This window comes from Rhinolophus ferrumequinum, chromosome 11 (genome assembly GCF_004115265.2).
Source record: "Rhinolophus ferrumequinum isolate MPI-CBG mRhiFer1 chromosome 11, mRhiFer1_v1.p, whole genome shotgun sequence".
In the NCBI taxonomy this organism is placed as follows: domain Eukaryota; kingdom Metazoa; phylum Chordata; class Mammalia; order Chiroptera; family Rhinolophidae; genus Rhinolophus; species Rhinolophus ferrumequinum.
The window spans coordinates 25,103,851-25,392,208 of record NC_046294.1 but is presented as its reverse complement, the minus strand read 5'-3'; the positions used below and the strand labels follow the sequence as shown (position 1 = coordinate 25,392,208).

At 42.0% G+C, this 288,358-nt stretch overlaps 2 protein-coding genes across 7 annotated transcripts; one reads left to right on the top strand and one right to left on the bottom strand.

The window, feature by feature from the left end:
* Positions 1-69,907: 69,907 nt before the first annotated feature.
* Positions 69,908-83,877, top strand: RCN1 (reticulocalbin 1). Its single transcript, XM_033121599.1, has 6 exons — positions 69,908-70,428; positions 74,945-75,138; positions 76,155-76,333; positions 78,248-78,308; positions 81,353-81,552; positions 82,715-83,877. The coding sequence occupies exons 1-6, from the start codon at positions 70,175-70,177 to the stop codon at positions 82,820-82,822; spliced, it is 996 nt and encodes a 331-aa protein (XP_032977490.1). The 5' UTR covers positions 69,908-70,174; the 3' UTR covers positions 82,823-83,877.
* A 5,601-nt stretch (positions 83,878-89,478) lies between these two features.
* Positions 89,479-262,003, bottom strand: LOC117029879 (uncharacterized). 6 transcript variants are annotated; one of them, XM_033119152.1, is made up of 5 exons: positions 231,775-231,863; positions 230,313-230,423; positions 188,081-188,180; positions 184,998-185,243; positions 89,479-89,915 (listed from the first exon to the last, which is right to left on the bottom strand). In XM_033119152.1, exons 4-5 carry the CDS (start codon positions 185,213-185,215, stop codon positions 89,531-89,533), a joined length of 603 nt encoding a protein of 200 aa, XP_032975043.1. In that variant the 5' UTR covers positions 185,216-185,243; positions 188,081-188,180; positions 230,313-230,423; positions 231,775-231,863; the 3' UTR covers positions 89,479-89,530. The 6 variants fall into 6 exon arrangements, with proteins under 6 accessions (XP_032975043.1, XP_032975041.1, XP_032975045.1 ...); XM_033119150.1 differs by lacking the exons at positions 230,313-230,423; positions 231,775-231,863 and adding an exon at positions 261,719-262,002; XM_033119154.1 differs by lacking the exons at positions 230,313-230,423; positions 231,775-231,863 and adding an exon at positions 239,647-239,744.
* Positions 262,004-288,358: the final 26,355 nt, after the last annotated feature.

Genomic DNA, 288,358 nt, shown 5'->3' with positions numbered 1-288,358 from the left:
CTCATTTTGTTGAAAAGCAAGAGGCAAAAGAACTTGGCACCATTTCCATCATGTCGATTCTTCTGGGTTTCTCAAATGTTGTGATCCCTGGAAAGCCGGGATTCATGCTTACCTCCACTCTTCATTAAGGCGGCCGTGGACGTGAGATCAGGAAGGCAGGCTGCTGGTGCAGTGGGTGGGCATGCTGAATACCACCCGAACCACAGCTGGGGCTGCCCTTGTCAGAGTGCCAGACTGCCTTACCCAGTCTGTTCTCGCCCGCTCCCTGGCCCTCGCCCATCTGCTGCAGAATTCATAAAGTGCTGAAGATCACAAACATCTGAACCTATTATAGGTAACATACTTCAATTACATCCTGATTGTGGGCTTGGCTTCCCCCAAGCTTGGTTTATAATGGCACAAGGATCAAATTCTTCCTGCAAAAGAAGCATTAATCTCTAGGTCATTCTGTCATTTGGGGTGTGCTTAGGAAGAAGCCATTCTCCTGTATGCTGCTTGCTTTGTGTCATTCCTTTACCTGACAAGGGAACCGGCAGATAAAGAAAAGATGAGAGAGAGAGAGAGAGAGAGAGAGAGAGAGAGAGAGAGAGAGAGAGAGAGAGGCTTAAAACCCTCTTATAGGAACTTATGTTTATGTGCTGATTTGGTGTTTGCTTTCTCTATTATGAAACAAGTGATTTGTTAGTTGAAATGACCTTTGTTCTCTTGAGGGTTATCTGTTCTGGCTGTGGGCTTACATCATGCAAACTGTGACCACTCTTCTAAGAACATCAAAAAATAAGCCACCCATATGTCCTCAGTCTACTGCTTCTACATGTCCCTGACTTTCCTTTCTCTGCGTGCTCCGGGCCACACTACTGGAGGATGGCACCGCTAGCTTGGGCAGACCACAGGTGGGTTCAAATAGAAGCCTCATATGGAAGACATCTCAGCCTGTTCTACAGTACTTTCACTTCCCATTTTTACTGAACTTGCAAACAAGAGGTTAAAAGATACACACGGAATACCCAGCTGAGCCATATTAGAGCCTGAGGCAAAAGAAAAAATCAGTAATACCAGTGCTGTCTTTATTTTAAATTTTGATATTTTGTGTATCATGGAATTTTTGTATTAATTTTGATTTTTCAAAAAGATTGCAACGAAACCTGATTTTTATTGATTACTGAGTTTTTTGGCACTCTCTTAAATTCAACGCCTGGTCCCAGCCCTGATACACACTCACCGATGAGTGAGGATGCTGGAGTATTTATGCATAAACTCCTGCCCCTCATTGGTTGCAGGTTGCTCAGGGAGCATAATTAACGCAGGGGCACTGCAGGGGCACACTCAGTGCCCCGTGTGCAGGTTACCCAGGCACCATCAGCATCCACTATAATGTCCATCTTGGACCAATCATGTGGCCAGAGAAGTATGATTGGCAGTCCTTTCAAAAACTATGTGGTTTGAAGGAGCATTTCCCAAATTTGTATTCTGAGCAGACCTGTGACTCATGAACACCCTACATAGCCCTCTCTTGGATGTCATGAGCCAGTGCATTCCTGTATTTTTTTCTCAAGATAGTTTAAGTTGGGTCTTTTTCACCTGAAACCAAAATCCTTAGGCTCTTACAGGTGGATGGCTGAGGAACTTGTGGCGCTTCCAGCTTGTTAGGATACGGGGGAAAAGGGATTGGAAGGCCAGTAGAGCGTTCCTATGCCTCAGTGCTCTACCTCTTCAGCTTGTGGGGGGAGGCTGGGGAACAATTGGGGGCCTCCAAAGGCATTCATACGGATCAGTAATAAGGATAGCAACAACCTTAGATTTGCATGGCACTTTATAGTTCCAAATCATGTTCACTGTCCTATTTTTCCCTCAGAAAGGTTTAGAGGTACAGGCAAGCCAAGCTTTAGCATCCCCATTTCACAGATGAGTCAACTGAGGCTTCAAGAAGCCAGTGACCCATCTATTACCTAGTAGAAGCAGAGCACCTTGTCTCTTACTTCAACAGACTCAAACCAAAAGAGACTTAGAACTTGATCTTCCTCAGAGCAGACGCTTTTCCTTTTCTTCTGTTAAGGTAAACTTTAGTTGATTGATTCCGTTCCTTGAATACTATAAGAAGTAACAAGTGACTGTTGTGCTTCTCAGGAACAGGGAACTTGTCTTTGTCACCTCCAAATCAGCAGCTCCAGCCCAGTTCCTGGCAGGCACAGGTGCTCAGTCGATGTTTGTTGAATTGGATCAATACAGAGGAAGGAGCAACTCAGACCATTTCTGGCACCAGGAGATGTTGGAACATTTAGAGGCAGGACAGGGATGGTAAGAATAGTTATATTATCTACTTATTGAAAATATGCTGTACTAAATTCTTGATATATGCCTCCTCTGTTTAGCAACCACAAAAAATAAATGTTGTGTTCCCTGTTTTACAGATCAGGAAAGCGGAGTTCAGAAAGATGGCAGGGCTGGGATGGAAACCCAAGTCTGCCTGACTCCCAGACCCGTGTTTCTAAACCACACATGCTCTGTCCACTCAGAGGTGACCCTAAGTCATACTGCAGATCAATGAGACAGGCTCTCTGCAACAGTCTGGTCTTACTTCAAGAGTTTCTTTTCCTCTCCTACCCTTCAGGAGCTCTCCAGGTGATTTCACACTTCGGCATACAAAATCGAGAACAAAATGGGAAGAGGAAAAGTGCCAGAGGTTCTGGATAGAGCAGGTTGGAGGCATTTGGGGAAAGTTTGGAGGAAAGCTTCTAAGAGAGTATAGGACGTAGCGACGAGGAGAAGGAAAAGAGAGTGTCAGAGTGCTGCTGGAAGGTTTCTGAATTAGACTCCCACTGAATCAGGAGACTTGTATGGTTATTTTGGGCTCGTTTGGAAGATGCATCTTTAAATGCCACACTGTTCGGGACTAAAGCTTGTAAGTCAATGGGTCTCATAGGAGGGTGAGTTGAATTGATCTGAAGGGTGTCCGGGCAGAAGCTGAGCAGCCCTTTGGTGGAGATACTAGTGACAGGTCCCCGCATGGACTGGAGGAGGGCTGGACCACCAAACCTTTCCGATTTTGTGTATCTCCAAGTCCCCCACCCGGTTAAGCCTGGAGGCAGCCTGCCACTTCACTCATCTCCTGCCTTATCGAACGTTAATCAGTCCCTACCTCCCACCCCATCTTAATTCTTTGCAATGATCCGTGGTGGACACACAGACTCTGCTGCTTAAAATCCCTCCGTCAGGCAAATCTGAAGTTATTCACATATTTCTTGCATATTTTTCATGAAGCGAGTTGGTGATGAAATGACTCTCAAATGCCTTCACCATTTTACGCTGGGGATCCTGCTCTTCTTAATGTATGTGTGTCTTCATGCCTCAGCTGCACTGAACGTTCTCCTTTCCTGTTTATGTTTATTTTGGAAGCAAAATGTGTTTACAAAATCAGTTAAAAAGTGTTAATGATCAGTTTCCAGAATACTAATGTGAATCCAAATTACTTTCACATGAATCAAGACAAATTAAAAAAATGCCATTTGATCATAAACTGGTTTAAGTTTGTGTTGTAAGTAGCACAGCAAATCTGAATACATGCCTTTTTTTAAAAAAGAGCAGTTTCAATTAACCATTTTGGTGGCACAAAGAAGTTCAGAGTAAAACGTCTCCTCTAGAATGCTGGGAAGAGGGAGGCTTGAGGGGAGGAAAGAAGCAACTTTAGGGCATTCATGTAGGAAAAAGTGCTGGGGGACATCCTCAGCCATCTGGAGGAAAACAGTATTTGTAATTGTCAAAAATAGGATTGAGCTGTGAAACTTACATGATTTTCACTTACCTTGTGGATTATTTCTTTGGTATCTAAAACAGGGCTTGGCACATTGTAGACACTCAATAATATTTGCAGGATAAATGAATGAATAAAATCAGCTATATAAACGATAAAATTTATTCCAAGATTTTATTTTTTTCTGAGCCAATACAAAAATTATGAAGTTCATGGCAAGATAGAGTAGAAAACTGAGAACCGTATCACGGAGAAACTACCAATTCCGTATTCAGATACTCTGCTCCCTTCCTATGCCACAGCCCTCTGCGGGCGACCCAGTAAAGTTGCCCCTGACATTGGGGGTTTCTAATAATCGGAGATACAGGCAGGGTGTTGGCTTAAATATGGCCTTTGCAAAGTCACAACTGCTGTCCACCTGAATTTACCCGAATGTACATTTTTCAGTGGTTCCATCAAAACCTATACAGAAATGGAGACACGTGAGTCACTGCTGGGCTGCTAGACAGCATCTTCTCTTGGGCCAGATGATCTAAGGCAGTGGTTTTCCAGGGTTTCCTCGGGTTGTGGTGAGAAGAAGATGGGACTGGGGTAGGGGAGAAAGCAAGTCTGGGCTGCGGCATACTGGAGAGACTTCCACCTCCTGCCCAAGCAACCCTGTCTTGCTTTGATTTGCAAGGTAAGATTTTGTTTGATGAAAGTCTTCAGGTGCTATTAAAAAGGAGTGGCGGGTTATAATACTTATCTACGAAGCCAAAGGAGCTGGCAAAGGGTAAGGCAAAGGGGTTCGGATCCAGCTCCCCACAGACCTGCCTACCTCTGAGTCAATGCATACAGCCTTCATTAAAAATGTTCCAGCTTCAGATTCTCTAGGTCATTTTGCAAAAACTCTCCATGTCTGTATTTTAAACTCTCCATGTCTGTATTTTTAACTCCCCATGTCTATATCATGGGTTTAGTTCCAGCTCCAAAGGACATGTAGAAGTGGGGGGAATTTGAGTTCCATGTAGCCCAGTGCTCTGAATGTCCCCCTTTTCATGTTTTCAAGGGCTCTTTGGCTCTTGGCATTCAGAGCAGAATCTGGTAAACCCATTCATAAGTAGCTTTGACATAGGCCAAATCTGTGTCTTAAAGGGACGAGTAGTGGTTTCAGAGAAAGAAGGAAGACAGGAAACTTGCCAGCTGGGAGAAAATGGTGGCTGAGAAGCCTGGAGGATGGGGTGCTCTTCCTGGAAGCCCTGGCAACCAAGACCTGCTCCCCACCTCTGACTCATCACCTAGACCCAGGCAGGAAAGACCTACCTGGATGCCAAAGTGACCCAATTGTCCCTTCTCAACCCTCTAAAGCTAGCATAATATGAAGGGAAACAGCTTTGGATTCATGCTGACTTGGATGACATCCCATCTTTGCATGGGCTCTGTGACCCGTGTTTATCTCTCATGGATTATTCTAAAACTTAGACTATACTCTCGTCTAAGTACGATAGATGAGACAGACGATACTCCTGTCTCCCGGACAGGAGCTGGAGAGGCTTTCTTGTCTCAGAATAGCAAGAAAGGGTCAGGGTATGGCCATTGAAAGCTGCTATCCCAGGAGGCAAAACTATGGAAGACACAAAGGAAACAGCACTCTCACTTATTTGTCACACACACACACACACACACACACACACACATATCTCTCTCTCTCTCTCTCTCTCTCTTTCTCTCTCTGAAGTTGTCAGGGGACTGTAGGTGTTGTCCTCTGAAATGAAAGCCATGGTCTAGTAGGAGTCCTTCCATGAGGAAGGGCTGACTCACCAGGTCCCCTAATGGTGCTGCCATGATTTGTGGGTTTAAGTATTGTCCAGGCTCTGAGGGACCATTGACTGGTTGTAAGTCGCTGACAGTCGAATGCTCGGTCCTGAGCTATATATATATTTACTGTACCATATAAATAATAAACACTAATAACTCACTTCATCCCTCGCAATTTCCCCATCCATTTCCTGGCCATTTCTGGACCTTTCATCACATACCAGATTGTGTGGCTGACTTTTATTGCTGGTTGCTCATGGGTGAGAAATCATTGTTGCCTCATAAATAGCTAGCGTTCTTTTTTCTCTCATTGAAAAGTTATTCCAATTCAACCTAAATTTCCATTAACCAAGAAGTGTTTAAATAAATCATCTTCCATTCATCTGATGAAATTATACAACCATTAAGAGTCATGATTTTCGAAGCTATTCAGCAACACAAGAGAAAAAAATCACACATCATAATGTCAGGTAAAAAAAGCAATGCAGAAAACCATATCTCCAGCATGATCCAGTTTCACCAATGCATTTCTATGTAGATTTACATGTGTGCATTAAAGAGATGGCAAGAAAATCCTTGAAATGTTTTCTCAGTGGGATGGTTGTGGGTGATTTTTATTTTGTGCATTTTTCAGATTTTCCACAGTATACTTTTAGAATCTGAAAAATGGGGTTTTTCTTTATTAAAAATTATTTCTCAATAGCATTTTAGCTAATTTACTTTTAAATGTGATTTATTTGTTCCAAACATTTCAAATTGTTCAAATACATACAACAATAAAAACACCAGCACTGATGTCTGCCTGACAGACAGTTGCCAAACAGGGTGAGATCAGAGGGAATTGTATTTGACAGTGAAATTCAAGCCATGAGGCTCACTCTTGTTTAGATGCTCCTATTCAGGCTCTTTGTTTTGGTTCCCCCACCCTCCTCTAAATATGAAGCGTTCTATCCACACACATTCTATCCAGACATATGAGTGTATTTTCTGTTCTCAGATTTACATCCACCTAAGAAATTACCCTATGAAAGCCCCATCACTCACAGAAACTATTGCTGGGGAGGAGGGGGCAATTTTATTTAGCTAATTTTTAACAAATCTCAAATGTTACCCGTATCTCCTGAAGCCCGGAGGAAGGATAATCAAGTCAAGCCCCATTGACTAGGAAAATAGTGAACTGTGGAAAATGACTTCTCAGCACTCCACAGGGCCACAGCTCCATTTAAATAACACGTTCATTATTCAGATGCTCAGCCTTCTTACAGGGGCTGTTGGCCTGCCCTGGGGTTGCCCCAGCTTCTGGGGACTCTGCAGCCTCCTGGACCAGCCTCTTGCTGGTCGCTGTCGCAGCACAGCTCCAGGTACCACTGAAGTGGATCCTCCCAGCAGCACACAGAGGACAAGAACAGTTTACTACAGACAGTCCCCGACTTACAGTGGTTCAACTTAATGGTTTTTGACTTGACAACGGTGCAAAAGCGATCAGCATTCAGTGGAAACCGTACTTCAAAGTTTGAATTTTGATCTTTCTTTGGGCTAGCGATATTTGGTGCCATACTGTCTCGTGATGCCGGGTAGCGTCAGCGAGCCACGGCACCCAGACCGCCATGCGATGATGAGGGCAAGCAACTGATACTGTACAGTGCACTGTGTTGACAGCGTTTTGTAGATATTGTGTTTTGTTTTCCTGCATCCCATCGTGTCTATAAAATGCCCACCTGTGTCTTTTGCTTCTGGTGAGATGAAGAAGGCAATTACTCTTGAGATGAAAATCGAGATAATTCCCAATCGTAGGCTAAGTGTTCTGAAAATGTTTAAGGTAGGTTAAGCTAAGCTATGCTATTCGGTAGGTTAGGTGTTATTAAATGCATTTTTGACTTGTGGTATTTTCAACTCACGATGAGTTCATTGTGATGTAACCCCATAGTAAGTCAAGGAGCATTGTGTTTATTTACAGATGGGGAAACCAATGCTCTGACTGATAGTGTGGCTTGCCAGGGTCACACAGCCAATCAGGGATAGCTGTACCCAGGTGTTCTTACTCCGAGACCATTTCCATTCCTTATACAGTAGTACCTCGGTTTGACGAACATTTCTGTTTACAAATGCCCTAAACCCGGAAGTATATGCTTTGGTTTTCGAACACACCTCGGAAGTGGAACATGTCACATGGCTTCTGCTGAGTGAAAGATCCTGAGGCCTAGCTGTCAGCTGTTTTCCAACGTTTCAGAATTCGAACGGTCTTCCGGAATGGATTATGTTAGAAAATCGAGGTACCACTGTATCTGAAAACAATTCACACACCAAAACTTTCTTCAGTGGTCCATCTTTAGAAGATATGATTCTGATCAGCTAGCCTATGTTAAAATGGATGTTTAAAAACAGACTGGAAACAAACAATAACGACAAAAGAGAGATTGCTGAAAATTTTCTTAAATAATATTTAGAAACAGACTGCAGATTCTGGTCGTGGGGTCTAGCTCGGAGACAAGCAAACACCAGAATGAAAACAACAGAAATTCAGCTCAAGTCTCAGTTGCTCTATCGGTAAGCACGTCGTGTAGGCCAGGGCCCTTCACAATGCCGTCTTCCATCTCCAGACAGTGACCTGAAGGGACAAAGCTCAAGCCCTGGCAATGCCTGTTCTTTCTTCTGCCTTCCCTCTTACTCTACTTTCAGATTTCTCTGGGTAGTTCTTCCTCAGTCCTATCTCCATTCTGCTGGAGTTTGAAGGGTGGAAACTCTAACTGGCAATCAGACAGTGATTGGTATTGGACCCAACTCTTCATTATGTTAAAAGTCATTGCGCCAATCTAAGGGAAACTGTGTGGGATTGTTTGTAATTGATGGCAAATTCTTTTTGCTAAGAGTGGTAGGCCCTTCCATCAACACAAGGTATTCTTGTTCCTGGCCCTGCTTCCTACCTCTGACCTCTAATCTTCCCCCACTCCCATAAGAATTATCCAAATTGACAATAGTAAAAAACTTGAAGAGTGTGGGGAAAGAGATTAGACTATAGTTACAAATTCTTCAAAACCAACTCCCCTAACATTCCAGGATAGTGAGATGATAAAAGCCAAAACTAAAGCAAAAAAAAAAAAACCACAGCACTAAAAAGGAATGACTTTAGGACGTTTAGGAAATGATTTTACTCTGTCCGAGTTTTGATTGCAATATTTCTAGCATAAGGAATACTTAAATTCCCGGTGTCCATTCTCTGTTTGGAACAATCACTGGTGTATTGTTCTCAGAAGTGTGCGGGATATAATTTTGATAAAGAGAAAGGTGCTTGGATTCTACGATATGGAGAATCCTCTGTTTTTATGGAGTATTTTTCAGACTTGAGCAGGCCAATGAGAGAAATGTACTGCCCTCTGTTGGAAAGAGTTAGCAAAACCGTCCAGGAGAGGAAGGAAGAAGCTATGTGGCTTCCGCCTTCTGGAGAAAGCTGCCTTTGGGGTTCTTTTAATGAGGTGACACAGGTCTCTCATTTAAGTGTGGCCCAAGAAGAACAGAAGTAAGAATGTTAGAGACAAAATGATATTTGCATTTCCACAATATTTCTGGCTATAGGTTTTCAGTTTTCACAGAGAAAAAAATAAAAAATTGAGATATGCAGGTGCTGAGGAGATACCTATGGTAAGAAATATTTTAAATTGGAGAAATAGGAATAGAACTATTTTATTCCTAAATTTACCCAACACAGAAATGAGTCATCTGACCTCACTAATTCTGTAGCCTGTGATGATAATATTACTTTGTAGGATTTTAGAGAATCAGTCAAATTGCCACTATCTCCTTCAGGAATATGGTTACTTATTAAATGTATAGGATGACGTCCCCACAGATGTCCATGACTATTGTTGTTTTCTGTCAACCAGGTCATCTATGGAACATAAAAAAAAGCAAACGCGGGCTTTGCTGCTCCTAGGGGAACCATTACCAGCGAGAATTTGTGAGGATGTTGACTCAGGGGAAGAGAAGAGGTTATTTTAATTCCCTCACAGGCAGCCAGAGATGCTCTGAGCGAAAAAGATTCAGCTATGTTCTACTTTTTCTTCCTTTTAAAACTAGAGCTCTCTTCTCCCAAATACCTGTTACCGTTTTGAGCTTGCTTTAAAGATATTTTGAGAGGAATGGAATTAGAGAAAAGATGGTGGGTGAGGGAAGGGATTCAGAAGAGAAAATGTTAGTGTGTGAAGGGTCTTGATATTTCATACAACAATTGAGTAATGAACAACAACAAAAAAGGCATCATGACTTTGACTCAGTAAATCCCATTTCTAGGAATCTATTCATAGAAATACTGGTATAAATGCCCAAACTTAGCTACAAGGAGGTCCACTGAAGCATTGCTTGTGATGATAGCAAATTAAAAATAAGCAAAGTATCTTGAACGGAGAATTGCTGGAATAAATGCTGGTATACAATAGAATACTATGCAGCCACTGAAACGACAAGGAAATTCTCTACGGGCTAATGTGGAAAGCACACCATGGGAGGGTATGTTAGTGTTAAGTGAACAACACAAGTTGCAGAATAGCAGGTCTGTCGGTTTTTCATTTCTGTAAATAAGGTTATATTATTGTTATAGTTTATTGCTGAAAAATAAACCTGGAAGACTATACACAAATCTATTAACAATTGAAATCTCTGGGGCTTGGGATTATAAAAGGCTGTTACTCCTTAAATGTAATCAATCCATATTGTTGGGCATTTTTACCGTAATATTACTTTTGTTATCAGAAAATACATTTGATTTTTTTTTTTAACTGGATAGGTATGTTTTTCATTCAGCAGAAGTACTGTCAGAAGCTACCCACTCATATATAGGAAGCACTTCCTATTAGCATGTTCACAGTGAAATTTAACTGCTCAGGCAAATCACAAAAAAGGAAAATCAGATGAAATACATAATGTAAATTCTCAGTGTCTGGCATATAACAGGTGTTCAATAAATGTTTGCTGAATGACATTCAATAAATGTTTGCTAAACGAATGAGTACAGAACCATGTTCCAATGTGCCCTGTTGTGGGTTTTTTTGTTGCTTTTTTTTGCCACCTGTTTTTTTTTAATTATCTATAAATAAATATGTTCCCTTTGAATAACATCTCCAATAGATCTCTCTGGTTACAAATTTCATTTTTTTCTCTTATACTTCTTCAAAAACTAAAATGCTAGAGTCGGGGCAAGAGGGAGGAGAGCATAAAAAACGAGGTTTTAACAGGAGGGAAAAGGGATTTTCACAAACCACCAAAGTGCTACTTCTCTTGGAAGAAGTGCACCCTGGATTTTTTCCAGCTAGATTCTGCAACAAAACCCAAGGAAAATGAACATTAATCTTTTATGAACTAAGCCCCCAAACGAACAGGCTTTGAGCTCAACCCTAATTAGGTTGCATCTCAATATAGAGAATCCTTAACGAATAAGGACATGGAACAGCACAGACGAGCTCTCTGCTGGGACTGAGTCAGAAATGAAGGGGCCGCCCAGGCCACACTCAACTGTTCTTATGCATTAGGGGCTCCAAACTTTACCCGGAAAAATGCACGGTCATCTTGGTTGGAAAGCAAATGGAGTTTTCTCTCACTGAAATTCTTGGCCACCTCGCTACCTCCATGCCCATCTCGGGGTCTGTGGATAAATGAGAAGAGAAAGGGCAAGAAGCAGGGCTCTTACAGTAAGTGTCAGCAAGTCAGGAAGGTTTCTTTTGCTTTGTGCCCAGCAGAGCAGCCAACACTGGCTGTGTTCAGAAACAAGATAACCCACAGATGCGTTATATGCTTGATGTGGGAGGCAGGGTGGTGGTGTGGAGTCTGAGAGACCTGAGTTCAAATCCAGCTCAACCACTTTCTAGTCCTGTGAGCTAGGACAAGTTACCTAGCCTCTTTGAGCCATCATTTTCTCATCTGCAAAACGGGGATAGAGGTATAGCACGGTTGAGAGGATTAAGAGAAATGAACTAAGCCGCTCTCGGATTGCTATTTGTTGAGACAGACCTTATTTCTCCAACCACCATCTCCCTCACCCCATTCTATCATGTGACTTCTGCGTTCTCTCATTCGCTCCTAACAACAACTTTGTAAGATAAGTTCAATGATTCCCCATTTTACAATGTGGGACCCGAAACTCAGAGAGGTGAAGTCGTTTTTCCAAGGTGACAGAGTAAGGGAACAGCAAGACTGAGATTTCACCTCAAGTTCGTCTAACCCAAATCATGTGCTAACCACAGGAATGTGGCTCAACTGGGTGGATATCAAAGACAGAAAGAACTCCTGAGATGTTCAACATCTCAGAGTCAGGGAGTTCTAAGCCCCAGGACCCATATGCGTGCTCCAGGGCCAACAGAGAGAGGCCTCAGGATGGGCTCTGTCTGGGCTGTTTGGGTGAAGAAAGTAGGGGATTCCTTTCCCAGGGTAGCTGGGCTGCTTCATTCAACTGCAGGAAAGCTACCCATGTTGGCCACCTGGTGTTGGCACCTGGAAGACGGCTCCAGGGCCCCTGGGTAACTCGTGGCTCTTGATATAACCTCATATCTGCACTGGTGCTATCACTCTTCCATCCCACCCAATTCTCTCCCCCATGTTCACACATTGCAATGGTCCTTGATCCCCATGAAACAATTATTCCAATATCCTCCCCAACCTTCCTTACGAACTGCTTTTCTCACCCTACCCGACCAGGCCTTAGCTTCACTGCAGTGGACATGGACTTCCTCGTAGATTTCCTGATGCCATTTATTTGGCTAATAATAAATCTCTTGCCCTTACCCTGCTGTCCCACACATGTCCAGCATCTCCCTGCTGTCCAAAAATGCCTTACCCTATTATTATAATTAACTGGTACCATGCTAGAAAGCTGAGCCAGAATCAGAACTCTTGGGTGAAGAAGATTTGCCAAGGGTTACAATGCATGAGAATTGGAATGGATAGAACTTGGCTCTTGAAAACTCTTCCTTTATGTAGAACTTTATTCTAGAAACTCATTAACTCTGAGAAGTGTAATCACATCTCCAGAAGAATTTGGTGGCTGGAAGCCATTTGGATTTTGCAATCTTGCTCTTTTCACTTGCTAGTCTCACAATGTTTCCTCTTCCTCTTTTTATTGTAAAAATTTCTTATATGATATAATAATATGATTACTTATGTTAATATAGTGTCATTATATTTATATTAGCCAACATTTATTGTGTATCCAGTGTGTGCTCAACCTTGTGCTAAATATTTTATATCTGACATCTCACCTAACTCTCACACACAAGTCTGAGAAGGGTGGTATGGTTATCTCTATCTTGTGGATGTGGACAATAAACTCACAGCATTAAGCTCTCTGGTTGTCCCTTACATGCATTAACATTTGGGAACCTCTGGCCTAAGCACTGCGGTAATCTAGAAAGGGAGAGAGGACATCCAGCCCGAAGAATCAAAATAAGAAGGTGAGAACTGAACTGGTTGAAAGAGGACAGGAGGAAATAAGGGAGAAAAGCTTTCTAGACAATGGAACAGCAACAGAGAGGATGCAGAGACAGAAAGTACAGAGGACAGTGAGTAGAACAGTATCTGGCATGTAGAAGGGTCTTGGAATGCTTGTTGAGTTGGATTCTGTTGAACTGCCAGTTTGGCCATGGCAAATGGATTTCCTATGATAATATGCAATCTAGAAGCAGTTACATAAAGGGGAAGGGTGGCACAAAGGACCCTCCTATGTATGCCAGCCACTTGTCTAATTTTCTGAACAATCCGGCGAGTAAGCTTTCCTGTCCCATTTTATAGATGAGAAAACAGAAGCTCAGAGAGGCGACTTGCCTAAGAAAGATCAAAAGGCCAGAAAGTGGTAAAATATGAATTCAGACCCACCCATCTCAGTCTGGTTTCGCAGTCCCTGGGCCATCCTCCATGCCACACAGAGGAAGGAGGGCCTGCCTTCACTTTTGGCCTCTGCAGCTCCTTTCTGGGCTGACTCTGAGTCTGGCTCAGACCAGCCTTGATTGGTGACACTCGTCTCCTTTAAGAAGTGACTGTTTTCTATCCTCTTGGCATTTTTTGCATGAAATGCAGCAATGCCAACATTCTGGGTGCCTTTCGTTTCCAAGGAGAAGGCTACAAGATGCTTTGGGGCAGGTGAGAAAGCACCCAGGTTTGAGGCGCAGCTGAAATCAGCAGGCAAGGCTGTGTTGCTTCAAGCAAAGCCCCAGATGGGGCTTCCAACGAGATCACCCCCATCATCCCCTGCTGCCAATTCAACATCTGCTCCCGACATATTGGCCTGTGAATATTTCAGATCCATACCCCCAAATCCAGATGTGGTTGTGTCATGAACTCTATACACTCTGCTAGAAATTACTGAGGTCTGAAAAAGGAAATTAAGCAATCACTCAGGCACACACGAACCAGTGACCTGAAATATACTATGCATGTCCAAGGCTTGAGGTGCTCACATTTAGAGACCCTGAATACCAGTTTCCACCCATCGACCGGCCCACCTTACCCTCATCAGAGGTCATACATAAAGGATTAATATTTGCTTTCAATTTAGGGCCAGTGAAAAGGTTTATGAACGTGGAAATTGTCCTTTTAGCACAGTGGCCAGACTCTGCTTTGTTTCTATTTATTAGCAGATTGGTCGAAACTTCAGTCCAGTTTCCAAGCACTGTGTTTCCAATAGTAGAGGAACCATCAATCAAGTAAACTAAGGAACATTGTGTTTCAGCCCTGGCTACATATATAGATCCCCTGGGAGCTTTGAAAGCACCAGTGATTCAGCCCCAGGAGGAAGATTTAGATGTGGGGCCCCAGCATGCATATTTGTTCAAAGTTCCCCAGTTGATTCGAATGCACCGCTAATGCTGACGATCTCTACTATGAAAAATACCCTCCTGGACTGCTATAAAGCAGTCAAAACCGGGGTGAGGCTCGGGAGGGGGAGGTGCAGGAGTTAAGAGCATCAGCTGTACCTCAGACAGTTGCAGGTAAACTCTCAACTCTTTCACTGACTAACGTGCCACTCTGGACCAGGCATATAATCTTTATGAGCCTGTTTCCTTATCTGTCAGTGGGGGTAACGATACTTGATAGGCTGTAAGAATACTTAAGAAAATGTTGGTAACTGGTTTTGCTTAGTACCTGACATATGCTAGGGATTCAGCAAACAGTAACCATTCATGTTACATTACAACAGAGAGGGCTGGGGGAAGAGGTGACGGTGGGAGGCTAGAATAATGCAGAGTAATAATGTGTATGTTAAGCCTGGTGAAGGGAGCTGCCAATGAATTGTCCTCTTTTCTCTTTCCTCGTTGACTATATGCATGACAATGGCTTCTTTCCTTCTAATAAAGGTAATACAAATTATTCTTTATGAAGATAATGATAAAATAGGAATAAAAGATATGTTTCATGTTTTATGAAAAAGATCACAAAAACCGGGTACAAAACAGCATTTACAGTATTAATGTAGCCTTCCTTTAACAATAGAAAAAGTACCAAAAAATCTGAAAGTTTTCCAGGTAGCCCTCCCTACTCTTCTTTCCTTCCTTTTGTGTTCTTCAATTTATTTTGTAAGGAGAAAGGGTTTTCTTATAATAGGAAAAAAAGGTGTTTTGTGTTTTGCCCTCCCCCGACCCTCTGAAGGTCTACCCAGGCCGATTCTGCGTCCCTGAACTCCTGATGTCAAGCTTTGATCCAAGCCTCCCTCGCTAAGCCCAGCCTGGACCAGGGCACCCTCCCCAGGCCTGGCGGAGCCGGCATGTGGCACAGACTGCGCAGCCTCTGTGCGGTGCGGCGTCTCCAGGGTCCGCAGGCAGCGCCTCGCCCTGGGGTTCCTTCCAAGGTCCTTACAGTAAGTCGCTGGAAAAGCGATGCGATGCCCTGGTTCACGTGACCCTCAGACACAAAAACGAACAACCAGTCGGCAAAGGATCCTCTCACTGCAGTAGGAGACCGCTGCCGCCGAGGTGAGTCCGTCACCAGCTTGAGCTGCTCCCCAAGTACGTACTGGGTGGCTGAGGGTGGGGTCTTCAGTGATAGATTCATAAAGGCACTGAAAAGCTCTGAGGAGCCAGAAGTTCCCACTTCATGTATTACCGTCACTTCTTCACTCAACATTTATAGGGTTCCTACTGTGTGCCAAGCACCACCTCGCAGGTGGGGAGACCTAAGTAAGTCACAGTCCTTGTAATTATGGAGCTCATGTAGGGAGGGATATTCCACCTCCAATGACAGTAAGGTGTGAGAAGTGATCAGTGGGGAATCCCTGGGTGGTGAACACGAGGGGCACATAATGGGGGGCTGTGGGGACAGAGTCCCAGAGAGCAGTTTCCAGGCTCTCAGCCTCACGTGGAAAGGTGCTGGCTCGGGTAGTAAATGACCGTCAGCTGTGACTAGTTGGCCATCAGCTGTTAGTGGTTAGCCGTTAGCCTCTGATATAACTGCCGTGGCTAAGCCAGCAAGCGGGTATTGCGGTTAGCACAGCGGATTGCAGTTAGCAAGTGAGGTTGGTTGGCAGATAAGAGGACGGCAGGTTGCGGATCATGTGGCTCCTGCTTCCTGTGTCTCACCCCAGCCGCCAGTGAGAATACAGTGAGTGGTATGAACCCCCTATCCATGGCTCTGTTGGTGTTCCTTTTTGGCCTCACCATATCCTGCCGTCTTGTGTGGGGAGCGGGAACTGAGACCCTGCATGACAGCGGCTGTCCATGAAGACCCTGAGTCCTGAGACAGTTCCTGTAGCACAAGCAGGAATTATCAGAAGTTGGGGAGAAGGAAGTTTCAGCAAAGGGAACCACAGAGGTGACTGCTCAGAGACACAAGACATCTTCTGGAAACTTCAGGGAAACCAGGAGAGGAGATGAGAAGCCAGAGAAAGGCCAGTGTTGGGAATGAGCCCAGAACTTCCCCAGAGTCTCCCAAACCTCAGTCATTCCTGTACCTCGCTTTGGATTGTGCCGCTTCTATGGTTCATCTGTATTATTTTTTTTAAAGACTCACTTTTTAAAAGCTTCATTTAATGCAGTGTCAAAGGAAATTTGACATTGTTACCATAACTAGAAAATCAATCACACTTGCTTGCCATAAATGGAAGCTCATTGTAACGATTAATAGAAGTCTAAATTATTAAATTCTACCTAGATTCTGGTGGGTCAAGCCTGAAACCTGCATTCTCTTTGTTTGGAAGGGAGGTTAGCATGTGTTAGAGGGTGATAAAGACAAATGGAGGCTTTCTTCTGGATAATCAGAAAGCTTAGAAGAGAATTAAGAAGGGAATGACTTTCTCACTCTATGATTCAAGGTTCCTTAATGCCTAGATGCTGAGTACCACTTAAAACATTCTTTCCTGCCACTACACATATGTGTCCCATGTTCTGGAAAACACAGGCCCAGAGAAGGACCCCTTCTCCATGGGAGGGTAGTCACATTTCTGGAGATACAGACAGGAAAGCCCAAGGAAGAGCAAAGAGAAGCCCAAATGAGTCAACACAAACTCACCCTGAGTTTTCTGTGTACGTTAAGCAATGTGTCAGGCACTAATCTATGAAAGCCACAACTGGAAGAATCTAGAAGCTGTCTCTGTGCCATTCATGGAACAAGGGGGGAAGCTGAAATCTTATGAGCTCTCTAGAAACAGTCACTTCTGGCAATGCTTACCACTCCCTAATTGTGCTGAATATTATTTCTGATATCCCCAAAGTGTGCTTTTATAATGTCACAACTTGGTAAACATGGTAAGTTATGGTTTTTGTTACCATGGAAGTATAAATGCTAACTTTTTTATCTAGGAGAGAGGTAGCCAGAAAATCTCTGTAGTGAGAGCTTGAAAGCAATTGCATCCTTGTTATTTGGAGGTTTAGCCAGATGTCAAGAGAGTTTATAGTCAAACCTCTGCTTTGGTGATGTTTTTGTCCTCCAAAGTAATCCCAAAATTAATGCATCAGAAAGAAATAATATGTTTGCATAGTATATTGTGAGAGTGAGGCTTTGTTCTTAGAGGGAATACTATGGAAATTCCTTTATGAATAAGGAGAAACAGTGCATTTGAGAGTATTTTTGACTTGGGTTAAAGATTTTTCTTTGGTCAGTATTTCTGAAATTGTAGAGGCTCAGAAAATTTGGTAAAATACTGTGTGTGTGTGTGTGTGTGTGTGTGTGTGTGTGTGTGTGTGTGTGTGTTTGTAGGTAGATACATATCCATACCAAAAATTAATTTACCTGCTGGCCTCAAAAAAGAATAAACTGCTCCAAAACTCACTTCTGCAGCCTTCTGTTGTATAGTTACATGAAGCCTCTGGGAGACAGAAGAAAGTTTTCCTGTTCAGGTCCTTAGATACAGCTGCTGGACTAAATCTAGTGGAGGAGAATTTGCTGGACTGTTCTGGAAATGACCCAGGTGACAGTCATTTCTAGAACCCATGGGAACCTGTGAGAACCCCAGTACATTGGACAGGATATTTCTTGCATCCAAAGAAAACTTGCTTGTTGAACAACAAGACCCAAAGGCTGGTGAGATTTCAGCTAAACTTAAGTAGCCAGGATTGCTGTTCTCACACAGGATTTGGTAATTTGTCCACAATCTGCCAGACACATTTGCTATGTTGTGCTCAAAGATTTGTTTTGCATTTTTTAAAGTTTGACAAACTGCTTAAAAACAAGGATAGCAGATAAGTACATGAAGTTGTCTGTACAAGATGTTCATTCCTTTGTTTTTTCTTAATAATGAAAGGACAAAACAACCAGAATCTAAGAGATTGGTTAAATATTCTGATATGGTTAATAGAAGATAGGTCTTTATGTACTAACATTGGAAGGTGTTCACCAAGGAGAAAAGAAGTACGTCATGTATTACAGAATTGTACACCCAAAAATCTATGTAACTTTACTAACAATTGTCACCCCAATAAACTAATTTTAAAAAAAGTACTTCATAGAAAAGTGTTCTCTCTCTCTGTCTCTTTCTCTCTTTCTCTCTCTCTCTCTCTCTCTCTCAATCCCCCGTCTAATCTAATATATAGAATATTTTCCCATTTATACTAAATATGTATAGTTTTATCAGATTCACATATGCTTAAAAGTTCTAGAGGAATGATATGAACCAATCTAGAAGGGAATGTGGATCACTTTCTTTATATTGCTTAAATGTTTTTTACAATATATTATGCATTTTCTAAAAATTTTAAGTTAGTTGACCTTTTTATAAAAGAATAAAATAAAAAGGAATTTTTCATGTGCTGTCTTCCATTCCATCAACTGACAAATCATGAAGAAGACTGAAAAAACAAACCCAGCAAGATCATGTCAGACCAGAGACTTTTCTGCTTTAGCCTTGGTTCTCATTTTCCATCAAATGCCTCTTTGTTCAACATAAAACTTTGGTCCATCTCATGAACCTACATGAAAAATTCAGGCTCAAAACACTTCCTAATTTGTGGTCACCATGGGTGGTAGCAGATACTACCAACTCAGTCTCTCGCTTGATGGAGTCTATCCAGAAGTACCTGTTGATCCATGCAAGTCCAGGTTCACCTAAAAGCCCACTTCCTGGAATGCCCTGAGCATTTTAATAACAGCTGTCATTTCTTAACCACTGACTATGTCCCAAATACTGTGCTAAGCTATATGCATCACAAAACCTTTGGAAGGCAGAGATTATCATTCCCATGTTAGAGAGGAAGAAACCGAGGCCTATAGTGCTTAAGTAACTTGCCTAAAATCACAGGCTAGCCAATGACAAAGCCTGTATCTCCACCTCAGCCTGCCTGACTCCATTTTCTAATTTCTAGGCTATTTGACACTGGAAGTGTAGACCTATCTACTTAATGACCGTAGAAAGCTAATATCCCTCTGAAAGTCTTCAGTGTACCCAAAGACTTACCTATTCACCTGTAGTATCTGGCCCATCAGTAATTTTTCCCCTTGGTTTGTACAAATTACTGCAGCAATCAAGATTCATGCATCCCATTGTTCTCTGACATTTAGATATTACAAGTCTTGGACAGTTTTTAACCAAGGCAGCAAAATCCTTTCACAAATGAGTTCATTTCAGGAGGAAAAATCTGTTGGCAAGGAATAAACTGTAACTTGTCAGAGGCATGCATATTATTTTTGGCTAAATTCATGTTTTCCCTTGTCAACCAATAGATGAACATAAAGACTTTCGTAACATTCATTTTGGTGATTCACTAGCAATAGCATTATGATATAATATCCTCTTAGCAATAAAGAATAATTCATAGATCTGGGGATGAGGTTTTTAATGATGGTGCTTACAAGATATTGGCTCATGTGAAATTTTTTCTGGGCTAGACTCTTGAATCCTTTAAATGAAGTTAAATTGAGGGATCCTGAGGTAAGCACTTTGGTGAGCTCTTGAACACCCATTATTTCCCATTCTCACTGTGTAGTCTACTGGCTGGGGCATTGATTCCAGCTCCAGGAGTGGATTCTGAACAGTCCGAGCCAACTGCTAGGGGACCCCTTTGCCCTCTGGTTTAGAAACTCACGTCTAACCCACCCAGAATACGGCATTCCCTTGGCCACAAGAATTGGTACAGGAATAAACATGTAGTCTCATTTGGGCAAGTAAGTTATATAGGGAAGTTGACGGGAGCTTCTAGAAAAGTGTCCTTACTCTTAAGAGAGAACCAAAGGAAAACCAGTCTCTCTATGTGTGAGTGTTGACTTATCTGGGATGCAAAGCCTGGAATGACTGCAGCCACCCCAATATCACCCTGAAGATGACACTGGTCTGCACAAGAGGACTGAGATAAGAGAAGTTCAGACAAACAAAGCTGGAGCCATCAGTCTAAATCAACCTCAGAGCCTGCCCTACTGCTGTGCGAGCCAATTTTTTTTTTTTTTTTCCGGAAGCCACTTTGAGTTTCAGTCACAGTAGCCTGAACATCCTATGTTAGTCAGCTCAGGCTGCCATAACAAATATCATACACTGGGTGAATTACACAACAAAAATTTATTTTCCTGGTAAGAGCTCTCTTCCTGGCTTGCAGACAGTTGCAGAGAGAGAGAGAGAGAGAGACAGAGAGACAGAGAGACAGAGAGAGACAGAGACAGAGAGACAGAGAGACAGAGAGAGAGAGAGAGAGAGAGAGAGAATGCTTTCTGATTTCTCTTCTTTTAAGGGCACTAATCCCATTATGAGTGTCCCATACTCATGACCTCAGGCCCTGACGTCTAACCTGAATCTAACCTAAGGCCCAATCTCCGAATACCACCACACTGGGGGTTTGGGCTTCAATATATGGATTTGGGGGGAGTGGAAAACATTCAGTTCATAACACATCCTAAACAATAGCAGCTACAATCATTCCATTGACCTAATTCCCACTTTAACATGATACTGTCACAAAACACTTCCATAGAGACCTTCTCTTCAGAGATCAGACCATCATCAAGCATTCTATTCCATGGACTAGGAAACTAAGACCCAAATCATAAAGAGCAGATGACTTAAACTTACCCAGAAATGTGACCCTATTTGTCTTTCAGCTTTCTTGCTTTCTCCATAAGGATGTCTAACTCACCGTTACCAAATATGTCCAAATAGGGTTTATAAAGAGTTGGAGCCCACTCAGAAAAATGTATGCATTAATCTCTGTTGATTCAGCTGAGTCTAAATTGAGGCCAAACATCATGCAACCTCCTACCCTGGGCCTATTGATGGAGAAGGATTCTAATCCTAAAACTTTCTTTCAAGGGGCAAACATAAGGCAATTTTGGTTTTGCAGATCTCAATAGAGTAATTAGCATTAAAGCTACTCCCCTTTCTTTTATTTGGGAATGTACATTTACCCAGGTAGAATCCATGGCTCCGGGTCTTCTGCAGTTCAGTGTAGTCCTGTGACTAAATTCTTACCAATGGGGTATAAGCAGAAATGGTATGTGCCACTTCAGATTACATTTTTATAAGGATGCTGCTAAAATTTTAATAATAGTTCAATCTGGATGAAGTTAATTTTTTCTATTTTTTGTATGTTTGAAATTTTTCAAAATTAATTTTTTAAAAAGTTGCTTACCTTCTATATCTTTCCCCTTCCTGTTGGCTGCAATGGAGGCATGGTGCTGAACTAGCTTCGAACATACAGCCCAGAAAGAGACTCTAGGGGATGATAAAGCAACCAGAAAGAAGGGATACCTTGAGGGCAGAACAACCTCCCTGGGTCACTGATTGGCTTGGACTTCTGCTGGAGAGACAAAATATTTTCTGTGTTTAAAATATACTGTTACTTAGGTCTCCATTAAAGCTGAACGATAAATATCTTCACTAATCATCAAATTTCTCCAAGTTTCACAAACATAGGAGCACAAATTGAATTTCATTGTGAACAATGCCCCATAGTTTTTGTCCCCACTTGCTACCATGGGACTGTGGCCAACAATTATCCTGGAGATTCTCCAGGAGCATCACACATGGGTACAAACAAGGTAGGTCAGCTCTCTTGTCAGTAACCACATGCTATCTGAAATTTCTTCCTGGTCCCCTGTTCCTGAGTCCTTTCCATTAGGTACTGCTCCATCCAACCTAGCGGAGGTTCAGACCAGAGTTATTCAAGGTTCTGTGGCGAAACAGGAGAGAAAGACGCTTCCCTCTTATGTATTAAATTCTATTAAAAGGCCCTGCAGCAGTGCTTCTGGAGCCTCGGAGCATACCAGTGTTTACTTCTAGCCCTGCTGTTCTCCTTGGTTCTAAGGCAAGTATTGAAAGGGGGTACAGAAGACAAAGCCAGATGAGAGATACCTCCATACTCTAGTTTGCATCTGCCTTCTGATGAGTCAGGCTTTGCCACTGTGCCAAGCTTGTCTGTCTCCTTTCTTTCTTCCCAGGATGCATTCTCTCCCAGGAAGCTACTCATTTCTTTGCAAAGAAGTCTCTGGCAGAGTCCACCCCTCCAGTTCACTAAGCATACCAGTTCACTAAGTTTTTGGAGCAGGGGCTCCAAAAGCAACAGAAAAACACCAAAAATAAAGTGTCTTCATAGTAGAAGGAAGAACGTGCAAGAACCAAGTGTGGGGAGGACAGGCAGCCGGATGGCTCAGCTGGTTAGAGTGTGAACTCTGAACAACAGGGTTGCCGGTTCGATTCCCACATGGGATAGTGGGCTACGCCCCCTGCAACTAAAGATTGAAAAGAGCTTCTGGACTTGGAGCTGATCTGCACCCTCCACAACTAGATTGAAGGACAACGACTTGGAGCTGATGGGCCCTGGAGAAACACACTGTCCCCCAATATTCCCCAATAAAATTTATATGTAAAAAAAAAAGAATCAAGGAGGGTTTGTATGTTAAAAAAAAAGAAAAAAAAAAGATGTTCCTTTGAATTTCTGTTCCAGGTGATATTCCCAGAAAAAAAGATTCTATGTTCAAATTACTTGAGAAAACACAAATACTGTAGTTCTTCTCCTCCCACACCCACTAGCCCTTCACCAGGCACATCAGCACATTAAACGTTCCAAGAAGCCCTGCAATAAACCTTTTTGTTTTTGCTTAATCCAATATATTTCCTCAGCACATTTGACCAGAGAGCCTCTGTTCCCCCCTTCCTCCCACCCCCAAACCCCTGCAAACACCTATTAACATTCTGGGAACACCTTTGGGAAAATGGCAGTTGTAAGCTGGAGCACTCACCCTCTTCAGCTTTCTGCATAGTGATTTGGGGGATGAGAGAGGGAGTGTGTGTACATGCATGTGTTAGGCTGTCACTTGGGGTGTCAGTGGCTGCTTTCAGTAACAGCATTAATGTGGCAGCTCTGAGTGGCATATTTTTCCAAGTGGAGGAGGATGGAGCAGGTCCCTAGGGCTGGGAAACACTGAAACATTTCCCCCACAGCATGCCAGGGTTCCACTACCAAGAAAGTTGCCAGGGTAAGCATTGGCACGGGCAGCCCATCAGACAGAATTGCTCCTTTTTGGAACTGTGGAATTCACACCCACTTTGAAGCTGGCTTGGGCGCCTGCCTCTCCCAGCTGGTCCCATTGAAGGAATCAGCTTCCAGAGTGTCTGAGCTGCTTGAGAGATACAAGAATCTCAGAGACCCAGAGAAGCTGTCCTGGAAACAATGCAAATCTCTGTTAAAGGCACTCTTTTTAAAGAGAGAAATACAAAGCTCCTGGACCTCAGAGTTCTTGCAGAAGAGGCTGTTGAAGCCAGAAACTGCACGAGGATTGCGCAGGAAGAATTTCCACAATTCACATGCCTGTATTTGGCCATGAACACTCTGCAAAACAATAGAGGCACCGGGGTTTTCTGGAAAGAAAGAATAATACAAAGAGCAAGGCAAAGGCTGGAAAAGCAAATGCTTTGTCTCCTGGGCGTAATAGATCTCCGGAGACATGTGAGTCTAAAGAAAGCTTAATTAAATTTAATGGACAAACCTCTTGGTGCTAGGAGGCATTTTAATGTGGTATTTCGGTTCTGGGTGGACAAAAATCAGTCTTCCTTGCCTCGCTGCTCTTTCCTTTAAATGAAACAAACTTCCTGATTAGTGCCATAACTCTCAGGATTGCCATGTCCTATCTGCTGATAATTGATAAGGACACCTGAGGGGTGTCGATCACTAAATCTGCAGGACACTGGCCACAGATGTCAAAAGGGAGTTCCCTACATGACGGACAGCAGTGTCGTGGCCATCTAGGTACTTCCAGAGTTTCACAGGGCCTGATGTGAAGGATATTTGATGAATGAATGAAAAAGAAGAAAGAAAGAAAGAAAGAAAAGAAAGAAAGAAAGAAAGAAAGAAAGAAAGAAGAAAGAAAGAAAGAAAGAAAGAAAGAAAGAAAGAAAGAAAGAAGAAAGAAAGAAAGAAAGAAAGAAAGAAAGAAAGAGAAAAAGAAAGAAAGAAAGAAAGAAAGAAGGAGGGAGGAAAGGAGAGAGACAGGGAAAAGAGGAAGGAGAGAGGGAGGGAAAGAAGGGCTGTAGGTAGAGAAAGTGTCTCAGGCGTAGCCCAATGAGAGAGAAGAAAAGAAAGGGTGTGTTTATTTAGAAGAGAGCACACGTAGAATTCCTATTTTGATCAGGTAATGCTTCTTCCCATCCCCTACCCTCCTCCCAGCTCCCATGCCGCCCCTGTGACTCAGGAGAAACTGACCCTACTCCCAGGTAGGTTTGGTTGGCTGAGGCTAATGCCATCCTCTTGCAAATGATTGGTTCAGGAATGATCCTATGATCCATTTTGGGTCAGTGGAATGCAAGGAAAGTTTGCTATGGGTTTCTGGGAGTTCTGTATTTGTTGTTGTTTTTTTTTTGTCCTGGGAGAGCGCCCAGTTCTCTTTCTGTTTTGAGGCCTAGAAAGATTACTGCCATCCTGCTACTGGTGTAAGAATGAGACCAACACAGAGTGAAGTCAAGAGAACGAGTGATGTCAAGAGAATAACAAAATGTAGATTCCGCTGGATGAAATACACCTTGAAGCCCATCTGACTCCCAGACTTCTAGTTATGGGAGTCAATCAACAACCTTATCTTTCGGATCACTTTGAGTTGGATTTTAGGTTATCTGCAGCCAAACGTAGCTTAACTGATATACCCTCCATGTCTACTTCAAAAAGCCTGAAATCACAACTAGATTAGCAGTGAATAGCTCTGCCACCCTGAGCCCACCAGTCCAAGCCTACCAGGCCCTGTGATGGACAGTCATTGGCCACACTTGACCCTTTGTAGATTGGTACTCACAGTAAGGGACTTGAAAAAAAGAAGATATTCAAAGAGCTCCACCGAGTGCTGCTTCCAATTGACTGTGTGACTTTGAGCAAGACACTTAACCTCTTTGAGCCTCAACCTGCCCCAATCCGTGCCAAACAGAATAAATGAAGATTAATGAAGATTCCTAACGCATACATTCTCACAGAATTTCTAGGAAGATCACATGTAAAGTAATTCCAAAGGGCTGCAAATCTCAGTAGAGATGTTGTTATTATCTTTATCTGATCTGTTTTTTCATTCGTTTTTATCTCCTCAGTCTATGCCCTGGACAATGCTAACATCTGATAAGTCTACATTTAACTTCATCATACAATACGGACTCCAATCCAACCTTTATAAGCTATTATTTCTACCCATCTACTTTCAAAATGGATTTGGGGTAGTCAAGTAAGGAAGGTGGGGAATCATTGTACTAGAAAATCCAAATGAAGAGCTACTGTAATTGAGCCTGAAAACTTAGTTCTGAGCTTCCCAATAGCTAAAGAGAAAAGTAGAACTTATTTTTAAAGCCAGTATCATGCAAAGCAACATACCAGGCACTGTGAAAGCTACAAAAATGAGTAAGGTGTGACTCCTGCCCTCAAAGACTTTACAAGATAATAAGGGAAAAAAATCCATCAATAACAATATGAGGCATTGTTAAGTAATACAAGTATTATTAATTACCGTCTACAGAAAATCCATGGGAGTAGTTAGAAAAGAGAGGTTAACTCTGGCTTTGGGAAAAGACTTAATGGAAGCAAAACATATTTGAACTGGGCTTAAGTGCGGTTGGAATCTGCTCATTGAAGATTGGTGGGAAGGCATTCTGCCATGAACAAGGTAGTTGCATACAGCATATTGAAGGGTGAGTAATACATTTGCTCTGGAGTGTACTAGGGTATGGATGTGTGTGTGTGTGTGTGTGTGTGTGTGTGTGTATGCATGCACATGTGCACACCTATGTTCATATGTGTCCATTAGGTATAGTAGGAGATAAGGTTAGGGAGGGAGATTGGGGTCCATTTAGAACAGTCCTTGAAAGCCATGCTCAGGACTTTGAACTTTATTCTGTAGGAAATGAGGAAAAGTCATTGACAGCTTTTTGATAGGAGAGTGACATGATCATAGTTGTTCACCAAATAATACATTTTTGGTGGTATTTTCCCCCTGAAGATCAAAATTGAAAGTGTGGCTCTGCTGTGAGCTAATATATTTCCATCAGAAACTTATCCTTCCCCTGTGCCATTCTGTGCTCACTTGACAATTTTTCATTACATTGATTCTAAGTCAGTTATTCCCAGAGAAAAAGACAGAAATTCATCATCTTTCCCTTTATGATTTTCTCCTCTGTCATCAAACACATCAGCAGGCATGAGTTTTATCATAATTCAATTCCCGCCTTCCGCCCACCTTAATTACATGCATTTTCACTTGATGATAATTCATTGGAGTATTCAAAAGATCAGGAAGTTAAACTTCTGTTTGCCTCGGCAACTCTTTTGGGAGAGTTCCTGCATCGATGCACACAGGACAGGAAGTCCTATTTTTCTGCCTTTCCATGAGCAAGAGCCAGAGAGATGCTTTGTAGCCTTGAAGGCTGTGAATTTATCCAACTGATGGAACCCCAGAATTCGGCATTAGAGGAGGCTTCCGGGACCATCTGTTGGGATATAATGAAGGGAAAAGGTATTGATAATGGTTTCTTGCCAGAAATCAGCATCAAGAACCTTGCTTTCCTTTCTCCAAGACATTAATCTTGACTCCAATCATTGTCAAGATGGTGTAAGTGAGTTGAAATTTGTTGATTGATCACGCAGGATCAGAATTCTAGGGTAAAACTTGAGTTTGCCCACTTTTTCCATGAATATTTAGCCCATCACTCTTTAACTGAATGTACCACTTGAACAGCCATCAAATTTGAAGTTATAGAAAGGTCTTTTAAAAAGGCTTCTCTGATACCTCCAGGTTGCGTTAGATGCCACCCTCCTCCGTGCTCTCATACATAATGTCTTGTGCATCTCCTTCTTATAATATGAATCACATGCTGTTACAATATCTAACGTGTGAGAACTTAATGTGCACCATGAGTTTTATATATATATTATTTCATTCAGTCTTTCTAATGACCTTACAAGGCAGATCCTATTATTATCTTTATTTTAATGATGAGGAAGATGAAGCAAAGTATAGTTCAGTGACTTGCCCAAGGTCATACAACCAATAAGTACTGGAAGTAGTTTTGGAAGTAGTTTGGTCTTCAATGGTCAGACAGCAACTTTTGCTCTTAAGTTCTCTCTCTCTCTTTTTTTTCAGAGTTTATTGGGGAAGGGGAAAGGACTTTATTGGGGAACAGTGTTCCAGGACTTTTCCGAGTCAAGTTGTCCTTTCAATCTTAGCTGTGGAGGGTGCCGTTCAGCTTCAAGTTGTTGTCCTTTCAGTCTTAGTTGTGGAGGGCACAGCTCAGCTCCAGGTCCAGTTGCCATGGTTAGTTGCACAGCCCACCATCCCTTGCAGGAGAACCAGCAACCTTGAGGTTGAGAGCCAGCGCTCCAACCAACTGAGCCATCTGGCCACCCGGGAGCTGAGCGGCAGCTCATTGACTTCATTCTAGTTGGAGGGTGCAGCTCGCTGGCCCATGTGGGAATCTCACAGGCAGCCCCGTTGCCCACAGCTTGCGCTCTAACCAACTGAGCCACCCGTCCACTCCAGCTCTTAAGTTCTTTGATATAATGTTCCGATGATCTATTTCAGTGTCTGCTGCCCTTCTATTTCTGCCCAACTCACTCCATTTCCGACTGAGGTGATGGGGAATTCCCTGGTGTTGGTTTTACCCATTCTCATATCTTTATTGCCCATCACAGCGCATGGTGAGTGGCAGGTGTTTAAGCAATGAAAGGTTGCTACAAGGATGAATACCGGAGAAAGTCAAGTGGTAACTTTTCCTCCCAGTCTCACTGGTTTCTATGAAATCTGTATCTTAATTCCAGTTGAAAACATCATGTTTTCGAAGAGGAAGAAGAGTTGCTACTATGTATCTCTATTAACTTGGAAATTTAACCACAGACATCTTCTCTATATGTCAGGTGACCCAGTTGTGGGAGAATTTTCAAGAAAAGATCGTAAAGAGAATTTGAAAAAGAAATATTTTTCTAAGCTATTCCCCAAAGAAACATATCTCCAGCCAGATTGGACATGTACAGTTTTACTTTATTTTGTAAATAAAGGGGACCCATTTCTGAAACCACATGTCCAAGTCTTTGCCCAAGCAAGGATGACTCCTTTTCTCCTCCTCCGTTGCCCTCACTGTTCTCCACCCAGCCCATTAGGGACATGGGGACCCCCACCTCCCCCCCTCACATGGATCAATCCAAAGGAAATTCAGGCCAGCACTTTCTTCCTGTTTTGCCTGGAAATTCTTTCCAACTTGCGTCCTAAACTTGTGCCAGGGACCAGACATAATTTTGACATATGTATCAGGCTGAGGCTACAAGGAGACATCGAAGCTCAGAGGATAATTGTCTTCTTGGATCTGAGATACAGGAAATAAACAACTGAAGAATGAATTATCTTCCAAAGAAGACCACGGCTAATGACACTGGGAGACTCAGGAGTGCGGTGGAATCCAAAGGAGCCGAGCAGAGTATCAGCTCCTGGCCCCTGCTGCCTTTGCCCAAGCTGCCCAGGAGGCTTTCTTGCAGAGGGCCGCTTCTTCAGTGATAATGCTTTATCGTCTCTACAAGGGTGGCAGGAAACAGACATGGTAGTTTTAAAGGTGAGCGCAGAATTCCTCTCAGGAAGAGAGAGGGAGTTAGGTCTTGAGGATGAGGTCACCAGGACATGGCAGGAGTGCATTGGGAGGGAGGATAAAGAGAGAAGAACCACAGGCAGTGGTCTTGGTAATAAACAGGAAGTTGAGGGTTGGGAGAGAGAGGAGCAAACTGGACAAGGGAAGGGAGATTGAGATCAATGCAGCAATAGAAGTGGATTCTCCTAAAGGAACTTCCCAGTATTGGGAACACGCAAAGTGCTTTTAAGAACAATGTCTAAAGTTCCATTTTAAGTTATTTGCTGAACTGTGAAGTCATTCCCTCCATTGCTTCAAACTTCAAGAGGCACTTGCTGCCTCCCAAGCCTTGGGCCAGGAGTACAGGGGGAGGAATGAAATTGGGGGTGACGCCCAGCGGGGTGACCCAGAGCAGAACAGGAGTGGTATGCATGGAAGGCAAAACAGAGAGGAGCTGTTAAATTCGGCAAAAACAGGAATTCAGTTCAGGGGTACCTGTGGAAAATCTGAGCCGTCCCAAGAATCATCCCTAAGATATCGAGAAGAACCCTGTGTTTCCCTCCGTATGTTAGACGGGGGTTTGAGGAAAAAAAAATCTCAAAAGCCAGCGTGTTGCCAGCAGGCTGGATGACTTGGAAATATCCATGTAGCTGATATTTGAATTAGCTGTGCGTGACATGATTCTTTAAAATGCTATAGTGATACTTTTTTTCCCCCTTTTAAATATAATATAGATAATTTTTCTGATAATACAATAATTTGGACCTCTCTTCTAGGGTTCCAAAAACTCCAAGGAAGGATGGGTGAGAAGTGCTTTTGTATCATGTTTTTTTCCCTCCTAAAAGGAGATTTACTATTTTAAAATAAGAAACTCTTGACTTAAAAGACCCTTGGTTTGCTTCTGATTCATTGGAAGAGGGCTTCAGTATTAGTGAATCACTATTAGTTGTGATGCAGTCCGTGACTTACCGGTCAGCCTACATCAGATCTGATTCATCTCACCTCTTTACTTGTGTGCGCGGTAAGGGGAACAGAGGGCGTAACATCAGAGCTGTTACCAGAACAGCCAGTGTTCCTGTCTGGGAGACATACTGTCGTCACATAAACGTTCTGGATGAGAGATCTTTCCGACTCAGCCCCCTCCACACGTGGGATGTGCCTGCCTTTTGATGCTTGTTTTGATGCTTGTTTTGATGCTCTAATTTCTTCCTCTGCAGCCTATGTTCTCCTTGTGTTTGGGTGGAGATATATGCTAATGAAGAGAGGCAGGAAAATAGGGGGTTTGAAGAAGAAATCAAATACCTGAAAATAAGTCATGTCTTAGAGTTCGGATGTTTGTGAAACTTTAAGAGAAATGAAAAAGGACATATTTTTGGAGTTGAAGTTTTCCTTCTGAGGTGCCCCCCTCCCACACACACATGATCCCCTATTAGCAGATTCCCACTAGGTTAGCAGAAGCCATTTGGTGACTGCTAGGACCCTGCAAGAGCTGGAGCTGGGGGCAGACAGGAGACAAGGCACAGTAAGCATTTCAAAAACATCTCACAGTGTGATCATCAACGTGTAATACGAGCTGGGGTTAGTTAAATAAGATGTGAAAGCCGTATTAATGACCCTTTTGGCTGGCCAACATAGCATTTCGTTTTCCTTTCCAAGGAGGCAAAGAGAGGGCCGGCAAATAAATTATAGATGAAACCCCCATCATATGTTTATAAATACACTAACATTAGCATTTTACTTCCTCATAAATCTGCGGCAAACATTCAGGCACAAGATAGAAAACCCTGTAAAACAATGATATATTCTCTGCTTGCAGGCATTGACTAGTGGCCCACTCACTCTCGGTGCTGTTCTTCAAACACGCTCCCTTCGCTCATGCCCCCTCATTTAAAATCCATTTTAATTTAAAGATGTGCAAGGCAGTGCTCGTGGTACATTTACTCATCCTAGTTATACATCATGGAGCAAGGAAAAGAAAATTGTTTCATCTAGAGATACGGTTCAATGTGGTCACCACTGAACAGTGGAGTAATTACCATATCAGGCCCACTCAAAATGCACTCAGGGTGTTCTGTGACCTATCATTTGCTAATCTGCATAGTGAAGTATAGCTTCATAACTATAAATTGCTGACTTAATTAAAACCAGGACCTTTCTGTCATTTAATTACAGGGAGAAAGGTTATTGCTTAAATGCAATTTTCCAAATGTGATTTCTTAACAGTTATTAACTGCTTCACCATCATTTATTGTTTCAGATTTTTCAATTTGAAAATACTCCCCGTGACAGAAGTAATGACTTCATGAAAAACTCAATCTAGAGGGAGGCCAGCCAGCCCATTTGTTTCTCATAAGTGGAGCCGACAGGAAACTGGAAAATGTCACCGAAGGATCCTGGGATGGCTCTCACTTTCAGGGAGTAATTAAAACCCCGAAGGTTGTGTGAGCAATGGGGAGAGGTTGTTTGCGGACATTTTAAAGGCAGTCCCTCCGTTCCATCCTAGCTGTGTGTTTGCCTTATGAAATATAGGAAATATATGGTGGTGACAGGCGTGGGACTATGCTAAAGCCAGCATGGAGAATTGTGAGCCTCAAGGGGGACCAACGATAGCACATGGGGTCAGCCAGCTACTTGGACCCAATCTCAATGTGTATGTGCTCTCTGTACTACTCCTGCATCTAAGGTTTCTTCTCCCGCAGAATGAGAACCACTACAAGTTTGGACATGGCAGGGAGACACACAATGAAGAGAATCTGCGACATTTTCTTTCATCTTGTGTCTTTCTTTAATCCTTGGATGGTGGTGTCTTCTCTTTTTTCTTCATGTCTTAATACATAGCCTGAAGGTTAGGCTGGTAGAGTGGAGTGACCAGGGATGTTGGCCAACAGAGCTGACCTGGGCAACTGGGCATCCCCCAAAAGCACTTCTTCAATAACAGGGTTTTAGTTATCGTTTTAATGCCCATTTGCTCTAAATGGAGAATTGTGAAGCTGCTAAACTCACCCCTTCACTTCCTGCTATAGCCTCATCTCCAGCAAAGGAGCCAGGAATGTAGCTGAGATGGAAAAACTAGTCTTTTCCGAGACCCTGTCAGCTCCATGCTAGCAAGTCTATAAAACGCACAAACATGCCTTCTGACTACATTGACCTGCCTGTCAGTTCCAGACAGGAACCACCTTGCTTCCTGGCCGAAGAGAACTCCCGTCAGTTCTCCTTTCACGTTAGAAGAGGGTTACAGTTAAAACTGCTCAGATGAAGAAGTGAAAATCCACCCAAGTGCTATACATGATAGCCATTTCTTTTGGCTTTATTCATTGTGGCAGAACACAAAAATGACTAATGGGGGTTTCATAAAATCTTAATCAGATTATTAACAATCCCTTATGCTCTTTATCAGCAGTGTGCTTTGCAGTGTTCAAAGTATCTTCACACACTTTACCAATTTCAGTTCAATTAAGCAAATAGTTCAGTAACACAAGTATTAAAAAGGTAAGGCTCCTGCCCACATTAAATCAGGGGAAGTCAGTTGCTCTTTGGTCTAATTCTATAAGGTAAAAGGAAGATGTTTTAAATAAGGTGACAGTGTACCGTCACTACCCCCTGCCCCTTTTATTTGCAAGAAACAGAAACACTCAAACTTGATCAAAGTAAGTAAAAGTGAAGCTGAGCACAGACATTTAGAGACTCCAGGAATCAAGGATAGCGACCAAAGTATAACAGGCTTCAGATGAACCAGAATGGGGAAGCTGAGATCCAAGGCTGCTTTGCCTCTAGAGGCCACCTGGTCTCCCTGGTCTGTTTCTCTAAGGGTATCTGCTGATACTTTTTCTCTTTTTCGTGACCGGTTTTCCTCCTTCTTCATTTCATACATGGTCCCACGTGGCAGCCATCATGACTCCTCAGCTCCACTCACCACTACACACCACTCACCACCACCATCTGTGTCTCTTAGTTCAAATTGCTGAAAGAGGTAATCTGGTTACCTGAATGCTTCTCTATTTAAAAAAAAAAAAAATTAGCACATCATGAATCACTGACAAGCTGCGCCTTTGGACAGGGCAAGCAATAATATACATATCTAGGACAACGGATCAATCATTATGATCTTTATTTGAGAGCCAAGGAGATTAAACTTCAGAGAGCTGACGCCACTTGCTGAAGTTCACACAGCATTTATGCGGCTGAGTCACGTCTGCAGTCTCTTCCAGTCAGTGCCTTTTCCAGGAGCTAGACATACTGAGCTAGTTTCGGAGATTACTATCATACAGACTCACACACACACACACAATTATACATTTTTATATTTGTTACATTTCATTTTAGCAATAAGCATCAACATTCCCTCTCTAACAACTGAAAAGAGTACAGATCTTCTAGTTAAAGGAGAAATTACATTGTTTTAAAATGAGAAAAGAAACTATTTTTCTTTGAGTAGTTAATATAACTAAAGCTCTCATTTATACCCTATTAGCCAATCTATTGACTATTAATATCACTTAATCAGAAAGATGGTGGAGGAGAGAACTAATATTCATTCAAGATTTTAACTCGGAAGCCAGATGCTACTTTTTTTTTTTTTATAAATGCACAACAGTGACAGAGTTAATTTCATTCTTGCCATGATTGCTTTATGTGGCAGCCCATATTTTAGTCTAAAAATTAGGCTCTAGCATGAATGGGATCCAAAAGTGACTTGTTTTGAATCTGGGCAGAGGAAATGATTCAAATCCCATCCCACTATCACCACCACCACCACCAGACATAATGTGGTTTAGGAGAAACATTGCCCTACATTTTATGAAATGAATGGTTACTATAAAATATTGTCCAGAATGAAACGTGTGATATGCACAGAGGCGAGGGGAAGACAATTCCTGGATGTGTGTGCTGCTGGCTTTTTTATTGGTAGGTACCTCCGTTTAGCCTACCACATTGTGGCTTTATAGCATCAACTACAACCACAGCAAGCCACAAAACCACACAAACCTTGCCTACATGGGTCTTTTCTGTGCTAATCCTGCAATTTAAACAGGTCCGCTCACTCAAACCTTCTGCAGTGAGACAACTACTTTGACTGATTCTGGACCAATTTCTTTTCTGCCCCCACCTGTCAGTCTGGTCTTTTTGTCATTATTTGTTGTTGTAGTTTTTGTAAAGCTTTCCTGAGATATTATTCACAGACCATACAATTCACCCACTTAATGTGTACACTTCAATGGCTTTTAGTATATTCACAATATTATGCAACCATCACCACAATCAATTTTAAAACATTTTATCACCCAAAAATAAACCGCTCACTTCTTAGCAGTAATTTCCTGGCTTTCCTAGCCCTAGGCAACCACAAATCTGCTTTCTGTCTCTAAACATTTGCCTATTCTGGACATTTCATATGAATGGGATGATAATACATGCTCTATAATGACTGGTTTCTTTCATATAGTGTAATGTTCTCAAGGTTCATCCATGTTGTCGCATGTATCAGTACTTTATTTCTTTTTGTGGCTGAATAATAATATTCCATTGTATGGACATACCAAATTTTATTTATCCACTCGTCAGTTGGTGGACACTTGGTTTGCTTCCACTTTTTGGCTATTGTGAATAACACTGCTATGAATATTCATGTACAAGATTTATATGAGCATGTTTTCAGTTCTCTTGAGTATATACCTGGGAGTGATGAGGATTACGTTAAAACTACATAACAAAATTTCTTGAAATTATTTTTATGTATCTCCCTTGCTCTTTCTACTTCCTACCTATATAGAAGGGCCCCTGAAGTTTTTCTCTTCCCTCACTCTAAGTACCCCCAAAGATTCTGCCTAAAACTCACAGCTCACGGAGGCTCTTTCTTCCCCTACACCATTCTTTCTTCCCTTATCTATTCTTTCTTCTGGTCTGTAGTTCCCTGTCCTTCCAATTTAAATTTTGCTGCTTCACTTGCTTCTCCATTTTCTCTACTACTTTCCTTTATCTGCACTAACACAGCAAAAAGCTCTGGCTGGTGAGTGCTGGAGAGCGTGTAAGTGTGTGTGAGTATGCAGTGGGGACGGGGCACTGCCCCTGGGGGGGGGGGCAGGGAGTGGAGGGGGATGGAAAGTTTCTTCCGAGAAGCAAATCATTCTGTGATATCTGTGTCCTTGAAGTGTAAGCTCTTTGCAAGGGGAAAGTCACATCCTGAATGAGGTGAACTATAGCAACCCTGCCATCTCTGCTTCACCAGCAGGTAAGCCCAAAGTCTTACGTCTGAGTCTTATGTAGTAAAGAGAGGTGATGGGGGAGTTTGCGGATCTGTGAGCCCTAATTTCAGACTACACTGAATTTTTTCACTGTGGGAAGAAGACACTATGATTTTTTATCTGCCCAACATCTCTCCCCTGCCTAACCTCTTCTAATATAAGATCATGCTCCTCTTGTGACAGTCATGACCCTTCACTGTCTGGTGACAATAACTGACCAAAGAAGGTGGCCAAGTAACTCAAGGCCAATCAGAGTGTATTCTCAGGGATTTTTCCAAATATAATCTGGGGAGAAACAGCTCTTTTTAATATTTGGTGGCAAGCTGTAACGATGTAATTCTGGAGTAGCCCAAGGTCATGCTTCCTGTCCTGTGGAGAATCTGGTCTAGAGAGTAAAGACAACATGCAGGGAAAAACAGAAAAGAAAGGAAGAGAGCCTTTCCTGGAGGTGGTCCTCCCGGCAGTGGAGTTCCTGGTTCCCACTTTCCCTGCATCCAGCTCCACCCTACTTTTTCCACAGTTTGAGTTCATGAACTAATGAAATCCACTGTTTTGCTTAGCCAATTAAAGTCGAGTCTGTGTCCCTTGCATCCAAAGAGCCCTGATATAAGCAGTTAGCATTTTGCATGTGCAAAGGGATTGGAGGTTCTAGATACACAACATGTACTCTTCTATTTGCATGAGGAGTGTAACACAGCTATAGCTCTTTACCCCTGTCTCGTCTTTCTCTGCGTGCTTAAATAAAATATCTAATGACTCACTGCCTTCCATCTCTTGTCTGTCCAGTTCCTTGAAAGCAACCTCTGCCTGGTTGTGTTGGGAGCAGGTATTCTAAGCATCATTCACTGTCTAGAAGTTAGAGGGCATTTGTAACTGCCACAAAAATGTAGATTCAGACTGCTTCCCTTCACTTTCTGATAATGTCACATAATATTTTCATTTCATATATTACACATTAGCCACAAGATAAGCTATCCGTTTCATGAAGGCAGAGACTACAAAATGACCTTTTAAGACGAGGTGATTTGACAATTCAAAAGCATTCACATACATGTTTGCAGTCCTTGGAATATATATCCATATGGTATAGTCATAAATTATATATGTCCAAACTTCTTAATCTAAGGAATTGATATTTTTTAAACAAGGAGGTGTTAAATCCTCTTCTATTTGAGGAAAATTGCAGTACTCAAACATCCACTTTCTTTTTCCCCTGAATCTCAGTGATGAAAGTTTCTTTACCACCAACCATGCCACTGAGACAGGATAGAAAATGGGTTCAAGCTACACCAGTGTCTCCATATTAAATTTGGAAGGTGACTACGGCTACACTTTGCACCACTCTAATATATTATTTGGGTGAGTCTGCACCTTCCCCCAAAGCAAAGTTCCTTTAAGGTCAAAACCTTAATTCATGGAGCTCGGTTCCAAGGAGAGACCCTAGCATCAGGAGGCAAGCAATTATATTAATAATGGCTAATATTTTTAAAGCACCTCCTACGTGCTGGCACTCATACCACTTTCATCAATGAGGCTTTGGCCTCCTTGGTCTTCTTTCTTCCCTTGAACTTGCAGAATCTATTATTGCCTTTTCAGCTTTGCACAGTTTCTTTTGCCTGGAATGTTCTTCTCTCCCTGGCTCCTTCATGACACTGAGGTCTTCAGCTCAAATGTCATCTCCTCAAAGAAGCCTTCTGACTACCTTGTTCCAGTTCTCTATTGCCATATAACAGACCATCCCCAAAACAGTGGCTTAAAACAGTACTAATTATTTATTTGGCTCAGATATCTGAGAGGATGGGGGCTGAGCAAGGCATTTCTCTGGGTCTCTCAGGTGGTTGCTGTCCAATGGGCATCTCAAAGCCTTCTTCATCTTATACCTGGTGCCTGGGCTGAGAAGGCTCAGACAGCTGGGAGCTGGCACAGCTGACTGCTCAGGCATGTCTCTGTGTGGTCCCTCTGAGTGGTCTCGCTATGTGGTGGCCGCATGGTAACTTGATTTCATATATTCAGCTGAAGACTCCTAGAGTGAGGGTTCCCAGAAAAACCAGCAGAAGCTGCATGGTGTATCACTCTTTTGCATCGTATTCTTCCAGGAAGTCTCAAGGCCACCTCCATGCAAGGGGAAGGGACCTAGAGTCCACCTCTTAATGGGAGGAGTGTCAAAGAATTTGCAGACTTATTTTAAAACTGACACATACCCACATATCATATACGAAATAGCCTCCAAAGCATTCTATCACCTCATTTTGTTATAACTCTTTGCATAGTATGTAGTGCTATTTGACATATTTTCTTACTGATTAATTATCTCTCTAACGCCTCAAAGCATGCAAATTATGAGAATAGGGGTCTCATTTACCACTGTATCGCTATGTTTAGTAGAGTAGTGCCTGGCATTTAGTAGACAATAAATACGTATCAAATGAATGAATGAAAGATAAATAATAAGGACTATTCTGAAGTGACCATCTCATTGAGATTGATAGCTGTGGGCTCCAATTTGGATGAAGATGGACCCTCCTCTTCTTCCCTTTTCTACTCTCTTCTCTTCACCTCCCTTCCTCCTCCCCTGCAAAAATAATTTCAAATTCCCAATAAAACGGTATTTCAAACCTTGAATTCCTAGCAGAATTGTGATCCATTAGAGCCAGCTTTCCTTACCTTCTTTTTTTATGAGGAAAAAACGCACCCAGGCATGCTGATTTCATCCTTCAGATATGTCAAGGATACTTACACAACCGTTGTTTATTTTACAGATCATAGATTGGCTTGGATCTGTGTTTGGTTTCTGGCTTTTATTTGTTTGTTTTGCTTTGTTTTTCACTTTTCTCCCAGGGAGAGAAGCTGAGACCTGGTCTGTTTCCATCTGTGGGGTATTCATCAGTCTACCCTTCTCAACATTATTTCCGTCCCTAAGATTTAGCTAGAGACTTCACAAGCTTTAATAGTCTAACTACGTGTCATTGCCACCATTGTCTCTTGTCACAATCCTAATTCTATGTTCTGATAATAAAACTTCATTAGTGTCTGCACCTCCTTTCCCCTACCTTTGAAATACTGTCTTCTGCTGAAACGATTAGCAGTGCTCTGCGTCGTATCATTTGGCTGTCTGACAGCTATTGTGAGTGAGCTAAACTGTGAGAAAATGAAAATTCTGACAATTTCCATTATCGTCAAGGGGAGATATTTACTTGTACAAATATTAAAGGTTATTTAAAGATGTAAACCGACTTCATTTCATTAGAGGTTTGCATAAGGTAATAATTTAAAACAACTACCCAGCCTCATTTGAATAAATTACCAATTCATTTTCTGAAAGAAAAATGCCACTTCTCCAAGCTGTGTTTTTTAACTGCTTGCAATGGTAGAAGATGAAAACAAAAACCGATGAATATTGCAGAACAAGAAATGTTCAAATTCTCTTATCATTTAACATAAATCAGACAATGGGTTATTGTTCTAGAAACCTGACTGAGAGTGGCCCAACCAGATGAGACAGTGAAATATCAGTGACATCAAAGTGGGTCTTTAAAAGGGGGTAGCAGCAATTGTGGTTAAATCCTCCTGAGTTCCTGTTCTAGGAATTTACCCTAATAAAAAAATTAGATGTGTGCAAATATTTATATACAAGGATGTTCATCCCAGTGCCATTTACAGTAGCAAATAGGGAAATATATTCAAGACTAGGGCATTGATTGTATGCTATTAGAGTATAGCCATATGATGGTCTGGAGTAAAGGTGATTAAAAACCATGTTGTAGAAGAATTCATAATGATATGTGAAAATGTTTATTATATTAAAAGGGGGTAAAAGCAAACTTTAAAAAAATATATATCCTATTATTCCATTTATGGAAAGATAAATGTCTACATTTGCATTGAAAAAGACTAAAAGGAAATAGATCAAAATGATAACTTAGTAGTGGGATTATTGGTGATTTTTATTCTTGTGCTTTTATAATGAGAAAAATACCAATATCAGTAATCCAATATCATTCAACCGTTTGCAACTCAGTGGTGTTGGAGGCATCATTATTTTCGCTTGGCTGGATCAGCTCTTCTTTTCTTCTAGTACAGTAGAGAACATCCCTGGCGATTTAGTGCCTTAATGCTAGTGCTAAGGGTATTGGCAAAAGGAGCTGTGGAACAAGTTGGTCTGATATTATACAGGAAGTCCTTTATGCTTCCAGGACTTGGCACCTTGGGATCAATCCTTCCCACTTGTGACCTTCAACATTAAACCAGTAAGATACTGTCCAACTGTTAAAACGTTTCTTACAAAACTTTCAGAAGATTTTGTCATTTTAAAGAGTGAATGAGTAAGTATTAGGTGGGTTTGTGTGTCACAGCAATTCCTCTACCTCCCAACCTCCACCCTCCCCAAAACACAAAATGGTGGTTTTCTCACTTTTAGAAAGTCTAGAGCTGGTAAGGCATTCCAAGGATTAGAAATTTCAGTGACTTCTATCTTGTTGCCTCACTACCCTCAGCACATTGATTCCTCTGCATAGTCTAAGCTCCCACCGTGACGGAACATTCCAAAGAGCAGAAAGGCAGAAGAGGAAATGGGAGCATGCCCCTACTCTAAAATCATAGGCAAGACTTCATTGGCCAGAACTTGGTCACATGGCCACTGCAAAGGAGTGTTGTGAGAACTCGGGAAATGTAGTTTCTCTTCTACCTGGCTCAGCTAAAAGTCAGGAGATCAAATGCTAAGAAAAAAAACAGAGAAAAGATACCGGAGGGCAAGTAGTAGCCTCTCTGAAAAAAAAAATCATACATGTGGGCATCACAGGAGGTCACTAGGCAGAGAAGACAAACCAAGTGTATGTAACTATTCCAACATTTTTTTGCATACATTCAACCCCGAAAGCATTTCCTGGTGCTTGTTTTTATTTGAAAACAATCTACATGCTGCAGAATTCTGAGATATGGTCTCTTGGGAAGAAACAAAACAGCTGCAGCAAATAAAGCAGATGGGAATTAATGCTGGAGAACCTCCAAAACACGATCCCATTGTCCACTAAGTGTCAACTCTACAAAGAATGTGTGCTCCAAAATAGAAACTTTATGAAACTTGGAAGCAGTTGATTAATGTAAACCTTCATGAATAATGCAAGACTGTGCACCAAGGCTTGATGTGAAGCAGAGAGAGGAGAAAGATTAGCATGTTCATCTTGGCTTGGAAAAAAAATCGCAAGAAATTCACAGAGGGAACTCGGGCATTTTGGGGTGAGGGGTGTGATTACTAAAATGGCTGCTGCTGACATGCTTCTTGGGGGTCCTCAGAGCAAACACCAGCCCACTTGCCAAGGAGGGAGAGTCCCTGCAGAGGGTAGGCACAGTTTGCCCTCCTGAGGGCCCTCCCCAGCCCTGTATGCCATTGGGTAGAACGGTCAAGGCCAGTCATGTATGACTGCAGGCGGGGCCCAAAGACTCTTCTTTGCCCTGTAAATACCACGTCTACCTACAGATTGTTGGAACTAGACATGCTTCCGTTAGACGTTATCTCCTTCATGTTAATGAATTGCTTTCTGTAGAAATGCAAAAAGCTCTGTGAGGGATTGCACATGTCGAGAATTCCAAACAAAACACAACCTTTTCAATTCTGCTTCTAATATCTTTTACAAGTTTTACTATGAAATAGTTCAGATTTACAAGAGGTAAAGAATCATCCATTACCCAATTTAATTTAATTTAATTTATTATATTAAAAAATGGAGCTAAGACCCCTTTGATTCCCTTCTCCCATCACAACTCCTTCCCAGTCCCTAGAAGAAACCACCAGCTTGAATATGATGTGGTGTATCTTTCCTGAGCATGGGAGTCATAAATTTATTATCTGTCATCCACTCCCACACACCCTGCCGTTCTACTGGTTCAGACCATTATCATTTGTCACCAAAGCCGCCGGTTCAGCACACACCGAGCACTTACTCTGGGCCAGGCCCCACGACAACCGTCTCCTAGCCTCTAGTGTTTTCCTCTATCCAGTTCATCTCCCACATTGCAGTCTCAATGTTCTTTCCTGCTTAGGAACTTCAAATGGCTTCCGACTGCCAGCAGCTCTGGTAATGGCACCCACAGCAATTATTTCGGTCCGATCTCTAATTGTGTTCCTCCTTTCCTGCCCTGGCACCCTCAGAATCCATCCCCATGACCAAGGACAGGACAGACAAATGATTCTTTTAGGGCAGCAATAGACATACCCTGGTTCTCAGACAGAGAGAGCCAGGAATGTAAAACCCTGAGCTTGTCTTTGTCTTTCTGTAGCTCTCTTGTTCTGTTAGATGAAGCCAGTCCTCCCCTACTGGGTGGTGGGAGAATATATGAAAGGTGGAGATGGTGCCACTGGAGACTCTGTGCTGGTCACTGCTCAGCTTGAATTCATTGTTCCTGTGGGGGGGACACAAACCCATGTTACCAGATGTGCCAATATTTTTAATGAGAAGTTGGAAATTGTTTTCGTTTTTTTTTCTTTCACTAGGCAATCATGGCATGCTGAGGTTTGGGACTCTAATAGCTGGTGATCTGAAGCAAGATCATTTGCTCTTTTCAAGTTTGGTGCTCTCAGCTGTCCAGTGAAAGGAAAGCAAGAAGAAGCCAATATCTTGTAAGGGTTCTGTGATGTTAACAGTGATAATTCATGTAGGGTTCTTAGAATGGAGCCAGGCTGGCAAAGAGTATGTGACCGGCAATTGTTAGATTTTTGTTTTTCGCGAGACACTGGAGGAGGCACTAGCTGGGGATTCCATCTTTCTTACCCATCTTGATTCAGAGCACAGAGTGTTCTGTCCCTCAAGACAGGGGCAGCAGAACCCACCTGGAAGAGAGAGCCAGGGCTCAGTGGAAGTCTCTGGAGCTCCCAAATGCAGGGGTGAGAGAGGCCAGAATTGCCCCAAACGTCACCTGCTGTAGACCTTTTCTACGAGAGGCAAAGTAAAGAAATAAAGATTAAAAACAGGAAGGAAGGAAAGAAGGAAGGAAGGAGAAAAAAGAAAGAAGGGGGGAAATAAGACTTAGTAAAAACTCAAAGCATAGGCAACATTGTAACTGATACATAGGAAAATTCTGATATAGAGATGTAAAAAAACCACTAAGCAAAAATTGTATTGCAGATTATAATTAATGATATTTAAAGGTATTAAAGACATATTGTTAATTTTGAAAATCAGGCCATAAAACAGTGCATTGAATGAGACTAATAGAGTATATGAATTTTTTTTTTCCAAAGGAGGGCACAGCTCACAGTGGCCCATGCGGGGATTGAACTGACAACTTTGGTGTTATTAGCGCCACACTCTAACCAACTGAGCTAACTGGCCATCCCGAGTATATGAATTTATATATATCCAACTAGAAAAAAGACTGGAAAGACAGCCAACAAAATATAAACAATGGTAATCTCTGGGTGACAGGGTTGCGAGTAATTTTTATGTTTTGTTTCACTTATACGAACCTTCTAAATTGTCTTTCATTAACCTAGGTAACTTGTATAATAAGACAAAATGAGAAGTATTAAAAATAATCATTAGGTTTGTGAAGCTCCTGGTTACAGCCAAACCATGAGTTTCAGGTTCTTTTCCTAAACTTCCAGCAGGTGGCGCAATAGCGATGTCAGCCTCTGGCAGTTCCGCTGCAGGATTCAGAGACTCTCGGGCGCGTTGCTGGGTAGATCCTGCTCAGGGCTGCATGAGAGAAGGCATGATCCCTGGTCGGGAGGGGGCACTTGGAAGAAAGCACCCAGACCCAGGGGCTGCCCGCACTCAGGTCGCTGGCCGCAGGGTTCCATTCTTCCCACACCGGGAGAGACACCATCGTTAGAAATGCAATGGGATGCTGTCTTCTCCTCCCTCCACTCACTTCCTCCCCATCGTTTGGCCTGGGGGAAAACTCAAGTTAGTCTGTTTGGTGGGCATTTCTGGATTGGATTGGCTTTGCAGCTCTAATGATAAGTGAGATTTTGAGCTCACAGGTGAAAAAGAATAGCAGGTAATTTTCTTACCCACAATACTCTCTAGTTAGGGGACTTTTAATGAACAGGAAACCTTGTGCACAAAGATGGACATTTTGGCCCACCCTTAGCTGTGAGGCTGGGAGGGCAGGGAGCCTGGTAGCCTGGCTGACCAGCCTCCAGGGAGTGAAAGGGACCGGCCTGGAAATCCCCAGAAGAATAATGGGTCACAGCCAGGACAACAGCCTTATCCTGGTCTGGAAAGGGAGCAGCCTTCAGAGGAATCAGCTTCACTTCATCTCTTCAAGTTTTTTTCCTTTCTTTTTTTTTTAATCTTAAATTTTCTGCCCCCAAGAAAACCGCTCTGAAGGGAATTCAGGAAAAAACAAAACAACAACAACAAAAAAGACAGCCATCAGAGTCCACCCAAATGGTCTCCATTTCACCCAGACCCACAAATACACACAGTCTGGAAATATGGAGAGTTCTGAGCCCTCACTGCTATTTCTCATAGCTCTTCAATAAGCCTCAGTGCCCTTCTCCGCGTGGACATGGATAAAAGGAAGAAAGGGAGAAAGGGAGAGAGAAGGGGAGGGAGGGAGCAAGAGGACCGACCGTCACAACTCTTCTTGGCAGAGAGAAGCTAGCAGGCTCCTCCTGCCTGGTCCCAGAAGTTTTCACTGACTGATTCTTATTCCTCTTCACCCCCATTGTGATCCAGATGCTTTTAACAGAGCAACTGCCTGCATCTGGGTTCTGAGTAAGTGAGTCACAGCCCTTGATATATAGCAGCTTTCAATCTCAGATAACCAGGTAATCAGAAGGAGCCCCATAAAATGACGGGGAACAGGGACCTGGCAGTAATTACATGTGTATATGTACCTTCACCCTATAGATGTCCATTCCTCCTGTTCTCCCTCTCTCTCTCTGTCTCTCTGTCTCTCTGTCTCTCTCTCTCTCTCTCTCTCTCTCTCACACACACACACACACACAACTAAAGGCACAAGAATAGTGGAGATCATATAACAACAAGATAACTAACACATATGAGAATATAAACCAGACAGTTTAGCTTCAAGGTTAAGAGCTTTGAAGTCACTCAGCCTGGGTTTGAGTCCCAGCCTTGACACATCCTAATGTGATACTTTGAACAAATTACCTAAACTCTCTGAATCTCAGTCCTGCATCTGTTAAATGCCCACACATCACAGTATGGCAGAGGTGATTCAAAGAGCAGGTAACAAAGTGCCTAGCAGTGAGCATTACTCAGTACATGTTGGATATTGTTATTTTGTGAAAGCATAAGGAGAAAAGGGCAATTTGAAATTGCCAAACTGGAGTTTGTTGCTTGAAGGGAAATTTAATGAGGGGCAGTTAGGTCCAGTGACAATTTTCTTTTGTCACTGAAATAATTTTTAAAAGTCGTTTAGTAGGCTTCAAAGTAGACCCCAGCACTTTTCTGTCACAGGTTTTTGAAGTGGCCATCTGGGGGGACAGCTGTGTGACCCGTTAACTGGGAGGGTCCCGGTGATCTTCAAAGGAATTAGCAACCAGCATGGCATGAGTACCAGCCAATCGATGAATTGATCAGAAAGAACCCTGGTCCTCGTGCAGGAGTGGAGTCCTAGAGAGCCCCTCGCTGTAGGAAGTCTCCACAAGGTGAATATGGCCTTGTAACGTGCGCTAAGATATAAAAGCATCATCAGCTCCTGGGGATTCTCTCTGAGGTGCCCTTCCTGACAGACTCCCAAGGGTAACCACTGTCCTGGCTTCTAACACCTAAATGGGTTTTGTCTGTTTTCTAACTTTACGTAAATGGAATCATATTTTATACAGTTTCTTTTGAGTCTGGCTTCTTTTGCTCAATGCTGTGTTTGCAAGCTTCGTCCAAGCTGGTGTGTGCAGCACTCTTCTCTACATAGCCCTGTCTTTATGGTCATTGCTGTTCAGGGCATTGACGTTTTAAAGAGTCCAGGCAAGTTGTCTTGTAGAATTGCCCTGTGATCTGGACTTATCTGGCTATTTCCTTTGGATTAGACTCCGCTGACACATTGTGGCCAGAATATGACAGAGGAGAAGTTGTGTAGGACTTCCCATTACATCCCCTGGGGGGCACCTAGGGTCGGCGTGTCTGTTTCCATTATGGGCGATGCTGAGCTTGACCGCTTCATTAAGCAGCTGCCTGGCAGATCTCTCCATTGTGAAGACACCTTACGTTTTGTAATTAACAAGCCATCTATGGGAGGAAACTTTAAGATTGTGAGACATCCTGATGACCAACCAACTGTTCACTCAATGGGTTTAGCATCTATGGATGATCCTTGCTTCAGTCAATTATTTCGCTGAAGTTGGAATGCTTAGTAAATTCTCTTGTAAGACAAAAATACTCTTATGTGTGTTCACTTTTTCTACCCTCCAGCCCTCACGAAGACAAGATGAACTTGCAGGTTATTCTCTCTTCCACTTTCTGCCTTAACCGTCCTATTTTGTACCCCGGGAGTCTCACATTGAACCCTGCACCACCCATATTACCTTGCAATTGGGTTTCTGGTTGGGTGCAGCCCATGGGAGCATGTTACTAGAAGGACATCCAAGGGCAGTAGGAGAGGTCAGGGTACCCCAACCTCTCCCTGCTTCAGCTCTTTTTGCTGGCAGTACCTGCATCCCTTACCACCTGAGTCCTTACCTGGTGACTCTCCAAGGTGCAGCTCTCTTTGGCTCCAGCAACAGTGTTTCTTTCCTTTGGTCCTTCCGCCCTAGGACAGTACTAGTAATAGCTTCCTCCTCTTCTTCCTCTTCCAGAAATATGCCTCCCTATTTCTTGTTTGTATACTTAACTTGTCCACACCTTTTAACTATCTTTGCTAACTATCTTTTTATTTAAACCATCTGAGAAATTCTGCTTCCTGCCAGGACTCTGCTTCAGTGAATTTCACACCAGATCACTAATTCTGATCCAAATGGTGGGGTTTTAATTTTTCTTCTGTCAATCGACATCTCTGGCAAGAATGCATCCCTCAGAGTAAAGACAATGTGTAGCGAGAAGCAGAAAAGAAAGGCAGAGAGCACCCTTTGGTGTCTGAGTTCCTGGGTCCCAGCTTTCCTGCACCCAGCTCCACCCTACTTTTTCCACAGTTGGAGTCCATGAACTAATGAAATCCACTTTTTTGCTTAAGCCAATTAAAATTGAGATTGTGTCCCTTGCATCCAAAGAGCCCTGATATGAGGTGACAACACAAGGAGTCAGCATTTGCATGTACAAAGAGATTGGAGGTTCTAGACACACGCCATGTACACTTCTATTTTCTTGAAGAGTGAACACAGCTATAGCTCTTCACTCCTGTCTCGGCTTTCTCTGGGATCTTAAATAAAATATCGAATGACTCACTATCTTCCATCTCTTCTCTGTCCAGTTCCTTGAAAGCAATCTGTGCCTGGTTGGACTGGAAGCAGGTCTTCGATGCATCATTCGTGGTCAAAGGGAAGACAAACTGAAACAGTAGAGAAACTGAAAGAAGGGAGAGTGCAGTGCCCCAGGGCTGGTAATAGTGGGCAGGCACCATGACCACCTCTGGGCCGGAAGGGGCAGTGAGGGGCAGCAGTGTAGTTACTTGACAGGAGCTGTGACCATTGGATGAGGGACACGGCCAGCTCATGGCAGACCTGTAGTGAGGAAACCAGAAGAATAAACACTCCAGCCCCACTCTCCTCTCTCCCTCCTGTCACCTGCTTTTGCTCCCACTGGCCAGATGCAGTAGATCCACCTTGTTTCTCCTTCCTGGCATAGACAAGGGTGGAGAAGGGGGAATGGATGTGAAGATGGATGGCACAGGGGCTCGGCTTAGCTCATGGACCAAAATGTGCGGTCACAACCAAACTCACCAAATTCCAAATGAGCTACAAGAGACTTAAGCCTGGGGTTTAAGGACCATCTTCGAGAGAAGCTAAGTATTATGGTGGAGAGCAAGGCTTTCAATCCTAACAGCATTCTTGGACAAGCAACATAGCCCACCTGCGCCTCACCTGTAAAAGGGGACATTAAAGATACCTACCTCATAGGTGTGTTCAAGGATCAACTGAGCTAACACCTATGAAGTACTTAGAACAGTGCTGGACACATATTGAGAATTTCATCAATGTTCACTTTTATTAGTAGTGTTACCTTTGCACTTCGCTCTGGAGAATCTCAAGCTGGAGCACATTTCCCCAGAAAATACCTTGAGGGAGAAAGAATACTGGCTTTGCAGCTGGAACACTTGGGCTCAAATCCTGCCACAATATGTTTTTCCTCGTGGTGACCTTAATTTCTCTGAGCCTCAGTTTCCTTGCTGTAAAATGGAGCACAAACACCCGCTTCACAGACTTAGATGAAGATGAAAGCAAATGAGACAAATGGACAAGAAAACATTTTCTGCAGTGCAACAGCACTCTGCTAATGTAAGGAATTATCATTATTAACCCAGCAAAGAGCGTTCTGTGGCAAGCATTTTTCTGATGATCTTTGTTGCTATTCTCTTATTGACTCAGTGCATGTCAACAGATGACTCCATTTCAACCCAAGTGTCCATCGCCCAAGCTAATTGCTAATTTAGACTTAAACTGTGCCCAACTCACGATTAGAATTCAAACCTTGGAACTCTATTAGCAATGCATAATGCTACATTTTCCTTCACTGAAATTAATCAGCTGCAAATGATTAAATTACTATATATAGTGTGAAACACAACAAAGCTGTAATTTTTATATAAATTCCAGAATGTTACATTATTTCCCTTCAGCCCTGACATTGGAATAATTCCTCCACAATCATTGCTTTGTCTTCTGTAAAATAAAATTTAAGAAAACCCATTGCTCCTCAAGCGTACCGAAGTCTGCATTCAATATTTAATATGATTAATGTTTACTGTATTTGTTGTGGGGTTGTCTGCTAATTGTGGCGTTAAACCGCACCCCCTTTATCATCTTTGGGGGCTGAGGGATGTTGGTTCAGAAGCACAGTTTGAGAAAGTATCAATTAAAATTCAGCTCCATTGAACACATGAATCTTTTTTGTTGTTTGTTTGTGATGCCTAGCATAGCTGGTGACTACAGTCTCCTTGTCTCCCCATCTCTTAGCTGCAAGAACAGATTGAAATTCCAGGCAACTCCTCAGTAAGGATGTAGCCTGCAGTGAAGACCCAGGCTTGCTCAACAGGCAAGAGGGGGCCAGACATATCTAGTGTGTAACCCTAGTAACGTGCTTTTCTGGAAATGTCCTCCGCCCCTGAATTAGGACAGGTAATTGAAGCAAATGGGACGTGGGTAAAGCAAGCAAGGCATCTAGAGGCAACATTTAAGGAGGCATTTCCATGACACCAGAGCCAGTGCCCCAGCTCTTAAATTTTGTGCCCCAGTTCCCTCTCCCTAAGGGGCCGTGCCTCCTTACATGTGCACCCCAGGTGACTCAGTTGCATCCCACTCTGATTAAGAGTACCACAGTGAGAGTCAGAAAACCTGAAATGATGACCCAGTATGTCCTGGCACCACCATGGTAGACCTTGGATTGATCCCTTAATCTCTCTGGATCTTTGCTTTCTTATCTATGAAATAGGAACAATAACGTCTGCTGGGAAGATTTAGGATTGAGACAGTACTTTGTAAATGGCAGGATGCTCTCCAGATGTTGATGTTATTATCATCAAGTGGCATGTGTTTCTCTGGCTTGTCTCGCCACTGCAGCAGGTCTTCTGGACCCCCCACCAAAGTCCCTGCAACCTTTCTGAGGAAACCCTGAACAAAGTCTTGGAAACACTGCTGACCAATCAATGGCTCCCAGCCCCCCATATGACCTCCAAAGCCAAGGGAAGGTCGTCCACTGCTGTTGCTGCTCCTTCCAGATGTTGCGAAGCAGTTCTGCTGGCTTTGAGGCCAAACTGCGCCAGTTGTAGCCGAGCCACTTGGCAGTGGTGGAGTGATCTCTCACCCTCTCTCATTCTTCTAAGAACAAGTCTCCCAGGATCCCTCAAAGAATATGCAGACAGATGATTCTTCCAGCTTCTCTTTGTAGCCCCCTCTCTGGAGTTCATACATAAGACCACGGAGGCCGGCATCAAAGTCTTCTCTCTATGTGCCCTCGTTCCTTCCCCTCATCTCCTTCACTTCTGTGACCTTGCCCCAGAGACATAATCACTCCCTTCCACCGGAAGCTTGAGTTCCACACTAATACTTGGCCACACTGAGTATTGATTGGACACCCTCTGTTTTGGAGGGATACATAGAGCTTTGTACACTCCTCACCCCAAAAGCTCACAACCAAAGGTTATTCCCTCACGCCACCTGTGCCTCACCAAGCCTACCTCAAAAGATCTCCTGTGTGTGTGTGTGTGTGTGTGTGGCCAAAAAAATGTATACACATTTTAAGAAAGGAAAAAACTATTGAAATTGTAATACTCAATATATACCCCTAACAAAAGATAAATACAAGTCACCTTTGACTTCTGCAATTAGAAGAGGTGCTCAAAGTGGTTACCATCAGCGTCCTGACACTTCTGATTATGGCGAACTACTGCTTGAGCATAGATAACATCTTTTAAAAATGTGTATACATTTTTGGCACCCCTGATATATATATGTGTGTATATATATATATATATGTATATACACACACACATATATATGTATATATGTATATATGTATATATATACACATATATATGTGTGTGTATATATATATATATGTATATATATATATATCTTTAACTCTAACTTTAACTTAGTATTTCCTCAGTGTGTGTGTGTGTGTGTGATAGTATTATATTCTGTTTCTCTGGAGAACCCAGACTAAAACACTAAGATCACACAATTATATGATAACACTAGTGGCGATCCACCTACCAAGTATCCTGAGACACCCCACTTACCCTTGCTTGTGGAAGCCATCTCCCACTATGAAGACTTAAAATGCCAAGTACTCCCCCTCCCCACTTCCATTGTATTCAGGGCACAGGTGTGCAACCCAAACCTGGCCAGTGGGCCTGCAGGAGAGTTTGCCAGGGGCTAGTGGGAAAGAGTTTCCCGTCTGATAAAGGAGCCACTCAGGAGGAAATGGCTCCCTCCAACTTTGTGGGGGATTGCACCTGCCTGGTGCCAGAAACTACAGCAACATTTTGCAAATAGAGAGACAGAGACATTGCCTCTGTGCTGAGGAAGGCGGAGAAGGAAGAAGGGAAACGTCTGAGGCATGAGGGTAGAGTAGAGCTGCTGTATGAACCAATCCCGAAAGCACCTGCCTCCAGATTGCGTACGTGACATAATATTCTTACTGTTTAAATCCGCTGTAAATGAAAGTCTGTTTCCTGCGCCCAGAGCATGTTAATCTAATTAGCTGATTTTATTTTCACTCTAAAAGCTCACATCAAAGGAGTTCTGTTTATCCAGTCAAAGGTATACTTATGGGTTCATTTAATACTTTCATCATTTACAACTAATCCACTGAAATGCTCAATATATCCATAGATCTATACCCATATCCATCTCTTCAACCCTCTATCCCTTTATCTGTCCGTCTCTGTATCTATCTATCTGTCTGTCTGTCTATCTATCTATCTGTCTATCTATCTATCTATCTATCTATCTATCTATCTATCTATCTATCTATCTATCTACCTACCTACCTACCTATCTATATCTATCTAATCTATCTGTCGTCTATCTATCTGAGTTCTGTGGTCAAAAGGTTTGGGAAGTTGTAACTGCTGCATACTACGTGCCCTTCTGGAGAACCACCATGAAAATGAACATGTTAGAACTTCTGAGAAATGCTACGGTAAAGAAACTTCTTTAACTTTAACTCAGTATTTCCTCAATTATTTTTTAAATCACAGAATCCCTTTCTTTGAGCACACATTTTAACAGCAACCAGTTTGGGAAACATGCACCTAACTGGGTAATCATCTCTGTCCTAAGCTCCTCCACACACACATTTTAAGAGGCCAATTGTTCCCTCTGAAGGCAACACTTGTTATTCTAAAGCACTGAAGTAAAACTGGCACAGAGAGACCACTTGGAATTTGCTTAGCAGATGTTTACAGATAGCTGATGTTGATTTCTACACAAAAGATAGATTTTTGTCTTTGGCTTACTGTTTGTGATTCACAACCACATTCTCCGAGCCTCGAGTCTGGCCTGTCATCTGGCTTGCACTAACCATATTTGACACAAGCAGTTCCCTTTCATGGTGGCCCCTTCCCGTGTTTACACCAGCCACACAGCCCAAGAGGCAATCTCATGCGTGTGTTTTAACATAAACTTCAAATCACATGCATAGTAACACTACTTCATGAGCAAGAAATTACCACGTCTGGATCATTGACATTTACTTCTGGGAACGATTTCAATCAGATTAATCCGTTTATCTAAATAATTTTCCACTCACTTCACAACATCAGAACTCACCAATACATTTTCTATTGATGCTTCCAAGCTTCCTTTTTGTCGACCAAGATGCAAGATTAATTATTACCTGGAGTTCTGCAGAGGGAACTCTTATCAGGGTGTAACAGAGTCCAAATAATAGCCTTTATCCCATCAGAGTTCGAGAAAGAGTAAAAGGAGTAGGGCAGATGAAGATGTCCTTCTCAGTCTATTTCTGATAGGGCTGTTGGAGAAAGTGGCTTGGACGTCTGTGCAGGAACAATAGGCCTTGTATTAGTCAGGATGGGAAGCTTATGCTGCAGTAACAAACAAACAACCTGGGAATCTTGGGGGCCGATAAAAAGAAAGGCTTCTTTCTCGTCCACATTACACGTTCACTGTGGGCTGGCTGACGGTCTATTCCATGTCATCTTCACACAGGGACCCAGCAGTTGGAACAGACTCTATCTGGAACATTGCCAATCGTCATGGCAAAATGGAAAATGCAAGCATGGCGAGCCCCTCACTGATTCTCACAGCTTTCACCCTAAGTGACCACATTACTTCCACTCACATTTCATTGGCTATGTGTGCGCCCATGACCACAGGTCCCCTAACCCTGAACCCCGGAGCTAATCAGATGTGCTCCCCTAGCACACACATCACTGGAAAAGCCACAGGCTTCATCCCATTGGAGCAGAGCCTTTACTGCCATGTTTACCCTTCAGCAAAGGGCAGAGCCACGCCTATGCTCAGGCAGATCCAAAAGAGAGTGGAGCTGACCTCCTAAACTCCTGGTCAGGTGAGCGGACAGACAATGGCAGGCAAAAACAGATTATTTCACTTACTATCTTCATTTTAAAATTCTCCATTTCACTTTTTTTTTTTTGAGGTATAATGGACATACATTACATTAGTTTCAAGTGTAGGGCATAATGATTCCATTTTTGTCTACCCCATTTCACTCTTGAACCCTTTCTTCTTGAACAAGTTCCCCACCTTCTTCATTGTGTGCTTTCCCATCATCCTATCCTGCTTCATCCTCCTCCAACAACCATGAATCAGGCCAGGAATGGCCCTTGATGGAGTTCCCGTCAGCCCTTCAGCATTCACTGAACGCACATTTACTGAGCACCTACTACATGCCAGGCACTGGTCAAAGCACAGTCCCCAGTGACATTTTTTTAAAGTACAACAATGTAGTACAAGGCTGCTGCCAGCTCCAGAAGTGTTTTGCGCAGATTAGAAAAGTTGCCCTTTCTGGGCAGATGCAGCCTTGTCGGCACACAGCTTGGCAAGCAGGAAGCCGCTTTGTGTGAAGAAAAAAGCGCTCCTTCATCTGAGTGGACACAGCCCATGCAGGGCAGATGGCTTGGCGAGCAAAGAGAGGACTGGATTTAGGCCTTGTGTGCCCCTCATCCAGGTGTGCTGGCTGAGCACAAGTGTCCCCTCAGACACAGTGTCCCCAAAGGCAGGCATTTTTCTTAAAGAGAAACGTGTCTGTTCAGGTCTTCTCTTTTATTCTCTCCCTTCAGACATGAATATGCAAACGCCCTTCCTATTATGAATTGATGGTAATAGTAGAGGGTGGTCCTTGCTTTCTCTCTTTCATGGAATGTACTTACTTAGCAAAATGAAGTTGACAACTTTGTGTCAGTTCTCTATTTTGGACATTTTTCTGTTCCTTAAAATTCTAAACTTTGAGAACCACTGAGAGATGGGAGGTGTTGTGTGGTAAGAAGCCTTCTGTTTATGCAAAGGAAAAAGTCACTGCAAAACAACACAGACATAGGCAGGTACTATATTAAGATCAGTGTCCCTGAGCTGCAACAACCTGCATGGGATTCCATCTCCGAAGTGCCAGGTTGCTATGGTTATCACCATACCTATGTAATTACCTAGGAAGATGCTGTCTTCGTGACATATGAGGTCCATGGCATGCAGATATTCAAATAAGAAAGATTTTTGTGTCTGAGAAATGTACACACTAGCATTAAGTGCCATTGCTTGAATGCAGCTGCCTGCACACATGAAAATGTCCATGCACACAGGCGATTCATTGTCTCTTGCATGCTTTCGTGATTAGACGCCATGTGTGAAGTCCACATGGCTGAGGGGAGGCAGGCCTTGGCTCCAGAGATAAATCTGGACTTCCTCTCTTAGCCAGGATTCTTTCAGGGGCTAGAAACAGAAAGCTGGTCTCAGTTAACGGGGAGTGTATTGGCTCACTTAACTGAGACATGAGCGTTTGTGTCAGGTACAGCTTGATCCAGGGGCTCCGTGACAGTATGAGGACAGTATGAGAACCTGGTTTTCTCCCTGACCCCTAGGCTCTCTGCTTTCCCTGGTGATGGCTGAGCACAGGCTCTCCATTGTGTGAGGGCCTCACCACATGGCAGTTGGCTGCCAAAATTATAGGTTTGGGTCCGCAGAAAAAAGAAAGCTTATCTTTCCCAACAGTTCAAACAAACAAAAGTTGTGCGCCTGGATCTCAGCCTGGATTAGACCAGGTGCATATCCCTGACCATATCCCTGTGACCAGGGGCATGCCTAGAACTTAGAGCAGGGTTGTGGGGGAGGGCTAGTTCTCTAGAATCAAGTCAGAGTCCAGGGATGTGGCCAGGCAAGCTTACTTTCACTCCCCAAAGGAGCGGGTTCTAAGAAGTTAGTCCCCAAAGAGACATCACCCATGCTGCTTCTTGTCGCTTTGCATCCACCCACTGTTTCCCTGATCTGTTCTCCCTGCTGCTCCACCTGCTCTGTACTCTGAGATGCTCGCTGCTTCCTGGGGAACTTCACCACCAAGCCCCTGATTGAATCAGGCAGTGGGAGGCACAGGCAGACCTGAGGGAGGGAGGAGAAAAAGGTGGGGGGATTTCTTTCCTTCTCTCTCCCTGCTCCACTATCTCCCAGGGCCCCGTTCTCACTGGGTGCCAGTGACACCGTTCCACCCACCCCCACCCCCATGCCCCTTCAGCTCTTGAGGGCGTAACAGCTTCCTGCTGCTGTCATCTCTGGGCACCTCAATGCCCCTCGTTCATTCCCTGTCCATATATCTGTACCTTGTCCCTTAAAGTCTTTTCATTTAACTGTCAGCAAACTTTGGCTCACAAGCCAGGTATCTGCCTCCCCGTCCATTTTTTGTAAGGACAGTTTTACCAGAACACAGCCATACCCATGATTTAGGTGTTGTCTAGTGCCAGTGGGGACACAGACTGTATGGGATCCACAAAGTCAAAAATGTTTCCTATCTGGCCCTTCACAGAAAAACAATTTGCCAACCCCTGGCAAACCATCTGTGATGGATTTTGTTTCCTGCTGTGGCCCTATCACATATCCTTCTAGAATTGAGGAAGAGCACACTATTTTGCTGTGAGATTTGTATGTAAATTTGGGGAACAAACAAATATAAAAGGCCCAACCAGCTGGCTCAAGGGCAAACCACAAAAGGGAGAGCAAGGTGTGAGGGTCTTTTTAACACAGTGAGCCCTAGAGCTGAGGGGTCGCAGAGGGGAGAAGGCCCCCAATCCGGGTGCCCCTGGCCGGCACTCTGGAGCCAGCACACCTGAGTACTCCGCCTTCATCCAGGCGCCAGTGAACGGGAAAATCAATATGTAAAGAACCAAACTGAAGTGCTGGATGAAAAAGATGAACATTGCTAGGTTTAGAAAATAAAAATGTTCTAAACAGATAAACAGTAAGCAAAGCGCTTTGATTTGTACTGTTTTCCAGTCCATAAAACCCTAATATCTGCCGACGTTTCATTAAGAGCTTCCACGCCACTCAGCGTGCCTGCTGCGGCTTGAACAGATTGCTGCAAAAAAAAACGTTATTCGAGCCGCAGACCCAATCTTTGGCGATGTTTTAACTTGGGTGCTAAATGGGGAGGAAGTCTGCTCAATCATGAACAGAGCACTAGTTTAAGGGAAAAGTAAATGCCGGAGTTAAATGAACAATATCTATCATTTTGCACTGAGTTATTCCAGTCAATCAAAAAAAAAAAAAAAAAGTAGCAAAGAGCATTTATTGGAGTGAAGAAAAAAAATAAAAACAGCAATGAATATATGTAACCTTACCCTTCAGCTTTCGGAAACAGGGAGGATTTGTGCTTTGAATAATAGCCTCAGGGAAATAAATGTTCAAATTATGTCAAAAACCGTTCATTTGTATTCCTAGCCCTTTGCAATCGCCAAACCTAGTACTACCCCAGTTCATGAAATCCCTTACCAATACAGCAAAGCCTCATCATCTATTGTCATGCTCATTCTGGCAGTGGCCCCCTGGAAGTTTTCTGAATGATCAGCCAGAACTGAAGGACTTACATAGGACTCTTTTCTTTAATGATCTCCATTCTGTAACTGCAAGGAAGAAGAAAAAGCCCTGGACAGGAAATCAGCAACCTCCAAGTGGATTCTGGGCTGTGATGCTGAGCAGCCATAGGCCAATTATTAAATCAGTCTCTGAGCCTCAGTTTCTTTATCTGTGAAATGGGACCAACATTCTCCCCACCCTCCTGCACATCCCTGTCATCCAGGTCTTGTAAATTCATCCATTCCCATTCGACAAATACTTAACTAAGCACCTTTTATGTTTCAGGAGTGTGCTGGGTGAGGCGTGAGATGCAGCCCCTGCCCTCTTAAAGCTCACATGCAGAAGAGAGAAAGGCCAGTGACAATACACCCTGAGAAACTCTAGGACAGCCATAGAGACAGGTCTTTGAAAACACCCAGGAGGCACCTGTGGGCCAGCAAGAGCTTCTGGATGGAAGGGAATAAGTCATGGAGGGTAGAAGGAAAGATATTTTACTACAAGGAAGAAGAGAGGAACATGAACCCTTAGAGGTACTGAAAGCATTTCTGAATGCTGAGATTCAAGGCTGAGGAGGCAAGAGGCCTGAGAAGGAGGGAGCCTAAGAAGGACCAAACAGCAAGGGCCTCCTGGTGCTGCTGTGACGTTTGGACTTCACCTTGAAAACAATGCGGAAGCCACTGAAGAGTTTCTGTTGGGGGTAGTGGCCGGATTCAATGTGTTTTAGGAAGGCCATCCCCACTCTCCTACAGCTGCCGGGTACGGAAGCAGTTAAAGGGGAGACTGGAGGCAGAGAGATCCAAAATCCAGGGGAGATGGCAGTGGCTGATGTAGGAAAGAGGACGTGGGGCTTAAGGAGAATAGACAGATATAAGAGGCATGGAATTGACAGGACAACTTGATTGATTGGGGAGAAAAGAAGAGGAAGGTAGCAAGAAGGGCACGAGCCTTCTGGCTTGGATAAAAAGGGCATGTGCTGGTTCCATTCGTTGAGAGGGACCATGTTGAAGGGGTGCTTGGCACACGGCAAGGTACCCAGTAGGTGCTCAATTAGGTGTTTGTTGGCTCAAAGCAGGCTCTTTATTCTCCTGGCTTCATTCTCCCTCCACCTCTGTTACCCATCACCACACACACACACACACACACACACACACACACACTCTGCCCCCACCCACTCTACCTCATCCTGTACATTACTGCCTGGTAAACCTTTTTAAAACACCAATTTGTCTGTCAGAATTAAATGGCTCATTTCAGTGGCTCAGGGTTTCCCCAGGCACCACTCAGAGCCCCTCTGCTCAGCCTCCCTAACCCAGCTCTCCATATCAGGGCAGCCTGTTTTCTGCTCTGCTTCAGTCAGGATGTCCAGACAGTGGCCGCATGACCTGCTGGCCTCCAGGCTTTATTCAAGCTGTGCTTCCCTCGCTGAGCACCAGCCTTTCCTTCCTTCTGCCACTGCAAATTCACATCGGAGAACCACAGTGGAGACCAGGAAAACAGAAAGCAATTCTCTCCCTCCTCCTGCTACTTCTGTTAATTCAAGGCAGGCTGAATTCTTTGACATCCAGGCAACCCATAGGTCTCTGACTGAGGAATTTGCAAGAGAGGTGAAACAAGAGGTAAGTTTATCTAGATTACAGATAAATTGGCTAATAAGATATGTCTTAATACATCCTTCTAGCACATTCCAGACTCTCAGAATCCTTTTGATGTGGAAACACGTTCATAAAGCATGAGTGGATTATGATTGTCAGAAAAAAGCAGTTTTCTTCCAGGCCTTGAGCTATAAAAACCTGCTATTCCCATTCTCTCTATAAATGAGCCCACTTTAGCACATCCCGCTGGCAAATGAAGGCAATTGCTTTATGCCTGGGAATTACCAAAGACTTCCTTGAAAGTGCTACCTCACACTCAGTAGGAAATAAGTCTACATGAAAAGGAAAGCAGTTAGCCCAAATGTGTCAACCTCAACAGTGTGGATTGGCTGGTTGATTTTAAAAGCCCATTTTTATTTCTAGAATCAAAAGTTACGAAAACAAACAACAAACAACACCCCTCACCCCAAGTAGTTACAGTCCTCAAAAGAGAAGCTCCCGGGACAAGCACAAATAGGGTTGTGGCCACCCTCCTGTGAAGGCCACCCACCTTTGTGTTTGAGTCCCACCCCTGACCCTAGAAAGGGCACCTCGCCGGACAAACTGGGCCCTCACATTGCAGTCCCTGAGGCCAAGAAAGCTACAGGGCCCCCCAAAACACCCAGCAGACCCAAGTTCTGCTGTCTGTCCTCCAGGCTTGCCCCCGAAATATGGCAGGCCTGCTGCCCCAAGTCGACTTCACTCTTCCAGCCACTAGGGCAGTGTTTCTCCAGCTATGGTCCAAGAACCACATGCACCTGCATTAGAATCATGTGCACTGTTTGTTTTTTACACATGCAGGTGCGTAGTCCCCATCCCGCACCTACTGAGTCCAGATCTCTCAAGGGGGGGGGGTCATTCTCCAGCACCATCAGTGGAGGCTCACTAGCAAGTCTTCTCTTTTCTCCCAATTCATTTGCGTGTTCCTTCCATTGTTCTCCTCATCCAGCTTAAAGTCTCTGGTCCAAAGTTTTATTCTAAATGTCCCTGCAAGTGCCCTGTGTCCTGCAATTCTACCGTGTGCCCCCAGGAAACTCACTCCCCATCCACCCCAACACCTCTCTCAAGTCTCTTCCACTCTCTTCGCACTACAATTTCCTAATTACCAGTCCTACTACCTTGTAGCATTTGACCTCGCTCCTAATTCTCTAAGGATTTAGGGGCTGCCAAATGAGAATTCCCTCCTCCTCTAAGTAACACACACACACACACACACACACACACACACACACACACACACACACACACACACGGTTCCACTGGCCCCACCCTTCACCTTGACACTGAATCCCACCTCACCCTCCTTCTCAGGACCTTACACTATCAATACACCTCCTTTCTCCTGTGTGTTTAGTCCCGCCTTCTCAACCAAATCCTTCCGTTTGGCTCTTTTTTTCCCCTGTTGTAGAGTATCATTAGAGTAACAAATTAGTATGGGGAATCTCTCCAGTATCCCAGGAGAATCATTGCATCAGTAAGGACATACTCTATACTCAGCCAGCACAACTGAATGGTAACCTGATTGTTTTCCATCAATCTTTAATAGAATGAAGAATATGTTTCAATGCAGCTTTTTTTAACTTTTTTTTTAAAAATTGAAATTTATTAAAAAATAGAGAAACTAGTATAATGAACCCCCACTTACTCAACATGGACACTCAACAATTATTACCATTTTACTAATGTATGTTAGAGCAAATTTCATGTATCAGGTGATTACAATATGCATCTCTAGCTGACAAGAGCACATTTTAAAAGAACATAACCTCCCTGCTATTATTACAGCTAAATAATTAACAGTGATTCCTTATTATCATCTAATTCCCAATCTGTAATCCATTTGCCTAATTGTCTCAAGGATGTCTTTTTACAGTTGGATTGTTCAAATCAAGATTCAGAGAAGATCTTCACATTGTATCTCATTGTTAGGTCTCTTAAGTTGTTTTTATCCTATAACAGTCTCCTTGCCTTTATTTTTTAAATGCCATTGATTTGTTGGGCCATGTTTTATGTAGAGTATTGAAAATTCTTGATTTGGCTGATCAGGTCCTTACAGTGTTGATAATTTGTGTCTCTAGCCCTCACATCGCTGGTACATGGGTAATTACATCAAGAGACCTGATTAGATTCAGGTTCAGTCTTTTTGTTACTAAGAGTATTTCACAGGCAGTACTTTTTAAACATGCTGAAGTGGTAGAGTCCACTTTTAGAAAAACTCTCCCTCATCTCCTGTCTTCTTCCAACTACCAACTTTTCTATGTCCTCCTCATTCATTCTTCCTTCTTCACATCCTTGTTTCTACCTGCTTACTTCTATCACAGTCTTTGCAGCTGCTGTTACCTGCCCCAGGTATGCCTTTCCTTAGGTAAATCCAGCATTTCCTTCCTATCTCAGCTAAAGCATTTCTTTCTCTTGGATTCTTCCCTGACTTCCGTGATGAGATCAAATCTCCCCACTACCGTGTTTCCCCGAAAATAAGACCTAACCAGAAGATAAGCCCTAGCATGATTTTTCAGGATGACATCCCCTGAACATAAGCCCTAATGTGTCTTTTGGAGCAAAAATTAATATAAGATCCGATCTTATTTTCGGGGAAACACGGTAAGATAAATGCTCTGAGCACCACGGACTTCTCCCTTGCAGCATTTACCACTGTTGCACTTCTACATCTATTCGTGTGATTATCCCATTAAGGTTTCTCCCCTTTTAGACTGAAAGCATCTTAGGGCAGGGACCACGTCTGATTTTGCTCACTGCTATCTCCTCAGTGCCTAACACTGTATCTGGCACATAATAAACTTTCAAAACAAATCCTCCCAAATCATGAGTTGCATGAATGAAGGGGTTTGGGATAAAAGGGAATGAATCTTAGCTAAGGTGACCTTTATCTGGCTGTCATATAACCTTTATAGTCCAAAATGGAAAACTTTTGAGAGTAAAAGAGTGGTACCCCAGGACAACAGGGTAAACCAAGACCTCCCCATGAAACCCAGGATATACGGTTACCCTCTCTGTCCCTGAACATTATTCTAGAGTCTTTCCAATACTTCTTAGGGAGAGAATAGGACATGTATACTCTAGGGTACCTCTCTTGGGACTTCCAAGATACCTTCTTTTCCTGGTTTATGTCTGAACCTTTGGGGCACATCATACAACTTAAGCACAAACCCCCTAGACATCCAGACTTCGCATAATATTTTTTTCTATACATCATGGTCATAGAGAAATCTGCTCTCTAATTTGCTGTTAATGGGAATATAAATAGGTACAGCGTTCTGGAGAGCATTTTGGTAGTTTCTCATCAGAGTTTTCAGAAAAGGATTTACCTTTTACCTAGCAATTCTACTTTTAGGAATTTGTTTCACAGAATAATCAGATAACACTCAAAGATATTTGTGCAGTAATTTACTGTTAAAAAAAATAAAAGTCCCCCATGCTTCACCCCTCCCTGTCCACACTGTTTGGCCCTAATTGTGTAGAGCCATCCCCCTCTGTGCACTCGGCCGGATGACTTGCTTTGGCCAACAGGATGTGAGCAAATATGACCCAAGCAGAGGCTTGCAAAAGTGCTTGCACATTTCTGTGTAGCCCTTGCTCTGCAAGAAGACGCCAGGGCTAGCTTCCTAGAGGATAACTCATCTGGAACAGAGCAAAATTGCCCTGGTTGTCTCAGCGGTGGCCATCCTAAAGGACTAAGGAGCCAGCCAGTCCCCACATATGAACAAATCAAAATGAAGAGGGCTGCTCAGCCAACCTTCAGCTGCCTGCAAAGGCCTAAGTGAGCCCAGCCCAGCATAGAACAGAAAAGACATGCTGAGTCCAGATCAGCTGAACACCAGCAACTTGTAAACTAAACAAATGTTTATTCTTGTATGCCACTGAGATTTTTTTGCTCACTGCATAGTATTCTTGTGTCGATAGATAGCTGTTCCAATTGCAGTTTAAACGTCCAGCAGTTGAAGAATGAGGCAACATCATGCAGCTAGAGTCGGGGGGAGGTGGAAGAAGGGGGGCAAAAAAGAAAACAAAGAATGCTACGGAGACATATACTGACTTGAAATGTTCACAACAGACTGATAAATTGCAGAAAGGAGAGCAGGTTGCAAAACAACATACAGAATATGACACCATTGTTATAAAACACACGCCTGTCTATATTTGCAAATGAAAGTGTTGCTGACATGGCTATCTCTTGGTGGTAGGATTTGGGGTGATTTTCATGTTTTGCTTATCTGAGTTTTACAGTTACTCTATAAGAACATGTCACTTGTGTAATTTTTCAAAGGGAAGAAAAATATCTTTGCCCTAGAGTACAACATTTTGTTTGATTATCTTCTGGCTTATCGGTAATAACCTTAAATGTTTTTCAAGTACTTTTTGTGGATAAGGCCATTCATTGGTAGTTATTCCTGGAGCATCCTGTGCAGGACGCTTGGAAGCATCACCTCTTCCAGGATTCACCAGGGATTGCAGGTAGCAGAACACACTTGTCTAATCCCACCGGCAAACCTGAGAAAGAGAAACTCTTTGAGTGGAGGTGGCTTCACACCAGCCCAACTTCAGAAGCACCCCATGTCCACTGCCTACCATTAGAGTCAGAGAAGCCTTAGGGCTCCCTCCCCCAACACAAGGGTTGGGAAAACTAGAAGGAGTAGAGCACCCCCAGGAACTTCCTGCCCACAGGGCTTAGTTACAACTCTTGAGCAAACAAAGACAACTTTTTTCTAAATTCCTATGAACAGGGTATCAAATTTCATACATTCAAAATAAGAAATTCAATGCCGCAGGGCAGGCCAAGGATACCTAACACTCTAATTCTTCCAAAGGCAAAAAGGACCGTCTTTCTTCATTTCTTTTCTTTCCTTTTCCCTTTTCTGTTCTTTTTAATATTTTTATTCCTTTCTGTTTTCTTTCTTCCCTCCCTCCCGTCCTCCTTTCCTCCCGCATTCCCTCTGTCCTTCCTTCCTTCCTTCCTTCCCGCTCCTCTTCCAGCAACTCATCAAAATTACCATTTTAGTGTTCCTACCAGTTTTGGGTTCCAGCAGCATCTGCTCCAGGTGAGCTGATCTTGGCTGTTATTTTCTGTATTCACAGATTTCAGGAGGCAATTTGCCCTGCAAACTCAGTTTTCTAGTGGGTTCCAGAAAAGTCACCGATTTTCAGTTTGTTCAGAATTTTTCTTGTTGTAAGGTCAGTAGTGACAACCTCCAAGCTCTTTACTTTTTGGAGTTTAAACTGGAAGCCCCAGACAGGCTAATTTTTGATTGCCTGAGGCTAGCCTTTTGATGGGCGCGTATGGCTTTGACTGTAAAATCCAAGAGTTGGTAGTAACAGGCTTATCCACCCCCAAGAACATACTTTTTATGACTTGAATTCATTTAAATTTATTGAGACTAATTTCACGGCCCAGAAGATGGTCTATCTTCTAGTGAATTTTGTGCACCTAAGAAAAATGTGTATTCTGTTGTTGGGTAGAATTTTCTGAAATGTCAATTAGGTCAAGCATTGTTAGTGTTTTTCAAGTCTAGAATATCTTTGCTGATTTTCTGCCTACTTGTTCCACCAGTTATTGAGGGAGCATTTAAAAAAATCTCTGACTATAATTGTGTATTTCTATTTCTCTTTGCAATTCTATCTTTTTTGCTTCATATACTTTGAAACTCTGTTATTCAGTGCATAAATACTTAGAATTGCTATGTGCTCTCTCTGTGTGACATGAAATGACTTTTTTATCCTTCGCAATATTCTTTGCTCTGAAATGTACTTTGATATAAATATAGTCACTCCAACTCTCCTTTAATTGGCATCAGCATGTATATTTTTTCCATCCTTTTGGTTTCTTTGTGTCTTTATACTTAAGGGGTGCATTTCCTTTAGGCAGATATAGCTGGGTATTGCTTTTTTACCCAATTTGACAATCCCTGCCTTTTAAACTGGGGTAGTTATACAAATTACCTTTGATGTGATTATTAACATGGTTAGATTTAAGTCTATCATCTTGCTATTTTTTTCTATTTACCTCGTCTTTTTTCTCTTTTCTACCTGATATTGGATGGAGGACTTGTTATGACTACATTCAATGACTGTTGTTGGCTCATTAGCTATAACCCTTCGCTTTGATACTTTTGTGTTGCTTTAGGTTAGAGTATACTTCTTCACACTAACAATAGAAGTTAAACAGAGTGAATTGCTAAAGAAGACTCACAGGACCCAAAATGACAATGTTTATAACCCTGCAGGAAAAGGATACAAATACAACAGCATTAAAGCAAAGACATGCATCACAACCAAAGTCTGTCACAGCAATGGGTCTGGGAAGGTCAGGAGGAGTCGCCTACAGTCCCCGCTTCCGTAAGGAACATGGCCTAATGCAGTCCATGTCCTGGGTCAGGAACCACTTTCATGTATACAGAACACGTGAGAACCAACGAGACGCAAATGGTGTCTCACCTGGTCACACAGCCATATTCTTGCTACCTAACAGCAGAGACCTCCAGGAGTCTCAATAAACAATGCTGACAAGTCGGTAACTGCCCCCCAAAATCCTCCGACCCATGGTTTCAAGCCAACACTTGAATGGGTATGTTTCATGCCTTCACCAAGGCTCAGGGCTATGCAGAAACTGTAGCAAAACAGCTCAGGTGAAGTCTTAGCCTGCTGGCATAACCCTTTCAGCACATCTACTGCCGAGTGATATTATACTGCTTCGTGTATAATGTAAGAACCTTAAAAAGGTGTACTTCCCTTTTGCTCCTCGTGGCTTTTATGTGATTGTTATTATGCATCTTACTCATGCATGTCCTAAATCTCACAACACATTGTTATTATTTTTGTTTGACCAATTATATATTTTAAGGTTTTAAATAATACGAAAAATACCTTATACATTTACCCTTTCAGTTCCTGTTTCTGGTACCTTTAATTTCTATGTGTAGAGCCAGGTTTCCATCTGGTAACCTTTACCTTCTGTCTTTTTTGTTTCTCCAGTTTTCCTTTACTGCTTTCTTTTGCCTTAAATGAATGTTTTCTAGTGTAACATTTTCATTCCTTTAATGGCTTTTTCATTACATATTTTTTGAGTTATTGCCTTAGTCCCTGCTCTAGGGCTTATACTACGCATCCTAACTCATAAGAATCTAGATATGCATACTAACGTATATCCAGTGAGATACAGAAATGTTAATCCTATGTAACTATTCCCTTTCCCCCTTCTTACACTATTGTTGCTATACTTAGTACATGGACATGTGTTACAAACCCAACAATACATTATTATAATTATTACTTTATGTCCTTTAAAGGAACTGAGAAAAGAGAGTAAATATAGTCATGACTGCATACATTCTGAGAAATGTGTCACTAGGCGATTTCCCTGTTGTGCGTATATTGTAGAGTCACACAAACTGAGAAGGCATAGCCAACAACAGTAATTATTTGTGCCATGTTTTTATACGACGGGCAGCACAGTAGGTATGTGTACGCCAGCGTTACCACAAATATATTGTAGTGTAAGTCCCGACAGTGGCTTTTCTTTGTGTGTCTGACTTAAGTTTTGATTATCGAGGTATCCATTTCAAAGAGACAGACCTCCACTTCCTCTGGCTGTCCTTGAGTGACATCCTTTTCTAATAGACTGCTAATCGAGTGAGTGAAATGTTTCCCTGGATTCTGTGAACTACTCTAGCAAATTAACTGAACCCGAGAAAGGGGTCCAATTGATAGCCAGTTGGTCAGAAGCTCAGATAACATCCTGGACTGGTGATTGGCATCCAAAGTGGAGAGGGCAGTCTATGGGACTGAACTTTTAACCTGTGAGATCTGATGCTATCTCTGGGTAGATAGTGTCAGGATTGAGTTAAATTGTAGGACACCCAGCTGGTGTTGCACGATTGCTTGGTAGTATGAGGAAAACCCCCTACACATCTGGTGATCAAAACTGTCAGAAGTGAAGTGTGGCAATAGTATTCAGAGAGTCAATGTAATACAAATGGAGACAATATAGTTTTTCTTTAATCCCTGCAGTGTGTTTTTCATCTCAGATATCACATTTTTAATCTCTCAACTTTTAACTTAGGTCTTTTTACTATCTTCCTTGTCTCTTCTGGACGATTTAGACATGTTGAATATGATTATAATACCTATTTTAATGTTCTCTGTTCATTCTAACATTTGTGTCAGTTCTGGGCCAGTGTTTAATTGATTGATTACTCTCCTCATTATGGGTCATGTTTTCCAGCCTTGTTGTGTCTTTTAATGGATGCATTAAATTGTGAATTTTACCTTGTGTGTTGGATATTTTTTACAGTGTCTGAAATTTTCTTTAGCTTTCTCCGTGGGTTGAAGTTCAGTTACTTGGAAACAGTTTGATCTTTTCAGGTCTTGCCTTTATATTTATTAGGCATTTTCTAGAGCAATGCTTTGTTTAGGGCTAAGTATTCCCCACCATGGAGGGTACTGCGTCTTTCCAGTCTGGCTGATGGGAACAGGCATTGTTCCTGGCACTCACTGCTTCTTCTAATCCTTTCAGATTGTTCATTCCTTGGCCTCCCCTGCATGCACTGATCAGTACTCTGCTGAACACTCAAGGGGCTCTCTTTCTTGCAGCTATCTGCTCTCTGGTACTGTCTCCTAAAAACTAAAACTGTGGCTGACTTGATCTTTCTGAACACTCACCTTCCACTTTTCAACTCAGGGAGTCTGCCAGGCTTCATCTTAGTTCTTTCCCCCTGCACTGTGTCCTGGAAACTCTACTAAGACAGTAAACTGGGGCAATCGTAGGACTCGCCTTGTTTATTTCCAGTGTCCTTTGTTGCGTGGTATCCAGTGCCTTGAAAGCTGTCGTTTCATATACTGTGCCTGTTTTTGCTTGCTTGGTTGTCTGTTTCAATTGGGAGAGTAAATCCAGTCCCTATCATACTCCATCTTGACCAGAAGCAGAAGTTGGTAAGTACTATTATTCTATTATTTGTTCAAAATTGTTGGGCACCTATGAGCCAATCACTGTGCTAGGTGCTGGGTATATCCTGGTGCTGGGTATATATCGTGAACCATGGCCTCAGGGCAAATCTGTCTTATGGGGATCAGCTTCCATGGGAAGGTACTAAACGTACACACAAACATGAATCAGATGTGGTCCTTCTTCTCAAGGAATTCAGAATTAGGAGAGACTCAGGCAGATTTGTTAATACAATGCAGAATGAAAAGTGTTATGTGTGAGATACAAAGGATCTGGGCATATTGAGGGAAGTAATGCATTTGATTGGAGGTGTAAGGGAAAACTTCATGGAGAAAGCACATTTGAGTTGGCCGTGAAGAATGAGTGCAAGTTTGTTTGGTGTTGAAGTAGAAGGAGATAGAACACTCAAAGTGCTTTTAAACATGAAAATAGTTAATCATGGTTCCTTCTGGCTTACACAGTCATCTGGCTTTTTCTTCCTTGCCAACAGAACCTAACCATGTGCTTCAGAGGCAGCTGTGTACTTTTCAGCCCCAGGGAGTGAATCTTGATTTGTCTCCATCAAGCCTGGAACTTTTCATCCCCCTTATCTATCACTGGATCAGGCATAGGCATGTGACACAATTCTGGCCAATGAGATGTGAAGGGAAGTCTGCTTGGAAAATTTTCCTCCTGATAAAGGGAGGAAACACTCCTCTTCCCCCTACCTCTGAAGGGAAACAAACAAACAGAAAACCTGGTTCCTTGGTGATGTCATCAAGCCACTGAAATCGATCTAACGCGAGACTTCTTGTTACATGAGATCATCAAGTTTTCTTATTGGTTTAGTAACCTCTGGTTGGATTTTGTTGTAGTGGGTGAGACACACACCCTGACCAGCTTACCTGTCTGAGGCTTGCATTCCTTTCCACTGGATTCACCCACTGCTAAATGTCACTTGTCTTGCTTCTGGTTCCTTTGCTTCATCAAGCATGAAGATTAACCTAAGAGCTGACAATGTACTTAGCTATATATGCACATGGGGAGAAATAAAAACTGATTTTAAAAATGAAAGAAAGTAATTACACAGTAAAATACCTTGACCAGTTCTAGTCACTACTCCTGATTCTTTGGTTGAGAAAACTTGTTTCTCTCTCATGGGACGGTGGAAGGATGAAAATGTAAAGGAAGAGAGTGTAGGCAAGCCCAGGGGAAATTACACAAACTCCGCCACATTCACAGCCCTGCTGGAATTCCCTGGTAATTCCCCTGGGAGCCAAGACTACCTCTGAAACAATCCAACTGTTGAAAACCACTAGTGTCTGGCAGGAAGCCAACTAGAACAGGAGCAAAGGATGTGCCGTCCTCATTCCTGAGAGTCTGGATCAATCCCTGGGGCCCAGGCCTGCCTGTGGCGAAGTTGTGAATAAGCAAAGGCCGTCTCCAATCTCCACCCACTTTCCCATTCCCTTCCTGGTCCTTCCCCTCTTTTCCTAGCTCTGACCTCTCTTTCTGTGCTTCCTCCCACTCCTTCCCCTCCCCCCACCCCCCAACAATTCACATCCTGCTTGTCTGATAAGCCAAGAGGATACTAAGCCACCTACCTCAGGGCCCTTGCATTTTAATAGGGATCTCTTACACACCCCAAGTAATGCTTCTCTATCGCTAGATATTCAAGCCTCTAGACTGGCAGTGGGGAACACATCTGTTCTGAAGCATAGCACTTTCTGTCCCATGAAAAGTCAGCTCAGGTAGGGTAAGGCATCAAGGACTACATCCCCAGGTCTCACTCCCACCTGTTGGAGAGGAACAGGGTCACAAGGACATCACCTCAAACTCCACTGCTTTCTGCAGCTCACGCAGGACCTTATCCTTTTCTCATATATCCACACCCCTATTGTCTAGCTTTTCCTACTCACCTTCAGTCTCAACTTAGATGCCGCTTCCTCTAAGAGGCCTTCCCCAAACAATCCCCAAATCTGGGTCCTGTACCTCTGACGTACCCTCATTATATTGAATGCCTTCCACCTGGAGCACTTGTCACTCTGATTTGCAATCCATGGCTGCTCAGTAAATCAATACCCAGCAATGGACCTGACTGACATTTACCAGGTGCTCAGGTTGTTGAATGAATGAATATCTGTTCACATACATTATAGCTCTGCAGAGACCAGGACTGTGCATAGTTCCTCACTGAATTCTCAGCACTTAGTCCAGTGATTAGGCCACGGTGGGCACGCGATGGTTATTTGTTAATTGATCGAAAGAAGTCTTCATAAAAAAGGTACTTCCATCTATATTGCAGTTGACAATGTCCAGACATTCTTAATACAAGGGCAAAAAGCACAGACCAGGGACCTTTTCTAGACTATCCGGGATGGGGGACAAAGCAGGAATAGCACAACAGCTTTGGGGAGTACAGCTGTCCAGGGCTGTAAGGGTGGGCTCCTGTCTTTAACCACAGTTCTAATTTTCTAGGGATTCTTAACTTGTGGCTCACGAGTGGGGTTTCAAAAGATCCATAAATCCTCTGACACTTTAATCACACACATCCATGCCAGGAAATGTATGTGCATTTTTCTGGAAAAGGGTCCATGGCTTTCAAAGAGTCTCAAAAGGCCGTGAAACAAAAAGAATCGTTCTCGACTTGCACTGTCCAATGTAATAGCTACTAGCCACATGTGGCTATTTAAGTTTAGATTAAATTTTCAATGCCTCAGTTACACTAGCTACATGTCAAGTGTGCTCAGTAGCCACTATCTATTGGATAGCCCATTACAACACGTTCCCATCATTGCAGGAAGTTCTACAGAGCTTCTTTATATTGGTAGCATTACTCCAGATTCAATGTACAGACAAGATGTCTTTGAGTCCTGTAGTGCTTTTGTAAAATGACTTGCCATCATTTAGAAATGCAAACGTAAACCTGTGAGATCCTGATTTCTTTTGGGCACAGGACTGTCTGCTAGCTTTGGGCCTGCATGCCTCCTGGCCACTCGCGTACACAGGGCTGCTCCGTTTAGATGGGTTCTCGGCCATATTCAAGTTACCTGCTTGGCCCTCCTGGACATTTGAATTTAGGACCCTTGTTTCTAGGGGACCTGGCCCACCCTGGTCTCCTTCCTATCTCTTGTGTTTGTAACCCGACCACCAGTTTAGGTAAGTGGAGCGGAATTTGGGTTAAGAGCACATCTTGAGGCAGGGTCTGGGACTGAGATTCGGGCTCCCAGCTGGTCATTGAGGAGGGGCAGCGCCTCCCTCCCTTTCAGTTCCCCGGAACTGGAAGAGAGGTAATTTTATCCTGAACATCTGTTGCTTGACAAAGAACTTCTTCCCTGTCTCGGTGTAAGCCCTCGAGTCCCTAACCCAGCAGGCCTGGGCCCGCCCATAACGACGAGATCGCGGGGAGGGGCCGAGGCGAAACCCGAGCCTCGCGCCCACCATCCCGGCGGGCGACGTGGCTCGGCGGCCCCGGCCCCCGCTCAGCCTGGCGGCCAATGGGCGCGTGAGCGCGGCAGCCTGAAGCTTCGCGGCCCGCAGCTGGGGGCGCGCCCCGGCGCTTTGGCACAGGGCGGGAGCTGGCTGAGGGGCTGGCCCGTCCCCTCCCCCGCGCCGGCCCCAGCCCCCATTCCCGAGCCTCAGCTCCGGTCGCTCACTGGGTGTCTCCCTGCCGCCGATCTTTCTCCCCGACGATGGCGCGCGGCGGCCACGGCCGCCGCCTGGGACTCGCCCTGGGGCTGTTTGTGGCGCTGGCGCTAGCGCCCGGGGCGCTGCGGGCCAAGCCCACAGTGCGCAAAGAGCGCGTGTTACGGCCGGACTCGGAGCTGGGCGAGCGGCCGCCCGAGGACAACCAGAGCTTCCAGTACGACCACGAGGCCTTCCTGGGCAAGGAGGACTCCAAGACCTTCGATCAGCTCACCTCGGAGGAGAGCAAGGAGAGGCTGGGGTGAGGCCGCAGCCGGCGCTGCGTTCGGGGGCGTTGCAGGTGCCCGTAGGGCCATCCGGGCGGGAGCCACGCGGGACGCGAGCCCAAAGCGAAAGCGAAATCGGGCGCGCGGATCTGAGCGCGGGGGTAGCCGGGTGTGGTGGCGGGGCTGGGGCAAAGTTGCCCGCAGGCGCCGGTACCCCTGCCTGGAGATCGACCCCGCTGGGGTGGCTTTGCCTGGGGAGGCGAGAACGTGGCAGCAGCCGCGGGAGCCAGGACGGCGAGGGCCCGCCCCCTACCCTTGGTTGCATCAGAAGGGAGGGGAGCGTACAGAAGAGTTTGTCCACGGTGGCCTTTTAGTGACATAAGTTTCTCCCCACCCTCCCAGTTGCTCTCTTCTCCCTCATTCCCGAGGAGAAGGGCTTGAGACCCTTATAGTAAGCAGGTCTCAAGGATGAACATAAATGGATAGAAGATGAAGGGGACAGATGAAGGAGATGCTTGATTCCTGGCCTATGTCCCTGGGCTGGGGCTTGGGTGTTCTTGCCTTCTGCCTACTCTCTTGGTAAATCTGGTGTAGGGATGTAAAAATCCTGTTGTTAAGAAGGGAGGGGCATTTGGGGGTAAGGGGTGGAGGGTGGGACTGAAAACTGGTCCCCTAATTTGTTTCCAGCAGATGTCTGCAGAGGTACCCAGTGCTTTGACAAGTGAGGACAGAAAGCTGGATGGTGTGGTGGAGGATTGTAAATTTCACCGTTGAGTTGAAGGCAGTTGAGTTAGGAACTAGACCTCGGAAACAAAACTTTGGGACTTCTCAGAGTATCCTCCACAGGTTCCCTGGGGAGACACTGGGGCATTATGCAACAGTATCTGAAAACCCTTCTAGTACAGAGGAATCAGCAGCCAGCCTGGTCCCAGATGGAGGATGGGCTGGAGAGAGACCAATAGCTTTGCTTCCTGGAACCTGGTTCCTCGGGATGAAGGATCTTCATATCCTGCTACATCAAAAAGAACACAGCCATGCCTGTGCTGTGGCCAGTGGGGTTGGTTAGGACATGAGGCTAAATTATACCTATTGTGTAGGTGCACCATCTGCCTGCTCTGATAAAAAGGTCTTTGAACTTCAAAGTCACCTTCAAACAATCACCTTTTATTTTGCAGAGAAGTACTTTCTCTTCTCTTTGAGACTTAACAATGGGGGCCATTGATGAGTTCGGTCATTGTATTGCTATGAGGCGCTTGAAAAGTGACTTATTCTGTGGCCCAGAGTGGCAGCCGTTTGCTTCATTGTCCGTGGGGGCAGGGGTTGGGATTTGGTGTAGGGAACTCTGTCGTTTGCAGCCCCACAGCTTCCAGTTTAATATCTTCCTCGTGAGGAGTAAGCCTAGTGGTGAGAGCAAGGGCTGATAGAGTGGGTCTGCATTTGATCCTTGTATGAACACCTTAACTTTATTCATTTATTCTTGCAACAAATAGTTGAATAGCTACTATGTGCCAGCTACCAAGTCAGATACGTGACAGGTACAAAGAAAAAACTTTGTTGCTCTAGGCCTCAAACTACTTACAATCAAATGTGGAGGAGAGATACACAAGCACACACTAGCGTGCACACACTAGCGTAATTGCTGCGATGGCACCGAAAAACTACAGTGAGCACATCCAAGAGAAGGAGCCCCTAAGGGTTCAGGTTGGGGGCTTGGAGGTGTCTTATGATCAGAGCTTGTGGAATGACTCAGAGGTTGCCAAGTGTAGCAGCAGGGGAGGCATTCCTGAAGTGAGAACAGCCCACTTATAAAGGGCTTGAAACCTGTTCTGGGGGATGAGCGGTGTTGGGACAATAAAGGGACAGTGCAGAAGAAGTGGGAGGTGGGAGTGGAGGGGAAACCAAGGTGAGAGCAGAAAGGATCTCTGAGAGGTGGAGATTAGATATTATCCTGTAGGCGGTTGAATGTCATCACCCTAAAACCTTGTTAGGAAAGTCAGACTGGCAGTAGGGTAGGGAACATAATTGAGGTATGGATGAGGAGATCAGGGGAAGGATCGTGACCTCGTGCACCTGAACCAGGCACACTGGTCCAGCTGGTGGGAGAGGATGAACCCAGAGCATGTGGGAGGGAGAACTGTCCGTGCTCACTCTTAACTCGACGTGGGGGTGGAGAGAGGAGGGAGCAAGGAATCTCAGATGACATGTGGGTCTCTGGCCTGAGCCACTGGATGTGTAGTGGACGCACCGCTCACTTGTAAGGTAAATCTGGGCCAGAGGCGGGGGAGGGCAGAGGGTTAGCAATAATGGCTACAGTATGGGACCACTAGGCATGCAAAGCCACCTCTCTGTCCACAGCTCCTGGGGCAACAGTCTGGGCTGCTGAGGAGGAGCCCGGCTGGATCTGCTTTGTCACCACCACCTGATCTGATCCTGAAAATGTGACAGCTGTAAGGTCCCTGGAGACACCTAGGCCAAAGGGCTACAAAGTGGGGACCCATATCCTGTGTGTAGTGACAAACTTAGAAACAATGGAAATTACTTGCCAATATTTAATATCTGAGTGATTTCACATACAGACCTCGATTTCTGGTTTCTCTTGACACCCACGTACCATTATTGCCATGGAACAGTAATTGTCTGGAGCAGTGTCGGGCACCCTTGTTGGCAGCTGGCAGGGGATCTCCAGGTTGCCGAAGGCTCTGCCTGGAGGCTTTGTTCTTTTCTGTTACCTGCCAGGTGTTTGCTGAGTTTTCCGTCTACCCGTTTATGGTCCTTGGAGAGGAAAGGCAAACATTCTCTCTTTTATTCCTCTTTTATTCCTCACGATGTTGCTTGTAAAGTAGGTGTTCTAATTTATAGTTGGGGAAACTGAGACTCCGACAGTCAAGCCACTTGCCCACGATCACATAGGACTAGGATCCAGGTGTCCCGACCTAGGGTTTGGCTTTATCCACATCCTAGCTGCCTCTTCCAGTATCACACTCCTGAGATTGTTGGAGAGGCTATCATCCCTATTCTTTCACCAAATATTCAGTAAGCCCTATTATGTGCCAGGCTGACTATGCCCTGGATGTTTATTTGGCATAAAATAGATGCTGTCCTTTCCACAAAAGAGGTTATTCACAGTCTGACATTAGGTCTCTGCTGGCCTGAGATTCTGTTCCTCAACTGGCTTTGGATAACTGATGGGCATGTCACCTCTGTGTCCTCAGGGTTGGAGCAGTGCCTGGCACATAGTAGGTAGGCTAAACACTGTCGTGTTGAAAGAATTCTGCTGGGTCTGGCTATGGTTTCCTGGAGGAAGCCTGAAAATACTTGAGTTTTAGTCTTTCAGCCGTGAGACCTGTTACAAATGCAAACAAAGGACACAGTAAAGCTATTAATTACTAAATCTGTTTGCACCTTTCTGAGAAAGCTGGGGCTACCCAGGTACCGGGTGGGAGATGGAAATTTAAGTACTAATGAATTCATTTCCCACGTCGAATTAATCAAAGAGTAATTGCCAGTCAGAACTTCTTTTCACAATTAGAAAGTTTTGCCACTGAGTTGACAGAATTGCAGCCCAAAGAAAAGAAACCGATCCCTAATTGGCCTGTGTGGCCTCATCCCAAGTGTATGGTCTACGAGGGTAAACCTTTCTCAAATAGCAGAAATAGCTTGTGGTTGTTTCTGAGGGTCCCTAGGGGAATGACATCTCGAGCTTGGACCTCTGGCCTAGAGATGGACATTGGTGAGTTCCCAGCCTGAAGTTTGCCCTGGACGAGCGTTTGGGGTACCTCGGTGAAGTCCAGTGGGAAATTGATGGAACGTGGGCCAGCTGTGGAGCAGGAGACACTAGTGGACATAGGGCTTTTTACCTTCAGAACGGGGTTTAGGCTCCTACAGCTGGTCAGTTTTCTGGAATAGGTTCCATGATGTCAAGACTCTCTCAGCCCTGACATTTTATGTTTTGTCTAACATGATCTGGTCTCCTCCTGCTTTAAGTTTCAAGTCTGGGTCCAAAGTGGTGAGGTTTTTTTTTTTGTTGTTGTTTTGTTTTTTTTATTTAAACAAAGAACTTACTTATCTTTTGGTTTACATAGAATTTTCCATTTAGATTGGACCTAGAGCAGAAAACATGGGTCCTTACCCCAGTTGTACCAGATACTAGCTGTATAATCTTGGAAAAGTCGTTCAGTTTTTCTCAGTCTCAGTTTCCATTAGTCTAGGGAGTATATCAGGGAAGACTGCTAGGTTTTAGCTTACAAATCAGCACTCATCCGTTGGTAGTGTCTGTCTGCAGGGTACTGTGTTGAGAAGGCTTGTGAGGATGCATCTAGCTTTATCAGGACAAAGGGGCATGGCCCATTGTAGCATCTGCCGTTGGCACTGGCTGGGGCAAAGGTGTACAGTCCTTGGAAAAAAGAAACTTTACAATCCTTGCCAGCACCAGCAGGTCATTGATTTCATGTTTACGCATTTGAGATTCGGCAGGTGTTTGATATTTTTCTATATCCGGATCACACAAGCCTGGATAACAGCCTTGTGGTTTTTTTTTTTTTTTAACTATAGAAAGATTGTCGATCGAATTGACAGTGATGGAGACGGCTTTGTCACCACTGAGGAGCTGAAAACCTGGATCAAACGGGTGCAGAAAAGATACATCTATGATAATGTTGCTAAAGTCTGGAAGGATTATGATCGGGACAAAGACGATAAAATTTCCTGGGAAGAATACAAACAAGCCACCTATGGTTACTACCTAGGTAAGAGGTGCCACAGGAGCGATTACATAGCTGGGGCCCCCATAACAAGCTTCTCTGGGGAGACTCTCCAGTCTATCATCCTATCTACCCCTTCGGGGGGATGTCACAACCTCCTAAGTAGAAGCTGCTTGTGTAACATCCTGCTCTGCTTACTAGAATATACTGAGTTGCTCACTCTGAGTAAAGTCGTAGGCGGTGGGTAGTGGGAGTGGTTGAGGGGCTGATGAAAAATGACTTAGATTGCTGCCCTCCCTGAGCTGCGATCACAGGGGCACATACGGAATAAAGCAAAGGAAGCGTGTCTGTGGTACAGTTTCAGATTGCTGCCAAGTTTCGGACAGCAAAGACCAAGTGGACTGGGGCATCAGGGAAGGCTACTGGTGGAGGGCAGTGTGGGAGCTGGGCCTTGAAGAATGGATTTATATTTGGAGAAATAGAGACGAGTGGGGAAGGAGGGTCAGCTGGGGGGGGGGCAAAAGTGCAGCAATACATTCAGCAATGGCCAGGGTTTGGCTATAAGACACACTCGTTTGGGGAATGATGGAGGGGTGTATGCAAAGTACAAGGTGCAGCCCCGCTGGATGTGTGCTAGAGACAGTGAGGGGACAGCTCTGTGGAGAACTGAAGACACACACACTCACGGCTAGATTAAGGGAGATTGTGAAAGCCAGGCAGGAACATTTAGACAAAATGTCATGGGTACGAGGGAGCCTCTGAATGTTCCGGATCAAAGAATAATATGATGAAAGCAAGGTTTGGCGGAGAGAAATATGGCATTAGTGTGGCCTGTGCTCTTAACTACTGCTATCATGCCCCAGTAAGCCATTAGGGCCTGGATAAAGGGGTGGTATGAAAGGGCAGAAACTAGGGGGATTCTGCAATGAAATGTTTCAAAGAACTCCATAGGACAGGACTGGTGGTCGCCTGTGTACTATTTGGGCATGGAAGATGAGTGACCTGGAAGGATAGGCCTTCCTTAGCAGCCCCGTTTAAACATTTGTGCACACATCCTGCAGGAAACCCCGCAGAGTTTCATGATTCTCCAGATCATCACACCTTTAAAAAGATGCTGCCACGTGATGAGAGAAGATTCAAAGCTGCAGACCTTGATGGTGACCTGACAGCCACTCGGGAGGAGTTCACTGCCTTCCTACATCCTGAGGAGTTTGAGCATATGAAGGAAATTGTGGTTTTGGTAAGATAAAAGAAGAAGATCCTGGGCTGGGAAAAGACCAAAGTGAAAGCTGCACCAAAATCTTATCCCTTCTTCCAAAGAGAGAAAGTCTTCAGCCTGAGCGGAATTGGAGAAGGATTCCGAAGTGGAATCCATTTGGAATACCTGTCTACCCAGTAAACTAGTCAGGGCAGACTAGCTGCTGTAACAAATAGCCCCCAGTCCTAGCCATTTATCACAATCAAAGCTTATTTCTTACTTATACCAAGTCCAGTGGAGATGGTCCCAGTCAGTTGGAGGATCTTCTGGACAGGTCTCCTGTAAGTGCTATCAGGTAGCCAAGCTAGTTCTGTCTTGTACTCCACCATTCTGTGGTGGTCTCAAGGTCATCCTGGTAACAACCAACTGATAGACAAAGGAAAAGAGAGGGAATGAGGAGAAGGCACAGTCTCCCTTTACTGCTCTGACCAAGAAATGACACACCTCTTCCTTTTCCATTCCCCTGGCTCCTAGATATGATGAGGCTGGGAAATATAGTTTAGATGTATGCCCAGACATGGGTTTGGTGAGCAGCTAGCTAGTCTCTGTCCAGCTTTCAGCTTTGAGGGAACTACCGTGTTTCCCCCAAAATAAGACTTATATTAATTTTTGCTCCAAAAGATGCATTAGGGCGTATTTTCAGGGGATGTCTTATTTTTTTCGTGTACAACAATCTACATTTATTCAAATATAGTCATGTCTTCTTCTGGACCATTGTAATAACGTACTAAATGTGTCCTCCTGGCTGAGGATCTTAACTGGGGCTTATTTTCGGGGTAGGTCTGATTTTCGGGGAAACACGTAGAAAAAGACTGAAATGGAATGCATTGGCTTGTTAAACCATACAGAAACTTTAAGTAAAAGCCATGGCTGGAAAGGATGCTCCCCTTAGCGGGGGTTTTCAGAGGGTGAATGGTTCAGACGCTATAGGCTTTGAGGGTCAGCTGTGCTTGTAAGACCTCTGAGTGTAGTTGTTTCTCACAGTGTCTTGTGGAGTCCCAAATGTCTTCATTTTCCACGATAATAAAATAATGCCATCGCCTGGGCAGATAACCCGAGCCCGTTCCAAGTGCTTCGTTGCTGGGATAATCAGCCCTGGACTGTTTTAGTTATCCACTTGGTGGCTTGGTCCACTCTTGACCACCGTGACCCTAAGGACTGGGCAGTGGCTCTGAAAATCATTTTTTTTTTTTTTTTTTTTTTACTATCCAACATCTGCCTAGTGATAGCTGATTTGCCAGAGGATGATGAAGATGGAGAATCAGCCAAAAGTGAATTTTGTGCCTCTGGATTGGCCCTGTTCTCAGGTTGGCTGTTTTTTTCAACCCAGGATGATTTTGAGTTGCTGTGACAATGGACAGCAAACTCATTTGAGGACTCATTCTAGCAAAATACCTAATCAAGAAGTCAAATGTACTAAATACAGAACATAATCCTTTCAAAAGTCAGATATAGTTTTATTTTTTAATTTATTTTTTCTTTCACATTTTTCTGACGCCAGTTCGGTGTTCATAGTCCTGTTAGCACGGATTTATCTTGGTGACCATCTGGTCCAGTGGTGCCTTACAGGTACTCCAGGGGGTGATTTGGCTGCATGGTGGGAATGGTTGGCCTGGCAGGGCTTCCTGGTATAATCAGAGCACCTCTGGGCTTACAGGTACATTTTCATTTGAAGAGAATGTTCTGCTGTTAAAATTGTGGGGTGGGAGAGGAAGGACAGAAATCACTGCTTATTTTCTACAGATGAGAAATTAATGCCCAGGGAGGTAAGGCGACAAGCCAGAAGTCACAAAGCACATCAGCCATAAAAGCCACACAAAGGAGGACAATAGTCAGAACCCCAAGATGTACTGAGAGCACATAGCCATCTCACATTCTGTTCTCTTTGCTTCCCAGGAAACTCTGGAGGACATCGACAAGAACGGGGATGGCTTTGTAGATCAAGATGAGTATATTGGTGAGTGCGACCTGGACTTCTGAGCGGTCCCAGCTGGTGACATTCCTCCACCTACATGTCTGGCTACTTTGTCCAGATGTCTCTTTTAGAAACAGCTGCAAGTCTGTAGGTGTCACTCCTGTGACCTCCCATTGGGGAGGGACTTGTCACACCAGCCCTAGTGGTACAATATCAGGGAGGAATTATTAGACCTCATTCGGTGGACAAGAGACCAGAAATCTGGCCCCTACCTCTAGGATGGCCAGCAGTTGGCCCCACGGCTCTAAGAGGTGACCTTCTTCACACCTTAGTTTTACCTTTGCAAAATGGGACTGGAGATCCCATAGATTTACAGTGAGGCTAGCGCAGACAGTCTCGGGAAAGACTGAAATCAGCGGGGTCAGCAGGGCCTAGACACTCTAAGTAGACACAGCTGTGATCAACAGGACTGTTTATATGCCCATGCTGCCATGTTCCCCGAAAAGGAGAGCTAGCCCGACCATCAGCTCTAAAGTGTCTTTTGGAGCAAAAATTAATATAAGACCCGGTCTTATTTTACTATAAGACCGGTCTATAATATAATATAATGTAATATGATATATAATATAATATAATAAATATAATATAGGGTATAATATAGTATAATATAATACCAGGTATAATATATAATATATAGTATAATATAATACATAGTATAATATAATATAATATTGGGTATAATATAATACAATATAATATAATACTGGGTCTTATATTAATTTTTGCTCCAAAAGACACATTAGAGCTGGTGGTCCAGCTACGTCTTATTTTCGGGGAAACACGGTACCTGCAGAAAAGCAGTCCTTCTTAGAGGTAAATCCTTTTACAAAGTGCACAGTTGCCCCATAGTACAGCTATTTCGTTTTTGATCCTTTCTTTGGGAGTACCATACCCAGCACTTTGTTCTGAAGGGCTCCACTTAGGTAACACTGAGAAGTTCATTTTCAAGTAGCTGTGAGCACTGGCCGGGTGAGATCAGATGAATGTGCCTGGCTCAGAACCCGCCGTTGCTGGGTAGAGCCCTTCCCAGCAGCCCAGTAGCCCTCCAAGCATAAAGGACGGGAGCAGGCAACGTGGAAATTTCCATTTGATCCTCATCAGCTGTTATTTCAGGGCTTTGGCACGTGGCTCCAACTGCAGGCTGCTTTCTCATGGCACCTCTTCTTTTTCCCAAGTCTCAATAAGGCAAAAGCCGGCAAATCATTTGAGGAATGGGATAAATATAATTTTTGTACACGTATTTAATAGAAGCAGTTAATTACCTTTCAACATAAAACCAGAGCCCAAGTTGCCGTCTGTCTCTGGTCTGTGGTTGTATTACTTTGCCACCCCTTCCCCAAGAACAAGTGCCTTCAGCCATGAAGAGCTAAACAGCTTCTAATCGTTAGAAATTATATTTGATCCGAGAAGCCTGTTGTCTGTGGTATAACAGGTAGCTCTCGCCACAGTAATTAAAGTGATCTTCGTGGCACTAAGTTTATAGAATAACAAAGGCTGACTGTCCCCTTGTCAGTGCAAGCAGCAGGCCCTCCTCTTGCCCGGTGGCACGTACGAGGGCAGTTTCAGAGCCGCTGACCCCTTGACAGTGGTGATGGAATTAGGCTGACAGAAAAGGCTGACTGATTAAAACAGTGCAGCACTGTTGTTTAAGGGTGTGTGCTTTTCCCAGCCCTCCTGAACTCAGCACTGACGGAGTGCCAAGTCAGGGGCAAAACTCATTGAATGGCTTTGCCTAAAAGCAACATTCCATTCTTGACACTGGGCAGAAAGGGAAATAGGGGGCATTGTGCTTGAAAATTGAATTTGGAGCAATTTGCAGTCAGAGAGGCTCAATGTATAGACTTGTCCAGCGAGTGACTTCATTCATGGGGGCGCCTTTTCTTCAGGTGGGAATGAGTAGAAAACGGGTGGTGACGTGGTGTAGTAGGAGCAGTACTGGAATTAGGGGTCCTGGCACTTACTAGCTGTGTGACCCTATGGGAGTCATGTAATCACTATAAGCCTCCATTTCCTCAGCTGTAAAATGGGAACACAGCACCCATGCATCTAGGAATGATGAAGTTCAAGTTAGCCAATGTGTATGACAGCTCTTTCTCAAAAACAACGTGCAAATGTCAGGTGTGGGTCTACCTTGGAGCTGAACCAGGGGTCTCGCTTCTGTTACCTTCATCCACCACCTGCTCCCTGTACCACCTGACATTTCCAAGCGGTGTTTCCATTAAAGAGAAACTGCCCACAGGATATCTCTCTTTTCCAAGATCTGGTGACTTAGCAAACAACCCATAAACTTTGCCTTCTTTTGCCTTTCCCTGTCATCTTATAAAACAGTGATAATCATCTATCTTATAGAATTATTGTAAGGATGAAATCAAATATATGCAAAAGCCTTTTGGAAATGATATAAACAGCAATAGGAATGAACATGGCGGTTAAGGCTGTGGGTTGGAAGCAGAGTGCCCACAAGCCTATGCAGCCTCAAGCTCAGATTAGCTGTAGCTCCTTGGGTAAGGCTGTGCCTCAGTGTTTTCATCTATAAAGTGGGAATTACAATACCTACTCCATAGGATTGGGATGAAAATTTTTAAAAATGTATGTAAAGTATGTCATACAGCATCTGAGCCATAGAAAGTGCTTGATGTTGGTCATCATTATTAGTTTTCACCTATGTAGTACTAGATTGGGTTATATAGGGCTTTCACAGAAAGTGTCCCACTTGATCTTCGTAATTACCCTGTGATTTGTGAAGAATTATCTCCATTTACAGACAAAGTAACTTAAGACTACTCAGCCAGTGAATTAAATAACCCAATCCTCGTCACATCTTCCATCTTCTGGCTGCTAAGCTCACTTCTTTCTGTTGCACTAAGCAGCCTTTGTAGTGGACACATCGTCATTGTTGTTCCCAAGAATCTGCCTTCCGGATATTGGGGTTAGGTCTCTAGATTGGTCCTCACCCTTCCGAAAACTCAGGAGGTCAGGGTTTGTTTTGACTTGTCTTCATAACGAAGAACCACCTTCCCTTCTAGCGGATATGTTTTCCCACGAGGAGAATGGCCCTGAGCCAGACTGGGTTTTGTCAGAACGGGAGCAGTTTAATGAATTCCGGGATCTGAACAAGGATGGGAAGTTGGACAAAGATGAGATTCGCCACTGGATCCTCCCTCAGGACTATGACCATGCACAGGCCGAGGCCAGGCACCTGGTGTATGAGTCGGACAAAAACAAGGTATTTCACGTTCTTCTGTGATTGGGGACAATTTACCTAAGATTGGTCCTGTTTGCTTCTTGGTGATAGCACTGGCCTGAGCTGCTGTGCTTTATTGACATTTCTTATTCTTGACCTACATTAGAGACCTGTAAACTTGACCCAGTACCATGATAACCCATGGTGAGCTCATTAGGCCAAGGCATTCCTGGGGAGTCGGCTGTGGGTCACACACTTACACTCACTCGTGTTTCCTAGGGTTGCAGGACTTTGTTTGCTGGGGGCAGGGCATGGATTTCAGAGGTACACCCTGCATTGCCCTAGGACAAGTTTGTTCATTTTTTTAGTCAGCAGATACATATCAAACATGTGGGATGGGTCAGGTCCAAGGAAGCCCGTCCTGTTCAAACCCAGGCATCCGCAAGCAGGCTCCCTCTTCGAGCTCTGGTGCCCAGCCCTTCAGTATCTATTGACACATATCCAAATAAATAAGTAAACAAGATTGAGAAAAATGTCCTACCTCTTTCCACTGTGATCAGTGCTCCAGGTTCTGGGGAGACAGTTGAGTTTTGCAGTCAGGCCCTGAAAGGGGAGTGGAATTCTGCAGGGCCCATTTTGGGAATGCCAGCACTGCTTGCAGACAGAGCTGGATTCCAACTTCTGAATTCCTCGGGGACTAATCAGATACATTTTATCACAGCTTGTATAGTAGGAGGCTATTCCATTTGGGGGTTTTGCAGTGTAGTACTGGTAGATCAAGGAGGTACTTAGCAGCTTCTTAATTATTATTGTTATTATTTTTCAATCATTTTATGGTCTTTTTTTTTTTTATTGGAGAATATTGGGGAACAGTGTGTTTCTCCAGGGCCCATCAGCTCCAAGTCATTGTCCTTCAATCTAGTCGTGGAGGGCACAGCTCAGCTCCAAGTCCAGTTGCCGTTTTCAATCTTTAGTTGCAGGGGGCACAGCCCACCATCCCATGCGGGAATTGAACCGGCAACCTTGTTGTTGAGAGCTGGCACTCTCACCAACTGAGCCATCCAGCCGCCCCATGCAGCTTCTTAATTATTAAGTGTAGGGTTTTACATGTTGCAAATCAGTGAAATAACATACAGCTTCATGCTAGACTGTTATTCAGAGTTCCTAGAGCTTCTGTGACGCAGCTCTTTCTTCTCTCCTACAGGATGAAAAACTAACTAAAGAGGAGATACTAGAGAACTGGAACATGTTTGTTGGAAGCCAAGCTACGAATTATGGGGAAGATCTCACAAAAAATCATGATGAACTTTGATGCACACTCACCACAATGTGGAAGACTGTCTTGGCTTCCTTTTATTGTCTTAGATGGTTGCTACTCTCGTCTCATTTACAGCAGTTGTGTCCCCCAAACAGCAAGTTTATAACCTCGGATTGGGGGTAAAATTGGTTTTCACTCAATATTTACTGGGAAATAGTCATTTCTATTCCTTCAGTAAGATTTCTCACCAAGCACATGAAACTCTTGGTAAATTGCAATACTCTATGGGGACACATTGCTAAAATGAGACTTTTTAGCTTTTTCCATTAAAGGGGAATAAAATTTGAAAAAGCCCTATTATTCAGAAGTTGGGTGGGTTGGGAGGGGATGGTATATGGAGTGACTGCTGTGTATTTTAACTGCACATTTTACACATTTGCCACTATTGAACAGTTGGTGAGGGAAAATTCTGATGAAGCTACTTACAGTGGTATCATCCTCCACGGGCTTATTTCAGAACAAGTCTAATACTTGCGATTCTTCCTTTTTAACTTTACTCTGAGCTGTTACTGTAAATCATATATAAAACCCTCTGTGCGTTTTTCTGTATGGACCTGCTAATGTGCACAACAAATCCACATCTTTTGTTTTTTGTGTTTTTTACAATAAGAAACAAGAAAGATAATGTGAAAAAGAAAGGAATTTTAGAGGTAGGGAAAGATGAATGTCAGGCATTTGAAGAATATAGAATTATAGGAAAATGGTAAACGTGTTATTATACTTGAGAAAATTTCCTTGGCATGTAAAGGAGGTAGGTCTGATCTTTGAAAAAGTGACTAGAAATACAACCCATTTCCTCACTGCTTGCTGATAGGAATGTGGGAGTGGGATCCTAGGGACGCCTGCCGAGTGAGGTGCTGGAACCACAGCACACAGTCCCAGTAGTTCCATGACCCTCGGACCAACCCTGGGGACCATTTACACCGTGGAATTCAAACAAGGTGATGTTCCAAGCCATTGGCTGAACTGGAAGAAACAACTTTTACAGGTCGAAATGCTACCTTATAAGTCGAAAGTGAATGAAATAAAGGATCTCCCTGAGGATTTTCTGCTGTGTCCTGTGGTTGACTTCACATGTACTGACACTGTTATTCATCTAGAATTAAACAGTGGTATGGGATTACATGAGTAAGATTATAAAAGGGTGTAGGTTTTTTAAATCCAAGTACTAGAGTATTCAGAATACCCTCATATTTAATAAATACATACTTCCTTCTCTCTGCCAATTAGGGAATCTACAGGTCATTTTAACTGTAAGATCTTTCTGAGATAGGTTTGTTTGAATTGGAAGAAAATCCAGACTTCTTACGATGCCCTATGAAATCCTACAGGATCTGGTCCCCTCTTACCTACCTCACCAGATTCCTTTTACCACTCTTCACCTCCTATAGCTAGCTTCACTGACTTTCTTTCTGGTCCTTAAACACACCAAGTTCATTCTTATGTTGGACCCTTTGCACGTGGTGTCCCCTCAGATTCAGAAAACCCATTGCCACAGCCTCCGGGAACTCAAATGGTACCTCATTAACGGTGCCTTCCAGACAACCGTTTATAGTATAGTCATCCGTCATTTGACAGGGATACGTTCTGAAAAATGTGCTTTTAGGCGACTTTGTTGTGCCAACATCACAGAGGGTACCTACACAAACCTAGATGGTATAGCCTATTACACACCTAAGCTAGATGGCTAGCACCGTCCTGCATGCAGTCACTGTTGACCAAAAGGTCCTGTGGCACATAGCTATAGCACCCCTTCGAGTCCCTGTCTCATTTCCCTGTTTTGTTTTGTTCTTGATATGTGTTACCATCTGTATTTGTTTCCTAGGGGTGCTGTACAAATTACCACAAAGTGGGTGGTTTACAACCAAAGCTCTGGAGGCCAGTGTCTGAAATCGGAGCTCTACGGGAGAATCCCTTGCGTCTTCCAGCTCTGGTGACTCCAGGCATTCCTTGCCTGTGTCTGCAATCACTCCAATCTCTACCACCACCTATGGCCTTTTCTTTCTCTCAGTGTCGCGTCTCTGTGCATCTCTTACAAGGACACGTCATTGGCCTTAGGGCCCACGTGGATAATCCAGGATGATCTCATCCCAAGATCCTTAATTACAACCAGTCCTCAAAGACCATTTTTCCAAGGTCGCATTCACAAATTCCAGGGGTTAGGAGGTAGTCGTATTTTTGGGGGGGAATACCATTCAACCAACTGTACCATTTGACATTATCTTGTTTGTATATTTGTGCATCTTCCCCAAGCTGGAATATAAACACTATGAGAGTAATAGTTTGGTCTCTCTTATTTACTGCTGTTTTCCAGGACCTAGAAGAGTGGAGCCTAGCCTACAATAAGTACTGTAATTATTTGCTAAAAGAGTGAGAGGTTGTTAGCTTTAATCAAAGAGAATATTCCTCAGGTAAAAAAAATTCTGGAAAAAAAGAAATTAGCAAACATTTGCTGCATGAAAAGTAATTTTGCCCAAAATCCCACAATGATTAAATAAATGGCAGGGACAAAAACTCAAATCCAGATGTTCCTGGCTCCAAAATCTCTGCTGTTTGGCACTGTTTTATTGCTCCAAATCTCCAAATCTGATACATGTTTTATGTCTTTGCTTCCCTACAGTGAACGATTATGTGGTCAGGAAATGAGAATACCTCTTCTTACCTAGAAATAGGCTGACACTTTTTTTTTAAGCAATGAAAACCTGTCTTTTAAAAAATGAGAAAATAATACCATGTAACCTAATTATACGCATAACACTTTTAAAAGGTGCTAACATTATTTTTCCCCCAAAAGGGAATACTGGTTGCTTTACTAAGCTACATACAGTAAGATGTTAAATTTTGAACACTAAGTTTTTCCTTTCAAGTCGGTGCACATAAGCAAACCCTCAAACAGACTAGTGCTTCTGGGGCTGAATTTAACACTATTTAAGGAAAGAAAACCTTAGCTAGGGGATATAACTGTTAACTTGGTGATTTGTAAAGCCTTAGATTTCTAATAGGGTCTGACTGTTTCAAGGAAAACATATTTTGTTTCTAGGTAACGTTTCAAGTCTGATTATGAACAAATGCTACAAAATTGATCTGTAATGGGAAATACTGTAATGTCACAAAGCATTATTTATATGCTTAATGTGACTGAAAGCGTTAATTGCTAGGAGCCAAAATCTGTCCAAGCAAAACATGAACACACATTTTGTACCTCTTGTCTCTTACTGTAGGTTTTCGAATGAATTCAAGTGTAACAAAAATGTAGTTAGAAAGCCAGCAACACCTGAAGTGTTTCTTCACCTGCTTGAATTATCTTAGCTGTTCCTTGTTAGCTATGGCACAAATCATACCTGCTCAGAAGTGCCCAGAAAACGGTAGCTACGTAGCCACTTATTAGCAGCTCAACTTGAAAACATCTTGTGGAGCCAAGTAGTGAATGGCTGGCTGGATTTTTTTTTAAAAGTCTTTCTAGATTTATTTTGCCACCTTCATAATAAAATCCGGCTTCCTCCAAGTACATGCAACTAGATTTGGCTCTCTCTGTCGTCTTAAACCTGAGCTTATAGAACTAGAATTGCCTATTAAAAACTAATGAGTGTCACAATGTTCACTGCTTTGGCTCACACTAAAATTAAAAATTTGAGCAATGGAAAGATTGTGTCGTCAGTACTTAAACACGTGAGATTTACACACACTTGGAGCTATTTCTAAAGAATCTCTCTGTACTCTCAGTTCTGATCAGTTCTTGGGTCCAGGGCTGGTAACACATACCCTAGATATAATGCATCCCACCATCCCATGAGTTTGAAGTACCTCTAATTTTTCTCATAAAATAGAAAACAATGTCTGATTCCCCACAGAAGCATATAAAATGACTATCAGGATTGGTTACTTTCCTACCTTGAAGTTTGTGTAGTGGCAACAATAAGCATTTCTTTTCTCCTGTGATACATATAATACTAACAGCTGTGTACCAGGAATTATGCCAAGGACTTACACACACATTTCTCATGTAAACTTCACAACAATCCTATGAGGTTTATTACTTGTAAGAGAGAGGATAAGCTGGATTATGCTGCTGTAACAAACAACCCTATCTTTTCAATGGTATAAAGCAACAGAGATTTAACTTTTGCTTTTGCAACGTGTGCTGTAGCTCTGGGTACTGGTTCACGACACCTGTGGTGTGGGGGTTCAACTGTGTGTCTCCACATCCACCCATGTCCACTGGAGGGTCAAGCACAACAAAGCAAATGTGGTCACGCCTGAAAGTGACCCGTGCTTCCCATGGTCACTTCCATGGGCCAAAGCAATTAGATGGCCACATCTAATTTCAAGGGAGCAGGAAGTACAATCCTACTGTTGCTCAGAGGGGGTATGTTGAAAACCTTGGTGAGTAGTACTCCTGGTAACCAATAGTACTCCTGGCAACGGTACAGATTTTTCCATTTTATAGATGAGAGACCTATGAAGGGAAATAATGCCCAAAGTCACACAAGTCATAAATTAGGTGACTATAGAATTGATTGTCCAGAGCAGGATACATTTGCCAATGAAGGGGAGCAGTTTTAATCAGTACTTCCCCAAATCCTGGGCAACCTGCTCTGCATGCTTTGGGATTTAGAGACCCACTTGGCTCCTCTTCTGGCTGGGATCTTCCTCATGGCTTGAGAAGTCCACGGGACAAAGGGTTTTGCCCATTCAGAGCCAGGGCCTTTGCTTCTAGAACATGCTCCAAGTCTCTGTAGCACCCCAGAACTCCCTACACCAAGCCTCTTCCAGAGCCTGTGTGTGCAGCCCCCAGGTGGGTCTCCCAAAGGGCAGACAAAGCCACAGATGTGCACACTCTTAGGCCCAAAGGACCCAAGGGACAGCTGGTGGACTCAGTTTGAACATGCAGGCTGGGGTGTCCACACACACATACGAGTATGTGGATCCCCTTGGTAGGAAGGAAAAGGGTGGAGTGACCCACAGACCGTTTTCTATTTTCACTCCCTTCCTGGGGCCCACGAGTACTAGGGGTGAGCCTGCCCTGATGCTGGGACAACCAGGACTGTCCTGGGTCAACTGGAACATGGGTTTCCCTCTTTAAAGATGGCAGATACAAATCCAGGAGGACCCCACCCTCTTAACCACCCCACTATGTGTTCTGCAATTTAAGAGCTCTTGGTGAAACTACCGCTAGCATTACTACAGTTTAAAAAATCCGTGGCAACGCAAGTTGTAATTTGAAAATTCAGGACTACTGGGATGAGATGCCGAGTTGGTGGCATGGAAAGATGGTTCCAAAGGCCTGTCTGGATTTGGGTTCTAGCTCTGCCACATTACAGTTCTGTGACCTCCGGTAGGTCACCTTTCTCCTGACGTGCCTGTTCTGACTGTACAACGGGGACAAAATAATAATACCCAACTCTCAGAGTAGCTACAAAGATAAGGTCAGATAATGCATGTGTAAGACCAGCAAGGACTGAAACATGAGACGATAAAAGGAGTTCTTTCTCCCTGGTGATCTTCCTGAACAGGTCAAATGCCCGAGTTCAGATAAATCAGCGCCTACAAACAGAAGGCTGCTGGGTAATAGCCTGAGTTCCAGTATTATTGTGGGAAGTGTTTTTAAAACCTCAAACTTCATCTATTACTAGGTGAAACTGAATGGATAAATGACAAAGGAATAGCATTGAACATTGTTTTTATCATGGTGACGGTATTCCAAAGCTATTTCTCTGTGGCAGGGATTTCAGTTCAGGAAAAGCAGATGCAGAGTCTCCACGTATTCAGAACACATTCAGAGAGCCAACTGGGAAAGGTCACTCAGGGTCTTATTTCCAGAGGAGGAAACTGAGACCCAGAAAGATAAAACCAGCAGTTTTCCCTGTCACAGGATCGAGGTAGAGTTTAGACCAGAACTCCTCCCCCAACTCCCTCTGTTCTCTCTAAAGTCTCAATGTTCTCATCTAAAAAATGGCAACATAAGGATTATTTAAGGTAATGACCGTAAAGGTACGGTGTGGCCAGCGCTCAGTAAATAGTAACCATTTTTATTATTACCACAAAGTAGGGTCCTTATGTGTTTCAGCGTCAAAGATTCTACTTATCTGTGGTTACTTTTAGTTCAACACATGGCATCAGTGACTGATGGAGGTTTTAGATTGGTCCGAAACTTGTCAAAGGTGTGTTTGTTGTTTTAAATACATAAAAGAAAGGTGGTTTTTTAGAAAGTTCAGATCTTTTTTTTTTTTTTTAAAGAGGTTATGTGGTTAGGAACTGTAAGAAGCAGAGGACATTGAATGAGTCATATCAGATTAGTGATCTCAAACCACAGGAAGTACACGGCCCGCTGCTCAGGTACTGGAGATACAGATGCATGTAGGGAGCCCGCCCACGTGGACTTTGGAGTCAGACTCACTAGGAGAATGACTGTGGGCCAGGTACTTCCACCTCCTTTTCCTCTTCTGTAAAAGGAGGCCTGTACCTGCCTCCCTGGTGGTTTTGAGGGCTCAGGGAGGCCTCATGTGCTTAGCACTTTGCTCTGGGCCCGATGCAAGAAGAGGCTTGATCACTGGAGCTAGATGACTCTGTTACAAAAACTTTTAAGAAACTGACAGTGATTTTGAGGGTAAAAACATGTGCTAAGGAATTAAAAGAAATCGTTTAGAGACTTAGCTAAACTTTATTCTGTGACAGGTGCAGCTCCATGTACAGATAGATGATTCACATGGAAACCGGCCTCATCAGCCTCAGCAGGCCCCTCCTGAAGTCTTCTGGAAGCCCCGTCGGCTTGCTGGTGGCTGGATTCACAAAGACATGGACGGAGGACCCAGTGGTACAGGCCAAAGCGTCAAACTGCCCCAGCTTGGGGTGGCCAAAGAAAAAACCGTCACTGAGGTCGTGGTGATCCACTGACGGCGGCTCCTGGGTGGGCTTAGGTGGAAACAGAGCAAGGCGGTAGTGCACACTGGAGTGACCCACTTTCTCCACGGCCAGAGCGGCCACCGGGACCTGAGGAAAGCCGACGGGTGTGTGGAAGGTGCACTGATTGGTCACCATGAACCCCACCATAGGGGACGTCAGCAAGCCGGTTTTCAGGCCGCAGTACCTAGAAGGTTAAATCATAATGCTTATTCCAGGTCATCGTGACGCTGTCTCCCAGCCCAGTGACAGTGTGTTTCAGCAGTAAAAGGCTCTGACTTCAAAAGCCTGGAATCAAATCCCAGCTCCGCTACTCACTAGCTGTTACCTTGAGCAAGTTACTTAACTTCCCTGTGCCTCAATTCCTACAATATAACATTCACAACTGTAGTGCTACCTTATAGATTGTGGGGATTAAAAGACGAATTTAATACAGTATGCCATTTACTACATGAACAGCTCCCAGACACAGCACGTTCTCACAAACATTGGCTGTTATTAATATTATTATGTCCATCTTGCCCTTGCTTTTTATCATGAAAAGCCATGTACTTTTGTGCTAAATGAGAGAAAAAACTGATTTATTACAGATAGTTATTATGCCTCTTACTGTGTTTCCCTGAAAATATGACGCATATTATAGAGCTGATGGTCCGGCTAGGTCTTATTTTTGGGGAAACACGGTATCTTTGCTGCTAGATTGTAATCTCTTTACAGACAGGGACTTGTTTTGTTTATTTTTTTTAAATTTGTTGACTATAAATGAGGTTGTACTTAAGATAAATCTGGAGGTTGCAACAGAATCAAAAATGAAAAGCATAATGCCGAGTTACAGCTTCTCCCCTCCTCCACGCCAAAGAGGCCCACTTACGATTTCAACATTTTAATCACATTGTTTCATTGTCTTTTTTTCTTGAGAAAATTAAGACTGGATGTGGGTATTCATTGTGAGGGAACAATCGTGGGCTGTATAAAGTTTTGACTACACAGTTGCTCACTGAGTCATTGTTCACAGAGGGGAAGCAGGAACAAGCTTCAAGTCTCTGCCCAGGGAGGGAACCACGAGTGCAGTGCCTGTGGCAAGCCACCCAGGTGTCGTCCCCTGATGTCACCCATCGTGACATTAGATACATACCTTCACTGATATAGAAACCTGTTCAGTGAAAAAGATCTGGTTACAGAACAGTATGTGCCATTCGATCTCATTTGTTATACAAGAACATATTTATGTACTTATTGCCTAGACAATACTTTGAAAGGATAGCTTCAGTAAAATTGGGGATCTTTTCTTTCCTTCTTTTTGCTTGTATGAATTTTCCCGAATGATCAAAATGTGATTTTTTAAAATGTCTGAATGTGAATTTCATTTTTTGAAAAAGCACAGGAGAGACGGGCAGGCTGGGAAAGCAGGGCTCCCTCTTGTGCCTTTGGGGTCCGGCCTATGGCTTTCCTTCCTGAGGCGCCTTCCTCATGGTGAGAAGGAGAAGGGAAGCTTGAAAAGAAAAGCCTTCTTCAGCGTGACTGCAAGACCCTGTGCGAACCCAGTTCTTCCATTTTCATGTCCCACACTTCTTTGCTGCTACTGCTTTCCTCTTTCTCTGCTACCGTTTTCCTCATTCTTTTCAGGCAAGGATAAGAAAGAAATAGTGCCTCTTCCCACTGGGAGAGCAGTGTTTCATGAGCTCCCTGTATTCCTGAGCCCGGCCAGGATACCTTTAAATAATTGAAATGCAGAGGTACAATGCCATGGATGAGCACTTGGCAGCCAGGGCTGTGCTGGGTGCTTTACATTGTGTATTCAGTCTTCAAAACAAGCCTGCAAAGCACCTCTCACTTTCCCCATTTTACGGGAGAAAAAACAAGTGGAGAGGCTGAACAAATTTCCCACAGGCGTGGCGCAGTCAGTGGTGGCTCGGGCCCAAACTTCAGGCTCTCTACGTCTAAAGGTCACGTTTTCTTCTCCATTCTGGCTTACTATATGGTGAAGCCAAAATCTACGCGCTAGTCCAGTGGGTGAATTGCATTTTCTTTAAGTGTATGTGTCACTTTAAGAATTACATTTTCTTTACACGTTATACAATAGCTTCATTACATTTGGACAATAGAGACTTCTGTTTGTAAGTTCATAACCCAATCTGATTTGGTGAGTGGTAACAAGAGGGTACTCAGTGAGAATTTTTCCATTGTTTCATTTGGGGGGAGGATAATTTTTATCAGAGTTTATGTATGTGTACATACTCTAAAAAGTAAAGTAGTTGCCCAAGACTTATTACAAAAATGGTAGTTCTCTAGCTGGTTATACCATTGGTTATAGTCTAGGTCAAGAAGTTCTCAGAATGAATGAATGCATTCAACAACCTCCTGTACACCTGCTCTTTGTAAGATACTGAGGACACAACATTGAGTAAGAGAGAATTCCTGCCCTTAGGAGTTGTCAATTTTAGGGGTGGAGTGTGGGATGTGTCAGCTCTTATCCTCACTTTGACAAGAAGACGCTAGTCGTGTTCCTTTCTAGTTCCCCTTCCACTCTTTGGTTCTTCTCTCCGTTTCTCAACAAATATTTATTGAGCACCTACTATGTTCCACGTGTGTGCTGGGTAGGGAAGAGAGAGCAGTGGACAAGCTAGACAGTGAGAGTCCCTGCTCTTGTGCTCTTATGAGCTCCTGGTCTAGAAAGGATGCACTCGTGATGCTGTGTGATGAATGCTTTGCCAGGAAAAGCACAGGAGCTCTGCAAGCTTATAGCAGGGGGCCTGACTTGTTCTAGGGTATCTGGGAAGACCTTCTGAGGAAGTGACGGCTGAGCTGAGAGATGAAGAAAATGTAGAAACTATCCAAGAGAACTGTATGGGGAAGAGCCTTCCAGGAGGAGGAACAGCACATGTGAGGGCCCAGAGGCCAGAGGCAGTATGGCACATCCCACAGATAACAGAAGCCTGGATGGATGAAACATAGACTGTTGCTAGTGGAGGCTGCAGTGGAAGCAGAAGCCAGATTAGAGAGGGTCTTATAAAGGAACCTGCACTTTACCCTGGGGCAATGGGAAGCCACTAAATGGGCTGTATGCAGGGAAGAGGCAAGATCAAGGTTTCTAGTAAAATGAGCACCGCGGCTTACAGTTGAACAATGGGTTAGATAGAAACAGTCGTGTTTGCTGGAGAATAATTAGACCACTACATAGTCCTGGCAAAGGTGATGGTGGCTTGGACTAGGGAGGTGACAGCGGAGATGGAGAAAACTGAATGGAAATCAAGAGAGATTCTGCAGAAGGTCTGGTGACAAAGCGAAATGAAGGAGACAAAAGAACCCAGGTGACTCCCAGTCCAGGTAACTTACTGACAATTTCATTTGTGGAAAGAAGGACCATGGAGAAGCAGAGGTTTCCTTCCGGTGAAGGTGAGGAAAGTGATGAGCTCTATTTTGAATGGGTTGAGGTGAGGTGCCTGAGAGACTCTAAGAAGAGGAGCAGAATAGGGATAATAATACGTATCTCTAACTAATATTTATTTAGCCCTGTGCTGCATGCCAGGCCTTCCATTAAGTACACACACTGAACCATCTTGCCCGGAGGCATCTGGATATATGGTCTGATGCTCAGAAAGAGGTTTGAGCTGGAGACAGGAGGTGAGAGACTGACTTAGGTCTAAAATCAGGGTGTAGGCAGGTGATGTAAAGAGTGGAAACGGCTGGTGTAATATGTGCGGGTGTGGTGGGCGCGTGGTCAGTGGAAAGCAAACGCCCAGTCTCACTCCGGACAGATTCAGACTTTTAAAAAATACTGGGCAGACTAAATAAAACTCATGTGTGGTTTGCCTAGATTTGTCTTTCTGGCTCCCAGTTTGTGACCACTGGGAGAGATGGTAATTAATCCATGGGAGAGGGAGAGACTGCCCAGGAGAGAATATAGAAGGGGGTGAACTTGAGCCCACGTTTCCAGCCTTACACATGAAAAAACTGGGGCTTTGAATAAGCTCCCAATTGATGACTTCTTAAGGTGCAACAAGTGGCTGATAAAACGCCTAATCATCACATGAGGTGAATGCCTACCTTCTGTGTTTTCTTATCCCCAATTTAGCAAACATTGGCATAGAGTGATGTTGGAGTTGGAAGAGCCCTTGGGGACCATCCAGTGTAGGGGCTCTCTAACACTGGTTTGGGTCAGAATCTCCTGGGGAACCTGAGGAACCTCCAGTGTCCTCCAAGAATCAATCTACAAGGAGGGGCCTGGGCATCCTTTCACAAACTCCCAGGTGATTCTGATGCACACACCTACCATGTGTCCCCGAAAATAAGACCTAGCCAATCAATTCTAATGTGTCTTTTGGAGCAAAAAATAATATAAGACCCTTATTATGTTATATTAATTATATTATATTATATTATATTATATTATATTATATTATATTATATTATATTATATACCTGGTCTTATAGTAAAATAACACTGGGTCTTATATTAATTTTTGCTCCAAAAGACACATTAGCGCTGATTTTCCGGCTAGGTCTTATTTTCAGGGAAACATGGTAGCATGACAATCTCTTCTAGGTGTACACCCTCGGATAAGGAAACATCCAGAGAGATGAAGGAAGTTGCTCACAGCTAGAAAGGGGCAGAATCTGTCTATACTCCACCTGTCACTCCAGCCTCTTAGCTGGGTCCATTAATTTTCTCACCCCTAGATTCAGCTCCAACCCAGGCTTAGAGTAAGTCTCTGGGGCTTTCACAGCTCAGATTCAGCTCAGGTGCTCATGATCCTACCCTGATTCTGTACCCAACTCCAACAACTGGGCTCGGTCTTAGCTTACTCCCCGCTCCCCAGCTCCCTCCTCCTTTTTGGGGTCCATATCTAGGTGCTGCCTTGACCCCTGGGCTGAGGCCCTGCCGTAGGGTCTCCCCAGGCCCTCAGTTCCTCTGGAGCAGGAGGCATGTGTGCACATCAGGGTCACGGTGCCCATGGGTCTGTGTCAGGACACAGCTCTGCTGCCTCCTGAGGTCTGGAGAGAAGCGTCTGTCAGACAGAAGGAAGGCCAGTGGGCATATGGCACAGACACGCCTTTCAGAGGGATGAGACTATTTATGTCACTTTATAAATAGCACAGAATGGGCCATAGCTTGTGTCAGTTACCTGGAATGCCAGGGCAGGATTCTGGTGAGAAGTCCATCCCCACACTCCCCAAAACTAAGAATAAATATCAGGTTGGCAGCACGACCCCACGACTGCTGAATCCTCGAAGAGCGTCGCAGGGCAGCTGAAGGAAAACTCAGGCCTTGGGACTCTGCCCAAGGAGGCCCCTGCCTGAGGGGTGTTAGCTGGTAATGTGGTTATAAGGAGAAATACACGCATTTAGACACATACAGCTGGGGAGAAAATTCCTTACATGTGACCATGTTAAGATGATGAGACTAGCACTTAGGAATGTACTCTGTCTTTATATAAATAATTTTTCTATATAAATAATTTATCTTCGGTCAAGCCTATTTGGATATTGCCTTTACAGAATGATTTTGGCCTATAAGGCACAGGAAGGCCAAATGAAATTAACTGTATATGAGTCCCCATTGTCAGCCATTTCTACTAATGTTGGCCTGCACTATAGAATACTGGTTAAGACCTAAGGTCATTAACGCCGGGTTTGAATCAGGGCCCCGCTCTGTGTAACCTCGGTGAGTCACTCGGTGTCCCACCCAGAGCCTCAGTTTTTCTCATCTCTAGAAGGGATATAATAACACAGACCTTATAGGATTTTTATAATGATAACTAAGACAATGCACATTTATATGTCTTGGCTGATGGCCAGAACTTAAATATTTTTGTTGTTATTGTTGTTGGTTTGTTTTTTGAACTTTGTAAACAGTTTTGGTCTCTAGGGGTGAAGACTTACATTTGTCTTTGGGTCAAACTTTTCCTTTATTTTGGGAAGACCCCTTGCGTCAGGACCCTGGTGACCAACAGGGTTGTGAACACCGGTGATCTCCCTGGGAGACTATTGATAAAGTCCACTGAGTTGTTCCTTCAAGTGGCTTTGAGGGTGGTGGACATGAGAACCAGGCGAGTAGAGCAAGAGGGATAGGATAGGATAGATGAGCTGTGGTGACAGTTGTACTTTAGGAACTTCAAGGAAATGCTGAGGGAGGCTTTGAGGACTCTGACAGGTCCAGCAATTGAGCCACACGCTTGAGCCAATGTAATTTGCATAATAAATATTATAGAATTTAACTAATGCATATTGCATTGTCATAAAAGACAGACAAATGTCTCAAAACGTACAATGGAAGTTTGCTTGGTCCCTCCGTGGCAATGATGCAAGCATACGAGTCTGTGGAGCTAAGACCTCAACAGACATTAATAAATCAATCTAGACTTCACCTTAAGCTCTAACTTCACCACATCACTGGGTTTGGCACTGGTGATATGGCAGTGATAGGTTCTCTTCTCCAATGGAGCTTACACTTAATCAAAGAGAGACAAGTGCTTTGCAGGAGAGGGATATGGTTCTGTGAGATGCTATAACAAAGGAGTCTGACCCACATGGAGGCAGGTAGGAGCATAGAGCTTCTGAGGAACTGAAGGGAGGCCAGCGAGGTCATTTAGGGGGATGGAAGGACAGCAGGGGAGAATGGTAGTGGATGAGATGGGAATAGAAAGGCTGGATCTGATCGTGCACAAATTGGATTTTAGTCTAACAGAATGGCAAGCCACTGTGGAGGTTTAAAGGGGAGGTAGAGTCATGATCATGTTTGCATTTCAAGATTAGCCATCTAAGGAACAGACTGGTGAAGGCAAGAGTGGATACAGAGACACCAGTTAGGAGACTACTGAGATGGTGAGAACTGGGCTGGGTGGCAGCAGTGGGATGAAAAGTTGTGGCTTCCAGAGATATTCAAGGAGGGGCCCAAAGGACTGCTACCTGGGCCTTCCTGGATGACTAAGCTCCTCCTCTCACAAAGGTCAGTGTTTGATAGCAGCAGCACCTATAACAAAAGCAGGGGCCTCTACAAAATCCTTGTAGTTTTTGAGGCTGTTGATGAAACCTCAGGTTCTTCACTGTAACACTCCAGTTAACTTCTGCCTCCATTACCTATCCCTCAGCATGGCTATACCTGTGATCTCGTCCCACTTGCTGTCTGAGTATATAATTGTAGGTCTAGGTGTTTCAAGTATTTCAAGGAGAATATTATTCCAAACCTAAGGGGAATGACCACATAGACAAATTTATCTGCAACCTTTTAAGCTGTTTTACTTTTTTTTTTTTTTAAGCTGTTTTTCTTCTGAAAGTGGTGGGAGGCAATTAAGACAAAAATGGGAAAAAATATTTTCTGACAACCTCACATTTGAACAACCATGACTTGAAGAATACTGAGGTTTTCCTTTGGTTAGTTTTGTGTTCCATTTTAGGACATTTTGGCTTTAAAGAATAAATGAGAACATAAGTAACAAGAAAGATTTCTTGGAACTGAATCAAACAAGATGTGAGACAGCAAATACCTAAGTAAGACTTTACCCCATGCTATATTTATCTTGCCTTGCCACTTGGAGATACACACACACATACACACACACACACACCAGGGGTGCCAAAAAATATATATAAGTGGACACTTTGGTCAATGTTGCTCAAGCAGTAGTTCGCCGTAATCAGAAGTGTCTGGATGCTGATGGTAATCATTTTGAGCACCTCTTATAATTGCAGAAGTCAAATGTGACTTGTATTCATTTTTTGTTATCGATATATATTATTACAATTTTAATACAGGTTTTTCCTTTCGTAAAATGTGTATACACTTTTGGGGCACCCACTGTATATGTAAACATATTTCTAAACTAGGTTGCCCATCTCCAAATCTAAGAAGATACTATAATGAGAGGGCAATACCTTACATTAGGAAAATGCCGGGACCCAGCTGTCTGCAGATCACTGCTACTGCGATTTTCAAAGCGCATGCATTGGGTCCCCAAACTGAGCAAACCTAATGAAATCATCTGCTGTTAGAGCAGAACAATTTCCTTGCAACAGTGTTCTTGCAGGGAGCTCATTCTGGTATATCAGTGTCAAAATGACAAAAAAGTCCAACATGTCTCAAGAGGGAAGATATATAACAAGCAAAAATCTTCAAATCTGGATTCAGAAACTGAACAGTAAAGGGTCTGCTGAAGAATTCAAGACCAAATATAAGAAGGACATGAAACTAATTCATTAAAGCATTTTGAATAAAAATAAGAAGACCGTGACATTATGCTCACTTAACAGGAAAACACAATCTTAAAGGGTAAATGTGGTACATGATGATCTGATTTTTTTGGACATCCAGAAGCAGAATCAACCATGAGAGACAACTCTGAAAGCGAGACTAAATGAGAGAGAAACTTTGAATCTACACTCTAACGATATCACAACTGTTGTGCTTTTTGCCTCTGCTGCAGTTGTTCTCTGAGTGATTTCAAAAAAAGTTTCTCTGAAAAGTGACTATTAGGTCTTTCAAGCCCTCAAAATTAAGCAGACCATGTATACAGTGATCATTCCTGGGCCTGCTGAAGAAAAGTGAGCTGGAAGTTAAGGAAGGTGGGTGATACTTCCCACACCCACAGCATTCAATGAGGTTCCTGAAATCTAGCATCTTGCAATTAGTTATGGAAAAATCCAGGAGACTAAGAGGAGGAGCCGTTTAAAAACTGATTTTAAACCAACCAGGTAGCAGAAAACACTTAAAACACGTGGAGAACAAATTTAGAATACCAGAATATACCAGAAACAACTTTCTGAGGGCTTTCTATCTAGAGATGGCAAATTTGGAGGAGACAGAAGATGGAGGATAAGGAGTTTTTCTTTTTTTAATCACCACAGTGTGATGGTGGAAGTTGAAAGAACTTTGAGCTTCTGCTCCAGAAAGAGGTTACTAAAGAAGGCAGGTCCCCTGGCTCAGAGGGACGCCATCGGTTCATGCACTTGGGTGACTTTAAAGGTTTTCTGTCTTTGTTTCTTCGTGATTTTAAATAATTAATTTTTATTGCATAATTAGTGCATGCACATGATAGAAAAGTAGTAGAGACAAACAAACAAAAAAGAAAATTTAAATTACCTTTTATCCAATAACTCAAAAATAACCAGAATTAACATTTTGATACACATCTTTCCAGAATAAAACTAAGATCACAGTGCAACTTGCTCTCTTCAGTCAGTTACATGTCATTGATTTGTTTCCATGCCAATAAATATATTTATCAGTATTTTTAATGACTGCCAAGTATGCCCTCGTATGGATGTAAACAACATTTATTGAGTCAATCCCAAGGCAGTTTTAAAAACTTTTGTTTTGAAATATTTTCAAGCTTACTGAAAAGTTTGCATGAACAGTACAAAGAACTCCTGTATATCTTTTATAAGGAGTCATCCATGTTTAACATTTTGTGACATGTGCTTTATCATTAACTTTTATGACTTCTGTACTATTTGAGAGTAAGTTGTACATATCATGCCACTTGTCCCTTAATATTTCAAGGTGTCTTTTCTAAAAACAGGACAGTCTCTTCCATAACCACAGTACAGTTATCACACTCAGGAAATTTCACACTGAGATAATGCTTTTATCTAATCTACAGTTTATATTTCAAGTTTACCAGTTGTCTCAATAAGGTGCTTTATGAAAGAAATGGAGGAAGAGAGGGAGGGAAGTAGGGGGGGAGGGGAGAGAGAGAGAGAGAGAAAGCGAAAGAGAGAGAGAGAGAAAAGAAAGAAAGAAGAAGAAAGAAAGAAAGAAAGAAAGAAAGAAAGAAAGAAAGAAAGAAAGAAAGAAAGAAAGAAAGAAAGAAAGAAAGAAAGAAAGAAAAGGAAGGGAGGGAGGGAGGGAGGGAGGGAGGGAGGGAGGGAGGAAAGAAGGAAAGAAAGGAACGAAGGGAGGGAGGGAGTGACTGACTTCTTTTTTCTGGTGTAAGATCTAATCCAGGATTGTGTATTACATTTAGTGTCATCCATTATTCTGGAATAGTCTTTCAGTTTGTCTTTATCTTTTATGAAATCGATTGCTTTTTGAAGAACACAGGCCAGTTAGTGTATAACACGACCTTTAATTTGGGTTTGTCTGATGACTCCTCATGGTTGGATTGAGGTTATGCATTTTTGCCAGAATGCTACGTAAGTGCTGGTGGGTCCTTCTCAGGTATCACATCCAGAGGCCCATGATGTCCATATGAACTTTATCAGTGATGTTACTTTTGATCATTTGATTAAAGTATTGATTGTCCAATTTTTCTAATGTTTTATCCCCTTGTCTAATTTTTTTACTGTGGTAGATTATACACAGCATAAAATTTACCATTTTAACCATATTTTAGTGTATAGTTCAGTCAGAATAAGTACAGTAACATTCTTGTGTACCTACTCTATAGTTTTTATTTTTCCTTTTAACAAGTAATTCGTGGGGTGACACTAAGGTTATCTTAATCTCATCTTCAGATACTGTCCTTAATAACCTTTCCTTCCACCTCCTACCTCCCGATTTAGTACCCACCAATGATTCATGCCAAGACAAAATATTAAGGCCTTACCGTAATTCCAGCCCTTTCCCCTTTGCATTTCCTGTAAGTATGGAAAGTTCCTATAGTCACTAACTCTGAATCTAGATGAGGAAATGCTGACTTGGATGATTTCCAAGCCATTGCTACACTGAAGTGCTATAATTCTTCACAAAAATAATCATCCCTTTCCTGATATCATTTTCAGTTCTTCAAACAACTCTTGGTTCTCATCTGGGCCAGACTCTATGCTGAATGTCAACAAATAAAAATGGATAAAACCAACAGTGTCTTTTCTTGAGTTGCTTACATTTTGATGGCGGAGACACCAATGGTACTTGTAATGCCACGTGATAAAGGCAACATGACAGCCTGGACATGGAGGTTGGCCCCAAGTGCAGTGGGGACCTGGAGAAGTAGCAAATCTCACAGCTTGAGTTCGAGACTCATGGAGGTGAGTAAGGACAAGGTGTGTATGTGTGTGTGTGTGCATGCACGTGTGCGTGTACGTGTGTGTGTGTGTAGGAGACAGTCCGTGGTTGGGGAGGGAGTGTGTTTTAGCAGGTAAAATATCAAGTAGGACGAAACGGGAAATAAGGCCAGAGCATGGAGGGCCTGGATGCAAGACATAAAGCTTGGATTTCACCCTGTAGGTGATACATTGTAAGCAGAAGATAACATGACCAACCAACACGGTTTGCTGGATCACCCTGGAGGCAGCAGAAAGGTCAGGTCTCAGGGCAGCAAGCCTGGAAGCGGCAGACCAATTAGTAGGATATTGCACCAGTCTACGTGTGAACCGAGTCCGGCATGACCAGGACAGTGGGAGCAGGAGTTGTGAGGAGACAACAGATACAAGAAATAGCTAAAAGGTGCCCGAGTGTGGGGATGATGGTGAAGGAGGAATCAAGGTTGACTTCCAAGTTTCCAACTTTTCAGAGAAAAATCATAAACGATATTGCTTATCACAAGTTGATCTCTATAACAACCCTGTCAGATAGGTAGGGCCAATAACTATTATCCCCGTTTTACAGATTATTAAACTGAGGTGTAGAAAGTCAAGTGACTTATGAAAGATCACACAACTATTCAATGACACAGCAGAGATACCAAGTTCTTCATGAGTCACTATCACAAAAATGAAAAGGCAAGACACAGACTGAGAGAAAATATTGGACAAACCTATCCAACAAAGGACTTAGATTTAGAATATATAAAGTACACTTACAACTCAATAAGAAGAAGACATAACACAATTTTAAAATGTGCAAATATTTGAATGGACACTTTACCAAAAGAGACATATGAATGATAATAAGAACATGAAAGTATATTCAATATCATTAGTCATTGGATAAATGATCATTAAAACCACAATGAGATACCCATTGCACACCTACTAGGAAGGCTAAAATTAAAACGATGGACTATATCAAGTGTTGACAAGACTGTGGAGGATTGGAACTCTCATATACTGTTGATGGAAATGTAAAACGATGCAACTGCTTGGGAAAATACTTTGGCAGGTTCCTGAAAAAAGTCAAAAATACTCCTAGCATATGACCCAGCCATTCCAGTTTGGGGTATTTACCCAAGAGAAATGAAAGTATACATCCCCACAAAGGCTTATACCCAAATATTCATAGCAGCCTTATTTGTAATAACGGAAAACAACCCAAAGGTCAGTCCGTTAAGTCCATAAACAATATGTAGTGCACCCATACTATAGAATACCGCTCATCCTTGAAAGGGAACGAACACACAACACAGATGATGCTCAAAAGAATTATGCTGAGTGAAAGAAGCCAGACCAAAAAAAGGCAACTACTGTATGATTCCACTTACGAAAATTTCCAGAAAATGCAAACTAATCTCTACTGAAAGAAAGTAGATCAGTGTTCACCTGGGGGTGGGGGTGGGAGGAACAAGAGGGAGGGATTACAAAAGGGGCACCAGGAAACTTTGGCGGGGGCTGTGATGTGCATTATCTTGATTGCAGCGATGGTTTCACAAGTGTGCAAATATGTCAAAACTCATCAAACGGTGCACTTTAAAATATGTGCAGCTTATTTTATGTCAGTTATTGCTCAATAAAGCTGTTTAAAAATAATGCGGTGAAGAGAAATATACCAATATCTTAGCAATAGCAAATATACTAATATCTTAACAAAATCAGTCTCTGATTTTATTAATGATGATCTTTTCCTTCTTTATTCTTTTCTGAATTTCCCAAAATGAGCATGTCAAAATGATACAAACTACTTTTGTGGGAAAAAAGAATTAGGTGTACAAAGAAATTTGGAGAAAACAGTCTCTACTTATGAACCATAAGATCATGGGGTGAAAAAATTAAAGACATGACACTTTTCAAATGACCAAAGATTCTCTATTCTTTCAAAAGCCATGGTAGGTTAGAGGGGACTATGAGAGGGTTCTATAAGCTCCACAGGAACAAAAATATCTAAATCTAAAGCAACCTATGGATAAGGCACCATATTAACAAACTGCTTCATTTAGCTGGACTGTCCAGCTCAAATGTCTTTCAAATGAATTGCTGGCAGACAAAGGCAGGGAACAGGGAAAAGGAAAAGACAACACCAGCCAGCAATGGGAGATGAATTTTTACATGATGTCATGACCCATCATTTCTTGAGTTCCCCAGGAATAGAAGGATTGAGGACTAATCCCACATAATTAGCAAGTGACCCGCATTGCTTATCCTTAAAAAGATTACTTCCTGCAAAGTACAAGTTAGGCTATAGAAAATGCTAGTCCACATTTGACCAAATATGGCCAAGTCTCATTAATCTGCATTTCCACCCTTGCAAATGTTTGCTAAATCTGGCTGTACTGTGTGGAGGAGGATTTACACTATATTTTTACTAACAGTAAAAGTAATTACTTTTAAAAAAGCTTCCAGGGAACATATTTAACCTACTTAAATAATAAACTATTTTTAAAGCCCTCGGTGCATTCATTATTTAGATGTCAAGTATTGAGGCTTATGCAGTACTTTTTATGTTCATTTATTTAACAAAAGGTCACTGTCAGCAACTGTGCTAGGCCCTAAGATATAAAGAAGCAACTACAACCCATGCCCTTTTGGAGCTCTTAGTCAAAGGACTAAGAAACCTACAAACAGTTGCAATAAAAGGTGTCAGTCAGTGGCTTGGGAGAATGAAAAAGAAGTCAGAGAAACCTACAGACAGATGGTAACACAAGCAGGTGTTGAAGGCTATGTAGGAATTCTCTGCCTAGGCAAAGACAGACATTCTAGGCAGAGAGATAACATGAGGCATGAGAAAGCTGGATTAGTTGGTAAATGGCAGGCACTTCGGTGGGAATGAGGAGGTGTATTGGTTATAACTCTTTCATTTTAACAAAAATGAATTCGTTTAAGAAAGAAAGATGGCCCTCAGTACTTGCAGACCTCAAGGGCTTCATGCAGTCCAGACTAGGAAGGGGTTGGAATTAGGAAATGGAAAACTAGAGGACTTCTCTACTTTCCATCTTTTTCTTTTCTTTCTCTTTTTTCACATCTATTTTGTATGTTCCAGGAATCTTTTGGTCACGTGACAGAAATATAACACAAAAGAGTTCAAGCCCAAAAGGGAATTTATTGGCTCTCAAAAGCGAGAAGTCTAGGCGTATGCGACAACGTGGATGAATCTCGAACATATGTTGCTAGGTGAAATAGGCTAGTCACGAAAGGACAAATACTGTATGATTCCACTTAAATGAGGTGCCCAGAGCTGTCAAATTCATAGAGACAGAAAGTAGAATGGTGGTTGTCTGGGCTGGCGGAGGGAGAAATGGGGGGTTATTTTTTAATGATTTCAGTTTGGGAAGATGAAAAAGTTCTGGAGATGGATGGTGGTGATGGTTCCACAACCATGTGAATATACTTAATGCCACTGAACTATACACTTAAAATGGCTAAAAAGGTAAATTTTATGTTATATATATATGTTAACAACTTTTTAAGAATTGGGAAATCTGGGAGTAAATACAACTTTGGGCACTGCTAGGTGGAGGGGGCAAAGGATATCATCAGGATCCTGTCACTATTTCACTCTGCTTTCTTCTGTGTTGGCTTCATTTTCAAAAAGACTGTCCTTAAGTGGAAGTAAAGATGGCCACTTTCATCTTAAATCATCTGTAGAGCTAACAACTGCAACTGAAATAAAGAGGCTTGCCTGGAAGTTCCAAATGAAGTTCAGAGGGTGACTGATTGGCCTGGTGTTGGGTCAGAGACGTATTCCTGAACCAGCGGTAATAGCACTCCACTGAAAACAGTTGAGTAGTGAGTCATACATCTTTAAAAATAATAAAATTCAAAATACATACATATCCAGTTCCCAGAGTTTTCATCAAATTAGTGAGAGCTTTCCCAAGTTAGTTCATGGTCAGGAAGACTATTTGTAAGAAAATCAGCCAAATTCATAATCTCCTGAAAAGGAAATTCCAAAGACCCGGAACAATGGCCTCTGATGCTTGGAGAAACAGGCGGACTTAAAGCAAAACTGAGCTTTAAAGGGCCCTGTTTAGGACTCGTGTGTTTATCCCACATGGGAAAGTATAATACAAGTGGTCCCAAACACTTTAGCTTTGTGAAGGATTGATTCATCGATGGCCCCGATTAATGCCTCCCCAGACCCCATATTTAGTCCTCTTGCCTTGTAACTTTGTAGTCCCCACCCACTATGACTCTGGGCCTGTGGCTTGCTTTGGCTGATAGAATACAATGAAAGTAGCATTGTGCAAATTCCAAGTATAGGCTTCAACCTTGCAGAGCTTCTGCTTGCTCTCTTAGATCCTTGAGCTGACGTTCTATCATGTGTAACTGGAAGAGCCTTGAGGAAAACAGGGACTCGGTTTCCCTTAGTCAGGTGCTTGGGGGAGGCAAGCACCCCACTTTACCTCCCAAACTGCAACATCAGAACAAATGCAGTGTATCCTCTAGCCCTATTTCCAGCTATGGCCCAACACCTCCTATGAACCTCTCACTGGATACCACTTGAAAAGCACGTTCTATTTCCTACTGGAGGGAGAGACCACATGGAACAGAGCCAAGTCACCCCAGTTGTTTCAGCCAAAGCCCCAGACATATGAGATAGTTCATCCAAGTTCAGTAACGATACCTAACTGACCACAGGTGCAGGAGTGAGCCCATCTGTGACTAAAAGAACTATCTAGTAGAGGTAAAAGACTCATGAGCAGAGCTGAATCATTATTGTTTTCATTGAATTGTTACATAGTAACAGCTAACTGCCATATAAGCTTCTTGCCCACCAATGCTCAGTTAGTTGCCAGGGCTGGAAGTCTGTCCTTTTGTGCACGTGGGAAGTAAGTCAAGTGACTTAGGGACCAAGATGGTAAAGTGGAGATACAGCTGTCTTGGAGTAGCAGAGAGAGGGAAAACAAGAAGCAGAATGGACTAGTACTTATTAAATACCATCCCTGCGTTAAGTGACTGGCATGTTATGTCACTTTATATTCAAAAGTTATCATCTTTGTAACCAGAATGGCTCCCACCACCATGGAGTGCTTCACTTGACCCAACGGCTGGGTGACCACCTCAGATGACAGTGTTCCTTTGCCAGCTGCACGGTGAGTCAGGAGCATTCTATGCTTGTCTGAGTCCCATCCACTTAGAGGTGTCTGTCCCCTCGCAAAGCTGATGCATCCAGAGGCCTTTTAGCTTGTAGGTTTACTTAAAGCTCTCTTTCCCAGTCAAGCATGCAACTTCTGCCAGAGCCACTGGATGGGATGGGAGTGGTTTAAAGGAACAGCTGCCTGAAGACCCCATCCACTTCTCTCCTTTGATTCTCAGCCTCTGGGACTAAGTCTGACACTTGCTCCTCAGGGAGAATTCTCTTTCAAGGGGCCTGCTCTTTTCCTTTGCTATTAAAACAAAGTAATAAATACTTGAAACACATCGTCCTTAATTATTTTACTACATTTTACTGTGATCTGTGCTTTTGAGATTACTTACTTACATCTATCGTGTCTGTCTGCAGAGCGAGAATACTATATAATGGTGTGCCGTGGAGCAGCTCTTCCCAACTCTGCATTCAGTGACATCGAGTTAGTGCTTGAACAAACTGGCCACGGAGGGAGTATTTTCACTATGGAAATCAGCAAACACTACAAATTTAATGTTTTGATTTATTCGTTAATTTATTGTTTTATTGAAATTCAAGACAGGGAAGGTGGGTCAGCAAACTTCTATAAAGGGCCAGGCCCAGGGAGTAGATCTTTTAGGCTCAGTGGGCCATGTGGTCTCTGTTGCAACCACTCGGCTCCACTCTTGTAGCATAAAAGCAGCCGTAGACAGTACTTAAGAGAACGGGCACGGCTGTGTTCTATTGAACTTTACAAAATAGGCAGGAAGCCAGATTTAGCCCAAGGGTCATAGATTTAGCCCTGAGCTAGACTAAAAACGTGAGAACACGTTAATAAAGCAGATTAAATTTAAAAGTACATCATGCCTATGGTGTAAATAGCACAAAAAGTTGAGGCAATGTTCTTTCAATGTTCAAAAACTATTCTCTTTTTTAGCTCACAACATACTTCTTACTCATTAACGTGAACAAAAATATCAACCAACATTCATACCAGAACTGTACTTGTTTGTCAATTGCAATTAAAGGTGAATCTAGCGATAGAAGAATTCAGCTGAAGGTCAGTGAAAGCATTCTGTGAGAACCAATGTAATAAAGAACATTGTATATTTTATTCAAATTTGTAAATTTTTTGCCAAGCATGTTTTTTAATCAGTAAAATGTATAATGAACATATATGCTGATTGTTAAAAACATTTACCAGCACATGACTCAAAAGGCACCCAGTCCTGAGGCAATATAGTAGATGCAAATAAATCCAGGAGGAGGGAGTGGTTGACAAATATCACAAGCTAAATGTATCTGAATCACCTCTCAGGCCTGCCTGGGAACCCTCGTATATCTCCATTTTACAGATAAGAAAACTGAGGCTGGTCCAGAGTTGCATAACTAGTGATTGACAGCACTAAAATCCAACGTAAGTCTCTTTGAGTCCAATGCCCATCCCTCAAGACTGCCTCATTAGAAACCATGTATTTGGTTCAGAACACCGGGAAGTTTTAAACCAGGATCAGTTTGGAAATTGGCTAGTGGAGGCTTGGAGAAATTTCAGATGTGTCAATACCCAGGTGAAGGCCAGGCAGGCCTACAGGAGGGAAGGGGGAGGCTCTGATGGGGGTCCACGCAAACATATAGATTTTAGATGTGGCTGAGAGCAAACATTTGGACACAGAAGTGGGGGTGGGGGACGTCCTGTGTCAGGGCTGCAACAGCAAGCATATTTCATCTCATCAGTGATGGTTGGCACTGATAAAATTGTGAGTGTAAATAAGCATATATAATCCAATTAAATGGTTTTGTGATAACAAATAAAGCATTTGTTCTTGGAGACACTTCCTTCTACAGCAAGTAGGAGGCATGACTGAGATAACTCAAGGCTGCCTCACTCCAGCTTAACACTCTTCCAAAAGGGAGAGAGCTCCAACCTGTCAACATCTGAATATAAATTCTCATCGGTCCACCCTCAGTCATGTGTCCACCGCTGGTCCAATCAGTGAGGCCAGACAGATGGATATTATTACTGCCCAGGCTTGCTGTGGTGATGAATTGGCAGCCTCGCCAGAACTACAGGGAAGAAAGGGGCACTGACCACCAAGTAAGGGGGTGCTGTTACCTAAGCTGGGAAGAATACTGGATAAATAAAAGCTGAAGTCCCTTGATTAGCAGAACTTTCCAGGGGATTCTCAGAGCCAGAGCAACTGCTAACATCAAGGCTACGATTAATAAGAGGTCAGGCTTAGCATCTTGACAAGGCAGGGAGGGAGGGAAGAGTTAACAGTCGTTGGATGACCACTGTGTGAGGGGCTGTACTTTGTTGTACATACACTGCCTAATCTAATTTTTGTAACAATGTCCTCCTCATTTTACAGATGAGGAAACAGAGGCTCAGAAAGTTATACAACTGCCCAAAGTCATGCAGCTAGTAAGTGTCAGGACTGGTAAATGGAGGCACGGGTCTCCATCTCTGGTAGTGAGGAAGTGCTACTAATTTCTGGTTTCCCCTCTTATTAGGCCTCATGGTCAAAGCCCTACAAACACCTTTTATAGCTTTTCAACCAGATTTTCTTGGGGCTGTTTCCAAAGTTCAAGGTGTAGCAAGATGTCTCCTCTTTCATCTCTGATGGTTGGAGTTTAGGATGTGCTATCTCAATGTCCCTAAACAGCCACAAAAAGAAGAGAATGGGGCAAGATGGTGTTGTTTACACTTCCCAGGTGATCACTGGGCATCCAACCAAATTAACCAGCACTCAGCCTGGCTGGTGAGCAGCCCCTGTTCTTACACCCTGTGTGACAAACAGCACAGGTGTTGCAGCGTAAATACATCTCATGGAGAGCGGGGAATGGAGTCAGTCCCAACTTGTCCCTAATTCCCGCCTCTGACACTTGCTGGATGTATGACCTCTAATAAATAACTTAACCTCCATTAGCCTCAGATTCCTTATCTGGAAAATGGTAAGAGTTGTGCCTATTTGAAAGATATACCGAACAAATATGATCTCCATTCTACTTGTCCTTTCTGGCCACCGTGGACAAGGGACATATTCCTGACCCAATGGTAGAAAACTCACTAGCTGATAAGAAACCACTGATGTTTGTCAGAGAATTTCACCTAAGAAGGGTAGATTAGTGGGTGCCTGAGGTGAAAAGCCCTGGATGAATGGAATTGGAACAGCTCCTTGGGCCCAAGCACAAAATAGAAGAGAAGAGGCCAGTCAAAGAACAAAAGAGCTTTGAAGTAAACCGGATGCTATAAGACAGAGAAAAGAAGAATGAGAACAACATGGCTCCTGAATGACAGAGAAAGAGAATGGAAGAACCTGTCCTAGCTACCTTCCTCCTTAGATTGAGGGATCTCCCCCAGGAAGTTTCCATTCCTTATATCAAAACAATACCAAATAGAACATTGAGAGGAGCAACAAACTGTTGCGAGAGTTCTCATTTCTGACACGCAGTAGGTGCCCGCCCGATAAACGTCAGCACGGTTCTTTCTCTGGACTTGATTGAGGGAGCTAAAACTCATTCAAAATGGCCTCATGTGACTGCAGCCAAATCTGTATATGGGTCATTGTCCCTTCTATTCCAGAAACCATGACCAACCCAACTGCAAGATATACTGCACAATTAGTGTGCACCTCTTAGCCTTGGCTAATTACTCTTTTATCAATTAAAAATATTTTCCCATTAAGCCAAGAAGTTGAGAGGGAGAAAGGAGTCTCTTCTGTTTCTAAAGCCTCTGAAAAATCCAGCCCGATAATGTCACTGATTTGGTTAATTTCAGGTGCACATCAGGCCAGTCAACCTAGGTGAATTTAATGACTCAGGACAGGTCGGCAATGAATGTCCCTGTAAATCATTTCTAATTGCACGCATAAAAATTAAAAATCAGTCTGAAGAGCAAGATAACGTAATGCTAATGACGGAGGGCAGTAATCTGAAGATAGAGGTTCTCGCTTTAATCAGGCCCATTCGGATGACAGAGTGCTACGCCTCTAGGGGATTGTTCTGGAAACAAAAGGCTGGGAATCTACTTCAGTCTTTAATGACTCCCCATGATAAAAGAAATTAACTGAATTTTCATATTATAATTATAAAACTTAATAGGAGTTTTTCCCCCTTCATATTTTTTATTTTTCTCCTAGACGAGATAAACCAACATACAGTCTATTCTCCTTACAAGGATGACCTTAAAAGGCCAGTTATGTTCAGCCACATCACGTTGAAAGTCCAGTTAATAAATTATGTACAGGAAGAGGAATTGCCAGTAGTATAATGGGGACCGTTTCCAGCAGCTTTAAGAAATTAGAAAAGTCTTTACCTTATTTTCAATGTCTATATAAAGCTGCATCCCTCCAAGTCAGTCAGAATCAAGAATGAGGTGAACAATAAAATATCAAATTCTTCCCTTAGGATGCTTTCAAACCACAAATTGAACATTCTCCTTTCCTTGACTTTTCTGCCTGGTAGACACCTAATTATATTTCCAAGTCTAATTCAGGTGGAACTTCTTCCAGGAAGCCTTCCTTGACCACCATCCCTCCTTCCCCATTTCCCAGAACTCCCCCACACTGAAGGCTCATCACTCTTTCTTCTGGGTTTCCTCTGAACCTTGTACATGAACCTAATCCGGGACTTATCATACTGTATTGTAACATACAACAGTAAGATCACTGCATTCTCAAACTGTAAGTTCGTTGAGAGGAGACTATGTGGGAAGCATGACGGGTTGACCGTCCAAATATCTAGCACATTGTAGATATTTGATAAATATTTGTCAGCTGACTGAGCGGTATCTTAACTCTAGACTAACATAGGATAAACAGTGAGAGAAAACTCAAGAAAACACCAAGCCTTTAGCACTGAAGAATCTCAAAAAGAGATAAGAGGGGGGAAAGGTGTTTTTTTTTTTTCAGTAGGTAAGTTTCTTACACACACACACACACACACACACACATTTTTGCTCTTGATAATAAGAAAAACCATGGGTTATCATCTCTAGAGTATTTAAATAGTTCCAAGAGCCCTTGATAAAATTACAGTCTTTTCCTGAGCAGCTGGGGTGATATTGCTCCATATAATTACCTCTCTACTGGAATTATACGTAGTCATATTGTGAGGTGAATAAGTACGGATTTTTCAGTTGCAAGCAAAAGAAATCAACTTCAATCAATTTAAGGGGCAACCAATTAGTCAGGGGTGTACTTTGTTGCTAGGACATAGAAGTATCTCACCAAAGGCAGGAATGGCTGGGCCTCAGGAAGAATGGGACTGAGAACTGGGAAGTGGTCTCAAGCACACGAGCTCCTTCTTTCTCTCCCATGGCTCATATTCCCTCGGTCTGCCTCACCCTCTGTACCCACTTAGTGTGCATTAGAATCATGTGGAAGACGTGCTAAAATGCAAATTGCTGAGCTCCTGGCCAGGGTTTCCAAATCAGTAAGTCTGAGGAGGGGCCTGAGAATCTGCATTGCTCACTAGTTTCCTGCTGCTGCTGCTGTTGGTCTGGACACCACCTTTGAGAACCACTGCTCTGTACCAGTGAGCCCATAGGGCCGGGCGACGGCCACCAGAGCGCCTGCATGTACAGGTCACAGCTCCAGCCACCAGGAGAGACTCACCCTGGTCCCACTACCAACTTCCTGGGAGACAGAACCGACTGGCTCATTGGAGTAAGGTGTCTCCCCTGGGCCCTCAGTGGAGGCCAGACATACAGCCGACTGTGGGCATATCGCACAGGTCCCAGGGAAGAGGAGCAGGCAGACAACCCAGTGTGACTGCCACAAGACACGAAGGAGTCTTGTTTTTACTGGACTGGTAGAAGCGCAGATGCCTTTATCACTGCAAAAGCTCAGGATCCAGGAAACCCATCCTCAGCTGAAACCAAACTTGCGTTACTCCCATTTCTGCACACAATAGCCCCGATCCAGCACAGAGAGGCAAAAAGGAAGTGGGACTTACACCAGGCTGTGTGAGACACTCCAGCAGAGGGAAGTAGAGATTGGTCTAGAGCAGTGGTTCTTAACCAGGGAAGACTTTGCCCCCTAGGGACACTGGGCAAATTCTGGAGACAGTTTTGGTTTTCACAACTTGGTTGGGGGGTGAGGTGCATCAGCAGCTCATGGATTGAGGCCAGCAATGCTGCTAAACATCTTACAAGGCACAGGACAGCCCCCACAACCAAGAACTATCTGGCCCAAAATGTCAGCAGAGCCGACCGAGGTTGAGAAATCCTGGTGCAGAGCCTACAAGAGCCTTAAAAAAAAAAAAAAAAAAATGCAGTCTTCTCATTCACAGCAGGGGCAACAGCTCTGTTGAAACCCAGTCCCAACTGCTAAGTTGGAAGCCCATTCTGCTACTTGTTGGCTGAATGAGCTTGGGTTAACCACGACACCTCTAAGCCTCAATTTCCACATACATCAAATGGGATAACAGAGGTGTTAGAGGGAATTCAATAATTTGATCATTGTAAATAACTTACCCCAGTGCCTGGCGCATAGTAAGATAGCAAGTACTCAATATATGGTGGCATTATTATCATCATCATTATTGTTATTATTTATTTGTGAATGGAAATGTGGAGAAACTTCTTCATACCGCTGTGATTTGGGGAGGATAGCTAATTCAGGAAATTTTGTTAGAAGAACAAGAGAAAACTAAGCCCAAAGTTAGCAGAAGGAAGGAAATAATCAACACTAGAGTAGAAATAAAAGAAACAGAGAACAGGAAAAAAAAAACAGAAAAGATTAACATAAAGTAAAACTAATAAAGGAATTCAGAAAAGTGGCAAAATACAAAAATCAACAGACAAAAATCAGCTGTGTTACTATACACTAACAATGAACTACCAGAAAAAAGAAATAAGGAAAGCAATTTTATTAACCATAGAATCAAAAACAATAAAATACTTAATAATACATTTAACCAAGGAAGTGAAAGATCTATACATTAAAAACTATAAAACATTAATGAAGGAAAATGAAGAAGACACAAATAAATGGAAAAATATCCTGTGTTCATGGATTGGAAGAGTCAATATTGTTACAATGTTCATACTACCCAGCCATTTATAGAGTCAATGTAATCCTTGTCAAAATCCTTGGCATTTTTCACAGCAATAGAAAAGCAACCTGAGCAATAGAAAAGGAACCTGATGGAACCACAAAAGACCCTGAGTAGCCAAAGCAATCTTGAGAAAGAACAAAGCTGGAGGCATCACATTTCTTGATTTCAAACTATATTACAAAGCTATAGTAATCAAAATGGTATGATACTGGCATAAAAACAAATAGATCAATGGAATAGAATCTAGAGCCCAGTAATTAACCCATGCATATACAGTCAACTAAAATTTGACAAGGGAGCCAAAAGAATTCAATGAGGAAAAGATAGTCTCTTCAATAAATGGTGCTGAGAAAAATGGATATTCAGATGCAAAAGACAGAAACTAGACCCCTATCTTACATCACTCAAAAAAATTAATGCAACATGGGTTAAAGACTTAAATGTAAGACCTGAAACCATAAAACTCCTCCTAGAAGAACACAAGAGAAGAAGCTCCTTGACATTGGTCTTGAAAATGATTTCATGGACATAACACCATACGCACAAAAATCAAAAGCAAAAATAAATAAGTGGGACTACCTCAAACGAAAACGCTTCTGCCCAGCAAAAGAAATGATCAACAAAATGAGAAAGCAACCTGAGAAATGGAAGAAAATAACTGCAAACCCCATATCTAATAAGGAGTTACTATTCTTTTTTTCCAAAGAAGGTATACAGATGGCCAACAGGTAACGTGAAAAAGTGCTCAACCTTACTAATCATCAGGGAAATGCAAATGAAAACCACAATGAACTATCATCTCACACCTGTTACAATGGCTATTATTAAAAAAAAAATAACAAGTGCTAGCATGTGGAGAAAAGGAAACCCTTGTGCAGTGTTGGTGGGGAATGCAAATTGTTGCAGTCACTGTGGAAAACAGTATGGAGGATCCTCAAGAAAATTAAAAACAGAACTACTATACGTGATCCAGCAATTTCACTTCTGGGTATTTATGCAAAGGAAACAAAAACACTACCTTGAAAAGATATCTGCACCCCTATGTTCATTGCAGCATTATTTACAATAGCCAAGACATGGAAGCAACCTAAGTGTTCAGCAACAGATGAATGGATATATCAAAACATGGCTGAATAATATTATTATTATTTAGCCATAAATAGTATTATTATTTAATATTATATTATTTAAATATAACATTATTTAGCCATAAAAAGAAGGAAACCTTGCCATTTGCAGCAACATGGATGGACATTGAGGGCATTATGCTAAGTGAAATAAGTTAGAGCAAGACATATAATCTCACTTACAGGTGAAACCAAAAAAAAAAAAACAACAAAAAACCAAAAACCTGAACTTATAGAAACAGAGCAGACTGATAGTTTCAAAAGGAGACGGATGAAGAGAATTGGTGAAGGTGGTCAAAGGCTACAAACTTCCAGTTATAAGATGAGTAAGGTCCGGGGGAGGTAGTGTACCATGTGATGTCTATAGTTTATAATACTGGATATTTGAAAGTTTCTAAGAGTGTAGATCCTAAAAGTTCTCACCACTACAAAAAGACAAAAACTGTAACCATGTGAGGAGATGGATGTGTTAACTAACCTTATTGTGATAATTAATCATTTAGCAATATATATAAATATCAAATAATTGTACCTTAAATGTACACAATGTCACATACCAATTATATCTCAATAAAGCTGGTAGGAATCTAAATATAATAAAAGGAGGCTAAGCTTCTCTGGAAAAGAATAAACGGGATGGGAGGAGCCTCTCATCTTTCAGAAAGGAGACACAAGACCTCGTGAGTAGCATTGTTCTGCATTCTCTCTCCAGCTCATAGCAAAGTGTTCTTATGTTGGCACTTTTCATACTGAGTTAGGGGAAGTGAATATTAATCTGAACTGATACTAATCATCCATGACAGAAAATTCCCACTCTGATCAAACTTTCATAACATATTAGGAGTAAAAAGCCCTATCCTGCCTCTCACAGGTCCATCTCCATGCTGCCTATAGGCGTATGGTAATAACAAGCACCTGTCCATCTGCAAAAGGCTCCTTCATGTGAGCCAGTGACAGTGTGAAAACTGAGACTGCAATTGAAATGTTAAATGGCCAAGTGACAAGGCCAGCCTCCATTGAGAGGACAGTAGTAGCCACTGTTTCTTTGGTTCTCCAGAATGTCGGCCCAAAGCTCAGCCCACAAAGATGTCACATCTGGAAAAGCATTAAATCTTGGAACTTTAAAAGTTGAAAAGACCTTAGGTGTCTTCTAATCCAATTCTCTCACTTTTGAGCTATCAGTTCAGGGAAGGGACTAGGTGAGCTTATCTAAGCACAAGATATTAAATATTTTGTAGGAACTGGCCATTAGCTAGAGCACAGGCATGATCTGAAAGTCCTTCCTTTCTAATGCAATTTTTGATAGATGGTCCTTTAAAATTTTGAGTCAAAATCTAACTGGACTTTGTGGTGTTTTATTTTATTTTGATCCAATCTGATAGTCTCTGTCATTTAATGGGCTAGTTATATTTCTTGTGATTATGGAATTGTTTCCGCCTTCTTATTTATTTTTTTTCCTGTTGGCTAATCCATTTTCTTGGCTTCTTATTTCCTCTCTTTTTCTGACTTCTTTAGATTGACAAACTTTTTCATAATTCATCTTATTTATTCTGTTGGTTTAAAAGCTACTACAGATAGTATTTCTATTCTTCTAATGGTCATCTTTAATATTTTAGTCTACCCACTTAATTGTATATTTATACAACAAAGTCTCAAATTACTCGGTGTTTCTATCTTCCTGCCAAATGTAACACAGATGTTAACATGTGAAAATGACCATTTGGTCCCAATGCCTAAAATATTTACTATCGGGCCCTTTCAGAAAAAGTTTGCCGATCCCTTCTTTAGAATAATAGTTTTGAGGGGTAGAAAATTTTTGGTTGATAGTTATTGTCCCTCAACACTTTGAAAGCATTACTTCAGTGTCACTGGCCATTACTAATTGCTAATAAGAAATTATACTTTATGTATTGCAGTTTTACTATGATGTGTCTAGCTGTGAATCGTTTTTTATATTTACTGCTTGGAATTTGGCATGCACTTTGAACTTAAGGAGGACATGTCTTTCTTCAATTTCTTGTCAGACATTGTTTCTTTGCCATATCCTATGTTGCAGTCCTTCATCTATCCTCCATGTCTCTTATCTTTTAAAAAAACTTTATTCTTTTGTTTTATTAAAATCCCCTCCCTGTAGTATCACATTCTGAATTACTTCCTGAGGGCTGTCTTCCAATTCACTAACTTTTTATTCAACTATTTGTAATCTAGGATTTATCTTATTACTTTTTTGGTTTAGTGAAGATAATTTTTTAATTTCCGAGGTTTCTCATTGGTTCTTATTTCATTTATTGGTTTGTTTTGCCTTTCATTGTTTGCTCAACTTCCTTTGTCTGACAGCTTTGCAATTACCTCCACACAGGCTACCCCCAGTCAGATCTTTCAGTGGTATTTCAGGGCTCCTGTCTTATGTAGTATATGGAAAACATAGATCCAGTCATGAAACAGTAGGCAACATAGTCGAATTCCTACTGGGGAGGCTGTGTTCTCCAACCTTCATCATTTTTATAGCCCAGTGGTTCTCAACCAGGGCTGATTTTTTTCTCCCAGGGGATATTTGGCAACTAGAGGGTGGTTTTTGCTATTACTAGCATCTGGTAGGTAAAGACAGGGATGTGGTTAAACATGCTACATGCACAGAACAACCCTACTACAAAGAATTCTCTGGTCAAAGTGTTAATAGTACTGAGGGTGGCCAACTCTGCCGTAGCCCCAGACAGTGGTCAGTACTTGTAGCCCCTTTCACAACAAAGGAGCCACACCCTAGTTCCCAGCTGTAGGTAGCAATGAGTGTGGCCCAGTGAGCACTGTTCATCTTTTTCACCCCTCAGAAGTGCACCCCCCAAATTGTCCTTGTTGACTTCCAGAGCCAGAGTCAACAAGCCCAAGGAGTTAACCTCATTCAGGTCTTGTCCATGGAATTATCTTATTTCCAAGCCAGGCCTTTTATACCATTTTGGGTCTCTACTTTTGTTTTATCTCTCCTTACTACATATTTGGAGTACAAATATTGGCCAAAGCATGAACCCATGGAGCCATCTTGACCCAGGCTAACTTCTTAATGGGGCAAGTCTACACGAATCACTAGTTTTTTGATCTTTTCTTTTTACTTCCTTTTTAGATAAAAATATGAGATATCTTGCAATACGCTCTGACCCAACCCAGAGTTTAATGAGATAATATTTCCTAGACAGAATCTTCTCACTTTTCAGCAGCTAAAACAGGCCTTTAAAAAGATCGCCACCTAAAAAGCTTGTGACTGTCAGGGGTAAAAGGATATCCCTGATTAATGCCTGTAGTTTTCAAAAGAGCTGTGCCTACCTTTACAGGATACTGGGGGTTCAGGGTAGAGATTTTTGAGAGTCGCATTTCAACAAACACAGATTCCTTCCCCTGTGATTTAGGTTCCTTCTTCTTTATGTCTTGGTGATTCATGAAAACTGCTGTATGTGGAAAGGGGACAAATATGAAATGTCCAAGGCAAGAGTCTCAGTCTCAAATGAGATTATAGGAATAGAATATGAAAAAATTCTATGATCCCTTTACCCTTATACAAGGACTTTTTTTGTCTCTTTTCACAGCAGACTTTAAAGTTCTCTGACACTGGATGGAAGACAGCTATCATCATCATCCAACATCTTGCTCTTACAAACCCACTGGGTCTGAATGATTTAAGTGTGAGACCAGGACTCGGTTACATGTAGCATTCCACAGAGTTCCATCTCATTCAGACGCCATGCATCCTGTACAGCATCTCCCTCTAAGGAATGCTGTTTCCTAGATGTGTATACAGCATCTCCTCCCAGAACTCTGTATATCATGGGTGTGCTTCTTACCGACTCTAGATACATTCGATTGGATGAAGAATGGACACCTGACCCAACTAACTTCTCTCTCTGAGGAAACTGAATTTGGGTCATGGAGACACGCTCATTTACCTGTGGGGAGCCTAGCTAGAAAGTCATATGGAATCTGGAGCCGACGACACCATTTTGGGTTTGCCAGGATAAGGCATGTGTAAGCAGGGTCATTATGTACAAGTGAGGAGCAAGGGACAAATATGAAATGCCCAAGGCAGGAGTCTCAGTCTCAAATGAGATTACAGGAATATAATATGAAAAGGATTGATCCCTTGATCCTTATACAACCCTGAAACCCAGGTAACCAAGCTATGTGTGCTGGAAAGAGCACCTTCTAAGGTGCACGAGGTTGTCACATGGGCTAGCAGTGGATCCTGTGTGCAAGTAGATGAGTGTGGAAAGAAAAAGGTCTGCAAACACAAGGATGAAGGAAATGAGCAGCAATGATGAGACATGTAGCCCCAGGGAGAAAAAAAGATGAAGAGAGAAGTTCTCTGGGTCCTAAAAGCTATCAAGCCCTGTGTTCCAATCCCTACATTACTCAGCTCCACTTCCTGCCCTAGGCTTGGAGGAGACGCCCTAGTGTCCTTCTCACAGATTCCCTTAATTTGCTCTAAGGAATGGGTTTCTGTTTCTTGTAATTAAAAATATCTGTTGTGATTAAGCTGCAGGAAGGTGATGGCTGCATCTTATTCACTCCTGTATCCTCAGAGCCTAGCACAATGTCAGCACATAACAGTACTCGAAGATTCGCCAAATGCTTAGATGAGACAGTTGTGACATGAGTGGTTTAAGACAGTGCAGCATTTCAGGCGCCTCACCAAGTCTGCCTGGAATCCCCGAAAGATAAAGATTTCCTTAATGAAGTTAAATCAGTGGCGTTTTTCACCAGAAGCCATTGCCAAAATTTCAGTAGTCCAAAGAAAACGCAGTGTAAAATAAACCCCAATAGTCCAAGTGCTATTATGTTCCCTTGGCAAAAAAGAAATTTTTCTTCGGTGGTGAAATAAAACCCCCAATTAAAAAACAACAACAACAAAAAGGACCCTGAAAATGTTTTGCAAAGTAAAAAAAAATAGATAAACAAATTGAAAAAAATTGAACTATTTCTGAAATCACAGATAATGCAACTGGGATGGTTTGTAAAAGACCAATCCATCTAGTACTATTCTTTGAAGCAGTAGCTCTGAGAGGCTTAATAACTTGCATGAAGTCACACAGCAAGGGTGGGAGAAGGAAGCCTAGGTCCCATGTCTTTGGCACTGTTTCTACTATACCAAGTTGCCCCTGGCAAAGAAGGTTCTTACCCTTTCTCAATTCTGTGCTACTACAATTAAAAGTACACCTTTTATGATATGCATTCAAACAGTTCCCATGTACTACCCTCAGTCTTTTAGCCTTGGTCAAATGGTTGGACTAATGACTGCATTTATAATTTGAGCACACATTTAAGAAACAACAACCCATCAAATATGTCAGCTTCATTGCAGCTCCATTAAAAAAAATGTTTTAAATGACCAGGGGACCAAAAAAAAAAAAAAAAAAAGCAATTTTCTACCGTATTATTGCCTGTGAAATATTTCAAGTGCAAAATGTAATCACCTTAATGCTATTTTTGATATCATATCAGCAAATTATGCTGAGTCCCCACTGTGACACTTCTATCAGGGTGAGTATTATCCTGTTGTGATTGTCGATCCCCTGGGAAAATGAAGTCGCTCAAACAGTTCCGATGCTCCAGCAATTAGCCACCTCAAGATTGCAGGGAAGGGCTGATTTCCGATCCGCTTACGGAGTGTTTAACCTGTAAACATCTAGGACTTTTACCTCCTGTTTGTTTCTTCCCCAGTTAAACCCCAGAGAATCCTCTTTATGCAAGCAAAGAATCATTTTATGTAATAAGAACTTTTCTCCCTCTATTTTTCCTCTTAATCATCAGCAAATCCCTCTTCTGCTATTAAAATACACACCACGAAAACTGGAAAAAGAGGTAATAAGTATATATTGTGCCAAAGACTAATACCCTAATACCATGAGGAGAAAAACACAAACAATGTGATGCGTTGCAGGATTAGCTATCTTCATGTGGAGCAAACGAAAATAATAACTTCCAGCAAACTTTGGAGGCCAGTGATTTGTTTTCTGAAGTTCAGAAGCTTTATTAGGAGATTAGAAAGGATGTGATAAACAGACTTCAGGGTGAAAAAGATAACAAGGACAAAGGTGGACATTTCATACTGGGAAAGGGGACTATACAACAAGAAGACATGACAGTCATCAATATTTATGCCCCCAATCAGGGAGCACCGAAATATACCAAGCAACTACTAACTGAACTAAAGGGAGAAATTGACTAAAACACAATTATACTAGGGGACTTAAATACATCATTGACAGCTATGGATAGATCATCCAAACAGAAAATAAATAATGAAATAGCAGCCCTAAATGACACATTAGATGAAATGGACATAATTGACATTTATAGAGCACTTCATCCTAAAACATCAGACTATACATTCTTTTCTAGTGTACATGGAACATTCTCAAGGATAGACCATATATTGGGACATAAAATCAGCCTCAGCGAATCTAAGAAGATTGAAATCATACCAAGCATATTCTCTGATCACAAGGCTTTGAAATTGGATATCAACTGCAAAAAGAAAGCAGGAAAAGACACAAATACATGGAGATTAAACAACATACTTTTAAAGAACGACTGGGTCAAAGAAGAAATTAGAGGAGAGATCAAAAGATACATAGAAACAAATGACAATGAAAATACATCCTACCAAAATTTTTGGGATGCAGCGAAAGCAGTTTTAAGAGGGAAATTTATATCATTACAGGTCTATCTCAAGAAACAAGAAAAATCCCAAATAAATAACCTCATGTTACACCGTAAAGAACTAGAAAAAGAAGAACAAGTGAAACCCAAGGTGAGCAGAAGAAAGGAAAATTAACAAAAATCAGAGCAGAACTAAATGAAATAGAGAACAAAAAGACAATAGAAAAAATTAATGTGACAAAGAGCTGGTTCTTTGAAAAGATTAACAAAATTGACAAACCCTTGGCTAGACTCACTAAGATAAAAAGAGAGAAGACACTAATTAACAAAATCAGAAATGAAAATGGGGGAGTTATCACGGACACCATAGAAATACAAAGGATCATCCAAGAATACTATGAAGGACTATAGGCCACCAAATTCAATAACCTAGAAGAAATGGACAAGTTCTTGGAAACATATAGCCTTCCAAGTCCAAACCATGAAGAACTGGAAAATCTAAACAGACCGATCACCAGTAACGAAATTGAATCAGTCATCCAAAACTTTCCCAAAAGCAAAAGTCTGGGACCAGATGGCTTCACTAGTGAATTCTACCAAACCTTCAAAGAGGATCTAATACCAATCCTGCCTGAACTCTTCCAAAAAATTGAAGAAAAGACAGTACTCCCTAACTCATTTTATGAGGCCAACATTATCCTGATACCAAAACCTGGTAAGGACAACACACACAAAAAAAACTACAGACCAATATCTCTAATGAATACAGATGCAAAAATCCTAAAAAAATTCTAGCAAATCAAATACAACAATGCATTAAAAAGATTATTCACCACGACCAAGTGGGGTTCCTCCCCGGGGCACAAGGATGGTTCAACATCCGCAAATCCATCAATGTGATACATCACATAAACAAAATAAAGGACAAAAATCATATGATTATATCAATTGATGCAGAAAAAGCATTTGACAAGATACAACATCCATTTATGATTAAAACACTTAATAAAATAGGTATAGAAGGAAAATACCTTAACATAATAAAGGCCATATATGACAAGCCCTCAGCTAATCTCATAATTAATGGTGAAAAACTGAAGCCGTTTGCTCTACGTTCAGGAACACGACAGGGCTGTCCCCTATCACCTCTGCTTTTCAACATAGTGTTGGAAGTCCTCGCCAGAGCAATCAGGCAAGAGAAAAAAATAAAAGGCATCCAAATTGGGAATGAAGAAGTTAAACTATCACTCTTTGCAGATGACATGATGCTATATATAGAAAACCCTAAAGATTCCACCAAAAGGCTATTAGAAACAATCAACAAATACAGTAAAGTTGCTGGCTACACAATCAACGTTCAGAAGTCCATTGCATTCCTATATACTAACAGTGAAATCTCAGAAAAAGAAATACATAAAACAATTCCTTTTGCAATTGCAGCAAAAAGAATAAAATACGTAGGAATAAACTTAACCAAGGATGTGAAGGACCTATATGCTGAAACCTATAAGACATTTTTGAAAGAAATTGAAGAAGGCACAAAGAAATGGAAAGACATTCTGTGCTCATGGATTGGAAGAATCAACATAGTTAAAACGGCCATATTACCCAAAGCTACATACAGATTTAATGCAATCCCCATCAAAATCCCAATGGCATTTTTTAAAGAAATAGAACAAAAAATCATCAGATTTGTTTGGAACCACAAAAGACCCTGAATAGCCAAAGCAATCTTAAGAAAAAAGAACAATACTGGAGGTATCACACTCCTTGACTTTAGCTTGTACTACAGGGCTATAATAATCAAAACAGCATGGTATTGGCAGAAAAACAGACACATAGACTAAATGGAATAGAATTGAGAACCCAGAGATAAAACTACATAAATATGGACAGATAATTTTTGACAAAGAAGCTAAAAACATACAATGGAGGAAAGACAGCCTCTTCAATAAATGGTGCTGGGAGAATTGGATAGCCACATGCAAAAGAATGAAACTGGACTGCTATCTGTCACCATGTACCAAAATTAATTCAAAATGGATCAAAGACTTAAGCATAAGACCTGACACAACAAACTGCATAGAAGAAAACATAGGTACTAAACTTACGGACCTTGGGTTCAAAGAGCATTTTATGAATTTGACTCCAAAGGCAATGGAAGTAAAAGCTAAAATAAACGAATGGGATTATATGAAACTTAAAAGCTTCTGCACAGCAAAAGAAACTATCGACAAAATAAAGAAGCAACCAACTGAATGGGAGAAGGTTTTTGCAAACAGTGCCTCCGATAAGGAGCTAATATCCAAAATATACAAGGAACTCATGAAACTAAACAACAAAAAAACAAACAACCCAATTGAAAGATGGGCAGAGGACCTGAAGAGACATTTCTCCAAAGAGGACATACACATGCCAAATAGACATACGAAAAAATGCTCAACATCACTAATCATCAGAGAAATGCAAATAAAAATCACAATGAGATATCACCTCACCCCAGTCAGAATGGCTATCATCAACAAGACAAATAGTAACAAGTGTTGGAGAGCCTGTGGAGAAAAAGGAACCCTTATACACTGTTGGTGGGAATGCAGCCTGGTGCAGCCGTTATGGAAGGCAGTGTGGAGGTTCCTCAAAAAATTACGAATAGAATTACCATATGACCCAGCAATCCCTCTCGTGTTTATCTACCTAAAAACTCTGAAAACATTTATCCGTAAAGACACGTGTGCTCCAATGTTCATTGCAGCTTTATTTACAATGGCAAGACATGGAAACAACCAAAATGTCCTTCAATAGATGAATGGATAAAGAAGATGTGGTATATATACACAGTGGAATACTATTCGGCAGTAAGCAAAGATGATATAGGAACATTTGTGACACCATGGATGGATCTTGAGCGCATGATGCTAAGCGAAATAAGTCAGACAGAAAAAGCAGAGAAGCGTATGATTTCACTGATATGTGGTATATAAACCAAAAACGACAAAAGAACAAGACAAACAAATGAGAAACAAAAACTCATAGACACAGACAATAGTTTAGTGGTTACCAGAGAGTAAGGGGGGTGGGAGATGAGGGTAAAGGGGATCAAATATATGGTGATAGAAGGAGAACTGACTCTGGGTGGTGAACACACAATGGGATTTATAGATGATGTAATACAGAATTGTACACCTGAAATCTATGTAACTTTACTAACAATTGTCACCCCAATAAATTTAAAAAAAAAAAAGAAAAGAAAGTAAAAATCGGAGACAGTATTCTCTAGAATACAGTAAGGGTCATTCTCTAGAATGGTAAGGGTCATTCTCTAGAATACAGAAAGAACTCTCACAACTCAGTAATAAAAAGATGAACAACCCAATTTTAAAATGGGTAAAGTATCTAAACAGACATTTCTCCAAAGAAGATACACAAATGGCCAATAAGCCCATGAAAAGATGCTCAACATCATTGGCATCAGGAAGATAAGTCAGTACTTCATGCCCACTAGGGTGGCTAGAATCTAAAGGAGAGATAATAACAAGTGTTGGCGAGAATGTAGAAAAACGAACCCTCAGACACTGCTGGTGGGAATGTGAAATGGTGCAGCTGCTTGGGAAAACAGTCTGGCAGTCCCTTAAAAAGTTAAACATACAGCTACCATATGACCCAACAATTCCACTCTTAGATATACATATAATCAAAAGAATTGAAAATGTATTTCCACACAAAAACTTGTACACAAATGTTCATAGCAGTATTGTTCACAATAGCCCCCAAACAGAAACGACTTAATGTCCATCAATTGATGAGTGGATGAACAAAATTCAGTCTACGAAAGACAAACATAAAAACAAAAACAGAAAATAAAAAAGAAAAAAAGAAAAAAAATCGATTCAATTAAAAATATAGTCTGCGATGGAATATTATTCAGCCATAAAAAGGAATGAAGTACTAATACAGACTACACCATGGATGAACCTTTAAAAAATTATGTTAAATGAAAGAAGCCAGTCACCAAAAACTACATATTATAGGACTCTATTTATATGAAATGTCCAGAAGAGGCAAATGTATCAAGACAGAAAATAGACTGTTGGTTGGCAGGGGCTGGGAGAGGAGGGAAGTATGGGAGCGACTGCTCGTGGGCATAGGGTTTCTTTTTGAAGTGAAAAATCTTCTAAAATTGATTGTAGGGGTGGTTGCACAACTCTGTGACTATACTAAAAACCACTGAATTGTACAGCTTGAATGGATAAATTGTATGGTATATGAATTCTATCTTAATAAAGCTGTTTTTAAAAGACATGAGAGAGGGTGGCCAGCTGGCTCAGTTGGTTAGAGTACAGTGCTCATTTTACCAGCGTCGCCGGTTCGATTTCCACATGGGCCAGTGAGCTGTGCCCTCCACAACTAGAGTGAAAACAACGACTTGACCTGGAGCTTATGGGTCCTGGGAAAATACACTGTTCCCCAATATTCCCCATTAATAAAAATAAAATAATTTTTAAAAAGAGCGAGAGAGAGAAAAAAAAGAAAGGATATGATACACACACACACACACACACACACACACAAGCACTGCAAAATAGTTACATTTACTTTGGGTGTAAATAGACAGTGTGCTGAAGTCAGATCCAACTTACAGTCTGAAGAACAAAAAAATGCCCCTTTGCACATTTAAAGTACCAATACCATGCAGAATTTCAAACAATTTCTCTACCAAAATGAAGGACTGTATCCTTATCTCACTCTCACTGAGCTCCGTTATATACAAACTGAAAAGACCTTGTGATATAAATGCAATAGTAAGTTGTTAATATAATTCAGCCTTGTGATTGAACTCTGTCAAAATTAAAGTTTTGAGATGGGAGATTGTTCATGAAGAACTCTTTTCTGCATAGCATAAAACCAACCTCTTAGAAAAGGAACAGTTGCCTCCCACTTGGCAGCCTTTTCAAGCTTAGCTGCAAAGATGAAAACACTGAGGTCGGTTATTAGATCTTGAGCATCTCTGCATTTTCGGTGTCTATTTCAGGTAGAAAATCAGCCCTTAGGCGGCCATTCCATCTGGAAAATGTAATTAATAAGTCATCAGTTCTCGGCTCTGCACACGGCTTTATAAGGTATATGGGGGAAAAAAGAGATAGAAAGACTAAGATCTACTTATTATGTATCAGCCTCTAGTGCTGCCTCGTACACTTTCTTAGTAACCCTGGATCTGTAGGAAAACAACGTGCTTGGACTTACCTGGAGAAATGCAGGCCCCTCTGAGCATATAGAACTGTCCCTCTTTCTAACTATCTGATCTCCAAGCCCAGGCTCATCATACTTCTCAACCTCACAGCTTCACTGGGGGAGGGAGAAGCAGAGGACAGAACACCTCGAGGGGGTCCAGGTCCTGTGATGAAGCCTCAAGAAAGCCAGAAGGAAGAGGAGACGTGGCTGGGGGCCTTCCGGAGCAGAACACCCGTAAGTCAGAATCAGATTGAAGAGGTTCAAACCCAGGCTCTGCAGAGCTGTGTGAACTTAGAACAGTGACTTAACTTTTCTAAACCTCAGTCCCACTTCAGAGTGAGCACGTAACTATTAGCGATGATTATGATTAAAATGAATTTATTCATTAGAACAGAAGCAACAGCATCTCCCCCTGCCAGGAAACACCTCCTGGTAAATTCTGATTCATCAGGGAAGAGTACCTCACCATGTCTGGTAGAAGTGTCTCGGCAACGCAAAGGAGTACAGTTGTCCCTCAGTATCCATGGGGGATTGCTTCTAGGATCTCCATGGATACAAAACTCTCAGGATGCTCAAATCCCTGATATAAAATGGCCTAGTATTTGCATATAACCTAGGCACATCCTCCCCTATCCTTTAAATTATTTCTAGATTACTTGTAATACCTAGTACAATGTAAATGCTATGTAAATAGTCATTACACAGTATTGTTTAGGGAATAATGACAAGAAAAAGAAGTCTGTACATGTTCAGTACAGACACAGCTGTCAGGCTGACCACATTACATATACCAGCAACAACGTAACAATTTTTAAAAACATATTTTTGATATATGGTTGCATGAATCCCCAGATGTAGAACCCACAAATAGGGAAGACAGACCATTTTTATTCAAAATTTTTAGAGGCAACTGATGCACAAAAGTATAAATGACCAGGCCAAGGTTAAGATTATAGCTTAGTCCCCTAGTTTAAAGTTCGGTCCAACACTCCAGTGTCCCATCCTCACGAAGGCTTTACTCTGTCCAGCCAATCTGAATGTCTCTCTTGCCATCCTTAGGCCAGAAGAGCTGTTTTAATGCTACATTAAACCTAAAAGTCTTACCTTGTTAAACCTAAAAGGCTTAGCCCTTTTCAGCTTCAAGTTTACAATATTTCCTCACTCTGCGTACAGCCCTAATTAGTGTCTGATTCAGTCATTGTGGTTGTGTGTAAATACATACATTTTTATGTACAACTCTAAGCTTCCACAACTAACTGGAGTGCTATCTTACTTGGCTTCTGGGTTTCTGTACCTCTTTGCTCCAGAGTGCCAGGTATTTGGGATTAAATCCAGCCTGAAATGTTATTTGCTCTGTTTAGTGCTTTTATGATGATTCTCTTATTATCTGCATGTGCTTCAGCACTAATTGTACATTACAATGGTTGTAAGCAGGCAGCCTGCAAGCAAAACAGGAGAGGTGGGGGCGGGTTTGGAACAAGCTACTGTTTCACAGAATCCAGACAAGGGAAGGGCCAAACGGAGAGACGCCAAAGGAAAGGAGAAAACGAGGCAATCTGACTTTGCTGTTCTCTGAAACCAGGGCCTCTTGTTGCCCTGAGAACCAAATTAACCCTTTCAGGGCATGTAGCAAAGTGTTCCACCAGGGAAATGTATAAAAGAGAAAAATGAATGTTACTACTTTCATCCTAGGAGGGTGCCCAAAATAAACCTGAATCTTCAGACTCTAGAACCCATGTATGATTATATTCAAGGAATGTTTGAAAAGGAACTACACCAGTTAAATCATGTAAATAGTCCGAAGACTTTGATAATTGACATACTGATTTAAGCACAAAGAGTAAAATAGCCAAAATAATAAATTCAAACCTGAGTTGGAATAGAAATTTTAAAATCATCCTTCTGATACTTATGCTGATGTAAGAAATCACAGGAACAATTATGCTCCATCCTCTACGAAAACATTTCCAGTAGCTTAGAAATCACAATGAGTCCTGAAATCATGATCTCTAGTGAAATACTTCATTATGTTACGCAGAGTTTGCAAGTTATTTTAAAAGACCACATATGACACTAAAATGCCTCTATAGAAGTATGATAAATGATACATAGAAAACAAATTATGTACTAGTTCTTGGCATTTTTATTAGCTTAAAAATGATTTTAGCATGGATACTTTGTGCAGTGTAATGAAACACATTATAATTAGAAAACTTCTTGGTGTTCATTCTCAAATTCATCTTTCGCAATTCCTGGTTTTCCGACAACTGCTCAGCCCCTGGAGATGAGGGACAGTCACCCATGACCAGCTTTAAACTTAACTTTCCCATCGGTCCCTAGAATTTCCACTCCTTCCACATTTCATGCCGACTGGTGAAGAGAAGGGGTGGATTTATGTGCGGTAATCGAAGCCTGGGCTTTAGGCACCTTCACTCACTGGGGCCCCTTTCAAGACCCTGGATCTGATTTTGTATTTGTAATTGTATTTTGTATTTGTATTCTTTTTTGTAAACTGGTCCTCCCAAATGCATAAATTTCAAGTCCCATAAAACTGCCCCTGGGTAGAATGGATGAATCTTCTTTAAGCATCTGATCCAGGTCATGGATAGCAAAATGCCATCCTTCCCTAAACCCTTCAGAACCAGTACTTGCAGTACTTGGTTGCGTGACATTATCATACCACATCTAGACAGCAGTGGAGAGCAGCTAGTACCATGAATGATGGGGTAGGTGGATGATTGCCTTTATTTATATGATATAGGCAAATAGTATGGGAAAACATGGTCTGGTATGGTTTTTCTTTTTGTAAAAAGAAGCATGTTATCAACACTTTGCTAGTCTTTCTTTTGGTTTTTCTTATGCAATGAAAATTTGCAGATACTCTGAAGTGAACCTTGGCATTCCAAAGTGATGATTCTAACCAATTTTGAGTAAGCATAAGTCTTTTAAATTTTTCAAACTTTGCAAAATGCTATATAATTTGGCTTTTTGACTAAAGATTTGAAATTTTCCTAAAAATTCCATTTCTAATGTTACTTTGATTTAAAATTTTAATTCATATAGCATAGCTCAATCCAAAATGTTTTGCAAACTCCATAAGAATATCTAAAGTATTTAAGAAAAGTGCAGAATTTGCCCCCATCTGTAGTTCTCAAATAATTAATATATGTAGTTTGTGTTAACTCCAAAACAAAGGGAGGGTTTTGGGATGGTGGGAGCATCATTAGTGTCAAATAAAAGGAAAAAATAAGACTCTATACAGAATAAACATTTTCCAATTCTGGTCATGCACTATTAGTAGTGTGACAAGCAAAAATTGTGAAAGGTCATAGATAGAAGATAATACAGTATTTCCTTAAAAAAAAAATGCTGAAATTCTTGGGCTGCAGCTAAAAACTGATCAAGGTTATCAATCCCTGCTTCCTGGAAAATGTGCTTGATACTTGAGATTTAAGAAAGAAATGGGCACTAAATAGCAACCAAGACCAGAAAGTAGGGGAAACTCTTTTTAGAGACTCTGGACTTAGCACCAGACCACATACACTAAGGAGAAGAGAGGAGAGTGTCTGGATGGGATCAAGACAATACCAGTTTAGAAGTAAGTTAAGATTCTGAGACTATCAGTCAAAGATCAGGAAACCAGGTCATTTATTCCAGAAAGTGATGTGGTTGAGATTTCTCTATGGGATTCAGTGGAGATGGAAGACTGCCCACCCATTTGTAAAGCTAGAAACTGACAGATTGAGAAATGGACAGAGACGACAACCCAGAGTCAAGGAAGACAGACAGTCTTTGGCAAGAGAAGAATGGACCTCTAAAACGGATTTGGGGCAGAGGGCTGATTTTAGGTCTTTTGGCATTGATAAAAAATGACAGCAGTGCTCAATTTGATCTTGAGAATCAATGCCAATTCCTTATTAAACTGTCAACCTTTTTTAGTGTCATCCTTAAAGATCTTGATTCAGTGAATATGCCAGTGAACCTGAAGCTGTGAGTTTCAACAGCCCTCCTTGGAGAGTCAACCCCAGGCTCTCACCCAGAATTTCCGGAGTTTCTGGTGTCCTTGGTGCCACCATCGTACACATTTTCCTAACAAGCTGCATGGAATGGTTTACTTCATGAATAATTTGCAGGAAATGTCTAATTTTGAAACCTACTTTAAAAATAAATAGCTGGTTCTGATTTCCCTAGAGCTCCCAAACAACTAAAATCTATCACTCTCCAACCCTACCTACACTTTCGGAAATTATGGGAATGACCATGCTGGCATTTGAAAACTTGTAGGACCTTGATAAAAATCAATAACTTTGTCCAAACCATTTCTCCCTGAAAGATCATTCCTGTGTCATCAGTCCATTTGAGTTCTTTTAGGGTTATGGAGAATCCAGGAAAAGGATGAAAATCTGATCCCTCTTTGGGGAGTAGGATATGGGGAATTCCTTGGCTTTGCAGCACCCAGCTCAAAGCCAATGACTTGGCTCACTCATTTGTCCACACCAAGCTTTAAAGGGTAGGCAGACTCAGATAACCCAGAGAGTGACACACCTGCTGTACTCAACTGCAATCCCAACTTCAACCAGGCGGTCCCACACAAAGAGGGGCAGTGGGTCTCAGGCTTCTTCTTTCCCTGGGGATGTCTCACTCAGCTCTGCTGCTATGACCACCATGGCACACCCCAGCCCGGACCAGTGGACTACACTCAATGGAGGCCAGGCTTTGCTTAAGGACGTGAACACACAGTAACACACATAGATAAGCTGGGTTATGACCTTTAGCTCTCTCTCATCGCCTACTGGGTCCTCTAAAATGCTTTCCCCACCTACTTGCAGCTAGTTTCTATGTGGCAGAAGCCACATTCCCTACTCCCATTCCAGAAGTGTCCTAAGGCATATCCAGAACCCTCCTTGTCTAAATCCAAAGAGGTGAGGTCCAGGGACAGAAAGGACTCCCTTCTCCAGCTTCCACATCCCCTTTCCCGTCTGAGGCCCACCTCTTCCCTCAACTCTTACTCCAGGATGGTCATCTTCTTCAAGGGAGACTTCGCCTTTTACTCTCAGCTGTGGGCCTGCTCAGGACCTCACCAGGTCAGGACACAGCTACAGAAAGGCCATCGACACAGTGGAAACACAGGCTGCGGGTGTTTGCTGATGGCTGCTCTCAATGGCAGGTTTCAGTCATCATTCAACATTAGAAACAACATTGAGGACTGTCTCTGGGGCAGACACTGGCACACAAAGCAAATGAAATACTGTCTCGACCCTTGAGACGGGCACTGCCCAATAGACATCTAACAAGTCTTAAGTCTTGTTAGATGTCTTGACGTCTTGTTAGAAGTCTTAACAAGTTAAAGTTTCCACATTAGTAGCCACGTTAATAAAAGTAAAAAAGAAACAGGTGAAATTAAAGTAATAGTATATTTTACTTAACCCAATATATCAAAATATTATACTTTCAACAGGTAGTTAGTATCAACAATTATGAGTGAGATACTTTACTTTTTTTTGTACTATGTCTTCAAAATCCCATATGTATTTACACTTACAGCGCATTGCAATTCAGACTAGCCACGTTCTTGAATGGCCACCGGTGGCTACTGGCCACTGTACCAGACAGGGTAGCTCAAAGGCCTGCCGTTAGTGCAGCTGGAAGATGTTCCCGTTCTGTCTAATCACCTGTCTGTGTAAAGTGATGTTCAGACTCAGAATATGTCCCCCCCCCTTACCTTGGGGATAGTGACGCAGGGTCAGTTTCCTTAGGCCACCCTAAGTGCTCAATGCCTGGCACCGGACCGGACTCAAAGAGTGCAACACAACCGGTGCCGGCACAGTCAGCACCCAGGCTGCCCCGCCACCCCTCCCCGGGCAGCATCACCCTCCTTGGGGTTCCTGCTGTAGCAACTGTTTCCTAAGGAGTAAAAAGAGCCTCTTGATACTTCCCCAGCTGAGCCGCCCTCCCCAAAGGCTTTCACAGCTCTTGTCTTTGGCCAAAGTCCATCCCACTAGTGATCCCTGACCAACTGATTCTAACATATAAGACACTGGATATTAGTGAAATTATCAGTGAGGAACTTTTCAGTGGCATGTGACAGAAAAACCAACTCAAATTCACCAGGTAAACCACAGGCAAAGGGCATGATTGCTTCCTCAGTGCCCTGACCAGAAGGCCCAAGGAGGGGAAGCTTCAGGTGAGGCTTCCTCAGTGCCCCCCAGGACCTGATTTCACACTCTCTCCACTCCGCATTCCTCCATGGTGACATGAGCCTCAGGCTTCACACAGTGGTCTCTGGCAGCTCCAAGAAATCTCCTCTTGAGGTCTCAGAGCAGCTTCGACAGCAGTAGACCTCACATCCAGCAGAAGAGAAAGAGCTTCTTCGCTAGCTCCCCACAATTCCCAGATTCACTCTCTCCCATTGGCCAGAACTGAGTCACATGTCCATTTCAGAACCAATCGCTGTAAGTGATTGCTGGCTTCCCTAACTGGCTTAGGCCAATCAGGGCCCATCCCAGGAGCTAAAGGAGGGGTTAGTCCCACCCAAACTGTATGGCTGAGAATGGAGAGGAGTGAAGTACCCAAAGGGAAAATCAAAGTCCCTCAGTATGAGAAGCTGGCGGTAGACTTTGGAGAGGCTCAACAAATGTCCATCACAAAAAACATGATATGTCCAAGGTTATTACTTTAACTTGCCTGATGTGTGAGGATTCAACTGCAGAATTGCTGAATTCTCTGGTAGGTCCTACTATGTCACACAAAATTAATTCCAATCCCTTCAGAGAACTGTCATAACCTCAGGATGGAAAGTGTCCCTAGCACAACGCTTTTAAGAAAACAAGTGTTCCATCCTGGTTGGGATTTCCTTAGACTGCTCTATCGAAATCCTGACTGTGATCCAGGCATATTCAGACACAGATGCCTCGACAGAGTTAAAAATTAAGACCGATTTTATGAACAAAGCTTAAGTGATTAGTTAGTAAACTGAAGATCACACAAGTAAAGCCTGGTCAAGCATGACATTGGCACTAGCTTTCAACATCTAGTATAAAGATTGAAGGAAACTTGTAATGTCAAATTTTTGTGAAGGGCTTCTCAACTCATTTTTTCTCAGACTCATAGCTTCCTGTGCTAGCTCCTTCTGGTGACAAGACCGTACCATGCAAGTAAGAGGGTAGGAGGGACTCCAAGAGAAAGGAAGCAAGAAATACACTTTGAAAAAAAAATAATTTTGACACTAGAGTATCCTGTAGCATACTTTTGCTCCAGCGGGCTTTAAATGATCACATTCATTTGAAAGATGGAATGCTCTTCCTAAGTTTATAATCTATAGCAATTACTGTAATTAATAATCAGTGACATCCATATGGGCAGGAACTGTGTCTGTTCTGTTCACCACCATGTACCCAAGTCCTGAAACACAGTAGGCACTCAGTAAATATTTGATGCCATGAAATTAGATTGAATTTATTTTGCAGAGGCCAACCTATTTTAACACACAGGCTCGGTTGTAAGACCATTGCAAGGGTTCTAACGCAATTCCTCTAGGTAGTTGGGACTGAGGTGATGCAGGTGGCAGTGAGGGAGTGGTTAAGAACTGAATGCTTAAAGGAGATGTAAAAGCGATCATTCCTACAATTCATCCCCAGGTTGCATGGTGCTGGGGATCCAGAGATGGAGGAATCACATGTTCATAGATGCTCAGGGCGAGAGAGACATCTCTGTAGCAATAGCACAATGTGATAATATATAACAGAAGGAACTGTAAAGTATAAAGATGAAGGCACAATTAGTTTCCCCTGGAAGGATCATGGAGGATTACAGAAAAGAATTCTGGATTGTAACTGGTCCTAGCAGAAGCCTCCAAGCACAATATTTAGAGGCTCCAGAGACCCAGAGGAGTGGCGGGTAGGCGTCTGGAAGATCAGAGGTGCCTTGTAATCCCCAGAGCCTTCAAAAGGGGCCAATTTGTCTTCACAGATGAATGAGTCCTCCCTCTGCCGCCCCGAGAACCTTTGTGTATGTCCCCATCACAGGCCCACGGGTTCCCAGTCTGCTAGTACAAAGCCCCAGCCAGGAGACAACAATGTCCCAGGAACTGAGGAGTTTAGCAGGAAGGGACGGAAAGTCCTTGCTTTGAAAGGAGGCAGTGGGCTGTCTCTGCCATGCTACTTTGTTCTGGTGAAATTTAATCAACGTTGGTTCCTAAGAAGGGACCCCATGCTCTGCGCTAGCTAGCTAGATCTGTTTTTGCCACATGGTTTTCAGTGTTCCTAATGAACTGTTAACAAGCTGTCGATTAAGTGCACAAATTAGGAGAGATGACACGAAGAGGCTTCCACAACAGAGCATGCTCCCAAGACTGTTCCAGAGAGCCCGAGGGCCTTGAATTTGGACTTTCCAGTGAATTCCTTTGACCTACATGGGGAAATGTTGCAATGAAGTCCTGGTTGGGGGATGATTAAAACATGAACTTAAAGGAAAATCTTTTTTTTTTCTTTTTTCCTCACTCTATGTGCCGAAAATCCTCTTGGCTTTTAGCAAATCAAACTGAATTCTCTGCTGTAGCCCATAAACCTGTTTTACTTAAATGGGTGCTAACAGAAGGCTTTAGTGTCTGTGACTTTTATTGTCATTTGTTTTCCAGCCTGTTGGTTCCATAGGCTCAGGGTAAGAGCTCTACACAAAGGAAGAAAACTACACAAATGAATATCAAACTTTACATGTGATTATTCCTGTTCTCTGCCTGCCACTCCTTCCCAAGAGAGTCTCCCCAAAGTACGTTGTACTGGATGGAGGAGCCCTAAATCTCCCTGGTATGTTTTCTTTCCAGAGGTGGGAGGTTCAGGGAATGGCTAAGAGCAGTGTTAGGAGTCCTCCCTGGGAAAAGGGAAGGCAGCTCAGCACACTGGGGGTGGTGGGCAATGGGAACTTCTTTGACACTAAGGGACATGAAAGGGTTTCTGCAGAACTGAAAGAGAAAGGAAACAAAAATCACAAGTGCTTTCTTGGTGGGAATTGTTGGAAGGGTTCCTCACACAGAAATGGAATAACAAAAAGACCAGTTACTGGTTAACTTTCAGAAAGAGCTGGACACACTGGGCGGGGGTGGGGGGGAAGGGTGGCATCTTAATACAGTGAATGAAATGACCCGTCGACAGGTTTGTCAAAGGAGTTGGTGGGAGTAGTTCTGGAAAGGAGGCTGCCCGGAAGGGCTATCCTTAAACACACGGAGCTGACAGGACACAGTTGTTCCCATTTCACACTCCTAAAGTTGATCATTTCCCTCAGAAAGACACCGGAGCATCTGTGGTCTGAGCCCTAAGATTTGCAAAACTGATTCCCTGCCAGCTCAGGACCTCGGTGACTCAGTTTCCCCTCCCACTGAGGAATTGGAGTGACGATGACAATCCCAAAATGAAAGAAGATGCCCAGGGCAAGACCCGTTCTCCCTCTCTGAGCAGAGAGGCCAGGCTGGGAGGTGGGCTCAGGCCAGCAGTCAACCCCAGGCTCCTCGACCCACCCCGCACCCCCCCACTCCTGGTACCTTCTTCCCCTCCTGGAACACTGCTGCCTCCTGCTGTCCTGCCTATTAAATTTCAGGTTTCTCCCTCCTGGTTCGTGACCAGCAAGTACCCTTCTCTTTGCCTCACCCAGTCTGATGGCACAAACCACAACCCTCTTCAAATCTAATCTTAGGCCTTACTGTACCTTACTGTAGGGTGGGAGTCTTGAATTTGGAATCTGAAGTCCAGGCTCAAGTCCTATTTTTGCCATTCACTGTGTGACAATGAATACATTTCTTGACCTCTCTGAACTTTGCTTCCTTTTCTGAAAACAGATCACGGAGGCAAAAAAAAAACCTGTTTGAGGTTCAAGTGAGATAATGAAAAAACTTTGTATACTGGAAGGCAATACACTGGAAGTCTGAAAATGTTCTCCTCCCCCACTCTTTTTTTCTCTTTTAGCAGTGGCAGACTCTTTGCCAAATAACGTCTTCAGTGAAGCCCCAAAATGAAAACCTGAGGAAAGGCAGAGCATTCTGGTTGGAGCAGAGAAAGAGTCCCCACCCCTGGGCCATACCCTCCAGGTTCCGTTCCCTACCTCACAGTGTGAAAACCACTGCCTTCAGGGAGTAGTCACTATTCATAATTCCTCCCCGAAAGTTGTTTGAAAATAAAACCGCATGCTATTACTGATAACCTGAATGGAAGATGGCCAAACAATGCCTGTCAAACGCTTATTCACATGGACGGTTTTTCGTCCAGTATGGGGCCAACTCTCACCTCTTCAAGTTTAAACTTATTACAACAACCTGGCATCGTTTCAGCTTCTGCACGATGACTCCTAGTCGTTCGTCTATCACCCAGCCCCCTCCTTGTCTTACGCTCACGGCAATGTATGCTTAAAAGGGGGTGTCTTCTGTCCATTTTGTGACTTCCCCCTACACACATACACACAACACACACACACACACTTAACAGCTAGATACAAATATAAGTTTGTTAAAACCAGTCTAAGAAAAATGAGCTCCAGATTTATTCACAAGAACCCTTGGGAATCCCTGATCCCCACCACTAGCCATGTTTTGAAAAGTGACCACAGATAACTGTCCCTGGCTGACTCGTGTCCCTGTAGTCAAGATGGGCTTGCTGGACAGAGGAGGGGCTGGCAGGTTTGGGTCCCACACGTGATCACAGAGTTCCCCTCGTCAGCTTCACCTCGGCCCCGTTTTAATTCCAAGTAAGTATTCCTGCAGGATTCACCATTACCTCCCCGCTTTTGCACTCTGCCGACTTCATTAAGCAATTCTTCTCCCAGATCTAAATGCTAGCTGTCATGGCAGGCTGCAAAGCCATTTGCCTACCCCAGCCCCTGAGAGGCCCAGAGGGAAAGTCAGCAGGCACAATTATAGCTTTCATGTGTCTTTCTGGAGAGAAGACAAGTGTTATTTTATATATTTTTCTCTGCACAGTGTCAGTGATTTCTTCAGGAACCACAAGCCTCAGGCTCCCCCTCCCTACCCTCAGCAATGACAATTTCATGGAAAAGTTATCCAGACTAAGAAAAGCAACGTTTCTTTTTTTTTCTGAGAGCTGTGTGGGCTGCTTTCTGCCACATGCTACTATTACAAACACAGAGGCAGAAGTAAACCCAGGAAGACAGAAGAAGGGAGAGTGAAATATGACCAGGGGAGAAAAGAAAAAGAAGGGAATTAGAGAAATCAAGAGAGAGCTCCCTATTTTCAGGAAAAAAGAACAAGAGATTGGTTTCTTCACAAATGAGAGAAACGGGCCTTGCCTACGTTCATTCCCAAAACCTCCAAGCCATGGGCATTCATGGCTTTCTTGTGCCCTCTAGTGGGCAAAGGTGGTCAGTGTTTTTCCTTGAGTGACAGCCACCGTCTCTTATGCACTTGTCGGCCTTCTTATTACATCATGAATTTTGATAAGCCCATTAGCCAGCCAGGCAGCCAGGAGGAGGATGTCTTTCTCACTTGATGACTACACAATGAGGAGTAATATATTTTAATTTAAACACCATAAACCTATTGAGTGCTTAATTAACTTTAACCGTCTTTAGGGGAATGAAGCCAATTTGAGGGGGTCAAAAGGAGTTGTTTCAATATCAAACAGTTTTACATAGTCAATCCATTCATTCGGCCTACAGCTACTGATTAACACACAAAATTAACATGTTAGTAAAAATTCATATTCAGGCCTCTAGGGAAATTAAGATGCGCATGCACAGGGCATGATTAGCACAGCTATTGTTTTCTCCCAACAATATAATTTAATGGGTTTTTAGAATTACAGAAAGAGAGACTCAGTGCTGGTTTGAATTGATTATTTACCACAAAGCTTTGAAATATAGAAAAGATAGAAAACATCTCCAGCCAAAAGGGCCAGCGCACAGAGGCAGATGAGCTCAGAGTGAGTGTGTCTTCCTAAGGAGACTGGCCAGGACCGACTGATGGAGAAGCAAGCCGGGCACCAGGACCAGACATGAGTTGGGGCCAACAGGAGAGGTGGGGAGACAGGTTTTCTGGCTGCATGGAAAAGCACAGTAAGAGCTGCTTTCCCAGGGAGAAGGAAATTATTTCATTTAAGATTTCCCAGAAGCATCTGAGGTATTTACATTATTCAAAGACATATAAAAAGAATAAGTAAAAAAGGATACCATTTTTTAAAAAGATAAGGCCTCAAACGAGAAAGAGAACAGAGAGCCATAAAAGAAGATAGTTATCATACTGGCAAAGCACATTGAGTGCTGGGCTTCCTAGCAGCCAAGGAAAAAGTGCTAAGCACTTTCTCACTGTCTGATGTCCTTAAGGTAACATGTGAGCTTGTCTGATAGACACGTTTCCTTCTTGGAACTGAATCTGAGACAAATTGATTGTGTGGTTACTTACAGAATGGTTGTTGCACAAGAGGACTGCCAATGTGTTTAATTACAAAAGATACAAAAATATTCTTCGGAAAGGGCTTCTTACGTTAGCACTCCATAAAAGGCACACACAAAGCTTTACATTGAAATTGGCAAAGCCCTTTCTGTAGGGAACTGAAATAAGACAGCCTGCGTATATGCTTTCTGACGATCTCTCCTAAGTCCCTGTGGTAACAGTAGCTTTAGGATCCAGAGAAGCAGGAAGCAAAAGGGGCTTTTTCTTACATGGAATTTACAGTTTCTATTAGAACCTCATAACTGACGTGATTGTCTTCAGTCTCTCATCGGACTGCTGAATCCTCCTAAAACATTTACTTTAATATACCCATTTTTATTCAAAATCTTCCAGTGCCTCCTCGCTGCCCACATAGATCTATTTTCAGCCTCATCTCTCGACACCACCCTACATAATACTCCGGGCAATAAGACTGGCCTTTCACCAACTCTTAACCATGCCTCCAAGTACCTGTTCACGCCATCCTCCATCCCACCCGGGGTTGCCGTTCCTCTGCCTTCCCACATCTTCAAATATTTCCTCCACCCAACCTTTCCCACGATCCTCAAAGACTAATTTTCTGCATAATTAATAATCAAGGCCCTTCTTTACTCTCTGACCCCCAACCTCGCTCCTGCCATTACTCTCTGTGCACCCCAAGCTTCAGGCTACAGATCTCCTGTTTTCCCCAAACATACCACCAATGTCAAATCTCCACACCTTTGCCCACACCATCCTTCTGCCTTGCTGTCCCTCCTCCGCCTTCAACCTGGAAAACCCCTCCTTCTTCAGTACCCAGTTCATCTGAAACCTCTTCTGTGAAGCCCTTCTGACCCTCCCAGCACAGTTAGCATCCTTCTGCTCAGAAAGCACCGCTCCCCCGGCCCCCACCCTTACCGCTTCTATAACCCATCACAGTTTACTGGAAATATTTAGGACAGCTTCCATCTCTCCTGCCACACTGGAAGCTCCTTGATGGCAGGTTCAATGTTTTCATGGCTCCTTTAAAAAATAAAGATCTGTGGCCTTCAATGTCTGGCACTTAATAGGGCTCAGAATCTGCTGCTTGAACTAAATCTCCTGGTGTCCTTCACCACAGGTGCACCCAGCAGACTCACAGCTCCTGTCCTTTCTCTTCTTGCTTCTCTCAGTGGCTTTTATTCACCAAAGGAGCCTGGCAAAAAGGACAGGGACAAGGAACCAGACAGAGAAAAAGATGATGGTTGAGAGGACCCAAAGGACAGTGTCTTTCCTCAGAAATACTTCGACCCAGGTGGCTTTGTTTCCTGGAGGTGGGAAAGGGCCAAGGTGAAAGGTGTTCAATCCCAGTCGTTCAGCAAAATCAGAAAGCAGTGGTCAGGTCACTGTAGCAGGCTGGGGTCAGAGGACAGAGGCAGGGGCTGGACTGGCTCCAGCACAGCACTGGGATGTATGCACAGGAGAGTCCTGGTTCTGGGAACTACACGTATGTCAAGATCAGCAGGGGCAGGCGAGCAGGGTGGGAGAAACCACCTGGTGGGCTCGCAGGCTGGCATCAGGCTGGACTAAGTGGGCAGCTGGTTCCCGCCTAAGAGAAGATGGTGTCTTAATGTCTCAGCGACCCTGGCCTGCTTCCCCTCCTTTTAACTCTTGTTCTCCATTACCCACTTGGTGTCCACTTTGTTTCTCCATGGGCTTCAGAAGATGCAAAACATTTCAAACCAAATGTGTTCACAGGGCAGTTTTCCCACTACTGGCTGCGGGGAATGTGAGCAAAGGCTTTCACAGGCACACACCAGGTTCTCTGTTGGGCTCATTGCTTCTGTGGGGCACGTTGCTTACAAATGAATGGTTTGGGGCTAAAGCAGCGACAGCGCTCCCAAAGGTGTCAGCTCTTCACCTGAGGTGTCTGCTCTGGGTATGTGAACTGACCATCCCAAAGGGCACCCCTCAGCACTGCTGGGCACACTCTCCTAGAGTCTTTAAAATATGTGCATTCTTGGGGCCCTCGATGTATTTAAGTATCTGTGCCAAATAAACAATCACGAACATGTTCAGAGGTGTAGCTACTATATAGGCGTTAATTACAGGATTGTTGACTGAAAAGGTAGAAACATGCTCAATAAGAGACTGATTAGTTAATAGAGTTATATTATCCACTCAGTGGAATATCAGAAGTCTAAAGCAGGCTAACATTACTGACAGAGAAAAAAATGTTCATCCTAACTAGTTAAGTCAAAAGAGCACAGAATAAATGTTTCTACAGTATAATCCCACGTTATTTAAAAATATATGGATATATGTGAATGTATGGGGAAAGTTCTGGAACGATAGTCACCAAGATGCTGAGAGTAGTTATTGCTATGTAATAGAGTCAGGGTGCTTTTTCTTTGTAATCTTTCTGCTAACCTGTAATTAAAAAATGTCTAACAATGAAATTGTGTTGCTTTTTAAAAGGAAAAAGGTGGGAGTTATGTTAAATTATTTTTTAAAAACCTGACCATGGAGCTTGACAGCTCATCACACTCTTCATTACAAGTATGATCCCTGGATTTTAGGGAGCTGTTATCTTACTTTGCTAAGGCTGAGTGCTTTCCAGCACCCATTCTTCCCTTCTTTGGTAACAGGACCCTAATGTCATCCTGGGTGGTAATCACTCAGCTGAATGACTACGTTTTCCAGCGTCCCTTGCGGGTGGTATGACCCTGAGATCTACACACAAGTGTTGTGTGGGGCTCCCAGGAAAACTCTTCAAGGAAGCTGATTCCACTGGAAGTTCTGCTCATCTGTCCTTCTCCCCTGCCTCCCTCTTGCTGCCACGATGGTCGAAGTTCCAACAGCTTTGCTAAATCACAGGTGATGTTAGGATGGAGGGCATGTGAGAGAATGGTGGAGCAGAAAGGTAGAAGATGCCTGGGTCCTGGTAGTACCAGCCATGTCTGCCTATCTCTGGACTTCTTTTACATGAAAAACATTACATTCTTGTGTAAGTCCCATTATTTTTAATTCTCTGCTATATGCAGCCATTCCTACTCTTCGCTGCTAGAGTGGATCAACAGTTATTTAGAGGAAAAATAAAGGAAGAAAAGGACTTGAAATTCTAAACCGGTGTGACAAAGAAAGCCAGAAAATAGTTCAGAGCTGGGCTTTTATGTGCTATTATTTAAAATCATAAATGCTGACATTTATGCAATAGAGGGAGGAAATACCATTATTTCAAGCATTAATAGCACAGACCTCTGGCAAGTTACTTCGCTTAGAAGATGTTTAACACAGGTACCATAATTGTCACTTAATGGGTCAGGGAACCAAGAGAGACCTGCCTTTGTGTGTTAGGGCCTCCTCTCTGCAGATCACAAATATTTCCTTTTATGTTTAGGAAATGTAATTATGTCTAATGCAAATTACAAGCCAGAATACCACCACAAAGCTTATTGCTTTTGTGGCGGTTTAGTCCTTTCATTATTTTACAAATGCTGCAGCCCCCAAAAGGCAAAGCTTAACTTTCAAGACCCTCTGGAGAATGTGTAATCATGCTCGTTGCAAAACTGGTCACCGACGGCAATGCTGATGGTAGACAATTCTTCCAAGGTGACTTTTGAACCACAGCTTTCCCCGAACTGAAACTTTCAGGTACCTCTCTCTTGCCTGACTTGTTCCTACTTATCTTTTCAGATTCAGGTCTGGAGTCCCCTTCTCTGGGCAAAGCTCAACTTGGGGCTTGCCATTGGCATTCCCAGAATATCTAATGCAACCTCTCATAATAATAGCTGCCACCTACTAAGTTTTTATTATGCACCAAGTATATGCTCCTGCCTTGGGAAAGATGTGCGGAATTGGACAGGAGGAAGCCTTTATTTCCCTTCAGGACACTCTCAGAAACCAGGAAGTGAAGTAACTGGAAAAAGAGAGGGCAGGCCTGTTGCCACGACCCCTTGAGCCCCGAGAGCTTCTCCACAGACCCTTCTGATGCCTGTCTCTTTCTTTCCTCTCTCCATCTCTCCCTCTCTCTCTCTCTCTCTGAGACCACCTGAGTGAGCCCTTCCATGCTTGTGACTGTGTCCACCAAATGGGGAGCCTGGGTCCTGTGGGTCCCGGCACAGAACGTGGCCGCCACGATGGAAGGCAATGCCAAGCGGAAAGTGAGGCTTCCAGCAGCAGCACCTGGCCTCCTGGCAACTCCACAGTCGGGTTTGGAGTTGTGCCTGCGATTTTTTGTGTCTGATTTTTGACATCTCTCCCCTCCCCACCCCCAATTCATTTTGCTGTTGTTGTTTCCAAATAGCGTCCTCTGGAAAGCCTCCCCTTGTGGCCTTGTGAGGGGCCGGATAGGGCCAGTCCTGAACGGCTGCCTTCATTTTACTAGGGAAGCTCTCTCTGACTCCTCAGTCAACCACAGGCTAACATCTAGCCTTCTTGAAACTGGAAGTTTGATTCGTGAAATGAGAATGAAATCCCTTTTCCTCTGGCAGTTTAACAAGACTGCTTTTGTTAAGGCTGGGTGCTTGTGGGCAGCTCTCCAGCTCTGCAGTGGACACAGGGCAGGGTCATCATTGGCCTTATGACGTCACTGACCGTGGTGAGCCTTCAGCATCCTGAAGAACAACGAGGCAGGCCGGGGACGTAGGCTCAGATCTGCCAACCAGAGACGCACCGTCTCCCCAGTGTTCCTTCTTCCTGCGCGTCCGCAGTCACCAAGTTCTATAAATGCCACATCCTCAGGAGGATTTCACAGCCTCTTCTCCATGCCCAGCACCAGAACACCTCCTTCAAATCAATACCTTTTGTCTGGGCTTTTATAACAGCTCCCGTCTCTCCTCCCTTTCGTCTCTCCTCCACCCTGCAGCCCTAAAGCACAGTGTGATCATGTCTCGCTGGCCTAACTCCCCAATCCCACAGTCTGGCCCGGATACATTTTCCTCTCTCTTCTTCATTTTGACAGTTCCTATCCCCGCCCTACTCTTGCTTTCTACCCCAGTGACGCTTGCATACCTGTTTGTGGTGTGGCCCCTGCCTAAAGTCTGTTCCCCACACATGTTGGGGTCATTCGAATGTGCCGTCATTCGAAATCCAGTTCAACATCACCCTCCCTGGGACGGAGACCACCAAACTACACACTGCCCACTCCAGACCGAATGCATCACTCCCTCTTGGAGTTCTGTAACTCCTCATTCTTTTTTTTGCCTCCCCGACGGAACTACAAGCTCTTTGGTTCCAGAGCCTGGTGTGAATTCATCTTTGCATCTTCAGCACTGATATGGCACTCGTCCTACGTAGAGACCAAGAGTTTTGAGGAGTGAATGACAGTAAAAGGAAAGTGCAGACTATGTGCACAGATATCAACCTGGCAGCCACGCTCAGGTGAAAGAGTTGTAGAAAGACCTTCGTGCTCCTCAGCATGTGTCCCCTGCCAGAGAGAGGTCTTTGGGGAATTCCCCCCCCCGGCCTCATCAGTGGCTCAACTCTGCCACATTCTTGAGTCTTCCCTTTCTGACTTGCTTCTTCACACATGTGCTTCACCCTGACCTGCTTACGTGACCCCTACCCCCAATTGCTTCCTGGCTAGTGGGTTTGGTGTGGGTAGAATTGACTTTGATACACACCCTGCCAGGGACTAACACAGCATCCAGGAGAGAAGCCCTGGGCACCTTCCTCTCTCAGGTATCTTTCAAAGGACAGGACAAATACCGCATCTGCAGGTTGCATAGCATCAGACTTTTACCGTGTAGTGCCCCTGGGTTAAGGGAAAGGAGAATAGCATCTGGCCCACTCCGTTGCTCCTCGGTCACCAGAAACTCATCTCGATGGAAACCAAACTCATTATCTTCAGTTCCTCCACCTTCATTCCCTCTGAGAGCTGCTCAGTAACGAGGTGACGTCCATCTCACTTCCACAGTAACACATATCGACTTTCACTTCCTATTCCCACTTCCACTGCCCTAAGACCTCCTGATCCTGCACTTGGGCTATTGAAGTGACGATCTAGGAGCTGATCGCCCAGCCTCCATTCCCTTCTTCCCCAGTGCAGCCTTCACACTGGAGCCACTTATCTTCCTAAAACACAAGGTGATTGCGTCACTCTCCTGCTCAAAATCCTTCAATGGCTCATACTCCTTCACTTGCCATTTAAGATCTTTAATGATCTAGTCCCAACTTGCTTTTGTCACCTCATCTCTGAGCACTTGCCTACAAGGACCTTGCCCTCCTTCCCCCCAAAATTATCACTGTTCCTTTTGATCCAGATAAAATACCCTCTTATCTCTGTGCAAAATCAATCCCTCCATTCAAAGCATTTCCACAACACATGGTTTATATCTTAGCTGAGCACTCCTTTTTTCTGCCTTTCTTCTGCCTGCGTTTGGTTGTTTGGTCGCTTTCATCACTGACTGGCCCTGCTAGACTCTAAGCTCTTAGCGGCAAGAATCCCGCCTCACCCACCTCTGTAATCCTCCATGTTGACTTGAGCAGAACAGATGCTCACAACAGCTGCAAATGAAACGAATGAATTATAAAAGTTATCAGTTGTATTTAAATAGTCCATATGGGTTTGAAAGGCACTGTGGTTGGGATCATGTTATGAAGCAGCTCTGGATGAGAAAATGGCTCTTCAGGAGCTCACAGTATATTTGAGATAATAGAGGTGAATGTGCACAGGCTAAAAGCCACAAAGTAAAGAAAAAGAATGTTCTGCAAGCATGCAAAATGAAGCAGAGATTGCACACAACCTGTGAAGGCCTTGGAGATGGTTTCATGCCGACTCTGAATCACACATTTAGAATTTAAAATATTATTGGTTTTGTTTTGGGGGAAACAAAGACTCCCTGAAAAAGTCTTACTATTGTTGCATGTGAGACTGTTAAAAGAGTGTGCCATCATGACCAGTCCATATAGGAAACTCTCCTGGGGCAGGGTAGCCTAGTGGTTAAGAGCCAGACCACCTGAGTTCAAATCCTAGCTGCATCACTTACAAGTTGTGTGACATTGGGCAGCGACTTAACCTTTCTGTGCCTTACTTTTTTTCTCCTTTAAATGGGGAGCATAATAAATACCTACCTCATTGGATCTTTGGAAGAACTAATTGAGTTAATGTATATAAAGTGCATAGAATACAGTCAATTCTATACCAACATTGACAATTATTTTCAATATACCAACTTTCTAGAGAGGGACAGACAGACTGTCCAGCTAAAGCATTTGTGTAATACCTAGAATTGAGGTGCTGTTCTTTCCTTCTCATTGCCTTCAGGAACTATGTTTAATGAGAGGCTGTTTCTTTTTATTTTTAAAGTGGTTATCATTCATTAAGAGTTTATTCTCTTCATAAAGTCTATCAATTAATCACATACTCAAAAGGAACACAGTGTAGTAGCTAAGAGCTCGGGCTCTGTGGCCAGGGCGCCTGGATTATTTGTAGGTGTCTCCACTATGTGACTTTACCTTTCTGATTATCAGTTTCTTCATCTGCAGCAAGAAGGTAGTAACAGTATCTACCTCTTGCCATCCTTGTGAGGAGTAATGAGTTGGGCTTAGAACAGCACTTGGAATGTTAATGCTCAATACGTGTAGCTATTCTTATTTGATAGACAGGTACTGAGCACCTACTACATGCCAGGCACTGTGCTAGGTGCTGGGGATCCAGCAGTAAATAAGACGAAGTCCCTGCTCTCTGGAGATGTGGGTACTGTTATCATTAGTATCCATCTCAACACTGAGATGTACAGTGGTTAAGTCTGCCTGAAGGAACTTGCTACCGTGTTCCCCGAAAATCAGACCATCAGCTCTAATGTGTCTTTTGGAGCAAAAATTAATATAAGACCCAGTATTATATTATATTATATTATATTATATTATATTATATTATATTATATTATATTATATTACATTATATTATACCGGGTCTTATACTATAGTAAAATAAGACCGGTCTTATATTAATTTTTGCTCCAAAAGACGCATTAAAGCTGATGGTCTGGCTAGGTCTTATTTTCAGGGAAACATGGTAGGAGGTGAACAGGCTATGGTTTGAACCCAGCCAGGGGTTAACCAGAGCACAATTCCCCTTCAGCATGAAGACCTCAGGGTTCAGCTTTCGCTCCTTCATAACCCTAGAGACCCTGCTCACTGTGTACAGACTCAGACTCTGTATCCCCTAGGTTGTCATTCCAGGCATGTCAACCGCAACCGTGACCATCTTCATACCCCTTACCATGGGAAGCAGTCTAAGTCTGATTCAGAGAAAAGACAGAGACACTACCTGGGCCACAGCTGGGCACCTGACCCAAAAGCAGTCCAACTATATAGGCTGACCATGACCTATGATGTGGCCAGAACAAAAATTCTGCCCAATGGAAATAATGGTTAAGCCAATCAGACTCGGAGTCCCCCTCTAGAATGTGAACAGAAAACTTCAGAGGGAAGCAAATCAATGGGAATGAGGAGCAGGAATAAGAAAATACCTCAAAAGATGCAGAAAACACAAGAGGGACAGCATCTCCACTGTTAATACAGCACAGAGGTGAAGATCTCAAACTCCAGGTACTGAGGAAGAGGCCTGGGATCCAGGACAATGGTGAATCCATGGGATCCCTACCCACCTACAGATACCACATCTGGACAGGAAGATCCTTATTATCCATGAAAACTCCCAAGACTCTCTGTTCCCCCTAGTTATGTGCAGCCATTCAATAGTCCTGATCCCAAACTACCTGGGATCCAGGACAATGGTGAATCCATGGGATCCCTACCCACCTACAGATACCACATCTGGACAGGAAGATCCTTATTATCCATGAAAACTCCCAAGACTCTCTGTTCCCCCTAGTTATGTGCAGCCATTCAATAGTCCTGATCCCAAACTACCTGTCCTGCTTTCTCTCCTACTTATGCTCTACGCAATGCTCCTAGGGTCCAAACAGGCCAGGAGCTTTCCTGCTCACAGTCTTCCATGCCCTAGACCCATATCCTTCAAGGCCCAGCCACACTCACGTTCTGCCTGATGCTACCCTCAGCATGTGCTGCTCACCACCTGTGACCTCTCTCATCTCCAGCTTCCTCCTTTGCCCTCAGACACATGTGCTAGCTCCCCAGCACTTCAGTCGTGTTGTGGGCCTGGTACCTTCTAGTACTTGGCCTGTACACAGCACAGCAAAATCCAGTAAACTTTTGCTGGTTGACAGAACATCAACCAGCAAAGTCCCATAGGACTAGAGAAGTGGTTCTCAACTCCCAGCCCCAGGGAGCAATCTGGCATCCCCAAGGGATATATGGCAATGTCTGGAGACATTTCTGGTTGTCACAACTGGGGGGATGTGCTAATGGCATCTAGAGGGTGTAGGGGTAGGGATGTGCTCAACGTCCCACAATGCACAAGACGACAACCTCTCCCCAGGAAAGAATTATCATGCCAAAAATGTCAGCAGAGCTGACCTTGAGAGCTTATGCACTAGAGCCATAAGAAAATTACAGAAAAACAAGATTTGGGGAATACACCTACAACAATAACACATTGTTAGAATGTGTTTGACGATACTGTACTTGCCTGAGTACTGCTCATAATTTTAGATAAATTACAGTGAAACTCTGTAATTCCAAACCCCATGGTAATGCTGATTTGGATAGAAGGCAATCATCAAACTCACCCCAGCCTTTCCATTCGCCTTTCAATAAGCATTAACATGACCCCACATTTTAAGGGGTGTATTTGGACCCCACTGATAGCATTATGCAGGTTAAATTGTTGTTCCATGGTGTTGGCAGAGATCATGAGTAAGCTAATGCCATTCTGTCTGATGATTTTTTTATACAATCTATGGGGCTTCACTGGGATTGGTCCTATTGACCTTCTTTTTCACCTGAATGACACGTCTCCCTTCGTGTTGGTTAAGCACATAGGTTGTGGAGATGGGCAAAGCCAGATTTCACTCTCAGTTCTGCCAGTGGTCTGTGTCTGTACACTGCATGCATTTTGTGCACTCCAGAAGAGCAGGGCAGGGACTGGGCCTGTCCCATCAACCACTGCACATTCAGCACCTGAAAAGTGAGAATGCTTGGGAAAGAAACACCTGTGGAATGAATGAATGCACTCACTCTTTGTCTCACTTCATTCTAACTCAGATTCTTCAGCTATAAGACAGAGGAAATAGCACCTAGGACAGCAGTTGTTGCAAGAATTAAATGAAATGAGACCATGTATATCAAGCTCCTGGCACAGAGTCAGACACACAATTCAATTAATGGCTGCTCTCCCGCCATCTTAAAAATAGTGAAAACCTGCTGGCTCTTTCAGAATCCTGAAAGGTACCAAGATTTCCTTCCCAAATTCTCTGTTCTTCAAAAAAGTACTATCAAGCCAGAGGAAGCCCTAAAGCACTAAGAATGGGGTGGGTTTATTTTTCTGAAACTAATTAAAAATCAAAAGTTCTGCCATAATTTCCAAGTAAAATTTATTTTCACATGTGGGCTTCCCATTTTAAATTTTAATTTGATTATACACATCTCAGACTAGTAATAAGGATGGATGAGAGCCAGGGTCCTGTCTTTTAATGTTTTCTCAGCATTACCTAAATACTGCAGGCGCCTAAAAAATAGTAAATGAACAAAGGGAAGAACTACAACCTTGGGTTTTAGCTATGAGATTTCCTAAGGGTGAAGACAGGACAGCTTATCTACTTATACTCTGGTTCACAACTGGACATAAAGCTATCAGGATGAAAGAGTTTAACTGCAGCATCAGCTTTTCAGATAAAACCCCACAGACCCCATCACTTCTGAGAGAATTTCCATAAGGCAATATCCGGCAGTCCGCACAGACCTTGGGAAGGCGGCATGGCAGAGCAGAGCAAAAGGCAAAAGGCAAAGGGGCCGGGTCCAGACCAAGCTGGGTTCAATTCCTGTCTCCACCACTTTCTAATTGTGCAACTTCAAGTCTCAATTTCCTCACCTGTTAGAAGGGCAACAGCATACCTGCTGCTATAGTCTAAACTGTGTTCCTCCAAAATTCATGTCCCCAGTACCTCAGAAAGTAACCTTATTTACAGAAAGGCTCTTAACATAGGTAATCTCTTTTAAGAGAGGTCATTAGGGTGGGCCCTCCATCAATATGACCAGTGTCCTTACACAAAGGGGAAATTTGGAGATAGACAGGCACACAGGGAGAATGCCATGTGAAGATGAAGCCAGAGATTGGGGGTGATGCTTCTACAGGCCAAGGAACACCAAAGAGTGCCAGCAAACCACCAGAAGCAAGGGGAGAAGCAGAGTCTCCCTCACGGCCTTCTGGGAAACCAACACTGCGGACACCTTGATATGGGACCTCTAATCTCCAGAACTGTGCGACAATTAATTTCTATTTTTTAAGCCACTCCATTTGTGGTACTTTGTTATGGCAGCCAACTAATACAAAGCCTTGCAGGGTTATCATGAGGAATAAAGCTAAAGTTATAAAAGACACATTCTACAATTCATAGTAGGTGGACAAAGCTGGTATTATTACTTATAAGAGTATCACAAGGTGAATATAACATAGATATCAGAACAAAGGAATATGTATATTGAACACAGGAAATATCACATTATCTGAATATAAAGCAACTCCCTAAATGCCAATCCCCCACTTTTCAAATAAGAAAACCAGGGGAAAAACTATTAGGGATATAAAATAGCCAAATGCCTACTTATATAATATTTAAACTTAGTTACACATTCACATGTAAAAATGCACAGATAAAAATCATCCATTGATTTTGAAATAATGCTTTTTCCACTTTCATATTTCATGAAATAATTTTATCCTAACATCAGTCTTCATCATCATTAGAACCTTTTTTGAGTCAGTTTTCAAGAGAACTTCATCTTTGTTTGCATCTAAGTTATTTGAATGTAACACTTTTAAATCTGTGTGTGATACTAACAGGAAAATTTTATCCTAAACCGCAAGTACTATTTTCACATACCATTATTATTGATTTTATTTATTTATTCATACTTGTATGTATATTCACGATCTTCACTGTAACAACAGCGCTTTGTAATGTGATTTCTAAAAGGCTCATTTACGACAAATTCTAACAGTTGCCTTTGTGAAGTCACAACCAAAGGATTAATTCCTAAATCAGTACTGGGAACCTCTATAAACATCTAAAATAAACGTTAACTTAGGTCATTTCAGGCTCATGTGATTTTTCAAAATAAAACAATTGAAGAAGAATCCCATAATATGAGAAAACTTCAAAGACTTGAATATAAGGTAGCTTCTTTCCTGAGAGGCAATTCTGGGAGGAAAACTCATCACTTTCGTTCAGACTATAAGCAGTTTATGCACAGATGGCTTTATCGATCCCAATGCTTGTTCTATGTCCCACTGATTCTTATCCTTCAAAGACAAGCTCAAATGTCCTTTCCTCTATGAAGCTCCTCCCTGCCACGTAGCTGAATGAGTCTCTGGTCACTTGTACCCCACTCCATTGTCTATCTCCTATAGCTCTCTCTACCCCGAGACTGGGCACTTGTCTTAATCACACAGCACCTCACCTTACAAATAATAGTTCCTTTTTCTTTGATGAATGAGAGAAAATAGCTTTATTCTTTTCTTCTGATTATAAAATAAGCACATATTTATTATAAAATTTCAAATTCTATAGAAGTATTTCAAGAATAAAGTACATCTTCTAAAATTCCCCCACTTTTAAATTTTTCATGTTACATACTGTGTTTCCCTGAAAATGAGACCTAGCTGGACAATCAGCTCTAATGCGTCTTTTGGAGCAAAAATTAATATAAGACCTGGCCTTATTTTACTATAAGACCGGGTCTTTAATATAATATAATATAATATAATATAATATAATATAATATAATATAATATAAAATAATATAATATAATATAGTATAGTATAGTATAGTATAATATAATACAATACTGGGTACAATATAATATAATACAGTATAATATAACACTGGGTCTTTTATTAATTTTTGCTCCAAAATACGCATTAGAGCTGATGGTCTGGCTAGGTCTTATTTTCAGGGCAACACAGTACTTCTAGAATTTTTACTATGTGCATACATGCATGCTCATACATATACATCAAGACAGACTATTAAACAGATGAGGAGTGGGTGCCATAATATGTTGTTTTACAACCTGCTCTTATCACTTAATAAATTATGCAATCTTCCTATGTAAAGAAATATAAATTTATGTTATAATGTTTAATGGCAACATAGTATTAGAATATAAAATTTATTTAATTATGACCCTACTGATGGACCTTTAAGTTGTTTCACTTTTTTTTTTTTTTGTAACTGTAGCAATGCTACAATGAAAAGCCTTGAAATTACAGCTTAAAAAAACTAATCATTTCCTTAGGATAAATTCTGAAAAGTACTATGCTACTTCAAAAGGGTGTCTATACTTAATGTCACGCTACTCCCAGCAACAGTGCCAAAGAGTGTCTGTTCCTTCAGGTCCTCAACAACACGGGTACTATTGTTGTTTTTAATCTTGGCCAACATGAAAAAAAACGAAAAGTCACATTTCATTGTCTTAGTCCCCATTTTTATTATGAGTGAGTTTGAGCATCTTTTCGGTTAAACCAATTATAAAATTGTCTATTGTACAATTGTTTATACTGTATTAAATATATTTGAATACAGTGTAATTATTTATTGTATAGTATAATTATTCATTGCATTGTGTTGTACTATATGGTAATTATTAAGTTCTTAATAAATATTTGCAGAATAATAATAGCTAATACTGACTATGTCCAAGGTCCTGTTCTGAGCACACCCCAACATGGTGCCACCTCTTCTGGGCCATCTGGGTGCATTTACCATTTAATAGGTGAAGGGTATCATTTAGTTTGAAAAGGAGTTTCAATGAGTATGTTTGAAATATGATTACATTTTGAAAGAATGTTAATATTTGTTAAACATTTTACATACGTTTGTTTGAAATATGATTACATTTTGAAAGAATGTTAATATTTGTTAAACATTTTACATACTTCCCCCCCCTTGGATCCTCCCAACAATCTTGCAAGGACAGCACTATTACTCTTGTAATTCTCACTTTACAGATGAAGAAACTGAGGCATGGAGTGCTTAAGTGACTTGCCCAAAGACACAGATCTAAGAGGGGTGGTCACGATTAGAACCTATGTTTTCTGATCCCAAAGCTTCCATCCTTAACCACTATACCAAACTGCTAGTGACAGGAGCCCCTATTTGGGACACTGAATGTCCCGCAATAGACTCAGTGGCTGCTCCACAAGGCCCCTCATGATGGCCTTGTCTCTACTCAGAAGGGACACTTAAGACTTTAAAATGAAAACAGTCACAAGTCAGAGACGTGTCGGGGCACTGGCGACCCTGTGTTTCCACCCAGTGCTTCGACCGCTCCATCAGAAACAGAACCAGAGACTGGACAGGGTCACCGTGGGAGACAGAGGCGGGAGAGGTGGGACAGCACCAGCCCCTGAACTGGATGGGCCCATTCCATTTAGAAACCTAGACTAAGAAGCTTTCTTAGCCAAACAAAGAGAAGAGGAGAGAGCTGAGGGAGGGAGATTAAGAGGGAGAGAGGGAAATAAATAAGGTGAGCACTTTCTAAGCAACAGGTACTGTGCTACGTGGTTTTGGTTACATCACATTCCTTACTCCTCCTAACTACGCTGTGAGGTAGGAATTAACATATCCAATGTGCACATGATACTTGTCCACGGTCACACAGCAGCAGAGCAAGGATTCAAAGCCAGGTCTTCTGATTCAAGTTCAGGAAGGATCCCCCAGGGTTCTGTGGATGTGCCTGGGTCGGGTGAAGGGCAGACTGATTCATGGGGCAAGGCTCCGGGCTTCCAACCTCACATCCACCAGTGCCCATGTTGAACTGTTTTATAAAGGGCAGCTCCACAGTACCACACCGCATCTGGTTCGTACCTACCTCCAACCATCAATCAGTTGCACTAAATAGGCACGCATTAATCACTTATTGTGCACAAGCCTTCCTGTGCTGGCACTGGCATTATGAAAACAAACCCAACATTACGGCCCTGATCCCACACTTTCTACATTCCGGTGGAGGAGAGCAGCACTGCACCAAACAGCAACAGTGCAAGTATGGAAAACACAAGTGTAAGACGAGGCAACAGTAACCAAATGCATGGAATAGGGGAAGGTTTCACTGAAGATGCATGTCACGGGTGGTCTGAGAGTTTATTTTAACCAGGAGGATGGGAGAAGAGCTGCCATCAGCAAAGGTAGAAAAGTTGGAAAGGATGAGGTGCGTTAGGAATAGAAAGTCATCTGTGTGTCACGAGCACAGTGAGAAACTTGGAGACAGAGGAGGCATTTCAGGGACCAGAACCTTCTCCCCCCATAGAATGGCAGTCAAAGCTCTAGTAGCCTTTGTTCCCTTTGTCATATACTTTAGGAAGCTATAGAGTCCTGAGAAGGAAAAACTGAGGAAGGTGAATGGAAACTAGAGCAAGGTCTGTAGCTCCCAGTCTTACTGAGTCTAAGATTCCTTCTCATGAGCCGGGTGTGACCACCACCTTCTCTACCGATGAGGCCAGAAGAGCCTCAAAGTGAACAGAGGATTTGGGGTTCTTTTAATATAAAATTTAAAATGTGCATCCCTTTTGACCTGGAAAATTCTCTTCTGAAGAAGAGATACCTGACTGTAGAAAATATTACACTAACATAAATGTCTAATCATGTCCAAATAATAACACAAATGTCCAATAATACACTTGATAAACATATTGAGGTACCTTCTAGAATCACACACTATATTGTCATTAAAATTACTGTTGGGGGGAGAATATTTACTAACGTTGAAGATGTTCATGATATTGTTAATTAGAAGAAATTAAATTACAAAATAGTGTTATAGTATTATTCAATTCTTACAAAAGAAAAAAAAATTAATGTATGAAGAAAATCACCAAAGTGTTCATAGAAGTTATTATTTATGGAAGAGTGTGGAATTACTGGTGATTTGGGCTTATCTATATTTTCTAAGGTTTCTATAATAAAGATTTATTACTTTTGAAATAAGAAAATAAAAACAAGAAGTGAATTTAAAATGTTCCCCCCACCCAGTGTCAAGTACACACTGACTGGGATCCCTGACTCTTATTTCTGTGACCCGGTTCATTCCAAGGCACAGGATTCAAGGTTGGGTATCAGGAAGTAGAGACTGAATCCTCATATGGCCCCTGTACACTGGAGCATATGCCTCATCACTATTTCATTTAATAGGAAAAAAAGTATTTGAGTTCAATTCATATCTAGTATGTGTAGGCTATTATTTATTATTAATAGTAAGAGCTGCCACTTACCACCCATTGTCTCTACGCAGGGCTCTGTGTTAAGCACGCCCAAATTATCTCATTTAACCTTTCAACAACTGTGAAAGTTCAGTACCATTGTTTCCATTTTACAGACAAGGAAATAGAGGCCCAGAGATATAAGTCACTTGGCCAATCCCTAATGACCTGTAAGTGAAAGACCCAAATTTCAAACTCTGGTCTGTCTGACTCCAAAGCCTCCAGTCTTTATATATAATTCTGTCCTTCTAAAGAAGCCATTTGTGAATATTTATAGAGAATGTAATGTCCTGGGACTAGAATGAAAAACTCCATGCAGAAAGTTGCCAAATATGAAGTAACAGGTGGCAACTGTGACAATCAAATAAATGGTAGTAAAAACAAAGGTAATAAATATAGTATTCAAAACTCCTCACTTCCTAATTAATTTACTACATTTCTCTACTAACTATATATATATATATATATATATATATATATATATATATATATATATACACACACACCACATACTGGTACCCTGCTGCATATCTCTTTACAACTCTGCATGCCATGACCTCTCATTTGATATCTTGAAACTGGCTACAGTGGGAGTGTTTACACCATGGAATTCAGCAAATGCTACACATCAGGGCTTGAAATATCGTTTGGTTCATTGTCTAGACCTAAGAAGGTGATAAAGAAAATGTTAATAATGCGTGTTAAACTTAAACTGTGCCATCTTTGTAGCTGTTACATTGTGAATCACACAAAAAATTGAGGAAAGAGTTTTCCGATATTTGAAAACTATTATCTGCCTCACTAAAAAGGTATCTCATGTCTTTGGCAAATGAGTAAAGTTCTGATATACGTCTTTGATGTGTCATTCATGTTGGATTTTGTACTCATTCATCAAGGTGAGCAACTTTTTTGCTAAATCAGACTGTAATCACGCATTTATCTGCACTCTGATTTTGTTGAATTATGGTTGGATTGCAACCACAATCCAAGGTTGGCTACAAATACAAGAGTTCAGCAAAAACCAATTATAGCATTCTGTGGTAATCAGCTGACTATATAAGATTTACAATAAAATGTGTTGCATATGTCAATATCACTTACAAGTTGTAACTTATACATATTTTATGTCGTAAAATTTATAATAAACTTTTATTTTTTAGAGAGTCACTTGTTAAACATTTAAAGCACACCACTGGATGGAACTATGGGTAATCCTACACAAGTCTTTCAGTGATAAATTCTCATAATTGTACAGACAAGGTCCTCAGTGATTCAGGGAACCTCTAGGGGAGTGGCATTTCAGATCTGGCCCCTTCTCAAAACCACCTTCTCAACTTCTTAAGGTTACTTGAACTCTGGACCCATCTTTCAGAGAGCTAACCACAGATGACTCAATAGAATTCGAAATTCTCCCCCAGACCATGAGCTAGAAACAAAACAAGTCCTGTTGGAACAAAAAGCCTTCCTAAACACTTTTAGAAAAGTTCATCATAGGCTCTTCTTACTTACATGGGAATACTTCATTGTCACACTTATCATGTCACATTGTGATTTACATGTCAACCTCACCTGCTAGACCTTGAGCCCCATGAAAACGGGGTGTCTCTTATTCATCCCTTGCCCAGCTAGAATTCAGTCAGTGTTCTTGAGCTCATGTATGAATGCCTAAAGAGAGGATGGTAGAGAGGAAGGAAGTCCTGAATCACTGGAATACAGTCAGCTAATTGAGTGACTGACACCAAGGAAACGTTACTCCTCGTTATGGAGCACTGTAGTGGAGTGGACGTGTTCCATTACCTGCAGGACCATGGCCCCAGGTCCGAGAATGAGGTCTGCGGCATTTCCCTTTTACAAATCTGGTGTTGGCAGAATTAACACCTCTCTCACTGTGTTAATTAGGTATTTCCTGTATGGTTCAAGAGCCATATTTTGATCGTGATGCTATATCCAAATAGATGCAATAGCAAATCAATTCAAAAAGTCATCCAAATTTTTCAAAATATACTACATGTACTTGTTGGTCCTATTATTCAAGGCACATGACCATCACGATCAATGAAACAATATCCATGGCATTCATACAAATAAATAGGCTGCCTTTGTAAATATGGCTCCTAAATTCCCAAATATGTATAATTAGACTCACCTCTTCAATTCTGTATTTGCAGAGTAGAGGGAAGAACAACCTGTCAGTGGTTGTGTGGCCGTGTGTAGTGGGAGCAGGTCTCACATATATGATTTTATCCAGAGGGTACCCTGTTGACCTTGTTTGAGAGTATTTGGGAACCCATACCCAGGGCACTTTGGGGATAGGAGACTGAGATGCAGGGAGGTGACAGCTTTTCTCCAGAACACAATTGATCCTGTGAGCAATAGCAAGCAACACACACACACAGTAACTACTGCAAAACCACCCACAGCTTAGACTGTTTTCTAAGTTGGGGAATTTGAAAACAACAAAAAAAAAGTATGCCAAGCGATACACTTAAGATAATTAAGTCATCGTTTAATTCAATCAGTGAAATAACAAACATCAAAATAAGACTGGAATTCTCCTTTGGGATCCATCTGCATGGTGGTATTGGCCCACCTTCCTGATTCCCATACTTTCCACAGGCTTTTAGTTTCTCCTTTCAGTACCGGAAAACAAACACACAATTTTATCTTTCTTAATTCTCTCTCACTAGAAGCTGGGGAGTTGCTGACATAACAAGCTAATGAAAAGCACATTACTACAGCAAGGATTGTCTTGCAACTCGGCTGGCATCAACGGGTTAATCTCGCACATTTAATATCCCGCCTTAACCAGGAATAATAGGAGCCAGGAACCGACTTTTATGACAACCTTCCTAAGATGGTGCTACTTCTTCAGAGCACAACAGTTAAAAAAAAAAAAAAAGCTGTGCAAATGGAGATGAATGGTACGCAGGCCACCGAGGTAATTAAAAATGTATTTTCCATCTCCTAGTAATTGAATTGTGTACAAGCTGCAAGTTAATGAGGTCATCTACCCTCGAGCACTGACAGGAAAGCAGGAATAATTATCTTTCAATTTTTTCTTATGTAGCAATTAATTTTAACCATTCGCCGACACCCCACTTCCACTCCCCTCAATCCAGTCAGTCAAAGTCATGGCTAAACCGAATTGACAAGCAATAGATACGGTGGCCGCACGGAGCTGCCGAGGCGGGCAAGGTAATCAAGGGGCCGCAGCTGTTGAGGGCTAAGCGCTTCCAGGTGAACGTCGCCTGAGATTTCCCGTTCTGCCACTCGGAGGACGCGGGACACACAGTCGTGGCTGTCAGAACATCTGGTGCCAGGTGGGCTGGGAAGAGGCACTGCTTACTTGGGAAGGTAACAGAAGGATAGACAAGGGTTGATGGATGGACAAGACTTTGAAACAAAATGTCACTTATAAAAACTGTTACCCCAAAACGGGGGAGAATTGCTCAGCCGCTCGTGAAACTTGTCTCGAGCTTGCGGCATCATCAAACTTCTTGGAGATTTTTGGCTGGTAGACTTTGGAGTGGGGCCCTAATGGCCAGTGTTTCTGGAACTCACTGGCACAAAAAGTTTCTTCACTTATTTAGCTCAACACAAGCTCCCTGCTCTTTTTACTCATCCACATTCTGAGCCCACTGTTCTGGTTCAGGGCTGGGCTGGGAGCGATTTATAACAACTCTGCTGCTATTTGGCTGACTTGGCCCAGCATGCATTGTGTTGTGACAGGTATTGACTGGAGTCTGTCCGTCTGTGATGCTAGTCTGTTGATGTCTAGATCACATCCTACTCCCTCCGCTCCACCCCCACTTCTCTAATTGGTGAAAATGGAGCAAAATCTCATTTTTGATAGGTTTCAACTAACATGAGTAAATATTTCAGAGAGAGAGAAAGAGAGCAGGTCTTCATTCATTTACCCTATTTAGACTTGGTAAGCACCTACATAGCTCTTGAAATTATACTAAGTATGGTGGCCAGATTGCTTAGTTTATGTCTATTGTCCTGATACAATTATTAATACTTTTACTCTTGAAAGGGTCCCATTATGGATGATAACATATCTGGTCATGGAGTGCCATGGGGTGAAAGGTGGGATATAGCCAGGGTACAAGCTTCCCCAAAGTTACAAGCTCTCCCCACTTCTTGAGAGCAGGTTGCCATGCCTTAACTCTTCCTCTGTATGTCCTTTTGGTACCCAGCACCATCAGGGATCACAGCAGCCTCTCACTAAATACGCATCAATCACTTTGTGAATCCCACAGGAGATTGGAAGTCAGCACAGAGAAGCCACACCGTCAGGCACTGTGGTTTTTCTATTAGCTGTTGCGCTGAAAACACAGACCTGAGATAAGGCTAGTTTCTCCATTCTCAAATCAAGGTAGGCTTTTGGAAGAATGTCGAACCAGGCAGAATACGTGGCTGGAAATCTTTACACTTTTCCAGATACTTGCAAAAAGCAAATTTCCTTTCCCAAATATGGCCTGATAGTTGTAAGTTAGAGAGAAGGATTAGCCCAGAACAAAATGAAATTTCTCAAAAGCTATCCATTAGGACCACAGCCTAAACTGAGTGTCTTCAAGTTGAGCAGAAGGGCAAGGTGTGGCATCTTTTCTCTTTCTTCCTAAGGCTTGTGTTGAATCTTCATTCTTATAATGTCCCTGCGATTTCCCCCAGGGGGCCACAGAAGGAAGGGCACCTTGGATCCAGTGTTACTCTGATCAGTGCAAGGGTGACACAGGTGATCCTGGGGATCCCAGGCCGAGCAAAAGAAGAGTCTATCTCAGAGCCTGCGAGGCCCCTAGTCTTGAAGCAACCGCAGAAGGAGTGAGAGGGGAAGCTCCCACAGGCCACTTTGTGGAGGGAAGCGGCTCTCCTTACAGGTTTGCTGCCCCTGCACTTAAAGGCATATCTGCAAACCCTGAACATGGGATATCAGCGTGGAAAGATGCACTTTGTACCATGGTTGTGCAACTTCTCTTATAGGTTTAACTCTCACTGCTCCTGCCTACCCCCAGATAAATCTCTCTTAAGAGAATAAAGAAGCTAGCATTGATTTAGCAACTACCATGGGCTGGACAGTTTACATGTGTTCATACACTTGATTTTCACAGCAATTTTATGCCGTATTAAAGCCTCAATTTACACATGAGGAAACTAAGGCTCAGACAAGTTAAAGGATTTGCCCAAAGACACACAAGTAAGAGGTGGGTGGACCCAGGATTCAAGCCTGAATCCACAGACACCAAAGCACTTGCTTTTCCTTGATATCACTCCAACAGGCTGGACTAGGCAGGTGAAGTTTTCGTTTTTTTCTCATTTTCTCCCCCTTTATTTTTTCACTATTTTCTTTGTTTTTCTCTTTTTTTTTCTTAGTATTTTTAGATAGCATTATTAGTACAGTTAGTTAGCATAGTTAGTATTGTTTGTTTGCATAGTTAGAAAGCATTGCTAGTATTGTCGGTTAGTGTACTTAGCAAGTCACCACGTCTCACAACCTTGCAGCCATCTCTGCTGACAGGGAGCCCCGTATTGGCCATTACAAGCTCCTGAACACCACTAGCCAGGGCAGCTTCGCCAAGGTGAGGTTGGAGCGGTACATTTTGGCCAGGACAGAGGTGGCTGCCAAAGTCATTAATCAGCGGGGCCCCTCCAGCCTCCAGAAATGTCCACTGCGGGAAGTCCCCTGCAGGAAGGCCTGAATCACTGGAATACAGTCAAGCTAAACAAGTGACTGACACCAAGGAAATGTTACTCCTCGTTATGGAGCACTGTACTGGAGGGAGGGGACGTGATCCATTACCTGCAGATCACGGCCCCAGGCCTGAGAATGAGGCCTGCGGCATTTTCCGGAAGCCAGCACCCGCTGTGCAGACTGCCGCCAGAGGGGCACCGTCCACAGGGACCTGAAGCCAGCAAACGTGCTCTTTGACGTGCACATGAACATCGAAACTGTGGACTTTGGACTCAGGACTCAGTTTACAGGCAATAAGTTGAGCACACATTCTGTGGCAGCCTCTCTATGCTGCCCTAGAGCTCTTCCTGGGTCCAACTATTATGGCCCTGTGTAGATCTATAGAGCCTACGAGTGGTCTATAAGATGGTCACTGGCACCCTGCCGTTCATGGGAAAGGGCTTCTGGGAGCTGTGGCAGCGGATACCGGGTGGAAAATACCACGTGCCACTTTTCGCATCTTTAGAATGCAAAAACATCTTGAAGAAATTGATGACCCTTGACCTCAGGGACAGAGAAACTTTAAAACAAATCATGAAGGACCCAAGGCTACACATGGGCCAGTAGGAGGAACTCAGGCCTTACAGTGAGCTGCCCTGTGACCACATGGACCCGTGGGTGACAGAGGAGATGATGAACCTGGGCTTTGAGGGACCAGGTCCAGGACTCATTAACAGGTAGTAGGTATAACAGCAGCATTATGGCCACGTACCTCATGCTGAAAACCCCATACGAAGAAACCCAACGTGCAGTGCTACACCATCGTGGCACTGTGCCCCTGTGCCCCTGTGCCCCTGGCCCCAAGAGCCGTAGTCCATCCCCAACTCAGGAGGTTCAGCCAAATGCTCCAGGTTCTGCCAGGCAGATCAGCAGCCTGAGGACCGGGAGTCAGGGCAGAGGCCGAAGAGCCTACGCCCCCACCCAGCCCAGAGTCAAGGACCTGGGCTCTAACCCAGCCCCCTAGTGTGGCCCTGGGGACTCTCTCACCACCCACAGCAGCAGCAGCAGTGGAACCCCAAAGGGAACCAGCCAGGACTGGCAGGGGTGGCAGAAGATTCTTGGACTTTTTGAGAGAGGTCTGCCTTAGGCCGTCTAATAAGCGGCATCGCAAACGGAGCTGGGGAGAGTCTGTTCAAATGGTGGGCAGCCAGGGCAGGGCTATAAACAAAGACTCCAGGGAAGTCAAACCAGGGTCCCTGCATTTTAAATGCTAAACTCAAAGATGACCAACAGTCATAGGAAAAAATGCTCATCGTCATTAATCATTAGAGAAATGCAAATAAAAACCACAATGAGATACCACCTCACTCCAGTCAGAATGGCTATCATCAATAAATCAACAAACAACAGTGCTGGTGAGGAAGTGGAGAAAAGGGAACGCTTGTGCACTGTCAGTGGGATTGCAAACTGGTGCAGCCACTATGGAAAACATTATGGAGGTACCTCAAAAAATTAATAGAACTTACCTTATGATGCAGCAATTCTACTCCTGAGTATCTATCCAAAGAAATCCAAAACACTAATTCGAAAAAATATATGCACCCCTATGTTTATGGCACACTATTCACCATAGCCAGGACATGAAAACAACCAAAATTCCCATCAATAGATGATTGCATAAAGAAATTGTGGTACATTTATACAATGGAGTATTACTCGGCCATAAAAAAGAATGAAATCTTACCATTTGCAAAAATATGGATGGGCCTAGAGAATATTATGCTAAGTGAAATAAGTCAGAGTGAGAAAGACAAATACCATATGATCTCAATTATATGTGGAATCTAAAGACCAAAATAAACAAGCAAACAAAACAAAAATAGACTCAGAGATATAGGGGGAAAAAAACTGATGGTTGCTACATGGGAGGGCAGTTGGGATGGGGGAGAAGGTGAAGGGATTGGAAAGTACAAATTAGTAGTCATAATATGGTCACGGGGATATGAAATACAGCATGGGGAATATAATCAATAATGTTGTAAAGATTATGCAGGATACCAGATGGGCACTGGACTTATCAGGGGATCACTTCATAGAGTGCAGATGCCTGACCACTGCGCTATACACGTGAAGTTGAAGTAGAATAATACCGAAAGTCAACTATATATATACACATATACACATATATGTGTATATGTGTATATGTATATATATATTGTCACATGATGTGGAGTACAGCATAGGGAATATAGTCAATGGTGTTGTAACAGCTATACACGATGTCAGAGGGGTAGATTGGGAGGTGGGGTTATCGCTTTGCGAGGGGTGTAAATGTCTAACTATTACATTGTTTTGTACACCTGAAAAAAAAAAAAAGATGCTGAGCTCCAGGGAGCCCAGCCATGTGGTGCAGGAGACATGCCAGAGGCTGGACACAAACTACTACAGGTCGCATCAGTGTAAAAAATACACACTATGTCTGCAAGGACCCTTGGGCGAGAGGACTTGGTCCAGTGGGTGATGGAGGTGTGCACACTGCCGTGGCATTCTCTGCATGGTATTCACATCAGGAGTGTACCTGACATCACCATGACCTTCAGAAGCATCATACACAAAGTACCTGGTGAGCTTGGAGGACAGCCTGGAGCCACTGGGGGACAAGAGGAGAGGCTGCCATAGCTGCAGGTCCACTCCTTAGTCCCCACCCGGGTAAAACTTCAGAGACTGGACTGTTTTTCCTGGGTCCCTTTTCCCCTTCCCTGCTCTTCTTTTCTTCCATGTTTGCAGGAGAGGGATGTTTTTAATTAAAGTACTTGGTTCTTCCAAGTCTTGTACTAAACTTGATCCTTCAGAAAGATATATTGGGTACTTTTGTTTTGCATTCTCCCTACAAGAATTGGGGCTGTGCATCCTCCAGTTTAGAAGCGTGTAGTGATGTAGTATTTGTATTTAATCAGAACAACTAAATGGAAAATAGAGAATTAGGACAGTAACTCCCAACAGCAACAAATACGGTTCTGAAGGGAAGAGGCTGTGAGCCGTACGGCAGGGCAGAAAGGTGGACATTGTGTTACCTTCCCACACGCACCTTCCCTAACATTTGCAGAAAGACGGGAACCTGTGGTCCTATGGCTTATGTGAATTGCAACCAAGAGGGCCACAATAGGATAATAAAAGGCAGCTTTGTTTCCTGACTATAATGCAAGAGTCAGTCAGGACTTTCCCCTTCCCCCTGATTCCTGGGTTGGACCACAGGAAATGGAGAGGAGGGGTGGGAACAGAAGCTCAGGTTTAGCAAACATCTTGTCTGAGTTGAGAGGGGTGCCCTCCTCTAAAGTCATAAAGTAGCATGGTGGATTGGGAAAGACAAGCTCTGGGTTCAAGTCCTACCCCCAAAATTCACCAGCATGCCCCTTACCCACTTCCAGCCTCAGTTTTCTCCTCTATAAACTGGGACACAGTCGCCCTCACCTACAACATAAAGTGCTGGGTTGTTTCAGCACTGAGGGGTGTGGGCCTGAAGACTGGGCCCAGGGAAGATGGGAGAGGTGAGGTGCAGGTGTGACAGAACCTCAGCCTCCATGAGCAAATTCATTGACTAAGGTCATGTATACTGTCTTGTCAATTATAATCATCTGAACATAGTCTTCAGAGTTTCTTAGCGACATCACTGCCTGTCTTAGAATGGCTCTACTTAGAATGGGACCTCTACACACCTGATTTTTCTATCTGCTCCTGCACTCACTCACTTGCTCAGTATCTTTCAGTAGCTCCCCACTGCCTACAGCCCACCCAGCTCCAGGAATGAAATGTTATATGAGACCTTGCCCACCTGTGCTGTGTATCTGCAGTAATGATCCCAGCCACCCAGGTTGTCTCCTGCACCTTTGCACCTTTGCATGTTCTGCTCCTCTTGCTCTTTTGTTCCCTTGGCTTTTGAGCCCTCAGCTACCTTGTCCATTTCTCCATCAAGGAAGTGTGCTGTTGGTCGCTCACACAGCACACTGCCTTCTTCCTGTGGATGCTCAATTTGAAGGACTCATGATTGGTCCAAGCCAGTTACGGCAACCATATTACCCCCACTAGTGATTGGAGGGGGCAAGGACTTGTGACCCAGTTTGGGCCAATGAGATATCAGAGGAAGTCTACAGGGCTTCTGTTAGAGATTTTCCTTCCTGAAAAGAAAGAGATGGGCAGGGAAGAAGGTGCCCCCTTGCTTCTGGCTTGGGCACTAACTAGGCAGATGTGATGGCTGGAGTGAACACAGCCATAGTGTAACCATGAGGGAGTGATACCAACTTTCTGTTAATGGTAGAGTAGAGAGATGGATGGCAGCTGAGTCACTGAATGTTGTTGGGCCACCAGACCATCTCTGGACCTCCCATCTCTCACATCATCTTTCAACATTAAATGTTAGATGCCTTTGTAGTTTAAGCCACTCTTACTGTGTTTCCCTGAAAATAAGACCGGGTCTTATACCATATTTCCCCAAAAATAAGACCGGGTTAATTTTTGTTCCAAAAGATGCATTAGGGCGTATTTTCAGGGGATGTCTTATTTTTTTCATGTACAACAATCTACATTTATTCAAATATAGTCATGTCATCTTCTGGAACATCGTCATAACGTACTAAATGCGTCCGTCTGGCTCACAATCTTAACTGGGGCTTATTTTCAGGGTGGGTCTTATTTTCGGGGAACACGGTAGTAGGGTTTTCTGTCACATCAGCCAAATACCTATCTACCTGGTACAGCCTTCAAGTCTCAGTTGAAAATTCTGTCCTTAACTAGTTCCCCAACAGACTTGAGTCTCTGCCTCTGTCTCTCCACCCTTTACCCATGAAAGCAGCTCATGAGCTATAGTGCTCTTTCGGGCTTGTTCTTATTTGATTTGTGAACACTCCAGAAGCAGGCCTCTCCCTTTTCTTCTCTGTGCACTCTGAGCCTGCACACAGTGGGCCTTCAGGACAGCTCATGAACTTGGCTACCTGCCCCTCTCCTTGTCCAGAAGCCTCCAGCCATTAAAAAACCTAAGACCCTCAGAGCAAGAAAGGACTCTGAGTTCCCCACACCTTCCACCTATCATAACGACAAGGTGAAATGATCTGGGCAATGCTACTCAGCCAGTTAATGACACAGCCAAGACTAGAACCCAGCTCTTATCAATGACTTACTGTTCACTGAGCACTTACTATGTGCCAGACATTCACTTTATAGAGAAGAAAACTGGGGTTCAGGGAGTGAATTGTCCAAAGTTACACAGCTACCAAAGGTTGAGTTGGGATTCAAGCCTGATAATATCTGATGCAGAAACTTGAACACCTATTCTCCACATTAAACAGCCTCCCAGCCCAGGGCTCCAGAGACTCTAAAACGGCTACTCACACCTGTAGCTACTCACACCCTTCTCAGGGAGAACTGGAATGTCCTCCTCATTCTTGAAAGGAGGTCCAGCCAGAAGGCGATTCTGTCTCTCCCTATGACACACAGCCATACAGCCTCTCAAAGTGGGAAACAAGATTCAAATCAGATCCTTGGGAGAGCCTGTCAGGAACAGCACACATTTACACATGCGGAAGTGCTCACCAACAGACGGCATGGCTTCACGTGGCTCTGTGAGGAGAAGATGGGGCCGCCAGCAGGAAACTCCACCGTCACCTGCCAATGGCAAGCTGTTCCACCCCCACGCCGAGCCCTGGAACCAGGGTGCGCTTAGACACAAAGGAGCCTAGCTTCATTTTAGCAGCCAAATTGCTCTCTAAAGAAAAGACGTTCCAGGACAACAGATTTCTCTGAGGAGAGCACAAAAGGGTGGACAGGTGGTTTCCCATTGAAAAGCGTCACCACTAACTTCCTCTCAGACTCCAGGCTGCCTGATCAGTCCTGGAGAGGAAGAGACAAGCTAGCTCCAAATACAGATATTTTTTGAAATGCAAATGTACCTTTTGAGATGTTTGGTTAGTTTGTTTTATTAGATAAAAGAAATTTCTTGGAAAAAGGTAAAATGTTGATGATAATGATAGCTATTACTTATTAAGCTAGATATTCATGGTAGCTGTAATATACTGAGCACTTACTACATGCTAGAAACTGTGCTTTGCACGTTCTCTCTAATTTGATCTTCACAACAACTCTATGAAGGGTATTCTACTTGTATCACCATTTTATAGAGGAGGAAATTGTGGCTGCAATAGGTTAATTCACTTCCCAAAGACACGAAGCAAGTAAATACAGTCACTGGGGCTTAAACCCAAGTCTACCTGAATTCTAAAGCCTGTGCCCCAATTAGTTTGCATGTGTGCATGTGTGTGTACGTGTGTGTGCATGCGTGTGTGTGTAGATGGCCTGGTGTCAAATGTAAAGCTTCCAAGATCGAGCTCGTTTAGGGTGGCATTTGTGACAACATGGATGGACCTAGAGGGTATTATGCCAAGTGAAATAAGTCAGACAGAGAGAGATAAATACCATATGGTCTCACTTATATGTGGAATCTAAAAAATAAAGTAAACAACAACAACAAAACAGAAATGACTCATAGATACAAAGAATGAACTGATGGTTACCAGATGGGAGGGAGGTTGGGGAGTGGGTCGAAACAGTGAAGGGATTAAGAAGCACAAACTGGTAGTTACAAAATAATCGCAAGGATATAAAGTACAGTATGGGGAACATAGTCACTAATATTGTAATAACGATCTATAGTGCCAGGTGGGTACTAGACTAATTGAGGCATCACTTCATAAATTACATAAATGTCTAACCACTACGCTGTACACCTAAAACTAATATAAAATAATATTGAACGTCAACTATAATTGAAAAATAAAAAATAATTTTTAAAAAAGTACAAAACATAATTTTTCAAAAAATATAAAGCACCTAGGGCAATTAACTGCTCAAGAAGCAACAAGAACTCCGGAACACAGAGTGAAATGAAGTCAAACCCTCTCCTCTTTTTCCCCACTAACAGGCCCACACACCTGGGAGCATGCAGGTGGGTGCCCAGAGCTCCCCTGTGCTCAAGGGGCAAAGGTGAAGGAACCTCCTGCCCCTTTGCACTTCATCACTTTCTCAGCTTTCTAGACATTAGTAAGACATGGATTCCCTGGGGCCCTCCCCACCCTCCTTCATGATGTCCACACACTGCCTTCTTCTGTGTCCCTTCTGATATCTTCAATGAACTTAGAATAAAAATCCAAAGCCCTTCCTTTGGTCAACAACACCCTGCATAATCTGGCTCCGGCTCTCCCCTCAACACTGCTGAGCTCCCCTGTCAGCCCCAGACCCTCCACCTCAACTGCTGTGTGAGAGGGAAATAAACCTTTCTCTTACTTAAGTCATGGCATTTGGGAGTCTCCTGTCACAGCAGCCTGAACAATATCTAACTCATACTCTTGGTCTCTAACCTTGATATTTAAACTGCCTCCACTCTCCTTGAACTTCTGACCTCCCCATCCACCTAACCCCACACACTCAACAGGCAACTAAATCTTCTATTTCAAAGAGTAAGGGAAGCCAGCATATGGGAACTCTCTCAGCTTCCACTACCTAGCCTTTGTAGGACAGTAGCTACTCCTCCCTTCCCTGTTGTGACTCCAAGGGAATGTGCCTCTTATCCTGGCCAGAATGTCCATCAGAGCTTTGGGTCCCATCCCCTCCTGTCCCTCAGAGAATGCACATTACCAGTCATCCCTTCTCTTATGTAACTCAACCTCTTCCTCTCAACTGTGCCCACAGCAGTATTTAAACATACTGGTGCCTTTCCCATCTTAATGATAAAATACGAGGTCAGACAATGAAGTTCTCGAACTCATCCTAGAAAAAGTGCTATACACCTCATTGCTGAATATCACTACGGTCACCTTCGACATATTCCCCTTGGGGAGCTTTGCACTGATGCCAGCACCTAGTCCACCCTTCAAAGCAAAGGAACTCTTTTTCTGGAATGGCCGTCAGAGCTGTCGTCATATTACCCTTGATGTCCTGAATGTCATCAAAATGTCTACCTTTCAATATTTCCTTTATCTTCAAGTAAAGAAAGAAGTCATTGGGGCCTGATCAGGAGAGTAGAGAGGATGTTCCAATACAGTTATTTGTTTACTGGCTAAAAACTCCCTCACAGACAGTGCTGTGTGAGCTGGTGCATTGTCGTGATGCAAGAGCCATGAATTGTTGGTGAAAAGTTCAGGTCGTCTAACTTTTTCACGCAGCCTTTTCAGCATTTCCAAATGGTAAACTTGGTTAACTGTCTGTCCAGTTGGCACAAATTCATAATGCATAATCCCTCTGATATCAAAAAAAAGGGTCAGCAACATCGTTGCAACAAGTTCGCGAACTTAATTGTCACTCCTCATATATACATGTATGTTATGGTTTCCCTTGATTACACACCACCCATTACTTTCCAGATATCTCTTAACCACTTTACAAAAACATTTCTTAAAGGAGCTGTCTATGCTTTTTGTCTCTGTCTCTTCAGTTGGCATGTACTTGTCAATATCACCCCAACCCCCTATAGGAGTTATGCCCCAACACTGCACTAAGAGTTCTAGTCAACGTCTCCAGTGACCTCATGTCAACAAATCCAATCTCCATCCCCTTGGCCTCACAACAGAGTTCACCTTTCCTCCTTGGAACTGTCAGTGATACCACTGCCTCCTGATTTTTTCCCCATTTCTCTTATAATACCTACTTCATTTAATTCTCAGAGATAACCTATAATATAGGGCTATTCTGATCTCCATTCTAAAAAAAATAGAAATGGAAACCTAGAGATGCTAAATGAATTTCCCAAAGTCACACAACTGATTGACAGAGTAGGATTTGAATCCAGACACCCTGATGCCAGAATCAGTGTTCTGAGCCTCCATGTGACATTACTTTCTAGACTCAAGGAGTTTGAAACTTGCTGATTATGAAAATACTTGATCATTTCTTTCCCTACAAAGTGAAGGTTAGCGTGTAAGTAAGCAGCAAACTCTTTAATAAGGGCATTGTACCCATTCAAGATTGAGTTTGGTTCAGATAAAAAGATGGTCAGAGCTCAAAGGAATACGTGACTACATTGGAGGGTCACTTTAGTGCAGTGTGAAGGCTCCTATCCTTTGGAAACCCAAGTGACAGAGTGGAAAGAGATTTGAATTCGGGTTTAGGTTCTGTAATTACCTGTGTGACCCTGGATACTACTTAACCTCTCTGGATTTCAGTTACCTTAAAGGGAGTGACAATGTCTGCCTTCTCACCTCACTAGGTCTTTGTGAGGCTCAATGGACATCATACAGTGAAACATCTTTGACAAATGAAACACACCACTCAAATGCAAAGAGAAGCAACAGGAAAGAGAAACTTGGGAATCCCAAGAATGCTGGAGAGATAAATTCTTCCTCCTGCCTTGATGGAGACACCTGGAAGGAGAGGATCCCAAATCTGACACAGAGCAACCTGGTCTGGGCCAGGTGGTGACATCAGCCACTCATTTTCTGACCAGCTGTTTCCCTTCCCCAAACCCAGGTATTCTGGGGGATCCCACTCCCATTAAAGACTGAGCCAGCCTCTTGAGGAGTCAGCCAGAAATAACTGGAAAAGGGGCCCCTCTCATAGGAAATGGAAATTTTATTAGGGAACGGCTAAAACCACTGAGACGAGTGATATGTGACTGGCAAAGGGAGAGTTTTGGGGCCAATCAAATTGCACTTTTTGCTTTTTCCCTTACTTACCATTAGAAATTGCATTTCATTCCACCATTAGCCCATAGGGTTTGTTTTAAAAGAAAGGTCCCCTCAATGGTGGACTGGCACTATTTGGAGAGCACAACTGTGACGATGCTAATAATAATAATGGCTAATACTCTTTTGGCACTGACTATGTACGCACCATTCTTCCAAGTGCATTGCACAAGAACCCCATGAGGTTAATACCATATTGCCCCCATTTCCAGATGACGAAACTGAGGCACGGGAAGGCTAAGTCCTTTGCCCTGTATGCCATGGTTCCAACCCAGGTAGTCTGCTCCAGAACTTGCACCTGTCATCACTACCCATTACAAGAACAAGGATCCCCCTATTTCCCAGGGGTTGTCATCCTTATTGGACACTTACCTCACAATTACAAAACTTACAAAGCATATCAGAAATGCTGCAAAACCTTCACCATTTTTCATCCATTATGCTTCCCTTGCCAGTAACAGCAGGACTAAGAAAAACTTACAGAAGCAGGAAATAACAGGAGTGTGTTACTTTTTGCTCTCCTCCAATTTTCTTTTGCCACAGGGACTGTTCTTCCCGCTCCTTAAACTATTCTATTCTTGAACCTCTTCCCCTTGACTTTCTATTTATAAGCTATTCAAAAACCTGGTCAGAGGCACAGCAGGAGAAAGTGTGACCAAGAGTCCATACCACCTAACGGGCCAGTAGGCTGTGAACCCTCCCGCCAGCCTACATGCCCAGCTGAGGGCTTGGCACACATATTTCACCGATGCCAACCAGGTTTTTCCATTGAGTGGACCTTTCTTTTAAAACAGACCCTATGGGCTAATGGCGGAATGAAATTCAATTTCTAATGGCAAGTAAGGGAAAAGCAAGAATGTTTTCTGTGACTGTCAGTTATTTTAACATGACACATACTCCAAGATGAATGCCTTCCCTGAATTGACTTGTTGAAGAAGTTTAAGTAAAATTTGTTTACTTCAGATGCACATGGGCAAGTAAAATGAAATATCCCTACGCCACCAAATCAATAAGCAGAGTCCCTCACTGCCGCTGCGGCAGTTTGGCAGTCACCTGCTTATTTTGTTATAACTCCATTTGGGTATATTTTATCACATAGTCATAAAGTTTACCAAGTGTGTGTTTAATTAGAGTTCTGGGAGGATTTTTTGGGTGGGTTGGAGAGAAAGCAACCCCTGCAGCAGTAACTACAACCACATCCAGAATCTTCGGAAACAGGAAGATTGTTTCTGTGAACCAAGCTACAGAGGCAGTTCTTCAAGTCTTCTAGAGGAAAAGGAACACATCCTACGCCTTGAATCAAAAGGTTTCCCTCTCAGGGAACCTCTGTGAACCAGCCAGGGTGTGGGTGCCTTTTACCTCTTGCGGCTGGGGCTGAAAACAAAAAGGGCAGAAAATTCCACTGTAGTAAGAGGAAGTAAATTGAGTTCTCTTGCAAAATATGGCTAGAGAGGACTCAGAAAATCCTGGCTGCTTCATAGCACCTGTGGAATGTGCCATAGAATAATCGGGGCCTTTACTCCCTAGCCAGACACCATCACCATCCTCGTCATCATTGCAGTTATTGCTCCGGTGGTACCATACATTTCTATGGCCCCTTCTGTAGTTTTGCAAAGAACTTTGCATATATTAGTAGGGGTGGCCCAGCGGTGTGGTTGCCCAGTCTTCCTTTCTCCTGCACCAGGTTAGTCAGGCCACACCCATGTCCTCTCAGCAGGTAATGCTGGGAGATCTTCACAGCATCCCTCACACTCATCTTGCCCCAGGGAAAGAGCCCAGATGCTGACATTCAATGGTCCTGCTTTGACATATCTACCCTGCTACTCAGCCTTGCCTGACCCCCACCCCAGTACTTCAGCTTCATTATCATAAATGTAAGCAATAGATACATTACCTCATAGGGTTGTGCTGAGGATTTAAGCACATTACATATGTGTGATCATCAGGATTTTCCTTTGCAATCCACCGATATGAAGTCTGGCTAATTTAAGAAGAAAGGGGATTTATTAAAAGGAGTCTAGAGAGCTCACAGATCTCCAGAAGCACTAGAGAACAGGTTTAAAGCTTAGGTTGCCAGGAATAACACCCCAAATCACATCACAGAGTGAGTCCCCTGAAGAAACCTCTGTCACGGCCACTATCCCTGGACATACTCTGGACGTGGACACCAGGGTTACTGTCATGGCTGCCATCTCAAGCGGGACGTAGCCACCATAGGTCCACCACAACTGCCAGATTGGATTCTGCAGAGTCTCTACCTCAATGTGTCAGCAGCTGCTGATTCACCGCCGTGGGCAGATCACTGATCAAGTCTGGATGATGCACCAGCATCCTAGCTGCAAAGGAGGCTGGGAAAACAAGTATCTGGCATTTTCAACTTCTGCAATGTGTGTGCTGTGGGAGAGGTGTTTCCTACAGTCATACGAAGCACGTTTCAATTGTCATTAGTCAAAAACAATGACTAACATTCACTAAACAAATGAAATACTTAATCCAGTACCTGATGAGCTATCCTTCATCCCTGTACCTTGTTTTACCCAAGTCTGTGTTGAGCAGCGTCAGAACACCATAGTTTGAAGATATTCAAACCACTCCCAGTTCCCCAAGTACCCCCACAAAATTTCCAGTTTATAAAATCCACTTGTCCTCACATCTCAGTCTCTTTATTCTTCTCCCCAAGAAGTCAGTGGTTATCTGATAAACGGTAAGTCTCTGCTAAATGTTCATGACTAAAAATGGGTTATTTAGTATCTGATTCTTTCTGGAATTTTTCTATTTTCACAGGAGATTCCAGAGGCCACAAAGCTTCAATCCCCCCCCACCCAAGATTTCAAGCAGTTGTGAAATTTACCTTGGGGAGTTTTGAGTCAGCAAAGAAGTCTTTTGACTGAGACAACTGCTCTTCAATAATCTTGGATATACCAGTATCACCAACTCCTTTATTACCCCGTACCTTTGGACAGACTTTACATGCTTTCCATGTTTTATTTCACCTCACCTTCCCCTCAAGCTCAATGTGAGCTTTAAAGTAAGAGTTATTATCTTCATTTGATAAATGAGATATCCCTAAAGGTTTAATGAATTTCCTACAGGACTAAATTTGGTAAACAGAAGAACTAGACCCAGGTTTCCTAACTCCTAATCAAGAGTTTTTCACTTCCTATGACTCCCACTTGCCCTTCTCCAGGTCAAGGACAATCCCCGTGGAACACAAGAGACAGTCCCCGGGAGGCAGGAGAGACTGGCAGGGGAGAAGAAACAACCCCACAGTGATCCCATTTGCTTTACCTCTGGGTGTTTTCAAATGAGTTCTGATTCATTTACATTCACCAGGACGACTGAATGTAATTACTTCCTTTTTGTCTCAAAAGTTGCAAAAATTAGGAGATGTGCAACAACCACAGAAGGAATCCAGGAGCCAAGATGGAGGAGTGGGGAGGGCCCAATCTACAAAACCAGTGAGCCTTTTTAGTTGCAGCAATGGGAAAAGTGTACCGTCTCTGAGCTCCATGATTAAAGCAACTGCAAATTAGTTTCTGCAAAGGTCTTTCCCTTTAAATTGAAAAGCACCATGTAATGGAATTTAATAGACGCTGCTCTGGAAATGACTTCATACCTCACCCTGTTCAGAGTAGAGAGGGGCCGGCCTCATGCAGTGAATCATAAGAGGCTGAGGCCCTCCAGGGGCAGCCGAATCTTCCTCCAATTCCACATGTAGACACTCACAGACTGCTCACCTCATTCCTTAATCTGGGAAGGGAATTAGTGAGCTAAGAGCCCTGGAGTCACTGCTACATGATCAGTAGTCTTCTCCTCCCCCAAACCAGGCTATTTCCCTACAAACCACACTTTCTACTATAATCAGGCTCCTCGGGGTTGCTAGCTGCAGGTGGATTGCCCAGGTACATGCATTTTCAGTAAAACGTTTTGGAAGAATACGGGGTTTGGCGGTTTTATAAAGATTTCCAGTAGAAATGATGAAGTAATGCTGACAAAGATATTACTGAATGCCATGCCGTTTTCACTGACCACCTTAGCTTTCTTGATGGCACACCCTGAGAATATAGGAATCACATTTCTAAATTGTTGGCAGCTTTACAGTGAATCAAACAGGTCAAACTTCAGTGTCAAGCCTGGTTGACTAATTTTGAAACAGTCCAAATTGTTAATTCGTTCATGTAAGAAAAATGTCTTACCACCTACTATGTGCCTGGCCCTTGAATGCAACAGTGAGCAAAGCTATCGGTCATGGCTCTCGTGATGCTTACAATCAGATGACAGAGATGCATTCAAATAATTATACCAACAAATGAAAAATTACAACTCTGATAACGCTACACTGTGGGTGGTACTGCAAGAGCCCAGGAGAAGGGAAATAGACCTAGTCAGGGCATCCAGAAGATACCCGTGAGGAAGTGACCTTTCAGCTGAGAACTATAAAGGAAGGAAGAGTTAACCAAGAGAAGAGAGATGGGGAAAGCCCTCAAGGCAGAGAAAATCGCATGGAGCCCTATGGGGCAGGCACTGGAAAAAGGCTGGTGTACATTAAGGTTGGTGAGCAAGGGTGAGCATGGCACCAGAGGAGCCTGCAAAAGGGCCAGACCCCACAGCGTTTTGCAGGACATGCAAACGAGTTTTGTCTTTATTTGAAATGCACATTGGATGCAACGGAAAAGTTATAAGCCGGTATGAGGATAGAAAGATGGTATCATGCCATTAGAAAATATCTTTCTGGCCACAGCATGGCAGCCATATTGGAGGCAGTGGTGGAGGCAGTATGAGCTGTTTGCCAAAAAACCATCAAGGAAAGTAGGTGTTCAGAGCCTTGCGTGCTCTGTCAGCAACCTGACTCACCCACAGTCACAAGGGCAACGGCACAGTCACAAGGGCAATGGCACAGTCAACTTAGGAATTCAGGGCACCAGTCTCCTACCCCAAAACTCTTTCCACCGCAGCATTGCCTAGTAGCACAACTTTAAAGTTTGATGTTGTCATATGGACAGTAAGTTGGCAAACCAGGCAGCATATCCCTTCATCTTTCTGGGAAAATACCCATCAACACAGACAACAGCACTAACAGTAATAAGGTACTGACCCCAATAAATGGGGTCATCAGCACACACCTGCTGATCTCTTTCCAACTATATCTAGCTATACATCCTCTGCCTGAGAGAGAAGTTCAAGTGCATGCCCTTAAAAAATGATAGTAATTTAAAATTTTAAACCTCCAGTCACTATCTATGTGTTTGTATATTGGAAAAGACCTGGTTATCCAAAGGACCAAATTGTCTGAACACAGTCTTGCCTTACGTAGAAATAGAGCTCACCTTATGTGGTGATGTATTTATTTAAGAGTTGAAGTACTTTATATCCTGTCTTAGAATGGGCTGTTATAACAGACTACCATAGACTGGGTGACTTAAACAACAAATATTTATTTCTCACAGTTCTAGAAGCTGGGAGGTCCAAGATAAGGTGCCAGTAGATTTTGTTCTGGTGAGCACTCGCTTCCTGGTTTACAGATGGCTACCCTCTTGCTGTGTCCTCCCCTGGCTGACGGTGAGCGCTAGTCTCCTTCTCTTCCTATAAGGACACTAATCCCGTCTTATTACCTTATCTAAACCTAACCACCCCCTAAAGGCCCCACCTCCTAATATCATCCTACTGGGAGTCAGGATTTCAACATATGAATTTGGGGTGGAGAGTGGGGTTGGGGACACCAACACGCAGCCTATAACATGCTCATTTTGTTAAATTATTTCATATTTGGTTATCATTTAATAAAGAGATCTACCTAATGGTGTTAATTTTTAAACTGTTGTCAGTATTTTTTTCTGTTTATAACAATTCTATTGTAACCGTGTTGCATAAATACAGCCCACCCAGAGCTCTGCCCCTTGCCCTCCTTCCAATCTGCCAGAGCGGCTCAGTTGCCCGCCATCCTTTGTTTCTATAAAAATTTATATTGGTGCTCCCAAGTATGGGTTGCACATGACCCCATCAGAGCCAAAAAGGTAGGTCTAGGTGGGTGAGTTCCCATGGTGACAACCAGCAGACTTGAAGACATCAGATGCCTGTCAGGGAAGGTACCAAATCTCAGGTTCTGGTATATCCTTGGTTTATCTTTGAACAAGGTCAGTATGGCAGGGAGTGCTACACATTCAACAAACCCTATTTTCTTTTCCTCCCGGCAATATTTCTAGACTACATTTCCAGCCACCCTTTCACATGGTTAGGTGAGGCCATGTGATTTTTGTCCAGCAGAGTGTGGGTGAAAATGATGTGTGTTGCTTCCAGGCTTGGCCTATGAAAACCTCCTGCAGAATCTTCCTTGCTCTGTTTTTTGCCACCATTGACTTAAATCGGTGGTTCTCAACTGGGGTCAACTTTGTCTCCCTCTCCCAGGGACATCTGGCAATGTCTGGAGACAGTTTTGGATGTTATACTAGAATATCCTACTAGCACCTGGTGGGTAGAGGCCAGGGATGCAGCTAAACATCCTACAATGCACAGAACAGCCTCCATAATGAAGAATTATCTAGCCCCAAAATGTTGATAGTCCCACCATTGAGAAATCTGACCTACAGGGGGCAGAGTCACAAGGTGGGTTCTTTAGTAATTGCATGGACAGAGTAACACACACACACACACACACACACACACACACACACACACACAAAATGACCTGCATTAGTGATTTAAACAAGAAATAAACTTTTGTTGTGTTAAGTCATGAGATTTGGTGGTAATTCATCACAGCAGCTAGTACTATTTACTTTAATAAATGCAACTGCTACAAGTTAATCTTCCTATGGACCACAAGAGTATCCTAGCAGCAGAGCCATATCACTTGACAGGTACTGGAAAGGTTTCTGGAAAAAAGAAGAGCAGGGCAATGGATGCCTGGTGCTGTCCTTTAAGTCATGAGGCCTCACAATGCCATAGGGGCAAAGAAGGTCTAGAGCTCAGTGGATCCCTTATAGCTCTTTCACTCTTAAGGACCCGAGTTGGTGCCCTTGGGGAGAAATTCTTAGCACCTCAGCGCAGGAACCCACACCTATCCAGGAAAAACACACAGAGGCAGAGGCAGAACCAACACTAACCGCTCCTTTTTCCTCTTTCCCTTGCCTTTTTTAATGTGTGACAGGGACTAGCTGACAATAATCAGCAAGGTCCGTTTAGTGTATAGTCTGGTCTTGCTGTGACTAATAAGATGATTGGTTGTATATATCCTCTTTATGGTTGTTCATTATATCACCCTAACATAAAGTAATTTAATTTCAGTGGGATAATTAGGGCATTTCTAATCTAACTGATAGTCTGAATGAAATGAGATTCTCAGAGGGAGATTTGTGTATCAGGAGACTGCTGACCTCTGGCCCCAATTTTCACACAATGTATTAATCTGACAGCCCAACTTCCCAGGCATGCTGTATCCGAACATTTCCGAGCCTGTGGGTTATAGAACACACCCGCAAATGAGATTACTTTATTTATAATGAGATTTCCTTGGGCTCAAAGAGACAGATCATAATATTTTAACTGAGGCCTTCAAACTGATGGAGTCACCATATGTTAACGGAAGCCCTGAGATGCAAACCTACCAGAGGGAATGTGGCCCTGTCTGGAGTGTCTGAGATGCTACTCGGCAGAAGAACTGAAGACCAAGCCCTGTGGGGGCCTGCCTGACTGGGACAGCCCAAGGCCACCCCAGCAAGGAAAATCCCATGCTGGCTGAGGTCACAGGAGGTCTATTCTCACCTGCCCCACTCAGGGAAGCTACAGGAAGAGTCTGTTCAGTAAGCCTGAGAGGGGGGAACAAGGGAAGAGACCCCTGGAAAGAGGATGCAGCAGAGTTGGCGGGGGTCAAGGCCAGCGTTGTGAACAAGCAGGGGAGCCATGAGACCTAGAGACCTATGGCCTGCTCCCGAGTCAACATCCCCCCAGTGGCAGACCCGCTCAGCTCTGTCCTCCACACTGGCTCCCACCGGACCATCATCAGGGCAGGATGCTGACTCTTAGGCAAGAAAAATCTGCTACTGAAAACACTTGTGTTTGGTCACTGAGCACCCACATGTGCCAAGCACTGGGCAAGAGCAAAACAGATAAATCCCCCCTTTCCAGGCTAACATGCTTCTGGCTTTGTTGTTCACAGCTCTTTGGTAAATTACTTTCAATTCCTTTTAGAATTTAATCTGAGAGAAAAAGAATCTGGTTCTCTGGAAAAAAATAATATGTTTTCTTTTATCACGTAATAGGAATTATGCAGCTCATCTTGTTCCCCTGGCTTTATTGGGTGTCAGGAAGCGCAGATTTACTGTCATTCTCAACTGCAGTTACAGTATGAGGTTCATGCTTTGTGTCTTTTTCCTTCTTTCTAGTTTCCTTACTTTTCTATTTCTAGTGAAAGAGATTTCTGTAAATGCATCTTATTTGGTAAGGTATTTCCAGTTCAGTTGAAAAGAGTATAGTTTATTTTTTTAAATAAGCAAAGATAGAAGCATTAACTTACAAAAGCCCCCTGTTAAAAATTCTTTAGTATTTACTAAGTGCCTTTTAATAACTAACATCTGGCTGAGCACATGACACGGGCCCTTTTCTAAGTCCTTTGTACCTCACACTAGCCTCTGAGTGAAGCTCTATTATCCCCTCTTCAGAAATGAGGGAATGAAGACCAGGAAAGCTAAGTAGTGTGCCTGAAATGACACCTTCAGTAAGGAGTAGAGCCAGGACCAAAACCTGGGCAGCCTGGCACTAACGGCTGCCCTCCTAACCTTTGCTTCTCAGCTTATACAACTTACTGTGCTAGGAACCAGCAAAGGGATGAAAGGGATGTTACCCACGTGGGACGCCTCTGCCTCCCATCCTCTACCACAGGTGGTTTAGTGCAGGAGAGAGAGGACCTACGAGGGAAGAGATGGGGATGAGGCTACAGGCAGAGATTTCTTGATGGCTCTGGTGCCGGGTTATTTCTCTCATTTTAGGATATTTCCTTCAATAGCCAAAGGTACTCTCACCAAGAGCAACTCCAGAGTCTGGCTCAGACCTTCTACTGAAGGGAGTTTACGTGGAGTTCCTGATGGTTATGCTTTTCTGATTAACGGTGGGAGCCCCTCTCACAAAGCAACCCTCTTTGTCCCCAGGCATTTCTGACAGGAAATTCCCACCCCTTTGCCCTCCTGGGGTGGGGGACATGCCTCAGGGTGTTCCTATTGCTGCTAAACCAGATGCAGCCCACTCATCCCCATGACCGCCAGACCCCCCTGGGTGCTAGGATATGTCTTCCCTGCAGCCTGCTTTGCAGTTCCCTGGTTTGAGGACTCAGTGAAGTGAGGCAGGAAATCCTGGAGATCTGCCCCTCGTCCCCAGGAGGCTGTGCTTCTGGGGAAGGAAAACACTGGGTGATCCAGCACGGCCCGAGAACAAATTATTTTCTTTAGTCCTTTCAAGAAACAGTCACTGAGGACAAAATACATGCCAGTCAAGGCAATACCCTCAGAATATATAAATGACCACGGTGCTGTGCTGCCCTGGAGGGGCTCACAGTCTAATGGGAGAGGCAGCCATACTATTTTCACGGCAGGGAGACTGGCGCCAATTCCCTTCTGATGAGAGTGAGGCCCCTGAGAGGGAAAGCATGGGACGATAGTAAAAACTTAATCAACATCCCAAGGAAATCGGATTTGATGGTTATTTGGGAAGGGACTACAGTTATCGCATCAAATGCTGACATGCAAATCCGTACAGAAAGTACTAAAAGGTATTCCAAAAACTGTTTCTTCCCCTTAAGAGCTTCAAGATTTCCCTGACCATACCTTTTATAATATTTATATTCTTGAGTAGTTTGGTGAGCCCTTTTTGAATAAGCAATGCAAAGGTAAGTGTCAGTCCCCAAAGGATAAAACTTTAAAACATAATTTGAGAAACGCACTGATAATGCCGCATTGCTGATATTTACATACCCATTTCAGTGGTTTCTGATTTGGTCATAGAGGCTAAAATGGAAATAGAGAAAACCAACATTGATATTTTTTAAAAGAAGAGAATAGTTAACATTTATCACCGTAAGTATACACCTTTCGTGCCGAGGGCTTCATGTGCATTCTCTCAGTCAATCTTCACAACAATCCTCTGAGGTAGATTTCAGTATTGTCACTGTCTCTGTGTTACAGACGAGGCAACAGAGTCTTAAGTGTATCAAGCAACCTGTCCCCCAGCCATCCCTGAAAGATACAGGTGTCACGTGACACTGTCCACAGGGGCCTCACCCACACACCACACCAACTGTCTCCCCTCACTGGCCAGTCCCCTGTTCCCGCCTGGGACATCTTTTTATAGCAGTTTGGCCCTGAATAGGCTTCAGGATAAGTTCCTTCGTTGTGATAAGCAGGGCCCGCGATCTCTGACAGCTGTTCCCCCGCTCTTCATCATCGTCTGAAACAATCAGTAAGCATTAGAGAGTACTTTTCCCTTTACAAAGGTGATAATTAGATAACAAGCTGAGATTAAAGTAATTACAGTTAGACAGCTGGCGAGGCAGCACCGTCATGTTGAAATATTGTTGGTACTTCAGCATCTGGTTCTAATAACAGCACAGGCTAAAGGATTTTACATTAATTACAGAACATAATTTAATATAAACATATTTAATTACAATTGATGAGCGATAAACTGTTCAAGAATGACTTAACCCCTTTCAAAGTGATGAGAACTTTAGACAGCTTGCGGTGTCTTCTGCTGTCTTTCTCACCTGTCCCTCAGTGCCCTCCACAACTCCCTGGTCCCCTCTTCTGGTGAAAAGCCCCCTCATAGAAGGAATGTTCTAGACAAGAATGTTCCTCATGGATTACCCCATGGGCTCTTGGTGCATGTACAGCGCTGCCAATGCTTAGAAAGCCAGGTGGAAGGGGGTGAGTGTGCACGCCAGGCTGGGATGCTTTGCTTGGGCCTGACCAGCTCCCCTTCCTCTCAGTGACTGGTGAAATGAGGCTGGTTTCCCTGCATCCTCACACCTTTAGGTGGTGCTGGCTTGGCTTCTGACAGTCAGTGAACAACCTATTAACCAATCTTCAGATCTCTTAGTAAAAGTATAAAGATAAACCCATTTTTCTGTCATGACTAGGAAATTGCTGCCCACAATCGCCATGGTATTCTCACAATTTTGGAGTCCATGTATAATACCTGGAGACATAAGACAGCACACTCTCTATTCTGGGCAGGAATTCTTCCTTACATGTTGCCAACCCCCATCTCTACCCTCACAGTCTCCACTGGATAAAGGACTCAACCATCATTACTTGCACATCATCTTTCCAGAAACCCCATTAACGAATGGGAGGCATTCAAAAGCCACAGAAGTCATGTTATGGGCTGCATGTCGGTGTCCCCTCCACCACCCCCGCACCCCAAATTCATATGTTGAAAGCCTAACACCCAATGGGATGGTATTAGGAGGTAGAGCCTTTGGAAGTTAATGAGGTTTAGATGAGGTCATGAGGTTGGAGTTCCCCCCGATGGGATTATGTCCTTATAAGAAGAGAAAGAGATTAGAGCCCGTTCTTTCAGCCATTAGAGCCCGTTCTCTCAGCCATGTGAGGATATAACAGGCAGGAAGCCGTCTGTAAACCAGGAAGAGGGCCCTCACAAGTTCTCAACCATGCTGGTACCCTGATCTGGACTTCCCAGACCCCAGAACTGTGAGAAATAAATTTCTATTGTTTGAGTAAACCACCCAATCTATGGTATTCCATCATGGCAGCCTTAACTGACTAAGACATACCACTAGGTCCCAAATGTATTGAGATGATTCTAAAGAGTCAACCCAAAGAAGGTACAAGGCTCCTTCCTAAAAAATAGTGAGTAGCTCTGGAGCAAATCGTAAATTTCACTGTTAAGTTTCCCTATGTGACAAATGATGTGAAATTCCAATAAGCCTCAAGTACTGTTTTTACTTTCTGCTATGGATTTCAAGGTATAAAATACATGTGGGGATAGAGCCAGGAGAGCAGTTTCCAGGCGCTCAGCCTCACATGGAAAGGTGCTGTCTCGGTTATTTGATGGCCATCAGCTGTAATCAGATGGCCATCCACTGTGGCTTGGTGGCCATCAGCTGTTACCAGTTAGTCATTAGCCACTAATATAACTGCCGCGGCTACGCTAGCAAGCACGGATTGTGGCTAGCAAGGCGGGTTGGTTGGTTGGCTGGCAGAGATGCAGATGGTGGATTGCGGCTAGCAAGTGGCATTAGCAAGTGCGGATGGCGGATTGTGGATCGTGTGGATCCTGCTTCCTGTGTCTCGCCTGGCCGCCAGCGAGACTGGGGTGCAGGAAGAACCCTTATTGGGGTACTGGCGGATGTTTGCTTTTGTGTCTTGACCAGCCGCCATTGAGAATATAGTGGTATGACTCCCCTATCTATGGCTCCATTGTTGTTCCTTTTTGGCCTCATCATATCCTGTGTTCTTGTGCGGGGAGTGGGAGTTGAGATCCAGCATTACAATATACATTCTCCTAAAAGCTAAAATGAGTGCTGTAAAGAGTTTTTTATTCATAAGTAAGCAAATGCAAGCTCCTTCTAGAGGAATGACTGACAGGTGTATACAAAGTGAAATTAGTGTGAAGATTCAGGACCCCATAACATCCAAGGGAGGACCAGGCACTCTCAAAGTGAAAGTTTTCTATATATACCCTTTTAAAAAGAGAAGTTTAAGTTCCCTGATACAGCAAATCTGCAATGTGAATGAGAACTGTACGGTATTTTTTGTAGATTAGGTGCTCCTGCAGAAGTGATGAAGGGACAGAAAGGGAAAGTAGCCAATAAAGCACTTGCTGTTTAAAAAGTTACCACTCTGTCATCAAAATTAAAAACTTTTGTATGTCAAAGTACACTAGCAAGAAAGTGGAAAAACCCACAGAATAGCAAAAAGTATCTGCAAGTCATGTATGTGATAAGGGTCTAGTATTCAGAATAGATAAAGTACTCTTACAACCCAACAATAAAAATACAAACAACCTAATTAAAAAGTGCGGAAAGGATCTGATTAGATATTTTTCCAAAGAATATACACCAAAAGCCAACAAGCACAGGAAAAAATGCTCAATATCATCAGTCATCAGGGAAATGCAAATCAAAACCACAATGAGATACCACTTCACACACATCAGGATGGCTATAATCAAAAAGACAGATAATAACAAATGTTGGTAAGGATGTGGAGAAATTGAAACCCTCGTACATTGCTGGTGGGAGTATCAATGGCACAGCCACTGTGGAAAACAGTTTGACGGTTCCTCAACAAGTTAAACATAGAATTACCATATGACCCAGATATTTGATTCTAGGTATATACCCAAAAGAATTGAAAACATGTCCATACAAAAACTTGTACACATTCATAGCAGCATTATTCGTAATAGCCAAAAAGTGGAAACAACCCAAATATCCATCAACTGATGAATAAACAAAATCAGTATATCTGTATAATAAACTATCATCCAGCCATTAAAAAGAACAAAGTACTGACACAGGCTACAACATGGATCAATCTTGAAAACACCATGCTAAGTGAAAGAAGCCAGACAGAAGACGACATATTGTATGATTCCATTTATATGAATGGCCCAGAATTGGTACATCTACAGAGACAGAAAGTAGATTCGTGGTTGCCAGGTGATAGGAAGACAGAAAAATTGAGAGTGACTGACTACCAGCAAGTACGGGATTTCTTTTTTGGGTGATGGAAAGATTCTGGAATTAGATAGTGGTGATGGTTGTACAGCATTGAGAATATACTAAAAGCCACTGAATTTGTACACTTTAAAATGGATAAATAGTAGATTTTATGTTATATAAATTTTACTTCAATTAAATAAATAAATAAATAAATAAATAAATAAATAAATAAATAAATAAATAAAAGGTACCAAACTAAGAACTACTGTTTCATCTCACTAGGGAGGCCTGGGAACCTGTGCAAAGTGATCAGCGATATTTCATTCAAGAGGTGAGGAAGCTGGGGTATTTACACACCAACTGTCATCACTCAGTGACTGGAGGTTGCTTCAAAGGGGCATTAATTCCTTGCACTTCTGGCCTGGCTGTAAAAGGGGCTCTGGTGGCCAGGAAAGTTCTGGTCCATAAATGTTGCTGCTGACAGTCAGGCCAGTGTGCCCCAAAAGGGTATAAGGCAAAGAAGTCCAGGCAGTGCACAGACAATCTGCTCTTTTCTCATCAAGCTGTCTTGGGATTAAATAAGAAAGTCTATAAAATGCTTCACAGCACTAGACACAGAGAAAGCTCTCAGTACATGTGAGTTATCTTCACAGAAAACTCAATAAGTTTCAATAACTTGATCAACACTATATAGCTAATGCAAGGCGAAGCTAGGATTTACGCAGATCTGTCTACAGGACACAATCTTTCCCATACAGAATTACATTAACCAAATATACACTGACCAATCTTGCGAACATACTTATGGGACAGCAATCACGTCTTGATGGCAAACATCTTTACATCTTTATTCTCTCCTCCCGCTTAGGTGCCCTTAGTGGGGGAAGCAGCTGCTTTTCTCACAAAAAGACCTTGAGGGCTGATGTTACGTCTGCTCAAGTTGCCTGGGTCTAAATTGTATGGGGTTTGTTGTGGAAGTGCTTATCTGAGATTCAAAGCCTGCACATTTGCTGACAATGTAATCCAAAGGAACAAGCTACACAGACACCTGAGACTGCAGGAGCAGCAGGGCAAAACTTTCCTCACTCACATGTCAGTCCTCCTGTTCTCTGGAGTAACCTGACTTTCCTTTGGCTCAAAAAAAACAGGTGCATTAGCAGAGGAAAATGGCGAGAATCTCCTCCCAAAATGCCCTGCATGAACTCCCAACCGAGGGCCTGCCCGAGGGCTGACATGAGGATGTGGGGCTGCAGAACCCAAGCCTACCTGATCAGATAGTGGTTGATAATAGTGTCGAAGTAGCTGTAGTACACAACATTGTTCACATGGCCGTACTGGTCATTGTCCTGCCACCTTGTCTGGATGGGCAAGAAGTACCCATAGGCCTCATGGTGACGAAGACAACCCTCGGCTCGTTGGTTCTCTGATGATGTAGCCAAGAAACGGATATTCTTAGGAAGCAGCCTAAAAACCCAAGAGGCCATAGTTGGTGATTGCTGCCTTGGAGGGTACCTTCAGGAAAAAGAGCAACAAAGGATAAAAATGGCCGTCAGAAATCCTGATTTATTTTTACAAAAGCAATTATATTAAATTTTGGCCATTGGTTTCAAAAGGAAATTAGGTTTTTTCCCCAGGAAATAAATCTTCCCTGATAATCCAGGTCCTTGTCACAAACCTGTTTACTTTTCAAAGGGCTCCTTACTAAAAAGGCTTTGGCACACACTGACGGAAACAAGTGAAGCTTTTGTTTGAATTTGACTAGTGGGAGTTTAAAGCATATTTGTATAAGGTCTTCGGTTCCACAGAGTATTTTCAAGGAGGGTACGGATTCTGACAAAATCTATAACACAACTGAAGGCATAAAGACAGAGCCCAGGAGACCAAAACAAAAATAAAACGCTTGTCAGACAACATTATCAAAACTGGGCCTATCAATTGTAAGTATTTTTTAAGTATATTAATCCTCTTTTAGAACAAAAGTAATGCCCTATAGAAATTTTTAAAAATATGCCTAAACAAACAAAAGAGAAAAAGAAACAACAACCTAACAATACCAGCTGTTAACATTTCCATGTGTATTATTTTAGCCTTATATTTATATATCCGTATAAATACCCTTAAATTGGACCATAGTACACATGTTGTTTTGTAATCTCTTATGCTCAACAATAGATTATTATATTTAAATCCTCTCCTACATCATTTGTAATGTTGAATTCCATTATGTTCCATTGTATTGAAGCACCACAACTTATCAAATCCACTATTGTTGCGTATTGAGGATTTTGATTCCAATTTTGTTCACTGGGATTGGAATCTTCGTAAATAAATATTCATACACACCCATTTTCTTAAACTAATTTTTATTATTTTCTTAAAATAAATATCTAGAAGCAGAATTGCTGGGTCAAAGGGCAAATACATTGCCAAGGGTTTTGATATAAATTAATGCCCTCCAGAAAGGTGGTGCCAATTTACACCCTCCCCAGCAGTGTATGAACAGGCCAATTTCCTTGTCAGTTTTGAAATGCTTTGTCAATTTGACTGTGTTCTCTCATTTCCATAGAAATTTAATGAAATGAGCTAAGTGGAAAGATGACTGCTGCTACAGGCTATGATGAAATAACCAGTACAGAATAACCCCTCTGTTTGAGAACAACTATAAAAGCAAGATAAAAGAAAAGTTCTTTGAAGGTATGAGGAAATAATCAAGGTGGCAGGACTTTACAGGCTGCAACCCTGGGGACAGGGTAACACAGTGAAGTGAGCCTTGCGTTTGCCACTGCTGTTTCTCATCAGGGTATTTGCCAATTCACTGTGTGGGAAATAAAGGCTGAAGAGAGAACAGGACCTAGAGCTTGCAGTGGGCTTGCTGTGTTGGGAGAGCTGACAAAAATTGAAAGGCCAACATCCTGGAGAAGAGTGAGCTGCAGAGTGAGCCTTATAGTGCAAATTCCTTTCAAGGCATGTGCTGACTCCTAAGCTGCTGGTGCTCTGATAAGACAGAGAAACCAGCGGAAAGCAACTGCTACAAGATTAAAAATCTAAGGAGAAAATAGGAGTCTCATTGTGCTGAGGACACAAAAGTTAGCTTTCAGGGCTGCTGAGGAGGAGGGCAAAGACCCCAGACTTTCAGTTTTGACCCAAGAAGGGCTACTCCCTTACAGTGAGGGCAAACTCTAAATTGACCAGCCTTCATCAAGGTTATCTATTCAAACATCATCTGTTAGCCAGTGGAAAACTAAATCATCTCTGCAGGAAAATAACACCACTCAGAGTCTCTACAACTTTTTATATACAAAGTCTGAGATTCAATCGAAACCTACCAGGCCTACCAGGAAAGAGGAACAAATGACCAAAACTCAAAAGACTTTTTTTTTCCAAAAAGACAGTAAGATAGTCCCACAGACTCACACAAATTTTAAAATAACTATTATTAATAGGAATCAAAGATAAAGGGCTACTATCCATCCCAAATACATAAAGAACTCTAAAATTAAGAGGGGGAAAAATCACAAACCCAATAGAAAAATAATCAAAAGTCACAAACATACAATTCACAAATGAAGATTTTTAAATGACCTTTAAACATATGAAAAGATGGACAACTTCTGTCATAAGAAGAAAAATGTAAATTATAACTATGCTGAGATACCATTTCTCAATGATTAGATTTGATAAAAATTACAAAGCTTGATAATACATTCTCTTGACAAAGCCCTGAGAAAAAGACATTCTCAATAGATTGCTAGTGGAAATGTCCCATCTTATGGGAGGAGAAGTTGACAATATCTAACAAAACTACAAGTGGGTTATCTTTTGCCCACATCAAAAATTTACCTCGAAGATACAGCTTCAACAGTACAAAAATACATATGAACAAGGTATATCACTGTTTTTTTGTGTGTTTCTTTTGTTTTTTTTTTTTTTGTTTGTTTGTTTTTACATCACTGTTTGTAATTGAGAAATATTGGGGAAAAACACACATAGGACACTGGTTGAATAAACTATGATACAGTCACACAATGGCATATTATGCAGCTGTAAATAAAAACTAAAGAAGATGTGATACGGCATGATTTCCAGGATATCTTTGTTGTCAACAAAAAGAAAAAGCAAAGTGCAAAAGACTATACATATGCTACTTCTGTATAAGAAAGAGAGGAAATAGATAATATAAAGGTATTTATTTATATTTACAAAAAGGAACTCAAGAAAGTTGAACCAGAAACTAATGAGAATTCCTTACCAAAGTGGATAGGGTGGAGAAAAGAAAGTAACACTCCTCTGAATATAGCTTTTTGTGTAATTTTCAGTTTTGGAACCATGTTAATGCTTTACATACTCACAGTAAGATGATGGCGGTGATGGTGGTGATGATGATGATGACGACGATGAGGATGACGACGACGACAAAGTTAAATTAACAATGATGGAGGAGAAAGAAACCTAAAATGGAATATAAACAGAAACAAGTGAGCTTAACTATATTTCAAATAAATAACACAATCACACTAAAAGGGAAAAAAAATAACTAGTTTTGAATACAGGGTTTTGACTATATAGATTCAGTCTAAGACAAAACTCTTCTAACAAATATTGAACACTAGTTAAAAGATGTGTATTTTTATAGTGGTTGGATTAGCAATTCTGACCTTCTTTCTGTGAATCTAAACCTGGGATAATGAGAGAATACTCTAAGGATAATATCAGCCAGGTTTCTCACTTGGAGAAAGGACTTAGAAACAGAGGAAAGAAGAAAACTAAAATGAACCTTCTAGTGTTAGATTAGATTCGGGAGTACAGTATGAACTCCTAGATTAGGGATAGAGATATAATCCTGTTTACGCTAGACCTATTGAGCCTAGATGCATTGGCACTCCAGTAGAAGATGAGCACACTTAGTGTCCAGATCTTATTTTCTAAATACCATTCTCCAGTAAAAGGAACCAGGGTTCCTTGAAGAAATGACTGATTCCAATGCCAGGGCAGATAAGGTAAAAGGTAATCCTGGAACATCTTAATGTGCCAGAAAGTAAAGAAATGTTCAAAGAATGATGGGCATGGCAAAAGTTCTTAAGAGCCAGCTTAAGTGGGTTCCCAATGGCCAAATCTGGAACATTTGAGCATCAAATTAAAAAATGAGATCAATGGATTACAACCCATTGAATTAAATAAGAACTCTCAAGTCTACCAAATTAACAAATGGGAATGAAAGAAAACTTATCTCTTACATAAGTATGTCAAGTAATAAATGCAGAAAGAATGGTAGACTTAGAAAACAATCATTCTGAAAACATCATAGTAATAATTAATTCAGTCAAGAATCATCAATGGATGTTAAAATATACTGGGTACAAATTTGATGAGAATCAAAATATTTCCATTGTCTCAAAGTATTTCCCCTCAAATAATTTATTCATTAGAAATCAATAATAGTAATATTATGGTAACTCACATTGGCAGACATCTACTTATCTAAGTTCTCAAAGTTAGTATCACCAATAATGAGTCAAATGAACATCATGTGCCTCCTGATATAATGGACTGAAAAGGCCACAGTATCACTTCTGTGTTATTTCTACCAACAATGCATTGTCTGAATCTACCCGCGATGAAACATCAAGCAAATCAAAATTGTGGAACATACTGCAGAGTAATTGTTCCACACTCTTCAAAAATATCAAGATCATGAAAGACAAATAAAGGCGGAAGAACTGTTTCATTCAAATAAATTAAACAGACATGACAACTAAATACAATGCATGATCCTAGATTACATACTGGACTGGGAAAAAATATGTACCTATAAGGGACATTATTGAAATAATTGATAAAATTTGAACTGAGACTGCAGATCAGATAATAGTATTTTATCAATATTAAACTTCCTAATTTTGATATTTGTACTATGGTTACTTACATTAAGAGAAATTTCTTGCTTTTAGGAAATAGAAAACCAAAAAAATTAGGAATAAAGAGGCATGACATCTGCAACACCCTGTCAAATGGTTCACAAATAATGTATATGTGTGGGAGGGATGTGGGGAATATATGTACATGGAGGGGAGGATGATAAAGAAAATGGAGGAAAAAATGTAAAAAGTTGGTGAATATAGGTAGAAGATATACAGTAATGTGTTATACTATTTCTACAAGTTTTCTGTATATTTAAAATTATGAAAAAAATGATCTACTGTCACCCCAATACATTTTAATTAAAAAAAAGAAAAAAATTAAAAGTTACCCCCAAAAAGCTGTCATTAATGTGTTCAAAAACAAATTTAAAAAATTGAAAATTTTGCCAGAGTATGGGAATCTATGCAATACAACCATTTTATTATGAATTCAATAGATAGGTTATTGGTCACAGTAGAAGAGAGAATTAATTAACTGCAAGATAGGTCAATCTAAATATTCAGACTAAGATACAAATTAAAGGGATTTAAAATTCAAAACAAACACAAGTGACATGTAGGACACCACTATTTTTAAAAAGTAACATAATTGTTGTAACTAAAGTTCTAGACAGACAAGAGGGAGATAATGGTTAAGATGGAATATTTGAAGAGATACTGACAGAAAGTTTCCCAATAATGAAAGACATGAAGCCACAAATTCAAGAATCATTATGAACCCAAGCTGGACAAATTAAATTAAAAAAACAAACATAATAAAACTGCTGAAAATCAAAGACAAAGAAAATCTTAAATGAAGCAAAGAATAATAAGATATTTTACCTTCAAAGCAACAACAATAACCTGACTTATTCAATGGAAAAAATGGAAGAAGACAAAAGAATGAAGCCTTTAAATTTCTTAAGGTAAATAACTGCAGAGTTAGAATTCTATACCCAGAGAAAATATCCTTAAAAATGAAAGCAAAATAGTTATTTAACAAAAACTGAGAGAATCTATCCCAAGCAGACCTACACTAAAGGAAATGCTGAAGGGCACCCTTCAGGAGGAAACTTACCCTCAATGAAAGCATAATAATGCGGAAAAGAATGAAAATCAATGGAAAGGGTAGAGAAGTGGGTAAATTTAAATTAATATTGACTGCTTAAAACAATAATATTAATATTGTCTTGGGAGCTTAAAATATGTATAGAATTAAAATATCACACAACAGTAGCAGAAGAGATATGAGGGTAAACTGAATTATAGGGTTGTAAAGTCCTGGCATTTTTTAGTAAGTGGTAACAATCCTAATTTTAGGTTGACTGTAAGTCAAGAATCCATGCTGTGACCTCTGGGATAATCACTAAAATAATAGGAAAAGGATGTTTAATTAACATAGGAAAAAAACTCAACAATAAAAAATACTTTTCAAATCCAAAAGAAGGCAATATATCTGGTTAAAGGACCAAAACACAAACAGTAAGACAGTGGCTTTGAATTTAAAAATAGCAATAATCACATGATTATAACAAAATCTTCAAAAAATAGGCAAAGACTCTCAGAATAGATTTTAATAAATTCAAGTGTACGTTATTTATAATAGACACATCTTAAATATAAGGACACAGAAATTTGGGAGTAAAAGGATGGAAAAATCGTACAAATATTAAGAAGAAAAAAGGCTCGTATAGATATACTTTAATTATATGTTTATACTAGTGATAGACAAAACAGATTTTAAGGCAAGAAGCATTATTACATATAAAAGAGAAACTTTTGGTAAAGATAAAAGGTCAATTCAACATGAAGATTTCATAACATAGCTTCAAATACGGTTAAAACTAACAAAACCAAAGGAGTAATAGACAAATCCCCAATCACAGTGGGCAGCTTTAACACACTTCTCTCAATAGCTCAAAGAACAAGCAGAAAATAAATTAGTTAATATATAGAAATACAGAATTACATGATTAACAAACAATATGGCATCCAACAATTGTAGAATGCATTTATTTTGAAGTACATATGGAATAGTTACCTAAATAAAACATATATTTATTATAAAACAAGTCTCAACAAATTTCAAAAAATTAAAATCAGAACATGTTCTCTGAGCACAGTGGAATTAATCTAAAAATCAGTAACCAAAAAAAAACTTTAAAAATCCCTACATGCCTGAAAGCCAATTAATAAACTTGAAATAATCTATGAGGTAAATAAGAAGTAACAATGGAAATAAGAAAACTTTTTCAAGAATGATAATAAAAATATGACAAAAATTGTGAGATATAGCTAATCTGTACTTAGAGAAAATATCATATTAAGTGAAAATCTAAGGATAGAAATTAATGATTTAAGGATCCATCTCAAGAAGCTTGAAAAAGAACAGCAAACTAAACTAAAAAAAGCATAAAGAGCTATAATAAAGGTAAGGACAAAAATCAATGAAGTAGAAAAAAGCAGAGCAGAGGTCAGTAAATGTTTTCTGTAAAGGGACAAATGGTAAATATTTTAAACTTTATAAGCCATAAAATATATCACAACTACTCAACTCTGTCATTGTAGTCAAAAGTAAGCATAGACAATACACAAGTGAATGGATATGGCTGTGTTCAACATGACCATATTTACAAAATAGGTGATGGCTCAGATTTGACCCATGAGCCATATCCCTCTAACCCTATAACAGAGGGATACAATAAAGCCAAAAGTCTGTTCTTTGAGAAAAGAAGACAAATAAAATGGATAAAGCCCAGTAAGACTGTAAAGAAAAAACAGAGGATACAAATCACCAATATAAGGAATGAAAAAAGGGACATCACTACAGAGCTTGCACAAGCATTAAAAAGATAAGATGCTATAAATAACTTTAGACCAATAAATTTGATAATTTAGATGAAATGGACAAATTCATTTTTTAAAATACTAATTTACCAAAACTGACACAAGAAAAAATAGAAAATCCCAATGGTTCTCTGCCCATTAAAAATATGAATGTATAATTAGAAGCCTATCTGCAAAGAAAATTGCAGGCCCAGTGGCTTAATCGGTAAAGTACTTAAACATTTCAAGAAGAACTGACACCAATATTATACAAATTATTCCAAGGAATGGATAAAATGAGATCAATTCTGAACTCATTTTATAAGGCTGATATAACACTTGATACCAAAGCTTAGCAATAAAGACAAAATATTACAGGAAAGTATAAGTATAAAGCCATACAAATAGATGTAAATATTTGGCAAAATCAAATTAAAATAGTCACAGATCAAATCCCATGATGTATATAAAGCATAGATCTCAACCAAGTTAATTTATAACAGTAATACAAAGCTGTTAACATTTGTAAATCAATCAATATAATTTACCCCACTAATTAAATAAGAAAAGTTATATAGTCACTAAATAGTTTTTTAAAAAGCATTTGATGAAATTCAATGTCCATTCATGATTTTTAAAAATTTAAACTAGGACTAGAAAGAACTGCCTTAAATAATAAAGAATATATTTTTAAATCTACAGTAAGTATATTAATGGTAAAATAGTGCAAGCTTTCTCCCCTGAAATCGGGAATGAAACCAGGATGTCTGCAATCACCACTTTTATTAAACATTCTACTGTGGTCAAGGAAAAGAAATTTGAATTATTTAAAAATATTTTTAACTCTCATTGTTTATAGATGATATGAATGTATACATAAAATATTCAAAATAATATACAAATAAACTATTAAGGATTAAAAAGTGGATTTAGAAAATCACTGGATAGAGACATCATACTTAAAATCAATTGTATTACTATATACTAACACTAAACAATTGGAAAATAAAATTTTAAAACAATACCATTTACATTAGTACAATATAAGCTATCTAAGAATATCTAACATCAAAAACACCAGCTAGCTAGGAAGAAAGCTAATAAAAAATGTAGAAGACCTGTACATTGAAAACTATAAAACCTTGTTGAGAGAAATCTATTTTGTAGTTTCTACTAAAATTGTACAAATGCATATCCTATGATCAAGCAATTCCACTCCTTAGTATATAGCCAACAAAAATGCATACATATGTCCACCAAAAGACACATCCAAAAATAACCATAGCAGCATTGTTCACAATGGACCCAAACTGGAAACAACACAAAAAATAGATTACTATTCAACAATGAAAAATCATGACTTTCTGCTGCACACAATCACATTAAGAAATCTCAAAGACATAATCATGAGGGAAAGAAGCCAAACAAAAGAGTACCTGATGTATGCTTCCATTCATTTGAAGTTCCAAGACATCAGAAGTGAGCTACTGTGATAGAAATCCAAATGATGGTTACTTTTAGGTGGAGGACAACTGGGAAGTGGCAGAAAGGCTTCTGCAGTGTCAGTAATACTCTACACCTTGGTCTAGATGGTGTTTACATGGATACGTTACTTTGTAGAAATTCGTCAAGCTTTTTCACTTATGAATGTGCTATACTTCAATTAAAATGTTTCCCCAAAAGTGTGCTATGTGGAGAGAAGTTAGGTGATTACGCTAAGTTAAGTCTCGAGTGGTCTGAGCAGTTTTCTCTTTTTTTCTTTCTTCCTTCCTTCCTTCCCTCCCTCCCTCCCTCCCTCCCTCCCTTCTTTCCTTCCTTCCTTCCTTCCTTCCTTCCTTCCTTCCTTCCTTCCTTCCTTCCTTCCTTCCTTCCCTCCCTCCCTCCCTCCCTCCCTCCCTCCCTCTCTCCTTCCCTCTCTCTCTCTCTCTCTCTCTTTCTGTTTTTTTTTTTTTTTAATACACAGAGGATTAATCTCTTGTCCATTCACCCTAATGCCAACTCAGAAAACTTAAGGAAGTCCAGATTCTTCTTTACTCACGCAGGCCTTGTTATATTGGTTGCTTTGTGGATATGCACATAACATACAGCCCCAAGCAGGCACTGATGAAAATGAACTTCAGCTCTCACATAGTAGAAGAACAAGTAATGACTTAGAATCTTTGACGATCTGAAAATAACCTGCCCTCTAAGTGACATTAAAAGGAGAAGTTTCTTAAACTTGTACATTTTTACATTAAACTTTCCTAAGGCATCAACACTGCTTCATCGCCTGTATCTTTTGGTCACACACAGGCTAATACATATCCATTTGAACACACACACAAATCTCAGACTAGAAGAAAAGCTCTGTGTGATACTGAGTGCCAGGTGGCATTTTGACCGACCACTATGAGAAAGTCAAGGGAAACCATTTTTAAAAACCATTTTAAAGAACTGTATGAACAAGTAGCAGAGCACACCGACATAATCCAAAGAAAATCAATTTTGACACCCACTTCATTGATACTCGGATCTTACAAATAATATTTTGGGCTTTCCAAATCCTTTGGGAATGCGCCTTGACTCCACAAAGAAAGTCACCACAAAGGGGCACTTTTCTGATGTCTAAGTGTGTCGGGGAGGAGGATCCTGCCATGCAAATAAATTCCCAGGAAGCTGTGAAGATATTAGCTATTTTGCTCAATTTATTCCAAGCTGAAACATAATAGTACATTATAAATCTGTTTTGATTTTACTTAATCTAATGAAAAAATGTTCATCTTTTTGATAAGTGCTCATTAGCCATTTTTTTCTGACATAAACAGACAAGAAAGATGTTCTTGTGCTGCATTTAAAACGCAACTCAGCTAATTACAGTGCAATGACTCAAAGAACAAAATCAATGCACTGAAGTTTCTCACTTGAATTGTCTTTATAGTTGAATTAAAAACCTAATAAAAAAATTTTTTTAAAGGGCCCTAGCAGTGTGTTTTACACTTGGGTTGAATAATGTTTAAGTAAATAAGGGCAAAATTCTAGCACATGATATACATTTTTAAATTTTCTGATGTTAATTGCTCTCTGAATAGTGGAGGAATTTACCAACAAAAGGGTATGTACTTGGGAGGCGGGGTATTCTCTTTGGAAGTGGTGACAAATGTGCATAAGCAATTCCCCTTATATAACCTGTCCTTTGTGAGACCAAAAGCCAACAAGTAGATAGTATCTGGTCAGGGTTGGAGCTAGGCTAGGGCCAGGGAATAAATAACATGGAACTAAGGGATCCATATAAGAATCAAAGTTACTTACAGCCCAAGCTTCTGCCCGGACTTTTAGAAATATCAGATAGTTTGGGCTTTTTGAATCACAGAGTGTGTATTAGTCTGTTGAAACGTTATCCTGGATGACAATATTAACGCCACATCCCAAAATGCTTGGTTTACACTCCAGGAAGAATTTCAACGAGAGTAATCTGACTCCTCGAGCATCTTAAATCTGACTATATGGCCCAAATGATCACGTCATTGATTGGTTTAAAATTTGCTTTTTATTATAAAATATATTTACCTGAAATTAGAAACTTTAAAAATTATTTTAGATCTATGACACATAAATTATGTGTATCATACCCAAACACCCAGGCAAAACATCCCAAAGTGGAGTAAGTAAAATTAATTTCTTAAATATGTCACTTCTTCCTATCCTCTCTATGAAGTCAGTATGTAAATGAATACATGTGGCTTTTTAAAGTCTCGTTTGAATGAACAAACAGAATAGCAAGAGAACAGTCGACTGCCGAGCTCATTGGACGGATGGTTGTCAGAGTCACCTTCACAAATGATTCTGCTAGCACTTCATAGTCATTAGACGTCGGATACCAAGAGAAGACAGACATCCTGTATCTTGCAGGAATTCAAATTGCTCTAACCCGCGTTAGAAAATGACTGCTGTTCATTCATTAACAAAGCTGTAGGCACAGTCTGACTGCACCCTGAGGCAAAAAGCAGAGCTTGGAGGTTAGGAATTCAGGGTGAAAAAGACAGAGATTCAAGTCCCAACTCCTCCGCTTGCTCTGCAAGGGAACCTGGACAAGAGTCTTCACTTCTCAAAGCTTCATAAATGAATACATAATGGGGGAAAGAATACCTACATTGCTGCTATGAACCTTCAGTGAGATGATCAGTGGCAAGTACTTAGCACAGAGCCTGACACAGCACCAGGATTCAAAATTTTGCTGAGATTAATGAACCACCAATCGAACGTGAGTTTTGAGGATCTTTCCAGGAGTAAGGAGCCATTCTTCTCCCTTTTCACCTTGTATCATTTTCAACATGCCTGGGCTCTTCGCAGTGAAAAGGCAGACCGTTTCCATATCATAATACCTGGTCAGTTTCAGGTATCAAACCTACAATAACTTTGTTATTATCATCCCAACCTAACAAGCTCTCTTTATGAGATATCACCCCACAGTGTCCGCATGTATGAGAAATGCAGTACGTGATACATTCAGTCACTACGAGTCACTGGAAAGCTGCATCTTTTCTGTAATTCTCTTGCTGGGTTTATATTTCCATTAATACTGCTTGGCACAAAGGAAACATTTACCAACTTATTAAATAATAGAATGGGCCATATTTGTTTCACTCTGTTTTGGCTAAGGCAAATGAAACCATCAATGTTTCCCAACCCTATACATGCTTATCAAGACTGACCCGGACACGTCATTCCTCCCCATTAATATAAAAAGCTAATAGTCACCCACTATTGAGTGCTTACTAAGTTCTAAGAACTGTGTGGAATGCTTTCACGGACTATCTCATTTAATCCTCACACGATCCAAGACAACAGGTGCTGACACCCTATTAGGGAAGTAAGACTCAGAGAGGTAAAGCAACTCATGTAAGGCCATGCAGCTAGTAAGTGATGGAGCCAGGATTCACATTCAAGTTGGTCTGACTGCAAAGTTCATGCTCTTTATCACAAAGGTATAACACCAGAAAGGAGTCACAGAGATTGTGAGCAAACATGTCCGGGAGGCATTCACATCAGCAAAAATTAATTCTAATGGGGAAAGAATTAGATACCAATTAAGTGTTATTCTTTTCATTTTGGGGATCAGCTGGACACTGTTTAACAAGCTCATTCTTTCATTTGTTTCTGTATGTATTTACAGAACTACTATGTAGTGGGCACTGTGCCAGGTGATAAAGATGAAAACATGTTTCGTAACCTAGATTTTCAGTTATTTCTCCCAGGCCTTGTCCAAAGCCCACGGACATCCATTACGAGTCCTTTCCTCAACTGCCATGCTTTAGACAAGTACAATGGGCTGGAAATAGAGGAAGCAAGATTTTCTATATGTTATACTAGCTTAACAAATTCTCTTTTTCCAGTTCCTCAGGCACTTTGGCTGTCTGCAATTCCCCCGTGATAAACAACACATATGAGGGGCTTCACAATTTTCCTCAGTTTTCCAGACTCATCTTCCACTGTTCTCCACCATATACCCTAAATTCTACAAATACTTCCCCAACACACAGCACAGGCTCCTTCTAACCTCTACACTTTTGCATATGCTGTTCCTTCTGCACAGCATGCGTATTCCCCTTAAAATTTCAATTTACAATGCATGACCCAGCTCAAACATCACTGTCTTTATTACATCCTCCCTGATCATTCCCCCATCTCTGTACACAGCCTTCAATAATCAGACTGAGATTGATGATCACCTCCTTCATTCATTCTTTCAACAAAGTATTCCTGGAGCTGAGACAGACGAGTGAACAGAATAGACCAATATCCCTACCCTTAAGAAGCTGGCATTCTTGTGGGAGAAGACAGTGAAAGTAAATATAATAAATAATTAGATTATATAAAATCTTATAAGCTGATAAGTGGCATGGAAAGACATAGAGTAGGATAAGGAGAAAAGGGGGAGGGCTGCTTGCAGGAGGAGTTGAAATTAATAGCCATGGTCTGAGTAGAGCCAATTAAGAAACTGACAAAGACATGCAGAAGGTGAGGGCGTCTGGACTTTTTAAAATTCCTTTCCATATACCATTTTGCAATTTCTCATTTGCTTTTCAGTCTTCGTCATTAATCTGGGAGCCACCCAGTGGCAGGGACTAAGTAAATTATCTTTTTCTCCCCCATGTATAATACTGCACCTGGCAAGAATTGCTCAATTTACTGTTTTTTGAATGAACAAATGAAAGAAACAAACTCTTCACAGGCTCCACAGTCAGAGAATCAGTCGCTTCTCCTACCCCTGTATTATTTCAATGGTATTTTACTTTGTTTGCCTTTAGTTTACCCAAATAATCTTTCTGTCCTCTAAACAGTGTTCTCCATAGTAGGGGATAAGCATCAAAGGGCTACCTAGGATGATCCAGTGACAAGAAGCATGGGGAGGCAGGAAGGAAATACCAGCATTTCTATTCATGCTGATTTTTTTTAATATCAAAACTAAGAGAAAAAAACAGCAACAGCACAACTAGAAGACAATATATGGGTTGATGCTGAACCCTCACTCACGGCGGAATCTGAGATGTCCTAAGGGAAGGGGGAATTCAACTCAAGAATGGCATCCCCACTTGGACAGGGCCCACTGCTGTCTCTGTTTTTGTGTACAGTATGCCCTCCTAGCAGGCACTTAACAAATATTTGATGACTGAATGAATACTGATGAGTATTACAAATAATCAAAGTTCTGCAGAACTGAACTAAAACTTGACTTTGCATCTCAGTGACCCCTGGTAAGGGTTGGGGAGGACAGAGGTGTCAGAGAGAAAAAGGGCTATGCCCATTATTCAAGTCAAGACATTCCTGTTACCTGAGTCACCTTGGCAAGGAATGTGGCCCTGGTCTATATAGGCTTAGAGGAGAAGGAAAAACAAGATTTCTTCCCTGTGCTGCAATCTGTCCAAAGGAAGAAACTTTTTCATGAGGCTCTACCTCACCGCCCAAGGTTTCCAACCTCATAAACAAAAGTTTCTAGTACCTGAGAGACTCTCATGTTGAGTCCAGCCCGACTCGGGGGAATGGGCCACCCAGGAACCAACCCTCTGTCCTGATGGAAAGTAAGTGACCGTGACCTCCAGTAGTGAATCTTTGTCTACAAAACACTACAAAACTCTGCCCCTGGACTATGGCATCCTGAATATGGCCAAGCAGGGTGGTAATTAGAGATGGGTAGCCACTGTAGCCCTGTGGTACAGGCCCGCCGAGCTCACCCCCAAACCTTCTCTAGGGAGAACAAAGCAAGGGTGTGACAAGGAACCCACTGACAACTGGACTACCGGGTTCTGATCAAACTGTGTAGTTTCTTCCTCCTTCTCCCCTCCCCCCGGGGTTGGAGGCCTAGTATGTGAAGATGACAGAGGAAGGCAATCATTTTAGCACAGTGATAGGAGACACACAGTGAATTATTTACCATATTTTGCAAACACTCAGCACCTAAAGAAGACAGTATGGAAACCCCCACAAACCCATCATTCAGTTCCCGGGTACCACCGGGTCAAGAACACAATGGAACCAACCAGCATAGAAACGAGGCAAAGTCTGAGGACTGGGAGTACACAAATAAAAAGTGAAGAGACTACAAGGGAGGTAGAGAAAAGGTGGGAGGGTCGAGAGAGGGATGAGTTACTTAGCCTCCCTGAACCTACTTCTCCATCTACAAAATGGGAGTAATAAATGTAAAGTCCTGAATTTAGGTATAAAATGTCACATGCACAAGGAAGAGGGATGTCTAACGAGAACCAGGGGTTTTAGTTGACAACAAAGTCAATATGGCACAGTGTGATGTATGCCATTGTTAAAAAAACAACTCCAGTCTCCAGCCACATGAATAGAAGTAAAACTGTTTGCAATCAATAAGACAAGAACATTCATTTCTCTTCTTTCTGCATGACTTTGAGGTACAATGTTCAGTCGTAAGAGCAACTCGCATAAGTTCCAGCGGAAGTGACCAGCCTGGCAAAGGCCTAGAAATTGCAGTACCTGGAATGGTCACGGTGAGACCTGGAAGGATGGCTCCCACTATACACAGAGAGCCCAACCTTCTGACCGTCTTGGCTCATGCCTCACGTTTTCGGCAACTGTGGCCATCATTAGCCTCTTCCTGATTATGAAACCACCCTCTATTTATCTACCTCACCAAACAAGAAAGGATTTCACTAAACAAGTCAATTCGATCTAATAGTTCATGTGTATGTATGTGTGTCTGTATCAATATAAGCATTTGTTTATATCCTGCCTCATTCTAATGGGATTCAATGTGGTTTACAGTGATATACATAATCACAAATGCAAAAGTACAGTGGAGAATAGACAAGAAAGATAAATATTCTCTTATTCTACCTCTTCTCCTCCCCTACCCCCATTTTTGCCGTAGGTTCCCAAGTCACAGTGCCATCCAATGTGACCCAACATCTGCTCTGAATGAGGCTGCCTCAGCCTTGGCAGCCTGAGTCAAATCTATGCAATCAGCTTTCTCTTTTCTAGCGCATTCCTTCCATCCTTACCTAGTACCATCGGCTAAGCACTGGAAACCCAACCGTGATAAGACAAGGCCACCTCCCCCAGAGGGTTCACAGTCCAGCAACCACCTTCTTCTCAGTGGATAGAAAGTTTAAGAAACTGGCAATGTTGACTTGGAAAGCGTAAATTCTGGAGACACGGGATTGCTGTTTCCAAAAATTTGAAGGGTTCCCATATAATTTCTCTCTTTCTTGTGGTTTTTAACTGTGCTATTTTAGGTGCACTTTTACTTAGAGGCTTCAACTTCCTTTTGGATCTAAGTAAGTTATAACCTAGAAATAAGTAAATACAGGGCAACGATATAGCAGAGTGGTAAAATGCAAGGGTTTTAGTGTCAGCTGTTTTGGTTTCAAATCCAGGTCTGGCTATTAACTATGACTTTAGATTAGGTTAGATTACTTAGATTAGTCTTTGGGCTAGTTACTTAACATTTCCTCGCATCAATTTTCTCATCTTTAAAATGAGAATATTGGCACGTTGTAAAGATTAAATGGCATGATGTATGTAAAGCACTTAGCATGGGGGCTGGCACATAAGGGTCCAACCAACAGTAGTAGCCAGTTATTAAACATGAGCATATTTGAAGACAGATGATATAGAAAAAGAAATCGAAATACCAGTGAGCTTAATTGTGACTTTATTATCATAAACTCTACAAACAAACTCTGGGTTTCCTTAGATTGAGATTTTTACTCATTGGTATAAAGAATAATTTTCTAACATCCAGAACATTTAAAACCTGCAAAATTAGAAACTGCAACAATGTGGGGGCAAATTCTCTGCTATTACGAATTGACAAGCACCAGAAATTCACATACTGCACTCCACCCCCAATAAGAATTGTCATGGAGAGGAAGATGGGCTAGGTGTCTTCTAAATTCCCTTCCCACTGTAAGACTCAGAGTTTGAATTAAAATCTACTGGAGAGTGAGAACAAAAGAATCATGCCAGCCCCCGAGGAAGGCCCTCCTGTCAGCCTGACCTGAAAAGACTTGCATAGAGGAACTGAAGGCAGAGTTCCGAAGCATCACAAAGATAAGGCATTCCAAGACCTGGGCAGACTCAGTTGGCCAGAGGCCAGAACGTAGAGTGCTGGGTTATTTTTGTTCGGCTCCTAGAAACCAAATGCAAATCTAATCAACAATCAATCAAGATTTATCGGATCCAGTATTATGATAAGCTTCAGACATGGTCTCAGAATCAAGACTGAGACATGGGAAATGGGCTGCGAGATCCTTAAGGATGACAATGGCCAGGAACCTTCCTTTGTACCGAAAGAGCTGGGCTGTGTCCTCTGAGGCATAGGTCAAACGTCAGTGTTTTCAGTGACAAGCTGCCAGGCCTGGGTCTCATTCAGAGTCCTCATTCTTCAGTCCCTTTTCTAGACAGTGAGGGACATGCTTTGAAGAGCCATAGCATTCAATTCTGAAGACAGGTACTACGTAAAGCTGCTGGTGGTGACGGTCCTCTCAAATCTGCTTCCTTTTACAAAATATTTATCCGGAGCCCTGGATTGAATATCTTTAAAGTGTGCACTTGAGCTCTTGGAAAAAAAGTACATTAAAGCCAAATAAATAAAAAACAACTGAAAAATGCCTGCCCTTATCAAATAATTTTAAAATACGCTGTTATTTTTAAAGCTACTCTCCAGTTCCTTACAGATGAGTGTTAACTTAGTTCTCAATCAAAAGCTTTTTTTATGCATTTAGTCCCAACTTGTTATGCTGCCTACAAAATCTGCAATAAAGCAATTAGAGGCTGGAGAATAAACAAAATGTGTTCTGTAGAATGGCAGGCACAGGAAGCAGATCAAAAATGTTCACACTGTCTGTCAGGGTGTTTCCTGGCTTTTTCTCTGTTTTTGTTCATTTATACTAATGTGTGGACAACAGGGTTGAAAACATTTTGCTAAGAATGAAACGCTGAGATTTATACGTAATTTCTAAGCTTATCCTTGGGAACGAAGCCACAATCTGTTTTCAGACAAGAGTAAAACACTTGCAGTTCCCTTTGAAAAACAACGTCCAATCTTCCCTCAAATTGAGATGCCAGAGCAACTAGATTGTGATTTAAATCAGAGCACAAAATTAGTCCAGGTACACCAGTGTGGAAGGAGAGGCAGAACGGACACTGGTAAATAGCCTATGAATTCAAAATGTAGAGTCTTCCCCCTGCTCCCAGCCAATTTTGACTTCCAACAGACTGGAGAAATAAATTGGCAGTTCACCTACGATTCACTGGTAAACAAACATTTTTCACCAGCTACTTCACGACCATCTTTTGAGCTGAGCCTTTTAAAATTCCATAAAGGACTGGGGTGTAACGATAACTCTTGGAGTTCACAATAATTGTTGGCAGGGCTCTAATGAAAAACAAAAATCTCCACCTAATTCCAACAATTTGCCATAGTAATGGAAGGCTTCATATTTTTAATATTACCATGGCATGAGAGGGAGCTAGAACCTCAGTGAGGGGCAGGGACAGACAACAGCAGCTAAAATAGTGCAACTCCTGGTTAAATCCAATGAGATTCGGGTATCAATTGGGTTCAAAAAGCGTAAATATGGACTAACATCAAGGATGGACTTGGCCAAACACCTTCTATTGTAGCAGAAAAGAGCTGACCATTCTGGTTTGGATAGAGGCTCTGCCAGCTAAGATTTCTTTGTTCTGTATGGATCCATTTGTTGGTTCTTCTTACAAACTGGATGAAGGGTTTGACTTCCATATTCCCATAAAACTCAGGACACCTGGGGATAATCATAATCCCAGATTCATCCACTCTTCTCTTCAGGTTCTGTAACCAGTGAAGACCTCTGCGAGGCAGAGAACTAAGGGATTGGGGGATCATTCTGATTGAAGGAGTTTCTATTCCACAGAGGTGCCTTTATCTTGGCTAATATGTCCCACCCACAGGTTGGCTGGAATCAGACCTCTCTTTCCAAGGCAAGGGCATTTCAGGACTCAGCCCAAGGTGGCATCTATTTAGTCCACAAATTTGCCATCAATGGACCACACAATCTGCCCAACAGCGCTTGTGTGGCTCTCCCTCCGCCTCTTCTCCTGTGAAAGGCAGTGATCCCAGGCAAGGGGACATAGCCAAAGATGAGAGAGCCTTCTACAAAATAATTTTGCAAAGATTCAGGGAGGGATAAGGGGTAGTGGTGATTTGCCACCAAATCTAACATCCTAGCATTATATTCTGTCCAAATGGGTGTTTGTCAAAAATTATACCAAATGCTGGGAAGCGACAATCAACTGAAAGCAAAGTGGTCTTTCCTCACAGAAAGGTTTCAAATTCACTATCTTTTTTTGTGTGGAAGATGTAGGTCGGGAGGTAGGGAAGCGGGTTTTTAAAAGGCACAGCAGATCACAAATGTGCCAATCTAACATTATCAATGGCATCTCATCCCAGATGGCAAGTGAAGGAGACACTGGGATGTAAGGCACCTAAACATTTGCCAACAGAATTTGAAGACATTAGGAAAAAAACAAAAACAAACAAGAATCCTTAAATTGCATCATTTAAAAGGCACATAGGTCTAAAAGCCATCTAAGGAACAATTTTAACAATAATAGGCATCTCAGAATAATACGAACTTCCAAATGCAGAGAATGGGGATGCTGACTAAATTCAAATCTGTTCAGGGACTTTATTCCAGGGCACGAGGCTGAGCTTCTGCAATATACATAAGTGGGGTGTAAAGTCAATGGGATTACATTTTCCTAATTATTTTCTGCTTAAGCTTTACAGCACATACACAAAATGAGATCAGCCGGGACTTGCCTTTCTCACAAATCACTCAGATTTAAACATTGCTCAAATAAACAAAGCAGGGGTAGGGGGAGGGATGGTGGCACAAGACTGGGAAAAGACAGAGAAGGGTTTCTTCAATCACAGTTGCAAGGAACAAAAACCTGGAGGGGGAAAAGAGTTGTTGGACCGCCACCAAATCTTCCCCACTGGAGACAAGAGCCCATCTGCTGAGCTCGGCAACTTCCCTTTAACTACCATTCAGCTCGCGTCTCTGCAGAGATCTGTCTACAGAACTGGCAGATGGACCCCTGCTTCCCCGAGTCGCTGTGTTATTTGTTTAATAAATTTAATTAATATCCATACTGCATTGGATTGCTCCCAGAAAAGGGGCCAAAGAGCTCCCTTTCCCCAATAGCTACATGATGAGTGATTTCCCAGAAAAGAGCAGATAACGGTGCCCCGGGGCCACTGAAAAAAAAATTTAAAGCACCATGTGCTTACCTTACTTTGCATGTATTAATTTTTTGCAGTACACTAATATTCTCTTGATGGGTATTTTAACTTTATGAAATTATGCAGTCCTGAAAAAAAGGCAGATTACCTCTCCTTTCTGATCAGTTAGATTGGTTGGAATGTTTTTAAAAGAATCTAATTTAACCACACAGTCAATACATTTATTTATTTCCCAAAAATGGTGGGTCATGAATGGTAAGGAGGTTTCCTTTTGGTGAACAAATAGCTCCACAACATACCGTTGTTAACAATTTGAAAAATCTCCCTGGTCATATTGAATTTATATTATTTCCCAAACTGAAAAACGCAAACAGGGGAAATAGAAAGGGTCTTAGGCAAAGTCAAGGCAGTAACATGCTCCCTTTTCATCAAGTGGGGTGTCAAGCTGTTTGGTGATGGAATTCCTGCTATCAAGTATGAATTAAAACAGTGTTTTACTCGCCTGGTTATCCAATGTTATCCTTTCTTTCTTGACAGCATAGTTCATTTTCACTTAGATTTACCATAGTGTGTTGCATGACAGAATAGCCCTTTGAGGATATAAAAGTTTAGGAAACATTATGTCAAAGAAAGCTAAACAGGTTTCTTCACTGCAGGACTTCTCAGAGCCTTCAATGTCCTAACAGGCATACTGTGAATATTCCTGTCGGGGGGATGGGTTCAATATAGCATTTCTGCAGCATTTAGCAGACCCAAAACCCAGGCCTGTTTGATTCTCCACTATATCCCATGGCATAATTCAAGGCCTGGCAGACAGTAGGAGCTCACTGATACTTGTTGAATGAATGAATCAATGAACAAATGAATGAATGGGAAAAGAAGTAAAGCCCCAGTGCTTTTGCTTAGGGATAATCCTTGGGCACCTGAACCTAATCACTGATAAAATTTTATTTAAAAACAAACGAATAAAATCACCTCCATACTAAGGAAGAATTGAAGTTACTTGACTTAAACATTGAATTTGGAGGGTTTCACTTTCCAGGTGCTATTTCCTTCTTTAAGGTTTATGCTACATTTAAACTCTTCTCCACTGCAAAATATCCTAAACAATCCCCCCATTCCTTTACATGTCATGAAAACCTGATCTTGGGAGAATTTTGTAAACCTCTCAGCTCCTTGGCAATACCCTAATTTATTTGTCTTTGATATATTTAACCCCTTCCTAGAAGGAATTCAAGTAATGAATTCAATTCAACCTTAGGCACTGAGCTGATGAGATTTAAAAAAAAAAAAAATTACTCCTTTCAACAGAATTATTTTATATACAAATGCAAAATTATTCTTAGAGTTTATTGATAATCTCAGTGTTAAACTTGTTAAATTGAAATTAAAGGCTGATTTCATAGGACAAATTAAAAATTATTTTCATGTAGGTTAACGCTTGTGCATTTTGTCTAAAACAATCCTCTATTGCTCCTTTTTCTTACGTAATTTTCCTACAATACTTGATCTTGTTGATACAGCACTGAGTTCACTAGTCTTTCATAATTTCAGACAACTACAGCCCTTCCTGCTTATTTGATATTCATGGAGAAGACAAAAACTGCCACTGGATCCTACATATCCAGAATACCTAGGTAAGAAAATCTCTCCTCTAGCTCAGCTGGCTATTCATTTCTAAACTTAAAGAAAAAAAACGTTCTGTTACCTGGTAGTGCTTCAAGCTACCAATTGCAGTTTTATGTTGAAAGATCTCAGAAGGCTTTGCTAACATTAAAACCTTTAAGAGTAAAAGAAAAAATTAGAAAGCCCTTAAACAAACAGTGCATTTTTTTTAATTTCCTGCATCAACATGGTTCTTGAATTGGGAGAATAAATAATCAATAAATAGAACTCAGAAAATACTATGGACTAGGTTTTAGGAAGTAGGGGGAAGAAAGGAGGTGCAGGAAAATGATATTTAATGCACGTCTACTATGTGCCAGGCACAGGATTCAGTATTTACAATAATAATAAAAATAATTAACGGCAGCTAGCATTCAGTTATATGACAAATACTATGAGAAATCTTTGTATGGATATCCATTCCTCCCAGTAGTTACTATTATGATGATTTTAAGTTGAGGAAAGTGGGCTCAGAGAAATTAAGCAATGTGCCAAAGGTCATCAGACTAGTAAATGGAGAGGGGGAGGCCAGATTTGAACCCTGCCCGTCTGACTCCTGGGTCCATGTTCCCAACCACTAGGCTTTCCCACCTGTTACGTGTATCACCTTATTTCAGAGGCTATATACAATAATATCAGGATCCTCTAGACCCCTCCAAAATAGAAAAGGACATGATAAAAATATTTTGCATTAATACTCCAATTATATGTCAATGGCAGAAAATTGTTATGACTGATGTTTATAAAGACTATCCCTGAAGTTAAATTTGTTAATCTCACCAAAAATCCTAGATCCATCTGAACTGGTTTTGCTGTCTTCTCCTCTACCAGATTTTCAGGCCCACATTTCAATGTAATTTCCTCTTTCAGGTATCATTTTCAATAATCTACCTAATACGATGTGCTGTGATTGTTTATATCCCCTTTCCACCCCTACTTTAGGAGCAGCAATTAATACAATAAACTCAGATGAAAGACAAGCAAGTACCTCTCTATGGTTGTCTGCTTTCTCCCCAAAAGACCTCATTTTTCTTGAAGGCAACATAAAAATTTTAATCTCTAGAACAATTTAACAAATATTTTGGTTATCTACCACTTACAAATATTAATATGCATGTATGGGGCACCTTCTGCTTCTGAGTGCCCTCTCTCTGCTACTACGTGCTGGATAGGATACATTCTGTTATCCCTACTTCACACAGATAATGTATTCATTTTTTATTGTAGTATAACAAATGACCCCAAAACATTGCACCTTAAAACATCGAACATTTAGGGGGCCGGCCCGGTGGCTCAGGCAGTTGGAGCTCCGTGCTCCTAACTCCGAAGGCTGCCGGTTCGATTCCCACATGGGCCAGTGGGCTCTCAACCACAAGGTTGCTGGTTCAATTCCTCGAGTCCCGCAAGGGATGGTGGGCTGCGCCCCCTGCAACTAGCAATGGCAACTGGACCTGGAGCTGAGCTGCTCCCTCCACAACTAAGACTGAAAGGACAACAACTTGAAGCTAAACGGCACCCTCCACAACTAAGATTGAAAGGACAACAACTTGACTTGGAAAAAAGTTCTGGAAGTACACATTGTTCCCCAATAAAGTCTCGTTCCCCTTCCCCAATAAAATCTTTTAAAAAAAGATAAAAAAAAATAAAAACATTGAACATTTAGAATCTCACTATTTCTGTGAGTAAGGAATCTGGGCATAGCTTGGTTGGGAGTCTCTGGCTCAGGGTTTCTCATGAAATTGCAACTAAACTGTCAGCTAGGGCTGCAGCCTCATCTGAAGACTCAAGTGAAGTGGGGAAGGATCCACTTCCAAGCCCATTCACGCAGTTGCTGGCAAGATCTATTTCCTCAAGAGCTGTTACAGTGAAGGTTTTAGTTCCTTTTTGGCTGTTAGCCAAAGCCCATCCTCAGTTCCTTGCCACATGCATCTCTCCATAGGGCAGATCCAACTGTAATAGCTGGCTTCTGAGAGAGAGAGAGAAAGAGAGAGGGAGAGAGAGAGAGAAATTACCTAATCTCAGAAGTTACATCCCAACACTTTTGCCATATTCTGTTTGTTAGAAATGAGTCACCAGGTCCAGCCTACACTCAGGGAAAAGGGAATACACAAGGGTTTGAAAATCAGGAGGTAGGGATCATTGGGAACCATCTTAAAGGTTGCCTACCTCTAATGCTGCATTTTTGTACCTTGAAAGTGACATACACACACACACACACGCACGACGCGAACTTCTACAAAGTAATTCTTATTTCCCAACATTTGTGTTTTAAAACTAAATGAACATATTTAGGAAAATGCCCATGTATAGTAAACATTTATGTCCATTCAACAAGTATTTACAAGTACTTAGCAGGGCCACACACTGTTCTGGAACTTTCTAAAAAAGAAATAACTAAACCGTGTTATAAAAATTCACCAAGACCGTGACCAAGCTCCTTTTCCCCTAAGCAGAGACACAGGAGAATAAATATTAAGACAACCTTTGTTCTTTTCTAATGAAAACTACCTCAGCATTTACTGTTAGACACTATTTTAAGGATGTTTTCTGATGCTAAAGCAGTGATGAGCAAATCCACTTGACCACAGGTATAAAATACATTCTCTAACATCAGCTTTAGAAATCATAGCACTGATATTTTGGTCTCCATATGCCTTTCTCTTTTGTCTTATAGATCAATAGATCAGAATTTGGGAGAGGAGATGGGTATTTTTTATTCATTTCCTTCAAAACTCAATATACATCAAGTAGGAACCATCAGCAATAGACGGCACAAACCAGATATCTCATCCCTGAAGCTCAGAAAACACATAAGCTTCTCCAGAATTTTAATTGCCTTGAGGGAGCAGGAAAGGAGAAACACGAAAGGAAAGCATTCTTAATTGATATAGCAAAAAGAAACAGAAAATCCAGAATCACCTGACTTTATCTTGAATTGGCAAGACATTCCTTCTCCCTACTGCCATCCAGCAAAATGGAGACTCATGAGCTGGCTTAGGTTTAGCTATAGAGAAATAACATTCTATTTTTGTACATTTAAGGTTTTGTAAAGGCTTATACTCATTAAACAAGCAAATAAATACTTTAGAACCTGTAATAAATGCCAAGAAGGAAAGAGGGGAAGGTGATAGAAGGAGAGTGAAAGAGAATTGTTTAGTTAAGGAAGAGCTCTCTAAAGAGGTGAAATGTAAGCTGAGATGTGACAAAAGAGAAGGTTCCAGGCATATAAAAATTAGGAAAAGGAGTGTTCCAGGTAGAGGGAATAGCATGTTTCTTGACAAGAGGAAAAGCTTAGTATGTGGTAGAAATCAAAAGAAGGCCAACACTGGAGCATATGGATGAGGCAAAGAATGAAATAAAATGAGATCATGTTAGCTATTGTATGGGAAGTGGATAGGACAGGACTGGCAGTGGGGAGATCTGTTAGGAGGCTGTTATTGTAATTTAGGTAAAAGATAATGGGGTTAAGGTCTGGGGCACAGTTAATAGAAACAGAAGTTAGAGGCACGAACTATTTAGGAAGAATAAATGACAGGTGAGAGTGGATAGGGTGGTAAAAAAGAGGTAGAGACAGAGAACGAGAAAGAGAGAGAAAGAAAGATGGCTGCTATGTGGACGACTTCCACGTTTCTAGATTAACGACCTGGTGAGCAGTGTCCTTCAATGGGATGCATCTCTTTGGCTTTGAGAAAGCAGCTTCCCTGTTGCCTTGAGAAAAGTTCTGCAGAACTCAATTCTCACTTCTTTTCGTCCTGTCAGCCATAGGTGAAATCCTGTGTTAATTAGGAAGTCAGATGGGAAACAAACTAAAATGCCCCAGAAAAGACTGAGGAGTGAAGAAGTATGCATAAGATCAAAAGAAGGTCTTTATTGATATCTATTTCAACCACTGTAACAGGTGATAAAAGTGTGACTCAAAGAGGTTAAGGAGCCAGGACCAAAGTTAAACAGCCAACTGATAGCAGACCAAGGCTAGAATCCAGTTCTTCTGATTGGCCCAATTAGGAAGGAAACAGCAGGACAAGTGGGTACGATGATTACAGGTACTTAATAGCTTTGTATTCATATTTTCCTTTCTTCTCTCCTCCAATCCTTGGTGGAAGATGTATAGCATTTGAATGCAAATTGGTGTGGTAGGGGTGTAAAATTTTGCATCAGTTTTTGAGGAGAGCCTGCTAAACGTATGCTATGAGACACCAAACTGTAGAGCTCTAAATGTTACTGAAGGAAAGGATGGCAGGGAAGGAGGGAGAGAGGGAGGGAGGGAGGGAGAGAAGGAGTTAGGAAAGAGACAGAGAAAGCTGAAATTTTAACTTCAAATTATGTTGTTGAAAATAAACAAATTTGGACCCTGTATGAATCTTAATTTAAAAATCGTATTATTTAAATTCACTTTGATGCCTCCTTTACTTTATTAGGCTGTACATGATGATGAAATTGTTGTAAAAACTTTAATATTTCAATTCCTGAGTCTAAGTATCTAATTTTATCATCTTTTCTACATCTTCCTGGTAGTCCAATTCTAGTTCTTTTCCAATATGAAAAACGGATCAGATTGTGAACTCAGAAAGAGGTAACATGAAAAGAGAGATGATAAACACAAAATATCATTTTAGCTCTAGTATTCCCTTCCAAATGACATTTCAACACTAAAGGCTTCCTATCTCGCCCTCCAATCTATTGACATGTCCTTTTAACTCTCCTTTACAAACCCACTCTGATACAAATTCAGAAAGAAATCTATGTAAAATATTTCAAATTGTGACTCATCTCACAGTAACATGTTTGACTAAATTCAAGTTCTCAAGAAAAGACAACTTTGAGTGAAGTCTTTCTTATCTCCAAGCTTTAAAAAAAAAGTAAGCTTATGTCAATAGATCCAGTTTTACATGAGAAACAAATGATATTCATACACATTTACTCAGCAGAGAAAACCATCTAGCCTAAAGCTACCCACTTGTCCTAAAATTATGGGTAGCCTATGCAAGTTAAAAATGTCTGTTTGAAAGCTTTAAAGCCAGAACTAACTTTGTTTTAAGGTATCTGCCAAATTTCTTTCCTCTTAACAGGAAAGTCCGTTTTAGGGCCTGGGCACATGGCAAATTTGAAGTTTAGAAAAATCAGTTGCTTCTCTTTATTTCATGCTCTAATACTCAAAATGGCGGGATCCATTTAGATAACACGTTCCCCCAAACCTTAGTGTAAAAGCACAGTGTGACTGCTCAGAAAGTTATGAGTCATGGTAAAGAGGAGGTTATAAAGGCTTTCTCCTCTAAACTAAATAAAAGCATTTATTGCCAACCTTAGGAAATAAAATCAAATCAGTCTTCCAGCAACCCAGTGAATCACTTCAATAACCTCCCATAAGATTCTTCTCATAATAATAAAAATAATAATGTACAAAAAGAATTAGCACAGCCTTCACCAAAGGAGTTGAAAAAACAACCCACTGTGTTTCTGTGATTGACTGATGAGTTTATGAGAGTCGATAATTTTCTTGTCAACAGAAAGGTATTTAAGTGACACCTTGTAGTTTAAATAATAAACCTCAATCAAGTAATGAAACAAGGCAATCCCTGGCATTTTACTATGTCATAAACAAAGGGGGTTGTCACAAATTGAACCCCACTGTATCTCCAAACTTCCTTAGACCTATGTTATAAGGACCCGGTCCACAGCCAGCGGATTCGTGGGCCCCCCAATCCCATCAGGCTGGGTAGAAAAGGGAGAGGGAGAAGATGAAAGGTCCAAGCCTATTATTTCTCCCATGCCTTTCTCCAGGGTGTCCAATTTTTCTGCCAAGAAAGCAAAGAAGGTTTAAAAATATTTTCATCCTAATGCTGTACTGTCACAGGGACTCAAGAGAAAGTAAATCCATAATTATCTTTAAAATAGAGAAACAATACTACCACAAGCTACAACTAGGTGAGCACCTGGTTTCCACCACCCACTCTAACCTGTCCATCAACCTCCCTCCCCCCACCACCAGGCCAGAACTAGTGGGCGCACACTGAACTGACATGCAACATTGCCCCCCAAGAAAATAATCTGTCAGGTGGCCAATTACAGACTACCGTCTCCCTGGGGGCCACTAGGGTCCCTGCTCCTCAGAAGGGCATGACTCATTGTAAGTAGCAGAGGCACGTTTCCAATTGCCACCATGCTAATTAACTCACCTGTGGGTTCTTCCATCAGTCCCACTTGTCACACGCCTGGAACCTTTCCTAGGCTGAAATGGCATAAAGAAGCACATCTTGCTAATGGGTGCACAAAATAAATCAAGAGAAAGCGCAGATGCTCTCAGATACAATTCAAAGCTATGGTGGTTTGATGCTGAGACGCTGCATGTAGCTCCCGGGGAAGGAGATTGGTGAGGCCACGGCCATCGCTCAGGGTTGCATTGCCTCTGTAAGGGCTCGCTGAAAACAAACACTGAACACGGATTTTTGTTTTTCAACTTTTTTCGTAAAAGCAAAAATCCTCTTTGGATTTCTTTGGGTTAGCGAAAACAAGGGACTAATGTAGGTCTTTCATAAAAGTGAAGTGGCAGAAAGCAAACTTTCGAAAAGCAGGGGCTACTCGTATGACAGAGTTATGCAGATGTCAGTGGCAACTATGCCACTCTAGGACTTTGCACATATATATTCCTTTTGTAAATACTGCCTGCAGTATTGAAAAGCTTATCTATCTCAGACCCAGATCTGGATTCCTCCCTCCAACTAGAAAAAGTAACAGAAATAGTAAATTTCTGTGTGTGTCTGTGTGTATGTGCATGTGCACATGCGTGTGTGTGTGTTGACACGTGTGCATGGGTGCATAGGAGGTTGTTAAATGTTAGGACTGGGAGAACGAAAATGCTGGGGAAGTCCTGTGGGTCAGTCAGCGTGGGCCCCCTGGCCGGGGTTACGAAATATCTTAGGTCTGAAAGGCACTTTATCAGCTCTTTATAGTTTATAGGCACATCTGTTTTATTTACAACAAGCCTCATTCAGGCTAAAACTACCAAAATGTGCCACGATTTACTACAAAATGTAAACAGGATCCTGTACCCAGTTACTGTGGTTCTTCAGGCGGCTTGTACTAACTGTGAGTAGGTATGTTATGCCCGGCATTCACAAACGTGGGCGGGAACTGGGAGAAATCTTGTGACCCTAAAGAATCTTAAAGCTTCTGAGCCAAAGTAAACAAGCCAAGTGTACTAACCATCAGATACAAGTAGAAGGCTGAGACCTTCACTCAAAGCTTTATAAAGATATTCTAAAGCTCACTTTACTGCAAGTCGGATTTGCAAGATACGAATTTCGCTAAAGCACAAACCGAATAGAGTCATGTCGGTATAACCCTCACACATCTCTGCCAGCTGGGATCCTGGATGTTGAGATGTGACTGCCTCTCCACGGGCCTGAAACCAGCAATCTGTTTCACATGGGTCGTCGCACAGCCATCAGATGGAGACACTATGTGGTCACTACCCCAGTGAATAGATCCAAACCACCTACATCGAGGGAAAAAGACTACAGCTCCCATTTCCAATCTCCCGAGCCACTCCAGTCCCTCTGCGATGGACTATCAATAGAGAGACTAAATGAATTGTTTACTTAATTGTGCTGTGCAAGCTGAATAATTGCATGCTTTCCAGAAAGGCTTTGTAACCAATGAGATGGCAGTGGATCTGCCAAACCTTTACCTTGAAGCCAACATCCTTTCTTTCTACAGTCTCTCTCCTATCACAAATAACAGCAATTCTGGTATTATTTCCAGAGGAGGCAAAATCATGGCAGAAACATCAAAAATCATGTCTTTCAAAATGGAAAAATCTCCATTAAGCTGCACCTACTGAGAACTGCTATCTCCATATATGCCAATGTAAAACGTTTAGTCACAAACCCTGATTGAATCCATTACACATTGAAACAGCCAACAAATGGCAAAATAATCTACGTTTAAGGTGAATAAAATCGGTCCATGACATGTGTAATGATCACATTTTAAAAGGATAAGAGAAACATGATGAAAATAAGGGGGGTTGGGAGCTATTTTTTTAAAAAATGTGCAAGAAGATTAGAAAGATAGAAACTAGAATGTTATTTGCCTGTCAAAGAATCTTTAGGATGATAAAAATCAATTAATACCAACACAGAAAATACTGAAATATAATATGCTGGGTGAAAAAAGAAAACCCTTAATGGTAGCAATAACAAAATTTTGCCAAAGAAAACCCCGTATTACCTAATAAGTCAAGAGAATAAGGCTAAGGAAGATGTCTTTATAAGTCTTTCCCTCAAACTTGCTTGAAGCATTGAAAAACACAATGGAAGTTCTCAAAACAGAACACTTGCTTCTGATAAAGAAACTGTTTGTAGCACTTCATACTTATGTTGTTTTTCGTGTAGTTATTTTTGAACAGGTCACTTTTCACCGACATGGTTCAAAATTGAAAAATCTCCCTCCTATCCCCATCTCCAGCTATCTATTCCTCTTCCAGAGGCAACCACTATTCCTAGTTTCTTATGTTTCCTTCCAGACCAGAGACCTAAATAGTCTTTTAGTTCAACATCTTTTTTAATAATTTTCCTTCTCTATGTTCTTGCCCAGTACTGCATTGTTTTTATTTCTTGCAAAAGTTGTTCATGATAATAATCAGGGTCTTTTCTCCTTGATCGGTCTATGTTTCTAAAGTTTGAGATTCTCCGATTGGTGGTTTTTTTCTCAGATGCCATAATCCCCCATGATACAGTCTAATCGACACCATCTCACTGACAGGATTAGGTTTTAGAGGAACAGTATGCATCAGGATCTGACAAGAATGCAAAGATGTTACTATTTTTATACAAATGTCCTTCAAAAACCCAAGAGATTTAAAAGAAATGGAAAACAAAACCAAAGTTCTAAGAGTGTTTGAGTCTCAACAGGACAATGTTATCCTGATTCAAGTGTCAGCTGGCTTGGATTTTGGAACACCAACCTCATCTGATTTTTCAGTTTTAGATTGACCCAGAGCATATTGGCCTGTGTACCTTTGAATGCATTTGGGAGTGGGAAAGAGATGGTGGGTGTTGGGAGGGAAAATAGGAGGGTGCCACACACAGTTGGAGAGGCCCTCCAAAGAGTCCTTGCGACGAGCATACCCAAAAGAAAAGTAATATGCAAATTTCAAACATACCAGGTCATTTTTTTTCCTTCTCAAATCCAGCTGAGGCTGTGGACTGTAGCGGGTATGGAGTAGAGGGAAGACACAGGTTCTAGTTTTGGTTTTGTCATGAACTCCACGTACCCTTAGTCTCATCTCCTTTAATTCAGTCTCATTTATAAAATGAGGAACTTGGCCTTGATGAGCCATAAAGTCCTGTTTTTCCTCTAACCTTCTCAATCCAAGACGCAATTTCTCTCCACATATTGACTCATGTGTCTATTATATGGGCAGAAAATTCCTTTGATTTCCCACAAATTTATTTGCTATGAAATAAACTTTGTATACTTTCAATTTTTAACAACCCCCATCAGGGAAAAGAAGTGACTGTAGTGGGCAGTTGTCATTTGGAAGATGTCCATCATCCATTCCCTCTCCTTGGCAGTACCCTGATTTCTTTTAGGGGAAGTATCTGTGTAAAGTCTTGGGGAGATAAGTCCAAGTGTTTGCCTCCCCAGCTACAAAAGCTTAAAAGGAAACTAGAAGTTCCTTCTGCTAAATTCTCCTCTCATAATCAATACATCCATAGGATGGACATGTGACCCATCAAATTTTCTCCCCCAGGACTCTGATTCTTTAGAAGAACAACACAAGAACAAAAGAAACAGGTAGAGTTTATTCTCTCTAGAAGTGGTGCCTGTTGAGTAAGAGATCTGGTGAATAAGGTGAATAGGGACACATCGTAATGTTTTTATTTGACAGAAATTGCCATATACCAGAAGCGATGTGTGACACAGAGCGTTGTCATGATGGAAGATGCTTTACAGCACACTTTAAAACACACCTGACTGACTGCACCGAGCAAGTTGAAACTTGTCACACAATGTTACTAAGGTTCACGCACTGCTTTCCCTACTGAAGATCCCTGCCTTCCCGTTGGAAGGCACTCGGCAGCAGCATTCACATTTTGTGATCACAACAGAAAGACTCCATGTCACACATTGCTTCTGGTATGACAATTTCTGTGATACCAATAAAAATAAGAACATCACAGTGTGTCCTCATCCACCTTATTTACCGGATCTGGCACTATTCGACTTCTGGCTCTTTTCCAAAGTCAAAATGATTCAGGACATTGAAGCAGCCACAACAGTGAAACTAAAGACACTCACAAAAGAGGACTTCTAGAACTGTTTCAGAAAGTGACAAGAACAAGGGGATAAGTGCGTTCAAAGCAAGGGGGAATATTTTGAGGGGGATTAATGGCAATGTGTTTTTTACTGTAATAAAATTTTTTTAATTTAAACATTCACCATATTTTTTTATCACACCTTGCATTTGGTAACTGAAATTTGAACTGTGCTGTTTGGAGATTGGTGTTATTTAAACTGTGGTAACTGAAATTTGTGCATATCAGAACTATACAAAGCAAGTACTGTCCATATTGAAGATTGTATCATTTAATTATTGCCGCAGTTGTGATTAAAGAGGGAAAGACTAGACATCATTATTACTGTGTTAAAGAGGGGGTTCATTTAATTCAAACATGTACAGGGTCCAGCAATTTTTATCTTTGCCACTGCAAGTTCCACAGATTAATGCTAAATGTAGGCAACCAAGAAGGGAGGAAGAAAAACTGAAGAAAACAACTGCATTTTAACCCTTTTACATGAGCCTCGAGGAAAATTCCCGAAGAAGAACATAAAGCATACCAAATCCAAAGGTCATCCAAAACTGAGGAAAGATATTGTCCAAATTAGATATTTGTCCAAGTAGATCTTTTTATTACTCTTTTACTTCCAAGGCCAGAAGGAAAATATTTCAATAAAACTTTCCATGAATGTGGCTGGTGGTCTCCCAATATCCATTTCCCTTTCTCTCTTAGTAGCAGAACCCCAATTTTATGGTTATGCTACTACCCAGAATTAAGGCCATACTTCCCAACTTCCCTTTCAGTTAGTTGTGTCCACATAATTTAATACTGACAAATGAAATATAAATGGAAAGACTGTGGAGATTTGAGGAAACTCCTTAAAAGGAGCTTATTCAGTTGGGAGAAGCTTTTGTCCTTCCTACTGTCTGGAATGTGAACAAGATACTAGAAAGCTCCATCTTAGACTATGAGAATGGGAGCCAGGCATTGGTATGGTGGAACACAGACGTAGAAGAAGGCTGAGTCCTTCATGGCTTGATGCAAACATCATACCAGCTCTGGGCTGCCTCTCTCCACACTATTTTCTGTGTATTTAAGATACTCTTTTCTATTCTTTCTTACCCACATCTCAATGTAGTTCCTAATTGATAGAATGAATACTCTTGCTAGTCAACAGGGCATTTCAGTGGCCCAAGAGATAGAGATTGACTCTTACATCATTCTACACAACAAAGTTCCCAAATGAGGCAGAAACACATGAGCAAAACAATGCTCTCCATGTGGTGTTGGATATTTAGGGGAACAAAAGCTTATGTTTGCTTGCCAAGTCCTAATACAGACTCAAATAATTAAAACTCAAACACAGACCTTGCTTAAGAACTCTTTGGAACAAAACAAAACAAACAAAAAAAAAGGTGAAGGAGAGGGAAAGAAAGTTACAGAAAGCTTATTATAAATCAGAAACTGGATGGGAAATAGAAGCCCCAAAATATAATTCAGTATAAGGCTGCATTCATATAAGTATCTAGAGGAAAACACAGGAGGTGCTAGCTCAGAGCTGGTCCCATGTTGAAAGGAACATTTAACAAACACAAGTAAATTGAGGTGAGGGAACCAAGGTGGTCGGAATATATCATTTTGTGAAGCATGGGAGAAGGAAGTGGGATTATTTTACTAGAAGCAAAGAAGACAGAGTAGAGACATGATTGGTAGTTCAAACATCTGAAGTACTACCTTGTGGGAGATGGCTTTGCTTTAATCTGCATGGTTTCAAGCAGAATTAGGACCAATGAGTGAAATAAAAGTAAAACATACTTCAACTCAATGAAAGGAAAAACATTCTGAGAATTCGAATTTTCCAAAATTGAAATGTACCAGTTTGTAAAGTAGTGAGTTATCTGACATGGTGGTAGATTTTTTACTAAATTTATTTGGGTGACATTGGTTGGTTAATAAAATTATACAGGTTTCAAGTGTACAATTCTATAATATATCATCTGTATAAAGCAGGGATCACAGTGAAATTCAGGACTTATTTTGAAACTCAGATTTTTTCAAAATCCTTGAAAAAAAATAATTTGTATTCTAGGGTGACTATCAATGAAGGATATTGAGGAAGAGAGTCCTGCATTAGATGGGAAATTGGGCCGGGTGGCCCTTCCAATTCTACCATTTATTAATACTGTATTTTCCTGTTACATGTGAAGTGGTTAATATAGAATGGTCCAGGTTTTGAACAAATGCTCTCTGAGGAAAATTACGATGATTTTATTGGCCAGAACTCTTCCAACTATAAGTGGATGAAGCCAACTCAGAATAGTTTGAGGGGGAAAAATAAGAAATTCAATGGCAGGGGTAAATCTCACTTCAGGTATGGATGCTCAAACAATATTGTCAGAAATATTCCTCCATCGCTTGGGTCAATTTTCTCTGAGCTGACAGTCTCAGGCAAACTCTCACCATGTAGAAGACTAGATGGTCTCTGCTAGCTTCATTCTTCATTCTCTAGCTTAGCAATTATAAGAGACTTGGACTAACCTGGCTTCAGACACAAGCCCATTGTTTGTTTACCCAATTACTGTGGACTTGGGTGACATGAACTGAAAATAGGGCAGGGGTGGTTTCTACAAGGAAAAAAAGGCTTCTGAAGTAAAGGATGCTGCAAAGATGAAAATAGTAAATGTCCACAGCAATAAATGTGGTAGATTTTTAAATGACAACTTTAATGGAATTCTGGGTCTATTCTGAATTTCAAAATAGGAAATAGAAACATTGTTGTGTCTTAAAATCCATGAGAAAATGAAGTGAATTTGATGCTAGGCTTTAATCTAAAATTCTAATACTCGGGTAAATAACAATTTTAACATGTCTGTCTTTTCAACAATTCCTTTTTTTTCCCTTAAGATGCCTCTATTCACAGACAGCCTCATCAGACAAAGTAATAGCAAATGAAGAGAAAAGCATAAAATGTTTACTGAAGTGGATGAAGGCACAGCATGTACAGAAAAATTCTTCATTAATAGCTGGAAAATATCTTTTTCTATATTTAATATTTAGGTGACATATTTCTATTTCAAGAGAAGTAAACATTACAGTCATGAATAGCAAACAGAAACACAAACTCCATTTATTTGTAAAATAAATTCATTTTCTTATCAATGCAAAAAATGACCCAATGCCTTATGTTCCATTTGCCATGATTCTAAGACAGCAAAGCTATACAATTTCTAGATCACTAACTTGTCTTCCTATTTTTCCATGTCTTACAGTTCTGCTAGGTAAGCGTTCATTCGTTCACTTTGATAATGCTACCTTTTATAAGTTTGGTATTTCATTTGCTCAATTACTTCATGCAAAACTATAGTAGCCAGCAGGTGGGGGTGTGGGGAAGAAAAGGACCCACGCCCACAGTTTCTCTAAAAGAACAGGAACTCGAGACTACACTTCCAGTGGTTTCAAACAAAAGGGGGTTTTGCCTTTTACTAGTCTCAAATGTGAAAAGGCGTCCATATCCCCTCATTTTTTATCACTGGAACCATGCTGAATGCGACAGTATTCAAGATAGCACAATGGTACAACATAGAAGCATGTCAGTTTTGTACGTAGGAAGTCGCACAAGGGGGAAGAGGAACATGTTCCTGCAGTAATAGGAGAATCATGGAAGGGTACCTAGAAGAGAGGAGGAGCAATCATTGGGGCTTTAGATAATTTTTGTAAAATCAGAGAAGTAGAATTCTGCAAATAAATCCCAAAATTAGACCTGAAAAGTACAATTTAGGGTCATTGCAATGATACACGCAAGAGATACCCTGAGACTAAAGCAGCCATGTATCATCTCTGTGCTTTCCATTTTCATTACATTGCTTAGCTATCCATAGAGAGATTTCTTTCGGCCAGCTTAATCCATTCAAAATGGCTGCACACGATTGAGGCCATTATGAGGGGGAAAAAATTTTACTCACCTTCTGAGACAAGCCGTAGAGTTCACATTCAATAGCCTAGTCAATGTGACTTAGACTATAAAGTCTTCAGTAGATGCTTACCCAAGAAATCAAACAGGACCTATTACACAAACAGAATATATAAACGTGTTAACAGGATGTAGGAGCAAAACGGTAACGAGAGACATAAGAGAACACAAGAACTCATGATAGGTGCATGCTTACACATTAAAATTTACTACATTTTGTCGGAGATAAACTCAGGTGTTTACAAAATGAACAGACATAATAATAATTACAAAAAGACCACAGTGAATTTATCAAACATGAATAAATCATTTAATAAATCCATCATGGAGGACCTCATTGAATCTCTTCTATAGGTGGGCACTAATAATATCTCCATTTTATAGAAGAAAGTGGATTTCAGAGAATTTTGTGTAATTTCTCTAAAGCCACACAGCTAGCAAGGCAGAGCTAGGATTTTAACTCAATCAGTCTGATTCTCAATTCTGTGCTCTTAACCAGTGTTTTTTTTCCTTAAGCTCTTTGCATGAACTCACTCATTCAATTTGATTCTCATAACAACACCAATAAATTAAAAATTATCATCTCCATTTTTCTGATAAGGAAATCAAGAAGATAAATCATTTGTTCTAGATCATATTGCTGGTCAGTGGCAGAGCTAAGACTGGAACTCATGTCTGTCTAACAGTACAGTTCACGATCATAGATAGTACGTCACAGACTGCTACTTGCTCACCAACACCTATTCTTCTCTTCTTCCTGGGCATAAGTCTGCTTAGCCAAAAACTACACTTCTAAGCTTCCTTTGCAGTTAGGTATGACCATCTGACTAAGTTGTTATCAAAGTAATATGGAGTAGAAATAACATGTGCAACTTCTAAGTCAAAAGGAACTGCCTAGCCCCAGACTTCCTCTCTTTCTTTTTTTATGAACTGGAATTCAGACTGATGTCAGTGGCCAAGCTTCAATCATTCAGATAATTACTATATCCTAAGGGATAGAGATTTTTTTTTAAATTTATTGGGGTGACAATTGTTAGTAAAATTACATAGATTTCAGGTGTACAATTCTGTATCACATCATCTATAAATTACATTGTGTGTTCACCACCCAGAGTCAGTTCTCCTTCCATCACCATATATTTGATCCCCCTTACCCTCGGGATGAGAGATTTTTTAAAAAATTGGAGTAGCCCAAGTTTCTCAATGACTGTATACAGCAGAACTGCCCCATGTACCAGGACCATTTTGGAACTGTTATTTGAGTGAGCAATCAATTTCTACATTATTTAAACCACTCTAGTTTTAGAGCATCTTTGTTACAGCAGCTTAGCTGAACTCTAATACAGCGAACAGGTACCATCAAATGAGCAAGAAAAAGATGCTACACACTTACATAAAAAGGCAGGCATGAGGATGTGAGGGAATCAGTGAGACTAATATTCTAATTACTGTATCCTTTCTACGAAATCACCATTGTAATACATTCTTCATTCTTAAAGATGATGAAGTATTCTCTACAAAAGACACCTGCAAAATATTATCTAATGAAAAAAAAAAGCAAAACAAGAACAAAAAACAACCACCTGGGATGTGACTGATAGTAAGTAATGGGGAAAGGCTTGTATTTCTTGTTTTTACTTTCTCTTATGACACTTAAACTGACTAGGCATCTTTTGAACTGGAGTATCTAAATTGGGTGTTGGTAGAATTCATTAAAACAACCAAGGTAGAATCCATTAGAACATACCAAAACAAAATCCCCTTTAAAACAGGTGTATTAAAGTGAGACCAAATCACAGTATTGTGACATACCAAGTCAGTATGTCTGGACATCACTTCAATCATCTTCACTTCATTCCCACACTGTATGTTGTCTCTCTTGGACGTGTTGTTCTGGATCACATAATACCATCTCCTTTTTCACCTCTTTGAAAGATTATCAGGAAAGACTGGGAGATGAATCTTCAATTATATACTCACCCCTGAGTCTGTGTTGAACCAAAGAACCCATGAAATCTTCCAACTAAACCGGAGAAAACTTAAGTTTTAATTTTTTAATGTAAAAAAATATATTCCTATGGAAAACCATTTCATATATTTCAAGGCCCACTATACCAATCATAATTTTTGACACTCTAACTCTACATCTGGGTACTTATTTTAGTGGAATGATCAAAAGCATTATATTTTCAAAGATGTTCACTGAAGCATATTTAAAGAAGGGAAAAACTATAAACAGATGAAATATAAAACCAAAGAGAAAAAATAGCTAAATAAATGGTAGTCCATCCCTAGAGGAAATTCAAGGCTGATATTTAAAAATAAATCCAAAGAAAAAGCACTGGGGAAAAAAATTAAATCTTTCCTGATATCTTTCAAAGAGATGACAAAGGATATTTGCTTTGTATGACCCAAAACAACACATCCAAGAGAGGCAACATACAGTGTAGGGATTAAATGACCAGGTTGAAAGTTAAATGATGTCACAGAAAAGCAAACAGACAAACCCAAATTGGGGACTACTACAGGACACTTGGATGGGTTTTTGAAAAAGTTAATGACAATTTTTTTGAAGTACAGTGGAGGCTGGAGATCTGAGATAGCAGAGTAGATAAAATCACTACTAGATTGCAGAACGATCAACCTGGAGAACCATCTGAAGTCTGGATGAACAGAAATTTTATAAATAAGGATATAAAGAAGAAGCCACATCTAGACTGGAAATGGGTCCCACACCTACATGAGGAGAATGAGAACCAGGAGGGGTATCTTGGCCATGGAGGTTCCCCCCAGAGGAGCAACGGGCCCCAGCCCCCACCAGTCTCCTCAGCCCAGAGTACTGGTTCCAGGGAGAGGAGCCCCCACAACATTTGGCTGTGAAAAACAATAAGGGTGCCAACCATCTAGGTGGGACGAAAGGCTGCAGGAAACCCAAACGTCCTCTTAAACACCCCATGCACGGACTCTTGCTCACAGGCACTTACTTTGGGCTCCAGCGGAAGGACAGTGACTCAGGGGACATCAGAGGCATGGGGTATGGACAGACTGAGTTGTGTGGCTCTGGAGAGAGGGCTGGAGGACTGTCCGCATTTCCCCTGTGAGGGATCCTATACCTGTGCAGCCAGCAGGCTGGCGCCTTCTTTCCTGTGTTGAGCCTGCTGCACCCTCTAGCCAAATCTGAATCAGATTGGCCTGGTGAGCTCTGCTGCTTCACCCTGCTGACTCACTGAGACCTCGTCCCACCCAACTCCCCCAGCACCAGAGGCACTTTCTCTGCAAGCAGCCAGCCCACCCATATTACACTCTTTCATGGAAAATTATCAGAGTCTGCAGGCTCCAAGAAGGCGGCGACTGGCCTCGGTGTGCTCTGGACTTTTGCTAAGTAGCCCCAGGCTCAACACTGGCACCAAACCAGAGTCTACATTTACCTGGTGACCACACTCTTCCCACTCTAGTGATTCCCTGTGACACTGCCTCACCCAACTTGTATACTGCATGAGATTTAGCCGTGGCTGAACCTTAAGGGAGCCAGCAGGTGGCAGCAGGCCTTGGGGTGTCCTGACTTTTTGCAGAGCTACCCCAGGCCCAGTACTGGTGGTAGCCATCCTCAGTTTGCAATGTGGTCTCTCCCACATGCTCCAACTTGAGCACAGGCAGCAAACAACTGCGTGTTGCTTTGTAGCTCCTACCAGGTAGTCCCCATCCAGTCACAGGCAGGGGGTGACCTGCACTGGAGCTGACCCCAAGAGGCCCCAGAACCAACATACTTGGAGGTTGGCTTCAGACCACAGCAGAGCACCACCCAATTAGCCCCACAAGTGGCACACACAAAGGGTGGTCTTAACAGGCACCAGAACCCACTGGGGTGAATCCCACTCAGCAGGATAACCTCCCCTGCACGGAAGCTCATAAGCTATGGATGGGGTCAAACGCCACAGTCCATCAGCCTGAGGGCCAATACCACCCACTGACATGCCAATAGCAATCAAGGCTCAACTATAACAGGAGGGCACACACGGCCCACACAAGGGACACTCCTGGATCATATGGCTCAGGTGACCAGAGAGACTGTGTCACTGGGCCCCACAGGGCATCTACTACATAAGGCCACCTGGCCAAGATTAGGAGACATAGCAGATCTATCTAATACATAGAAACAAACACAGAGAGGCAACCAAAATGAGTAAACAAAGAAATGCATCCCAAATAAAAGAACAGGAGAAAACTCCAGAAAAAGAACTAAATGAAATGGAGGAAAGCAACCTACCAGAGACAGAGTTGCCCACAATGCCCAGAACATGCTGTGTTCTCTCCAGACCTCTACATATGGTGTTCCCTCTGCCTGGAATGTCCTTTCCCTCCCACTATGTAGAGTGAAAGTGCACACGCATGCACACACAGACACACTATTCCCTTTGTCTAGCTTCTTGCACAAATACCACATTCTCGTCACTCAGTTCAAAGGCCATTTCTTCCAGGAATTTCTCACCAACTCTCCTTACTAATATGTGTTGCCCTAGTTTGTCTCACTGCCTAATGGGGCCTGTTTACCTGTGTCTTTCTTCCAGTGAGCTCTGGAGAACAGGAACTATGGCATTGAGAAGTTCTTTTTGGTTACACAAGTCCTGGAACTAACTCCCTGGATTCTAATCCCAGGTCCATCTCTTAACTACTGCATAACTTGGGGCAATAACTTAATCTCTCTGGGCCTGAGTTTGCTCATCTTTCAATGGGGATAACGTCAGTGCCTATGTCCTGTGTTAGTAAAAGAATTGATCAATACATGTAAAGTGTTTACATTTTATATAGAGCAATGCTCATAGTAAGAGCTCAATAAATGTCTTTCTAAAAATCTCTCTTGTAGAAAGGTAGAGAAAATTAACCTATCCATACCTACATTATATTGTGAAAGAGTATTCTAATGAAATGACTTATCTGTTCAAAAATGTTCAAGGATAAAATTAAGGTGACACAGACCAACAGAAATAGGCAGAACCAAGTTAAAAGAAAAGCAAGTACTGGGAGAAGGTACTTGCGATATAATAATTGACAAAGGGTCTGTTTCCAGAGAAAATTAACAACAACAAAACATAAACAAAAAACCTCCTGTGAATCAATCAGTCAAATGCTATCCAATAAAAAAATAAAATAAATAGGCAAAGGATATTAATTATGAACAAGCATTTCACAGAAGAGGAAATTTGAATGACCTATATATAACTATGTAATGGTGCTCACAGAAATAGAAATAAAAAATGAGGTGCCATTTGGTAACCACTAGATAATGGCAAGTGTAGCTGAGGATGTGAAAAAATAGAAACTCGTATAGTGCTGATGGGGATAAACAGACATAAACAGACACAACCACTTGGAGAGTATTTTCAAAAGGAAGCTGAAGATGTGCAATTCCACACCCAGATGTCTCCCGTACAGAAGTTCATGCACATGTGAACAAGGAGACACATTCCAAGATGTTCACCAGAGCATTATCTGTAGTAGCAAAAGAAGTAAACACAACTTCGCTTCCCATCAGTTAGATGTATCTGTGTCCAAATGAGTAAGTCTCAGAAAATATAGTGTTATAGGACAAAAGCAAGTTGCAAAAATATATTGATAGTAAATGCAAACTATAAAACTCTAAACAATACCAAATATTATTTATGGATACATACAGATGTAGTAAATGCAGAAAACCATGCATGGGAACCTGACATGGATATGACATGCCATCTGTAAGTTAGAGAAAAAAGTGAAAAAGAAGGGGTGGAGCTTTGACTCTCATTGTTCTGTTTTCTGTCTTTAAAAAATAGGGACAAAGGAAATTTGAAGCAAATATAACACAATATGAAATCTAGATTGTGGGTACATGGGTTACTAGAAATTTTTCTTTTTCTAACTGCTTTAAATAGTCAATAATCAAAATTTTATTTTCAAATGAAGTTAAAATAAGAACACACATTAGAGAACTAATGTTTCTAGTTATATGTGAAGAAACTGGATATTCAAACCTTTTATATATGCAGGCATATCTTAGAGATATGTGTGTTCAGTTCTAGACCAGTGCAATAAATCAAGTATCACAATAAAGTGAGTTGTAATCTTTTTGCTGGTGAAAGATCTTGCCTTCAATTTGTAAAAAATGCAATTCTTTTGAAACACAATAAAACGAAGTGCAATAAAACGTGGTATGCCTATAATTAATCCCTTCACTGGTTCTGCTAAACGATGACTGGGTAAGTGAATGGATAGAAGAAGGAAGGATGGGAGGGGATGATGGATGAATAAGTAGTTGGATAGACTGACATTCAAATATATAGATAGAAAGAGACAGATGAAATAAAGTAGCTTAGAGAAGTGAAAAGTTTTAATAAAGTCATACAAAATGAAGTGCTCAGGCTTTGGAGTCTGAAATCCCAGCTCTGCCACCCGCAAGACTATTATTACCTTGGGCATGGCCACCATGTAAACTGCACAATACCAGAGGGCACCATCTACATAGCCAACAATGTGACTGCCCCAGCCCTGATGGATTAGGCCTGCCCCAGCCTTAACCTCTCTGAGTCCTCATTTCTTTATCTGTAAAATGAGCCCAATCATACCTGTGTCACAGGGCTTTTAGGAAGTCTAAGTGATGCAATGTATATGAAGTGCTTAGCACAACACAACACATAGTAAGGAGTAAGAATATGGTAATTATTATCCAGGTAGTACTAGGAAAATGGACACCAAGCCTAACATTCCAGGAAAGGTTAATGTGCAACAGTAGCCTTAGGACCTGTCTCCCTAGAGTTTAAACAATAGCCACTTGCAATAAAAAAATAATTAGCTGATCTTGATAACTAAGTTTTCCAGCAGGCACTGGACTGTGTTAGAGCAGCAGCCTTCCTCGCTGCAGTCCTGGGTGCACTGGAGTGGCTCGGGGGTGTGGGATTAAGGCTGTTGAGGGCCCAGGGCCTCCCTCTGCTGTCTTCTGTGCCCTCAGATGCAGGTGTCTCTTAGCTAAAGGAAGCAGTGTAAGACTTAATGAACATAAACCCAATTTTACGTAAGCCTTTCCTCAAAGCATCTATAAAATGTTCCTGGTGCATAAACATGCACAAGCTCAGCCATGATGTGGTCTGGCATGCAGGGAGGGGGGTGGGAAGAAGGCAGGAGGCGGCAGCAACGTGGGGCGCTGGAAGCCGTCTCTCTTCTGTTTAAATTTTCATCATGCAGAAACCGATTTCACCATTTAAAATAAGCTGGCTTACACACACACACACACACACACACACACACACACACACACAAATAGACTTAACATAAGGTTTCCTGAAGGGCACCTCTTTCAGTCATCTATTCGTACATAATAAACCAACCCCAAAACTTAGTGGCTTAAAATAACAAGAATTGACTATTTCTGTTGATTCTGCACTTTGCTGGTGGTTTCTCTGTTTTTCTAGTGGGGTCACTCATACTGTTCTAATCAGCTAGAAGGTTACCTCCCTCGCATGTCTGGCACTCAATGCCAGACGTTGGCTGGGTGGCCTCAGTTCCCCTCCATGTTTCCTGCTTTCCTCTGGTTAGCTAGAGCAGCTTCTTCATTTGGTGGTCTTAGGGCAAGGATCCAAAAGGATGGAAGTAGAAGCTGCAAGTCTCTAGAGGCCGGGGCTGGGATTTGCAGTGTCATTTTCACCACATTCTGTTTGTCAAAGCAAGTCAAAAGGCCATCAGGTTCAAGGGGAGGAGAAAACAGACTCCACCCCTTGACAGGAGAAGTGGAAAAGTCCTATTGCAAAGCGGTTTGGCAGGGACTGTTGCAGCTGTCATAGAAAATGGTCTACCACAGGGTCCTTTGAAGTTAGGCATGGACTGGGCTGGGTTTCTGCATATGACTGATCTCTACAAAAAACAAAAAACAAAAAAAAATCCGTGGTTAAAGTTTGAAAATCATTCCAAGAAAGCAACACAGCAAAAAAATACTCTGAAAATAGGAGTGAGGAGCTTTATTTTCCCTCCTAAAGAGAAGTCTTTCTAGTGGGAGCTACAGAGTACCTAAGGAAGCAAGATTTCTTCTTCACTGAGCAAACAGTGAAAATCGTATCAATGTGACCAATGAAGACAGTGAACAGGTGACTGGGGGTGGGGAGGAGTTGGTCCTCACTGGAGCAGATAACTGAGACTAGGGCGATGAGGACAGAGAGTGATGCTCATGGAGACAGGCCAGGCTGTCCAGTGAGAGAGAGGTGGAGCACGGACGGGGAGGCTGATCCATTGGGGTGGGAGGGAATGCACTGAAGGAAACACATGCAGAAAGCAGCAGCAGCTGCCGAGATACAGGGATGCCCTTCACCAAAGGGACAAAAGGCTGCAAAGTGACCCTCCAGAACCCTTCCTGTCTTTTTCTGGAAAGAGCAGAAAAACTAAGAGGCTTTGTCAAAATAGCGAAGCCATATTAATATAATAATTGGACACTAAGTAAACGAGGAGGGAGTCTTTAATGTCCTGACCACTTGAAAGAAGAAGACAAAGGAGAAAAGAAGGGAACAGAATAAGACTGAGCTTTAGACAATACCCACGGCATCCCCCTCCGAGAAACTTTTCAGCTCCCTCTGTGCGGGCAGGTGGACACAGAGAGTCACACTTGTATATGTGTTTATAATTGGTTTCATTTTATTCCATAGTAAAATGGGGTTGATAGTGCATCCATATTGTGACAACATTCTCAAGCAAATGTCCTAATTAGGAACCCTAACTAGCTTGCCATTATTTCAAAACTGTCCAAATCTGGGTAGACCCCAAAGACCATCTGGAACCTGGACTTATGCCCAGGCAGCAAGGGATTGTCCTTCATTAGACCTCTCCATGCCCCACCTTTTTGAGAAAGAGAAAGAGTGATGGAGAGTTACGTAGCGAATACACTGGAAAACAGCAATCGCTACCCAGACATTTGGTTTTATGATTTTATCTTCCTTGTAATTGACCATGCCCATAAAACTTCAAAAGCTATTTTTCTGGTGCTTTGGCTATTTAAAATTAACTAGGACATGCGTTTATTTAAGTATGCATTGATGTCTGCATATATATGCAGAACACTCAGCCAAAGAACAGCAGAAAGTACTGCTATTCTTTATCTTTAAACTATTTGAGTTTGAAAGGGAAGCTTTCAAAAAATCAAGAATAACTTCAAAATCCAGAGGGAGGAATTACCAATAAAGTAAAACCACTCACATTGATTTATCATTGTATTTCTGCAACCATTGCTTGCTTCAGTAGCTTGTCACTGCAGTGGGTGTGGGGGGTAGTCATCTGGATCTCAGTCGCATATAAATCTGACACCGTCTTAAAAATTCAATCATAAAGCTCCCCCAAGTGGATATACTTAAAATTACACCTCTAAGAAACCAGTCACTGTATCTGGGACTGCAATCCGGACTGAAGCCCCAAATATGCTTTTGATGGGCACCAGTGACCTGGCTTATCCATCATTTTGTACATAATTTAATAAGATCAGTATCTTGGGAAAAGAATTCTATAAATGTTAAAACAGAATCTGCAAAAACACTCCCGCTGGCTTCCTGGAACTTAACCAGGCCTAGAGGTTGCCCGTGGCGATCCTAGATCTTACCTGGACTCAAAGGATCCAGGGTTACAGTGATTTACAGTTGCTCAGGGATGGAAAATCCCCCCGTGGCCCCTCTGGAAAAAGCTCCCTAGTCCATTTAATTGTGTTCTTTATTCCACTATTTGGGCTGCTTATACTGAATTACTTGGCACCCCTGTTAAGCCTGTCACTTAGATTCTAGAACAAATTACGTTTGTTGAAGGCTTTGCTCTTTCTTTCTATTAAAATATTCATATCTACTCTAACAACCTGATAAAAACTGGCTAAAAGCCTTGCTGGTATCCCCAACAGGGAGTGCCATTTTTAATGAACCCGCAAGCATCATAAATAAAAAATAACTGGTCTTAATAAAGAATTGATAGAGCAGCTCTGGCCCCAGATAGGTGTCAATGGGGAAGCCACACACAGCCTTGGGAGACCCAGTGCAGCAAATGAGTCTCCCAGAGCCTGGAGGGCCCCAGCCAACCAGCAAACTCCAGACAAAAGCAGAATCAATAAGCTTCCTGAATAACTTTTCAAAAAATAGTTCAATCTAGTGGGTCTCAATGGGGGCGGAAGGTAGAGGGTGGCAAGGAGGCCCTCCCAGGAGTGTATAAGAAAGTAGGGGAAGGAAGAACAGGCATGGTAGTGATGAGAGAATAGCTAACATTTCTTGAGCATTGACCATATACCAGGCATTATCCTCCCCAAACCCCTACCGAATGGGCAGTCTTTTCCCCTCCCGACAAATGAAGGCAAATGGAGTTTATATAAGCAGCCAGAGATTTAAATTCCAATCCAGGTCTGACCCTAAACCCAAGTCCGTAACCACAAAAGGTTTGATGAAAAGCTTTAGAGACACTGCTTAAAACTCTTAACTCACTCCAGTTATTTTTTGGCAAAAGGTGGGACATGAAGTCAGCCATCACGGCATCACTTGCTTGCAGAGCCAAGGCTGTAAGCTCCCTGGCTGGAATCCCGGCTTCCTTCCCACTAGGCCAGCAGACTGACCACGCCAATCACAGCCCCACAAGACAGCATGGGACCTAGAATCCTACACTCCAGAAAATAAACTAAAAATATACTCACACGGCCTTTGGAATCAAGGCAGAACTGCAGCCGTAGCTCTGTCATTCGGGGATTGTGTTATACGAGGTCAGACAATTAAGTCCGCAAATGCATCCTAGAAAAAGTGCAACATACCTCATTGCTGAATATCACTGCGGTCACCTTCAAAGTCCTCCCCTTGGGAAGCTATGCACTGACGCCAGAGCCTAGTCCACCCTTCAAAGCAATTTGGGAACTCTTTTTCTGGAATGGCCATCAGAACTGTCATCATATTACACTTGATGTCCTGAATGTCATCAAAATGTCTTCCTTTCAATATTTCTTTTATCTTTGGGTAAAGAAAGAAGTCATTGGGGGCCAGATCAGGTGAGTAGGGAGGGTGTTCCAATACAGTTATTTGTTTCCTGGCTAAAAACTCCCTCACAGACAGTGCCGTGTGAGCTGGTGCATTGTCGTGACGCAAGAGCCATGAATTGTTGGCCAAAAGTTCAGGTTGTCTAACTTTTTCACGCAGCCTTTTCAGCACTTCCAAACAGTAAACTTGGTTAACTGTTTGTCCAGTTGGTACAAATTCATAATGAATAATCCCTCTGATATCAAAAAAGATTAGCAACATCATCGCAAGACGCTCGGGAACTAAATTGTCAGACCTCGTATACTAAATAAGTTATCTCATCTCTCTGAGCCTGCAAATTCATCCATTAAATAAAGATGACAGCCTTAACTGTTCAGACTGAGCCTTGTTTCTAAAGGATTTAGGGCAGCTAATAACTCCTACTTCACTGAATGGCGGTCAGAATAAAATACAATTTTATTAGCTATTTATGACAATAGTACTTGTCATGAGAGAATCTCCATGAAGAGCCCAGCACAGTGGCTGGCTCACCGTGGGCTGGCAGCAAACCTGTGTCCCTGCCCCTCTAGGTTCGGCCCAGCCCCAGCCTTCCTTTCCACAATGCCTTCCCAAGGGCTCCCACACCGGAGCCCCACCCGACTCTCACAGGCGCCCATGCATTGCTGTGCCTCTCTCTCCCCACAGCTCTTCATCGCTTTCATGACCTCACAGCGTAGGACGGGAGTGGGAGGGACGCAAGAGGAGGGAGATCAATTAACAGGAGTTGAAACAATCCTAGCTTCCCTCTCACTCCTCACGTGTATTCACAGGAAAAGTGCTTAATTAGCCAAAAGGTTATTGTTAGTGGACACCCCTGCAGGCGACTTCAATTCTAAGACTTAATTCTAAGCCTCCTTCCCAAGTAGTGGGGGGGTGGGGGGTGAGGAGACAGAGGAGGCTTCACGGGAGGTAGCCCAGTGTGTGACATCCAACAGAAAGCAGAAGACGGGGATGACGCTGAGTGGGGAGTGACAAAGGCAGTCCAGATAAGCAAACCTTCTTTCTTTTTCAATCCTGTAGTTTTCCTGTTTTGTTTGCTTACAAGTTTCAGACAAGTACCATTTTCTAGAATGTTAGCATTCCAGACTCCACAGCCAGACTACATGTGTCCAAGCCAAGGTGTGTAACCTGTTTTCTGAGGACAGTGCTAAATCGTACTTTGTAGCGTGGCTGTGAGGATTAAATGAACTAATCCATGATAAAGGCTTGGCATATAGTAAGTACTCTATAATATTTAGTCTTTATTATTGGAGCTAAAATAGACTTGTGGCTAGCCTCACCACCTGGCTACCAGTTAGAATGCCACTGTTGCTAAGGGAGAATATATTCTAAGATGCAAATCACAGGTTTACAATTAACTTTTGACAATTTGAGTTGTTACGAAAACAAGAAATTACCAGTCAACTCTTCTTAATCAGCTAGCTATGTTAGAAAAATGTTGTCTTTTTAAAAATCAATCCCAAAATGTGAGGCCGATTATCAAAGATGATTTTACAATATGAATTATTATCCTTTTCTTCATCCAATGAGTCTAATGCGATCAGTGTGTTTTCAAAAAAAAGTATGCCTCTCACAGCACCATGTCAAAAGTTTCTTACGTTCAGCATGTGAGAGAACCTAGCCACCCTTTACTCCCTCCCCAAGGCCCTACTCAGAGCCTAAGTGGCATCAGGGATTTTCATTCAGTGACATCTAACAGCTACTACATGGCTAACAGTTAAGACACATTTTTCAATGGACGGCATGGGGTCCGAAAAAGGAGCACTTCTTTCTTCTACCACCCAATTGAGAACCTTTGCGGAGGTGAAGCCGAGAGACCTAACCCTGGTCTTCTCTCACATGGGAAGGGAAAAGGGCAAGGTTCTTCTTGTTCAAAAATATCTCCCCTATAACCCCAACAATTGGTTTCACTGAGTCTACAAAGTTCTCCAAATACTACATAGGAAAGGATTCTAAAAAAATATGCTCTAGAGGATAACACCAGGGTTTTCCCCTAGGTGGTGGGATTATGGGTGATTGGGTTTTTTACTTTTTTGTTTATCTGTATTTTCTAGTCTTTTTACAATGAAGAGTTAAAAGTTAATTTTGATTTTTAAAAGGCCTTTCCTGGAAGGATTAAATAAATTATATTTGGTAGGAATCACCTTAAAAATGGAAGAAAGCAAACCACGATGCAATATCATGCCACATTCATTTGGATGGCTATTTTTTTTTTTTTTAAGGGAAAATAACAAGTGTAGACAACGACATGGAGAAACTGGAACTCTCCTACACTGCTGGTGGGAATGTAAAATGGTTCAACGACTTGGGAAAATAGTCTGGCAGTTCCTCAAGAAGTTTGACATAAAGTTGTGATCTACAACTCCCCACCTAGGTCTATATTTAAAAGAAATAAAAACATAAAGCCACACAAAAATTTGTACACAAATATTCACACAGAATTATTCGTAATAGCCAAAAAGTGTTGTCTCAACCCAAATGCTCATCAGCGGATAAACAGATAAATGAAACGTGGGCTATCCAAACAACGGAGCATTATTTAACCATAGAAAGCAATGAAATACTGATACACACTACTATATGGATGGAACTCAGCAACATTATGCTAAGTGAAAGAAGCAGTCACAAAGGACCACGTATTGTATGATTCCATTTAGATGAGATGTCTAGAAATAGGCAAATCTGTGGGAACAGAAGGTAGATCAGTGGTCATCTAGTGCTGGGGCGTGGGGGATGGGGACATTGTTGCTAAAGAGTAACAGGGTACCTTTGTGGGGGAACGAAAATGTTCTAAAATTGACTGAGATGTTTGCACTTATTTGTGAATATACTAAAAACCACTGAGTTGTCCACTTTAAGTGGGTGAATCATATGGTATGTCAATTATATCTCAATAAAGCTGTCACCCCCAAAAATGGAAGAAAGCAATATGAGTAGGATGAGGCTAGTGACTGGTCTGAGGAGGGAGCGGCTTTGGGTCAGGGAGCAAGTTGTTGGGAGGTCATAAGACCCTGGAGGGAAGAGGACGGCAGAGAGACTGGAGGGCACCAGTGACCAGGAGCAGCCAAGTGATCAACCTGAACAGACTGGAAAAATCATTCCCTGTCCTTGGCACAGGCCTGGGCTTCCTTTCCTACATATACCCAAGCATTTTACAATTAACTAATTGATAATCCCGATTATTCCCCGTGGCTCACCTCGGGCACTAGGAAAATAGTGGAATAAGAAAGGCAGAGCTGGGAGTCAGAAACTGACTCCAACAAATCACACAACTCAAGCTAACTTAGCAGTGATTTCCCAAACCTGGATGCTCATCAGAACCTCCCAGGGAGTATGTTTGACTCTCTGCTTGTTTTGAAATATGGATGCTGGACCTCACATCCAGATACACTGATTCCATAGCTCTGGGAGATGCCTGGGAATCCCGTACCTTTCAAATGTTCCATCCCGTGTTTCTGAGCATAAACCAGGCACAGGAACTCTAGACTGGATGACAGCCCCTCTCAAAATAATTTTTGAAGAAAATAAGAATAAACACATTAAAAAAAAAACCTTTGGCTTTCATGCAAAGAGAATACATAGAAACTGCTTAATAAAATGTTTTTATAATCCATATAATAAAAAATTTTGTAGAAGAGTAAAAATATTCATGTCTCCACAACTTACCAATTCTCAGTTTTAGTCTCCTGAATTGTTCCACTGCTTAATATCATAGGATTTAAAAGCTGAAGGAGCCTTGGATAGTACTCCAGCTCTCTCATCATAGACAAGAAGAAATGCCAGCCACGGAGATGAAGTGCCTTGCTCACCCAGTGAGCCGACCAGGATTAGAACCCAGGACAGCCCAGTCCTCTCTATGCTACATCAGAGAACATTTTGCAAGAACAGCTTACACGGGGGTTTCATTTGCAATAAAATTAATCTCTGAAGATATGAAGGAATGGCATGTAAGCTATAACTCAAACTATGAAATTTCAGGCCCGTTCTAACAAGAAGGAATCTGCAGATCACAAGGTAACCGAGTTCCATAAACCATAATGAACTAACCAAAAAATGCTGCTGGAGAACACGGACTTGAATAGCAGCCTTCCAAGAGAAATGATTAATACTCCCAGGGCCCAACCAAACCTTACATCCCTGTGAAGTATGCAGGAGGTAGTTAGAAAATATCAGTACAGTTGTCGCTGCCCCTGCAAAAATGTAATCACACTCACTGTCCAAGCTGATGTCACCTGGTACACAACCTTTACAAGGCCGCCATACAACCACAAGGAGCGTTTCCCTGAACTCAGATGGAATGGAATACTGGGTTTTAGATTTTTGAGGTTTGTCACAGGCATGGTCAGTCATAAGCCCTGCCAGTTTCCCCCCGGCTGTGCCCACCAGCAACTCCTCTGCCTCCCGAACTGCCCCTGAAGCTAGGAAGCCAGATGTGTCCCAGCAAGTGCTCACATCAGGACCCAGGTGGCTGGTGGGGTTTTGAATCATAGGAGTAAGGACGGTTCACTTACATGAAGTGAGGCGAGTTTATATGCAAATGTCACTCAAAGATATTCTTGGTAAAAGGGTGATGCTGTGGTACAACAGAAGCACAAGGTTTCCATCAAAAGATTGAAGCCTGTGTGCCAATTCTTGTTATTCACTCTGAGAAACTGGTCAACTCAGTAACTGCTCTGGTTCTCACTCCGCTGTAAAATGGAAGCACAGATGTTCTATCTTCCAGTTCAGTTGAGCTCACATTTGTAAAAAGAAAATGTATAAACTTTGTTGAACTCTATATTCTCTGCATGTAAGTTGTTACTGTTACTACCACACTGCATAGGGTTAAGGGAAGGGTGGTAGTTACCCCCAAAAATGCCACCGGATAATAACAATAGCTACTATTTGCTGAATTTACCAAGATGTTTGCCAAGTTCTTTAAATTTACTCCTCCCCGAAAGCATATAAGGAAGGTATACCAGGGATGCCAAAAAAATGTATACACATTTTAAGAGATGTTAACACTTTGGTCAATGTTGCCCAAGCAGTAGTTCACCATAATCAGAAGTGTCTGGACACTGATAGTTACCACTTTGAGCACCTCTTGAAATTGCAGAAGTCAAACGTGACTTGTATTCATATTTTGTTATCAGTATATACTGAATATTACAATTTTAATAGTTTTCCTTTCTTAAAATGTGTATTCATTTTTTTTTTGTTTTTTTGGCACCCTCTGTATTACCATTTCATTTACAGAGGAAGAAAGGAAATACAGAAATGTTTGGCCATTTGCATAGGGCCTACAACTAGTAAACAGCAGAGCCAGATTTTTAACTTAGGCGGCCCAGCAGGTCCACCAGACAAGTAGTCTTCTTTTGTTTTTTAATTCCTCAAATGAATGGATATCAAAAGCAAAGTTTGAAATAAATAGTGGTGGTGAAGCTCTTTTTACATCTGGAGTTTTATGGGGGGTGAGGGAGAGGGCTCCTTTTTACTGCAGTTTTAAATAGCTGTGTGTACCATTGCAAGAGGCTGTATTCCCAGGTTCTCTTCATCCTCTCTCTATAATGTAGCTAACTCTTTCTAAAAAGAACCACTGGCTGCCTGCATCAGCATTGTCTAAGGCGTACCAATGTTGCACTTTCAACAAATTGGCAATGGCTTATCCAGATCTGCTTGATAGGAAGGAATGGGCTGCTTGTGTCTAAAATTATCAGAAGGAACAAGCAGCTTCTCTCTAGAACGATACATACATGGTCTGTGCAAATTAGGTACAAATTTTGAAGAATCTTTGCAAGAGGAAACACAGCCATGTTTCTGAATCCACAGAAATATCTCCTGAGATCCCTGCTTCTTAGTCTTAGTCCAAGCAAGAAACTCAAAGCAAAGAGTCAGCTTGAACCAAAAAAAAAAAAGTGATTTGTGTGAATCAGCATCTGAGGCCACAGGCTGGGCACAATCATTATCCATCTCCCAATCTCCAGCTAGAGGGACAAAAGCGTTTATCAATAGAGACTCAAGAGGACTTTTCAGCCACCTGATTCAGAAAGGCCCCAATAGGGACTGAGCTGTGGAAGAAGAGCAAGCACATCCCAAATTCTCCATCTTTCCTACAATCTCCTAATCTCTTAACCATTGTCTCCTTACAGTGGGCAGTGGCTTGCTGGAAGTCAAAACTCTTCGCTCCTCAGCAAGGCCTCTGAGGCTCCTTCATGAGGCCCTTCATGAGCCAGCCCCACTCACTACCCTCTCACATATTCACCACCACCACCACGCACCACCATGCACTGCAGCCTGACCAAACAACTGTCTATCTTGATCACTACTGTATTGTCCCAGGACCTGGTATAAGTTGCTAACACAACGATCATTTGCTGTATCAGTGAACACCTGCATTTCCCCAAATGAACCCTGTTCTTTTTCATCTCCAGGACTTGTTTGAAACTACTCTCTCCGAATTGTCTTTCCCATTCCTCTAACTTATTCTGTTTACAAGAATCAGCTTTAGAGTTCTCCACATTTGGGAAATCATCTTTGACCCTCTCCCTGACCTGGGTTAGGGATACAAATTACCAAACAGATCCTGGCTACAATGGAGAAGAAATGGGACTTGGTTTTGCTTTAACAAATACATCTGAATTTACAGTCCAAATGAGTGGTCTAGTTTAAGAGAGAAGCTGGATTTATGGTGTTAGTAACCCTCTTAAGAAGCTAAGAAATACATTAAATTTCCCAGGACATTATACTACTAAGGTGGCATCACTTTTCCTGTCTCCCCAGAATTCCAAATGAATCAAAAAGTCAGAACTGGAAGGTAACTTGGAGATCATCTCAGCCTCTTCTTTTCCAGATGTGGAAACTGAGAGCCAGGGAAAGTTGAGATCATCCCAGAGATCAAATAGGACATTGGTGGCAGAGTTCAGACAAGACCTCAGTTCATCTTTAAGCTAATCACACACTTAAGATTTTATCTTTTCATCTCATACTCAGAAGAAAAATCCAGCAAATTCCTCCCAATACCTACTCTGAATCACATTCCATGCTTTGATTTTTGCTTCACAAGTTAAAAGAATAATATTATGCTAAAAATTTAAAGCAAAGGTGGAATGTCGTAAGAATTCCAGATGGTTTCATCATAAGACATATTATGCCAAGACATGGGACCACCCCCACAGAACAAAGGCTGACCCCAAGGTTCCAAGAGAACCAATCTTTGGTCCAATGTTCCTTGAAGATCATTCATTCGCATATCATTATGTCAATTTTTGTCTCATTTGACTACCACCTTTATTATTGACTTACTTCTTTTCTTTAACTCACTTTTCCTTAATTCACTTTTTAAAACACATATATCTAGTTTAACCTCAGCCTAAGCAAAATAAATAATCAATAATCCAAGAATCCCAGGTTTGGTATGTTATTATACTGTTTTCCTAGCAAATTTAAAATGAATACATAACTATTAAGATAAAAAAAATATTAATGTACCACTTAAAATCACTCTGCGGACTACTACTTACGTGCAAATAACATTAGAGGAAATGGTGCTTTTTCTCTAGAAGACAGCTGATTCCATCCAAAGTGAAACGGTTTACTGGTATTCTCAACAGTTTCTATCCAATCTTCTGTATGTACCTACTTCATCTGAAATGCCAACAATCAGTAGTAGCATAAGCAGATCCCAAACTAAAGCTTATCTTTACTCTAATAGCTTTTCTTATCAACTGTTAGATCACTATGCCTTCCACACATTTGATCTGTCACTTTGTTTGAAATAATCCTTTACCCTAATGTTCTTCACTGGCTATTAATAAATTACGAACAAACAGCAAAAATAATTACCCTTTCACCTAGGAAAACACTGGTGACTACGACTTAATGGTCTACCAGTGACATACGGCTTTCCCCAGCATAATGGATGCAAATGTGAAACAGGATATGGGTAAGTTATTTTCACACAAGCTGTCACTTGTCACACAAATTACATGGGCTTCTATTAGCTGTTTAATTCACAGATTTAAAAAAGAAAAACTCACGCACAATACCTGCGTCATTCCTGGATCTCCTGGGGCAAGCAGAACCAACCCACAAAACCACCGCAGAATAAAGGCTGTGGGAACAGCCTATATTCTCTGCGTATGAAAATTCTTCTGTGAGTGGTGGAAATCACGTTGGTCAGAGACATCCAAGGATTCAAAAGTTTTCAGAGGAGGGAAGGGGGAGACCTGAGATTATGAGAGAAGCCCGAATCTGGATGCCGTATCAGGACAGGAACTCAGGACGTTGGCTGAGAGGTTTATGGGCCTCCCAAGCCTGGGCAAGGTGAGGCTGGCGGGGTGCTGCTGGCGCCATATGAGGCGATGCTAAGGTCGGCTGCTTTCCATCATCAATCTAGACTGGACAGAGCCCTCAGGCGGTGCCTTCCGCGCACATTCCTGAGGAACGGTGACTGGGGACTGAAGGCGGAAGAGCCTGTGTTGCAGGGGGCCCTGTGGCCGCAGGCTGCCCCTGTTTGCACAGCTTTAGCCCAGGGCTCTGTTAGCTTTTTAGGAAACTAGCAGATGCTTTTGCAAACTGACATGGTTTTGCTCTTATATCTTAGTGCTGGGATATTTTACTTTTTCAATAATATTAATAATAGCCAATTTTTATGCAGTATTTAGCATGTACCAGGCACTGTTCTAAGCAGTTTCCATGTAATAATACATGCAGAATCTTATATAGTGTGACCTGCAAGGAGCCTTAGCTATTGTGGTAGAAGGAACCCTGGACCTATGGCAGGAGACTTTGCCACCTGTTAGCTTGAATAAGAGATCTTGAGTGAGTCTTGCCTTTCCTGGGCCTCAGTTTTCTCATCCGGTTTGATAGTGAGAGATGAGAGATGAGTAGGTTTCTGTGTGAATGCCAGTTGACTTATCTGGGACACTATGCTGAGTGGGATTCTGAGCCAGCATGGGAAAGTGCCACAATCCATTAGAATGTCAGCCACCATGGGCATGAGACCAGGGAGTAAGCATGTCACCTATTTGCCATCTCTGACTAAGGCATTTGTAAGATCCCTTCCTGCTCAAATTACTTGAATTCATGGTTACAGACCAACTGTCTCACACTAAGTGAGACAGTTTCTCTTTTTATAAATTAAAAAGAGAAAGAGAATAAGAATTCATTTTGGAACCTTCCAAACCTCATTTCTGTCAGAGTATGCAGCCTGCAACAAGTAAGTTAATCTCTTTAAGTCTCAGTTTACTCATCTGCAAAGTACGGGTATAAATATTTAACCCGCACAGTCACTGTAAGGGTCAAATAAATGTGTAAAGCATGTTGTATAGTGCCTGCTACACTACTGACGTGCAATTAAGTAGAAGCAAACACTGGCATTTTCTTCATCATCATCATCATCACTATTAGTCTGTCAACTCCCAAACTGGATTTACAACATTTTCTGACCCACAATTTGTAACTTAGAGAACATACATATGCTTACAATGAAAACTGATTACCATAATTTTTCTTGAGGAATACACTTGAGCTCCTTCCCAAGGAAATACCATTAGATTTTTTATTATAGAAAATTCCAAAAATATAGAAAAAATAGAGGCTATTATAATGAAGTCTCTTGGACCCATTACTAAGCTTCAAGAATTATCAATTCACGTCTCCTCTTGTTTTATCTATATTTCCACCCACTCACGACCTCTTACAGACAACCTGGATTTTTTTTAAAGCAGATCCTAGATATCATATCGCATCACCTGTGAATATTTCAGTATCTATCTCTAATCAATCGGAACTGTTCATTCTTTGTAATTTGGGAAACATTTGTTTTAAACCGAATGAAATGGTAATAGTAAGGCATATTTAGAAAATTATTTCCTCACATTTATAATAATATTCCATAAAGGTCACCAACAAGTAAGTGTATGTATTTAAGAAATAATAATAAGGGGCTGGCTCAGGAGGCCACGTGGGAACTGTGGTATGCATGATTTATGATAGCTACACAAAGTGAGTTATTTCATTCTTTCAGATATTTATGACACCGCTAAAACACTGAATACATCAACATCAGAATTAATCATGAATAATATTTAATTAGTGCTTGACAAGGATCAATTTGGCAACCTTTTTGTTCTTTCTCCTTCCCCTGAATAAAAAAATAGTCATAAACTAAAGTGTTTTATTTTTTCCATCTGCTTCTGGTAAAGCGCATCCCTGAATTGCTAACTTTGTTGAGATCTCCTGAACTTTCATATACCCAGGTAATTAGACTCAGATGCTGTCCGGGCTGGGATTATAAATCAAGTCTGTGTATGTAAGCAGAAAACAGGCTTCTCACACCAAGTGCGGGTGTCACTGTTTCTCACGGACCTACCCGTGGAGCAGACAGGCCCCACATCTGAGCAGAGCAGAAAGAAGCTTTCGTGTCGTTCCCAGGCCATTGAACTCCCTCTCTCACCTCTGTAAATAAAGAAATAAGCTGAATTCTTTATTTACAAAAGAAAAAAGTCCTTCTGGGTACTCAAACAAAAATTCTGCCCAAAACTACAGTAATCAATACGAGCCAGGAGATGAAGGCATGCAGAAGGCATCTTTCCAACCGGATTGTTAACGCCCAAAGCACTTGGTGTCCCAAAGAGCTTTTGTGACACGGTGTTCTACTGCCCAAGCAGGGAGTTTTGTTCTACAGCAGAATGATTAGGAGAACTTTCAGCCCATTGTTTTGTAACAATATAAGCATACATTTCATTTTAACAGCAATATTAGTTTCAGTTAACTTGGTATTTTAAATTGTGGAGCCAAAGGCTCCTGGGTTTTTGAAGGGGTCTGAAAGGAAGTGTTAGCTGGTTGTTTTTCATTTAAACTCTAACTTTTCTTTCACGCTAACTTATCACAAGTAAAACTAGGGCTGAAACGCCTGTTGGAGACCATACACATCATCTTAGGAGACTTGGGGAACCGGAAATCAGCTAACATTTGTGAAGTTGTATGTGCCAAGCATGGTACATCCTGTATCTATTAGGAGCCTTCCAATAACCCTGGGGTGGAAGGACAGGGTCATCAACTTATGGATGAGATCAGAAAGGTTCAGGTGGTTATGTGAGGTTTCCGGAGTCACTGAGCTATGATGCATGAGTCCAAGCTCAGCCTTTCTAAGCCTACAGTCCAGGTTTGTACCACACAAGCTGATCCTCTAGGATGGATCTTCCATCCTCATAATAATAGCTAACATTGAATGAGTATTATGTGCTAAGAGCTTTATATTCATCGCTTCATTTAATCCTCATAAAATGTTGTTGTTATTCCCATTTTACAGATTTTTTAAAAAGGCTTAGAAAGGATAAGTGATGTGCCCATAATCACACAAAGAAGTCATCTGACTGCAGGGCCCTCCGTCTTAGGTAACATTGTGCTACATGTACCTGAAAAGCAACTTGGGCCACACTCATGATTTTATGAGAGGTATGATACTCTGAAGTTCTGAGTTCCAACAGATTTTACGGACTGCTGACTGACTGCCTGGGTAGGTGCTCAGTGACTTTCACACCATGTCAAGGCACAAAGAATTAGAATTCTACGCCGTCCAACAGAGAACATTCAACACATACACACAGCTCATAAGCACACAAGCAAAAATGGGTACAAGCTACAGTTGAAGGATGAGGAATGGGAACTGGCCAGTTTATCATAAAAAGCTAAGCTCTTAGAAGATATGATTGATATAAAAATGCTATCTGCATTTACCCTCCCTGTGCCAAATGTTGAATTTCCCTCCTCCATGACTTGGAAGATGAGGTCAGTGGATCTCATTTCTGCTCCAGTGACTTTTCCACATGCAACCTGATAGCTTCTGAAAACAAACCAATGATTACAGATCACTAAAGTATGTTATTTTAATTAAAAGAGGGTCCTATGTGAGGGGAGGGGCAGTAAGCCTGGTAGTGGTCAACACAACCTACCAGGTGAGAATCAGCTCACCACAGTCGGTCTCACCAATCCCTTCTTCCAGTTCTACCTCCACATCACAGCCTGACTGGACCCAGTTCTGCTTTGAATCCACATCAAACTGGGTCAGCCCACCTAGAACCTCAAATGTGAGATTTTCCAGATATGCCTGGAGAGGTGAAAAGTTAGTGCATTAAAGCAGTAATCACAAGAGCTAAGAGACTTGAAATTTAATAGGGCTTTGAAAAAGAAAAGGAAAAGGAAAAAGAATGAAAGTCTAGACTGCCAAAAAAATTAATTGGCATTGTTGTAAAATTGTGTTGCACAGCGAGAATACAAATATTATTCATGTGAAGAAAAGGGTTGACCTAAGATGTGATTTATAGGCACTTCAAATGCAGTACAGGAAGTAAACGGAAAAATTAGGGTACAAGGTCACTGAGTAGGCAAGAGTCAACTTAAGGGTAAAGTTAAAAACTTGAGGAAGGGAGTACACGGTTCAGCTTGCCATATAAATTAAGATCTGTCCTCACTTTGAAGAAATGGAAAAAATCGAGTATTAAGGTGGGTATGTTGCTAAAGGCGTTTTCTTCTCAACATAGGAAAACAGAAATACTTGTTATAGGGTGAGAGATGCCAAACGGATGTTGCATAAAGAAAACAGCGAAAAGGCTGATGCAATCTGAGAATCCACTGTGTTATCAATCAGTAATGGGAATGAACAGGGGTTACAAGTTAAAGCACCCAGAGGCACTGTGCTCAACAAGATCAAGGAATCCAAACCAAGTTTTGTTTTTTGGGATGTGTTCACTTCATGTTTTATTCAAATAGTCAAAATCGGTTTGGACAGTTCCCAAGCTTATCAATGGCCAGGAAATGGTGATTGAAGAAGAAAGGAGTGTTCAACTGTGGAGCTCCAGGGACTCACTTCTCTCAAGTCATCCTGTTCTCTGGCCATTCTATTTAATATCCAGTTAGCACTAAACGTCATTTTTTGTTTTGTGGGTTTTTTTCCCCAGAGAATGTGGATGTTTCCCAAAGAACCACTAGAGGGCAGAGCTTCGTGATGTTCTGAAATTAGTAATAATTGCTAAACCAGCCCAGTTTCTTGTCTACTACAAGGGGTAATCACAAGAATGGCTGTGATCAAACTTCTGGAAAGCCTGTGACTGTCTCTCCTGTGCCAATGTCTTCATAAAGCAAAACAGGCAAGACCCCTGAAGGGCTCTGTATCCCTCCTGGCCCAAGGAAACCGAGGCTGTAGTAGAGTTTTATTACCACCTGAGCCAGGGAAATCCAGAAGGGGGCGCTCAATGCTGAAGGCGATCAAGACCGCGGAGACTCAGACACATTTCATTCGCCCCGGCATCCTCCACTGACTCTTAAACCAATGGGGCAGGGGCTTCCCCACTGCACGCTGCACTCACACACCTGAGGCTACTTTCCACTGCAGTCCTTCCCCCACTGACCAAGCCCCTGATGTTCATTTTACTGGGATTTCATCCGTATACAAAAATATTGGGTGAGAAAAGCCAGGAAATTAGGAAAATCAACGCTGGGCCTAATGCTTCCTTTATTTTCCACCCTCCTTTAAAACTCTCACTGTCATAGGTTGGGCTGTTAGCCTGGAGTAGAGTCAAAGTTGGAGGCAGTCTCCTGAGGGCTGCTGTGATGCAAAAAACACTGCGCCTGAGAGAAAACTGAGTGGGCGACTCTGAATCAGCCCTAGGCTGCCACACGTGGCTCCCACAAAACCCAGTCGCTCTGGCCTCTAAGAGGCATTTTCATGCTGGAAGACAAGGGCGTGTGTTCTTGGGGCCCTGCGTCCTTTCACCACTCCTGTCCTGTGCCTGGAGACCTGAATACAAGGGCAAGCTAATTACCAGTCGTTATCACCCAGCCCTGCAGTCAGGTTCCTCATAAACCAGTGTGCTCCCAGCGGGTCTATCAGAGAGAAATCTGATCTCAGCTAAGGGTGTGGGAAGGGGCAGTGGGAATTGTCTCTTTCTTTCAAACTTTGAGTTAGAGTCCCAGGCCAGGTATAATCAAAATTTTCATACACACTGCCTCTGCCAAACTGCTCTACTTCTCAGTTTCCTAACCTGTTAGAAGGTGAGAATAGGATTAACTACCTCACTAATCACTGAGGGGCTGGAATGTGGTAATGAGGTAATCCTTGTAAAACCCTGAGCGCTGGTTACTTTTCAGTCAGTCTCTATTTGCAGGCCTCCAGGGAGAGGAGCCCACTATCTCCTGAGATGGCCTGCTTTTCCACCAAAGACTGGGAGACTAAAAAGGAGGGCAACCTTGGCGTAAACAAGTCTGTTTCTACCTATCACCCAGAGATGACTTGAAACTCCGCTTGTGACCTAATAAAAAAGATGCCTAGCTTCTTTATCTGTAAAATAACAGAATTTTATCTTAGGGCTCCCAGAGCAATCCATGATTCAAAACTATTCTTAGGATTGCATTTGCAACTTTAGCTGTCATGCCCCCAGACATAGCTGACTCATCTTAAGCTTGTGGACACTTAAAAAAAAAAACAGATCTTTTTCACAAGGGCCACCCCTAAAGCAGGCCTCTGTCACCTCCAACTGAACTATTGTCCGTAAAACAGAATATTATCTTTTTCTTCTTGGAGGTTTCAGTGCAGGTTTCGGACTGTTAAAAATCATTCTGAATCTCATTGTCATCAGTGGAACGTGTTTTTCTCCCAGTTTTAAGTTGTCTCTAGATCACAGGGGGTAGGGGGTACCTAGGGCAAAGCCATATGCTTTGAAAATACAGTTTCTTTTTATAGCCAAATCACAAAAGAAGGGAGAGATTTTTATAGCAAAAGCTAAGAACCAAGGGTAGAGAATAGTGATGTGACAGATGTCTGTATTGGTAGGGTCCACTGTCAAAGTGAATGAGATAACATGTATAAAATATTAGTATAGGGGTTGGCACATATGGTAACTATCGTTATTATTGCTTTAATTATTATTAATGTATAGTGTAGTCTCAATTCAGGGCCTCTCTCCCTCGTGTTGTTCACTTTTGACCATGTGTTCACACCCAAACCCAAGTGTGACGTGGCACAGGACACACACAGGCTCAGAAGCTGTATGATCTTGGGCAAGTTACTTCATGTCTCTTGGCCTCAGTTTCCTCATCTACAACATAAGGGTAATAAGAGTACTTCTAGAACTGGTGTGAATAGTAAAGATATAATTACGTGTTTGCGTAAGTGCCTAACATAGCGGGCACTTGCTACATGATAATCATTACCATTATGGAAGCAGGTACCTGGACAACTTGTCAGCTGCCTTAGTAGAGGAAAGATGCTCTTTCTTGGTATTTAAGACTCCACTAGGGCTCTGGAATTATCAGTGGATTTCAGTAAGTAATTCAGGGCAGGCTCTTCTGCTTTCTGGCCAGTACTCCTCATACCCCACCCCCAATGGAGGGAGGGAGAAAGGGGGCGGGGAGAGAGAACACTCTTAGAGCTTTCCATCAGAGTGGAACAAGCCTTAAAATCATTCAGTGCTGGCTCTGAAGTTTACTACCTGTATGACCCTGGGCAAATCAGTGGGGCTATTGAAAATCTCCTTCACTAGGCAGGTTATGAAGATTAAATAAGAAAATAAATGTAGAAAGTGACTTAAAATTCAAAAGTACAATTATAATGATCGCTCCCCCACTGTAGACATACAAGCAGCCCCTAATGAAAGGACATAATATAGGGTATTTTGTTAAGAGACACAGCCTGGTGAGGGAACTGAAATAAATTCTTTTAAAACCAATATTTGTTGCTCATCATGGTCTCACTGAAATCTGGGTTTAATGATGAATGGCCAAATCACGCCAGAGCTCCAAATTGCACCCATTTCCTTTTTGCTACCTCCAGCAGGCATCAGCACCAAACCTAGTCTAACCTTGACTGGTTGGTTGTTGTTGTTTTAGGGCAAGTTCTCCATTGAGATCTGTTGAGATGGAGGAAGGACGGGCCCCTCCGTGCGTAATGATCACCCGTCATGTGTTCATTTCTGGAGGCTGAGAGCACACCCCATGGAGAAGATAGGTTAGGTCACCCAACACCCAGGAACGTGGAGGAGTGTGTTACCCAAGTTGCTAGAACTGAATAAACAAACCGGCAGCGATAAACAAACCGGCAGCGCTCAGATCCGATGGCTAAAACAGAGCAAAGTGGGTCTTCAGAAAAAGCCCTGGATAGTACTAGGTTTATTTAAAATTTCCTCCTAGGGCCATCCTAATAATAACCCAGGCAGTGGTTTCTGTGAAAGCCGATTAAACCATCCTGCCCCGCCTTTGAGAAGTTTCCACAACAGATGGAGGGACACAGGCTTTAGAGGAAAGCCGGGATCACATCCGTCTGCATTCGTAATTGGCCCTGCTCTCCGAAATGCTATATGTTATCTTGAGCCTGTTTGTTTTTATCTGTCAGAGTGGTTTATTATTAGGGAAATGTGGTGTCAGCTGTCTCTTCCCCACCATCAAAGCTGCTTCATTAAAGTTAATAGTGTTTGACTTGCAGAGATCTCTTACCAAGGTAACCCAAGAAAGCCCCTGTTCGCTGTTTTTTTTCCGGCAGTAAAGGCACCAAATGGATGCAGTAACTGCCTTACTGTTTTCAGAAGAAGAGAAAAAAACCCATTGCATGACTCTGTCTAGTAGCTGCTTAATAAATGCACCTTGAATTCATGAGGCTAACTCTACATTTCGGTTTGGGACAGGGTGCCGAACTAAATCACCTGTGTCCTGACTCTGCCACTCAAGGCTCCGTGGCCTTTGACTTGTTACTTCCCTTATTTTTCTCAGTTTATTTATCTCAGATATAAAGGGGATGGATTATAAGGAAGCCTTTTTTTTTCTTTCTAACTGCGGAACCCTTTAGACAAAAGTAATCTTACAATGAAGTCTGATACATAAAGCAGATAAAAGCAAACTTTTTCTAGCTAAAGGGGGAGAGAGGAGAGCAGAAGTCCTCCTTCTCAGCATCTCTACCCTCTTCGTGCCTCCTGCCTTAACCCATCCTTATCTCTCCTCACTCAGAGGGTCCTCAGCAACCTCTGTGGGCTGCCACCCTCACCCCAGACTTCCTGGAACATCATTTGAAATCTACTAAACTAAAGGAATTATCTTTAAGGTTTTCTCTGCTCAGAGTCTGGATTCTGTGATTAACTGGAGTCAAACCACATGAGGACAGTTTCTAATTAGTGTAATAACCTATGGAAGCATCTCTGCTCAGTGCCACACAAACATAAAACAGTGTGGGTTTTCTGTCTGTCTTCTAATCACTTTTTTCTACTGTGTGCTGTCAAATCTCCCTCCCCAGTTGGAATGGTGGATCTCAAGTAAGCGCCATCACTGCTGGGTCACTGTCACTTAGTGCTAGTTAGTTCAGCTTAAGTGTCACCACCTCCCTGCAGAGCAGGCTAGAGCTGGAAGTGCGACTCTTCAGACTGCTTCCTCACCCAGTGGGCCACCCTCTTGGGTGGAAAACCAGTAAGAGCATCAAACCCAACGGCCCTGAACTTGCAGTGTGCACCTGACCAAGATGAACTCAGGCATCCTTGCCACAACAACCAGGGCACGTGCAGGCGGCCCCCCAGCCAGCACCTCTCAGCAGCCTGCCATCCTCCTCCAGTCCTCTTCTCTAACAGGCCAGGGGACAGATCTGCAAGCCTGCTGCCCAAACAGATATCCAATGGGGGAGCCTAAAGACAGTTTCCCCTTCTTGCAGACAAGGAATTTCTCTCCTCATTCAACGTGTTAAAGAAATTACCCCTAGCCTCTGTCTCTCCCTCACGAAAAGGGAAGAAAATCATGAACACTGTTCCTCCAAAAGGCTACAGCATAGAAGACGCTCCCCTCCCCTCTCTCTCTTCCCACATAACCTCCATAAAAGGCCCTCAGGATGAGAGAGGAGGCTGGGTCAACAAATGGCGGTAGGAGGACCAAACAGGCTGTCCCATATTTGGGGCGGGGGGGGGGGGGTGGAGGAGAGGGAAAGGGGAATGTAAGAAGAGGGGGCCACAGCTGTCATTGGCTTTCTTTAAAATGTTGCATTTGCAGCTAGGGCTTTAGCAGCCAAATCCAATACCTCAGGAAAAAAATCCCACCAAACATCCTGTATACATGTAATACTAGATGTCTACCAAACTAGATTTGTGTTTATACACGTGGCTCAGACTTGGATGTATACCAGCACAGTGCACCTGTGTAAAACTCTAAGGAATCCCAAACCACATATTTAGTTTTATTTTTTTAGCCCAATTCTCTGAGGGAGAAAATAAAACTAGAGCAAAGAGAACTATTCATTCATTCATGTATGCATGCATGCACACACGCATGAATGCATTCAGCACTGTCCACAGAACCTTTCCTTAGGCATTTGAGCAAGGCAATGGCAAATAAAGCATGTTCTCTGTCTGGCCATGGTTATTCAAAACCACAGAAATAGTTCCATTTATGTAATGCTTCAGCATTGCTTTTCAAGAAGTTTTTATACACAATAGTTCATTAGAATCGTCACAATAACCCAAAGATGGCTATGGTAGACATAATCACTTTTTCAACTGAGAAAACAGTTGTCTAGTCCCACAGCTAGTTAAGTGCAGGGCAGGGTTTAAAATTTGTCATCTGACTTCTTGTCCCAGGCTCTTTCTGTTTGACCAAAATGAAATGTACTCGTATCTCATGATTTCTTACAGCTGCCATGACAGTGACTACACATTGTAGGCTTTTAAGGATCCTTTCGATTTCAAACATTCTGTTCCCTTGTCTTCCAAAGTTTGCTTGTCAGACCACTTGAGCTAGTTCTGAAAATATAGTCACTTGTCCCAATTTTAGTTTTGAAAAATACAGCTATCGGAGGCTCTTTTATTTCAAATGGATTGAAGTTAGATTTAGACTTTATAGTATTAAGCCTATGCAAGAGTCACAATGTTTCAATCAAACCATTCTTTGCTATCGAAAATTATTTTACTACACACATTATTTAAGCTATTCTGAAAACTACTCTGATGTTCTTATTAATCTTTTTCCTGTTTCCAATCCTTCCATCAGGCATTTCTGTCAGGCTTCTGAAGGGTCCCATATGCACACTTCCAGTTCAGAAATGTGTTCTCTTTTGGTTCACTGGCATCCTTCAGAATGTTTGGCACTGAAACATAGTGGCTTTAATTAAAAGGCTGTGATTTCTGTGAACTCCCATTAAGCTAGTGAAAGAAATCTGCATTTAAAAAATACAGTTAACACATTAAAATACAGTTGTTGTGAAAAAAATGGTTCCTGTGTCAAAAACTACTTAAGCAGATGAAACTAAGCTGCCTGTAATAAAAATATGCTCATTCTTAGTAAAATCCTTCACTTCTAAATATAGAGGTTAGTTTAGTACATATGTGCCCAATTAGTCATAAAAACTCAACTAGACGTGAACCATGCAATCCGCCAATCTGCCTGTTGACATTAAAACATAGATCCTATTAACAGGAATGTAATTTAAATAGTTATAAAGTGATAAAGTACATAACTGTGATCTGATAGGGTTTGAAATATGATGCTGCTGTGTACCAACGACAAATCAGTTTTGAATTATGACTCCGGCAAAGTTGGAAATAGCTCAAGCATGTTAATTAGTGATCCACAAATTCAAGAACTGCATTTATAGCATGTTATATATTATATTCAGTCACACCTCTTTGCCCATGAGCAAAAGCATAGTCTCTAACATTCAGAGAAAAAAGCCATGGGAATCTTTTTGAATTCTAGGTCCTGGATCCCCTAGAAACACCTGACCTAACTTTCCGCAGTCAAGTTACTTATATTTAAAATATGATATAACTCAAGAGAGTTTCTCAAGGAAAAATACTTAAGAGGACCCGTGAAGTGCAGAGAAGAAGTTCACTTGTTACTGGGGAAATGCACAAGGAACGATCAACATAATCACGTCTGTCCAATCAGTGACCCTCATACTATGTAGGGACAGGCCCATATAGGCATGGGAAAGCCGATGACAACGAAGAACTGGGAGGAAGATACCTGAATTATTTATTGTTAGCTTTATTAGAGATAAGTGTGAGCTGATGGACCTTATTTTTTATTATAAAATAACTCCTTATACATTTATGGGATAGGCTTGAGCCCCTCAAGAAGATCCCGATGGCTGGTGACCTTGCTTTGGGAATCACTGCTCTCGATGCTTCTAAACGTAAAGGTAGGTTTTCTTTTATAAGCACGTACAAATAAAATTAACAATTGATTATTCTGGAAGGCCAGCTAAACTCCAATCATCTCACTTAACTGTCTCGTCTTTGTAAATGGCCACAACACAGTGTACTGCAGCCCCCTTGATCAGGCAGTGCCAGTATCTCCCATCCTTAGAACCAGCCCCTTAGGTCTGATCCAATTCCCATTTGCTCAGGTTCAGCAATTACCCTCTGGTGTTACATCCATTGGAAAAAGAAAGATACCGTAACACCATTCTCCAAATACGCCACCATCACAAACTCAGAGAAGGGCAAGTGATAAAGTGCCCTACCAGCAGACCTGGGCTCTGTCAAAATGACTAGATCAGAGACTGACTAGTGTGTTCTGGCTGGTGGCCCTAAAGTAACTAGTGTCTTGGAGGAAAGGGAGGAAGTCAGCTTGTGAACACTGGTGAGTAAATCTATTTAGTTCATGTAGAATAAACCCACTGGGGATGAAGACCTCCATTCAAAGTTCACCAAATGCGACAGTGGCTTTACACGAATAATAAAAATGTGAAACTCAAGTAAGAGATCCTCCATTGCTGGCTTCCTTACCAGGCTTGGATTCATTCCCTCCTCTCCATTTTCTGCTGCACCACTTCAGAGCGACCTTATACTGTATCATGCCTGGACCATTGCAGTAGCCTCCTCGTTCACCCTTCCACCCTAAGTCTCTCCTCTTTCATACTGCAAAAGTTAATTTTCCAAAAGTCCCTATGATTATTATGATAAAATTACTCCTGATCAAAAAACTTGAATCATTGGTCCCCATTGCCTTTCAACAGAATTAAGGTCACATTCCTTAGCCTTGGATTCAAGGTACTTGCCTCTTTCTAAAGCTGTTTCCCACTTCACTCCCAGCCATCTGCAAGGCACACTCCTCTCTGAACAGACTCCCCTGCTTCTCCTCTTGCAGGTCCCCCACCTGGAGTACTATCTCCTGCCTTCATTCCACCTCTCATCACCCCTCTAAGTCAAAATCCTACCCACGTTTGAAGGCCGAGATGAGGAATTCCATCGTTTCTATAAAAAGTGCAAAGAACAGTTCCTGGTCCAGAGCACGCAATAAATGTTATCTGTTAGCACTATTCTTACTGCTGCTGATGTGAACGTGCCATGAAGTCTTTAATCTTCACAGGAGGACTAACCTCTTCCTCCTGTGAGATTTTAACTGTGGCTCTCTGATCATACCCAATTGGGGATCATATCCAATTACATTTTATTTCCTTGCGTAGTTACTTAATTACTTAATACATCTACTTAATACATTTCATCTCCTCTTATAGACAGGGAGCTCCAAGAAAAGATCTTATTTCATTCACCTTTGTATCCTCCATGTCAGCATATAAGGCCTTACCCTCAAATATTTGAAGACAAATGTTAAATATTCCATCAAGCCACAAGAGGGCACGGTTGAACTACTCTAATAGTGGAATCATCCTACAATTAGTAATAAAGGTTTTAGAATTCAGAGGCTTTTTCTCCCCCGAAAGTGTACACATCTATTCATATTGATATGGAAAGATAGCTGTAATATAGTGAATTTTAAAAAGCAATAAACAATAGAATTTATATCATCAATTTTTGTAAAACATCTAGTATTCTTAAATACACACAGAAAAAAATGTCTGGGAAACTATCCACCAAAATTTAGCAGCTATTATGTCTAGAGAGGAAGACAGAGGATGGAAATATGGAAGTTTCTATTTTCTGTTTTGCACCTTTCTGGATTTTTTTAAATAACTAATACATATTAATTTTATACTCAGAAAAATAAAGCAATTTACTTTAGGAAATCTCAAAGCAGTGTTTATTTTATTTGTAATCTCATCTCCAATCCCATGTTTGATGTATTTAAAAGTAAATACATAACTTTGGGAATTTTCTGATAAAGAAAAGATTCCCAAATTTCCTTGGTACACGGTGCCCTTAGTGTCACAGCAATTTTTTTTTTTTTTTTAAGATTTTATTAGGGAAGGGGAACAGGACTTCATTGGGGAACAGTGTGTACTTCCAGGACTTTTTTTTCCAACTTGTTGTCCTTTCAGTCTTAGTTGTGGAGGGCGCAGCTCAGCTCCAGGTCCAGTTGCCATTGCTAGTTGCAGCGGGCGCAGCCCACCATCCGTTAAGAGACTCAAGGAGTTGAACTGGCAACCTTGTGCTTAAGAGCCCACTGGCCCATGTGGGAATCGAACCGGAAGTCTTTGGCGTTAGGAGCACGGAGCTCCAACCGCCTGAGGCACTGGGCCAGCCCCACAGCAATTTTTTTATTGCACCGTTGGGATGAAATACCTAACAGTTACGTTTGTTATGTAGTGAAATCCAAACAACTTAATAAGTGTTTCTGTGCTAACAATTTAGTAGCCATTGGAAAAAATAATACACATAAATTGAAAAATATTTTTAATTGCATTCTTAAATGATCATAATTACTTGTTAATGGGCTGTGTACACCTCTTGGGCACTTTAAAACTTCTTAAATTTGGGGATCAGACTGGACATTGCTCCCTTACTTCCTCCTACACACTGATTTTCACCAGGTACTCAGTTTTTTTTCAAAACTACCACCAAAAACCCAGCTTCGCAATGATATGACAGCACTGAAAGGAATGTAGCTTTATCTAATATTGCAACTATGAAGACCTAGGGCTAGTAGTTCTTGGGTATCCCAGAAGATGTCAAATACAGTTGTGTTTTCCTCCAAAATTTAAAATATTTTATGGCACCCCTGTGAGTTTAAAGCAAGGCACCTTGGTGCACAATTTGGGAACTAGTAAATTCAAATGATAAAGCCGGTTCCTTGTAATGCTGGCAAAAAGAGGAGGGGAAAACTCATTAAATGAGCCTTGAAATTATTCCAACCTAATAAATAGCTCAGTCAAAATTATTTTGTTTTCCCTGAAGCAAAGTCTTCTGGGAAGTAGAAAAGGATGTTGTGGGAAACTAGGGTGAGCTCAGGACTCTGGTGGTTTCCATGCCCCCTCCCATCCCTTTCCACCAAAGCCCTCTTGTAATCTCTCCAACTCAAAACTAAAAACCAGTAGTAACCTCCAAAGCAGCACCTTCCATGGTGGCTGGGCCTGGATTTCCAACCAACCTACTGACTTTTCCACTCTTCCCAAATGCTTGAGACCATACAAAGGTTTAGGAAAGCACTGGGGACCAGGCCCAACGTTGAACTACTAACTGCTAAATTAGCCCAGGTCCCTTCCCAAATTAAAAGGGATTTTTCTTCTGCCCGGAATTACCGGTTATCTCCTAGAACTAAGCTCCCCTAGTCAAGTACAAAACTGCTGCTATCCAACTCCACCTGAAATTGGGATTAAAAAGCAGTTTTTTCTCTAAAGTTTGATGAGCACAATTTCATATCTTGATTTAGTGAGATGGCTGGCAATTTTCTATTATCAATGCAAATGTAATTAAATCAAACCCAAAAGGCATCTTCAACTTATGTGGAAGGAAGCTCCATGCAAGGACTACATACAGAACTTAATCAAGAACACAGGGTTAAAAACAACCCAAATGTCCACAGACAGATGAATGGATAAACAAATGTGGTATATAAACACAGTGGAGTATAATTCAGCCTTAAAAAGGCAAGAAATTCTGACAGATGCAACAACATGGATGAACCTTGAAGACATTTTGCTGAGTGAAATAAGCCAGATAAAAAAGGACAAACACTGTAGGATTCCACTTACGTGATGTGCCTAGAGTAGTCAAATTTGTAAAGAAAGAAAAACCAGAATGGTGGCTGCCAGGGGCTGGGGAGAGTGAGAAATGGGGAATTATTGCTTAATGGGTATGGATTTTCAATTAAGAAGAAGAAAAAGTTCTGGTGATAGATGCTGATGATGGTCGCACAACAATGAGAAAGTACTTAATGCCACTGAATTATATACTTAAAAAGGGCCAAAATGGTAAAATTTATGTTATGTATAAAATTTTTAAAAATCACAGGGATGACTTTCTGGTAAGGGGTGCCTTTGATTGAACTAGAAAGAACCATGTCCCTAAATGTCACTTGGAGAGTTTGCAGCAGACCTAGAGATGAGTCCATTTGGATGATCTAGTGTTAAATAATACCTGATGTTTCAAAACCCAAGATCCCTGTTCTAACGGAAACAGCAGAGCACCAATAATAGAAGCAGGGCTTCCACCTCCTCCAGGCCTTCAGGAGGAAGAGTCTAGTATTCCTAAAAAAATTCAAAATTTCCCAACCCTTCAGGCATGAGTACCCTTCAGGCAAAATTCACACTCAGCTTCTTTCCAAAGTTGATACTGCACTTTCCCCGTGCTATAAACAGGAGGCATGATGAAATAGGACCTAGAATAGCAGTTTTAAAAAATGGGCACATACAAACTGCCCCGGGTTCCAGAACCGAGTGTCCTGGGCATGGAGCCTCCTGTGAGATGTTTCCTTACTGTAATGTAGGACTGATGTTTTTCAAGGTGACAAAGTCCAAACACTCGGCTTGTTCCTTACCTACAGGCCTGATTTGTTGATGCGTTTCCACATGGTGTCCTGTGAAATGTTTGAGGAGGAGGATAGGGGAGGTTTCTAGGGCCAACTTGGGAAATGATGTATAATACAGTCTCTCTCTAAAGGCTCAGAGAAACCTCAGGTATAGAAATTTGAATTCTGGCTTTCTCAGCTCCACACCCATGGGTCATTTTTTAAATATGCCTAGCTCCTCCTCCTCTTGACTTCTCTCTGTTGTCAATGGCATGCAATCCAGTCTTTAGAGTCATCTGCATGTCCCCTTTGTCAACACATTCCATCAGTTATCAAACTATAAATGTGACTCCAGCCACACCTCTTCCATCAACCTCTGTTTTTCTATCTCCCCTGCCACCCTACTAGTTTAAGTCCTTATGACCTTAACTATCCCAGTAGCCTCCTTACTGGTCTCCCCATCTCTGTTTTCTTCCCTCCAATATCTTAAATACCACCAGAAGAATGCTTCTAGCTCACAACCTGACCACATCACACTATGCTTCGAAACCCTAAGAGGCTCCCCATTACCCACTGGATAAGGAAGGCCTGACCCCTGAATCTCGCATGTGACATTTTTTGTAGTTCTCACTTGAACCTGCCTTCCCTCCCACCGCAGGGAACCTAACCCTCTAGTCAACTCAACTATTTTCCATTCCCCAAAGAGTCCTCAAGGTTTCCTACCACCCCCATTTGCTCATCCTCAGTCAGGTTTGAACCCCCTTCCTTTTCCCCTTGTGTTGATCCAACTTTCTTTAACCATCTTGGAAGTCCAGATCAAATGCTGACTCTTTCTGAAATCATTGATCTTTTCTTTGAATTCTCCCCAAAACTTTAATTGTAGGAATATTGTAGTTCATAATACAATAAGCTTTGATTAATGTCTTAAGTTTCAAAACAGTTAATAGTATATTAATGTGCTACCTATTAAAGGATTATAAACAGCACTGAATATCAAACTGTCCTATTCACCTCTGTATTTTCCTTAAGTGTCTAACACAATGTTTTCTATATAAAAGGCACTTAATAAATTGTTGAATAACATTTAACCCTGCCTCACACGCCATCAAATTCCTAAACCTCAATTATATTCTTCAGCCAGTGATAATCAAAATTTTTTTTCTTTCTCGCATCTGGGACCTTTTTTCTAATAAAATTTTAGATGGAATCCCAATACCGGGGATGCCAAAAAAAAAAAAAATGTATAGACATGACTTGTATTCATCTTGTTATCGGTATACATTGAATATTACAATTTTAATACAGTTTTTTCCTTTCTTAAAATGTGTATACTTTTTTGGCACCTTCTATATATGTTTTACATAGAGATTTTATGTGTTTTATATGCAGAGCAAAACGCATATAAGTGGCATCTCATTTTATATGTATTTTAAGTTAAAATTTGTAGCATCTCTTATTATTATATAAGTGAACTACTGAGAATAGTATGCTGTTTTATTGAATGTTAAATTTGAAGTAGAGGATTAGGAATGGCCATTTGTACCTAGCTTATTTCTGTGTTATAACTTGGTTTCACATGATGAGGAAAATCCTGATTCATACATATAAGTCATAGTGTGTGATTTTATGTGAGTCAACATGGGCAGGGTAATGAATTACATTTTTTTTAAGTTTAGATACAACCTGCTATATCAGCAACACATAAGAAAAGCCATACATAGCAATTAAGAACACAGTCTCTGATATAAATCCTGGCTGTACTATTTAACTGTGCAGACCTTGAGCAAGTTAGCCTCGGTTTCTGCATTTGTGAATCGGAAATAGCAGTTCTTCCTCCTGGTCTTCAAGGTGTTAAAATGTAGGATAGGACACGTCAGAGTTTGCAGTTTTAAAGTTTCATCATATGTTGAGCAGATACTAAAACATTTATACAATATGCGTAAAGCATAAACAGCAATATAACAAAGCACATATACCCACTCAGTTTAAGAAAGAGAAAATGACGATTATTTTCAAAATCCCTAGTGTGCCCATTCCTGATCCTATTCCTTTCCCTACCCCATGAGGTAAATGTTAACCTTTTCTATATGTTCATTTTAATTTTTTTAAGCACCTCACCTATTACAACGTGCCACGCTCTGCTCTAAATGCTTTCCAAACTTTCTACATCAAGCCATCATAACAACGCCATGAAGTGGGTAACATTACTATCTGCACCTTAGAGACAGTGGCATGGGGTAAGGAAGGTGTTATAGCACGCTCACAGACATAGTTTATAAGTGGAGCCGCCAGGATTTGAACCCAGGCAGCGGGCCTCCAGAGCCTACGTTCACCAACACATCCAGGCTTGAAACACAGTGTGAAGGGTACTGGCACGCTTCATACTTGAATGAACATTTTATTAAACACCTACCCATGTGCCAGCACCATGCTGGGCACTGCAGAGATTAAGGAAAAGCTTTTTCCTTGCTGGCAACTGATGGCTCTCAGAACATCCGTTCTTTCCACTGCTGTTCCAGTTCCACCCACTCGACATGCAGGCCTGGCCAGGGCAGCCTGTAAGACCCTGGGAGCCCAGGATGGCCCCGAGGAAAAGCAAGCAGGCCCAGACACTCCACCCTGGTATTGCCCAGGGTGGTTCTCAACAATGATGAAATCCCAAAAAATCACAGGAAATTCCAAACTTTTCTGCCCCCACCCCCAGCCTCTTCTTCACCAAGGCTTCCTCCAAGAAGTGAACCATGTACAAATCCACAGGAATCCATGGCCTTTGCCAGAAAGCAGGCCTTTGCAGCCTCATGGCCCAGCCTACAAGAACAGGCCTCAACTTTAGCTCATGTCACTCCCCTAATTATTCCCTGTGCCTGGAGTCCAACAATAACAGAGCATCTTTCACGAGCAGCTCCCACTAGGAACCTTGGACCCTCACGCATGCAGCCAAGCACTGGAAAGTGCGAAAGGGTCAGGGGGTTTGTGCAGCCAGCAGTCCCAGGCCTCTGGGGGAGAATCCCAGTTGCTCTCTAGTCCAAAATCCAGACCCAAAAAAATGCCAGAGGCCCCAACTGCCTGCAGGATCTACTTCCTGGAGCTGGCCTGGGTCACTGTGGGTGGGGCCCTAAGAAGAGACAGCAGCTGCACCCAAACCACCGTGGGGAAAAAGCAAGAGGTGGGGGACAGGAGACTAAATAAATTTCCTCAAGATTCACATCACTTAGCAAGTGTTCCCAAGGCTCTACTCTGTACTACAAACTTTTCTTTTTCTTTTTCTTCTGTTAGTATTTACTAAACACCAGTCCTGATAGATGCTGGGAGTGGGGGTGGGGGTGGGGTATGGTTCTAGGTTAATAGCAAGCAAAACAGCAGCAAGGTCTCATATATTAATGAGGCGTGGGACAGACAATAATAAAATTAATAATTTTAGATCGTGGTTAGTACTTTGAAGAAAATAAAGTATCAGTGCTGCATGGGGTGGGCAAGGGAATAGATATTTGAGCAGAGACCTGAATAAGGAGGAGCTTGCAAAGACAAGGGAAAAGAATTCCAGGCAGTGGGAACAGAAGTGCAAGACTCTAAGGCCTCTTATTAAATGCTGACTAAGGGTTTAAGAAATGTTAGATGAAAAATTAGTGTTCTCAGAATTCTAGTGCAAGGTAGAGTAGGAGTTATTTTCTTAAGAATATGAAGATCAAAGTACTATGTTGGAAAGAAATTTGTCCTTGGCTTCAAATGAAGATGCAAAAGAATGTGTGTAAATATATATTTATATGTCCCACAAGGGTCTTTCTAAAAAGTCTTTCATGTCCTTTATCCTTTCAACTTTTATAATATAGGTTGAAAGCATGATACAATCTTTAACTTCCAGCTCATGTATTGGGAGCTCTTTTCTTTCTGAGTTAATAAAAACTTCCGTTCTGTTGGGATGTAATTTACCTCCCTTGTTCCAGAATTTGAAATAAGAACGTCGTATATCTATAATTGCAATTATGTAAAAAAAAAAAGTGTGCACATAGATTAACGCAGTGGGAGTATAGGAAGAGGAGGGGGATGTTTTTCAATATTCCCTTTTTGTTATTAAAACTGGGAAGAAAATACATTGTACATAACTGTGGACTCGCTTTGTCTTCAGTTTTTACAAATGTGTTTTTAACTGCTGTTTATACTCCATTTCTAACATCACTACCACCTACATCCTCTCTAAGCTACAATTAAAGTAGAAAAGTGCACGAGGTCTTTACAAACCCGTGTACAGTGTGTCTGCTCACGTACAATCTATGTGCACCCTTCTTTCTCTCTATGGACAGAATTTTTTGGGGATCCTACAGGCCCGGAGCCATATTTCTCCCTAGGCTCTTATTAAAACCAGGTGCGCGGGAGTCCAGCCGTTTGCGTGTGTGTGTGTGTGTGTGTGTGTGTGTGTGTGTGTGTGTGTGTGCTTTTTTTTTTTTTTTTTTTTTGACAGAAAAGCCTTCGCTTGGTCCAAAGCTCCCCCTTCCGGTGTGTTTTCAAGAGGGGATTTCATGAGCTGAGCAAAGGGAAAGCAGATAGGTCTTCCTGCTCATACAAACAGGGGTAGACTTAAGACAGGCACGCGGCCTGGCTGTGCAGGGACAAAGTGTACAAGGGCATTAAGTGAGGCTGGGGGAGTACACGGCTGGTGACCAGGGACTTGCCCCCCCATGCCCCCAAGCACACACTGGAGCAGTGTCCGCGCGCGTTTCAAGGCCCTCAGAACCACAGCTCTCTCCAAAGCGGAAGAGAGCGGAAGGGAAGCCGCAAAGCCGCGCTTATCTGCACTTGAACCCGGGGCAGGCAGTGGGCTCCGGCCAGACGCCCGGCCTGCGCTCTGGCGCGCGAGGAGCCGACAGGAGCCCGACTCCCAGTCCTCGCCCGTGCCCTGGCGCCGGGATCCAGAACGTCCGCGGGTCGCGCAGCGCTTACCCTGCACGGCCCACGTTGCTCTCGTCTCCTGGGCCCGGGGCGGGCCCAGCGGGGTCAGGTCGCGAGTGACGTGGTGGCCCGGGCCGCGGAGCGCCCTTCTCGCGGAAAACTCGGCCGCCCGGTACCTTGAGACTCAGCTTCGGGGGACGCGGGACTCCCGGTGCGGGGTCCCTGTGGGCTTCGCAGCCCGCGACCTTTCACCGGAGCGACTACTAGCCCGGGCTGCAGGCGGTGGCCTGAAGGAGCAGAACTGGGAGGCAATTGGGCCCTTCTGCAACGAAGGCGGCACCGCCTCTAAAAGCTCAGGATAAAACTGGGAGACAGTTATGGGAGCTTCACCCCGACAGCCTGAATCCCAGCTCCCGGCCCAAGTTGGCTACTTGTTAGGGTCAAAAATTTGAGTATTGGTGCTTTCATTAGTCTCTAGAGTTATTTAAAGTGTGGAGACAGGCCTCAGAATAAAGAGGAGCTGCCTGATCACTGCACTGTACACCTAAAGCTAAAGCTGAACAATAATGAATGTTAACTACAAGTTTATATATATATGTGTATATATATATATATATATATATATATGAACGTATATAGTTATAAGAAGCGGAGTACAGCATTAGGAATAGATTCAGTGGAAATGTAATGGCTCTGTGCGATGTCAGAGGGATAGTGGGTGGGGGGAGAGGTGTTGACAGTGTGAGGGATATAAATGATAAATGTCTATTACGTTGTTTTTTGCACCTGAAACTAATAAAAAAAAATACTGGATTTTTTTTTTAGTAGGTTTCAGGTGTTTCAGTAGATTTAGTAGATTTCAGCTGTCAGTAGATTTCAGGTGTTTGCATCACAAAAAAACATAATATGTTAATCAGGTTGACTGTAGTAATTGTTTCACTACAGTATATGTATATCAAACATCATGTTGTATGCCTTAAATATATACAATTTTTATTTAAAAATAAAATGAAAAAATCTATGACAGAAAAAAAAGAATAAAGAGGAGCATTGTTATGACATAGAAAGTTGAGGTGCAGAGAGGAACAGGGATCCCAAAAAAAATGTGCTTCTAAATTTTGAGGAGCCATTTCCTACTCCTGGCACCAAACAGTAAGTTGGTCTGTTTTGTTTTTATTTTCTCTAATGACTATTTGTAAAAACCCATTACCAAGCACTATATAGCCTGACAGCCTCGCTTTCTGAAGGGGCTGCATGAATTTTAAGAAATCCCAGGAAAGAGCCATCCAGACAAGAAGGTTAGAAAGCCCTACCATCCGAAATGTTTGCCTGACACACTCAACTCCATAAAAACAGCCCCAAAGTTGGTCACCCCAGCACATCTGGGTAGGTTCCCTATTCATGGGGAAAAGTTTTCTCAGCCTTAACCCCAAGATCATGTGACAGATAACACGGGAATTCCAGAGAAGTTTCCAGATTCAAACAACCCTGGTAATTTCTGGTAACACACTGTCGAAGCCAGTTTCTTAAATTGTGGTCCATGGACCACCTACATCAGATTCCTAAGGATTCCTTGTTACAGATTCAGGACTTACGGCCTACACTATAGCTGATCAGTTAGATTAAAAGGAATGAGGCCCAGAAATCTACACTTCAACAGGCTTTAAAATGTGAAAAGTGCAACATGAACAATTGTCCCCTTCTTGTTAAAAAGAAAAGTCTAGTGACAGAAGACCCAAGGAAGCAGACTCCTAAACTGGCGATAGTGAAGACTGAAAAGAATCCTAACTTGCACTGCAAAACTGGGAAACATCAGAAAACAGCTTTAGCTGGGAGTCTTGAAGAAGCAATGAGATATCTTCTCCAAGTTATTACCATTTGGGTGACTATTCCCCACCCCAGCAAAACACTGAAGGTTTATTCTCTGGAAAGGGCAAATGCATTAAAAACAAGAGGATTCAATGAAAATTTAGATACTGACCAAGCCCTCTTCCCTTGCAGCCTGAAAGGCTGACAAATATCCTCCAGAGAGAAGATTGCAAGATTCTTCTCTGGTGACTCTGGCCAGCTAAAGAGAAAAGATAAAAGATAATGACATGAGGGGCTCCTGATCAGAACAAATAAGATCACCCTGTAGTGAAGCCCATAGTTGACAAACCCCATCCACACACACAACTTCCAGTCAGATTTTTCTCTGACCCACTTGGCAGATACCAAGAATCACCAGATGTTAGAAGAAAGATTCTAATGTTAAATATGTGGTAAGAGAAAACAAAAAACAAAGCTATAAAGAGAGAAGAAAACCAGGGTTGTTTGTTGTTGTTTTGTGTGGTTTTTTTTTTCCATTAAAAATCTCAGAGAGATAAAGGAATGTATGCATACATGAAACAAGAACAGGCTATTTAAAAAAAGGAAATGAGAACAAGGCAGACCTCTTGGACATTAAATATTTTTAAAAAATGACTAAGGGATAAAAGATATAGGTGAAAATACAGAGGGTGCCAAAAAAATGTATACACATTTTAAAAAAGGAAAAAGCTGTATTAAAAATACACTGATGGTAACCACTTGGAGCACCTCTTGTAATTGCAAGTCAATCATGACTTGTATTCATCTTTTATTATCGATATATATTGAGTATTACAATGTTAATACAGTTTTTTCCTTGCTTCAAATGTGTATACATTTTTTTGGCACCCTCTGTATATGAAAATAAAGGACCAACCTGATTAAATAAATGATGGGAATTCCAACTGGAATAAAAGACCCCATATAGAAGAGCAATAACTTAATGAGAAATGTAAAAAAAAAAAAAAAAAAGATAGGAATTCCAAAAAAGAGGACAAAATAATAGAGGAGACTATCATTAAATAACTAAGTTAATTAATCAATAGAATTTCTCCAAATTAAAGGATATGAGTTTCCTGATTGAAAGGACCTCTTGAGTGCCCAGAACAATGGTTGAAAATAAATCTACATGAAGGAACATCATTATGAAATTTCAGAATATTGGTACAAATAGATTTCAATTAACCACTTCAAAGAAAAAACAAAATGAGTGACCTAGAAAAGATGAATAATCAAAACAGCTTCAGACTTTTTGGAATCAAAACAGTTTCAGACTTTTCAACAGTTTCAGACTTTTCCATGGCAGCACTAGAAGTTGGAAGGCAATAGAAGCAAATATTTAGGATAGACTTTAACTATATTGTACTATATTAAATGATTTACAATTTATCCTCCCAACAACCCTTTGAAATGGGTACCACTGTTATCTCCATTTTACAGATGAGAAATCTGAGGTACAAAGGAGCAAAGTAACTTGCCCAATATGACACAGGTAATAAATGGTAGAGCTGGGATTTGAACCAGGCAGTCTGGCTCCAGACTGTGATCCTAACTGATATAGCACACTGGAGCAGTGAGTGCCTTTAAATTAAAAGGGAAAAGTACATCCAACCCAGAATCATATATCTGGCCAAGTTATCAACAACTAGGAAAGCAAAGACATCTTTAGATATGTACGTTCTCAAAAAATATACATCTTATACACCCTTCCTTAAAAAGCTACTAAAAGAATAAATATTGTATGATTCCACTTATATGGGGTACCTAGAATCGTCAAATACAGAGAGACAGAAAGTGGAACTGTGGTTACCAGGAGCTGGGGGAGGTGAGAATGGGGAGTTGTTGTTTAATGGATAGCGAATTTCAGTTTGGGAAGATGAAAAAGTTCTGTAGATGGACAGTGGTGATGGTTGCACAATAATGTAGATGTATTTAGTGCCACTGAACTGTATATTTAAAAATAGTTAAAATGGTAAATTTCATGTTATGTTTACCAAAAGAAAAAAAAGCATCAGAGGAGAAGCCACTCCACCAACATGAGGGAGTAAACCAAGAAAGAAGAAACTGGGGATTCAGGAAGCAAGAAATCCAACTCAAGAAGAGCAAGGCAAAGGGAATCCCCAGGAAAATGATGAAGGGAGATTCCAGGATAGGAGCTGTGCAGTAGGCTCAGAGAACAGCTATTCCAGATTGGAGCAGGTCAGAAAGTTACAGGAGGGATGTCTCCAAAAAGATGCAATTGATAGAAAACAATGTGTTTTGAACTTACTGAGAAGATACCGTGTTTCCCGGAAAATAAGACCTAACTGGACCATCAGCTCTAAAGCATCTTTTGGAGCAAAAATTAATATAAGACCTCGTCTTATTTTAATATAAGACCGGGTATAATATAATATAAAGACTTGGTCTTATATAAGATCGGGTCTAATATAATATAATACCGGGTCTTATATTAATTTTTGCTCCAAAAGACGCATTAGAACTGAGGGTCTGGCTGGGTCTTCTTTTCGGGGAAACACTGTATGTAGCCAACTGGGAGAGAATTTGAGGCTAAGTTAGTAATTACATAAAAACCTAAGCAAACAAATAATTATTATTCTTGGAAAAAATTAAAGTTATGGTGAAAAAGGAAAGTACTTTTGATATTTTTGTACTCAGCAGTGAATGACATTTATCTAGTCATCGTGATGTGAACACTAATATTCATCTAACCAAAATTATGATAGAATTACATCAAGATGGGGGTGTGAGCAGTGTGTGCCAGGGTGGGCAGATGAGGATGAAAGCTAAATTCTTATATGCCTTAAGGGAAATCAACAGATAATGCCTAAAAGAGAAAAATCAAGAAGTGGTTTAGACATATGTGTTAAATACCACCCCCACCCTCTATCCAACCACCGCCCCCCCCCAAAAAAAAAAAACAACAACTGAAGATTTAAAGGGAATTGCCTCCAAGAAGCAGAAAATTGAGAAGGTAGAGTGGTTTGGAAAGTGCTGTTACTGAACTCAAGGGATTGGTGCCTTAGAGTGTTCTATTGGAGAACAAGATGTGGCTATAGTTTTATTTACTTGCAGCAAGCAAAGGAGATAGGAGATTCACATTCAAAGCTCTGTCTCCCTGACGGGAGGCTTAGCTATTGCTTATATACACTATTTGGTTAATTACATGTTGATTTCTTCTTTGTAGTTGGCTACACTTATCAGGTTGGGCTCCTGTCAAGCTCATCCTGTTTACAGCTAGTCTGTAAAATACTGTGTTACATTTTAACATTTAGCAAGACTAGCATTTATTAAAAATGTCCCAGGCCTCGAGACCCTTGTCCTATCTAACACTGCTATTTTTTTTAATATATATATATAAACCTAGTAAAACTGCATGACTCTGTAAACCATGTGGATGTATAAGTTTGGTAAAAATCAAAACTAATTTTTAAAAAAGAAAATAGCACAACTCTAAAGATCCTCCAGATGGTCCAGAAAAGTCTGTTTCTACCTCCTTGTTTTCTTAAATCAAACTTACTTTTTCCAAGCAGTAGTTTTTCGTATGACTCTTCCATTGTTCTCTGCCACTGGACACACATTTTCATAAAATGGGCTTTTTTGAACTAGCTTGGGAATGTAATGGTTGCTCACATTACTTCTCTGGAGACATGTATTTCAAGTTCTAACCAAACGACTTCTAAAAAATACTTTCAGAACTCCTCCTGTTTATTAATTAGGGAATATATTACCCTCTCCCACAGGACTTTACAACACAACTGAAAAGACATTTGAAAAATCAGAGAATGTTGTCATTGCATTCAACACTGTGCCAATTGTTTGGTACAGTCGGGGAGTGGTGTGGCTACTGGAATAGAAAGGGTCAGCAGGGAGAGCCATCAGCAAAGACTTTGTCAAAGAGGCTCAATTCAAGCTGAACCTCCAAAGATGGATTGTAGCTTATATAAATGGTGGTATCAATCAAGACTCTTTATGCAAGAGACAACTATTCAACCCAAACTAGCTGAGCCAGAAACAGAATTTTTTGGCTCACCTAACTAGGACATCCCAAGGGGTCTAGCTTCAGGCAAAGATTGATCCTGAGTCCGAAAGTGTTGCTAAGCTCTCTCCATCTCCATTGTTTTCCTCTACAGGTCCCACCTTACCTTCCAGCTTTGCAGCATGGGGTGTAGAGGAGGTGGATGGGTAACTATATTGTCTGTACATCAAAGTCCCAGGGGAAGTCCCTGATTGGTCCTCCATGGCTTCCGGTAAATGGGCACTATGATTGACCAGGCCTGCCTCAGCTGCCAGAAAAGGGAAGATGGGGAATAAACAACTGGGCTGCCAAAAAAAATACCTATTACATCCCTGTATAATTGTACATACCAAATATGCTCTAGTGGAGATTTATTAGAGCTTGGGCCAATTGGCAGTGTAAGTAAAAATGCCTCATAAATGCTAAAGCACCATGAAATGTTGGTTGTGAGTCAGTACTAAATGTAAGTCCACATTGGCCCTGCCCAGCCAAACTGCAATTACTCCTGGATCCTTAACTCTCTGAATGTTTTAAGTTTTTCTTTCCTCCTAGTAGATTCATTTGTCACAGTTTCCCTGGGTATTGGCCTCTTTCTTCTAACAGAGTCTGCTTCCAACTGCGGTGAAAAATTTGCTCATGTCATTTTTCAAAGGAAGTCAGGAGGAAAAAAAATGTCTAAAGTTGGAATAGTTCGAAACTGAAAACATAATGGATGTATGTGTGTGTAATCAGATTGTTCTCAGCATCTTTCACTCTACCGTTTCTCTAATCTATTGAGTCACTTTCTTGGCCTCATGGCTCCAGTTCTCAAATAAGCCAAAAATGTTTCGCTGATACTAGCTACAATTTATTGAGTGATAGGATATTTGTAATGTACTTAGAGACTGAGCTTATAGCCCTGAAGATTAGGGAAATAATTAGTAGAGAAATATTTTTGCCATCTAGGAAAAAAAACAGATTATTTAACAGTTTATATTAGAATATCCAATTTTTATAACCTACTTTAGACATCTGAATTTTAATTAGCTGTGAGGCATTCATTTACTACTGACAATGTGAAGTAAGCTGATGCCTAAATTTGCTTCTGATAAACCTCTCATTGATGTCAACACTTAAATACCTAAGGCTACATTGAACTTTGTACTCAAAGATAGTATGGATGAAAGCTAATTACATATAAGTCCGAATTTTGCTAAAAACTCGAACCTGGTGATATTCTCTATAATTGACACTAGCAAGATTTTAAAACATGGCCTTCATTTTATTAGCACAAAATTACCAAAACAAGACTTTGTTGGATGACTATCCAAGGCCCTTCTCAATTCACTTTTTCCTTGCCAGCTTCCCACTACAGAAAATTCAGGTACTTTCGCAGCCTCCTCTACAGCTTCCAATGGCCATAGGATCCATTTTAGGCCAGTTGGATGGAAGAGACAAATGACTGGGGAATCTGGGGGCAAGATTTTCTTACCTCAGTACAAGACAAAAAGGAAGTCCATCCTGCTTTCTTCCTTCCTGTTTGGGTTACATCTGAGAATGTAATGCCTGGAGCTCTAGCAGTTTTTTCTAGCAGAAAATGCTCTAGCAGTTTTTTCTAGCAGAAAATGCTCAGGTCACTGGGGACATCTTTGAGCCACTATACCAGCTGGAATGGCCTGTCTGCACATTTCATGAAATGAGATTAATAATTTCCTATACCTTAGTCATTGGGCATTCTATCACTTTGAACCAAAGACATGCTTTATCTTTCAATAATTCAAAGATATGAATTATTTACCCAGTAGCCATTCTATGTTCTCCCTTTCCTGACTATACACAGATTTTCATTTGGTACCCTGTCTCCCTGTGTATCCCATGTAGCCAATGGAAGCAGATTCTGCCCTCATTTCAAGAGACTATCACTGGTTGGTTTTACGTCATAAATGCCACTCCCCTGGCCTTAAATGGAGATTGATTTAAGAGTCAGCTGCACCTTCACTTTCCAACCAGAGTGAATCTTTGGATTCTTACTTGGAATGCTGGAAAAGATTCTCTCTTATCTTCTCATATGTTGAGAAGTTCTCTCTTACCTTCCAACATATGAAGCATCAAACACTGCAGCCATTTTGCCACCATGGAGTAAGTCAGCCTTTGGAAGAAGCAGACACCACAGAAGGCAGAACAGAAAGACAGAAAGAAACTAAGTCCATGATAATGTCATTGAGGTGCTGGATCACCCTCATTTTGGACTTGCCATCACGTGAGCTCATAAATCACTTTTATTAAAGTCAGTTTGAGTTGGATTTTCTGTTCTTTGCAACTTCCGAATGTATTGTGATCTGATATGCTGCATTTTCTATCTGGGCTGTTAGGCAACAGGCAAGGAGGAAAACCAAATGGCAATCTTTTAAGAGGCAAACGCAAAAGCACCCTCCATGTCTCAACCATATTAGTTAAGTGACTGGCCATCCATCCTTTTCTTCACTCATCAAAGATAGAGAAAAAAAATAACAAGGTGTCAAGCTGTGACATGTAATGTGCCATGCCCCTTATTCTCTTGGGCTTTGGTGAAGTTACTTAACCTATCTCTGCCTTGGTTTCTGTATATGTAAAATGGAGATGATAATAGCATCTGTCTCATAGGGAGGCGCTGAGATTAAGATAGTGCATGCAGTGTCCCTAACAGGTCCTGTTCATAGCAGAAGCTCAGTAGTCTCTAGTCACTATGATTATCAGGAATCCCCAGTCAACTAGAGATTATGCTAGAGAGGACCAATGTCTCCTGCCAAATCTTCCAAATGATCTTGGTATAAGATACCATCTTGTTGTTGAAGAGCTCACTCCTTTTCTTTTGATCAAAAGAGTGCAAAATAAGATTCCCCCAGATTTCCAAGAAGGCCCCACAACCCCTTAGCTCACACGCACATCTCTTACGCAAAGCTGAGCCCTGCCTTTCAGAAGGGGCTGGAGCACTTAACATGCTACTGATTCTCACCCTCTGTGAAAGGGGGTGAAGGACATCCCATACCCCCTTGACCTAGGAATCCAGAACTAGCCCTGTTTGTGATAGCACACTAGCACCACAGCCCAGCATAAGGAGAAAGCCCACCCTAGGGGGGTGTTTGTACTTGGCAGCTACCCACCTCATCCTTTAACCCCTGCCCCCAGGAAAGACCAGGATGGATTAATAAACCCAGTGGGAAAGAGAGAAACCCAGAGACTGAGAAGCAGCCTCTGTAAACGGGGTTCATAGACCGGCTACATCGGTGATTTCATCCCGGGTCAAGGAAGCCATAAAAAAGAGAAATATTCAGTGATCACCAGTTCACATCGCTGTACAAGACTCAGAACCAGGGCCCAGAAAGCTTGGGTTCCAGCAACATTCTGTTTTGACAGGATCTTAAAGTGCCTTGTAGAGTCAAGTCAGGGAGAAAAATTCTTAAGGTAACTGAGTGCAGCAAATAACTAAGTATGAAGAATTTACTCTAATTGCCAAAAAGGAATATAGCCAAGGCTCCTAAGGAAAGAGGGAAAAAAGTGAAAAAGAAAGCAGAAACATTATGATAAGAAGAGAAGGGATGTTCATTTTCAAACAAGAGATAAGATATGGATTAAAGTTCATCCTCAGAATAGCGTAGCAAGAAACTTTATAGCCAAACTGACTCCCAACCGGAAAGGTCCCTGTTTCTCGGATCTCTTTGAATTATAGGGAAAACTAATTGGATCTTCATGTTTACCATGGAGGAAACCAAGTGTTACTCAAGATGTAAATCCTGGAGGTACTTTAAAAAGACAACGTTGACCTTTACAAGCCTCTAAACGTATAGATCTGTAAAGAGAAAAAAAAATTGATTTCCTGACCTTTCACTGGCTCCTCGTCATTTTTCTTTTTCTTTCTGCCCGGGGCCCCAAATCTCCTCACTCTCTTCTTGGTGTTATTTTTCTGACTGTGTGCTCCATCCCCAGGGGAAGGTAATAGGCCCATTCTCCAGTTCAGCCCAGAGAGGCTCAGGTGTGACTCCAACACAGACGATTCTGGTGAAGCCTGCCACCCGTCATCATCCCTCAGTGTCTCTAGAAGCTGGCTGCCCCTTCCGCAGCCCCAGGACAATAAGACTGACTATCACATTTGGGCACCTACTGTGTGCTGGGTATTGCGGTAAGACATTTTCAGACGTGACCTTAATTAACTCACCCCCACAACAACCCTATGAGTTTGGGCCTCCAATTGGCTACACATAACTCGCTCATTTCACAGATCCGGAAATTCCTGTTTCCCTCAGCATTTCCTTTCTCCTTCTTCTTCCTTTCTTCTGAGTTCTCAGGGCTCGTGGGACAACTGTTGTCAAGATAGGGAAACTGAGGCCTAGAGAGAGAGAGTGACGTGTCGCACAAAGCTCAACAAGTTCCTGAGCAGCAGGGCCAGGAGTCCCCCCACCAGCTTCGTTCCACTGCCAGCCACACACAGCATTTTTTCTCTCACCCAAGCCTGGTCAGGGAGGCCACAGTGAATCACCATTCTTCATTGTGAAGGAATTCCCTCGAGTGATTTGGTATCTTTAGCGTCAGAATCTATAGGAAGAAGAGAGGGAGACTTGGAGGTCATTGCGGGATTGGAGGGGAAGGTAGGGTGTGAGGAGCCGGAGGAATGAATGGGCACACCACGCACGGAGACGCCAGACTGTGGGAGTTGTTGAATCATGGAGCAGGGGGTGGTGACACGCTGGGATTCATCAATGTGAATGTGTCCCCAGTCCTCCTGCCAAGATGACCCTTCTCAAAGTAGGCAAGGGGCAAGGCCGTGTGATTTGAGATATGCCCACTTCAGGGCCCTGACTAGGACCCCAAATCATTACGCTTTGCCACTTAAATGGTTTGCAGCCACCTCTCCTGCTTCTAAATCATTTGCTTACCATTACGAAGATTTTTTTTATTCTATTTGTGAACCAGCTGCACTATTATTTGCTTAAGAGTTTAGATCAATTTTTAAAAAACGTAAATAGATATATTTTAGGGGAAACTTTATATCAGTATATTACATTGAAAGTCAGCATCATTTGCTATAAATAAAAGCATAATAATAAATACAATGAAAACAAAACAATGTTATTAGATTCTAGCTGGCTGGTTGCCTCTCAGAGGCTCTGAGCCTGAGCTTTGTTCTCTCTTTGTTAAAGAGAGTGATTACCGAGCGTTAGGTATTCAAGACAGGGCCACATGAAAATTATCTCCTTGACCTAAACCAACAGGATTGACAGAGAAGTTAAATGCTGTTGAATCATCTTAAGAATGACCAATGGTCTTCATCTGAGACAATGGGGAATTCTGTGGGCCCCATTCATATTTCACTCAAAAACCAACACCATCACACATAAGAAGGAGCAATTCATCAGAGGTCTATTATTCAGTTCTGTGAGTTAGGGTAATTCACCTCTCTGGGCCTCAGTTTTCCTCATCTGAAAAATGGGAGTGTTAGACTAAATAATATCTTACAGTCTCTTTCAGCTCTAGAGCCTACTTTCTCTATTACCTAAGTAAACCAATACCAGATCTGGGATATAGAGCGGTTTGGATGTAAGGGCAGCGAAACAGTAACTTGAAAGATGGTAGAGAAGGGGCTAGTGGCCCTGAACACTGGGGAAGGGGTGTGTGTGGAAGAGTCACAGATAAAAGTCACCCTCTTCCCAGCCTCACTTAGAGTCACTGCAATAACATGTTCGTCCCAAGGATGCTCAAATGGTAAAGATGTAAGATGCTTACCTATTCCTATTCAACACTCAGATGTCAGAGCTAAATTTTCTAATTTGCAGTGAGAAAATTAGTCTTCATTTCTCGTTAAAAAAAAAAATCATGTCTACTTTCTGATATGGAACAGCCTGCGTAGACTGTTTTCTGTTACACTGAGAGGCACTTTAGGGCAGTGCTTAGGAACTTAGCCTGAAATCTGTGACTCACTAAGGGTATGACTTGGGCAACTAAGTTCCCATCTTCAAAGTAGGGTTAATAATGGTACCATTATTAAATTGTGGTGATTGGACAAGAAAATAGGTGTAATGTGTTTAGCAAACAGTTAAATTTATTTTAAAAATTAGCTGTAAGTATTGCCTGCACCAGTCCTGTTCTCTCTCTCTCCTCTCTCTCTCTCTCTCTCTCTCTCTCTCTCTCTCTCTCTCTCTCTCTCTCTCTCTCTCTCTCTGTTTTTCTCTCTCTCCCTGCCCCACTCTAGTCCTTTCTTCCTGTCTCCATGATCACCTTCCTCCTGCTCCGGCTGGTACCTGTCTATATGCCCGTCTCCATGTCCTTTGCCAGACACAGTCAGCACTCAATAAATCTATATGGAGGCCCCTTCCGAAATAGTGAAAGCAGCCTTTAGCTCAAGACAGGAAAGATTTTACTGGGATATTTTTACACTGCTTTCAGACTGGCTGCTGAAAAACCTAATCCCAAAGTGTGTTACATACAGGGAGCATTTGTGCAGCGTATACCATCTTATAGGACTGGTTGACACAATTCCTAGTTTGCTCAATTAAAATGGGGAAAAGAACTTAATCTCCCACTTCTGTTTCATTTCACCCCAGGATAAGGACGAAGAGGATGGAAGTTTCCTAACTGTCCTGGTTTTCTTCTTGGGTTCATTTAAGTGTGTTTACAAAATATACACAGTTGACTCCTTGGTAACACACACATGACTAGCCCCTTCTGATATCTGAAAGATATATGAACCGCTGAATTGCTGATGAGAAAGATCCATGAAGAGTTTTTTAAATTGGTTTGGTAAGGTTATTTCCAGTCAACAATTCCCAAGTTTAGTGGCCGAAGATGTATCTGTTTTCCATAAAAGTTAGATGCCAGACTTTTGAATCACTCAGAATAAAAACCATTCCCTTAAAGAGCCACTTGCTGTCGTTTGTTTTACAGCAAAAAAATAAAAGTCAAGATAGAAACTATTATCACCGAATGGCATGCTGAAGAGGCCCTAGCAGTGATAAGAACACAAACAGCTCTTCTTCCAGTACTAAATTTCCAGCTACTGCTGCAGGATACACTGTGCTTCATTGGAAACAAACAAACAAACATAAGCCAACTTGCGCTCATTTGTTTCCATCAGCACAATAACAACTGCTGCCTCCTACTTGTACAATGCTGTAGAGATTGTAAAGGCTTTCTCATCTACTTTTTCTCTGGCCTTCAGAACATCCCTGGGAGACAAATAAGGGGGTTAGACAGGTAACATCAGAAACAACCCACCAGCTGATGAATGGATAAATAAAATGTGGCATATCCCTATAATAGAATACTATTGGGAAATAAAAAGGGACGAAGTACTGATACGTGCTACAAGACGAACCTTAACATTGTGGTAAGTAAAAGAAGCCAGTCTCAAACAACCATATATTGTATGATTGCATTTATATGCAAAGTCCAGAAGAGGCAAATCTATAGAGACAGAAAGCAGATTGGGGGTTGCCTGGGGCTGAGGGGGTACAGTGAATTCAGGTGGAAAATAGCCAAAGTGTTAAGGGGTTTCTTTCTAAAATTGATTGTGGAGATGGTTGCACAACTCGGGCTATACTAAAAGCCAGTGAGTTTCAAACATTAAATGGGTGAACTGTGTGCTTTCTTACATCTCGACAAAGCTGTTCTGAAAAAGAGAGAGGTAACATCATGGAGTCTGCTATTGGCATGAATGTGGGTTCCATCTCAGCTCTGCCACTTAGTTCCTCTGTGACCATGGCCACCTTACTCCAACTTTCTGAATCGCAGCTGCCCTCTCTTAGAAGTAATAATGCCTCCCTTGCAGGCAGTGTGGGCTGGAGGATCAGATCAGGGTCCACCGAGTCCTTGGAACAGGGATGCCCATACATAGTACATAGGACCATTCTGAGGCTGAGCTAACTCAGGCTCAGGGGATGAAAAGCCTTGGTGATGGATGGGAAATGGGCCAGACTGTCCTCCACATATGGCACAGATCTGCATTCTTCATGTTTGAGGCAGAAGAGAAAATGAGAAAGAGCATCCGATTTGGAAGCAGAAGAGCTAGGTACTCGTTCCCTGTCACCTGCCAGCTGTCTGCTGGCAACAAGGACACAGGAGCGGGCTAGGTAGATGTGGTCTCTGCCCTGATGGAGTCACAGAGTGACAACGAGGAGAACTGGTTCAGGATCTGAGTCAACAGGCCCTGCTGGTGACCTTGCTTCGTAATCCTAGGCAAGTTACTTAACTTTTCTGAGTTTTAATATCCGCCAGTGTCAGATGAGAGTAATAATATATAACTTATAAGATCGGCGTGACAATTTAATCAGATTGCCTATGTAAAGTACTAAACATAGTGCCTGACACACAACAAACACTAAAGAAACAACTGTTATTACTATTGCATTTATTAGTTTCAACTGGAGTAGTATCGTACCCCTGGCTAGAGGATAACCTACAGTAAGTCATGCAACTTTTCCGAACTTCTTTCCTTATTTTTGAACTGGAGATATGAATAGTTATCTCTAGTTTTTTATGTAAGTCAGATAAGAAAATCTGTGTGAAAAGTATGTTTGATACGGGATTATTATTTTCATGCCATGAAAGTAGCACCGCTCAGAACCTTGACTGAACCAGACAAAGTAGTGCTTTGTTTTGCCTTAAACAGTGAGTCCTCCTAAATTACAACCCTGGGAAATCAAGATGATAGTAAATTATTCAAGCCATCCCCTGGCCTGAGGGATTTAGGGTTAGGGTTCAGGTAGTAAGTCCTAGGGTAAGTGGACATGTAGCCAGACTGCAGATTGATGAGTGCTGAGAGGAGCCGGTTATTTGATCCCCAGGAAATGTTTCTGTGCTGGGGTCACTGTTGCCAGCTTTTGAATCAATAAGGCAGCACCTCTCAGACCACAAAGTTCAGTTCTATTTATCACATCAAGAGAAGTGAGAGAAGCAGCAAGCATGATGAAAGCAGGGCACTAACCAAGCCTGCAGTCGGCTCCAGTGTAAGAGGGAAGAACCTAGGCAGAGCATCTCCTGGCTTCCAGGGGTCTTTCTTCAAGAGCTCCACCACCATTCTAACCTCTCCAGAGAAACGATCATAAAACACCAATTCATTCCATAAACCGTTTTTGAACATGTACCTGGAGCCAGGCATCATTTGAGGCACAGAGAATATTCATTTATACATTTGTTCAACTAGTAAATATTGAGCACATACTGTGTGTCAGACACCAAAAAACAGAACAATGAATGAAATACAGCCCCTCATGGCATCTCCAGTGTAGTAGGAGAGACAAGTAAATCCACAATTACAGAGTGATAAACAGTATGAGGGACGACTGCACAGGGTACGATCAAAGCACAGAGGAGGGATACCTGACTCAGCCTGGAGGAATCTCGGGTGGCTTCCCAGAGGAGGTGATAGTTTAGCCAGGAATTTAAGGATGAGTAGTAGTTAGCAATATGAAAAAGGAAGAGGACACTACAAGCAGAGGGAGGATTGTGTTCAAAGATCTAGGTGTGAAACCCACAATATTTCTGCAGAATGGGAAATAGTTCCGTTTGGCTGTAGTTTAAAAAGTTCACAGTGGAGATTGCCTAGAAACACAGCCAAAAAAGTTTGACTGGAGCCACATATCACTTACCTGCTCAAACTACTCCGTGGTTTTCCTGAACTGCCCAAAACATTCTCAAGAATACTGGCACGTGGCTCGCAGAAGGCGGCAAAGGAAGAATTGTTTGAAATAACAGTACCTTGCCGTGTGTGCCACCAGCTGGGGGCTGAGTGTCAGCAGACGCTCCTTCATCGATTCCTATTCCTGGCCAGGCTGCTTCCCCAGGTGGAAGGCCTGACTTCGCTGGTTTCAGGTCTCCAGGAACTATCTGTGCCTCACAACCTAGAGCGTGCACAGACCATAAACAATGATGTAAAAAAGATACAATCATCCAAATGTGGGTTCTTTCAGTGATCCTCTGTTCATAACTTGAAATCAAAACACCCCTTCCACCCTCTCTCCTCACACCCCCCTCCAAGGTGTTGACTTGTCCTTTGAAGTCACTAAGAATTCCACGAAGTGGAAGACCCCCCAGCGGTAGGCTGGCCCCCTATCAAAGAAATGAAGCAACCTCACACTTTTATGTTATGACCTCATATCCCTCGGGTACTTTCCCCAATGTGTGTGTTATCTGGCCTCCATGACGTTCCCTAGGTTCCCACCTAAAGCTTTCCCCTGACTTGTTTCCCATACACCATTACTGAGATTTTCGTGCAAGGAGGCACTTGGCACTTGCTGGGTCTGGGGCAGAGGAGAGCTCAGCAAACCAAGCAACATGGCAGCCAGGGTGAGGAGAGGGGCAGAGGCTGCGGGCTTTCCTCACTGGAGTGCAAAAGACACAAGATGTTCTGGCTTAAAAGGCTTTCCTTGGGAGATATGTATTTACTTACAGCTCCATGAAGTCTGACAATTAAATTTGCGAACGTGTTGCAATGAGATTGCTAATTTTTGACATCAGAGGGATTATTCATTATGAATTTGTACCAAATGGACAAACAGTTAATCAAGTTTACTATTTGGAAGTGCTGAATAGGCTGCGTGAAAAAGTTAGATGACCTGAACTTTTCGCCAACAATTCATGGCTCTTGCATCACAACAATGCACCAGCTCACACGGCACTGTCTGTGAGGGAGTTTTTAGCCAGTAAACAAATAACTGTATTGGAACACCCTCCCCAGTCACCTGATCTGGCCCCCAATGACTTTCTTCACCTGAAGATAAAGGAAATATTGAAAGGAAGACATTTTGATGACATTCAGGACATCAAGGGTAATACGACGACGGCTCTGATGGCCATTCCAGAAAAAGAGTTCCAAAATTGCTTTGAAGGGTGGACTAGGCGCTGGCGTCAGTGCAAAGCTTCACAAGGGGAGGACTTCGAAGGTGACCATAGTAATACTCAGCAATGAGGTATGTAGCACTTTTCCTAGGATGAATTTGCAAACTTTAATGTCTGACCTCCTATGCTTGACTAAGAATGGAGTGACTTAGAACAATGCTTCTCAAATTTAACATGCATATGATTCATCCAGGGAGCTTGCTAAACTGAAGTTTCCATTCAGTATATCTAGGGTGAGGCTTGAGGGTCTGCATTTCTAAAAAGCTCCCAGATTATACTATGTTATCTACTGCTGCATAACAAATTACCCCAAAACTTAACAGAGTGAAACAACAAATATTTATTATCTCACACAGTTTCTGAGGGCCGGAATCTGGGAGCAGCTTAGCTGGATGATTCTGGCATGAACTTTCTCGTCAAGCGACAAGCAAGCTGTCGGTGGGCTGCAGTCTTGGAAGGGACTGGACCCTCTCTTTCCAGGCTCACTCACATCAGTCGCTCTTGGCAAGAGGCTTCAGTTCCTCACTGCGTGGGCCTCTCCACAGGGCTGCTCATGGTGTGGCTTCCATCTTAGGGGAAGCCACAGTCTTTTTACAGATAATCCCAGAAGTGACATACCACCCCTTCTGCTGTATTCATTAACTCCAGCCCACACTGAAGGTGAGAGGAAGTAGGAAGGTGAGAGGAAGTAGGAACGTGATAGGAAGAAAATCAACCCATTTGGGGACATATTTTTAAAATCATCACACACACCACGGTTGCTGGGCTTAGAATATAGTCTCTATAGTCATACTGCTGAGGTTGGAAAGTCACTTAACCTCACAGTACCTAATCTGGAAAATGGGCATAACAATGGACCTTTAATGTAGGGTTATTGCCTTATGAGATAATGCACAGAAACTGCTCAGCACAGTAGCTGGCATGTAGAATGGTCAATTAGTGGTTATTATTATTATTATTATCCATAATGTTATCATTTGAGAAGCTGACCTGCTTCCCAGAGTCAAGCCCAGGGAGCTCCAGGCTCTGCCTTCTTTGCTCCTTGGTCCCAGTCCTGTACGGTGCAGGTTGCCTTCTGCTCCCTAAAGCAGGAAGTTGTATAAACTATGCCAGAATTCCAGAGACCCCCTACCTTCTCACTGTTCTCCAGCCTCCTACACAGGGACTGGTGGGTCAGGACGTGGAGGGGAGGGAAGGAATGCTTAGACAACATGAAACCAGTGTTTGGGATGCAGCACAGACCCTGGTAAGGTGGTTAGTGGTCGATTTTAAGGGTCATGTTAGAACAAGACCCACTGAATCAGAATCTCTGGAGTCCGATTATCGGTATTTATAACACTCTCTCTAAGATAATGCCTGCACACACTAGAGTCTGAGAAGTCCTGCAGGCAGATGCAAGAGATTTATTTATTCACCTATCCCCCGCCCACCCAACCTCCCAAAAGAACGGGAAGGCTTGACTTTGAGTTCCTGAGAACAATAATGAGCTGTCCTCTTGGGGCCCTGTCTGAGGCCAGAGCTGGACTGGCCCTGAGGTTGACCCGGTGCAGAACTTCTGTCCTGGTGACTAATGATCCAGCACGGTCCAGCCTGGCTGCGGTTTGTCTGCAGGCCCCATGACAGGCCCATCCACCCAGATAACCGCAATCTTGCTTTGTGGGATCAAATACTGGCTCAGGATTTATGAGTCCAAGAAACGACATGGCTGTGCTAGAGAGGGGGCCGAGGAGGGTGGGGGGAGGTCGTCCTCTTCTCCCTCCAGAGCCTTGGCTGCCTTACCTAGCTGCCGGCTGCAGAGCAGCACAAGAGGACAGGCTGCTGACCATTTTGGGTCGGAACAGGGTCAGGGTGCCAGTGAAGAGCATAGCAGCTGCTTCATGTCTCCATGCAACCCCTTCCACTTGTGTCAGAGGGTGAAATCATTGCATGGTACACACTGGTGCATTTTGTCATCCTAAAACCGAAGACGAGGTTAAAAATAAAAAGCAGCGTTCTCCCATTCTGTAATCAGGGAATGGAAAAGATGTTTGTCATTGTTATCCCCTCGACAACTGGAGTTAATAGCTTACTGGAGGCTGAGATGCTGCAGGCCTGAGTTGTGACTTCCAAATAGGCATCTTTCTGTCTTTGTTCTTCCTTTAGGAACTTGGGCCTGGGACTCATAGTAAGATAGAGCTTTTAAAAATTAGAAAACATAGGCAAACTCCAACCTGAGTTTCCAGGTGTTCAATTTTCATTGATCGTAGCTGGGCAGCATTCATTCATTGATTTATCTGTTCATTTCAATGATGTTGATTGAGTACTATTTGCCAGGCACTTTCTTAGGCAACTGAGGCTATAGCAACCAAGACCAACGATGGAGCTTACATTCTAGGGGGTGCCAGTGGAGACAAATAATCAAATGAGGAAATATACATTAGCAAGATAATTTCCAGTTGTGATGAAGCAGGACTGGAGAGTTGCTAGGAGCATTTTTAACAATCATTAATCTATTCTACAATCAGAGAAAGCAAGGAAGTAGAACCCGATTTGCAAGCTAGACTTTAACTTCTTTTATCATTCCTCTTTTTAAAAGGATACCTGACTAAGAACTATCTTTTTCCCTCTTTTCCTTGTCCATTTTGTTAGGATGGAACGTCACGCAGCCTTACAGTTCAGGGACCCCATTAAATAGCATGGTTGTTACTCCATAGATTTGTCCAGGTCAGATTTTATTGCTTTTGGCCCAAGACTGCTGCAAAATTTACAGAGCAAAGAGAGGTACAATGTGGTCTACTGAGCAAGTTACTGAGTTAGAGAGAGTTTCTCTACGTGTGCTTGAAGATACTTAGCATTTAAAGGCAACTTCATAAAAGTCATCATTACACTAATATATCACAATGGATATTCAACAATGTCTAAAACATTTAACTGTGATTTTAGAGCAGTCAGCGCCAAAAAAAAAAAAAAAAAGCTTTGGATACAGGGCTGGGTGTTTTTTGTTTATACATTTTGGGGGTGATAGAACTCTCTGAGGCCTGTGGAACGCCGTGAACCCTGGCAAATGCACACACGTGCATTCCCATAAAATTTCAGGGTCCATGAACTCCTCATGTCCATCCATGGGTCCCCCTGGGGATCCATGGACCCCAGGTTCCTGCTCTAAAATTTATATTCACGGAAAGATATCCAAGATATTTTCAAGCGGAAAAAAAATAAATTGAAGACAGTATATAGAGCAGCATGACTCATTTTTATTTTAAATGTAATATATACATGAACATTCACTAACTGGGAGAAGGGGGGATCAAGTGAAAGGATTCCTTTTACCTTTTATTTTATATACTTCGTTTTGAATTATTTCATATAGTAAACACATTACCTTTGCAATCTTAATTTTCTTAAAAACTAAGCCTTCAAAAAATAAAAATCATGACCACAACGGATTCAGAAAGTGTGCTTACTGGGCAATTGACCTTGACTGAGAACCGATACTTGCAGGAGGTTGTGGTGTGGACCAGAATATAAGGGGCCAAAGACAAGTCACATGGAAGGTCTACCTCAGGGCATTTTAGATGTAGGGTTGCTGGATCTACAGGAGTTCAGCTGGGCAGCCCTGGGAGAATTTGGAAATGTACTTTTGAAAGAATTTGTCTAAAATGAGGAAAAGGCAAATTGACCATGTGGAATGGTCTCCTCGGATCATCTTAGGTTACATATTGAAGTGGTTTAGCACACAAAGCATTTTGATCAAAAACTGTCCTTAGAGAATGATGTCAGTAGTCACACAGGATGAGTCCTCATCAGAAAGGAGCAGAGCTGAAGCAGGAGATGAGAGTGGTAAACCCACAGCTTCCACAGGTCCACACCGGGCACAGTTCACAGGAAAGGCTTACGTTTGGGGGTATTGGATCATGCACACAGGGATTCTAATGGGGAGGTATAGAAATTGGGTAAATCATATTTCAAATCATGACCCCCTTCCCAACAGGCCCAGAGCTGCTCCCTGTTAAGTTGGTGAGTAGATCATATTATATAAAAGTACTAAGTACGGCACTTTGCACTTCAGGAATCATTTCCTGCTGTAAGGGTAGGTTTTTGCAAAACTATGCAGCTTACCACATCACATAGTATAGTAAAGGTAGCTTAGCTATGCCAGGAAGAAAGACACTGGGTCCCAGACCTGCTAAATGGAAGCCAGTTACATTCCCTGGAGTCACTCCATCTGCTGTGTGCTTGGCTAGTCCTCTTGACCTAGAGCTAGCTGGACATGTGGTTAATTAGCATACTTCAAAACATCTCTTCTAGGAGAGGCAGGAGAATGAAATGATTAAGTTAGCTATTATTAACTTTATTTTAGCGACAGGCAGAGATGCTGCAAGACAAAGACTAACCCTGCAAAGATCTATCTGGCATTTATGGTGGAGGTGACACTTCGGTCTCACCTCCAGGGAGCAAAAGCATTTATAGGGTTGGTGGTCAGCATTCTGGCCCCTTCTATCTTCCATTCCCAGTGCCTTCTTGGGACCAAAGCCGTCAGAGGGTACGGAACAGCTCGTGTCATCAATAGCCCACATAACTTCATTATTAGCAACTACAACTGCTGATATCTTCTATTCATAGAGTACTTTCCAGTCTACACAGCACAGCCACATGAACTAGTTATCTAGTTTGACACTCACAATTCATCAGTGTGTCCCAGATGAGTGTTCCCACTTGACAGATTAGCAAACTGAGGCTTCAAAAGGATAAGGAATTTTTCTCAAGTCTGCTCATGTCATTAGTGGAAGAGAAGGTACCTGAAACCAGGTCTTCTGACCCCAAGTCCAGTGTTCTTTCCCCTCCACTAGCTGTGATTAGTGAGGTGACCACAAACAAAGCACTGTCTAGCACTGAACCAGAAAGCATCCCAGGGCATGATTTGCGTTTGTCCTTGACATAGCAAAGGAAGTAATCCTTTGCCTCCAGAACAAAGATAATAATACCTAGCTAGCTACATGTTCTCAGCTCTTACTCTATGTCAGGCACTGCTCTAGACGCAAATATTATCTCTCCGGAGCCTCACAACTACCCTAAATAGAAGGTACCATTATTCATTTTATTAATGGAGAAACCGAGGCTCAGAGGCATCAAAAGACTTGTCCACAGTCACAGACAAAAAGTGGTAGTGCCAGGATTTCATCCAGGCCAAGGCACTGCGGAGGTCCCAACTTGCAACCACCGCCTTTCCCTCCTTCTCTTGCCTCCTTCTCCCTGTGGGCTTGTTCATCAACCCATTTATCAGGCAACCCACCCCAGGTTCAGACACCCTCAGGACCTTTGCTTGGTAGCAGGTTAGTTGATTGAATCAAGCTGAATACTTCCCACCTCATCTGTTAACACTCCTTCAGCAATAGCGCATTAGGGGCCTAAGAGCCTTTAAACCAGCAACACAAAATCCCCTCTTTCTGCAAAATTGCTCTTTCAGATGGCGGTCAAACTCCATGAGGACACAGAGACAGATTCCTCAAACATAGACTCACTCGGCAGCATAATTAATAAACGTCCTGAAAAGGGTCAGGGGAAAAGATTTGCTGCCGTTTTGCTGGGCATCTGGGGAGTGAAACACAAGCAATTCAAAGACATTTTTTATTTCCACTATTGCCTTTGTCAAGAACCACCATATTCTATAGGCCAGATGGATTAGGGTTGGGGTTTTTTTTTAATAGTTCCATGTTTAAGTGAAATAAGACTCCCACTCCCATCTCCGCCAAATAAAAAAAAAAAAGAAAAAGAAAAACCCCATACAAAGAAAGAGAAAAGGCAAAAATCTAAGCCTCTGTTATTGACAAATGCCATGGAAGAAAACTTTCTTTTTATCTAATAAATGCTTGTTCTTGTGTTTCAGCTATTTTTCCCCCTAAAGGATCTAAGCGCAAAGTTAATATAATCTGGTGGAGAAAAATAAACTTGCGATGGATTGCCCCTGCAAAAATGGGCGGATAATGAAGGCGGGATTTGAGATTTTGGAGAAGGTTTGTGCCAAAAAGAGAAAGCAAGCCCCGTTGCCTGTGACCTGAGTGTGTCAGCCCTTGAAGTCCCGAGTTCAGCTTCGGGTTTTGGTGTTCTCCTTGGGACTCCGATTGATAGCTGGTGTCTCTGCGGATACAACTTGAACTAATTCCCAGGATAATGACCCGGGCCTCCCATGATTTACTAACCTCACCGCTGTGCAGCAGCCTCAGCAGGGCCGGTTAATCCCTTAATGGTCCCTGCAGTGTGTCCAGGGCTGCTCTGAAAATTCCACAGCCCTCCCTGGAACACTGAGGGGTATTGAATGCCCTCTCCCCAACCCTCGCCATATTCCTATCCCCATCCCTTATCTTATCAGGTAGCTAATTCCCACAAATTACTGTGTGATTCCGGCAGAAAAATAAAATTGCTCTCAAATCATAAATTTGTCACTTTCTGGACAGCTGCTAAGTCAAAGAAAATCTTGACCAAGTGGGGCTTAGGCACAGTTCTGAACAATTAAGACCCGTAAGTGCATTGGTTCTCTCTCTCTCAACGCAATGTTTATTGATGGGACGGAAGAAAACAGTTTGTATAGAGATTTCACATGCTATCCACTCTTAAGTGGAATGTAATTCTTCATCGGGCTTACTGTGACCCCCAACACCCTGTCCCAGGCAAAATGTCTCTGTGTGGCCTGAGCACCCCATCAGTGTGACCATCCTCGGGCTCAGCGTTTGCCCTAAGATGAGGAACACCCCGGCTTCCTAAACCTAGTCCTACTCCATGCTGAGAGTAACTACCAGGCCTGCAGGGGGTATAGTACAAACAGGGTCCCATGAGAACTGAGCCCCAGAGAGAACACCGAGATCCTTTTCTTTTAAATTATATGTCCAAAGCTGCCTACTTCTCACCACCACCTCCACCACTAGCAGCCTTTCCAAGCAACCTCACTTGGATTATTGGATTATTGGATTATTATCCTCACTGGTCTTTGTCGTCGTCCCACTTCAGTCTATTCCCCACACAGCAGCCTGAGGAATCCTTGTCATTTGTATTACTAAGTTAAAATTCACATAACATAAAATTAAACATTTTAAAGGATACAGTTCCGTGGCTTTTAGTGCATTCACCGTGCTGGGCAACCATATCTCTATCTAGTCCCCATATGTTTTCATCATCCCCAAAGGAACCCTGTACCCATTCAGCAAACACGGCCCACTCTTCCCTCCCCCCGCCCCTGGCACCACTACTCTGCTTTCTGTCTCTGTGGGTTTACCCATGCTGGATAGTTCACTTAAACGGAACCATACAATATGTGACCTTTTTCGTCTGGCTTCTTCCCTTAGCATGTTTTCAGGTCTCACCCATGTCACATAGCATGTGTCAGAACTTCATTGTTTTTTATGGCTGAATAATATTCCAGTGTGTGGCTATCCCACATTTTGTTTAAACATTCGTTAGTTGATGGATATTTGGTTGTTTCCACCTTTTGACTGTTGTGAACAGTGCTGCTATGAGCATTCTTATACAAGGTTTTGTTTGAATAGCTGCTTTTAAGACTTTAAATATATACCTAGGATTGGAATTGCTGGGTCATGATACTTGTAATTTTTAAGTCAGATCATGTAACTCTTCTGCTCAAAACTCTCCAATGGCTTCCCACCCAGAATAAAACCAAAAATCTTTATAATTCCCTACAAGGTCGATCCTTTGTGATCTGGTTCCTGAAATCATTTGTAACTTACCTATTACTCGCCCCCTGGACACCAACAAACTGGCCTCCTTACTGATCCTCAAATACACCAGGATGCCCCATCTCGGGTCTCTGCACTTGGCTGTTCTGCCTGATATGTTTGCTCTTCCCTCCTGCCTCACATCCCTCGGTCTCTGCCCAAATAATGACCCTATTTACAATGGAACCTCTATCCCCTTTACCTTGCTTTGCTGTTCTTCACCTGACCTAAAAAAAAATTAGTTTGGTTTTGTTATTGTTTTTTCTATTTCCCCCAGTTGAATGTAAGATCCATGAGATCAGAATTTTTTGTTTTGTTCATTGACATTTCCAGTGCCTAGAACAGAGCCTCACATAAGTGCCTGACCCACCAAGGAGTTCTTTCTGTATCAAGCTATCATCTTTGTTATCTCCAATTATGGCAAAGGACATTAGTTTAATCTCTATGCATATGTCAGGTTTAAAAACTAAAGTTCAACACAAAGTAAATTAGGCAGCACACCCCAAAGGAAGTATTCTACATATACTGTGTTTCCCTGAACATAAGACCTAGCCGGACAATCAACTCTAATGCATCTTTTGGAGCAAAAAATTAATATAAGACCGGTCTTATTTTACTATAAGACCGGGTCTATAATATAATATAATATAATACAATATAACATAATATAACATAATATAATACCAGGTCTTATATTAATTTTTGCTCCAAAAGATGCAATAGAGCTGATTGTCTGGCTAGGTCTTATTTTTTGGGAAACACGGTATGAACTCAAACGATCTTGACAAGAAGCCTGTGTGTTAGTCTAACTCATAGACTTCTTGTAAAGAGATGAAGTGACTTGCCCAAGCTTACACAGTTAGCAAGGAGAAGAGCAAGGATTTAAACCCACCAGGTGCATGCTTTTAAAGCACTGTACTATATAATCTTACTGTTTGAATGCAATGAATGAACACAAAAATATTAGACTTAGAAATCCAAATTTTCATTTCAAAAATCAAGGAAATAGACTTCAACCACTTGCTATGGTATGGGTTACTAAAACATTTTATTTTTTATTTTTTTGACAGCTAAGAAAGAATTTTGAGTTGTGGCAGGATAGTTACTGAAGCCCTAACAGAGCTGACTTTTGCAGGTACATGAAAGCAACAACCACAGACAGTAAGCCATGAGATGGTTCATTCATTTGACGGGTATGTGTGGTGGTTTGAATTTCAAACCACAATTCAAGAGCAGAAGAAATATAACTTTATTTTCCTAGAATGGTACTTACTTCCTATATATAAACCCCATATCACTAAGGTCCAATCTTGGTCAACGTTAAAGATTCTAGTTCAAGTTTCACTGGGGGAGTCACTGCCAAAGCCTGGGAGGTGGTCTTTCTGCTGTTCCATGAATCTGTACATGTTTCCTCTGTCTGCCTGACCCCTTCAGGTCTGGAGGGCACTAAGCATTCAGATGGGTCGTCTACGGTGCACTACTAGCCTGTCTACTTTAAACCTAGCACTCAGCCACCCTCTCCTGGGGTCTCACCATCTCCTTTCTCCAACTCCACTTTCTCTCTCCACCTCTTCCTGTGTGAAGGAACTGTTTTCTAGTCTTCAGGAGAAATCCCTCCTTTAAATCTTGGTGATTCCTTCCCAGCCTTATTCCCTCCCCGATTTTTTTCACTCAGTGGCCAATACAAATGCTAAAATACATTAATCTCAAAAGGGAGACCACCTGGTCATTTCTTCTTATCATACATTTCCTGAGGAAAAGAACCCATGGACTAGCTGCTAAAGTAGGGAGAAAGAGAACAGACTGCTAGGAGAAAAATAAAGAGCATAATAGTTCCAAAATAGTATACTGCCACATATAATTGAGCACATACTATGGACCAGTCACTGCTCTGGGTGCTAGAGATATAGAGATGAACAAAATCTACACAGAGGATGGTAGTTTTCTATTGCTACTATATCAAAATACCACAAACTTAGTGGTTTAAAACAAGCAAAAAATTATTATATTACAATTCTGGAGATCAGTGATCCAAAATGGTTCTTACTAGGCTCAAATCAAGATATCATCAATGCAAGATATCTGTATTACTTCTGGCAGCTTTAGGGGAAAATCCGTTTCTGTGTCTTTTCCAGTTCTACAGGTTGCCCTCATTCCTGAGCTCATGGCCCCACATCCTTCTGTGCTCACCTTCCTTTATTATATATCCTTCTCTGATTCTGATTCTCCTGTCTCTGTCTTTTCCTTATAAGTACTCTTATTACATTTACG

What these genes read in the sequence shown, in the direction of transcription:
- LOC117029879 (XM_033119155.1), bottom strand. Translation starts at nt 185,215, where the DNA reads ATGGCCTCTTGGGTTTTTAGGCTGCTTCCTAAGAATATCCGTTTCTTG. An exon ending in ATCAACCACTATCTGATCAG is followed by an intron (nt 89,916 to 184,997) that starts GTAGGCTTGGGT and finishes TTAACCTTCTAG; the next exon opens with GTACTGCGGCCTGAAAACCG.
- RCN1 (XM_033121599.1), top strand. Translation starts at nt 70,175, where the DNA reads ATGGCGCGCGGCGGCCACGGCCGCCGCCTGGGACTCGCCCTGGGGCTG. An exon ending in CACCTATGGTTACTACCTAG is followed by an intron (nt 75,139 to 76,154) that starts GTAAGAGGTGCC and finishes CACATCCTGCAG; the next exon opens with GAAACCCCGCAGAGTTTCAT. An exon ending in ATGAGTCGGACAAAAACAAG is followed by an intron (nt 81,553 to 82,714) that starts GTATTTCACGTT and finishes TCTCTCCTACAG; the next exon opens with GATGAAAAACTAACTAAAGA.